Genomic DNA, 265,783 nt, shown 5'->3' on the forward strand with positions numbered 1-265,783 from the left:
TCTATGATTCTATTGCACCCAATATGCTTTGAGTATATGCAGTTTTGCCTTTATGTGCTATCCCCATAATGTAACCACCGCATAAATTCAAGGTTGCCTGAATTACCATAAAACAAAAACAACTATTGGTGTCTTTGAGTGCAGCATGGACTGTCACTGCAGCACCAGCTATTGGCTGGCACCTGTGATGTACAGTTAATTATGCATCCATAATTATATAAAATGACTCTTGTTTATAAATGTGTCATGTGTGTCATCCGTATACATGTACACACACTGACCACCTTTTAATACTTGCTTGAGTCAATGATCATTGAAACTGAACTCTATGCAATTACTTCTAAAACCAAGTTAATATGTAAGATGCACAAACATTAGTCATTCAGTGCCGTGCACAAGATTTTTTATCAATCAAATAAAACAGCCATGGGGATAAGTGAGGAAGCTGGATGGGAGGCAGGGAAGTATTTGTTCTGCCATGGAAAATTTAAGACTAAGTTGTGTTTTTTTAATCAGTATATAAGGCGTGCCAGGCTGCATGCTTCACTACCTTTGAGACATTTAAGCCCCAAAGGTAAATTGCTGAGAAAGTTTATTAGCAGCTAAAAAGAGAGCTGCAGAATGAAAGTGCTATTTCAAAGTATTGCATTGATTGCTGCAGTAATAGTGTAATATACTAGCACATAGCTACAATAAGTTAGCTACAATAAGTTAGAAAGACTGTGTCTGCAATAATAATTTGGATTTACTTCCCTGAAATGACCCCAGCAAAACTCTTTTTCTTTGTTTTGTGTTAAAGGATGGTGGACTGACTAGGGTTGAAGAAAATTGTTTCAAACTGTTTTTTGACATTCTCTTTTAATTGTTGTAACCTGCCCTGGGACCTTGGGGTGAAGGGCTGTCAAATAATAATGATGATGGCACCTGATGAAATATGCAGGCAACAGGAAGTGGCAGGGCACCTCCAGAAAAAGCACTTTTCTTTTCACATGGTCATATGGCACATTCTTTATCTATTTAGATCGGCATTCAGCTAATGCCAACTGCAAAATAAATTTTAAAAACTCAAGCAATCAAGATCATGGCACATTAATCAACAGAACCAAGGCCACATAACTTCAAAGTAATGAGGTGGCCTGAGGATATCAGATGCTCTGTTTTCCAGGACAAGATCTCTGTGTGGCATGAATACACAGTATATATATATATATATATATATATATATATATATATATATATATATATCCTTAGTGATTTGGCAACTCTTAATGGGTTCATTTGAATGTCACTGTTTGCTACATCGTTGTTGGTTATTTAAAAGAAGATCTCAAATAAATATCTCCATAATTTTAACGTATATTAGAGAATGTGATGGCTTTCCTGTACTGCTAGACGAATGAGGTCTCTAGTCCTTATTATCACTGAATGTCATGTCACATTTAAAGATGGAAGGAAGCCATAAGCCTGTCTCTTCAAATGTCAAAAGTCTCTCAGTTGCCCAAATGGCGACCTTCCCCTGCCCTGCTTCCTTCATTAAAAGATGACCCAAGTATGTTCTCTCCATCTGTTTCAACCTCCAAGCCAACAAGACAGCTATTACTTGCCTAAAAATACCCACCAGTTAAAATAATAAAGCTTATGCATTGCATTTCATATTTAAGGGAATTTGATATAGAAATAACTAATCAGAAATACAGTATGGACATGGCCAGGGGATAGAAATGGAAACAGTATTAAGAAGCTCATTCAAGCTCTATCTATAAATAAGTAACCATTATTGATCAAGCATTATTGAACTAGCAAAATGAATTTCAATAGAGACACATGTAAGTTTGTACATGTAGCCAGGGACAACCAGCTGCACCAATATAAGGTGGAGGACGCCTAGCTTGCCGGTAGTACATGTGAAAATGATTTAGGGGACTTAGTAGACCACATGAGTCAACAGTGTGATGCAGCAGCAACAAAAAAAGCTATTCTGCCTCGGTGAGACAACACCTGGAATACTGTTCAGTTCTGGGCAGCATAGTTTAAGAAGGATGTTGACAAGCTGGAGTGTGTGCAGAGGAGGGTGACCAAGATTATCCAAGGTCTGGAAACCAAGCCTTCTGAGGAACAGTTGAGGGAGTTGGATATGTTTAACCTTGGAAAGAGAAGACTGAAAGAAGATATGATAGCCATCTTCTGATATCTAAAGGGCAACATAGCCATAGTCAGGGATGGTGAGAATTGTAGTTCAAAACATCTGGAAGACACCCCTGTTCTGGACCATCTTTCCAAATCCCTTGCACCCTTCCCATTGGAAAGCCAAGTTGGGTTCAAAATGCTGAAACTACAGTAAAACTAAGAATAGGGCAGATGATGCCTCAGCCCCTTGTTCATTTAGTTACTGTGTGTGTGTGTGTGTGTGTGTGTGTGTGTGTGTGTGTACTGTTTATATATACTGTGTGTGTGTATATATATATACTCTCTATATAAATATATATGTATATATTCTATTTTAAAATCACTTTTGAGATGGGATGACTAAACTATGATACTTTGAAAATGACTAACCATTTAAAAATGCATTTTGCGACTTGTGATTTGTTTTATTTTCAGCTCATTTCTTGAATTGAATTTGCCTTTTTAGCTAACTGATATGTTCAGCTCTTTTTTTCAGGATAGTCACTGTCAAGTTAGAAGCCACCAGCATATATGTAAAGCTAGTGCGCACACACGCGCGCATACACACACATACACACACCCCATCCAGTTTTGTTTTGTTTCTGTTCCAGTGTCGATCACCGTACACTAAAGTTGGAACTTCCTTATTAAGGCTGCATTCCTAAACATACTTATCTAGGAGCAACTCCCATAGAATTAAATGGAACTGATGTAGACATGCATGGCAGTGTGCTAATTGTCCAGTCTTCTACTTTGGAGAGCATCATCCAAAGTTTACAGAGACTACATGAAATTTTATCCACCTGAATAGTTTTGTTTCATCTGAAAACTCAAGGGGTTCTTGGGAAGGGATGGATTCCCCTGAGCTCTGGAAGAGAACAGGATAAAAATGTAATTAATAAATGTAATAATAGCAACCTAGCTCTTTAAGTTATACAAGAGCTTCTAGACATTGGGGATAATTTTGTTCACTCTGCATTTTTAAACATTTTAATTCATGCATCCCAGACGAAGGCTGTGTATACACTCCTGTTTATTCTGCATCTCGTGCTCCCCCACTACTGGTTTGGAAAGTGGTGTAAACATGGCAGTTAACCACAAGCCATATATATCCTGTATCCTGTTTTTTAAAAAAAAAATGAAATACTACATGCTGCATTTTCTCCCAGTTTTGATATGAATTGAAAAAAGAACAACCTAGCTGCATTTAAGCCAATAATGTCTACAGCCTTATACACAAATCTTTTTATACTTTGCAAATCTAATCTTTTTATGTTTTGTAGATCTCTGAATTTTACAGTAGTTCTTGGCTCACTAAATGTACCAAGATATATAAAATATGTATAAAGTATGTATTTTAGGATAAATCTATTCAGAAATGTGTGTGTTGATATAAGATGCATATTTAAGTACTATTTTAAAAAATAGTATTTATTTTTTTAAATTGCAGATTGATGCAAAAATAAAATGGAATGAACAGATGCAAAAATTACACAAACTGGAAATAGATTATCTGTCCATGTTTAACAGGAATGTTTACAGAAAGAAAACCCAGGAACTAAATTTCATATACATATTAAATGGAAGCCAGCTAGTAAATTTCAGCACTTTTCAGAAGAGTTTGCAGAAGTTCATGACAGATGGAAAGTTTCAAAATAGGCATGTGCTATTTTGAACAAATACTTTAAAGAAGGGGTCTGTGGTTGACAGAGAAAAACTAAAGATCTCAACAACAAAACCTATCTGCAGTTACATTGCTATGGAGAATCTTGCTTGTTAAAATAAGGTTCTTCGACATCATACAGGCACTTAATTCTCTAGCAGAAGTTGGAATGCTTTTTATTTTCACTACATAGGGTTATTGGCTCGTTTCAGAGGAGTCCCTGCTGTTTGCTATTGCAAAGCCAAAATAGAAGGAACCAGGCAGAGATACAGAGATATAGATGGGAAATTATTTGTGCTGAGCCACTGACATACTGAGGCATTGATAACAAGTTCTCGTACTGCTTCCTATCAAAGGAGGATGGAGCCAATACTGTAGTAATTTGTCGTTATAGAATGAAATATTGTCTCCAATTATTATGGGTTGGAACTAAGACCCCAGCCTTAAGCTTCTTGTGCTTTTTTACATTTTCTTATGTTGTGTGTCAGCCTGTTCAGGAATAAATAGTGTCTTGTTTTGGGCATACAAAGTGAGTAAACTTGCTTTATACTAAAAAGAAGAAGAAGGTAACAGTGGCAACAAGAATGATACCTTCACTTATACTGACAGGCATACCAGAAGTACCACAGCAGTCACCAAAGAGGAAGGAGATTACGCCAGAAGCTGAGCTCATGAGAATCACTGACAATTCTGAACTTGGACATTTGGGGCCATTCACAAAAACTGCTGATCAGGAAGTCAAGAGACCCCAGTAATGGACAGAAACCCCACAAGCTAGAGAGACTTCTGTTTTTTTTCTGGGGGGACGCAGGGGGACGCATACCCCTAAACATTTTGTGAATCTAAGTTTGGCCTCATTGGGGAACAGTATTTCAATATGAGTAGGAAAATGAGAGTAACCCCTACACATTTTTTTAAGAAAAAAAGCACTGCCTACACCTGAGGAGAAGTGTTATTCGTTATTTGTCCTTTGAAGGACTTCATGTGAGTTGTGATTTAGGTGGGGACAGAATGTAGTAATTAGGAATTATAGAGTTAAATAGTGGGAGGAATTCAATGCCACACTTGTGATCATTCCATTAGACCAATCATTTCAACTTGCCAAATGGAACAATCCCCCCATTTCCTCCCCAGTGCACATTTTTTTGGGGTTCTTCTGACCCCTGAGCCAATTTTGGGGGGATGCAGGGGGTGTATGGAGGAAGGATGGGGAAGCCTTCTTGTGCAAGCAGAAGTCCTTGTGTAGAGCATTGGCTGACAGGACTCAATAGGTGAATGCCGCCCTATGTCCTCAACTATTATTGGTTGGAGCTAAGTCTCCACCCTAGAAAATGCCATCTAGAGAACTCGAAAGCTTGCACAATACTTTGTAATATTTTAGTTGGCCTAACAAGACCCACCTATACTTGTCCTTGATTACTGAACACCTTTACAAACACATTCACATTTCTTGCCATCCTCTAAATAGCAGAGGTTTCTGGTGATTTGATTCCTTCTGAGTGTGTTTTGAGGGATTGAGTGCGTTTAATGAGTTCCAGAAAGAATAGAATCAAGGTTGATATGTTGCATATGTTGTTACACAAAAACATTTTTAGCCGACAATTAGAATATATTTAGTTATACCTTGGCCCATTCTAAAGGCTTGAAGCAGGTAAAATGCATTAATCTGACAAGTGCTAACACCACAAGCTATATCCCAGCTCCCTAAAACCACCCTGACTAGAAAGAACATACAATGTTTTCAGAATATGACCCAGGTTCAGTGAGGTTCTGGATGTGGGAAGCCAAATTTTATAGCTGTTGGAAAACCACCTAGAACTCCTCTACATGTTGTTGTTGTTGTTTAGTCGTTTAGTCGTGTCCAACTCTTCGTGACCCCCTGGACCAGAGCATGCACACTCCTCTACATACTCTAGAGTAAAACCAGAGCCATGCAAGATTAGCTGACAGTAACATTTGCTTCTGTGATCAGAGAACCAATGAGCATTGGTACTGGATCTACCCTGACTGTTGTAACGTTATTAGAACAATATTAGATATACCAATCTAAAACATAGCAGGGCATACTGCTAAAAGTTCCTCCTTAACATTCCTCTGTAACAACACAGTTGCCCTTACTGCTGGTTCCTGGTTACTCTGCAGTGCCCTCTGGTGTGACATTTTAATAACACATTATTAATATTACAAGCAATACATTAAGATATACCGGTACATTCCTTAACTCTTCCTTAGCATTCTAGATTCAGGTAGGTAGCTGTGTTGGTCTGACACAGTCAAAATAAATTAAAAAATTGTCCAGTAGCACCTTAGAGTATCTGAAGAAGTGTGCATGCACACAAAAGTTTATACCCAGAATAAACTTAGTTGGTCTCTAAGGTGCTACTGGACAATTTTTAATTTTTTTCATTTTCTTCCTTAGCGTTATAAACCATGAGTGTAGATCCACCCTGGGAGTGATATTTGGACTCCCTATATCAGGATAGGGAGCCTTTGGCCTGCCAGCTGTTGTTGGACTACAATTCCCAATATCCCTAACCATTGTGACAGAGCCTGATGGGAGTTGGAGTGCAATAACATCTGGAGTCACCAGCCATGACAGTTATGTTGTACCTCCAATGTTAGAGGCAGTATACCAGTTGCTGAGAATAACAATTGGAGAGGCTGCTATTGCATTCTATTTCTGCTCTTTTTAACGCCACAGGTTTTCCATCCCTGCCTTATATGAATAGTCCCAGGTAACAAACAAACAAACAAACAAATGTTCAAGGTGAAGCACTGGCATGTTTACATGGTCCATTTGGGGGTTTTAATCTATCCTGTTTCTGTCAGCCATAAGGGATATGTATGTGTCACCTAGCCAAGAACTTGAAAGGATCTCAGATGGGAATTCATTCCAAGATAAGATGTTTCAGCTCTCGAAACCAAGAGGTACCAGGCAATTATTCATCTGGGCAGAACACTTTCAAGTTAAATGAACGAAATTAACCCTGAATACAAAGCCTTGCATGTTAGTTTTATATATGTAAGACTTACTTTATTAGATGATATTTGGAAGTCTGACATCCCAATGACTGAAGAGTAACTATTGGCAGTGTCAGCTCTTCCCACAAACCTGAGATTAGCTATTTGTATCAGGAACAGTGGTAGCTCATGACTGTGCCAAGGTTGGGTAATTGTATACATTCAGTTTTGAATACTTTGCTGATTTTAGAGGAGAAGACTTGATTAATATGCATGGGTAATTTGTTTGCTTTTTATTAGAGATCGCCAGTCAAACAAGAACCTTCTGTCTGCAGCTGATTAGAAATCAAACAGGAAGTGACATGTCTCAACAGAAAGAAAGAGAGTTTTTGGAAATAGGTTTGGTACTTTTTGTTCAACGGGAGGGGATGCTTACCTCTTTCCCTGATTGTCACTTCTCCACTTCAAGAAGCAGCAACTATGGTGCTGAAGAAGACCTTAAGGACATTAGGTAAAGGTAAAGGTACCCCTGCCCTTACGGGCCAGTCTTGACAGACTCTGGGGTTGTGCGCCCATCTCACTCAAGAGGCCAGGGGCCAGCGCTGTCCGGAGACACGTGGCCAGTGTGACAAAGCTGCATCTGGCGAGCCAGAGCCGCACACAGAAACGCCGTTTACCTTCCCGCTGGTAAGCGGTCCCTATTTATCTACTTGCACCCGGAGGTGCTTTCGAACTGCTAGGTTGGCAGGCGGGAGCGCACCCCGCCACAGGGATTCGAACCGCCGACCTTTCGATCGGCAAGTCCTAGGCGCTGAGGCTTTAACCCACAGCGCCACCTGCGTCCCTTTAAGGACATTAAGAAGGCCTTAATTAAGGACCTTAAGAAGGCCTTAAGGACATACCAGGAGTCTGCTGGATCAGGCCAATGGCCCATCTAGCATCTTATTCTCACAATGGCCAACTAGATCTGGCAAAATGAAGGCACTGTGGGTGAGCAGTTCCCATGTCCAAGAAATTGGCCAACTGTTGGCCCTCAAGGGAGTTTCAATCTGCCTGAAAGAGCAGAGTCACAGTCTGGGGCTGCTTCTGGATCCAGGTCTGTCACTGGCAGCTCAGGTAGCCGCAGTTGCCAGAAGTGCCTTTTACCAACTGCTATTATTATTATTAATTACATTTATATATTGCCCTTCATCTGAGAATCTCAGGGCCCTTTACAATATAAAAACACAAAAAATACATTATAAAATGCTACTGGCCACCCCTGCTGAGATTCCAGGGGTCTTCTTGTTGCTTAACCAGGATTTGTGTTCCTTTTGAACAAAGCACAGAAGAGACTAGCATCTATAAGAAATATGGTGTGCCTTACACATACAACCTGGGCTATGATGGAGGAAGGGCAGAACATTACACCCCAACAGGGTCTCTTGTTGCTCCCCTCATAACTTGGGTCCAAAGCAGCAGGCAGTCATGCCCCCGGTCTCTTGGTACAGCCTCTCCTTGCCAGAATGCATGGAGTTCTGCCTGCTTCCACCTTCTCCTCCCCAGCAACACTTGCAGAAAACAACTGCTCAGTTTAAAAGGGGCACATTTCTTCCTGCGGTGACATCACACCCACCGTTACCCTGGCAAGCTCCTCCTCCCAGTTTACATCATCAAACAATGAAATCCTGAGCCTGGCATTTGTCTCTGCTCAGTATCCCCTCATCAGAGGAGGGGGTCAAACTCCTATGCTGCCTACAGGTTGTGTCAATGGCCCATTACTTTCCATTCTACTGTAGCACCCTGCTTGTGGTTAACGCTTAGCTGGAATGAAATATTCAACGCAGCAATAGAGAAATTAAAATAATAATTTATTTGTCAGACAAATAAATGAGAGACACAGTGGTATATGGTTACCAAAGCTCTGCCCACTCCAGCCCTGATGGTCAAAACTTATATTTCCTCAGCCCAGCCCCCTTGCTCCTCCTTTGGCTGCCTCTATCCAATCAGCCTGGTTGAAATTCCTATTGGCTGCTTGCTAGAACCAATCATAAAAGATACACCCATTTCCTATTACCTTTTATGGGAGACAAAGAGCTATATTTCCTTCTATCTATAAATGGCAATCAAGTAGCCATATATCTTACATTTGCCTCAACAAGGCACCTTAATTACCAGATCACCTTTTTCCCTTATTACCCTATTACCCTATTCAATCCAAAACAGATGGCTAAAACAGATGGCTCATTCTGTCTTAAACAGATCTTGGGTTCACATTCTCACACACCATCAATGAAATAAGAATCTAACATAAGAATCTAACATTTCTTACTTTCTAAATCCTTTGCATAATTACATTTAAGCCAATATATTTCATACATAACATATATAGATTTTTAGAAGCAAAGGCCTTTTCAAAGTAAAAAGGAACTTAGTAAAAACACTTTCCAAAAGCAACCCCTTAAATTTACAACCCCCTTTCAAGCCAGCTGCTGTTTCTATTAGCTCTTGCCCTTTAACCTTAGGAAAATGTGGCTAAAGCCTAATGGGAGGCACATGGTATTATTTTCTGTTAAACAATAAATCCTACTATTTACTAACTCTTAATTAGTGTTTTTGCAGCTTGATTGTATTCTGTAAAATGTGGGGTCAGTGTAACCTTTTTGCTCCCAGCCTATAATTCCCTTTTACAACTTTGAGAATTTTGGCTCCTGCTATAAATCAGGGGGGCCCTTGTCCAGGAGGATAAACATCTGCCAAAGTCTTTAGCCAGCTGGTCTTATGCCTGGCATAAAAACACACAAGCATCTGCAAATATATTTTTTAAGCTCATTTTAAAATACAAGTCTTGATCAGATGCCTCACTACTACATGATGGTTCTTCTCCCCAGGCCAAGAAACAGATTTCAGCCTGCATTTTTACACCACTAAGCTGTCTTGCACCTGGGTTCCCTCACTGCGAGAAGCGAAGTTACAGGGAACCAGGCAGAGGGCCTTCTCGGTAGTGGCGCCCGCCCCGTGGAACGCCCTCCCATCAGATGTCAAGGAAGTAAACAACTATCTGACATTTAGAAGACATCTGAAGGCAGCCCTGTTTAGGGAAGTTTTTAATGATTGATGTTTTAATGTATTTTTAACCTTATGTTGGAAGCCGCCCAGAGTGGGTGGAGAAACCTGGCCAGATTGGTGGGGTAGAAATAATCTATTATTTATTATTATTATTATTATTATTATTATTATTATTATTACATTTACTAACTCTAGAAATTAGTGGTACCCAGAAGTTTTAGGGGATCTTTGCCTCCTGCAAACCCATAACAATAATAATAAAAAACAAAGCAATACCTTTAAGCAGAGGTTGAAGGGCCATCTGTCATGGATGCTTTAGTAAGATATTCATGTATTGCAGGGGGTTGGCTTGGATGACCTTCAGGGTTACCACCCAACACGACAATTCTATGATTCTGTAACAGTTTAAAAAGCCATGTAGAGGGCACATGAAGAAAGACCTCTGATTTAGACTAGAAGATGTGGAATATTGATGTGTGTTTTAATCTGTGTTTACTTTATCACTGATTTTAAATTTTTTGACTGTTTTAAGTAGTTGTTTTTATTGATAACTTTATTCTTTTTGTAAACTACTTTGAGACTTTTCACAATGAAGTGGCACATACATTTTGTGAAATAAATAATTTACACCACATTTGAAGCGCATGAGAACTGTAGTTCACACACACACACACACACACACGAGTTTGATTTTCCGACACCCTTAACAAATTACAACTCCCAGTATTTGAGTTTTTGTAGGGGGGACAACATATGGTTTAAATGCATGGGGTATGTACACAGCCTAGGTTTCAGAGTGTGGGGAACAAAATAGGCAGGCAAATTTCCAGGATTAGCAAAACAGATTGTAATCTCAAAGCATTCTAAACTGACTTTTCCACAGCCCCTCCTTAGAAATCTCTGAAGAAGTTGGCAATGCTTAAATTTCCTTGATCTTATGAGCCTAACCTAGCAGGAAGATTTTAATAACTGCTCTGTGCTATTACTGCCTGTGCCTTGTTTATCACTCTGCAGCACTTAATGGTGATTTCTTTTCATTCCGTTTTTACAACACTGTCTGTCAGAGCACTCTGTACTTTCATGGCGTTAAGCCAGTACTTCCCCCTGCCCTCTTCCAGCCTGGAGCAGAAACAAAGGGCATCTCTGCACTCCAAATCTATTCCATATAGGTTTTATATCAGCTTAACCAGTTTCATTTCTCCCCAAGGATCCTGGAGATTGTAGGGCTAATAATCCTGTTTGTGGCATAGTGATTGGAATCATAGAGACAACTACCTGAAGGCAGAACTTAAGAACTCCTTTGGTTCTCTTTTCTGGGTTAAAGATCCCTTGCTTTTTTCTTGCAGAATGATTCCTCCCAGGTTCCCTGGCGAGAGGAAATCACCACTAAGCCAGTTTAAGTCTGCATTGGATAAGCCCTAAAGGTTTACAGGTGCTTCATGGGAATTAGGTCAGTAGCTTTGCTGGAAAAGGGAACGAGAGCAGGCGTGGATTCATCCAAGCAGTGCTATGGTCCTGGAGCCAGATATTAGCTCCCCGCTTAAGAGACCGCAGAGGCCTCACTCTGGCAAGGTATGGGGTATCTCGTTTTATTATAGTCGGCATTTCAAAATATGATTGAGGGTGCGAATGAAAAGCTGATCTTATGAATGCATATTGGTGCTCTTATTGTGGGAGAGCCAAATGTCATGCTGTTGTGTGAACATTTCTAGATATCTGAGATCAAATGTGGCCTACCCTTTTGGGGGTATACTTTGATTTGCAAAGAGGGAGTAAAGATACAGTGTCATGTCTGCGAGTAGGCCAGGGCCTTGGATTATTCAGCCCTGATGAAATTGCCAGGTTGCGTTTTGTCTGCATCCTTTTTTGAGATGCTTTTGATTAATTACTTTGCTGCGAGACCAGTTCTGCATAGGTCTTAGGTCCATAATGGAGTATCCCTGGTCCCGCTCAGCTCTGGGAGGAAACAGGAAGGGTGGGTGTCAACCATAGGTAGGCCTGCATCAACCCCCCCCCCCCAAAAAAAACAACCATAGGATGAAAGATGGCAGCATAGTTTATATGTGTAGATGCAAATTTAAAGAGACCTACAATAATTTAAACTGAAGTACAATAACAGTCTTATAGTGGAGGACATTCTGAACTGCTGTGCCTGTTCCGGCTCCTATCCCGGTGCCGAATATTGATGTGCAACTTCAAGGCCCCTGTTCTCCATCAGGGCTCTTTTAATTCGGACTTGGGCTGTCCTTTTAATTCAGAGTGAGACACGTGGCTGCTCTTGGCTGTGATCCATGTGAGAATCTTGGCACCTGTGATGCATTACTAAGGAGGAATCCAAAGTTTCTGAGGAAAGCCCAATGCTGCTCAGCTGAGAGGTGTGGGGGTGGAGAAAAGATTGGTTATCAAGAAGGCGAACAAATGCAAAGAAGCCTGTTAAATAAATCATCTTTTAAATCAACCTTTGTTCATTTGAAATGTAGCTGTGCATACTGGTACAGCAGCATGAGACACTGCAGAAGAAAATTCTGAGGGCAAACTACACAAGCAGGTAAGTTTTTTCCCTGACTCCTCTCCTTCCAATTTTGTTGTGTGTTTTTTTAAAAAATGATTGCTAGATTTTGGGTCAAGGTTCCTGCCTTATCACTTTCATGTAACTCTGAGAGCTAGAAACTTGTGTGTAATATATACACAAATGATAAGAATCACAGGAATCCATCTGATTCCACATGCTGAAATTTTATTTATTTGTTTAGAGCTTCTCAAATTTGATTACACTATGTTTATTAAAAGTGTGTGCCCCTTTTCTTTCATTGTAAATTAGCTATGAAAATAAGGAATAAGCACACATTATGCTGACTGTGCATAAATCATAGGGGAGTGGGATCATGCTTGCTGGCTTCCTAGCCTATGCACACCTGTAAATGAGCTCGCTTGCATTACAGGGCCCTGTCTATTCTGCTCCTGATCGCATTTGGGCTCTCGCACAGGTTATGATGAACAGGTTATGATTTGTAGAGAGCAGAGGTGGGACCCATGGGGTGATCCTGCTCCCACCTTCAACAAAACATAGGAAGACCCTATAGGTAGTACTTGTCAAGCAAGTGGGCTTGTATTAAACTAGAACTGCTAGTTTGTGGTTGGAGCTTTTTTTATATAAAAAAATACAGGTATTCGTTTTATTAAATAATATGACTAAGGAGCCAGGAATCAGCTGTTCAGTGGTAATTAGAATGACAAGAATAATACGTGCAGGGAAGCAGAATGCCACTTAGTCCAATCTTCCACTCATTAACCATCATCTCTTTACATATTAACTACATCATCTAGATTATAGTATACTACCAGCAAAGCAGGGGTGAGCAAAGTACACAATTATTACAGAGCACTGGAACTGCAGCATCATTACTAAGCTGCCCTGCTCCTCTGGAGTGGGGAACAGGTTCAGCAGAATTTAACTTAGCTTATTAGCCAACAATTATCTGTGGTTACTACCTATCCCTTGCCCTTGCACAGTGGGAGGACTCAGGCAGAGAACTTAGTCTTTCACTTAGCACTGGGCTTTGTAAAGAGGTTTTGCCCTTACCTCAAATAGAATAAGAGTTCATCTCTCCTCTGAGATCTCCCACCTGAGCCCAATGAGAATATTGCTCCATTTCTGGTTGTCCCCTCAACTCCTTCTAATAGAAGTGTAGTCGATAAGAAAAAGAGAGAGTGTCTTCTCCACTGCAGCATCTGGATTATGAAGCATTTGCCCAAGGGAGCTTCATCCGGCTGCCCCCCTCAGTGCCTGCTTTTAAGAGGCTACTGAAAAAATGTGTTATTTGAGTACGTGTATTTCCCATGGTTGTTTCCCCCCTTCTGTTTTTATTCTTGCTGGTTAATTTTTTATTCCATTTTATTTAGTTACGATGTGTTAAGATAAAACACGATAAGCTGCCTTGAAGTAGGCATTTTGCCTAGAAAGGAATGTGCATTTTACTATAAATAAACCTGCAAGCAGCATGCATGAGAGACTCCTGTTATTTTTTACCTTTTCCAAACAACAATCCAAAGGCCTCTTTTCTCAAGCCTTCTTCAATTTACTGTATAGGAACTCCGGGAAAAGAGAGAGGATTTTTTGTGCTATACGCTGGATGGAGGGATGGTTGCCATTCATTTGTTCTGGCGATTCCAGATTTGTGGAATCCTGCCTATGAATTATATGCTTTCTTTCACCATACTTCATCATATGCCTAAGATTTGCTTTCTCACACTGGGCTCACACTGCTGGCTCTGCTGAATAAGCTGCACACTATCCCCGATTTCTGTGTGTTATCTATAGCTAGCTGCAGGGGGAAAGACAACATGCATAGGCTTCCCCCCTAAAGACATCCATGACTAGCATGTGGACATCAGGAATACAGCTGAGAGATGCCATGTGGCTTTGAAAGCAGGATCAGTGGCATGGCCCCACTGCCCCTTGGACACACAAATAATGAGGGAACTAAGCTGTCACTGTAAGAGATGCTGTGGTCCTCGCCAACCCTGTGATAGCCTTGGCTAGTTGGTGATTCAGTCAATATGTGTTTGTGCTGTACAAGAGGCCTGAACCAAGTGTGAGTTGCTATGTGCAAATGAGAGGGAATGACAAACAATTTAAAAAAATCATTAGAAGAAGAAGAGTTTGGATTTGATATCCCGCCTTTCACTCCCTTTAAGGAGTCTCAAAGCGGCTAACATTCTCCTTTCCCTTCCTCCCCCACAACAAACACTCTGTGAGGTGAGTGGGGCTGAGAGACTTCAGAGAAGTGTGACTGGCCCAAGGTCACCCAGCAGCTGCATGTGGAGGAGCGGAGACGCGAACCCGGTTCCCCAGATTACGAGACTACCGCTCTTAACCACTACACCACACTGGCTCTTAATGAGTAGCTTGTGTCGTTTATTCTAGTAATGTGTGATGTCTACATAGTATTTTCAAAGAAAAATTTTGCTAAAGTGCTATGAATAATCAGGGCATCAATTTATCTCTCAGAGAAAAATAATCCAGATTCATCAGTACCTTCTTCTCTGTCCCCACCAAAAAAATCAAAACCTGGAATTGTCTCAGCATTTCTACAATTGTCCTGGTTCCTTTTATGAGCACCTTCTTTGGCTCATTCCACTGGACTAGTTTTCCTTAACAAGGTTTTTTTTCCTTCCATGAGCATCTTTGCCAACAGAGTAATATTATTATTTTTTATCCTTGTGACAGAAATGATGTCTCCTCTTCGGCCCAGGGAATGCAAACTGACCAGAAAAGAGGCAGAGAACTATGGATTCTGTCTGCGCCTTGAGAAATATAAAACAGGGCACCTGATCCGGAACGTAGCAAAGGGGAGTCCAGCTGAGAAGGCTGGCCTGAAAGATGGAGACAGAGTCCTGAGGGTCAATGGGATTTTTGTAGACAAAGAAGATCATGGAACGGTATAGAACAATTTCGTTTGGGGGCCCTTTCTGCTGCCAGACAAACAGGAAATATTGGTACATCATGCAGCCTGATCCCGGACTCATCAATTTAAAATCTTTACCTTTTCAAAAAGCTCAGGGTGCCTTACATTGATTTAAACTGATAAAATAACCATCAGCACCACCACCTTGATCATGTGCAGCAGCAATAATATTATTCAGCAATTGCCCGTCTCCTCTGTTAAAAGTCTGGCAGTTCCCAAAGGCATTTCTAAATCATAGAATCGTAGTGTTGGAAGGGATCCCAAGGATCATCTAGTCCAACCACCTGCAATGCAGGTGGCCCATATGGGTATCGAACCTGAAACCTTGGCATTATCAGCACCATGCTCTAACCGACTGAGCTAACTACGGTGACGGACATGACTCCTTAGCCCAGGGGTGGCTAACCTGCAGGTCAGGTCAATTTTTCTGCCACCTAAGATCCTACCAGTTTGGGTGACATCAACAAAAAGAGGGAGTATGAGAGTATGGGATAGCTCCACCAACTTTTAGTCACACCCATCGTGGACATGTGGCCTCTGAGGGGTTAGCCAAGGGTGAATGTGGCCCTCAGGACTTAGCCCCAGGGCCATGACTGAAAAGGCCATGCTTCTAGCCATAGGCAACCTCTCTTTTCATGAAACATGCAGCAGGGCCTTTTAATACTGAGAGCAGCCTTAACTGGCAAGCAGTTTATACAGACTGAACTGCTCCCTGTAGCATGTTTGTCCCATTACATTTAATAGGATTTACTCCTGGGTAACCCATGTGCATAGGGCTGGAACCTTTGGGCATATATAACTTGCAGGTCTCCACTCACAGCCCTACAGTTTCCTAGAGAGGAATTGATTATTAAACCCATTTGTATCCGTAGTGTAGATATGTCATTAGAGATTTGCTACACCAAACGTTTTCTGTTTCCCCCCTTCCAGCATGGGCACCCAGAGGTAACTTTATGGGATTCCTGGATTGTGACTACTCTATTTTGTCCCCAATATGTATTGCACGTATCCTTCAGTCTCCTTTGTCAGTAGGTCTCCTCTTGTACAAGGCAACAGGAAATACCTAGATGAGCTATTTTACTACTACCTGTGATTACTACTGAAATGCTCATTCTGCCCCATACAGGTGGCTGATTTAGTTAGGGAAAGTGTGGACTCTGTATCATTCCTTGTTTTGGATGAAAAATCTTATGAAGATGCACATAAGGAAGGGGTCAATTTTGAAGAGTTGGGTCAAACATTACCAGTCCAGCAGCAAGCAGAAAACACTTCAGTTGTGACAAATGGAGAACCTGGCCCAGTTGCACATCCCCGCCTCTGCTATCTGGTGAAAGAAAGAAACAGCTATGGCTTCTCTCTGAAGACAACGGAAGGTGAGAACAATAAGCATTGACAATGCACATGTAGCATTATATAATATTCATTGTATGCATTCTGGAGGTGGCAGTGGGCTTGGTAGTTCAATACAATTTCTTTATGTTGCTTTCATATAAAGCACATGTTCCCAAGCCCTTTGTTGAAGACCATTATTTGGATTGTGAGTTCTCACGGTAATGAAATGAAAAGTTATTCAAATTAATCTGAAACTCTGCTGAAGTGCCAGAAGGAACAGCACAAACCTTCTGGAAATATAAAGGCTTTGGTTGAAAACATTTCAGCTACAGGGACAGGCTAGCACATACATTTTCCCCCTACAGCTGATTCACACATCACACAGCATCTGCATGGTTTTCCAATTAAATGAGATGCAGGGCAGCAGAGTGTAGCATTTTAGGGGGTGAAAATTAATTTTGGCAAATTTCTTCAGTGAGGGGGTCTTAAAATTATGTTTCTGGGTGTGAGAAATACAAATCTTTTTGTGATTAGACAACATTTAGCTTGGTAAGTCTACATTTGATGAAGGCGCAGATAAGCTGCTTTTAGAAAACAAAAGATTTTAAATTTCACCTTCTGAAAATCTCAGGTAATGTGGAATAATAATAAAAACTAATAATAATAATAATATGACTGCAAGTACCTGGCAATGGAAGTGTCTTCCACAATAACAGCAAGAGAACTGAGGTGGATGCAATATATCTGCTTTTTGTCGCAACTCTTGAAAATTATATCCAAGGGTATAAAGAAAGATCTCTATCTAGGTATTTTTACCATGTTTCATGCTGGCAGTCACTGGCACATTTTGTAACTGCCCAAGAAAGACTTGTTCCTTTCAAGACAGGAAGCACTTACATTTGGCAATACAATCATAAGCCAGGTGCTAATAAACAATGGGAAAACAAGTCGTATTTAATAAGCAACTATTCTTGCTGGTGGAAATCATCAACCAACATAAACAAGTATAATAATCCTCCCCACGGCAGTATTGAACATGGCATAAAGAAAGGTTGGGCTTCAGAGGGTGAATGGCTTCCCTCTTGAATTCCTGGGGCATAGAAAGAAGACATGGTTATTTCCAGTTGGATCACATGTTCACTGCCATTTCATATGTTCCTTGAACAAAACGTCCCAAGTCTACAGGGCTCCTATTGTTATGCCATTGCTGAGTAACACAGAACATGGCGAGTTATTTAGATCTGTCCTGGTTCTTTCTATTCCAGGTCACAAGGGATTGTTCATTATAGATTTGGCCCTACAAGGACCAGCTGCATTGGCCGGAGTGCAGCCCAATGACCGCCTGATCGAAATCAATGGAGAGAATGTGGAAAACGACACTCACGAGGAAGTAGTCGAGAAGGTATCTCCAAGCCTAAAAATCAAGACCTCAGTCTCCACCCTGTTCTTCAATCTTTGGTTAGGTTTCCCCCCCACAGATCTAAGATTGTGGTCCTGAAGGAATGCAGGCAACCATTTTCCCAGCGTTAACTCATCACAGTACAGTGGTACCTCGGGTTAAGAACTTAATTTGTTCTATAGGTCCGTTCTTAACCTGAAACTGTTCTTAACCTGAGGTACCACTTTAGCTAATGGGGCCTCCGACTGCCGCCGCCGCACAATTTCTGTTCTCATCCTGAAGCAACGTTCTGAACCCGAGGTACTATTTCTGGGTTAGCAGAGTCTGTAACCTGAAGCATCTGTAACCCGAGGTACCACTGTTTGTATCTGTCTGCTTAAGCATAGGAATGTAAGCTGCCAAAGTCAGACCGTTGCTCCATATTACTTGAAATTATCTATATTCACTGGTAGTTGCTCTTCAGGGTTACAGGCCTGTCCTACCTGGAGATGCCAGACACTGAACCTGGGACCTCCTGCATGCAAAGCAGATGCTCAACCACTGAGTTTCATTAAGCATGACAGGTGATTGACAGGTGGGTTGCCCTGGCCATCTGTTAAAGTTGGCCCCAGGACAAAAACGGTCCCCCACCTCTGCAAGTGGCGCTGTGGTCTAAACCACTGAGGCTCTTGGACTTGCCAATTAGAAGGTCAGCGGTTCAAATCCCTGCGACAGAGCGAGCTCCCATTGCTCTGACCCAGCTCCTGCCAGCCTAGCAGTTCGAAAGCACACCAGTGCATCTAGATAAATAGGTACCACTGTGGCAGGAAGGAAAACGGTGTTTCCATGCGCTCTGGCTTCTGTCACAGTGTCCTGTTGTGCCAGTAGCGGTTTAGTCATGCTGGCCACATGACCTGGAAAGCTGTCTCTCCACACGCCGCCTGTCACGCCGCCTCCCTCAGCCTGAAAGCAAGATGAGCGCTGCAACCCCATAGTCGCCTTTGACTGACGTAACTGTCCAGGGGTCCTTTACCTCTACCTATACCCATGTGCCTTCCATGTGAGTAATGTGTGAACAGAGCTTTTAGGCAAGGCTTATTGCATAGCCTCTAAAGTATTTAACAGCTAAAACTTATTTCTAATAGTTTCCCCAGCCCAGCCCATCCACAGGGCTGAGTGACTGGTGTCTAGCTATCTACTGTCATGCCTTCCACTCAAGTTGCATAAGTAGTAGATTTAATGCTGAAAAATTTGTGTTAGTGTTAAGTACTCAGATCCAAAGTGAATAAACAGGTGGGCCATGTCTGAATGTGGAAGAGCAATCAAACATACACTCCAGACACTATAGGCTTCATAAATGCAGTTCAGAACAATTTAAGCCTCACTTATGAAAATGCCATCAGAAAAGATGTTTTGTGCTGACTAGGGATTTCCAAGGTCACCTCATCCACATCAGCACTTTGAATATAAAATGCTCCTCAGCCATGTTTGGCATGGCTGAAGTACTCTAAGCATTGTATGTCTGTGTTCCCAGGTGAGGAGGTCTGGAAATCGACTTGTGTTTCTGGTGTCAGATAAAGAAACCGATCAGTATTACAAGAGCCAGAACATGCAGCTGAGGAGAGAAATGGCAAGTTTGAAATTATTACCCCACAAACCCCGAAGGCTGGAGCTTGCAAAAGGAAAAAATGGTTATGGATTCTACCTGAGAATGGAACAGAATGGTAAAGGTATGATCAATCGATCTATATATCTTATAACATTTATGAAACACCTTATCCCATACAAGTGTGATTAATATGTGCAAAAATTATAAAATTCATTAAAAATTGCATTTGTGCCACAGTTCTCCATTTGTGGAATACACATTTATATATCAGGCAAAAACATTCTTCTTCAACCAGGCCTTTGACTAACGTCCTATATCCTTTTAAATGTGCTCATAGGGAGGGAGGGGTTATTTGCTTGTTGTTGTTGTTTTCTTGTTTTTATTATGTATTTTGTGTTTTTTCTCTTGTAATTTTATGCTGTTAACTGTCCTGAGAGCTACAGATGAAGGGTGGTATACAAATTTAATAAATATATAAACAAGCACATTCACTCAGTAAAAGGTAATACAGCAGCAGCAGCAAAAATAACTGCTAGACACACCCCCCCAATATGACTGTGTGAACAGATGTGCTTTATGCTGTCATCTTAAAAATGGCAGGTGGGGATAGAGCATTATTTATTTGGTCTAATCCAGCCTGGATCATCTAATGCAGTGTTTCCCAACCCTGGGCTTCCAGATGTTTTTGGCCTACAACTCCCATCATCCCTAGCTAGCAAGACCAGTGGTCAGGGATGATGGGAATTGTAGTTCAAAAACAGCTGGAGGCCCAAGGTTGGGAAACACTGATCTAATGTTCTTAATAGAAAATGATTTCCCTGAGTTTATAATCAAACAGAATTCGGATCTGAGAAATCTGGAGCCCAATCAATTTCTCTCTTTCACCTGGAAAATGCTGCAGTGCCACTTGGCTGCTAGTGTAACTCGCACTTCTTGAGAAGGCAGCATTTTGTGAGGTAGTCAAACAACATTAAAAGACATAAGCCATAGGTATGGTCTTAAACGAAAACCCACTAAGGCACTTTACCAAGTATCAGGCCTTTCTTATTTTTGTGTACAGGTCACTTAATTAAGGACATTGATTCTGGCAGCCCTGCAGCCGAAGTTGGTCTCAAGGACAACGACATCCTGGTGGCTGTCAATGGAGAGTCGGTTGAAGCACTGGACCACGAGGCTGTCGTGGAGAAGATCAGGAAGTCTGGTGAAAAAACTGTGCTGCTGGTGGTGGATGATGAAACCGACGCCATGTACAAAATGGTAACAGACACAGTTGCGCACAAGCACAACTAACTTGGAAGTCACATGATGAGCAAAACGGTGGGGGTAACCAGACGGCTGCAGCTAGCTGTAGTTACATAGTGCAAGCATAGAAATTGGTAACATATGCAGAGAATGCCAACTTTAATTCTTTTTATAAGCAAGTTTCTAGGTTGGAAGGATTAGCCTGAAAGTCTGGCGGAGATTCAGAAGCCACAGGTGGAAGCTGAGAAGGCTTGGCAGGGCGTGGAACTTCCTACATTACTGTATTTTCCCTCCCCTTTTGGCAAAATGACTCATACCAAATTAGCAAATATATACCAGCTCCTCTTTTCCTGGTGCAGAATTCTGATTATCTGTATGCAAACTTTCAATTTTTGAAAAATGCATGGAATATTGCCAGCTGAACATATAGGCACCAAGTAGGTATAGATGCATTTATATTACTTGGCTTGTGTTATAAATTGTTGGAGGCTATTTGTGGTTTTTTTTTTGGGGGGGGGGAATAGACATAAAGTATTTAATGACATGACTCAAAGCAGAGTAAAATGTTCACTCTTTCTTCAACAGTTGGAGGGTCAAAATGTCATAGAGGCAGTTTATTCCACCCACACAAGTTCCTGCATCACTCTCTGTGGTGTGCTTATAAATTGATAGGATATAGGGAACGGAGGAAAGGAGGGACTGAATGTGTCATCTACTATTATGGAAGAGAGAAGCAAGAGATTTGCAAATATTTAGTGGCAAATATTGCTCATTATATCCCAAAATGTGTAAGGGAGGTTTTATCATTACACGATGTTTGGTAGCAATGTGTATTTTGCAATAAATGCTTTTTTTTCTCTTTTGGTTACTAAGGCTAAGATATCCCCATGCCTCTACTATCACACAACCCCGGTGCAATCTCCATGTGAGGCTGAAGTGCCAACATGTCATACAGCGAAAGAGCATCACAAGCCCAGACTCTGCTACCTGGTAAAGGGTCCCAGTGGCTTTGGCTTCCGTTTGAATGCCATCAAAGGTTTGCCTGGCCAGTTCATCAAAGAGGTATTAATCTAATCCATATGCTGGTGAAATAAACATGATGCCAAATATGAGCAGCAGTTGCCCAGCCCTTCTGCTCCAGAGGTGCACAATGCAGGGACCACTTTCAGTCTAGCCTTGCCCCAGGCTTGCACATTCCCTCCCCCCCCCTTTTTGCTGCTGCATGGCCACAAGCAGGAGCATGAAAGACTCATGCACAATATTAAGAGTTGAAAGGGGGCACATGAAAGAAGCTTTTAAAATTATTTAAATTTATATAATTAGAGTTATAGCAAAAAAGGTCACCTATTCAGTGCATATATTACATCATGCGTAGGTTAGACATCAACACCAATTCTTTTTTATGATGCAAATTCTGATAAATACAAGGAATCAAAGTTTTCTAAAGAATTTGTATTATTTCTTCCATTCCATAACTGTTTAGATCACATTCAATTACTCCGTACTGTTAAGCCCCAGATTTTTTTCCTCACCACTGATCTATTGACAGCATTCTATCCGTTTTTCATGCCATGGTGAGTAGCTGCAAGCATATGAAACCCCAAACCTGTGCATTGCACAGTATCTTGCTGTTTCATGAATTGCCACCAGAAATCGACAGCCAATTATTTCTTTGACATTAACTTGAATTCCCTCCAAATCTTGTGATGCCCTATTCTCATCGTTTTTTAACTTCACGTCAAACCTTCTCTCGGGACCTTATCCATTTCCGTGCAACCACTTCTTTTGTGCCACTTGCTAGCAAAGAATGCGACCATTGATTTTGTTTTCAAACTCCCGTGCTCTAAATCTGCATGTGAAAATAAATAAAAGTAAAAACCGCTCTCTGAAGCATCACTACAGCTGTGCTTAAAAGAGGGTGGGTGGCGCTTCAGAGTGAGTTTTGGCAAAGTGCTCTCTGAAGAGCTCCCCCAGCTAAAAATCACTGTAGTCATATTTAAAGGGAGGGTGGGGTGAGCTGGGAGTGGGTAGGCTAGGGGTGGGTGAGGTGTAAAGGGAATAGGGGTTGGCCAGGTAAAAATGTTGGCAGGTAGGTGGGGTTGGTGAGCACAACAAGCAATGGCAGCACCCCCTGGGAAGGAAATACCTTCTCACCATTTTTAACTATTGCATTTCATTAATTGTAACTTCACAGTGTACAAAGCTTCCTAGCCTGCAGTAATTTAGCGGTCAGAACTACCCCTACCATAACTACCATACTCTGCCCACCCACTCTCAAGCAATAAAATGCCTGGCTTTTTAATATGATATAATTTCAGGTAAAGGAGGGTGGCCCAGCAGAAAGAGCAGGGCTGAAAATTGATGACATCTTAATAGAAGTCAACGGTGCAAACGTGGAGAATGAAGATTATGACGATGTCGTGGCAAGAATCCATGATGGTGGAAACAAGCTGAAACTAGTAGTATGTGAAGAAGAAGCTTATCGGTACTTCAAGGCCCAGAATATGCCCATCACTGCCCCCATGGCAGATTCACCAGACAGCAGTAGTGACCCTCCTGCTTACACAGAGATACAAGCCCCAGAGCCAGATGGACCATTGCCAGAACCACGAGAGAGGGTGAGTTACCTTATTTATAAAGGCTGAGGAAAGGGGTCTGCTCAAGGTTGCAGTCCTAAGTTTGCTTATTTGGACAAAAACCTAAATTAAATCACTGGTATTCAGTTCCAAGTTTATATGGCTAGGTTGCAAATAAGTGGTCCTATGATTTGGCCAGAACAACTATGGACATGGCATGGCTGAGCTTATGCTCAGTCTATGCTTAAATCACAGAATGACATTTGCGTGAACAAGCAAATGTGCTAGTTCCGGGGGTGGGGGATTGTGCCCTCAGCACTCTTCCCCCAGCCCTGCTGCTGCTACGCTCCTTAGAGCTAAGCTATGGTTTGGCCGAGTGTTACATCCGAACCCATTTTTTCTGGGTTTCCTGCTCTTGGTTTGTCTCAAGGCCTGAAATTTGCACATTTGCTTGTTCATGCAAACTGGGCCAATATTCTAGACTAGATCAGACTGCTGCTGGGAGCGTTTCTTACTTGTTTACTGTTTTTTTCTCTCTCTAGGCTAACTCATCCTCCTCTTCACTCTCAGTTGCTTCTGAAGATGATGATACCAAATTGTAATGCCGGGGTCAAGTACCTTCCCATGGTAGTGCCCAAAAGGGAATAGTATTCTGAAGCAGAGTTACAAATATTACTGCTTAGAAAATGTTGGCTACTCTCTTGTGCATGCTTACTTGAAACAAAGGCCCATTGAACAAACAAACATGTATAGGATTGGACTGCTAGATAACATGGCTTTCAGGTGAGGAAGGGATCCTACTGGATTCCGACCTCATTTTTGTTAAGCTGCAGGCTTTTTCCATGTGGACCAGGACTGCATGCATTAAGAATGTTACTGTGTTGATTGCAGCCAAAGCTTCCTAATGGAAAACGGTGAGTGAATACCTACCATGCATATGTACACTTACTATATCCCAATTAAATCAATAATCATTCTTATTAACATTGATTGCTCATATAATTTGAACCATTAACCAAAGCAACTATTAATGTCTAGTCATTTTAGTACAAACTAATTTTAGGCTTTGTTGCCCAACATTTGAACACTTTGAAAACACTGCAGTGTATCAGTTATGGACTGGCATATCTACATTGGTTGCTTTCACAGTATTAATTCCATTTTAAGTTTAAAATAAATTGTTTCACGGTAGTCTGATCTGTGTCTGCAGCATATCTGATATACAGAATGTGAAAGATTCTGTTCCTGCAACCTACCATTTGACCAGAACCCAACTTTTGCTCTTTCTGATAGCAGATGAGGTCAAACAAGGTGCCTTAACAAAAAAGTGAACCAACTTTAGACTACAAAATGTATACACATGAAAATACATGGCTAAGGTTTTTATTTCATTTTTTATCATATTTGCTATCCTTTTTTTTTTTTTTATTTCCCACATATAGTAGATCCCTTGACCTCCTCTAGCAACCCTCACCCAAATCTTCTACGATTCCAAACCTTCATCCGTGCATTCTGCCCCCTTGCTGCATCAGGTGGTCTTTCACCTTTCTCTTCAGCCCACAGCCCTCTCTGCCATGTGCTGTGCGGAGGAGGCAGAAGAAGAAGCTGTTGCTCAGTTTCCAATCACAGTCTGCTTGGTGGAGGGTTCCCTGTTCTCTTCCATAAACAGAAGCTGCTGTCCCACTAGTCAAATCAATCAGTACTAAGTCTGGCAACTGTTTCCCCATCAGAAGGGGTGGCAGAGAAAAAGTTCATAGATCATTCTTGCTGGGGAGGAAGCAGAGTGGAGCTGCAGGCCTTTATTAATTGCTTCTTTCAGGCATTTCCTCTGTCCCTTCTTCAGTCTGTTCATGAATATTAGAAGAGAACTTTTGAATCTACCTAACTACAGCATGACCATTTTTAATCCATGTCTCACTGAGCTGCCTTATCATTGCCCTGAGTATCCACTTCCTAGCCATATGGAGGGTTTCTCTGATACACCTAATTCTGGAATCAAGAGGTAGGTTTCATCAGCAATATGTTAGGTTACAGTGGGATCCACAAGGAGGAAAACCAACATCATATATGTAATATACATAGGAATATTTGCTATCAAATTTCTGCATCATTTCTCCTTACAATATGGAATGGAAATGGATAAGGACTGAGCTAAGATCCCATGAAACAGCAAAGGGGCTGAGATATACCTTCTCTGACGCGGGCTACACAGCCCACTAATGATACAGTGACATGCCAACACTAGACAGGGTAGGAACAAAACCCTGGCAAGCAACATTCAGTTTGATTGGTCACAAGCTGCCCAGAGCTGCTTTTGAAATATCCAGACCCTTGGAAATTCACCACTCTTCATTCCATCTTCAGAAAAGTAACTCATTTCCAGAGTCTGTAGGGTTATCACAACAATATTGTGAATTGTTATAAAAGCTGGTTTATTTAGATGTTCGGTTCCAGAATCACTACTTCCAGATTAAGACATTAAAGCAGACATCTTGCCAATCACACTTACTAAACATCACAGAATTGTTTCTTCCCATTCTGCTTTAGAGAGAGCTGCCCTTTCACTCCTTGTGATTTATTTCCACTCAAGGACATGCTTATAGCACAAGGGTTGTTTCTTGGGGCTATTTCTTGCCTCTCCTTTTGCCTACGCTGACATATTTCGTTCTTGTCAAAGAACTGATAATCCATCGCAAAAAAAAAGATGGCAATATGCCAAATACTTTGCTTTCGTCCATCACACAGTGAAGAACCAAGACGGATTCAGAGTGCCATGTGCTTTTCAGGAGCCTGCTTATGCGCCAGGTAGAGGAAGAGGATGCTAGAGAGAGCACTGACCAGAAATATAACATCAAACCAGCGGTGGTAGAAGTTAAACTGTAATTCTCCTAGAACTTCTGTAATGATGGTGCGATACTCTGGAGGCATACTCATTCGAATCAGAAGCACTGAGGACACAAAATACATCCCCTGCAGAAGAGAGAAAGGAAACATCAGGCATCCCCATTTCCAGCTGCTTACATAGCTAAGAGTGGGCAAGAAGTAGCTGTTCACCATTTGGGGCTAAAACACTCACCATTATTTGTGCCAATAACAGAACAATGACATTGGAAGACTTGCTGCTTGAGATAGCATAGAAAAACTGGAAGACAAAACACAGAAAACCATCTATATATAGATATATAATCCAATATGTTGTTCGAAGTACAACATTCTAATTAAATTTCAAGGGACAGTAGAAATGGCTATTCTGTTGCATAATGTCATGGCTTTCTAACCAACAAAATGGTCCGTACAACTCATTAGCTGTCCAATAGAAACGGTTCCAATTCCAACAGTCACTTATATACCCATGTTAAAGACACACTGGGAGCACTCTCTTGCCTTCACCAGTGAAGAATGTGGCTCAGGGAGGGAGAGCTGCTCAGCATGACAACACAAATCATGAGGTTGGTGGAACTACATGCTACGCAGCCTTTCTCAACCTGTGGATCCTCAGATGTTGTTGAACTACAACTCCCATCACCCCTAGCTAGCAAGGCCAGAGCTCAGGGATTATGGGAGTTGTAGTCCAACAACATCTGGGGACCCACAGGTTGAGAACCGCTGTAAGGGGAAGGAGGGGATCCAACCTCGTGGTGCTGCCTTTAGTGTTTGCGTGTGTTGTGTGGTTCTGCCCCAAAATTCTTAAAAGCTAAGTTCTGATGAACTCACACTTTTCTGCTTATACTCATTATATATATAATAAGACTATGTACAGGCCTACCTTTGTGAGTGTAATCAATAAACCCCTGATAGAGGTGACAATAATTATTCCAACAAGGATAAAGGAAATATGCTGAGACCAGAATTTTACCTGCAATAACACAGAAAGGAAACAGTTAAGCTCACAGAGATGCTCATATCTACAGAGTATGGATTTAGTAGGCTGCTTATTTTCAGATATTGTTTATGCATTCAATGTTCTCTGGAGAAGTTCAAGCAAGAATATTTTCATATAAACCTATAGCAGATAAACCAAGAGTTCGTACCAGGTCGGTGTACACAACACTGGATTTAAACTTCTTTTTAGAGTGACTAAAGGTGTATAGGTGTTTAATCAAGGCCAATACATTCTCTAGTACCTAAGATAGGAGTACTGCCATCTTCTGGGCAAACAGAAGACTGGAACTTAAATTTTAAAGATGAATAGTTCTATTGAAAACCCAGTGATACATATGAATTTTCTAAAGTTTTAGAATCACTCACTTCAATACCTACAGAGATTTTTAGAAGTAGTTAGCACATTGAATTAATATCCAGCTCAGAACAGAGTAGAATAAAATAAGAATAAAGGAACACCGAAGAAAGAAGGTGGATTTTAAAATAGTCCTCACATCAAACTGGATCCCCAAATAGTTCACAGTTATCTCAATTCCTCGTGTGACTGGGTCTGTCTTTCCAACTCTGTCAAATACAATATTGATTGTTGCCTGTTGATGAGAGAGAAAGAAGCATCATATTACTTAAGCTACCTTCACTAAAAACATCACACGTACACCGCTGCTTTCACGGGAAATTGCCCAGCATCGTAAACAAGCTACAAAGCATGGATGTGCATACACATACACATGCACACACAACACAAAGAGACAGGCAATACTGCCCAGTGATACTATGTAGTTATAAGATGGACATCACACTCTGGCCTCAAAATCAGTCTTACTGAAATTCAACGAGAGGTCAATTTTAAAAACTGCCTGAACTCTAATTGCTGAATAATATTTACATATTAAGATTACAAGATGCAGAAATCTCTCATTCCAAACACAGCCTTTGCAAAATATAAACTGTCATTCCGATGGCACAGATACATACCATAAAAATTTTCCAGACACAGTAGATTGAGAAAAAGTAGCCCAGAAAGTTAAAGTATTTCCCTTGGAATGTTTTAGAGTATTCTATCCTCTCCTGCAAAGAAGAAAATGTTCAGGTTCAGGAGGCATCCAGATGCATTCTAAAACCAGCACATCATATCTCATGGGTTTCTTAACATGAAATAAAACAATTTCCATCTCATACAGACCATGTGACAGAAAAAGCAAGCAGGCCCCTTTACAGACGAAGAATCTGTGAGGTGCTGCCAGAGCCAGGGTTGCATAGGCCCTGGAGAGTATAAATTCAAGTGACACAACAGAATAAGCCCAGGTCTCCAAGCTTCCAGGAATGCCCTTAATGTTACAACAACATGCATGCTCTCCCTTTCAATAAGTTTCAATAAGGCACACATATTGACCACTTGATTAATAAAGGGAACCACACCTGCATTGATCACTATCTACTTTTAGGCACCCGGCAAAACTTTGTCTCTTCCACTAAGCCATGGGCCTTAAATTATCTGCAGAATTATCTACTAAAGTAAGTGGGATGTGTTATGAATGTATTTTGGGCTTTTACTCTGCTTTAGTTTTATGTTGCTTTTTTAAAGTTACTTTGAGTTAGATTTTTTTAAAAAGTGATCACGACTTGCAAATAGCAATAATATGAACAAAAATATATCTAGACTGGGATAACCAAATACAGCATAAAATTGTGGTTTACTCTAGGGCAGTGTTTCCCAACCTTGTGCCTCCAGCTGTTTTTGAACTACAACTCCCATCATCCCTGACTAGCAAGACCAGTGGCAAGGGATGATGTGAATTGTAGTCCAAAAACAGCTGGAGGCACAAGGTTGGGAAACACTGCTCTAGGGGACATGATCCCAGAGAAGGCTAATGGCTACTTATCAGAGTATCATAAAGCTACGTCTCCTGTATCGTGTTCGCTTGCTGGTAGATTTCTAAAGTCTTTTTTCCCTTTCACCCACCCATCAGGCATGAGAACAGTCCCCCTATGCTGGCACCTTGGTAGCATGCAGGTCAGCAGTTTCCAAGAAAAGCTGCTGACTCAGCTCCTCCAAAGCATCTACCTCCTGCTGGATAACTGCCAGATCTGGTAAATGACAGCTGTCAAGGACAAAATCATGTATAATACCATCCAAAAACAATGCATAAAGTATTTCAATGTTCCTTTTCATTCCTGAGCTATCGCATGAAAAAAAAAGCCTTGACATTTTCTGAAATAACAGGTCCTTTACTTTCTAACTCCTGGGCTACAAATCAGAAACTGTACACTGCTGCCACCTGCAGGATGCACGTTGTATACTAAAATATACCGTACATATAGCTATACTAATCCAAGACAGCTTATCAGTCCCCTGAAAATCATGTTGCTGTGTGTTTTCTGCCTCATGTCACTGGGTATATCCAGCAGACAGGAAAAAGCACCACTGTCATTGCAGTCAGGCAAGGAGGCACATAGAAGGGAAGATAACAGTGCATGGTACTGATATATCGAGGCTACGCAACTAAATCCATGCCCAGTTCCATATTTCCCATCAGCCAACATCTATGATAATTTCTCACTTATGTAGAAGTGGGCATGAGCATAAGTGCCCTCATTAGATCAGGCCCTGGTGCCTAGGCTTGAGTTAAGAGTTGTTCACTCTTGAGGTATGCTAATCTCAAGGAGTGGAAGGTAAGGGATTCTGCATAGTCTGTTATCTGCACAATAGTAAATGGGATCCTTACATTTCCCCCTTTTCCTTTTATCTTAACTCAGCTCCGTTATGGTTTCCCCCTTTCCCATTCCCCAAAGTAGAACTAAGGAAATAAAGGATACTTTCACTGCCTGGTGAAGATGATGCCACACTTTTTATCATCCCCCAGAAACCAGTGGGCTTGTTGTTAACTTCCCCTCTCTGGAACATGTTTCTGTGAACCATCGCTATCCTGATTGGGAGGAAAAGTCAAGTGCTAAAAAAGAGAGATACAAACTAGAACCAAAAACAAGTCATCACATTTCAAAGTTTAGATTTTTCATAATCTGGAATTCAGAACGTTGCTATCAACATAACAGACGAACTTTTGAAAAAGTGTATATTAACACAATTCAGGAAAGTGGTAATCGTGCATTTCCTAAGCAATATCACTAGCTGACTTCCATGTCATTAGGTAAGAGTCAGGAGGCCTCCACAATTAGGTACTGATAAAATAATTTATTTTATTTTGCTCCTAGGTAATAAAGATAATACAAAGCTTTTCTGCAGACTTCAGCTATTAAAGTAACAGCATTAGTTCACAAAGTTTACGTTTATTTTACTTATGTCATCATTTATATGCTATCTATCAGTGCAGCTCATGTCATCCTGAAACAATTCATCATAATATAACATAGAAACTTCTTTACTGAAAACATGATCAGTATTATTTATGCAGTTGGCAGTTCTACCCATGAAAATCAAAACTTGGGTGCCTCATGGAGCATATGAAACAGGCACAACACAGAGGCCACTTCAACTGACTCCCCTTCCTGTGGCATCTAATTCACATCTAATGGCACAACACAAGGGTGGTGGCAGCTCAGCTCAAGGCACTCTTGGAAGAAATGGATACGAGTCATTTCAGCATGATTTGGGGACCAAAGTAGCCAAAATGGAAGCCCTTTGTCAGGAGAGGAACCCACTTGTGGAATCATCACCTCTCTTGTAAAAGGCAAGCAGCGACCAATTATGTTCATTCTGCGATTGCTTAAAACTGAGTTTTTCTCCCAGGCCTTTGCAGGCCTTCAATATCTACCTCCTGTGACCTTGTAATATCTGCTATGGGTTGTTTTATATTGGTTTTTATTTTTGTAGAGCTCTTATATTTTTGCTTTATCACAATTTTAATAAGTTGTATTTTTGTTAACCGCCTCATGTTTTTTTAAAAAATAATAATAAAGAGCTAGTATAAGAATATTTTAAACAAACTCATTCCATCCGGTTCATCAATTTTTTAACTATTTTAGCTCTGTTATTCTCTGATCCTCTAAACGACAGAAATCATCCATGAACTGGCAAGTTTGTGTAATGAAGTTACTTCAAAAGAAGTAAAAGGATTTCCTGCTGTAGTTGGTCTCACCTTTTCTTCTTGCTGATGATCATGTCCATGGTTTGGAGGAGACGGCGCTCCAGAGCTAGAATGTCTGCATCTGTCACGTTCCTGTAACAGACACCCATACAAACCTATTGATATGGTTCTGACTTCCAATAATAGTAATGTCCAACCCAAAGCTTCCCCAATTTTGAGCCACTCCTCTTAACCCAGTTCCAGTGGAGCATAATACAGTAGAACCTCGGGTTGCGAACGTGATCCGTGCGGGAGGCACATTCGCAACCCGCAGTGCAGCGTCTGCACATGGGTGGGTTGCGATTCAGCGCTTCTGCGCATACGCAAAGCGTGATTTAGCACTTCTGTGTATGCGCGAGCGCCGAAACCCGAAAGTAACCCATTCTGGTACTTCCAGGTTTGGTGCAGTGCGCAACCTGAAAACACATAACCTGAAGCGTCTGTAACCCAAGGTACCACTGTACTCATATTCTAGATAGGGTCAATAAAAAGACCGCACGTATAATGCTAGAATCAGCATCCCACAGAGGGGATGGGGGTGGAACTACCAACTCTGAGGAGGCATTTCTGAAAACTTGGCGCTGAAGGAAACAAAAATCAGGAAACACCATTTACCTGAGAAAATAAGACATATAAGTGTATGGGCAATTGACTGCACCAAACCCCGAAAGTAGAGCCATGAGGGTCACCCCAATCACTCCCACTCGACTGATGAGTTGTTCTATGGATAGAATTCCTAACAGAAAAGAAAATATTAAGTTAATTCTGCCACTATGTTCTCGAGAATACAGAAAAGCACCATAGTTACATTTGCACAAATCATTTTGTTCTAAAATTCCTAGCATAACTTCAGTTATTTAGCATCTACTGGCATAATTCCAAAGCGATGTGAATACTCTTCTGTAAGGATACTAGAAAAAATGTTGTGCCATCTCATACACCTCTTGCGATAAGCAAAGGAATACAGGAATACTCAATTTCTGAAGGACCCACCATGTGCTGAAAAATTCTTTCTAGAAATAATAAATTTTATAGGTCAGGATTTCCTCAGGACTTACTATTTTTACAAAACGAGCATGTGATTGCAGGTGTCTGTTGCAACTTTAGAGGGCTAACAAAGATCCTGGTGACATAAGCAGCATCCAAGGCTGCAGTCCTAACCCCACTCACCTGGAGGTAAGCACCACTGAATTCAACAGGTCTTACTTTTGAGTAAACATAGTTAGAACCACAGTCTAAGAAAGAGACCTATGAGTAAATATGCACTGGATTGTGTGGTATGAGTATCTGATCTATCAAGTGTCAACAAAAACCACTCATTAATTCAAAGATCCTGACTTTTCCCCACAATACCATTAAACATGAGGGTCCCTTTTGTCAGCACAGATCAAGCATAAATAGTCAGGTATGCTATGTACAGATACTGTACGCTACACACAGTGATTCATTTCAGGGAGCTCATAAGCAGCAGACAATGAACTGAACTGTTGTATGAAACTCACCATGTTTTGGACTGAGGATAGGAAATGGATCCCCCAGTTTCCAGAAGAAATACATGAATGTTAGCCAGACAACACAGGCAAAAAGCAGTCTGTGTCTGTGCACTAAAATTAATAACAAAGAAAGTCAAAAATTATTAAGGTCGTTATCTATTTGGAATGACAAGTGTTACTTTGGCTGGCAACCTAAAGCGCTTGGGCCACTATAGTGTTTTGAAGTACATGCAAACTTACACAATCGGATGTTGCTCACAACAAAGTAGCCGATGTAAAAGGGAACCATGAATACAAGGACAAGCAAAATCACACAGAGGTTCAACTTCCAGTGAAAATACCTAGAGCTGGAAAATAAAAGAAGGGCTGTTCACTACCAGATCATCACCACAGAGGAAATTTTAAAATCATTCTTAACCATTCATAACTTGACAGGACCAGAACAGAACAAATAAATAAGCCCATCAAAGGCATTAAGGTGACAGTCCTTCTGAAACGTTCTAACATTAGCTGCTATGCTTACCTGCTGTTTAGGACCCCTAGTATCTCAAAAATGATAAGTTCAAACATGGTGCAGGAAAACGCAAAGGTGACAGAGAAGACAACCTGTACAACATACTGCCGCACCTGTAATAAAGCCAGTAGAGCAGAAACAGAAGTCACTTCCACAAGCAAAGTATTTGACATTCATTTCTGAGTGGAAAGAAAATGTCGGTGCTTTAAGATGTAAACATATAATGGGACCTATACCCAAGTTCTCAAATAAGCCTTTATTGGTAGGTTAACAGATAATTATTTCACCTCCTGTAACTATTTTCTCTGACATCTGATTAAATGCAGAAAACCTTTTTAAAATTGTAAGCAAATTAACTCTAAACTGTGTTTTATGACAACTGATCAAACAAACATAACAGTAAGGAGTCCTAAAGTCCACTCCAATGCATAACTACTCACAACTATATCTCAATGAGGTTTGTAATCAAATGAATGTGCTTAGGCTTATGGCCTTAGTAGAGCAGGTGTGCAGAGCCTTTGGCCCGCCAGTTCTTGCTGAACTACAACTCCCATCATCCCTAGCCACTGTCCATGCCTGCTGAGGCTGATGGGAGTTGTCATTTGTTAACATCTGGATTGGTATAAGGTGGCTTCCTAAGTAAGTCCCTGAGTTCAAGAGGGCTTCTTCTCAGGTAAGCAGGTATAAGATGGTATAACAATCTGAAGGAGTGAGATTCCCAGCAGAGAAACTGCCAGCCAGGGCAGAAGGTGGAGGAACAGGCTTTTTCTTATTCTTCCTGTCATGGTCAGTTTCTGTAAGGTTTCCCTCATTGACTACTATAGGAGAAAATAAATCCAGGGGTGGCAGAATTTTGCAGCCAGTTTGGGGACATTTCAGGAGAACAAGGATGCTTAGGATCCTGCAGATCCACTGACATCTGCTTCAGGATTGTTTCCTAAATTATTTGAACTCAACTTTATATCTTCCTGTATTGGCAGCTTCACTTTCAGGTCACAATAAAGTTACAGTTGATGGTCCCCACCTCATAATCTTTGAAGAGCCGACGCATGAAGAACAGCCACCCAAATCCAAAGAACAGCACCTGCAGAGGGACAGAAGGGCAGTTAACAGTTTCAAATTTTGCCGTTTCAAAATTCTGAAATCTTAAAATTTCTTAGTACATGCAAGTATATTTCTGCTTTCAAAGTAAGATACTTGATACACTAAAATAAAAGTTTTTTTTAAACTGTGGTGTAACTAGATTGGGATTTGTTTCTTCCTAGAACAAATAAACAGTATTGTAGGGGGGGAGAGGTTTCTAAAATATGAAGCCATGCAGTGTTAGAAACTGAGATTATGAAAACTAGTAGCTAAATAGCACCTTAAACCTAGGTTATGGGTACAACAACAGAATGTCTAGGTGTGCTTTTATATAACAAGAATACAAAGCTGAAAATAAACTGCAGATAAAATATTATGTTCATTTTTCACATGGTCTAGTGTCCTTCCCCTGCCCAACCCCGTAATATTCTTAAGAGGGTCTCTTCTCCAGTCTTCAGAGAGTAGCTGGACATGGGGAGCCAGAAAAGCATTCTCCTTTCCTTCCGCTCTACAGTTTTAATCTGAAATCTCAGGCACAGTACTGCACACAGAGATAAGAAACTGCTCATGCTAATGAAATTCCCTGTTGCAAAATGCACCTTGAACAATGGGAGTTTCAAACACTGAAACCATGCCACATGAGAAGATAGCAGCAATACTTCATCTATTTGTTCTGGCACATTAAAAACAGAAGAGAGTGGGAATCAATATACTTTTTATTCAAAGTTTTGAACTTCTGGAAGTATGTGTCATTAGAACACTGACAATGCAATCCTATTGTATTTGTTTATGCCACCTTTCAAGACAAATCTCTTCCAAAGTGGCTTGCATAACAACACCATAAAACAGTTTTTAAAATACATATATTATCCAACTAAAGCATAGCAGCAGTTTAAAAGTCCTGCATACAACTTAAGAAAATGCTGATTATAAACGTCTATGTTTCAACATCCTTCAAAAAACTAACAAAAGTCTGGCCATAAGTACTTGAGTTTCGAACTATTTGTAAACGTTTATTTTAAAGAACTGTAATCCACCCTAACACACTAGGACACCCAAGATATGAAATATAAACATGGTCATCCTTACAAAGGAATTTCCTGTGCTCATGACCCACATGTGTTTTTGTGTAAATGGGTAGGTTACAATGTGCTTTTACTTTTTCTTATGTTTTTAAGTTGCAACTCCCTTAGACACCTTTGGTGTAACAAGCAAGTAGGCAGTTTAATTTATAATAATACCACAAACCAAGTATGCCAAGAACCCCACAAGCAATCTGAAGAGCCATGGATAAAAATGGACCCCATAAGCCACTTCTGAAATGCAGCATCCCCTTTAACAAACATGGGGAACAAGTTGAAAGCTTGCAGTTGGCAGGGAGGGAGAGACAGAGAGAGCGCTTGCCACATAAGGTGGGAGGGCCCTAGCCCACCTCCCACTCTATTTTGGCATAAGCTGGCAGAGGCCTAGTCTACAGATGCTGCACAATGAGCTGGCAGAACAGGTGCACCTCTTCAGAGTACAGGTAAATGTCATTGCTCCTGGAGGTTCCTGCAAGTGAAAAATCTGGAAAGAGAGAGCTCTGCAAGCAGAGAAGTCCCAACCCAGCCCAATCCCTTCTGTGCCACCGGGCTTGTCTCTCTTTTTTCCTTTTTATCATATTGAAGCTACTGGAAAATGTGGGTCTCTTCCCCCGCCCACTTTCAAAAATGGTACAGTCCATCTTCCTCCACCTGCAGCCGGAAGTGTTCCCGTCCACCTTCCTATCGCCTCGTTCTGCCGAGCTTAAGTGGGATGAGGAGACTAGGAAGTTCCAACTCCTTTTTCGGGGGGGGGGGGTGACATAGCTGTGGCTGCGTGGGGGGGGGAGAAAGAGGGAAGGAGCGGGGGCCTCGTTACCTGAGATACGACCATGATGCTGGAGTCAATCAGGAAGCTCATAGTGGAGAGAAAACCCTCCCGAAGGGGAGAGATGCGTCTCTCTCACACACTCAACCTCTCCCCCTCCCCAAGTCCCAACGGCCACTTCTCCCCTTACTCAGTCGGGCTCGCGAGCGTCAGCTCAGAGCACCTCGACTTGGCCCCGCCCCTTTCCGCTGCCTCATTACAAGGCGCCACGATCGGGGAGGCGGGGCCACGGAGTCATAGAACATAGAGATAGGAAATGAGAAGAATAGCTCATCGCCTTTTCTGGAGATGGAACTTCCCGGTTTCTTTAGGTGGCTTCCCCAACCACCTAAAATAAAATAAAACGAAATTACTGTAGATCTAACCTGCTGGGGGAAGCATGAACTGCCTATGCTGCTGCTGCTGCCTTCGGAAAAGCGGAACACGCTTCTGCCCAATAGCAAATATTACATAAAAGGGTTATATATAGAGAGAGAGAGAGAGAGAGAGAGCGCATTCCGTTGTTTTCTATGGGTAACTCTCATTTGTAACGCAGGCGAATAAAGGCAAACTAGGGTCTGAATATAGAGAGACATCCACCATACATCTATACATGTATATATCTATACATGTTTATAGCTGGGAGGGTCAAGAGGGGGCCTTAGAGATAGGATATTAGAGCCCCTCACATAACTTGCATTTCCGATATTAAACTTGCGCGAGTCCCATAGAGGCGAGGCTTTGGGGGATCAGGAGGACGGAGCTGAAGAAGCGACCGGGGAAGAGGCTGAGAGGAGGGCGACGCAGGGGCGTAGGCAGGATTTTTGTTGTGGGGGAGCAGAACCTCAGTTAGCTACGTACTTTTATGGATTTAGGGGTGGGGCAGCTGCCCCTCCCTGTCCCCCCCCCCCTTGGCTACGCCCGTAGGGCGACAGCGGCTCCCTTTCAGCTGGGAGTGCTCGGTAGTGTGGGTCGCCGGAGGCCTTAAGGGACGGCACCCGGCGGGCTTCTCCAGCAACTGGGGTTCCGGTTAACAAAAGGGACTCTGCAAATCTATCTGCCGGTTGTTTTTTACTCCTGTGTAATCTCATTTTATGCCGCTTCCTTGCTGTTTTTTTAATGCACCTGCTCCTATCTGAAAATAAAATGTGCTGTCGTGCAATTTATTTGGAGATTTTATTCAAGGTGTCCCGGGGTGATCATTAAGTAAAGGCTTGTTTGAACAAAGGCCCGATTTATACAGGGTGAAGGCAGCGGGGAGGGAGGGAGCTCTTGGATGCATAGCTTTCGTGGTTTCTACATTTGGCTGCCGGCCTTCGCAAACCAGAAATCGAATACCCGGGTGAAGTGCAAAACTCTTGTACTGGGCTTTATGTGCACATTGGCTAGCATACATGAGAAGTGGGTGTATTTATATGTGACAGGTCAAGGTGGGTGAAGGAGTCTGTGTACTGCACAGATTAGACTTGAAAAGGGGTAGATCTGTCAGCTCTGTGATTTGTTTAAAAGTCTCGCAGCCTGATTATCTGCTTAAATCAATCATTTAAGTTGCACTATGCTCCCTTTTCAGCCTCAATTTCACATCTGTATTTGCAATTGGATAAATGTATTATCTTAAATCAGGTAGGGAACCCCCAGCCTGCAGGTGTGGGGCAGGTAGAGATGCAGCTGCTAATGCGCAGTTGGGAGCCTTAAAGTGCACTCCTGGTTGTGTATTGGGAAAGGAGGTTTGCTGTCACTGCTGATCTGTGGTGAGAGTAAACCTACTGGGACTGGCTGTGCTTCTGAGTTCCTTAGGAAGGATGCCTGTTGAAAGCAGGGCTAAAGTCACTGCCTGTCATGTTATTGGCTGTAGCTTCAAGGCTTACTTAGCTTGGATTTTCTTTACTAGTGTGACTTGCCACACCACAGAGGAATAATTGATCACCCGACTGTCGAAGTGGTAGGCTGGATTTGGAAGAACCAAAGATCTGGCCTGCTGGCTGGATCTAGTTCACCAGCCCTATCTTAATAGGTTGTTGTAAAGATGAATGGGATTTTCAGAGTGGGCTGTCGGAACCTCACAGAATTGGCTCAAGTTACCGTAATTGTTCTTTGCCTTTACACAAAAGAAGAAAGCAGTGTCTGAAAAAGGGGAAAGTACTTGAGAAACAGGACTAAATATGGGGCTTTGAAATTAAAGATTGACTACACTGTCAGACTTTCCCAAGTGCATTTCCTTGTTTTTCTTGGAAAATAGAGGCTCACAACCATTGTGAAGTTGTTTATAGGATAGATGTCATCAATCACAACAAAAAAATTGCTGGTCCTTTTAATATCTAGTCTAGATTGCATTCTGGTTTTGGAGGTGTCTTGATAATAATTCTTGAAATCTTCGTTTCTGTCATAAACATTCTTTGCTCTCTGTAATAGAATGCATGCACATGGAACACTGCTGAAAGCCCAGGAATTAGGGCATTTCCCAAGGGAAAATCCAGTCGGAGGAGAAGGTTGCTGTAATCTGTTCATCTGAATGGCACCATGGGATTTTAATATGCAAGTAGGCAAATGCTCTGCCCCAAATAAACCCAAATATAAATTATAAACTAAGATATTGGCAACTGTTTTGTCCCATGCACACAGACTTCAACTCTTCCCTTCACAATCCAACCAGTTAAACCAGCAATCTTAACCATAGCTTTCCATTACATCCCAACTGGGAAACTGGTTACAAGCTTCACAACCAGCCAGGATATTAAACAAACTTCCAGCTGTTATTAGGCCTCAAGACAATTGTATCAATACAAACTAATCAATAACACTGAAACATCAAAAAAATAGATAAAATCTGTATCTTTAAATTTTTAAACATTTAAATAATGATTCTAAAAACACTTTTCAAAATTGCACTTCTGTAGTTGTAAAAAAAACCAAACTCTTAATACAAAGACTGAGTGACCTAAACAGATTGCACAGAAGTAATCACAAGTTTTCTGACTTACCATGTTCATGAATATACAACACTGCTGTGAAAATGCAAAATGTTTTGTGGAGGAATATGAATGTTCTTTTCTCAGTATCGCTTTACCAGTGAAAATAAAAGCATTTTATTATTGGAAAGCAATTGAGCGTCCTACATAAGTGGCCCTTATCACCTAAAATCTAGAACACTTAAGATGATACAAAGTGATTTCTCTTGTCTTGTTGGGTCCCATGGATCTGAACAGGTTTAACTGATAGAATCTGTGTGCACCAAAAACTTTCATCATCAAGCCCCCTTCCCTACCCTCTATGGAGCAGAGTTGCTGAAGAGACCAGCAGTTTCATTTATGTGCCTGTTTATCAAACAAAGAAGAGCTCACATTGGGATTATTCTCCGTCATGACTCTGAAAGGCAGCTTTGTCTGTGAACAGCAACATTGCTGCTTTTCCGGCATCAAATATGGTCTATTTTTAAATGTAAAACTGCATGTTCAGTAAGAAAGTGAATGATGGGAGTCTGGGATCGTTGTACAGACCTTGTATAAACTCACTCTATAGCCTATGAAATTCACCTGCTGCGCACAGCAATGTAATATAGAACTAATGTGGTCTATTGGATGGTACATTGGGATTTGACCTAAGGAGCCTAAGTTCAGTAGCCCTGCTTGAACATCAAATCACTTGATTGCAATTTTCAGTTTGCTTTCTGTGAACTTGGAATAATAACGATCAATATCACATTCTGGAGAGGAATGAGATAAAGGCTATAAAGAAATTTGAACATTACAGTGCTATAGAAATGACTCATTTGCCTAATTTTGGAGCTCATATTCACTTCATTTACTGGGAACACCTAATAATAGCAATCATTTTATTGCACTCACAATTAGAGCTGGTTCTATAATGAGGCAGAATAAGGCACTTGCCTCAGGCAGTGATTACCTCCAACCCTGTTCTGCCTTAGGGTGTCTTCAGAAAAAACTAGCAGGTCAAGGAGGAGGGATGAGGCAGTAGCAATGGTGATGGGAATTTTCCTCAGTCGCACAGTGTGTTGCACCCATCCTGGATCCACTATTCACCAAAACACAGATAGGTTTGATATAATCCTCAGTGGATGAGTTGGTCATCTTCCACTGTTTGAAAGAAACTTTCTAGTGCCAGAATCATAATAATTTAACAATTGTCCAAACTTCCATTCTCCTCAGACTTTTGCCTGTTTAGCTCAACTGTAACCCAGCCCCACTACTGCAAGTTGTAGGAAGCTGAAAATTTTAGTGCATTTCAAAGTTGTCCAGGGTCATTTCCTAGAGTTTTCCACCCTCCCCCAATATAAATGAGCAATAATCATATTCCATTTTTGTTTCTTCACAAATGAAATCAGCAGTGTGGCAACATGAGAGTCAATAGGGAAGCCACACTACAGGAAAGTAACAGAATTTGGAAAAGAACTTAAAAGTACACTTAATATATTGTTAGCGTACACGAAAAATCTGGAAAACTACCAGTTGCCTTCGTTTTGTGTGTATTGCGGCGAGGGGGGGTTAATTTGATGACTTCTCCCTCTAGCAAATACCAGTAAGAGTGTGTTGCTTGTTACTTCCATGGGGTACACCTCAGTCCACACCCTATATTCTCTTCCCGCCTGCTTGAGAGACTAATGGGGAGGATGAACTGAGACAGCTGTTGCAGGCTAGCTGTGCTTTTGAGATTTTCAGCCACACATGCCAAGATGATGTGGACAGCCTTAGGTACGTGGCACATTTCCTTGCAGCTTGGGGGTTGCCATGTACTGTTCTGCATCAGGCTGTGAAACACATATGCAATTTGGATAGCTGAATGCGATATCAGTGTTGTGTCCAGGTAGCGTACACTTTGGCACCAAAAATAAAATAAAACGAATTCACTTCTTCTGCAGTGTGATTGTTAATCCACCCTGCCTGTTGCTTTCTCAAGATCAGTTCCTGAAAGGTGGCACAAACAACTGAATCATCAGTGTGTCCTCAAACTGCCTAGCCATTCCAAGCGTTGGTGCCAGTGATAAAAGCTACAACACAGCCATTAAAGGATCTGTTGTACCTTCAGCGCCTAGATGCCAAAGAGACACACAACCTATGCCCAAGTAGATTTAGGCCCCATCCAAACTGTTGTATTGTTGCAGGTGTTTGTGGAGGTGCATTAATGCGACATTTGAAGTGGATTTTTACTTGCTCATCCACACATCATCCTGCTTTAACAGTTGTTTTGCAGTGCCCCCTCCAAAGGACACAAGATACATTCTGACGAGCTTTGCCCACTGCTATGGATCACACGTGACAGAATAGCAACGAATATTATAAATGTGGGAGAATGGGAATGTGTGGGAGCTAATGGGGCAAAAAAAATCTGAATTAGCCATTTGCAATATAAAGTCTGGAAGTACCGTATTTTTCGCCCTATAGGACACACTTTTTCCCCTCCAAAAATGAAGGGGAAATCTGTGTGCATCCTATGGGGCGAATGCAGGCTTTCGCTGAAGCTTGGAGAGCGAGAGGGGTCGGTGCGCACCGACCCCTCTTGCTCTCCAGGCTTCAGGAAGCTATCAGCAAGCCTGGGGAGCCCGCGGGAGTTCCTGCAGGGCTCCCTAGGCTGCGGATAGCAGCCTGCTGCCCAGCGCGGGAGGCACCCTGAAGCAGAGCGCCCCTCGCACCAGGCAGACATCGGCCAGCCCCACAAGCTCAGGGGACAGCGGGGAGGCGCAGCACCACCATCCCGCTGTTCCCCGACCTGGTTTTGGGGGGAAAATAAATGGGAAAATTTTCTTTATTTCCCCCCCAAAAAACTAGGTGCGTCCTATGGAACGGAGCGTCCTATGGGACGGAAAATACGGTACCCTAAGACTTAACTTTTCACATCCACAAGAAAACACTCCACCAGATTGTTCAACCCTATTTTTAAGGGCATATTAAAATAAAAAATAGATATTTCTGAACCATATGCATTTTCAAACACACATGCAGATTTAAGGACAAATGTGTCTTCTTCACAGACGTGCAGATATCTTTAGCAGCACTTTGCTTAAATTCAGGGGCATAGGAAGTGGGTTGCAGGGGTGTGTGGTCCACCCTAGGTGGCATCCCTGAGGGGGTGACAAAATGGCACACCGCAGGGGGGGGGCAGCACTTACCACGGGGCCTGGCCTGCAGCATGCCCGAGCCATGCATCTCTCTTGGGAGTGACACAGTGGCTCAGGGCCCCGCGCTCCCTAAAACGGGAGCGTGGGATTTGCATCCGCCAGGAGGACTCCATGGGTAGCTCGCCACACCGCCCCCCTGGGCGGATAATCGCAGCACCCCTGTGGGCAGCTCGCCCCGCCCCCGCCGCTCTGGGGCCAGAGCAGCTAGTTACACCCCTGCCTAAATTAATATGGATTCTTCAGGTTAATAATAAATAAATAATAAATAATAAATAGCTTTGCTCAGTGCAGCAAACTATGTTGGGACAATGCTGCAAGTCTTCCAGTGCCCATTGCCAATTGCACATTGGCCACGATGAATCAAGACAACAGTCATTTTAGGAATAACTTTCTCAAAGTACACCAGTATGCTTTTTCTAACAGTAGGTCCTTGTGCTCATCACAAACCTCTTTTGACATTCTGTTTTCAAAAGTGCATTGTCAACTGGCAAACAGAACTGCTAAGAGAGAGAGAGAGAGAGAGAGAGAGAGAGAGAGAGAGAGAGAGACTATTGTTACCACATAGTACTAATTATATGGCCCCCTGGATGATTATCATAGAAAATTATTAAAATGACAATATTTTGAAGGCTTTGACTAGTATAAACATATTACTGTAATGAATCAGATTAGAGGTCCAATTTGTACAGTATCTTCTTGAGAGACGTAAACAGTTGATGGTTCTGGTGATTATGGCTGACTCTAAATCCTGTTTCCTTGCCATTTGGACCCATTGCTTTGAATCCAACTCCCTGCACAATAGAAAACCAATTGGCACCATTGTGTTTGAAGATATCTAACACCTCTTAATAGTTGGTCTCTGGGCTAAACATCCCCAAATCCTTCAACCTCTCTTTGGTCTCCAGGCCCTTTAACATCTTTGCCACCCTTACAGCTGTATTTCCCACAAGGGTAGAGAGCAGCATGTGGTTTAGCTCAGGACAGTTCATAATGTTTTCTGCCACTGTGGGTTCAGTTCAATCTTTATTCACAATTTTCACCAAAAACAATTTGCAAAAGACAAATTACAAAAAAAGAACTCAATCTAAACCATATAAAAACAGTATAAGTTATTAAAAAGGAAGAACACATAAAACACACATAGAATGATATCATCTTCTATTATTAATTCTTAAAAAAACTTATTGTCTCTTTAACCTAGGCACCAACATAGTGGGTTGCTTATTAAATGAGTACAATTTGCCAATAAGCCACCCGCTTTCTCATGTTCTGACCAAAATTATTTCCCTTTTAGGGATGAAACTAGTCACTTGGAGTTCTTTTTATTTTGTATATCATATCGTTATTCTTCCTGTTTTTGATCTCTGTGTGAACCAGCCCTAACATTTGTCTTCTTCATTGTCATGGCAAATCATTTTTATATCATTTGTAAGAAATTAGAATGTCATCTGCCTTACTTACTTTCTGAGTCACTCTTGGAAGCAAGATTCTGGACTAGATAGACCCTTGGTCTGATCCAAATGACTTCTTGTTAGAATATCATATTTCTAAAATGTGTTTGACATTCAGTCTTTCATTTAAACAAAAATCCAAAACCCAACAGTTTTATTCTGATTTCCGCCCCCCTCCCCTATTACTAAAGACTTCGACACCATTTTAATAACATAATGCTATAACAGGATTGGGGCAGTCATTTAAACAAAGTACAGGACCAGTGCTGAGAAGTGTAAGACAGCAAATGATGCCACACCCCAATAGCAGACAATTGAAACTGTAAAGGGAGATTTCTATAGGGGAACAAAATACATTGGAATTTGGTTAGGATTAAAAACCTGATCCCAAACCATGGGAATGAATGCAGAAAGAAATCCCTGACTTCAGTTGACCTCTGAATTAGATGCTAACAGCCCTCAAATCTTATGAAAAATTCTATGGGGCCCATTGTGGGTGTTGGCAGTTTATGCTAAAGGGATTTTCTGAACTGGATTACACCTCCCATTGCAGCAAGCCCTTTGCATTGTTTCAAACTGGAGAGAATTTGCTGAGCTACTGAGGACTGAAAAAGCAGCGCCAATGAAAATGCATACCTGCACATTTCTGTTATTAGTCTCCATCCTCTTAAAAATATTTGACTTGCAACACACAATATATGCAAGTTGTATTTTGCCCACGCCTACAAGAGATTTGTCGTAGTTCTCAGGCTAGCTAGAATGCGGTGGACATTTTCAACACTAGAGATGGGCACCCGGTTTAACGAAACAGACTTTTTAACGAGTGAAATCCAGTTGCTAGTTTTGACCCAGTAGATGCCTCCATTGATTGTAGAGGAGCCGTGTTTTGTGTGTGGATAGCCCCTGGAGCTCCAAGACCCCCTGAAAATTAGCTCTAGAGAGTTGAGAGGATCCTCCAAAAGAGACAGAAAGCAGTGAGAGACTGCAGGGGGAATTGGCCAAAATTACCTCCCCTCCCCTTGCAGCGGTTCTCAACCTGTGGGTCCCCAGATGTTGTTGGACTACAACTCCCATCATCCCTGAGCTCTGGCCTTGCTAGCTAGGGGTCATGGGAGTTGTACATCCGGGGACCCACAGGTTGAGAAAGGCTGCTTTAGCAGATGTATCTGCTGGCTCTAAAGCAGGCATAGGCAAACTCCAGCCCTCCAGATGCTTGGGACTACAATTCCCATCATCCCTAGCTAACAGGACCAGTGGTCAGGGATGATGGGAATTGTAGTCCCAAAGATCTGGAGGGCTGGAGTTTGCCTATGCCTGCTCTAAAGCCTGTCCACGATCACAAAGGTACTAGCTGAACTCCACCCAAAGCCTTTGAATTTCTTTGATGATACAGGTGGGTTTTAATGCCAAATACACTTATTGCCTTCCTATAGTACTCCACCTGAGCTATTCAGGAGCATCTGGTAGGTCACTGTTGATGACTCAGCAGTAAACCTTGGTCTGCTCCAACAAGGCCCTTGTCTTATATTCTTATCACTTCATTAGAATAGAGACACGTGTCTATCTAAGATACATCCAACCAGCTTCATTCTGCAGTGGTCCTACATAGGTTCAGACTGCAAGAACCAGAATAACCAGGACAATAAGAGTAGACCATGCAGTCTGCACAGTAGGAAGTATGCAACCAGCACTTCAACGATAGCACATATATACTGAGGGAAAAGCACAGTAATGTATTTGGGGGGGGGGGGATGTAACTTTCATGCCACAATAAATGCCTTTTATTCACCACTGGCTAGAAATCTTGTTAGACAGGGATAGGGAACCTGTGTTGCTCTGGGTTTCACTAGACTTCAATTCCCATCAGCCCCAGGTAGCATAGCCAATGGTAAGGGATGATGGGGGTTGTAGTCCAACTAAACATCTTGAGGGCCACAGGTTTCTCAACTCTGTTGTTAGGGTTACATACAATTAGCCACCAGCTAAATTATAACAAAAAAAGGCATTACCATCAAACAACACAATCCCGATCCATTAAAAGACAGTGGTATTTTGCCATTGAGCCCAATAGGATGTGCAGCTAGGTATTGCTAGAGGCAGTACTATAATATACACTACATAACAATGTTATACAACTCCATATCTGTTACCTTTGTGGTGTCTGAGAAGCCTATATACTATACAACTGGAGCGACACAGTTGTAAGGAGGACGCTGCATTAGCACGGGCTCTTCCCATGTTATCCCAGCCACAATGCAGCATAACCCACACTGTAAAAGTTAGGACTGAGCTGTAGATTTGGTTTGGCAGGCGGGAGTTGGGGGGGCGGTTGTAATTTGTGGGAGGTGGGAACAACTTTCCAAAGACTGGGGGTGGGCAAAGATTTATTTTGGGGTATGGGACTGTCTCATCTTTACAAGGTCCCCCCCTTTCTGCACTTAAAAACAAACATTGCAAGTGTTTGTTCGAAACTACAAGACCCACCCCCCTCTTCTGTTTCTGCTTTAACTAAGAAATTCAAGGCTCTCCAGGATCAGGAATCTACAAGGGCCTGCATGGCTCCTTTTTCAAAGCAGAAGGGTAGGGTTTGGGGGTCACACTAAGGCTATGAAGAACTTCACAGCTACAGCAAGGAGCCATAGCAGTTATATGGAGGGAGAGAGGTACCCTTGCCACTTTGTAAAGTTGACTAAAGTAAGGCAGACGATTTCCCCCTCAAAAATGCAAGGAAATGTCTTCCGATAAAGCAATCAAAATTTCCCCCCGCGTGGCAGGGCAAGAGATGATTAGCCCCCTGAAAGCAGAAGGGGATTCCCACCACCACTAGCAAAAGTAGGACAGTATAAGAAAGGTAACTAAAACAAATCAGTAGCAGAGTCCAGGTCATGTTTTTAACACCTGTTCTCCACTGCTTGGGATTTTGCAAGTGCCGACAATCAGCTGGATACACAAGGCTTTTGGCACAGCTGCACCTTTACCTGCCCTTTACTTGATGGTGATGTATGGTGTCAGGTATATGTGGGTGAGCCATGGCTTGACCTAAGTGGTTGCACGGGTCATAGGAGGAGGTCAAATCAGGCCCATGAGCTAGAGGTTCCACACCACTGCTCTAGATGATGTGCTCCTCTGTCCTGGAGGCCACATTTATGAAGAGAAACCAGTATTTGCTTGTAAGTTGCTTTGGGTTGCCTGGGACAAGATAAAACAACTTAACATAATTAATTAATTAATAGCTATTATAATAATAAGTGGCCCAGGTCCTTGACATGTCCCTCAGAACCAGTTTTTTAAAAATACAGCAGCATGACACAACCACATAAATTGCTCCTAGGAGGCACTGTTGTATCTGAGGAGTCATAACGACGGGTTGAGATCTATTGCAGGGACAAAACGTTAAGTGTCTGAACTGGACCAGGGGATACAAGTATAAGTAAACCACATTTATCTCCACAGGCAAACACTGCAGCTTTTGTTGTTTCACAGGGGGATAAATGGATAAATGGATCTCATTTAACAATACTAATTGCCGGTATCCCTTTTTGTGAGGAAAATAACTTGCGCTCAAGGCTCAACAAGGAAAGGAGAACCAAAACTGTTGTGGCCAAAGCAAACACCAAACAAAGAAATACCCAAGTTAACAGTTTATCAATATCTTATGATAACCCAATGAAGAAACAGGCTTCCCGCATCCCCAGAGAAAAGAGGAGCATGAAAACAGGTTGTGATCGCAGTTGCTACATCTGTCTTCGTTGCTTTAGGAAGGCTTTCCCCCTTGGATGTCAGTGCTGTATATAGTGCGTTTGTATGTGAGGCATTTGTATGTGAAGGAAGAGGGATTCTTTGGTTAAATGGGTCACTGTAGGACAGCTAGCTCCATGTGTAGGACAAACAGGACTGACAAGGCAGTTAGCGTTGATAGCACCTTTCTAGCCAAAAACACTGATAAGAAATAATATTAAAATGACTGGTTTAGCACTTTGTTTTGAGACATCTGAGATATATATGTATTTCTGTGGCTTCTTCAGAGCCACTCGAGCCAGTACCCTCATACAGTCAGATCATCTGACCTGGCACGACTACTGGCTTTGCTTAACCTGCTGAGGGGTCTTGTGTCAGCTGTAAGATCAGCGGATGGTAAAGGCAAGTCGTCTCCCGGCGGCTCTGGCTCTTGTTCCTCCTCCATATGCTTGTCATCTTCTCCTTTCTCTGGGGCTTCCTCAGTCACCAGTTCCACCCTCTGTTCCTGGGCCGCCGCCTCAGCCACTTCCTGTTCCGGCTCCTCTCCTGCTTCAACCTTCTCCTCTTCCTGTTCATCCGCATGAGCGTAGGAAGGCAGGTGCTCCCCCAAGGCCCTGGAAAGGTCTTTCAGGCGTTCCATGCTGATCTTCTCCTCAAAGTCGTTGAATGAGGGGGGAACTGGGGTGGTTTCTACTCCCACTTCAGTCAAAGGGAAATAGTGGAACGTTGGCTTCTCCTCTTCCTCCAGCAACTTGTAGCCTTTGACCTTCTGGATAGATGAAACTGCAATAGAATGAAGGGGTTTCTCTGGGGTCTCCTGAGGCTCTTGTTCCACTGGCCTCCTAAAAGCACCCAGGATCTTCTTAAAGCCTAAGTGGCTGATCTCTACAAGATTGAGGAAGAGAGAGACTGATGCCACAGCCAGCATAAACACAATGAAAACAGTCTTTTCGGTAGGCCTCGACACAAAACAGTCCACGAGGTTGGGGCAAGGCCATCTGCCACAGCGGTAAAGTGGAAGAATTCGGAAGCCATATAAGAAGTACTGGCCCACTATGAACCCCACCTCAAAAAGGGTTTTGAAAAAGATGTGGCAAATATAGGTTCTCAGAAGCGTTCCCTCGAGGTGGAACTTCTTGGTCCCCTTGGAGCTTGCTTCTCTCGTGGTTATAGGGCTCTTCCGGTCTGGATCAAGGGGTGAGTTTTCTTCATGTGCTGCAGCTTGCTGAGCCCTCTCTGCTTCTTCCCGCTCTTTCCTTTTCTCTTCCATCCTTACATGATGTGCAGCATGGCCCAAATAAACCAGCGAGGGAGTGGAGACAAAGATGATCTGCAGGACCCACAGTCGGATGTGGGAGATGGGGAAGGCCTCGTCATAGCACACATTTTCACAACCTGGCTGCTGGGTGTTGCACACAAAATCTGACTGTTCGTCTCCCCATACAAATTCTGCAGCAGTCCCAAGGATTAGGATCCGAAAAATGAAGAGGACAGTCAGCCAGACTCTCCCAATGACCGTGGATTGTTCATTCACCTCTTCTAAAATGTTCCCCAAGAAACTCCAGTCACCCATTTCTGGCTGTTTAAGAGGAAGACAATGATTAAGTTGCATTATATAAAGAAGGGTTTTAATATATTCAGCACATGTCGCATTTCAAAAGAAGTCAGGATATCTCAGTCAATAAAAACCTGAAACTCTTAACCTCAGGGTCGTGGTTTCAAGCCCTATGTTGGGCAAAAAGATTCTGAATTGCAAGGGGTTGCCTTAGATGACCCTTGTTGTGCCTTCCAACTCAACAATTCTATGATTCTATTATTCCTGCTGACTTTTAAAACATTCCATGATCTCCCCAATGATCTGCATGAAGAGGAGGTAACAACAATTTCAGATTTAGTTGTTTGAGGTTTGCTGATTTAGGGCACAGGCCATATCCCACTGAAGTCAACAGCATTTGTTTTATTGACTTTGGTGGTTCTGGGTTATACACACTGGGTGATGGCCAACTTAGTCTTGTTCAGAGTAAAGCCACTGAGATCAGCGGACTCAAGCGCATTGCTTTGAATGGGTCTACTCTAAGTACGACTAACATTTGATACTGCCTTTAAAATCCCTATTAGGCTTATACCAGTGAACAGAACAGGTCACCAGAGCAGTTGGTATACAAAATCATGCATTGCCATTGAAAAATGCTCTGAAATTCCCTAACTTCCCTAAAAGTTGGTTACAAAATTGTTCCTGCTTATGGGTTACTTTACAATGGTATGCCACAAGTTACAGACAGTCTACCTTTTTCACGCTGTATCTGTAGGGTGTTGGGATCTTGCTGAAAGCATTGACATGGCAGTGATAATGGGGCACATGATCAAGAGGAAACTTTGCTCCAGGATTGGAAGCCACTGTCACCTGGCCCTAAGAGCTTCTTATTGATCACCACTGGGATTTATGAACCTATGTGAATGATAGCTGTGTATTGCTGTGTATCAGTTTGCAATGACAGCACAGTGTGCAGCTACAGTGCTTCACAGGATAAGAATACTAACACACACTTAAACCTTCTATCAGATTCATTGCACTGTATCCAATAGTCAGCAGACCCATTGAAATTGATGGGCATGACTATTTTAGGTTCATTAAATTATACAGATCTGCTCAGAGCAAAATTAAGTTGGATTACATCCCGCTAACTGAAAGAGCAGCTCTATTTCTCACAATATATATAGATGATTATTCAAAGAGATAATCATATGACTTTTTGTAGACATCTGAAGGCAGCCTGGTTTCAGGAAGCTTGTAATGTTTGATGTTTTATTGTCTTCCTTTATATTTTGTTGGAAGCCATCCAGAGTAGTTGGGGCAACCCAGTCAGATGGCCGGGGTACAATAACATCATCATCATCATCACCATCATCATCATTATTATTATTATTATTATTATTACCACTACTACTTGTACCACTACTAAAATTGTGGTGAACTTTCCCATATCAAATGGGTAGCATATAAACCATCATTTAATAGCAGATAAGATCTGAATAGCCAGGGAGATTTTATTTTCTATTTGGCAATCAGTATTCTGTCTTTTTGATATGCATTATGACTATTGCTTTAGACATATTGTTTAGCATTTCTCTATAATAGCTGCTTCCACCTCACAAGACTCATTCACAATGCAAGTTAATTTTTCATTTCAGAATCATTTAAACTTAGCATAAATCAACTGATATTGTGCATAATTTTTGGGATAATCTGTTATCATTCCACCTGGCATCAAAGTGTCTCATCTTGGCTAACCAACATATCCACACACCATAACTCATACATCTGTAGCACAGAGAAATAAAGGCACACTAAATTTTCTATAAAATAATTTAGATAAAACCTCAAAAAGTATTCTGTAACAGGATCACAGCATTCAGAAATATTCCTTCTTCCTCTTCCTCTTCTAAGAGCTTCCGCAACAATGAATAGGATGCAATTTCTGAACACATTTTCTGCCTCCTGTGTTCTGTTAAAAAACTTTAAATACCTTGAGCAAAACGCTGTGAAGTATTTTTGTTGCGAAAAATCTTATGCTGACAAGATTAGCTCTAACTTCTAGGGCATATCCAGTCTCCAGGAATGCAAACTGGTCACTCAAGAGCCAAGGCAGTTTACATCGTTCTTCAGTAACATCCTTTTAGTAACAGTGAATATAAAAAATGGAGACTGAGTTTGAAAAGGCCTACTGAGAGTTAATGGGATTTGTAAATACAACTTGTGTCTGTCCAAATCGCCTGTTCCAAATCAGGACATCTTTGCATCTGCAGTTTTCTGTGTCCTCCCCAGCCAATGTGGTACCCATACAGAGGGATACACATGTGAAACAGGATGCTATGGCTATTTTTACCAATAAAAAAACCTCTCGATATAGATGCATGTTGGTAAAATGGCCATGACATCAGGGTTCATATAGGCATCTCTCTTGAGCACCATACAGTGGGAGAAAGACACCCCTTAAAAGACATGGAAGGTGACCCTTGGGTTCTGACTGCCTCACATTCCAACTGCTGCGATATCAGCTACCTAGAAGTCAAAAGAAAATCCGTATAAATCAATGCCATCAAGAAGGCAACTTGCCACAGTGAAAGGTTCCGCCGAAGAACTGGGCTCCTCTTGTTGCTTGGCGTTCAGCAGCAAAAAAGGTGAACTTTAGCTTCTCCCTGCTCTAAAAGCCCCAACCTTGTCGCACGACTGAGCAGATATGACTGGATCAGCACTGATGGGTGGGCTTTAGCTGCCCTGCAGTCTGTAAGCTCCAAGCCAGACATCTTTAGAAAGTGAATGACATTCGGTGACATGGAGAACAAAAGAGGGGAAAGACCAAAAAGGGAGAGGGAGGGCACATCATTAAAAAAAAAAAAAAAAGTTTGTGAGTGCTGAATAGGAGCAAAGTGAACTAGGGATGGGCCAAAAGCACTGATAGCATAGCGCAGGCCAAGGTGCAGTTTGCAAAGCTCAACATTAGCCTGCAGTGAAATATCCATTTGAGTGCTGGGGAAGTTATCCCCATCTTAAACCTCATCTGCTCAATGTGGTTACTATGGGTCAAAGCTGATGGACTAGACTGCAGCTATGATCGCAGAAATAGCTACAGAATTCCCATGTTCATACGCATTTTCCCCCTTCCTTTTTTCACATACATGATTAGGTGGAGGGATTTGATAGTATGACCCAGCTAGGAGGCAGCTGCATTGTTTTGTAGTATTAGTGGCTATTGCCCCTGCTTGTTCCCCTTGCCAACCCCGCTTTCCCCACCACCTTTCACCCACACCTAACCAACCATCCTTTAAACCTTAGCTCCCCACTCCCCTCACAAATTGCCCCAAGCTCCACTCCCTTTCACACAGCAGCTTGCTAAGCCGCTATGTGAAGCATCTCACCCCCTTGATGAAACCTTACTGCAGGTGCATTTAATGGAGCCCCATGTCCCCCCCCCCATGTTAAGCAGCTTACCTAGGCCACCAGCCACCAGCACTGCTTCCTTCTTTGCCTAGCTGCTATCCCTCACACTACAGTTGGCATGGCCATCTGATGGAAGCCACAGAAACGGCAGAGTGTGATGACAATCTTACATTTTTATGTCTATAGGAAGATAGTGTTCATGCATGTGTGCTGAAAACACTGTGTGTTAGCAACTGTGCATTATCCACTCAACAGGAAGGGCACAGAAGTAGCTGCTACCCTTTTGCAGGGTGCATTCAGCAATACTGCATGCCCACGCCTGTGAGTGTTGATCTTCTAGCTGCCATGCAATGAAGACAGTCCAATGCATAGGCTCCCTCTCACATTCAAGTGATTTTCTGCTTTCCTAAGCTATGGCTACCTCTGTGGCTATGTAACTGCCCCATCACTGCCCCAGGCAGGCAAGCTAAGAGTAAGTCAAAGGACAGCCGACAGGAAAGTCAAAGCTGCATTTCTTTCACAAGTGAAATACCCTTTTCCCATGTTCAGAAAAAAAAATTGTTGTCCTAGAGGGGATTTCTGCAGGTACCCAGAGGCACTCAGCCTGAAGTGGGGTGTGTGTGTGTGTGTGTGTGTGTGTGAGAGAGAGAGAGAGAGAGAGAGAGAGAGAGAGAGAGAGAGATTTTTTCTGGGGGGATGAAGGGGTACCCATACCCCTAAACATTTTGTGAGTCTTTTGTCCATTTACTGTATTTATTTTTCCCGATTTGAACTATAAAATGGTGATGTTCTTAAGTCAAAATGAGAGTACCCCTAAACATTTTTTATAAAAAAACACTGTGTGTGTGTACATACCATAGCTGTCAACGTTCCCTTTTTTTGCACTGCTATCCCAGATTGTTAGATATCCCGCAGACTGTCCCCAGGACAGGTGAGGCTGCTGATCCCTTATTTTCAAATCAGAAAGTTGAAAGCTATGTATGTATGTATGTATGTATGTAAAAGAAGACAAATCTAGTAACCTATGGAAGCTGTTCCAAGTCAACTTGAACCTTGGCCACCATTCATTTTGGAAATAAAGCATCACACTTTTCCTTGCAGCAACACAGAGAAATCAAGCTGCCTTTGTGACCCAGACCTTTCCTTGGAGTCCAGTGCATGGAACGGCAGAGAGGAGAACGCGTGGCAGTTTTTTGTTTCAAGAGGATTTCCTACACAATGGTGTCAGGGTAAGGCAGGGCCTTTTTGTTGAGCAGAGCAGTTCATGCATGAGGGCGCGTTCCTGTCAGATAGATAGGACACAGCTGCAGATTGTGGGACTGAACGACCCCTGCAACAAAGTTATCATCTCTTGATCTGCTTAGCTCAAAATCAGCTTTCATGTTTCCTGCTAATGTGCTGAACATAGCAAACCTACAGGCCATCCGCTAAACACTAAGGCTAGACACTGAGGAGTCCCCTGCAAGAAAAACTGTGCTACATTACTAGAAAACCCCAGTTGGCTCCAATGGTTGGAAATCCTGAGTTTCTAAGTCACTTTAACAAAGTTAGTGTAAGGACTACAGCACACAAATATCGAATGTTACCCGTACTTCTTGACTTCTCCATATGGCTGTGCAAGTTTTCAGAGGACCTTCCAATGCTGTAGGTGTGTGTGGCTGAGAACTGAACTGGTTAGTTCAAATGAATCAATGAAATTCAGCTGTACCCACACACCCCACCATCTCTGCTCCTTGGTCCTTGCTGCAGCTACCAGATCACAATGGCTCTAGAAGCCACAACTAAGATTATCCCCCCCCCCATTGGGGTCCAGATCAGGGACCCTACAGGTGTTGTTGGATGATAACTACCATCATCTCCGACCAGTGGCTGTGTTGTTTGGTGCTGATGGGAGTTGGAGTCCACATCTGGAGGGCCAGATGTTCCTTACAGATCGAGACCAAACAAAACATTTTGTAAAAAGCCGGCTGATCTTTAGTATAATGCAAGTAAAATGCAAGGCACAATGACATGGCAACCTACTGCAGGGGGCGGAGCCTCCTCTTGTACTCAAATGAAGTAGCACAAATTGTGCTTAACTTTTTAAGGGTTCGCCTGACTCAGTGTGGTTTTGTAGTTTGTTCCCAAAAACGCTCAACAGCTTAAGCCTTGCGCCATCGCCTGAACAATTCGGCTAAGGTTTCCTCTTATCGAGATATCGGCTTTTTCTCGACGCTTTTTATAACTGAGTTTATATTAGTTTATATTAGCTATCCATCTAATGTTATTTTAACCATGGACACACGTTCCTGAAGGATAACTTCGTAAGATTTACGCACTTTTAAAGTTCCTTTAAAACGAGTCACACCAATAAAATATTTTTCTTTGTATAAACTGTGTATCTGTGTTTCTCCCTTTGGATCCTGGCTAAGGATAGAGAGTATCATTTTTATTTTATTTTATTTTATTTTATTTTATTTTATTTTATTTTATTTTGCAAATTATCTGTATTGTAAATCGCTAAAGGGTTCTGTGGTGAAGGTAATGGTGATTCATTCTGTGGCACCCATTGGCTCAGCTGCTCTTATCCTCACAAACGATTTGTGGTTCCCATTGCCTGAACTGCCCTGATCTCTAGGGCTTCCTGCATACCTACTATGCAGTATATTCAACTAGCTTTCCCCAGAGTAGATCCATTGAAAGGAATAGCCATAACTTAGGTCCATTAATTTCAATGGGTATACCCATGAGTAAAAGTGAGTTAATGTCAGCCCCATACATTTTAGGCACATACACACACCCAAGAATCCTGGGAACTGAAGGTTTTTAAGGGTGCTGGGAATGTGAGAGGTAAACTATAATTCTCAGGATTTGCCAAGAGGGTGGGTGAACATTTGTTTTAAATGTATGGTGTGTATGCAGTCTAGGATTAGGGCAGGCCATATCAGAAGGCCTAGGGAAGGCGTTTGGGATAGGAAGAAAGAGGAATGGGTCTGAAAGGGCGGCTGGCCAGGGGGAGCAACCAGGGACACTTAGGAAAGGAGGGTTGGCACTTGAGCATTGTCCACCAAAATGAGGAGGAGAGAAGAACACTAAAGGGATGAGTTTGACCATGAAAAGGGACCTTAGGAAGAGAAAGTGGAGATAACGGACTGCATAGTGCTTTGAAGTCGCTAGCTGTTTGACTGCAGGCCTTTGGTTAATCCCACAAGGGGGTGCTGTATTCTCACATGAATATGGTTTACTGTATTTAGGATTGATATACCATAGTAAGTTTAGGATGTAACCTGAGCTTATTCCCTTAGTCCTAGTTTAGGTGGTTATTTTTTTTAAAAAAAATTATTAACAATTTCAACATACAAACTATCAAAACATATCATATTCATTATTTTCCCCCTTTTTTCTCATCCCCCCTTCAAACCCTCTCTCCTCTCCCCAGAGACTTACCTCAGCTCCTCTCTCTGATTTCTCAGCACATATTGTTCTCTGCATGTTATGAAATTATACATTTCCTTACATTATCTATCTACCCTGTTATTGACTAATAAATTTGTGTATGTTTACTCAAAACCTGCCAAGAAGTCCTGTTCATTTTGTTGTCTTTTTAGATAATTTGTAAAAAGCTCCCATTCTTCCTTAAAGTCACAGTTGTCCTTGTTCCACAATTTATATGTCAGTTTAGCCAGTTCTGCATAGCTCATCAGTTTTTCTTGCCACTGTTCTTTCATTGGGATTTCCTCGTTCTTCCATCCTTGTGCTATTTCCTAGTTTAGGTGGTTATTAAACTACCTTCTTCTTTCCTATGAGGAGTATCCTAAGGACTCATGCAGTGGTGGTGATGAAGATTTAGATTTCTATACTGCCCTTCATCCAAGATTACAGGGTGGTTTACAATATAAAAGCACAAAATGCATACCATAATAACAAGCAATAATCCCCACATACACAGTATTATTGGTGCTTTCCCCCACCATTTACTGTGGACTGAATTCCGTTGTGTGATAGTAGCTTTTTAGTGAGCTGAATGACGAACTTTCTTGAGCGGTTCCCCCCCACCCCCTGTTACAAAGCAAACATAAACACTTACATGCATTGCAATGCACTGTTTTATGATCTCTCTCCTCTAGAGCTGTGATCTCACAAGTACATTCTTGTGAACACAGAACAGTGTGATGTAGTGGTTAGAGGGCAAGACTAAGACCTGGGAAACCAGGGTTCAAGTGCTTACTGTGTGACCTTGGGCCAGTCGCTGTTACTCAGCCTAATGTCCCTCACAGGGTTGTAGTGAGGATAAAATGAGGAGAGGGAGAACCGTATATGCCACCTTAGAGCAATGCAAAAAATACTTAATGAAATAAATTGGACACAGTAAATTAACAGTTAAACTGACCCTAAACTTTCTACTCAGTAGATTTTAATGAATGCTTTATTTTTGTTTTTTACTGGTATCCTCAGCATTTAATAAAGAAGCTCACCTGGGGAATTAGGGCAGAACTCTGCAGAAGGATGTGGCTGTCACTGCAAAAGGACTGGATGGACCAATGGTCTGAGCTGGTAACAGACAGACCCTTCTTGTGGTTCCTCCACTGGATGGAGCCCATTTTGCAGGGACATGAGATTGTTGCTTTCTGCAATTCCCAGCTGTAGCCCTAGAGATGTGGTTGCCACCCCTGTTGCTGAGCTTCCAAGCATCAACTCAAGATGCAGCTTTCCACCCAGGTAATATTGATGTATTCCAGGTCATGTATTCTCATTATGCCTGCTGCTGTAAGGATGTAATGATTGGATGATAAGAATATTGCTGGTTTGAATGACTGCTTAGAGTTTTTATGACGTCCATTTGTGGTTTGCTTCAAGTGCACCCTGGGATCTTCACTCACGAGGGGTGGTTTGAAAACGGAATGAATGAATTGATCAGGAATTTAAATTATAGCATTAAAAATGTAAAGTGTTCTTCCAGTGGTAGATCCCATGTGAACCAAATGGCCTGCAGCATAGGAAAGGCTATGTCCCAACAACAACAACAATGCTATAGTGACCAAGATCCATGCTTTTTCTTCCATAGTGCAAAGCCGGGCAAATATTCTGGATACATTTTTTAAGATAGCATTTTGACTGAGTTCACATTTGTTTCTGCCACCTCCATTAGCATTACACCCTTCAATTCACCCAGATAGCATTGGAACGAAAGAAGCCAAAGAAGGCCCACTTGGCTAGCAGTTGTGAGCTAAACACATATTGTTTCCACCTAGTCAAAGGTGATATGCATTTAAAGCACATTTAACACCCATGACCTGCCCCTAAGAATCCTAGACACTGTAGTTTGTGAAGATGCTGAGAACTAGCTCAGTGAGGGCTAAACTACAGTTCTGAGGATTCTTTGAAGAAAACAATTTGCTTTAAATTTATGGGATGTACACCTCAGTCTTATTCTTCCTCAGATTCTGGGGTTTGCAATATAGCCTTATGACAGTTGCCTGAACTCCCTGCCACAGCCAGGACTCCACATGTGAGATCCTAGCTCGGCTCCCAAGAGAAAGCTTTGGAGCTGTCTCCGTTTTCCTGGTCCTGACAGAATGAAGTAGGTACCTTGCTGTGAACCTTGAGCTGAAACTGGCGTCCACTTTTTTTTCACCACGATGTTTTGTTCCCAGAAAAGTGGCTGACTCCCTCCAGGGAGGACATCCGTGGGGGCAGTTCCTGTTTCCCTGCCCTTCCAGGCACTAGCCTTCCTGAGCCTGATATGATTGTTTCTCTGGGCACAGTGCAAAATATGCCAGCAAAGAACGGAAGCCTCTCATGCTCCAGCAATTTATTTAAAAAAATAAGAATAAAAGGTTGTCAGGCTTGGAAGCAGTTGAGCCTGTAAGTTCTGTTTTCCTAACATGGGATCCAGGCCATTTGCAAGCAATTAATTTCCCAGAACAACTGGCCAGACATTCTCTGAATCATGGAAGGAGGCCTTTCCATGGGAATGTTGCTGGCTGTGGGGTGGGTCAAAAAGGTGCGAGCAGCACAGCCCTTTACTGCTACAGTGGTAATCTTGTGTTGCCCATACTTGGAGATGCAGGCTACAATGACTGCAACCCCATTAACTGGAAAAGTAAAGGAATCTAACATATTGGATTTCACAATTGCATTTCGTGACTCAGCTCCCATGTCTTCAACTCTGACAAATTCATACTACAACTCCCATCATTGGACCAGGTTGGCTGTGGCTGATGGGAGTTGGAATCCAACAAGACTTGGATGTTTGCAAGATACATCTCTGCTAAATGTGCTGGTCCCGGGGGGAGGTTACCGTGGGGTGAGGTCCAGGACCTGAGTCGAGGGTTGGCAGACAGTCCTCCACGGGCAAAGCGGGGTCCAGAGCGAGAAGCTGGGCAAGGACAGGAACTCTGGAGGAACAGGACTGGGTGCTGGCCGAAACAGCTCTTCAACGACGTTGCTCCCGCAACCTGGGACCGGCCTGACTGGCCTTTATCTTCTCTGAGGCCAGGGGCGGTCCTGGCCCCCAGGAGAGCCGCCTCTCCTGGCCTTAAGGCGAGCACTCCTCCTGGGAGAAACCAGTTCCCTCCGCCTCTCTGCCCTGAGCCTCTGCAGCTCAGGAGAGGCTGGAGGGTTACTGGACCCAGGGGAAGACTCACCTTCCCCTCACAGGGCTAGAAGAGGCGCACCTGTAGGCACTGTGTCCTCAACCACCTCCGGAGCCAGGGTGGATTCACCTGGTGCCTGCTCCTGAGGATCCGGCACAGGTGCAGGCGCTTCAGAATCAAGGCCCTGCCCCAATTCAGCCAGCCCTGGAGGCGGGGACTCCTGTGCAGGCTGGGATTCCTCCGGTTCAGCCTCTGAATCGGATTACCAGGCCATCACACTAAAGCAGATGTATTAACTGAAAAAAAATAAGCAGCAAAGGGACTAGGTGATGCACTGAAAAGTACGGAATGAACAAATGATCAATGGAATTAACAGAAAACCCCACAAGCAAATCAGGAGGCGTGTTGATTGTCGTATAACCTCCCTGCCAAGAGATCAGAATGAATGTGCAATAAAGACCGGATATAATCTAACCTCCCTATAAGCTTTGTACAAGCAAATCAGTGTGGAATCTACACACATATTTAAAAAATGCTGTTAAAATGCTTAAAAAAAAAAAGTTTTGAAAAATACATTGAATTTTGCATAGCTCACTGTCGCCATCTAGTGTCACATTTGCATATTGCACTTTGCAATACATTTAAAACGTTTTATTTGCAGCTGTATAGCTGAGCTGCAATGACAAACTAGACAGCATCTTAAAAAGCAGAGACATCACCAACAAAGGTCCGTATAGTTAAAGCTATGGTTTTCCCAGTAGTGATGTATGGAAGTGAGAGCTGGACCATAAAGAAGGCTGATCGCCGAAGAATTGATGCTTTTGAATTATGGTGCTGGAGGAAACTCTTGAGAGTCCCATGGACTGAAAGAAGATCCAGCCTATCCATTCTGAAGGAAAACAGCCCTGAGTGCTCAATGGAAGGACAGATCCTGAAGCTAAGGCTCCAATACTTTGGCCACCTCATGAGAAGAGAAGATTCCCTGGAAAAGACCCTGATGCTGGGAAAGATGGAGGGCCCAAGGAGAAGGGGACAACAGAGGACGAGATGGTTAGACAGTGTTCTCGAAGCTACCAACATGAGTTTGACCAAACTGCGGGAGGCAGTGGAAGACAGCAGTGCCTGGCGTGCTCTGGTCCATGGAGTCACGAAGAGTCGGACACGACTAAAGGACTAAACAACAACAACAACAGCTGAGTCCCAGGATGAATGTTCAATAAAATAAGTCATCTGGAGGCACTCAGAGTCTCTTTATCATTGTGCTGTATGAGGGTCACTTCTGTGCTGAAAACTAGTAACACCAGGGATGCTCAGAAAAGACTTCATTGGTACCGGATACTTAACCGACAAGATGACACAACATAGCATCTCTGTGCTATTTTTAAAAAGGAAGGCTAGGTGGACTCTGGAGGTGTTGGTGTGATGCAAAAAACCTTTGGTGCCATTTTTGCATGCCTTTCTCTTGCATTGGTATCAAATCCTGGATAATGCTTGTCTTCACATCCTCAGAAGGGTGCTGAATACTTTGTCCATGCCCTCAGGATATAGACAGAAGCGTGACAGCACTTGGGTCCTTATGTGGAAAGTCTCCATCAGCAACTAATCCCCAAAGATTAACACCTTGCAGTTCAGTTGTTATCATTTCTTTTTTAGAAAGAAAAATCTACATTCCAGTTCTCAAAGGTGGTGGACTAAAGAGGAGATGAACACGCTGTAAATAACTCCTACCTACCTCTTATCAAAAAGAAAGGGCTGGACTAGAAGGTGTATTAGCTCTATAGCTGTGCTCTTGGTGGTTTTTAAAAAACCTGCTACTGCTGGTGCAAATTGGGGAAGGGCTGTAGCTCACTGATCGATTCTCTGCTTGGATGCAGAAAGCCATCCTCCAGGGAAATCCCAGAGAGCTGCTGCCTGCCAATGTAGGCAATACCAAGCTAGATGGGCCAATGGTTTAACTCAGCTTCCTTTGTTACTATGTCAGGGTGAAACACCTGATCTGTATCAGGGCCTAAGCTCAAGGAGGCAGTGGGTCTTTAACATAATAGACCAGCGAAACAGAAAAAGAAGGGCAAACTTTAAAACAAATAGTATTTAAAATGCTGTATTGCTTATTTATTAATTTGTGTCCTTCATATGCCACCTCGTAACAAAAAGGGTTTTGGGCAGCTTATAATAAATAAATTTTAAGAAACTGTATCACAGGAATAAAACCATAAATAGGTAAGGGAAATCTCAGGAAAAGGGCAAATTTCTCTTTAAGACTCTTGAGGTCAATGGGCTGAGAATGCCACCTGAGCAGATACAAGCAACTAAATGACTAACTGAACCAATGTGACCAATAATAATAATAATTTATTATTTATACCCCGCCCATCTGACTGCATCTCCCATGATCATGAAAAGAGCATAGGCATTCAAAGAGTGGGAGATGGGCACTCAGTTTCAGATTCTAGTGATAAAAAGCAGTCAAGAGGCAAGAAAAGATAAGGGCAAGAGGCAAGAAAAGATACGGGCAAATCAGAAACAAATCAGGAACCAAAAGTCAAGATGAATTTTAATATAAGCCTAATTTTACAGATTACCGGTAATTAAAAAGAATCATGCCTGGCGTGCTTCCGAAATTCAAAGCAATTTAAGAGAAAAAGCAGATCATATTTGAATTCACCTAAAATATCTAAGTATTGTTCCATGTTCCCCACTTCTCTCAGCGATGAGAAGTTTTCATGGTAGTTCTACAGGTTTTGCTTCCTTTGTTGAAAAAGCACTGGTGGTGTTTTTCTAATATTAATTTACTAGCATACAAGCAGAACATGGTGGAAACAAATCAGCACTCCAACAGCAGACTGCAAATTTGCTAATCTTGTATCAGAGTCCAAAGAGCACCCAATATGTTTCATCTTTAGCCCAGTGACAGTTCTATACATTATCTGCATTTCTGTATCTGTTTTTCCCTAAGTTCAATCTACAAACAGGTGTCTTAACTGTTTCTGTGCCACCTTCCACTAGCTGGGGGATGTCCTCTCCTCCAAACCCAAGGCTGGAGAGAGATTCCCAGCAATCAGATGAACATCTGTTGTTTACTCCCATTGCTAACTGTCTGATGAGATTCTAAGAAGGAGGTAAATATATAAGTTCCTGCATAAACAGTGGTTTTTTTCTGGGGGGACGTAGGGGTACGCATACCCCTAAACATTTTGTGAATCTTTGTACTTTTGTCCATTTACTGTATTTATTTTTCCCAATTTGAACTATAAAATAGTGATTTTCTTGAGTCAAAATGAGAGTACCCCTAAACATTTTTAAAGAAAAAAGCACTATGTATAACCATACATTCAAGAAGACTTTAGTGGAGTGATAAACATTTCTTTGGTGGAGAGTGCGGATTTGATTCTGCATGATGTTTAATTTTTGATGATATCCCAGCAAGGAGTTCTATCATCACAACAATCTTGTGAAGTGGATTAGGGTTCATCCACACTTTCGCTTGACTAGCTTTGATTGGACTGTGTACCTATTAATGGCCCCGGCTCCAAGAGCTTTTCTTGTTGTTCTGTAGCTGTGCCTTGTTAAATTTTGACCTTACTCACAGAATTGGATCTTATCGGATGCTTTGCTTAACCAATCAATTCAGTGGGTAAGATTGGATTTTCACAAGGCACAGTTGCAGAGCAACAAGAAAAGTTCTTGGACCCCCAGGGGAATTAAATAGTAAACAATACAATCAAAATATGAGGGAAAGTTAAGTGTGGATGAGCCCTCAGGCTCAGCAAAAGGGTCTTGCCCCAGGATCTTAGATACAAGTTTGTTTGTCTGCTGGCAGATTTTGAAAAAAATTATTATTATTTATTAAGGGTGGCCTGCCTTGGAGCAGGATGGGGGTGGGGGAAGCAAAACACAATGATGCAATAAACACTTTGGGTGTGGCGCAAAATTGTCAGGGACACAGGGCACTTGAGTCCTTTGGCTGATAGAGAACCGGAGCAGTGGCTTTTAAGCAGCAGGTCTCTGCGAAACGGTTCCCAAAGACTTCGTGCCAATTTCAGCACACAATGTTATCACTACGAGCCAGCACACGGCCAGGCCTGCTGTGTTCACACAGTTTGGCCACCCGGGATTCAGCAGGTCCTTACAGATCTCAGCTGTTCATACTCCGGCTTCCTGGTTCTTGATGGCAAAGGACAAAGGAAAACCCTTTCTTCTCTGGTAACCCTGAGGGGCTTATCATTCCTGGCACAAAAGCTGCAATTACCACTCTTACATCCATTGCTATTTTTTTAGAAAAGGAGGTTCCAGAACTCACCATAAACACCACCTTGTTCTCTTAGAATGGCAGTGGCTCCCACCTGAGAGGCTCCAGAACTCACCTGAGAGATGCTGGAACCTAGTTCCTGTGAGTTCCCCCTGAAAAAGCCCTTTTTACATCTGTCTTATGTTTGCTGTGATTTGTATTACTTTTGCTTCCTTTATTTCTTCGTTCTGCTGACAGTTGTCTCTCTCCTTCCTGCTTCCTTCATTCTCTTGTCCATTTCCATCTTCTTCTTGACCCTTCCACCCAGTGGCACCATTCCCCTAAATCTATGCAGACAAGAGAACATTCCTGTAATTTCTCCCAGATGCTTGGTGCTCAGTAAAGCCTCCTGCAAAGCATTAGCGACAAAAGACTCCAGGAATTTGAAATGCTTTGGGCTTTCCATTTTCAGGCCAAGCAGCTGAAGAGACCAGGAATTCATTCTCTCTCTCTCTCTCTCTCTCTCTCTCTCTCTCTCTCACACACACACACACACACAAAGTGTTCTGTTCTCCTTTTACAAATATCTTAAAATCAGCTTTGCCTTCATAGTTCCAGCAAATGTGCTATCATATATTCTACTGGGTCAATGCAACCTGATATGTCACCTATATCTGGGAGGATGATTAATAACTAAGCATATTGGGAGCCATCCCTTTTTACAGCCCTCGTACATTTTTGGAATGACAGGCAATGTACAAAGGCTTACAAAGTCCTTTGATCAGTTTACTGAATGTTCATTGGAATCCATGTGCTCCCTTACATAAATCCAGCCATGTATTTAGATCTACATGTCTAGCCTAAATTAACTTTGGCTGCAATCCTATACACAACTACCTGAAAGTAAGTTCCAGTGAATTTACTTCAGAGTAGGCCTTACGTAAGAGCACAGGATTGTACTGTTAGGACTTTTTTCCCCTGCAAGCCCATTCTTCCAAGATTTAGACTACTGGCTGTGTTGCAAATTTGATAAGATTTAAGAGGTGATATTTGCAATAGGATTTGTGTATGTTTAATAAGAGTTTGCCCCTGGGTTTTAATGGCATTGGAACCATAAAAGTTGTATTTTGATTTTTTTTTTAGAGAGAAAAAACTTGGTTTGGAAAAAACAGAAGGCCATTGCCCACAGAGCAAATATTCAATGGGACTTGCTTCCAGAAAAGTGTGTAAAGCATTGCAGTTTAAGTGCATTATGAGGAACAGTTGAGGGAACTGGGTATGTTTAGTCTGGGAAAGAGGAGACTGAGAGGAGATATGATAGCCATCTTCAAATATCTCAGGGGCTGTCACATGGAAGATGGAGCAAGCTTATTTTCTCTTGCTCTGGAGGGTAGGAACCAAACCAATGGATTCAAGTTACAAGAAAGGAGATTCCAATGAAACATCAGAAAGAACTTCCTGACAGGAAGAGCTGTTTGACAGTGGAACAGTCTCCCTTGGGAGGTTGTGGACTCTCCTTCCTTGGGAGGTTTTAAGCAGAGGTTGGATGGCCATCTGTCATGGGTGCTTTAGTTGAGATACCTGCCTTGCAGGGGGTTAGACTAGATGACCCTCAGGGTCCCTTCTAGCCCTACAAGTCTATGATTCTATGGCGATTATTTTATGCCTAGGAGTACGAAGAGATTTACAATAGTAGAGCATGAAGGGTAAAGTAGGAGCATGTGAAAGTAACAAAGGCAAACCCTCCCATTTGATGTGAATAGAGTTAGTGGCAGACAAGAAATATAGCTGTACAATGAAACAAAATGCCTAGGGAAGTTGTCTGTGTCCATCACTAGAGGTTAAAAAGTGGATATAAAGACCATGATACTTTAAGTGTCCTGTGGTACAGGAAGATGGATCAGATTGCTCCCAACCACCCATACGGATCATTCCCTTTCCAGGCTAGGAAGCTCAGTTCCAGCTCTAAAGCTGTTGCATTCTCAAGAGACTGGGTCAGGAGATTCCACTGGGGATGGCATTTAATCAGAACCTCTGGGAGGTGAACCAGCAAGTGATAAGGAAGTGTTAAAAGTCAACGAGGAGGTGTTGTTGATGAGGACTAAGCTGGGCACATGCTCCCTGCCAGCCTGGGGATATTCTGCAGCTCAGTGATTCAGTGGTACCTCGAGTTACAGACGCTTCAGGTTACAGACGCTTCAGGTTACAGACTCCGCCAACCCAGAAATAGTACCTCGGGTTAAGAACTTTGCTTCAAGATGAGAACAGAAATCGCAGTAGGAGGCCCCATTATCTAAAGTGGTGCTTCAGGTTAAGAACAGTTTCAGGTTAAGAACGAACCTCCAGCACGAATTAAGTTATTAACCGAAGGTACCACTGTATTTTGCAAGGGACTTCTCCAGGGAGCAGTTCCAACCTCTCCTTTCTATGGTCTCAGTCCTATTATTATTATAGGAGAGATGATGGCAGGATGAAGATTTCATGGTAGTTGTTTTCTAGAAGTCAAACAAACAGGAAGTTTCCTGCCCTGGTGGGGAGAACATAGCTCTTTGGTAGTACAGAGGTACCTCAGGTTACAGACGCTTCAGGTTACAGACACTTCAGGTTACAGACTCCGCTAACCCAGAAATAGTAGCTTGGGTTAAAAACTTTGCTTCAGGATAAGAACAGAAATTGCACAGCAGCGGCAGGAGACCCCATTAGCTAAAGTGGTGCTTCAGGTTAAGAACAGTTTCAGATTAAGCACGGACCTCCAGAACGAATTAAGTTCTTAATCCGAGGTACCACTGTAGTGGATACATGCCATGTATGCAGAAGATTCCATAGTCAATCCTTGGCGCTAGTTAGGGACATGTTTTTGTTTGTTTTTATTCTTGCCAGCTCCAGCCGAAGAAAATCCACTTTTCCAGTTTCTATGTAACAGTTTCCACATGCGCGAAGCCCCGTCAGGCCTTCCCGCAGATACGAGGAGACTCATGGAATTCTCTTTTGAGGTACTTGCACATTTTGCCCCAGAACGTTTTCCTTCTAGGAGGGCAAGAGATGTAGGGTTGGTTTGTTTTTCAATGAAAGTTCAGAGTCCAGGGCCCTTGCCATGGCACTCACAGAAAGATCCATGCTAGGAAGCAATGGTTGACTGAAATCCAAGGTTTTGCTCCAACTTCCTGGCATAAGAGGGAGTCAACTAGCTCCAGCTGAAGACTGGAAGCAGAAGACTACTCTTTTCAGCCAAAAGAATAGAGCTGTTTAGAGCAGCTGTGGGGGAACCTTTGGCCCACCAGATATTGCTGAAATTTAATTCTCATCATCCCTGGCCATTGGCCATGCTTGTTGGGGCTGGTCGGAGTTACAGTTCAGCAGCATCTGGAGGGCCAGAGGTTCCCCACACCTGTTCCATTCAAGCATTCGTATTCAACTATTCTTAAATTGCATCCATGGAGAGGCAACAGACCGACCTTTCTGCATTGAGCAGGAAGGACTTGCACAGGATTGCAAGCAGTGGAGGCTGTTCCTTTAAGGTGAATGGATCACAATCTCCCCAACCTCAGCCTGCCCTTAGCCAGCCACTCCCCGCTTGCCTTCTTGCTTGCATCCAGACTATAAGAGTGGCACTGCCTCAGTGTTGCCCTCCTTCTTCAGCAGGAAGGATGGGGACAATGCTAGAATTACTTGGCTCAGCCAGATACTGGCTGTGGCTCCACCTACCGCTGGTCTCCCTGCCTTCTGCTCTACCTGCTTGAGTTGGCACAGGCCACTGCGATGGTTAAGTGTTTTAAGCTGTTTCAGTCTTCCCTGTGGTCAAAGACCTTGCACAATCAGGATTCCTGGCTGTGAGGAGGACTCTTAAATTCCCCCAACCAACCACACTTCCAAGCACCCTTCAGACCTTCCTTCTCAACCTGGAGACAGCTGCTCCTCAACACATACATTGACACAAGGGCAAGCAGGATGTTTGGTGGGATGAATAAAAGCTCAACACGTCTTGCTGTCCCCACAAGAAGGAAAGCAGAAAGAAAGTTCAGGAAGGTCAGGAAGTCAAACTTACAAAAACCAGTGCATTTTCCATGATTCAACACCTGACATCCTAATTCTGTGGGACATCCTTTTATTGTGTATTTGGAAGTGATGGACATGCTGCAGCTTTGGGTTATAGATCAATGAGAGCAGAAGATCACCGTGCCAATGTTACAATCTATTGAGCATGAAACAACACTGTGCAGAGAGACAGAAAGTGCTTTGCACAAGCTGCCCGATTTGTGCAGATTTCCTGCTGCTTGAAAAGAAGCTGGTCTAGACCAAGTTTGCCAAAAACCACTTGGCACAGCTGCTTCCTCCCACCCCCCTCAAAAATGACATATGGTCATTTTTGTCCTCAATCCTTCAGGCAGGGTGATGAGAGCAGGATCTGACCCAACAGAAACGCAGCATTTTGTCAAGTCATTTAAATGAATGTTGTTTTTCTTAGCTTTCGACTGGAAACCAAGTAGTTCGCAATGCCCTCTGTAACGGGCTTCTGCAGTCTCATGGAAACATTTTGCTCAGGATAAAATTCATTAGATTTTTCATGTCTGCGTTCTTGCCTTTTTTAGCAGCAGATAATTTCAGCGTGGCAGTGGCATGCATCAAAGCGGTGGCCTGTGGGGCTCAAACATCAACCTTCGCAGGGAGAGGAGAGCAGGGGCCTGTTCTCATGACCCCCACAGCCCTTGAAATCCACATTTCTCAGACAGTGCGTGATGCTATCAAAGTGCATCTGCTCAGAGTGAGTGGGGTAGCGGAAGGAAGACCACAGTCCCACCTAGGATTAAGCCTGGCTCAAGCTTTGACATATAATCACAAACTAAAAAGGAATGTTTACACCAATAGCTAGCCTAGGCAGAATTTCACTTGCCCCATCAAGCTGCGGTTGATCTCAAAATTGGTGCAGCCAGAAGCCATCTTCACATAACTGAGAAGCACAACTGTTGTAAGCTGCTTTGGGAGCCAGGTGGTGAAAAGTGGGTTATAACTTTTTATGTTGTTGTTGTTGTTGTTGTTGTTGTTGTTGTTGTTGTAGTTGTTGTTTTAAAGTTCAGCAGGCTATCTATCATGGTGATAGATAGGTACTTTGGGGCAATCTTACTCAGACTGGTTCTAATTGTGTAACCAAATCCCAAGTCAGGTGTTACTACTAGAAGTTATGAAAACACTTGGGGATGGGGCAGTGGGGGTGACAAAGCTAGCTGTGCCCCCCTCGTTGTCATTCCCATCACCCTCAGCTTGTGGAGGGAAACTATGCAAAGTGGGGAACATTTTTTGCTCATAGAACTTCCTTGCATGTTTTAGAACCCTGGTTTCCCAGAAATCCAAATGCATGCATGAATGAACGCGCAAGGCTCCTTGCTTTTCCTCCTGGAATTGAGAGCAATGGGAGTGATGATGGAACAGGGAGAAGGGGATGGCAGAGTGGAATGGGATTCCTCGCCTGATGTTCGGTCTGTCACATTGCTGCTGCTTACTAGGAGGTAGATGAGTGGGAAGATTGGCCCAGCACAAACAGATCATCATCATCATCATCATCATTAATTTGATTTGAATTAATTTTATAATGAAATGATCTTAGAATGTTGTATTATTTTATTGTTGTTAGCCACCCTGAGCCCAGCTTCGGCTGGGGATGGTGGGATATAAATAAATTGTTGTTGTTGTTGTTGTTATATCCCGCCCTCCCCGGCCAGAGCCAGGCTCAGAGCAGCTAACACCAATAAAATTACAATAAAACATAATAGGGGGAAAACAAACAAAACAAAACAAACCAGTTTATTAAAATATGGGTTAAAATGCAGCCTCATTTTAATGGTAGCCCATAAATCAAAACCATAAGGGGAGGAAAGCATAAGGGTCAGACTGAGCCCAAACCAAAGGCCAGGCGGAACAGCTCTGTCTTGCAGGCCCTGCGGAAAGACATCAAGTCCAGCAGGGCCCTAGTCTCTTGAGACAGAGCGTTCCACCAAGTCGGGGCCAGTACTGAAAAGGCCCTGGCCCTAGTTGAGACCAGTCTAACGACCTTACAACTTGGGACCTCCAAAGTATTCTTATTTGTGGACCTTAAGGGGTCGCCACAAGGGACGCGTCCCCACAAGGGACGCAGGTGGCGCTGTGGGTTAAAGCCTCAGCGCCTAGGACTTGCCGATCGAAAGGTCGGCGGTTCGAATCCCTGCGGCGGGGTGCGCTCCCGCTGCTCGGTCCCAGCGCCTGCCAACCTAGCAGTTCGAAAGCACCTCCGGGTGCAAGTAGATAAATAGGGACCGCTTACCAGCGGGAAGGTAAACGGTGTTTCCGTGTGCGGCTCTGGCTTGCCAGAGCAGCGATGTCACGCTGGCCACGTGACCCGGAAGTGTCTCCGGACAGCGCTGGCCCCTGGCCTCTTAAGTGAGATGGGCGCACAACCCCAGAGTCTGTCAAGACTGGCCCGTACGGGCAGGGGTACCTTTACCTTTACCTTTAAGGTCCTCCATGGGGCATACCAGGAGAGGAGGTCCCGCAGGTCCAAGGGTCCGAGGCTGCAGGAGCACCAGGCCGTGTTTGCACCACGTCAACCTCACTACTTCCCCTCTGCCTCCCCATAAGGACAGTGACATAACCAGCTGGAGGTCAGGTGAGTGACAGCATGCCACCACACCATCAGCTACTGGGTGGCAGGGCTAGTACATTCCTCTCTACCACTTCACCTGACCCACTTTGGTAAACGTCTGAAGATAGCCAATATTGTAAATCGCATCGTATTCAGCTCAAAGTGTCGGAGAGCAAACTACTGTGATCTCTCAGTAGAAGCTGGGACAGAATCAGCTGAAAAAAACTGTAGAGAGAAAAACACGCAGAGGTGATAGTCCCTGAGTTTTATTGCCTCGGGAAAATGAACGTTATCACTAAACAAATGAAAAACTAACAAACACTACAGATGCTTTAGATAGGCCAGGACTGCCACTTGACTTAGTGTCTGGGCAGGATATTGATTAGAAGGACCATTCTTTATTGCACTCCTATTGTTCAGCAATCACCACCTCCTGGCGTGGGAACCCTGCTACTTGTTATACATTATGCTGTCAACAATGCAAGCATAACATGTCCGTCTTCCATATGGGAACCGAAGATATGCAGAGCTTACAGAAGAGAACTTTTCTGAGATGCCCTTGAAGGTGCCCTTTTCTGAGATGGCTTGAAGGTCAATATATGCACTAACTGACCACCAGCCCATTTTGCAAGCCCAATATCTCAGCTGAAATATGGTTTAGAATTTAATTATTTGCCTGCATCATTGATTGTCTTTTTAGAAAATAAAATAATAAAATAATGATGTTAAATGTAAAGTTTGAAGTCACCACTGTGCTTTGCTTCTTTTCAAACCAGCAGAAAATAACATTGGTAAGAATGCGTGTTTGATATCACTCCCAGAATATGTCTAGAACACATAACTAATGAATTTCCTTTTCTGAAAGCAGCAAAAACAGGCAAGGTTCATTTCTCATTTCTATTTATTTCTACTTTTTTTTTTTTAGCCAAGGGTATGATGACTTTCAAGAAGATACCGGTATACAGAATTCTCGCTTGTGAACTTCTGAATGAATGTGAATTCCAGCTCCATTCCTCAAGCGCAAAGTAGCATTCATGAGTTTTTAATGAAAGAAGAGACATGCTAAAAAGTTTTGCAAGTTACATAGTTAATGAAGAGCCAACATTTAGCAAACAACTTCAAGATCAGCACGCTATTCCAAGACACACCCACACCCACACACAAGACACACAGCACTGCTTACTATGAAAGTGCTCAGCAGTTTTACCAATTTGGGGACAAGTCGACAGGGCACATTGAGAGCCCTCCCCCAGCTGATATGCCCAATAAAATAATCAGGAAATATGTGCCAAAGAATGGAGCCATTTCCAAGATGCGCACGCGCACATGCGCACACACACACACACAGTATGGTTGACTTAAGAACTTTTTATTCCTATTTATTTAAATCAGAGGTATAAGTGGTAGCATAGTGGTAAATTCAGATGTGCAGGGGCCCTTCACATTAACCATTCCCATGCCCCATCGCAGTCACACACCCTTACTGCCTTGTCTCTTTCTGAGATTACACAATAATCCTGTAATTATACAATAATAATAACTAGGGATGCATTGCAACCATCAAAGCAGTTCTCCATGAGTGGCCTTTCAGCTAGATCTACTATTTCCTGTGCACATAAACAGGCCAGTTAATCAGAGTACTGCAATATTTTATTTTGGAGTGACTTAAGCTGTGTTTCCCCTCAAAGCTCCATGGCATATAGCAGACCTTGCGCACCCTTCTCCTGAAGCACCCCGTGTTTCCAGTGTTCCTAAATGCTTAGCTTAGGATCCTTACAGGACAACTGCTTCTTGGTGTTCTTCCCACACACCTTTTGCAGAGTGAACCTAGGAGCCAATCCTCCGTGGCTGACTCATCTGCCTCCGCTCTGATTGGCTCCAGTCAGCACAAGGGGTGAGAGGGCTTCCTTCTCAGTTGCTGAAAAGTCTACATTTCATGCTGATTGGATGAATCTGGAAGAGGCTGCAGAAATAGTAAGAGGTCAGCAAACCCCAACCCACTGACCATTGGGTGTAAGTATACGCTCTCATAGAAATTGTTGTTGTTGTTTAGTCGTTTAGTCGTGTCCAACTCTTTGTGACCCCATGGACCAGAGCACGCCAGGCACTTCTGTCTTCCACTGCCTCCCGCAGATTGGTCAAACTCATGCTGGTAGCTTTGAGAACACTGTCTAAGCATCTCGTCCTCTGTTGTCCCCTTCTCCTTGTGCCCTCCATCTTTCCCAACATCAGGGTCTTTTCCAGGGAGTCTTCTCTTCTCATGAGGTGGCCAAAGTATTGGAGCCTCAGCTTCAGGATCTGTCCTTCCAGTGAGCACTCAGGGCTGATTTCCTTCAGAATGGATAGGTTTGATCTTCTTGCAGTCCATGGGACTCTCAAGAGTCTCCTCCAGCACCATAATTCAAAATCATGGAAATTAGTCGGATTTAAAAGTGCTCATGGCCATCATATATCAATATACTCCTAGGTCCTTCATCTGAAAGCTCAAGGAACAATTGCCAAATGCTAGTCAAATTATAATTCGTCATTTTTATTTTTATTTTAAAAACAACAACCCACATTTTAGAATCAATTTTCCTCCATGCCTGCCCTCTTTCCTTTTTGGATGTAGGGGGAAAACGAATACAGGCCTTTGAAAACAGTTTGAGGCATCACTTTTCAAGCTCCTCTGAAAAATCTTCCGTCTGCCTCTTAAACCATGTCTAATTTATGTTAACTGCCATTTCTGTTGTAACATCCCGTGGTATACTTGGCATTATAACAAAGCTTGCAAATACTGGGTGCATTGTGCTAACCAGTCTTTGGTTCCCTTTGATTTTGGAAAAACCGTTTAATTTCTTTTTGCTTTACAATTATTTTGCTTTACAAAATAATTTTCCGAAAAGCTTTGCTTAGCCCATATGAGGATCACATGCAGGACTGATGCATCACTCTCAAATAGGCAGATACCCCAAATCATGCCTCAAGGCAGGCTCTGGGCTTTTCCTCACCCTCCTAATCTGTGAAAGTCACAATTTTATCCACCCTACCCATTCTTTTAACACTTCTTTTTGTTTAATAGTTTCTAACAGGCAAATCCCACTTTTCCCACAATCTCCCCTGTTGTTGATACTGGGGAGAGTGTGATACTGATTGATACTGTTGATACCGATACTGTACACAGGAGTTGGATTGGGGGTGGGTGGGCTCAGATAGTGGCACAAATCCAACACCAAGTTATGCACTTGCCTAAGCACATTAAAGATGCTTCCAGGCCATTTTCAGGTATGATTCAGTCATCCCCAGCAAATTCAAATTGTACAATTAAAGTTGATTCGGAACAACAAACACACTTCCCAAAATCCGGTTGTTCTACAATAAGGTAATTGACAGGAAAATGCACTGGGCAGTATGGGTAGCATTTTGTCAAGCAAATTGGGTAGCATTTACTCTCTCTGCGGACAATTCAGAACAAATGCTCAATCACAAAAAGCCAACATTGTTGAACCTCCTGCAAACTTTTTGCAAACAAATCAGGATGAGTGCACCATAAGTAGGTTGACTGAAGGCAACCTAAGTTGCATAGACTTCAAGAATGCCTAACTCTTGTTGGATTAAGGCCAGAATGAATGAATGGATTGTGTTGTGTTGTTCTGTGCTTTTGATGTGAGTGGTTTGGGGACATTTGAACACTGAAATGTGGCATTCAAATTCTAATAACAAATAAAAGAATATAGATGGATAATTACTACATTATTATATCAATACAGATAGATGTCCAGGTAGACATCACAAAATAATTGTAAATATTTGTATATTTCTGTAAATATATTTAAAGTTTAATAAATATAAATAATAAATATAAAGAAATCCTCCTCTAAGTTGTAACCCAGAGAGGAACTGGATTGCTAACAGCCTCCCTTAAGTATTGTGTTATAATGGCACTGGCACACACACACACACACACACACACACACACACACACACACAGACAGCACCCATTTTACATGAGCACATTTATGAGAACCATTAAATATATATATTTATGTCCCAAGTAGGAAAATTACCTACACTTTCCCTGGAAGACTGATCCAGTTACAACACATGTACATGGCAAGCTCATTGGTCCCATTTTCCCCCCAGAAATATTTTTGTCCTGGCTCTGCTGAAACCTCTTCAGGACATGTCAAGGCCTGTGGTGAAAAGTAAATAGAGATACTTTTCATCACATGAGGTAAAGTATTAACATGATGCAAGCTCCAAGGAGCTGAGTTTAAAGGGCTGAAGGAGGTGAGAAGGAATGGCAGGATTCTGATGTTTCAATTACATATATCATATCTAATTCTGCACATTACTCAATCAGCTGTTACATGACATTTGGTTTTCACTCGGTTCATTTTCCTCTGCACCTTTTGTGTAGGAGGAAAATAGGATCTGTGACCCACATGTGAGTAATTAACCAAAAGAATTGGCAGGATGCCTGGATTCAAAACACAGGGCTTAACACACTCTCCAGCAGCAGAGAGTCCCCAGCAAAGTTTTAAATGGTCACAGAGTAATCAGTAGCGTAACGTGGGGATATAGATTGTTAGACCCCTTTTCATATCCCATTTAGTGTGCTTGCAGCACTTCCCCCCCCCTCTCTACCCCTCTGACAATGAACAGACCACACACTGTTAAGTAAGTTTAAAAACTTTACTTACTCAATCCAAAGGTCTGATTCATGCCTTATTCCTTGCAGCAGCAAGGAGAACACAGCTAGAATACTCTTGGGTACAAAATACGGTAGTTTCAAACATGCAGTCTGAGCTCGGAGCAAGCTGGATCAGGCCAGTAGCCCATTGAGCCCAGCATTCTGTTCTCACAGTGGCCAGCCAGGTACCTGCAGGAGACCAGCAAGCAAGAGAACAGCACAAAAATACTCTCTCCTCCTGGGGTTTCCAGCAGCCTCCAACTGTAGAGGCAGGGCACAGCCATCATCCTCTTCTAAAGCCTTCCAAGTTGGTGGCCATCACTGTTTCCTGTGGGAGTGTGCTCCGGAGTTTTAATTATGTGTTGCATGAAGAAGTCCTGAATCTTCCAACATTCAGCATTCCAATGTTCAGTCAAAGGCACAAAAAAGGGTCTGGGGGCAAGAAGTAAGAAATGGAGACGTCGAGTCACCTGGGGCTTCAAGGATGGCTAGCAAAATAAGCAGGTCAACCAACCAAGCCATTCAAAAACACTGAAACAAAGCGCCCATCCCATCTTGAGGGAAAGTGTGAGTTTGTATAGCAGCCAGTGTGATGTAGTGGTTAAGAGCGGTAGACTTGTAATCTGGGGAACCGGGTTCGTGTCTCCACTCCTCCACATGCAGCTGCTGGGTGACCTTGGGCTAGTCACACTTCTTTGAAGTCTCTCAGCCCCACTCACCTCACAGAGTGTTTGTTGTGGAGGAGGAAGGGAAAGGAGAATGTTAGCCGCTTTGAGACTCCTTCAGGTAGTGAAAAAGCGGGATATCAAATCCAAACTCCTCCTCCTCCTCCTCCTCTTCTTCTTCTTCTTCTTCTTCTTCTTCTTCTTCTTCTTTGTGAACTTTCGTATCACAACTTTGCACCTTTGCTGTGCTTGATTGGAAGCCCCAGGGACACATTACTCATTTGAGGGCACTTGGAGTGTGGCGATCTTTCTCGTCAGTAGTGGGGCTTGTGCCCATTGGGACTGGCAGGGTCAAAGCATGTGCATGTGGAGGGAATCCTTGCTGACAACCATGCTCAACATGTAGTTATTGGATGGCAAAGCTAGCTGGACAATGTGGTGTCAAGGGCAGGTTGAATGCCCTATGTGTGAGCAACACAAGAAAAGAGAGAGACATCAAGAATGTGAAACTAACATTTCCAAAATCCATTCACTTCCAGGAGTGGGCAGATACCAGATCACACGGGTGGGAAGGGGTTGGTGCCTCCATTCTAGTCAATACGACACTTAGAGACATCTAGTGGGCCCAAAATCAAGAGAGTTTGCTGATGATGATGACAGAGATGCAAAGTGAATGCCAATGATGCCAGGAACTGCTTTGTGGCAGCAAAGGCCTGTATTTTTCTTATGCGTACAGACAATTCCATTCACTTCCAATTGTCCCTCATCATCTAAACTGAATAATATTAATCTAGTGGAAGCTCTTGTTGCTCCTGGCACTCCTGGCTCTGGAGGCGATGTTCATTTATGTAGCAAATGGGCAGGCTGGCAGGTAGTCTCAAAAAAGACTCCTGCACCAGATGTTCCAGAAGCGAGCCCGGTAAGGTTTAGCATTCCAAAGTGCCGATGGCTTCTCAGCTGGCAGCTTTGTGGAAACAGCCATTTCCAGGACTCCCGTGATATACTCTGACTGGTAACAATTTCTTGAGGGAACAGCACTTTGGAGCAGTCTACTCGCTGTCACAATAGACAGAACACTTGTTTACGAACAGGAGGTTCCCTTTTACACAAATCTGTCAACTTGCCAATGCAAAACTATTCCCAATCACAAATGGACATTTCAGAAGTTCACTTGTGGAAGTTTCTGTTCAGTAATTTTTTTATTTAAAAAAATGTAATGGGGGATCATCTACAAATGAGGCATTTCCATAAACAGGGTTTAGGGACAATAAAAACATATACATCTTATTCATGTGTTCCACATCTAAACCCGTGAATATTTTCTCTGGGTACCTTTATGCAACACACCATTGCAAGTTGCGCAAGACATATCTAGCAATAAAATCTGCTCTTGTCTAGGGTATCCCAGAACAATCATATAGCAAACAATTGGATGGGCAGAAGGTAGATTGGGTTCAGCTAGTAGATCTCCAAGTGATGTGCAGTAGATCAGCAAGCATTCCGACTCCCAATTGTTTAGCAAAAGGTGGCAGGACTGTGGGCTCCCTTCTGATAGAGAAAACAAATTCCTGGGCTCAGCACATTCTCAACACACCCTGTTCCTTAATTCTAGGAAAGTGTATCTGGCTATGGTTGGTACATCTTGAGGTTTGAGTAAAAATCACCCTAAATCCAAGATGCCTAAAGTTTGCCCCCCCCCCCCCCCGCTCTGAAGGTACTCCTTAGAACCTCTTCTAAAGATCTTAAAATGGCCTTGGCCAAACTGGTGCCCTCCAGATGTTCTTGACTGCAACTCCTGCCAGCCCCAGCTAGCCAGCACAGTTGGACTGGCTAGGGGTGATAAGAATCATAGTCCAAAACATCTGGAGGTCATCAGGTTGTCCAAGTTTGTCTTAAGATGTGGGAAGGCTGGCAAAGCTGGTGGCATCAGGTATTTGGGTTCCAAGCCTAGACTTAACATGGAATGACTCAAGTGGGGAAACATTGCAGGGACAGTAAGTATTAGGGAGAGTTGGACAGTTAGGTCTAGAGGCAACAGGTTGGCTCCAATGAAGTCATCCCATTGGCACAAGGACTTCTGCCTGCACGACAGGACTCCTTCTTCTTCTTCTCCTCCTCTCCCTTTGCTCTCCAACATACCCCCAACCTTTTGGGGGGTGGTTCCCCCAACCCCCTGGAGCAGGAGAGGGAGAAGAAGTCTAGTTCCACAGGCAGAAGTCCTTGTGCTAATGGAACAACTTTGTTGGATACAAGCCAATCCTTTCATAACCATAAACTCTAAAAAGCATAGCTTAACGATCAAATCTTACTTGCACTTTTAAGCTGCTGCTTCACTTCCATATCAGTCTACGATCTCGCTCTTTTTTTTAAAAAAATGACATAAGCTAGATTGATTTAGTCCAGTGAATTAAGTCTTTTAAACAAACAGTACGTCTATCTTTTCAGTCCAATTGACAACTCCATCACAGACCCCAAGGGAGGAAACCAATAAACGTTTAGTTACTTTGCTATTGTTTTCCTAAAACAATTTGACTTCCTTTGCGATAGCCCCAGATTCCTTCATTAAAAATAGAGAGGCTGGGAGGCAGAGGAAGTGCTCGGCTAGAGCCAAGTCACTGCTTACAATAAAGCCTTCTTGGGACCACATTTATAACCCAATCCACCACGATGACTCTATAGGAGCCCGACAGCTGCTGGGGCATGTCACACGGCACTCAGAAGCTAGGAGACCCTACAGCCTGCTTCCTTCAGGTTTTTTGGGAACCTCCTGGCAGCTGCCTGATAAGAAGACGTGCTGCTCTGACACTCTTCTGAGATTTGTTTATCCAATCTGAAGAGTCCTCCATCAGACAAGGATCCCTCCTGGATATACAAGCAGAGAAGGTATGTTCCTGCAAGTCCAAAGATCAACCCCAAAGCTAAATTATTAGTAGAAACCTCTTCATCCGTCTATTTTTGTGCCCCTACCTCTGTCTATCGAAAATCTGATAAAATGAATGGGGGGGGGGGAGTATATTTTGTATGTTCTTTTTGGGGTCTTACACTGAAATTCTTTTGTTTAATGAGGTTTGAGCAGTTTTTATTGATTCAAGATGATGTGCTGCCCATATCACACATCATCCCAAATCACACTTTCTGGTCTGGGATGGCGGGGAGAAAGGAATTCCTCTCTGACTTGGTAGTAAGTCACAATGCATTTAGTGAAGTTTACATTCAACTGTGCACAGAATTGCAGCTTTAACTGAATGAATGTTGGCGGATAACAAGGGAAAAAAGCATAAAGAATGTGCAAAATAGCTACAAGTACTGAATTTTTTTTTGCAGTAGCTAATACAAAGTTCACATCGGGGAAGTCCTTACTTTAAGGAAAGATAATTTCCTTTGGTTTGCCACTTTGCAAACTAGAATTTTTGTTTCTTAGCCATTATGCAAATAGGATGGTCTTATTTTCCCTTTTACCAGTTGTACCTCTGAGTTGTACCTCTGACTGACTGCCTTGATTTATTGTGTCTGTGGGAGAGGAAGGCTGTTAAGGTATATAAGTGGAGAATAATATGAAGATAATGACGATGAATCTAAAGTTATAGGATTTAATCTCCAGAAGTGATCTATGCAAAGGAATGCATTCTCTATTTAGAATCAAATGCCTCAAACAGTTGCTGGAGTATAAGCATAAAATTAAATTAAAATGCTGCATAAGGTTCAATGCACATAAGTGGACAATCTGTGACAGTTGACATGAAGTAGTTAGCATTTTTTCAAGTTTTGTTGGCTGATGTGCAGAAGCTGTCATCACTTGACAGCATCTGAAATACAGCAGCCGACATGAAATCAGTGTTAAATATGACACTGGACAGGCTGTAGCAATCAATAGTTGATAGCATAGGTCACATGGAACAGAATATAGAAACTTTATTTACATCATATTCGTTAATGAAATCGACCAAACTCCGGAAAATTGAATGATGATCTCAGATTTCATTTCTGAATTTCAGATATCACCATTTGAGGTAAAATTTAAATTTTGAGTATTTCCCAGATTTTGACATTTTTTAAGTCACAGTGGAGAGCTATGAAGGAAAGACAATCAAAATTCACATTTTAAAAAATCTCTGTACAGTTGAATAATTTAATTTTAATGCTTTCAGCCTTGTAGTCTTTGTGTTTACATCTGTCTTACAGAGCTTGTCCTTAAACTAATCATTTCGTGCTAAAATACATTTTCGAGTGGGTTTGTTTTCTTTGAAAAAAATAAAAATCTGTAATTCTTCCTGGCTTCTAACTTCGGCTGAATGGGTGAAGAAACAGGAAAGAATTATGCATGCAAGCACATGGAAGGGCAAGCCCTTCATGTGCAATATTCTCACCTTAATTTGTTCATTTTAGCAAGACTCCCCACTTCTCAGTTCTCAGCTGTTCAGGTCAGCTGAGCTGTCCAGTAGGAAATCCCTTGGAGAAATTCAGGCTGATCCTGAACTACCCAGTCTGAGGGGTATAGAAGGCCAGAGATAGTTTGTGTTTTCCAAATGTGGATAGCCTCATAGCTACTGCAGTCCTCAGCAATGAATAAAGTTCATTTTCAGTAGAGACAAACAGCTGTCTTATACCCACATGTTAACGGGCCTCTCCAAACCAAGTTAATGAGGAGTAAAATGACCACAAAGTGATGCATGTCAGGGCAAAAAATATAAATCTCTCTCTCTCTCTCTCTGATTTACACAACTTTCACATAAAATTTCATCACGTACCGTAATGGCCCATATATAACCCGCACTTTCCCCCCAAATTCCAATTGTGAAAAGTTTAAGTGTGGCTTATATTTGGGACCTTATTCCACCAGCAAAGCAGCGTGGCTCCCCACCTCCCCCCCCCCGCCCCGAGAGCAACCCAGGAGCACGGGGCAACGGCATGCTGCCTGCCCACTCACAAGCCTCCCCCAAGCCGCCGAATTTTAAAGGTGCAGCTTATTTGTGGGTGCAACTTATATTCAGGCCAATACAGTAATATTTTTTCTTTTGTTTTATCAACTTCCCATCCCATTTTTTTAAACTTCTACCCTTCTGCTGCACCTTATCCTCCCTCTTTATATCATAACCATAATACAGTGGTACCTCTGGTTACATACTTAATTCATTCTGGAGGTCCATTCTTAACCTGAAACTGTTCTTAACCTGGAGCAAATGGGGCCTCCCGCTGCTGGCACGCCGCTGCCACGCAATTTCTGTTCTCATCCTGAAGCAAAGTTCTTAACCCAAGGTACTACTTCTGGGTTAGTGGAGTCTGTAACCTGAAGCATATGTAACCTGATGAGCCTGTAACCCGAGGTACCACTGTACAATAATCTCTCGTTCTTTCTGTTGCTCATAGTTCAAATCCTGCTCACAAATTCACCCTATTTTAATATTTCTTTAAATAGTCTGGAAAAGGTTTCCATTCTTCCATAAAGCAGTTCTCTTATTTTAGCTGTTAACTTTTCCGATTCAGCATAGCCCATCACTTTGCTTATTCCATTCTTCTGTGGTGGGAACTTCTTCATCTTTCCATTTTTGTTCATAGGGAAATAAATCTAGCTGGAAATAAATCTTAATTTTAGGTAGGTGCTCATGGGTTCTGAGCTGGTGGTGATTGACTAGGAACGAGACCTTGAAGTCATAGAGGAAAGCTCATTGGCAATGTCGACTCCGTGTGCACGAACTGCGAAAAATGCAAATTCCATGTATTGGAAAATAGATATTGCAGAGTGGGAAAAGGAACAGAAAATGGAAACCCGAATGGTCAAGGGAATGAAGTAACTCTCCTATGGGGAAAGGCTATGGCATTGGGGGCTTTTCAGCTTAGAGACAAGGCAAATAAGAGACGTGGGAAAAGCTCAGCTTGGAGAAAGCGGATAGAGAATTTCCCCCCTCCGTCTCAAGGCTAGAGCTCATCATTATCCAATGAAGCTGAATGTTAGAAGATCCAGACAAATATAATCAAGTACTTCTTCATACAGTGCATAGTTAACTGTGGAACTCACTGCCATAAGGAGGCAGTGATGGCCACCAACTTGGATGAGACAAAGGGAGTAGCTTAAGCTGCCAACTCAGAAGCAAGCTAGATAGGACAACCTGGCAGACACAGCTTTATTTCTATGTGTCTGCACTGTTCACACAAATAGCATGAAGAGGGCCAGGAGAGGTCTTCCTTTAACAGTAGAATATAAGAAGTTGCCTTACACTATGACTGATCATTTGGCCCATCTAGCTCAGTTAGGTAAAAGGGAAAGGGAAAGGACCCCCAAGATGGTTAAGTCCAGTCAAAGGCGACTATGGGATTGTGGCACTTATCTCACTTTCAGGATGAGGGAGCCAGCATTTGTCCACAGACAGCTTTCTAGGTCATGTGGCCAGCATGACTAAACCACTTCTGGTGCAACGGAACACCATAAGGGAATCTACAGTGCACAGAAACGCCATGTACCTTCCAGACTAAGGCCGCGTGGATCACCGTGTGGATTGGCGTGGAGCTGATTGTTCAGGCTGTGCCAACACGCATGTTCAGCAGCGCCTCCTTCCTCCCTCCTCCTGGCTTCTCCCCGCCCTACCTAGAGCCAAGAGGAAGGGGACTAGGCTTTGTTGGTGCTAGCAACAGCAGCGTTAGCGCTCGAGCGGCTGCCATTGTAAGCAGGCTCAATTTGGGCTTTGTTGCTGCCAGCCCCTCTCCAGAGCGCTTTTGTGCGCTGCTCATCATCCCCCTGCCACCTGCCCCTGCCGCTCGCAAGACACAGGTAAGCAGCCACCGGGGCTTATTTGGTGCTGTGGAGAAGGGAGGGGAGAGTCGTGGGGGGGGATGGCTAACCTGAGTAGAATGTGTCCTTTTATTTAAAATGCATCTCTGGGTTATTTGTTGGGTTTGCCTGGTGCTCTTGCATAAAATGCTGTGTCCTTTTATTTAAAATGCATCTCTGGGTTATTTGTGGGAATTTGTTCATTCCCCCCCCCCCCCAAGATAGATAGATAGATAGATAGATCGATAGATGATAGATAGATAGATAGATAGATAGATAGATAGATAGATAGATAGATAGTCCGGCCCCCCACAAGGTCTGAGGAACAGTGGACTGGCCCCCTGCTGAAAAAGTTTGCTGACCCCTGATGTACTTGCACTGGTATGCTTTCGAACTGCTAGGTTGACAGAAGCTGGGACAGAGCAACGGAAGCTCATCCTGTCGCAGGGGTTTGAACCGCCGACCTTCCGATCAGCAAGCCCAAGAGGCTCAGTGGTTTAGACCACAGCACCACCCGCTTCCCTTCTAGCTCAATACTGTCTATAGACCAATTAGCAATGGCTTTCCATGGTTTCAGTCTTTCCTGGAGATGCCAGGGACGCAACCTTGAACCTTACACATGCAAAACATGTGACCCACCACTGAGCTCTGGCTCTTCCCCAAAGGAGATGGGGAATGAATACCCTTTCTTCACACTTTCCCTTCCCTTAGTTCACTGCGCCAGCCACTTTCTTCCATTCATAGCTTACTCTTCAGAAAGGTAGAAAGTGCAATGTATTTATTGTTGTACAGTATTATCAGTCTGTCACAAAGGTCTGCTACTATTCCTGCAATCTGCTCAGGGCAGCACGTAAGGGAAGTTCCTCTCTATGACAGCTCTCTATGAATAATAATCCTGTCTTCAGAGGTTCCAGAGACCTCCCTTTTGAACAAATGGTAAGAAACAGTATAAAGTTTCTTGGTCAATCTACGCTAAACCTGATTGAACCTGATGCTTTCTGCATGTAAGATGCTCTACCACTGCCATTCTCCAAGATATATATGTGTTCTTTACATTATAGAGCCTGGCCAGCAGATTCATCTCTCCCTTCCCTCCATCTCCCCCTGCCCTCCCCATAGCTCTTTCTATATTTAGGCCTTGGAATGTTTTTCTACAGTTGCTTCCCCAGTTCCCTGACTTTTTTGCAGGCTTCATCTTCTTCCACCTACTCTCTCCTGAGGTTCTTGTTTTTTCAGTTCAGTTCCTTCCCTTCTTCAGCTCAGCCCCATCTGGACCCTAGGCTTACCATCTACTCCTTAGCCCATCTGCCTCCTGAAAACTCTCCACATTCAGCTTTCTAGACTGCATTCTCCCTGCCTAGGCCCTCCTGTCCAGCCCTAGAATCGACGAGAGCTTTCTCCAGCCAAACTGAAGTTGCAAGCTATTACTGTGAACTTTCCCCAAGACAGTTGGAATGTTTGTACATATTACATGACATCACCACGGTTTAGGCAATCTGCACCTAATGTGTCTCCTCCTTGCTGTCATCACATCATCATGAAATCCATGACAGTTTGGGGCTTTCTCTCTCCCTCTAGCAATGACTGAATGGTCTGGGCCAGTCTATCTAACTAAATGTGTAGAATAATGCAATGGATGTTCATGCTTTGCTTTGCTGCTCTGTCTTTTATCTGCAAGTCAAAAAGAGCTCATACTCTTGCATTATACATGGGCTTTTGAATAAGCATGTGTCATGACTCCACAGGTTCTTCTCTGAGCCTAAAAATCAAATGCATATTTAAGTATTATTTGCATTTGTAAAAGACATCCTCCTTGAGACAATGCATTTCTTTCCTTGCTGCAAAGGGACAAACTGCCATATAAATGTTTATTAACAATAGATATGGAGTAGGGGAGAGCTTCACAAGAAAGTTAGCTTTTTCTGGCCAAATTGAAGCTGATCAAAAAGTTTTCCCCACTCCAAACTTTTCCCCATTAGCCTCTGCAATGGGGTCTCCAAGCATAAACACAGACTTGGAGTTTGGGGAGTAAAAGATGCTTGGGGAGAGATCTGGAGCAGGAAACTGGCAGGTAGGGAAAGGATAAAGTACCACACCATATTCCCCATTCCAAATCACACAAACAAACCACAGCAAGAAAAAGATATTCCAGTCTTTTTCTGCATATTGGCTAAAGATACTTTTTTTACCATTCTATGACACAGACACCCTTTACACACACACACACACACACACACACACACACACACACACACACACACCTTTTAAGCACATAGTATCACATTGATTGATTTGTGTAGAGATGTGTAAGAACCTGAGTGCAATTTCATAATGTCAGACATAGTTGAAGTGAAGATCATTTAAAAAATTCAGTGTTGCAATTCCAAGAGAAGGCGGCGTACAGGTTCACAGTTGAGGGGTGCCAGTTGAGATGCATGGCTAATGTAGCTACAACTGGCCGTTTCACACAGCAACAATATTGCTTTCTTCCCCCAATCTCCCCCTTTCAGTGTTTGCATTAAATAATACACCAATTTATTATGTTGTGAGCCACTTTATGCATATCTCACTGTTGGAAGCTGCCATATAAATACCTCCTTTATCCATGATTGTGGAGGCCAGTCTGGCTTGTATCACCAAGACCTGGGTGGATGAAGAGGGTGGAGTTGGTCCCACGCAGCTGTGCCCACCTGGGTATATGGTACGGCATCAGGCCAGACTTGAGGGTCAGAGAGGGGAAGTTGCTGTGGTCTCTCCAGGTCTCTCTGTCTCTCCAAGCCCTCTATCCAGTCAGGTGGGGGAGGGATCTAGTGTGTGTGTTTTTGGTGTTGTGAAATCGGGACAGATTAGGAATTCTGGTTTACTGCCCACCTCACTGTGGTCTCAGAGGCAGTGTTGAGGACTCGCAGACTGCTGGTTCTAGGGGACTTCAACATCCACACTGAGGCGACTGGCTCTGGGGTGGCTCAGGACTTCATGGCTGCTGTGACGATCTCCTCTGACTGCCTTCTCATTTTAGGCAGAGAACATAACACTCATAATAGCAGAACAATGTATGTTTTATTAGAAGCCACACATATGAGAATAACTTCAGACATACCCCTCACATTTCCCACACTGTGGGGAATATCTCACCATTTGAAAGTTTGACGGACAGAAGTGAAAAAGAGGACAGGGTGGGAGTCTCAAAGTCAACAAAGGACAATATTTCATCCAAAACGGAGGGCATGCCACACACTGAAGTGTGGTTCACTCTTCCTAGCACACACCAAGCCCAAGTAAAACCTGTTTACTACAGGTAACATCCCTCAGTTGGCACTATCATCTGTAGCAAAGCTCTTGCTCTCCTCTGAAGCGTAGATATTGATGCTGGGTCACTCTCTACGTTCTTCTCAATAGGCTGTTCGTGTTGCAAACACGGTCCAGAACCCGCTCCTTCTATTTTTAACTTTTGACCCATGCACAAATGTTGATTTATGTACATGCGTATTTCCTCTGTCCCCCCCCCCCGGCCAACCAGGCTTGCTGGAAAGTATTCTTGTCAGAATAAGGGAATCTCAGAACATTAGGAATTATGCTTTGATTGGTTGCGCTTTCCAGAATCAACAAGGGACAGCCTGCCTCCGCCCCTCAACCCTAACCCTTTCCTGTCTTCAGCGGGTAAAACTGCCTTCAGAGAGCTCTGGTTGCAGAAGGGACATCACTGTTCCTGACTTTCAAGGAAAGCTTGATAGTGACCTGTTATTTGAAGAGCGCTTGGTGTGCAGCGCTTGTGTCTCCTGACAAGTGAGAAGAGCAACAGTCAGCATCGCAGGCCTGCAGAGACAAGGAGGAAGATCTCAGAGGAAAGCGGACAAGGGGTGGAGGAAACCTATAAAATGACTCCTTTTTCTAGAACAGTGACTAGGGGAGGGGTGAGAAAGACAAAGGGTGAGGAGGGAAGTGGGTATACATAGAGGAAGGAGATACAAAGAGGGTGTGAGAAACCACAGGTGAAGTAAAGGAGGAAAGAGAAAGCAGTGGGAAGATGGTTAAAAAGTCCAAAGACTCCATGGTAAGACTCCATACAAAGTAACAGAACAAAGACAAGAGGCCATTCAGGTGAGTAAAATGGTCAATGTGACAAACTGCGGGAAGCTCAGGGAGTAAGAATTTGGAACTGGTTTTCTTTAAATTTAAAACAAGCAATAGTAAGAACCATCAGAAATCTGAAGTGAAGCAGCCACCTTCTCTCTGTTTACAGAAAAAGGCCGACATGTGCTGCGTTATTTATATACTTTTGGAGTATTTTTCCTTGTTTAATAGTGTCCATCTAATGTGAGAAAGTTCACATCCTTATGAATGTTGTCCTTGTTAGTTTTTATTATCTCCTAAACAGTAAGCCGTTTATGCTTTCCTGTTAGTTCAGCTTTTTCATATGACACTGATATCTGATAACCAAAGAAAGCTTTAATGCCTAGAGAGAGTTTGATGCTATTTAATTTAAACGAATTCTTGTTGCTGAGAAGGCTATCTGATAACTGCAGAAACCTATAACCACTAGAGATGAAATTTGCTGTCATATGGTTGGATTCTTTTGCTAGATATAGTTGGAAGCTTTACATTGTTTCTTTTTTTGTATGCGCGCATTTTGTAGAATATTTGCTCTTCATTACATGCATGGTAAAATTGACAGCACTATCTTATACATACTCTACTCAGAAGCAGTTCCATTGCATTTCTTGGAGCTTACTCCCAGGTAAGTGTGCTGCTAAACAGCCTGATCTAAATAAGAATATTTTAGGGGTGACTTCCAGGTCTGTTCTGACTTAACGGAGGCAGCCTCCAAGACAGCGGGAGATTGTTGGCAAAGGAAAAACGAGGATGATTAAGAGTAATTATCCTTGCAAATTCCCCCCAAGGAAAGTGGGGAATGGGCTTCACTTGCAGTTCGTCTTGGTACCTGGCTCTCGCTCCGGCATGGAATGTGGGAGGCAGGGAGGCGCAGAGTGTAAAAGCCCTTTGCCTGGCAAAAACCCTCCAACACCACCATTAAGAAGCAGAGGTTATCCTGTTAATTAGAGCTTAATTGAACTAAAGTACAGGCACATGCTAGAAGAGATGAGATCACAAACTGTGGAACAAACCAACTGCAAGGACTTTAAGGTGTGAACTTGAGATAAGACTTCATTTGGTGCAAAAGACAGCGGGAGGGGAGCCTACGGTTTCTTTATTTAAAGTTTTCTTCTCTAAATTTATGATTCGGCAACCATCCTCTGAATGTTAGTTCAAATTATATTTATACAAGCAAGTATGGAATAAATTGGATTATAAATATGGATTATAGCATCAAACGGAATTGTGTGTGTTGAAAAAGGAAAAAGGAAGGGAAGCTCTATTTTGCAAAAGATTTATGATGGAGACTTAGAGCTGACTCGTCCCCATCCTTTATTATTTATGAAGTGAATAAAATGATTACAAATGTGATTGAAATTAATAAGATTTTGGAACACAGAAATAAAGAAAATCATCAAACCATCAAATCCAGCTTGTGGGGGGGGGGGCTCTTTGGCTAAATTATATAATTCGGTATTTGAACGATTGGTATTAACAACTGCATTATAAATTGGGTTTTTTTTAATAATGAGGCTATTATTGGACTGTAATTGAAAACTAATAAAAAACATTACATAAAAATAATATTTTAGTGGTGGTGATGAAGTCTGCACATACACTAATATTAGGGAGGGGGGGAAGTCACATGATTTGGAAGTAGAAGACAGGACAAGAGCTTTCTTCTAATTGCCTTAACCTCTAGAAACCAACAGACTGTTCTGAGGCATTTTGACTTGAGACTATGTCCTACTTTATTTAATGGGACTTAGAAGAACATGTGCATAGAATTAGAGATCAAGGGCTACCTATGGTTAGAGACAGATGAGTGGTCTTGCTAACAGAAATTTCTTCTTTATTTATGTTATAAGAATGCTGGAGCTGGCCTCATCATAGTCAGAGTGTTATGGGAAGATGAATAGACCAGAGAAACCAAATGCTCTGATGGGAGGGGGGCATTGTTAGACCACCAAGTACAATTGCATTGTTATCCTTTTGAAGTGGTTATTACTAGAGGCAAGCTGTGCAAAACCAGCCAACTTGCCCATGATCTGAATTCAGCTGAAACAGCTCTTTTGATTTTCCACTTTTTAATTTCTTTTTTGTTTGGAATTCCTCAATATCTCTGCCAATAAATTCCCATATGATGATTATGTAGTGCACGTCCCATGTAAAACTAGATGTCTGATTTGTGAGTGTGTGTGATATATTATCCCACTCCTATTTAATGTATCTATGTGTAGATATTTGCATGTCAGTCCATGTATGTAAGGTCTCTGGAAAAATCGAGGCCCTCTTTACCCTCAGCTGTTCAGTCAGGGAAAATAAAAAGTACCATTCCATCAGGACTGATCCCCAAATACTATCATCACAAACTTGTGCTTGCATTTGGAATGTGTCCAATTTCATTCCAGTTAACAGACCACAAGTACTAGACTTGTTCTGTGAGGTACATTAGGTATAGTTAGTGGTAGGCTCACGACTGCTGTATGGCATTGAGTATTTGAACTCTTTCCCCTCAGCCTTTGTACAAAACCCTAACCAGCACGTGGGAGGTGTTTGTCTGCATGTTTGTTTATTATTACATTTATACTCCACCTTCCCTCCATGGAGCTCAAGGTGGCCTGCATACTTCTCCTCCTCATTTTCTCCTCACAACAACCCTGTGAGGTAGGTTAGGCTGAGATTGAGCGGCTGGCCCAAGGTCACCCAGTGAGTTTCATGGCTGAGTAGGGATTCGAACCCTGGTCTCCCGGGTCCTAGTCCAGCACTCTAAACACTACACCACACTGGCTCTCAACTGCACATGCTTGATCAGGCTATTTCATGCTTGGTACTCAACATTTTACATTGCACCAGAGGCTGCAGCAGCAGAGGAGTATGTTTGCCTGTTCAGATATGGTGTGGTGGTGGTGATGCTGCAGCCCATCTGGCAGGGTTGCCCCAGTCACTCGAGGCAGCTTCCAACAAACTAAAACACAGTAAGACATCAAACGTTTTAAACTTCCCTATACAGGGCTGCTTTCAGATGTCTTTGAAAAATCAGATAGCTGTTTCTTTCCCTGGTTATGGCTCTAGCACCAATAATATTACATGGCTCCTCTTTGCAGCAGTTCCTATATTAGCAAATTCTGGGTGATGCACTATATATAAAACCAATCAGACACCAAACTGAACAGTCTCAGCTGCCCCAGTGTCTTCTCTCTGGATTTTCCTATGGTGAGACAATTCCTAAGGGTTCAGAGTTCAGAATGGTGAGATTCTGAATCCACAGTCTCTTGGGAACTATGCAAAGTATTCTCACTGTTGCAAGCAAGTTATGCATTATTTTTATCACATACATTTTATTTTATCCCTGTACTTTGCCCTTGGGAATGTCAGTACTCGGTTGGAAGGAATCTGAAACATACCAGCACAGGCAATCATTCCTCTTCCAGCTCCTTTCTCTTTGGCCTGTAGGCTGATTTCACATACCCTCCTCCGCTGTCCTTGTCTCCTTTGTGTCATCACGGCACTTGAAAGAAAGAGAACGGATGAGCAGTTACGTGAGCAGTGGCGATCAAGAACAGACCAAAAGATCTCATCAGAGAACCAAAGAGGAAAAGTAGTAAATTGATTTTCCCTCCTTTTCAAAGGAGACTTTAAAAAATAAAAAGCTCCGATATTTAAATATTGGGTGAATATCTACTGAAAAACAAAACTGCTCAAAAATGTGTTTGATTAATTTGCTCCCATAAAAATTAAAAGCCCAGCCCCCTCTGGATTATGTTATGTTTCCCCTTTCTAGCTAATTTGTATGTAGGTTAGAATGTGGACATATTGTCCCATGTCAGTAAGAAACATCTGTCCATTTGTCTACTAGAACAGGTATGGGAGAAAGGAAGGTCAGGATCTATTGGAGATTGCTGGATAATTTGCAATGTAAGGATTTCCTGTCTCCCAGTACAAGTTACAATACCTTACCTACCCCACCCTAAATTAGGTAGTTAGAATCCCTGATCTGTAGTGAACTAGATTTGTACTTACGTATATACAGGCCATTTCACTCATAGGTAATTTACTTGGCCTCTTGAGCCACTGTTTTGCACCCAAACCACGAGCTCCAATTGATGAATCTTGAGGTTCTAGTAAAAAAGATAAACTAAACACCATTGATTCAGCAAGCCAGCAAACATATGGTGCCTTAAAACTCACACAGAAGTCATGGCAGAAGCTTTTGTGAACTAAAGCCCACTGTGATGCATGCAGTGTTACCCGCAGTTAGATATTCTCTCTCACACACATACACACACATGTACATGAAAAGAGACTGGAAGGGGGTAGAGTAAACAGTGGAGCCAAGCACCATGGAATTCAAGAAATACAGCTTGTGATGCATCTGTGCAAAATTCAGATGTTCCATATAATGCTGAGAAAGCTGTATGATGTCCTTCTTTAGACCAGTATCATGCTAAGTTTTTGCTACGAGGCATTTATCCATGTTGTTCCCTGCGTCTACTTAAATAAACAAATAAAAGCAATCTCCCTTTTACTGACTGCACCACAATACAGCCTGAAAAATGAAGATGTAGTCTTCTCTTTCCACCGCACTCAAACTATGTCAATATAGTATTTCTTAATCTTCCTAGGTTCATCCGTATTATTTGGCTGTCCTCGCTGGCGTATCCAACACCTCCCAATTTAGTACCAGACATAAGATTTACATGCTTTGTTACATGCCAGTTCAGTCAGCTTTGAACTCGCTGATAAAGATACAAAGTAAAACGCCCATCTGTGCAGCAGCATTCAGCACACTCACACCCAAGGTATGATAACGCCACTTAGCATTATCCTTTGCTTGCAGTCCTTCAACTCAGTATATTCACAGCATTCAAAAACATGGAGGGAAGCTTTTGGAGTATACTTTCCAATTCAATTGTTTTACAATAAACTCTGTGGTTTCAGAGGGCAATGTGTAGCAAAACAACAGAGACTCTTACAGCACTTTAATGATGAGTCAGAAGACTCTCTGAAATTTCAGAGCATCTCAAAGACAACTAGCGTCTTTTTCCCCTCTCCCTTTACCTTTGTAGGGTGAGTTCTAGATTGATTATTGTTAAGTATGTCGTTTATTTGGTACAGTTTTAAAATGCAGCAACATAATGTTGAATGCTGCATTGATTTTTGATTGCCCTGCTGTAAGTCATCCCTGGGATTCACTTTTTATTTCAATTAAAATGTATGTGTCTCTTTGAGAGATTTATGTCCCACTTTGGGGCAGAAGCTCTCAGGGCACTTACAAAAACCATTTCACACTTTCACACTGGAAAAACCTTTTCTTGATACTTCAAAGTTTAAAGGCACTAGGCAAAGTTGCCTTGGGAGAAATTTCTAGCATGGGTGCCAACACAGTAAAAGTCCTTTCAGTAGTTAACTTCCAGATATGAAGTTATTCTTCCATGAGGTTCATCCTACAGTGTGGCCATAATGCAGCCTTTTTCAGCCTTGGGTCTCCATATGTGGTTGGACTACAAGTCCCATCACTGCTAGCTAGGGATGATGGGAGTTGTAGTCCAACAACATATGGGGACCAAAGTGTGAGAAAGATTGTCATAATGTTTAAAAGCTCAGCACTGCATAGGTGGGGCCATTTGTGCAAATCCTTCATATATGATCATAGCTGAACCAGAATCAGGAACCAACACAATTGGCCCTGATTGCACGGTTAAACATGTAACATTAAATGTTACAACCACACCATGGGATGAAGCTATGGAAAAACTATTCCAAAGCCACTGCTATAACATCTAAAAGGCACCAAAAGCAAACAGCATCAATGTTTTCCTTTTGAACAGACATCCTTGTTAAAGAATATCCATACTAGTTGGGCTTAGCTTCAAGCATTCCTTTTGTGCAGTGAATATTGTAATATCTTAATTTCACCCATCACAACTTCAACACCCATCACAAGAAGCATTTGACAGAGAAAGTCCTGAAGGCAGACTCATATAGGCCCTTTTCCCCATTGCTAGGGGATTTCATTTCCTATATGGAAAGGGTCCAACGTATACTGAGATCAAACCTCAAAAGTCAAGTTTCCCAATTTATATTGGCCATACAGATTTTCATTCAAATTTGCACCAGCCAACAGATTTCCATGTACCATATGGAAGGGAAATGGCCATGCATTAAAAAAAATACATTTAATCACTAACCCTCTTCTGTAGGGCTGTCTTTGGTCACCTTTCTGGTGGGAAAACATAGTGCTGGCTGTTGAGGTCTGCTATTTATATCCCTGCAGATCCATTTTTAGCTAGGCCTCCAAGGTTTCTGTGTGTGTATGTGTGTGTGTGTGTGTTTTAAGTGAAGGATTCTTGGCTTCCCCACAGCAAATAACAGAAGTTCATACAAAGAGAGTTCTCTGAAGCAGAAGCTCACATGGGTGGAATGGCCTGCCCACCTCGTAACAGGGAGTTCTTTAAACTGCTTCGCTATTCTTTGCTTGTCAAGGACGCTGCTTTGTCTGGAGCAAAGAGTAATGGAGTACGGTGTCTCTGTCTTCCCTCTCATTCAGTGCATGTGATACCACAAGCGAAAGGAAGTTATGGCCATGAAAACAAGGATGGGAAAACTTCCCTCCTCTGAAAGAAGGTAACAAAAGGTTTTTATAGCTGGGTGACCTCAAAGAAACAGTGCCATGGGGATGTCGACTGCAACATCCAGATGTGTAGGCGCCCGCTCTCAAATGAACAGCATTCGCTCACTCAAAGTTGTGTTCTGCTGCCCAACTTACAATGGGACTGTTTTGAGGAAGGGAAATAGATACTTAAGTAGAGGTGTGGTGAATGGAAACACTGGAGAGTTTGGCTACTAGGTTAAATGAGGTCATCGCACAGTGAGTTCATGGTAGACAGGCATGGGTGTATGACCAAAGACTTAGGAACAAGTGGTCCCATGCAAGGTGGCTGAGAGTACTTGTGATATGCTTACAGAGGTGCTTTGATGTATTAAAAAAGCAGAACTGCAAGCTTTAGGCTGCAATCTACTGCCTACTTTTTGGGGGAGTATTCCCCCCTGGATTCAATGTGACTTGTTTCTAAGTAGACGTGCTTAGGATTATTATATTGTTAATCAATTTCTTTGCTAGATTAAACAACTAAAATAACACAGCGGGCCAAAATATGGTGCTGAGACCAAGTGACACATTTTTCAATTTTCCAGAAGTACTTTGACTTGGTCATCCTACTTCAGTATACTATAATGAGGTGGTATAATGCTTTATCTACACACACAAAAATTGCCTTTATCTGCTTCCACAGTTGCTTTTGTGGCAGTTTTGGAGCCTTTTAAATGCCACTCTATCTACAAAGGAAGTGCTATTTATTGGCAATTATCTGCATTTTAATTTTTTTAAAAAATTGGTGTTATATGTTGTAACATTGTACACCGCCCTGATATGAGATGATATGGAAGTACAGTGGTACCTCAGGTTAAGTACTTAATTCGTTCCGGAGGTCCGTACTTAACCTGAAACTGTTCTTAACCTGAGGTACCACTTTAGCTAATGGGGCCTCCTGTGCCACCACGCTGCCAAAGCATAATTTCTGTTCTCATCCTGAAGCAAAGTTCTTAACCTGAAGCACTATTTCTGGGTTAGTGGAGTCTGTAACCTGAAGCGTATGTAACCTGAAGCATATAGAATCATAGAATCATAGAGTTGGAAGAGACCACAAGGGCCATCGAGTCCAACCCCCTGCCAAGCAGGAAACACCATCAGAGCACTCCTGACATATGGTTGTCAAGCCTCTGCTTAAAGACCTCCAAAGAAGGAGACTCCACCACACTCCTTGGCAGCAAATTCCACTGTCAAACAGCTCTTACTGTCAGGAAGTTCTTCCTAATGTTTAGGTGGAATCTTCTTTCTTGTAGTTTGAATCCATTGCTCCGTGTCCGCTTCTCTGGAGCAGCAGAAAACAACCTTTCTCCCTCCTCTATGTGACATCCTTTTATATATTTGAACATGGCTATCATATCACCCCTTAACCTCCTCTTCTCCAGGCTAAACATGCCCAGCTCCCTTAGCCATTCCTCATAAGGCATCGTTTCCAGGCCTTTGACCATTTTGGTTGCCTTCCTCTGGACACGTTCCAGTTTGTCAGTGTCCTTCTTGAACTGTGGTGCCCAGAACTGGACACAGTACTCCAGGTGAGGTCTGACCAGAGCAGAATACAGTGGCACTATTACTTCCCTTGATCTAGATGCTATACTCCTATTGCATTGGCTTTTTTAGCTGCCGCGTCACACTGTTGGCTCATGTCAAGTTTGTGGTCAACCAAGACTCCTAGATCCTTTTCACATGTACTGCTCTCAAGCCAGGTGTCACCCATCTTGTATTTGTGCCTCTCATTTTTTTTCCCCAAGTGCAATACTTTACATTTCTCCCTGTTAAAATTCATCTTGTTTGTTTTGGCCCAGTTCTCTAATCTATCAAGGTCGTTTTGAAGTGTGATCCTGTCCTCTGGGGTGTTAGCCACCCCTCCCAGTTTGGTGTCATCTGCAAATTTGATCAGGATGCCCTTGAGTCCATCATCCAAGTCATTGATAAAGATGTTGAATAAGACAGGGCCCAAGACAGAACCCTGTGGCACCCCACTAGTCACTCTTCTCCAGGATGAAGAGGAACCATTGATGAGCACCCTTTGGGTTCGGTCAGTCAGCCAGTTACAAATCCACTGAGTGGTAGCATAGTCAAGACCACATTTTACCAGCTTCTTTACAAGAATATCATGGGGCACAACCCGAGGTACCACTGTACAGAAATACTTTTATGCATAAATAAGATTATACCAGTAAGACACTCTCTCTCTCTCTCTCTTTCTCTCTCTCTCTCTCCCCCCCCCCCCCCAGAGGCCAGTCTCTCTGCTGAGCCAAAATGGGTGACTGGAGCTTCCTAGGAGAATTCCTGGAGGAAGTCCACAAGCATTCCACAGTGGTGGGGAAAGTCTGGCTGACCGTGCTCTTTATCTTCCGGATGCTTGTCCTGGGCACAGCCGCAGAGTCTTCATGGGGAGATGAACAGTCCGACTTCATGTGTGACACCCGGCAGCCGGGTTGCGAGAATGTCTGCTACGACAAAGCTTTCCCCATCTCCCATATCAGGTACTGGGTCCTCCAGATCATCTTTGTCTCCACCCCTTCCCTGCTGTACATGGGACATGCAATGCACACAGTGCGCATGGAGGAGAAGAGGAAGCTAAAGGAGGCCAAAGAAGCGTCGACAGCAATGCAGAGCAAGGGAGATTCTTTCCACCAGCAGGAGTACCAAGCGCCCGAGAAGGCGGAGCTGTCCTGCTGGGATGAGCCAAGTGGGAGGATCATTCTTCAAGGCACTTTGTTGAACACCTACGTCTGCAGCATTTTAATCCGTACCACCATGGAGGTAGCATTCATCATTGGGCAGTACATGCTGTATGGAATCTTCCTTGAGACGCTCTATATCTGTCAACGGAAGCCTTGCCCTCATCCAGTCAACTGCTACGTCTCTCGGCCAACTGAGAAAAACATCTTTATCGTTTTCATGCTGGCTGTAGCAGCACTCTCCCTGTTCTTAAGCCTGGCTGAACTATATCACTTGGGATGGAAGAAAGCCAAGCAGAAGTTCTCCCCTTCTTACAAACGCAGCCCCAGCCCAGTCACCAGCAAACTGGAAACAGACCCCCAAGCAAAGATGACCCAAAGCTGTACCCCTCCTCCAGATTTTAACCAGTGTTTGGCCAACCCTGGTGGGAAATTTATCAGTCCTTTCAGCAACAAAATGGCCTCTCAGCAGAACACTGCCAATTTTGCAACGGAGAGGGTTCAAAACCAAGACGATGTAGACAGGGAAGCTCCATTTATCCAAGTTAACTATTCTCAGACTTCGGAGGCCACCAATAGCTCCACACCCACCCTGGTTCCCAATGGCTACTTCCACGACAAACGTAGGCTCAGCAAAACCAGCCGCACCAGCAGTAAAGCTCGCTCTGATGACCTGTCCGTGTGAATTGTGTTCTGTGGGGGCAACAGGAAGGGAAGACTCTCTGATGTGACAAAAACTTGCAGTGTAGATTTTGAAACCCTGGCAGTCTGGCGTCCAATCAGCCAGTTCAACTCATTAAGTGAATGGCCTGGCATATTGCAAAAAGTTTATGTCAAAGCTTATTTCATTATTTGAGTTTGTTAACATACAGTCAGAAAGGAGAGTGATCTATTTCAAAACAAATACTAAAATAAGCTTTGGTTACTAGAGAAAGGACTGAAGCTGATGTATACTTTGAGTAGACATCACTCTACACTTAAACCAGTATATTCATTCTGATTTTTCCAAAGAATGCAGGAGCGATAATAATAAAAATAATCATTTTATTATTTATACCCTGCCCATCTGGCTGGGTTTCCCCAGCCACTCTGGGCGGCTCCCAACAGAACACTAAAAACAGAATAAAACTTCAAACATTAAAAACTTCCCTAAAGAGGGCTGTCTTCAGATGTCTTCTAGAAGTCAGATAGTTGTTTATTTCCTCAACATCTGATGGGAGGGCTTTCCACAGGGCAGGTGTCACTACCGAGAAGGTGACATCTTTAGTGGAAGTCCCAAGCCCTTTCATAAATCCCTATATCACTATAAATCGCTGGATTTCTTGATTGGATTTATGATGGTCTCAATTTGCAGTGGTTTCAGTTGCTATTTTGGAAAAATCCCTAAACTAGCAGACCCTAACACTCTGCTATTTAATAGGGAGGTGCCATTGATTGTGACATCCACTATTTCTCTCCTCTCAAATAAAGCAGAGACACTGACTTGCTGAGCTAAACATTTACTTCCCAGATGAGGCTGGTTTCTTATATGCAGCACTGACCTGATGACTATGAGCCTCTGCTCTTCCACTTCTCCACTTCCCTTCTAGCATCATTTTCAGACATTTTGCAAGCACCCCATGGGGCAGCTTCCCTTTTCCTGGAAAAGTGAAAAATAAAGTGGTCTTTCCTTCTCATCTTTCCACTGGACCCCGCATACTATTCCAGCTTGCCCTACTTATGCCAAGTAAATGTGCAATGAATTCTACTTGAATTTTTGATATGTCTGTATATAATTACTTTAGAATTTGAATAGCCTCCTAGATAAAGACTAGCTCTGTATGACAGTAACTGAATAGACTTATTAGAGTTGTTTCAACAGAAATATTTACTCAATGGAAACAATATTTCCCATGGAAAATAATACTTCAATGAGAAACGTGAAGAAATAATACTTTATTTCTAATAATGAGAAATAATACTTTAATGAGAAGCAACCCTGTGTGGGGAAGCACATTCATATTTTGTAGTTTTAAAAATTTTGTACTCTTTTTAATCCATTCTTACTTTTAAATTTAGCAGTGATGTGTTTGTTTGTTTGTTTAAAAAATGATCAGGCAAGAATACACTCAGGATCAAAAGTAGAGAATGCAAGGGTTAAGAGGACCATTCCAACTAGAATGGCCTCTTGTATGCACAAAGGAGAGGAAATATTTCACCAAGAAACAGGAGCCAAGAGGACGTGAATTCGCATAAAATTTGTGTATGTTAATTTATAGACAGATGCAAATTTAGAACTGATTCCTTTAATTGGTAGTAGTACACTTTGGGTTCATCCACACTTCTGCTTGTCTCATGCGTAGGAAGCATAGGTCCAAGAGCTCTCTAGACACTGGTCCGAGCAATTTTCCGTTTGCTCCGAGAAAACCCGCTCTTCACCACTGAATTGGAGCAAACATCAATCTGCAGAAAACCCAATTGATGTTTGCTCTAATTCAGCGGTAAAGAGCAGGTTTCCCTGGGAGAAAGTGGCAGGAGAAACAGAAGTGTGGACCAGAGCTACATCTCACCTTTGTGGGGAAGTCTGTGTGCCTGCTCGATTTTCTGTTCAAATGTTAACTATCACAGCCACCTTCAAGGCACCTGCTTTCCCTTCTTTTGGTTTTTTAGCTTTAAACTGGACTTGGATCCAGTGATGGTGGTGGGCCAACATTGGAAATGGTAGGGTGAAGGCAGGGAGCCCCTCAGTAGGTGGAGCCAGAGCCAATGACAGGCAGAGTCAACTAATTCTAGTCTTGTCCCCATGCTCCTCCCTGCTGAGTTCTATAAGGGCAACACTGAGCCTAAGGCGAAAGAAGCTGACAGGAAGGGCCACCCCCTGGACTGGATATAAGTAAGAAGGCTAGCCCCATTTGCCTTAATGAACCAACCTCCACTGCATGGACCAGACAGGCCTTCAAACAGAAGGTTGTCCTCTGGCAGACCTTCATACAGATGACTATTCTCAGTGAAGTAGGGTATATGGCCACCAGAATTTCAACATCATTTCTAGAGAGCTCTAAACCATTTCTGTACTCAATTAGCTGAGCAGGAAGCACTGGCAGAAGCAGGTGAGAACTAGAAAAGCCACATAGTTTTGGCAGCTGGAGGAGGAGGGCAAGGGAATCATGAGGCACCCACCGTATAGGTGCAGCGGTCAGGAATCAGGCCCAAGCAATTTCTACAGCCTCTAGCACTGATGAAAGTCTAATCAGAGCTACAGGAAATTACCTTCTCATGAGTTAATTAGAATGATATGTTTCCTTATAGCTACTCCTAGGTTTCCTGGAGTGTCTTCATGCTCCATGAGTGACCAGAACCAGTTTCATACACTTGGGACGCCAAACGCCCCTGAGACATATAAACATGATTCACTCAGGCAAAGCCTTCACTGTCTTGCAAGTTCACTTCAACTTTGCCCTCACGTGACCTCTTAAGAGTGGGAATATTATCTACTGATGGAGTGTCAAGCATGGCTGACACTTATTCTTAAAGAAACTAGAAAAATACTCAGTTCCATCCCACACCAACACCTTACAGTTTAGACTGGATGCTCAAGATAGCAAACACCACTAACCTTGTAAACTGCACAGACGACACCCAGGAATAGGGGGATCAGTTTGTTTATCACAAAACTCAGATAAGGGAATTTTTGTCATCCTCTTTCAGGAGGATCTGGTTTCTAAATAGTAATGCTGCCCTTTCAAAAACATATGTTTACTGAATTAATGTTGCATCCCACCACCTTATATTGAGCAGAGAAAACAAGCGCAATGATGTATTTGTGATAGAAGGGTGGATGAAAAACAAAATCCTGTGCTTAATTAACATTTGCTTCCTTTATGGCCCCTGATTTCTCCATATTTCAAGAAGGAGGTGGGAAGATGCATGTTCTCTTTTAAAGAAGTTTCAAAACTATGCTTTGTTTTGTCCTAATAAAGTTTGGACTACAACTTCTCTGATTTGTGTCTGCTCTCAACAAAGCCAAGATGGGAAAATTTAAAACACTACATAATAAAGCTTCACACAGTGGATGAATTGTGGCCCCATATTCTGACCTTCAAAAATTATAACTACTAGAAAGGCCTTGTATTTGGTAGGAGGAAATTCCAGCAAGTTAGCCTAGTTAGTTTACTGCGTTAACACAGCAATTTATTATGGTAAAAATCCCTATGTACAGAGACCATGTCATCAAATCTTTCTGCCATTTTGCTCAACAGCTCTAGCATTTCATAGCATACAAGCAGAAAGGAAATGAGAAAACATATCAGTATAATTATAAGGTATATCCCAAGCACAGGCTCATTGACATATCATTATATTTAAGGTAGACCCAAAGACAGACAGCAGAAGACAACTATGGGTCTTTCCTGTCCTTTATTATATCCAACCAAAAGCCTCACCAAAGGGTTGGGGGACCATCCTGAATAGCATGGGCTGCGGTGGAAGTGACTGCTATGGAAGGGTGACTTTTTCCACTCATGTGAGACTTTTAACCATTCTCTCCTCTCACTGCAGTCCTCTAGTGTATCAGGAAGGTCCCCCAATTGTCCAATGAGGCTTCTTGCAAGGTGAAAGGTTGAGGAAGTGGCAGGAAAGAGCCATTGCTTGAGTGGTCTGCTCATCCAACTTTGGATTCAACGCAAGATATTGAAAGATATGCTGATTCCACGCTGGAAGTGTTTGTGTTCCTGTGTGAGTCACACTCCTGTTTGTAAGACTCAGGCAGACACTCCCCAAAACCTGCGTGCCTTCTCCACTGGAACACCCTAGCATAGACATCAGAATGTTGTGGTGCAAATGTGCAGCCCATGCTAGCCCTACAGCATCTTTGACTGCAGCCCCTGTGCACGGGGATTTTGTGATGATCAGGTGTGCTGCACAAATACATCTTATATCAACAACAATTTTAAAAAGGTATAGGCGGAGCCAGACCTCATCCAGATGCTTGGAATATGCTAGTTCTGTAAAGTTTACACCCTGTTGCTTTGATCGGTGGCCTATCTTCACAAGGGACAAAGGATCTTCAGTTGTCTTAGTTCAAGACACCACTGAACACAACATAGTAAAACCCTTTGCCCGCAAGCAACATCACTGGTTTAATTTTTTTTTTAAAGCACAATATTTCTTTCAAGAATCAGACTGCAGTCTGATTCTTCCCTTTCTCATTCTCCACTCTGCACTTTTGTTAGTACTGTTCCCTTTCTCCCTTTCCCAAGCTATGTACTGTGAATCCTACATATATCCTAAATGTCTCCAGGGGCACAATGCTAACATAGGGAGGAAGCTCTGTTGAGCACAGGGAGATTTATAGAATTGCACTATAAACTGAGACAATAGGGGACTGTTTTCAGCTCACCAACAAAGTGCCTAAAAATCCAGATGTAGCACTCCTAATGGGGAATCTGTGGTCCTCTAGGTATCTGCTCCCATCATCCCTGACCATTGGCCACACTTACTGTTGTTGATGGGAATTGCAGTCCAGCAACAACTTGTGGGCCACAGGTACCTCACCTTTGGCCTAGAATTGGTTGCAATACCCTAGGTCTTTATGTACAGCTACTCCTTTTCAAAAATGAAAATGATGCAGAGGATATACATATCTCCACTCTGGGATGTGACTTGGAGAGGACCTGTTACACAGAGGTGGGGCCAGTCCAGTACACCCAATAGGGCAACCACACCATTCTGAACTCCCCACTGTCTTTCCCTCCACTCATTAACCAGCAGTGATGCACAACACTGGGAAGCAAAGTGAGCCCTGACACCTCAATGGCTGTCCTGACCATTTTGCTTCACGTGAAGAATTCAGGGACAGACACAGACATTTGGGAGATGGTACTCCCAGCACTGTAACTCCTTCCAGAGAGGCTCTGCCTCAATCAAGCCCCAGCATCCAGTCCAACTCCAGATTATTCCAGACGGTTGGCTAGGGATAGAAGGCTCTGTAAATGTTCATTCTCTCAGTTTCTCATTTCCCCCATTATTTCTGCACCAGTTTGTGGATTTTCTTTTTTAAAACTCCTCTTGAAAATTCTTCAAATCCTTCATGCATATATATTTTTTCTAATAAGCACATTTTTGTATGCAGTTTTGACTGGTGCACTCCTTTTTGCAAGCATTTTCTCATGATGCAATGCATTTTTGTATGTTATTTTTACAAAGATTTTCATTTTAGGCACAATTTGACCCAATAAAAGGCATATATTAAAACACTAGTTGGTTGGAGAACTGCATTGCAAAATTCAGATACGTGTGAATTTTGAAAAATGGCTCTGTTTCAGTTCTCATATTATTTCAAAAAGCAAAGCAAAATTCAAACCCAATCCATTGCTACTGGGCTGCATTCTCTTCATTTAAGGTGGCAGCAGAGAGATCCGTGAGATCTGAGGGAAGGGGGGAATCCAGGGTTTGTGTTCATTCTTGCGGAGCAAAAGAAAGAGCTGAACTTTCTTTCTGCTTCCCTACTTCCAGCCACTTACTGAAGACTGGATAAGGAACCCACATAATAATATTGCTGGGAGAGAGCATGGTATGGCTTTGTTTTTGATGGAGAATGAAGATTTGTTTGTGGGGCCACCTTAAACCTTCTTAAATCTTTTGCTAGGAGCAACTTAGAGTTGGCTGTTTGGTTTGTGGGCTGAACTGGGGATCCTGCCCATGTGTGGACCTATTTTGCCATGGATTTTCCTATGTTCCTTCTAATGTGGAACGCCACCCCACTCTGAACTATTTTGTAGCACTGGTTCTAAAGCTGTTTGATGATCAGCTGTTGAGACCCAAATGCCATTGCTGAGCCTGAGCTGCGCAAGTACGGAATTCAGAATTAAGCCAAGAACTTCAAAGAGAAACAGAAATGTTTCGAGAGAGAGGAGGGGGGTGCACACTCATCATAAATCCATGAAATCAATGGTAACTACACAGGCTGGTTCTGGCAAACAGCAATGTTGCTCCTGCAACCTGGGGCAGGATCCGACAGCCTTTTATCTTTGTCGGGGTAACGGCCAGTCTTGATCCCCCGGTGACTCACTTCCCCGTCTCGCCCAAAGGCAAGCACTCCTCCTGTGAGTACTCAGGTCTCTCCTTCTCTCAGACCTTAGTCTCTGCAGCTTGGGAGATGTCAGTGGGTTACTAGACCCAGAGACCGCCTCAGCCTCTCCTGACCCAACTGGTAGTGGAGCAGCTGTAAGTGATGGCCCAGCTGAAGGCAAAGAGGTAATTCCCGCATCTGGAGCCAGGGCTGGCTCAGGCCCCTGACTTGGCCCAGCTGGTTCTTGTTGCAGGGGAACCTGTGTAGACTGGGGCTCTTCCGAATCAGGCCCCAGACTTGGTCCAGATGCCGCCTGAGGCAAAGGATCTGGTGCAGACTGAGACTCCTCTGGTTCTGAGAGCGAGCCCGAGTCCCAGGCCACTACACCAGCATCCTGTTCTCACAGCGGTCAATGAGATGCCCTTGGGACACCTGCCATCAGAACCTGAGCACCATAACACTTTCTACACCTCCAATTATCAGCAAGTGGCATTCAGAAGCGCACTGCCTCTGACAGCAAGACATAAGCAGTTATGGCTAGTAGCTGTGGATAGTCTTATGAATTTGTCTAATCCTCTTCTAAAGCCATCTTATCTGGTGGTTATCACTGCCTCTTGTGGAAATGAGCTCCATAGTTCAACTGTGTGATTTAGTTCAAATTTGTATAGGTACCTGGAAGGTACTAAATAGAGGGGAGGGAAGAAATTGATTAGAACTGATGAAGGTGGGTTGGACTGGGGAGAGAAAGGGGGGAAAGGGGACTTTCCGGAACTCAAAAGCTGGACATTTAAAGGTGTGGGGGGATTGGGGGCACCCCCTTCTTTGTGCAACTTCCTCCTGAAGAAGGAAGACGTCTGTCTCTCTGAGGCAGAGACACCTTCAAGAACATGAAGCTCATAATACCTTCTACTGCTAGTTCTGGGGTGGTTGCCTAACCAAGCCTTACCTCCCTCCTGACCAGGGTGCTTCCAGGATTACCTAAGAATAGGGTCATTTTGGCGCATTTCGTTTCACCATTTGGGACTTCTGCCGACTGAGGCATGGGCTTCACCTCACCTAATGGCTGGTTCGGCCCTGCCCAAGAACATTGTCAGGAGGGAGACCAACCTGCTGCCAATTGCAGTCTGCTTGGCAGAAAAGCACAGTTGACATTGTCTGATGACCATGTATTGAAAGGTGATGGCATCCAAACAATTCCTGATAACTTCAGAAAACCCCATTTCAAGCCTAACTGATAACCATCAGTGGTCAGGAACGCAGCAAGAGAAAGAGACAGAGAAAGAAGTTAAGAGGGTATTTGTGAGCTACAAATAGAACGAGAAGTTATAAACCTTTCAAAAAAAGGAGATTTATAATGGAAACTTTGACAAACATAACTATTCTGGCTGTCTTGGCCAGGCACCATTATAATCTGCAGCATCTTTCAAATCAGTTGGAGCCATATCTGCTAAAAATATGTTCAGAAGTAGGGAAATAGATATTAAGAGAGAGACAGGTGCTGTTGGGAAACAAATCTCGAAATGGGTCACACCCTTGGTTTAATTTAAGGCATTCTCATGGCCATTCATAAATCCAGTGTATTCTTACAGCCCTTTGGAAGGAACCTATGCATTCCAATGGTGCTTTGCACTGTCTATATTCAGAAGTCTCACTGAGTTGAATGGGACATTCTCCCAGGCAAGTATTATAGGATTGCAACCTCTTTTTTCTCCTTCAGTATCTTGCCTTCAAAAAGTCATGCCTACTCTTACCCAATCTTCTGCTCTTTTCTTCAAAATTCTGCCAGGCTGCAAATTAATATCATCTCTTTGAAATGCTCTTGCCTTAGGGACTCCCAGAGCCTCTGCACCTCAGCTACCCGGCATATTCACACAATTCCACCCATGACCCCCCCCCCCCCGGGATTACTGAGCTTCTGAAAATAACACACATGCAACAGCTGGGAAGACCAGCAATGTCTTGAATGTGCATACCATGACCCCTAAGGCAAGGCTAAAGCCCTCTCTATCCATTGCTGGATCCCCACTCATGTCCAGTAGTTGGATGGCAATGGAAACAGAAAGCAGTTCAGAAGGGGATGAGAAACATGGTCCACATAGGAGTACCAAACTTTATTTACATCAATTGCTTATCAGGTTTAGCAGCAGCGGGAGTCTACTACCTTTCAAACCTTTAAAATGACTGAAGGCTTTTCAACACTATTACACATTAGAACAAACTTATGGCAGCAAATAAATGCTTAAGATTGAACATACAGGCATGGGGGTTACGTTCTTGGGTACCGGGCATATATGTGAAATCGCATATAGTGGGGAACACCACAGAAAAAGCCTGTAAAACCTTGAAACCCCCTTTTAAAAAACCAGCAGCATTCGCCAGACTATCAAGAATGGTGGCTCTCAGTCTTTCTCATCACTGAAGGACAATGTGTAAGCAACAACAAATGGGGTAGATCGCTACCTCAAAGTGCCTGGCTGTGATTCAGAAGTAGACAAGTAGACTGGTACCCCCAAATGTTTTGGATTACTAGATGTTTCCCCACTCTTTTCAGGCCATTTTTTCAGTTTTCTCACTCTTTTCAAGCCATTTCCCCACAGTCCTCACCTTTTTGCAGTTTAAATTGATTTATTTAATTATTTCCCAGTGCCACATGCAGTGGCGTAGCGTGGGTTGTCAGCACCCGGGGCAAGGCAAGTAATTTGCGCTCCCTAACCCATGGATTTGAGCCCCCTTACCCTTCATGGATCACTGCCTTGCCGTGGCGAAGGGGCTTGAAGAACTCAAAGAAGCTATGAACTATGCCAAGCAGGGCACCCAAGATGAACAGGTCATAGTGGAGAGTTTTGACCAAACGTGATCCACCTGGAGGAGGAACCGGCAAGCCACTCCAGTATCCCTGCCAAGAAAACTCCATGGACAAAGACAACAGGCATATAAAAGATATGACGCTGGAAGATGAGCCCCTCAGGTCGGAAGGCGTCCAACATGCTACTGGGGAAGAGCGGAGGGCAAGTACAAGTAGATCCAGAGCTGATGAAGCGGCTGGGCCAAAGCCGAAAGGACGCTCAGTTGCGGATATGCCTGGAAGCGAAAGGAAAGTCCAATGCTGTAAAGAAAAATATTGCATAGGAACCTGGAATGTAAGAACCATGAACCTGGGTAAGTTGGAGGTGGTCAAAAATGAGATGGCAAGAATAAATATTGACATCCTGGGCATCAGTGAACTAAAATGGACGGGAATGGGTGAATTCAGTTCGGATGACCATCATATCTACTACTGTGGGCAAGAAACCCGTAAAAGAAATGGAGTGGCCCTCATAGTCAACAAAAGAGTGGCGAAAGCTGTACTGGGATGCAATCTCAAAAATGATAGAATGATCTCGATACGAATCCAAGGCAGACCTTTTAACATCACAGTAATCCAAGTTTATGCACCAACTACTTGTGCTGAAGAAACTGAAATTGACCAATTCTATGAAGACTTACAAGACCTTATAGAAGTGACACCAAAGAAGGATGTTCTTCTCATTATAGGGGATTGGAATGCTAAAGTAGGGAGTCAAGAGATAAAAGGAACAACTGGCAAGTTTGGCCTTGGAGATCAAAACAAAGCAGGGCAAGGGCTAATAGAGTTCTGTCAAGAGAACAAGCTGGTCATCACAAACACGCTTTTCCAACAACACAAGAGACGACTCTACACATGGACATCACCAGATGGGCAGCATCGAAATCAGATTGATTATATTCTCTGCAGCCAAAGATGGAGAAGCTCTATACAGTCAGCAAAAACAAGACCTGGAGCTGACTGTGGCTCAGATCATCAGCTTCTTATAGCAAAATTCAAGCTTAAACTGAAGAAAGTAGGAAAAACCACTGGGCCGGTAAGATACAATCTAAGTCAAATCCCTTATGAATACACAGTGGAAGTGAGGAACAGGTTTAAGGATTTAGATTTGGTGGACAGAATGCCTGAAGAACTATGGATGGAGGCTCGTAACATTATACAGGAGGCAGCAACGAAAACCATCCCAATGAAAAGGAAATGCAAGAAAGCAAAGTGGCTGTCCAATGAGGCCTTACAAATAGCGGGGGAGAGAAGGCAAGCAAAATGCGAGGGAGATGGTGAAAGATACAGGAAATTGAATGCAGATTTCCAAAGAATAGCAAGGAGAGACAAGAAGACCTTCTTAAACGAGCAATGCAAAGAAATAGAGGAAAGTAATAGAATGGGAAGAACCAGAGATCTGTTCAAGAAAATTGGAGATATGAAAGGAACATTTCGTACAAAGATTTCCATAATAAAGGACAAAAGTGGAAAGGACCTAACAGAAGCAGAAGACATCAAGAAGAGGTGGCAAGAATACACAGAGGAATTATACCAGAAAGAAATGGATGTCTCGTATACCCCAGGTAGTGTGGTTGCTGACCTTGAGCCAGACATCCTGGAAAGTGAAGTCAAATGGGCCTTAGAAAGCACTGCAAATAACAAGGCCAGTGGAAGTGATGGTATTCCAGCTGAACTATTTAAAATTTTAAAAGATGATGCTGTTAAGGTGCTACACTCAATATGCCAGCAAGTTTGGAAAACTCAGCAGTGGCCAGAAGATTGGAGAAGATCAGTCTACATCCCAATCCCAAAGAAGGGCAGTGCCAAAGAATGCTCCAACTACCGCACAATTGCACTCATTTCACACGCTAGCAAGGTTATGCTTAAAATTCTACAAGGAAGGCTCAAGCAGTATGTGGACCGAGAACTCCCAGAAGTGCAAGCTGGATTTAGAAGAGGCAGAGGAACCAGAGACCAAATTGCAAACATGCGCTGGAGAAAGCTAGAGAGTTCCAGAAAGACATCTACTTCTGCTTCATTGACTATGCAAAAGCCTTTGACTGTGTCGACCACGGCAAACTATGGCAAGTTCTTAAAGAAATGGGAGTGCCAGATCACCTCATCTGTCTCCTGAGAAATCTCTATGTGGGACAAGAAGCTACAGTTAGAACTGGATATGGAACAACTGATTGGTTCAAAATTGGGAAAGGAGTACAAGGCTGTATTTTGTCTCCCTGCTTATTTAACTTATATGCAGAATTCATCATGCGAAAGGCCGGGCTGGATGAATCCCTAGCCGGAATTAAGATTGCCGGAAGAAATATCAACAACCTCAGATATGCAGATGACACAACCTTGATGGCAGAAAGTGAGGAGGAATTAAAGAACCTTTTAATGAGGGTGAAAGAGGAGAGCGCAAAATATGGTCTGAAGCTCAACATCAAAAAAACGAAGATCATGGCCACTGGTCCCATCACCTCCTGGCAAATTGAAGGGGAAGAAATGGAGGTAGTGAGAGATTTTACTTTCTTGGGCTCAATGATCACTGCAGATGGTGACAGCAGCCACGAAATTAAAAGACGCCTGCTTCTTGGGAGAAGGGCAATGACAGGCCTAGACAGCATCTTGAGAAGTAGTTAAAGCTATGGTTTTCCCAGTAGTGATGTATGGAAGTGAGAGCTGGACCATATAGAAGGCTGATCGCCGAAGAATTGATGCTTTTGAATTATGGTGCTGGAGGAGACTCTTGAGAGTCCCATGGACTGCAAGAAGATCAAACCTCTCCATACTGAAGGAAATCAACCCTGAGTGCTCACTGGAAGGACAGATTGTGAAGCTGAGGCTCCAGTACTTTGGCCACCTCATAAGAAGAGAAGACTCCCTGGAGAAGACCCTGATGTTGGGAAAGATGGAGGGCACAAGGAGAAGGGGACGGCAGAGGACGAGATGGTTGGATAGTGTTTTCGCGGTTACCAGCATGAGTTTGACCAAACTGCGGGAGGCAGTGGAGGACAGAGGTGCCTGGCGTTCTCTGGTCCATGGGGTCACGAAGAGTCGGACACGACTAAACGACTAAACAACAACACCCTAACCCCCAGATGTTGTGCCCGGTGCGGCCGGGCCCCCCTGCACCCCCCACGTTACGCCACTGGCCACATGTATACAGCGCCATGCACAAGTCACACGAGTGTAAGTGGGGAGACGCCTATATTGTTATGTAATCTTCCCCAGCTACCTGAGAAATGGATGAGAAACAATGGAATTTTGAGGTGTCTTTGTAATAGTTCCTTCACTTACAAATTCCCCAGGTCTGACAGTACATGAGGCCAACACTCTTGCTGAAGCTAAGCAGGCCTGGCTCTGGTCAGTGCCTGGATGGGTAACCATTGAAGAAGTACCAAGGACCCCTTCTGGGCACCCTTGTTATTGGGCATTCATGATTATTTGTGATCCCATTTTCAGTGCTGTCTGAATCTGCCAAAGTTTTGGGGTGGTCACATTGCTACGTTTCTGATCAGTCTATATTCATTAACTTCCTGCTGAAATCTGTATGTTTTTATATCACAACTACCCCATTTCATTTTTGTCTCACTTTTGTTGCATTATGTCCCCCTCCAGGTAGAAATAATGTAGCAACACTGGGGAAGCATTGCAGAACAACCTAAAGAAGAATAAATCCACCACTAATACAGTATTATTGTGTCAAGAACATGTTGCAGAAACATCCGCGATGAAGGAACGGTCTGGAGGGCTCCCCAGTTACTTTCCTTTTGGCATAATACCTTTGGCAGGCACCTGAAGGCAACTGTCTATAGAGCAGCTTCTTAATGGAGCCGAGCAGGTGGAAATGCTCAGCCTTTACTGAAGTCACAATAAAACGGTTCACAATTAAAGTGCCATAGGGCTTATAAATGTTTTTTACCAATTATACTGACCCATTCAAGGCAATATTTGTGAAACTGTGCACCTCTTGCGATTAAATGCTGGATCTTCTCCACATACACACACTATCTGAGAAACTTGCCTAGTTCAGAATGTGTGCACACACTCCCTGCACTGCTTTCCCATCCTCAACTAGATCAATTTCTCTCTCTCTCTCTCTCTCTCTCACACACACACACACTTTTCATACTTGGTCCCCATATGCACCTCTGACTGCTTATAGGTCTATTGCCACTACAATGTGCCAAATTATTAGCACCCTCCCACTGCCTGGTAGCTATCTACCATCACTCATTTTCCCTCATTCTCATGTACAGGTTTTGAAGGGAACCCGGGAGTGGAACTGCTTTGCATTGATAAAATATTATTTACAAGGAACTGTCAGCTGTTAAATATTTTTTATGATTGCCTGTTGACAAGAAGGAAGATTACTTTCCTTATCTAGTTCTTTCCCCATGACACCCTCTTCCCCCACCCCTCTCTCTGGGGCATTCGGTTTAAACCCAGGAACATTTTGTTACAGTGCAGAGTTTGCCTACTGCTTAAATGAAGAGACCATGAAATACCCAGCTTGGCTGGATGGGAAATCTTGCTTTGTTTTCTACCACTTAAAAGGAGAAGGAACTGCTTTCCACTCTTGGTTTCTACCCAACAGAAGGGTTTTTATTGAGCAGTACAATCCATTTCCAAATCCCACTATTGCTCTCTAGTGGACAAAAAGATTTTGAACACTTTATGCAAACCCACATTATAATTTCATATTAGATACTACTGCTTCTCTTACCTCCTCCTTTCCTCGACACCGGCAGCAGGGCTTTGGGGTGTTACGGCTAAAATCTGGGTGCGAGGCTGCTCTGCCACCCAGCTCATCGGACTAAGTCCGTGGGTCCCTGCAGAGGAAAAATGAGCTCAGCCGTAGACAGGAGCAAGCTGCAGAAGATCCAAGTTTATTGCGCAACAGGTTCAAGGCGAGATTGAACAGTGAGAAAGGGGTGACATGAGTTTTTGAAACTCCCTCCATGTCCCAGAATACAGTGCAAAACACGTCATGAATACATTAAAGAGAGGTTTGGTTACACAGATTACATCATGAATATATTAAAGGGAGGTTGGGTTACACAGATTAACATATGGAGGAGGGAGGGGGGAATATGCAGAGCTGGAGATATGCACAGATAAACAATTCCTGGGGATGAGAAAACAATGGTCTCAAATATGCATAGTCTGCCACCTGACATTGCCTGGAGGAAAGGCTGATCAGAGCGATTTGACAGGATTAGGGTCTTAACACCTTGCTTGAGGGATTATGCTGGACAGGGGAGGTGTGATGGAGTCCTAGAGAAATTGAGCAAACTGGCACGATTTTCTATGAATTTTATAGATTTTAGTCCCTTTTGACATTGACAATTGGAATAAATGGATATATTGTAGCGAAGAAGAAGGTAAAGAAGACATGCCCCCCCTTTCCGTATCAGTGGGTAAAGGCGAGAGAATGGATAAAGGCACAGAACGCATAAAGTGAAAATACATCCCAAAAGCCTCTGCTTTGCGGGGAATGTCCTCTGCACAGTGACAGGACCAGCTAAGTTAAAAGCTTTCTGCGGTGTGGTTTAGTGGTTAGAGTGTTGGATCTGGATCTAGAATATCAGAGTTCAAATCCCCGCTTGGCCATGGAGTTCACTGGGTGACCTTGGGCCAACCACTCACTCTCAACCAAACCCACTGCACAGGAATTTTGTGAGGGTAAAATGGGGAAAAGAACTATGAACATGACCTTGAGCTCCTTGGAGGAAAACTGAGATATATAAATGCAATAAATAAATAAAGCCAGGCAGCAGCTTTCTACTTGGGTTAGTGTGCTGGGCCCGGGGGTAACCCGAGCAATGCGGTCCAGGTCCGGTCCCGTATCCAAGGGTTCTGCAAGGAGTCAGTCCAACAGGGCCAAGGCAGGAAACCAGGCAAGGTCAGGCAAAGGGTCTAAGGCAGGTTCTGGCAAACAGCTATGTTGCTCCTGCAACCTGGGGCTGAGTCCAACAGCCTTTTATCTTTGTCGGGGTAACGGCCGGTCCTGATCCCCCAGTGACTCACCTCCCTGTCTCGCCCAAAGGCGAGCACTCCTCCTGCAAGTACTCAGATCTCTCCTTCTCTCAGACCTTAGTCTCTGCAGCTCAGGAGATGTTGGTGGGTTACTAGACTCAGAGGCCGCCTCAGCCTCTCTGGACCCAACTGGTAGTGGAGCAGCTATAAGTGATTGCCCGGCTGAAGGCAATGAGGTAATCCCCGCATCTGGAGCCAGGGCAGGCTCAGGCCCCTGACTCGGCCCAGCTGATGTTTGTTGCGGGGGAACCTGTGAAGACTGGGGCTCTTCAGAATCAGGCCCCAGACTTGGTTCAGATGCTGCCTGAGGCAAAGGATCCAGTGCAGACTGAGACTCCTCTGTTCCAAGTCCGAGCCCGAGTCCCAGGCCATCACAGTTAGTTCCTATCCTCTGTCCCTTCCAAAAAGGACTGAGAGGAGAGCAGTAGTCTGGTTTGGTAAGTCCCCACTCAGAGCCTTGCCTGCCCCATGAGGCAGCTGCCTCAGGCAGCATCCCTCAAAGCATGGCACCCCAGTTCCGTGACCCAGATTTACCACTGGTCTCCCTGGCCTCTAAGAACAGAGAGGGACTGGCAGCAAAGCTCTGTGGAACACTTCCGCTCCTGCCAAGATTACTTTCTTCTAGACAATCCTTACTGAGTTTGCTGACTCCAGCGCAGGGGAGTGGAGCATTTTTGCCCTAGGTGGCAAAATGCCTTGGGCCACCCTGCCCACACCCATGCCATGCCACTCACCCAGTGATTCGTGAAAAGCCCCTGGCAAGTCAGAGTGTCATGGAGCAATATATATGGTGTGTGAGTATGAATGGTTGTACAGACACATTCCTCTGACTTGACAAGAGCTTAGATCATGCTGAATGCACGCAGAAGAACAGAAGAAGAGGCCTTCTGGATCAGGCCAACCAGATGCCTATGGGAAGCCCACAAGCAGGATCTGAGCACAGCAGCACTCTCATCTCCTGTGGTTTCCAGCAACTGGTATTCAGAAGTATACTGTATCCGCCAGGTGTGTGTGCCTATGCCAGTATAATCAAATGAGAAGCCAGCATTGTTCCTTTATGGGTGAAATGCTCATATTATGATGGGCAGGCATGTATATTGCAGAAACTCTTGCCTCTGGTGATCCCAGCATCTGGAATAGGTCCTACGACTCACCACCCTCTCAGTGGCATCCCATACAGGTTGACCCATACATCTCAGTTGGAGCCACTGAGAACAAGTCAGTTTCGATCTGCACAATAACCTTAAGAATGGATAGGTAGCCGTGTTGGTCTGCCATAGTCAAAACAAAAAAAATTCCTTCCAGTAGCACCTTAAAGACCAACTAAGTCAGTTCTTGGTATGAGCTTTCGTGTGCATGCACACTTCAAAGCTCATACCAAGAACTGACTTAGTTGGTCTTTAAGGTGCTACTGGAAGGAATTTTTTTTGTTTTGACTTAAGAATGGAAAGCAGGGACTTTGGAAGTTGCTCATCAACAGTTAGCACCTGCACAACTTGTTGATCATAGTCTTCCACACTGTGGTGAAATGTCCTGTTTTCCTATTTAAAGAAATTCTTTATAAATCTATATTTATGAAAAGGACGTACAAATGTTTTGCGAATCCTCCCCCTCCCCATCATCGGGAAAGGGTTTATGCAAGTAAATTCCACTGAACAAATTTCGACTTACATACGTGGGATTTGGCTGAAAGTGTTCAGAACTTCCCAGAGACAAGGAATGGCAGCTAACTGGACAAAGCAGAATAAAGTGCCCTACGCATTCACTAATAATTTGAAAACTGGACACACTGCAAAACCCAGCAAGGTGGGAGAGCATAAATAAGACGAATACAAGAAGATCGCCCATATGGGTTCAGTGCATGGTCCTGGGGAGAGAAGCGAGACATCTCTCAGATCCCACTGCCTCTCATGTTTGCTGCAGAGACCAACCAGAGGGCGGATTAAGCCCGCAGGCAAAGCTGTCCTCCCACTTCGCCGGCTGAAACATGCTCACAAGCCCGGCCGTGGGAACTCCCACGCCATACACGTGACCGGCAGGGAAAGAGCGCCCCGACGCCCGCTGGGAGATGTAGTCTTCTAGTGGCTCCTGGTCGGGGCAGGCGCCCGGCTGAAGAAACCGCATTTCCCAGGGTCCTCCTGTGGGTGGCGCCGAATCTCCTGCCGGCGAGCGGCTGCACCCGGGCGGCGTTGCTGAAAAGGGGGAGGAGGGAGGAGGTCTCTGTTCCGCGAGCATCGGCGTTTCCTCGCGCCAGCGCTGGAAGAGGAAGGCGGGTTTCCCGTGAGGCAACAGCAGCAGCAGCAGCAGCAGCAACTTTTGCTTTCGCAACTCTGCCGGCAGCTGCGCAAGCGGCGAGCTGCTCCGCTCTCGGACTCGCTGCGAGGGTCCCGCGCCACCTGCCTCGCTCCGTCAGCATGAGTTTGTGGGCTCGCGTGGGCATCTTGGGCACCCTGGCGTACTGCGTAGCGAGCAAGAGGAGAGCCCTGGCCGAGCCCAGGAGGAGCAAAGCGCCGCGCGGAAGCGGCGGCGACGACGACGACCCGCTGGAGCTCAAGCTGGTGCAGGTTCTTTTCCGGCACGGCGCCCGCACTCCGCTGAGACCCATCCCCGATGTGGAGCAGGTGAGGGGGCCCGCTGCCCGGGGGTGGAAGGAGAGGGACGGAGCTGGCAGAGCAGGGCTCGCCGTCCCGCGCGGCCACCAGCGGGGCACCTTGGGCCAAGCAGTGTCTGCCGTCCAGCCGAACCTGCCTCCCAGTGTCGTCGTCGGGATGAAATGGGGAGAGGGGAAACCATCTATGCCGCCTTGAACCCCAGGCAGAAATAATGCAGTCACTGCGTACATGCCATTTCCCTTTGCCTCTGGCCCTTTCCAAAAACAAGGGCCATGGGGGAAGCATCAGCTTGGGGGGGGGCGACATTCAGCAATATACCCCTCCCTGGGTTGGTTCGACCCCTCTTGGCTTCTTGCCCCCCACCATAGGTGCCAACTCCTAGGTAAGTAAAATATTATTTGACCCCCCCTCCCATAAAATATTTGAGGTGGCTGCCCCCCAAGTTGATGGGCATTGTGATTCAAATAGTATGTGTGCCTGCAGTGCCTTGTGATCAATTATATGGGGTTGTGGGTCACCTGCCCCCCCTTATTTTATTCAAGACAGCACCCCAGCATACATACACACCCACTGTCTGTTCACTTGCATGCATGCGCGCACACACACCCATCCACACAACCACCCAAGTGGGAAGCACAAGGTGAGGTTCCCTTTTGCTCTCCTCGCTGTTTGCTGGCTAGGAAGATCTACAGAGTCAGACCGCTGATCCGTTGTCCACACTGGCTATGCTTCAGGCAGGAGCTTTCCCCAGTCCTACCTGGAAACGCCTGGGGTTGAACTTGGGACTTCCTGCATGCACAGCTGATGCTTTGCAACTTTCCTGTTCCTAAGAGGGCAGTTGGGCAATGACAAAAGGATGCCCAGCAGGGCCAGGAGGCTCAGCAAGTGGGGGCTTTTGAGTGGTACCGCCCCCTCTGATGCTGCCCCTGGATCTGGGCAACACAGGCAAGCCTCAGCCAAGATCAAACTGGAGGGAAACAGCTAGTTGGGGGTGCCTGGTTGTGATAGTGGTAAAAAGGGGGGGGGTAAAAGAACATGTTAATATTGTGTCCTTAAGTGTTAAAAGTATCTCTGCTACATTGTCTCACTAATCTTTGTAACAACCCTACCAGGTACTGTATTATGCACTGTGATTTTAAAAAATGTATTTATAACCCAGTGCTGTAAATTGGCATGAAAAGCAGCAGCCTGCCAAATAATTATCAGGCATGTTCATGCAGAAATACTAGTGGAGCTGATGATGCCCTGGGCTTGGAAATTCCTGGTGCTAACAGCAATCAATTCCTAAAGAAAGTGCTGCATTTTTCCCCCCAGCTGACCTAAAAAGTCATTTGGCACATCAGGAGCAGGTTGGAGGAAGCGGAAGTGGTCCGAGGAGCAGCAGAGGTTGCTGAGTTTACTAGCTCAGGGCTGTCAGTGTGGGCATTTTCACGAGGCAGCAGGTGAAGGAAGCATAGGTGGAAAATTTGGCTTTGCTCAGTGCCAGTAGCCACCAAGCGGAACGCAGGCCAAAGTACAGAAGGTACAGCAATAAGACACCTTTATACCGCCAAACCACAATCTGATAAAGTGGATATTTGCCCCAGAGTGCCTTGGCATAGAGAACATGGAAACAAACGTGGGAATTATGTTAAAATGTGGGCTGCTGCAGAGCTAAGGGAGTGAGCTCCATGTGAGGTCAACTCTATTGTGGTCACTTGCTTAATGCCTGCCATTCATACTGGTGGGGTGTGCTAACTTGGGCTGCTCTGCTGCCTGTCAACAATGAGATGCTTCCTTCATTACCAGCTGGGTGCTGCAGCCCCAGATTGTGAGCGCTGGAAGGTGTAAATGCAACTGTATGCCAGAGATGGGGAGTGTGCAGTCCTGCAGACATTGCTGGACAACAATTCCCATCATCATCCCTGACCACTGGCCATGTATGTTATGTGCCTATTGATGAGTAAGAATAGTGACTCATTTATAGTGCTAATTCTCTATAGCCTTGTTTTGTGCATCTCCTCCTATCTTGAATGTTACCAACCCATAGGCTAACTAACCAAGTACTATAAATAATTTGATTGGGGTGCTTGCCTCTTGCCCTTTTAACTTCAGGAAATGCATGCATAAACATGCATTTGCAGTAGTGCAGGATAGCAGTGAACATCAATCAGCCTGTAATTATTATTATTATTATTATTATTATTATTATTATTATTATTAATATCCCGCCCACCCTCCCCAGCCAAAGCCGGGCTCAGAGTGGCTGTATAGTCAAATTTGGAAATTTTTCACTCTGCTTCAACCAGATCAAAGTTTGTCTGTGCCACTGTCTTTCATAAACACGTGATGAGAGAAGGCATTGCAACTTTTACTTACCCAGTATATGAACTACTTACCCAACACCTGCATTTCCTCTTGATTTTGTAGCTGGAATAGAATTAATGGTTGTGTTTATTTTTCCTTATGCACCATGTTCCTCTCTTGGCTCTACCTAGCAACTTGTGATAACTTCTGGTGATGAACAGATTTGGCAGATTTACCACCTAGATCATTAGGAAGTGCAGTTGTGAAGAAATTGAGACTGCTCTTTTTAAAGTTCTGAAACTCATACACTTTAAAGTGGAATTTCTGGGGAAGTGGCCAAGAACTATTGATGGCAAATATGCTTCTTAGGATGAATACAGAGAAACCCTGATATTTTAAACATTCCAGATATGTGCAAGCCTCATTTGTATTTTCTGTGTTGCAGTGTTTCTAAAGGCAAGTGCTTGGAATAGGGCAAGGATTGGGAGCCTACCAGCTTTTCCTCTGAGGACCAGCTGTTTAATAACTTAAGAGCCCTGCTGGATGAAGCATATCTAGTCTAACACTATGTTCTCACAGTGGCCATCAGATGCCCATGGGAGTACCATAAGCAGAACCTAAGTGCAACAGTGCTCTCACCACACATAACTGGTCTTCAGAGGTATTTTATTTCGGACAGTGGAGGTAGAACATAGCCTCCATAGCTGGTGGTCATTGATAGCCTTGTCCTCCACAAATCAGCTGAGCAGGGTAGGAACACCTGCCATAGGTGATGCTATAATTGCGGCATTGAGCAAGGACCATGACTTGGTTCTCTGTATTTGTAACCCTGTCTAAAAGAATTGCAAGCAATCCTCTCTTGACTTTTTAACCAGCAAAAGAGTTGAATATAGTATTTTAGCCCTGGCAGTTCTGCAGAGATCTATTTTCGCAAGACTTCCTGATGCTGGTGTCCATAAGGCATGTGCAGCACATTTCATTAGGGCTGTGCTTACCCAGTAAATTAAATTGAAACACAGTTCTTATGAAGCCAAACAAAAGGAGAGCGAGCACAAGGCAGAAGAACAACAGACAAAGACACACAAAGTGGGGGGGGGGGTAAAAAGAAGGGATGGAGACACGGGTGAACACACGGAGCCCATCTGTGCCCCCCCCATCCCATAGTCACTACTTTGCATTATGGCTTCTGAGTCATCCCCAAAGCAAACCCAAAACTCCTCACAGGCTGACTCCACTCCTACTCCTCCACGAAGTCTAAGAATGAGACACAGGAACAAGCTATTCGCTGCTGCTGCTCCTCTTGTTACACACACAAAGCAGAGCCAGCCAAGAAGGCCTTGCCATGCTCTGACTGCTTCTCCAAACACGGGGGTAGGAGCGCTCCCTACTGCCATTGTAAAAACATTGCTGAGGCTGCAGCCACTTTTTCTTTTTCAAGACATTAGAGCATGTATGGGCACACCCAGAAAGTATGCCTACATTGATGTTTTTGTATATTTCAAAATCCTGGAGTAAGAATATTGTGAAATGTGTCACTGCCTGCTCCTCTTGTAGCAGCACAGCCTGAGCATTGAATGAGATGTTTTAGCACGAACCTTGCAGTTTGCCATGCCTCTAAGCCCACTGAAATAAATTTGATTTTCCACAGTAGTGGATTGTCAACCTCTTCTAGCTATTTGAGGGTCCCAGTTTGCCTACTCAAATGCTTTTTCTTTTCCTTCATCCTTGTTTTTGGAACAGGTAGCATGGGACCCTGCTCTTTTGGAGACCCCTGCCGAAACCAAGTTTGACTACACAGTAACGAACCTGGCTGGTGGGCCAAGACCTTATTCTCCTTTCGAGGAAAGCTACAAAAAAACAGTGCTGAAGGTGACCCAACATGTATTCCTTTGGAAATGTTGCATCTCCATTTATTTTTTCAGCCATTCAACAGAGCTTTTCTCTTCCCAGGGCGGAGTGAATGCAGGCCAGCTGACGAAAGTAGGAATGCAGCAGACGTTTGCACTGGGGAAACGGCTAAGGAGACGTTACATTGAGGAGACCCATTTCCTCTCGCCAGCATTCAAACCTTCTGAGGTCTTGTGAGTCTCTGAACACTCCAATTTCCTTCCTAACAGCTTTCTTGCTCTTTCTGCTGACTGTTCCGCTCCCTCCAAGCCCACACGGCATCATAAGCCTTAGCAAAGTTTCATCCAAAGTCCTCGCTTGCTTTTTCCCACACCACTGTGTTCAGTTTGTTAAGAATCTCCAGCTAGAACAGATAGCAGCGCTTGGTACTGCCATATTGGTGGCTCACAGATTGCTGAAACCCCTCAAGTCCCACCCCGTGTCAGTTTGTACAGGGAGCAGCCCACTGTGTTCCCATTTCATTGGCTGCCTTCTGTCTTTCAGTGTCCGTTCCACTAACATTGTTCGGAATCTGGAGTCCACGCGGTGTTTGCTAGCTGGGCTGTTCCAACAGCAGAAAGAAGGTCAGCAATGAAGGGGAGCTCCTTGCTCCTCTGTTCGCAGTCCTGCCTTGGAGTCTCTTTCCTAACAGAGATCTTTACACCACTGTTCTCTTTCTAGATCTTCTGTTTATCACTGTCTATTATGCCATACCCTAGTGCAGTGTTTCTCAGACTTGGGTCCCCAGCTGCTGTTGGACTACAACTCCCATCATCCCTATCTAGCAGTACCAATGGCCAGGAATGATGGGAGTTGTAGTCTAACAACAGCTGGGGACCTGAGCTTGAGAAACACTGCCCTAGTGGATTCTGATAGGCTACACTTGCACTCTAAATGAGGAATTTCACGTTTAGAAGGAACTGGTGACTACTCAGAAAAGGAGTGCTATGTTGGCTCCCTTGCTGCAACTCCTAGGGTAGAGGATGTAGTTTGCAAGGTTTGTGGTGTTGGTGGGCTTTTATTTGTACAGTCATGCAATTGGGTGCAGCTCATGCACTGCATCATTTTGGGAATGTTTTCACTGGGGGGGCTCACCATGGCAACTGCATCTGGCCCAGGAGCTAGTAGCATGTTGCAGAGCTGGCCTCAGAAGGGCCCAGACCCCTGCTGCTCCCACAAGTATACCTCTTGCTGCATGCCTGCTTCACAATCCTTTGTTAATGCATGCAGGTATCCTCTACATGCCTCCCTTTACCCAGGCAAGGCAAACATCAATCATAAGTTTCTGAGACAGCAGAGAGCTTGACCCCCGTAGTCAGCACACCTTGCATCATGCCCATTGCACCATTGACACCCTACTACCCTTGAGAACTGAAGGAGATGGAAAATTCAGCGGCCAGGTTGCTCACTGGAGCAAGACGGTCTGAGCATATTACACCGATCCTAGTCTGACTGCACTGGCTACCAGTTAGTTTCCGGCCCCAATACAAAGTGCTGGTTTTGACCTATAAAGCCTTAAAACGGTTCAGGACCACAATACCTCAAGGACTGCCTCTTTCCATATGAACCTACCCAGTCTCTGAGATCATCTTTTGACGCCCTCCTTCATGTGCCGCCTCCTCGAGGTCCAGAGGGTGGCAACACGAAAACGGGCCTTCTCTGCAGTGGCTCCCTGTCTGTGGAATGCTCTCCCCAGGGAAGTTCGCCTGGCACCTTCATTATACACCAGGCAAAAATGTTCCTATTTAACCAGGCATTTGATTGACATTCTATGCCCTTTTAAAATGTGTTTTCTTGGGGGGGGTATTGGGGGGTTGTTCTTTATTTTGATTATGTATATTGTGGTTTTATATTTTGACTTTATTCTGTGAACCACCCTGAGACCTCTGGGCATAGGGCGGTATATTATTATTATTATTATTATTATTATTATTATTATTAAAATAAATCCAAAATTTACAGGAAAAAAGAGACAATGCAGGCAGAAAGAATGAGAAGGAAAAGGGGGGCAAAAAGGGAAATTGGCTAGTTCCATCTTCCTCCCAACTCCCATGATCAGAGTTGTGGTTCAAAACATGGGGGGGGGGGCACATTGGGGAAGGCTGACCCAGCTATTAGTCCCATTTTCTTGGAATCGCAGGTGGTCAGAGCACTGTTGCACTCAGGTCCTGCCTGAGGGTTTCCCATAGGCAACTGGTCAGCCATTGTGGACTAGGTCGGACCTTAGCTAATCCAGCAGGCTCTTCTTATGTTCCTAAGGAGAAGGATCGAAATGATGCTGCTAACTGGCAGCCAGAACAAAACTAAATGGGAAGGCAATGGCCATACTGCGTGTGGCATGCACCTTGAGGGTTGGGAATGAGCCTCTATTCAGAACCTTTAGTTGCCCAGCTTTAGAGAAAGATGGGTAACTTGGGTCCTCTTGATGTTGCTGGACTAAAACTCCCACCGTCCCTGGCCATTGCCCATGCTGGCTGGAGCAGATGGGAGCTAGAGTTCCCAACCACATCCAAAGGGCCACAGATAACCAACCCAGCTCTCAAAGATTCCATATGCTGCTCTGAGCAGGCACCAAACTTATATGTGGAGCTGCACAGAGACCAGAAAGAAGAATGGAACAAACAAGTTAAATCTCAAAAGTTTTGATACTAGGATTAAGTAAATTGCAAAGTTCTGCTACCAAAACATTTGTGCATAAACCACTGTTTCTTGCAGAAACTCTTATTGTGTTAAACCTGATTATTGGGAAATGATTAGGAGGGGAAGAACGCTGCGCTTACTTCTGGTTTTGTAAACCCCAATGTTTACAACGGTGGCTGTTACAAACTGCTTTGATTAAGATAATGGCATGCTGTGGTGTAAATTAATTTACAAGTAAGAGAATCATGTGGTGTAAGTCGTTCTGTGTAAGAGCAGAATATATCACCAACAAGTATCTGAAGGCATGTGTTAATAAGTGTGCTTTGCTGAGCATTTAGCACAGTGGGCTCTTGCCTTATTAGTTTGCAGGCATGATTTAATGCTTGCTTGAAGCACAAATGTAATTGGGAGCATAGACTTGTATGCTCCCAAGTGCAGGGGAAGTTCCCTAATGTGCTTTGCACAAATGAGGGTCGAGATGGGTAAGAGATTGTCCTAGGATTATAAACTATTTTAAATCAGTACAAGATGTGTTTGAATTAATTCTCAACAGCCCGAAACTTTAAACCATGAATTGCAAGTGCATTCAATGTTTTTTTGTCTTGTACAGGACCCATTACCATAGTTACAGATGAAGCAGACTCTGAAATCCTTTATCCCAACCCAGTGAACTGCCATGGACTGAAAGTCATGAACAGGTAGCATGCCACAAACATTCTGTCTGGTGCCACTGTGCAGACAGAGGGTGCAGTAGTTATTGCAGCAAGGCCTTTCAGAAGACCTTGACCTAAATTATATGCATGACATCAGTTGATTGCCAAAAGCAATGTGCTCCCCTAAACCCTGTGAACGGTTCTGGATCTGTTCAAGCATTTAAAAGAACATGTGAGAAGTGTTCAAACTGGGCAGAGGAGCATAACCTAGCCACCCCTGCTCCTCCTTTTGCAAGAAGGATTGAGCTGCATTCAGAATCATCTTTATCAGGAACTTGTGCAGTCAGCATGCAAAGGTTTGCTGGGCTGGGGAGCTGCACATTTTCACATGCTTCAGTTTGAGCCTTCATACACGCTTGAACCTGAAAGACACCTTCTGACTTCCTGGGGGCGGTTGGCTTGTTGCATCCCTCACAGAACGGTTCCAGTGTTCCTCTGTGAAGCAAGCCCAGGCTTGCCATTCTTACCTTGCCTCTTTCCCTGCACTTTTTATGCCATTGCAAAAGTCTCCTTAGGGAATGATTGTGTCAGATGTAGCCATAGCCTAAAAGCTGCTGACGTGTAAGATTGTGAGACGAGAACAAAATGGCCAAAGCAAATCATGCTCTTATTGTATGTTACAGTAGTTGTGCAACTATGTTGTGAATAGACTATTTTCAATTAAAAAAAAAAGCAGTTGGAATGAAAACTTATGAAGTAGCCTACCATACTTCTGTGTCTCACAGCTTGACTACTTAAACGGCTCAGATGATAGCATTTGTTTCCCCAAACTTATACTGTAGCGACCGGTTGCATTTTGTGGAGCGGCTATTGTGCTTGCTGTAGGCTCCTCTGGGATTATGATGGGAAAGGGCTCTCTAATATGCTGCTTGACAATTCTAGTGATTCGGTGAACTGCGTAACTGGTGCCCAGTCAGCTCAAATAAAAGCAAGTATGATCACGCTCTTGTCAAAAGCCCATGGGACAGAGAGTGAACGCCAATTCCCTAACTCCTGGCAGAGCCAATACGATGCTATTATAATCACTATATTCTAAAACAACCCCATATGCAATTCTGCTTCTCTTTTAAGAACTGCATCCGTAACAGTTTCCTTTTCAGGGAAGCTGTGGCAAAACTAGGAATTTTCAAAGGTGGCTGTAGGCAAGCTTGCCACCTTGTCCCTGCAATTGAAGGGGCCTGGGGCCGTGCAACATCAGTGTGGCGTGCACACATGATGCAAGCATGCCCTGTGGACCTGGCCCCACGTCCCCCCCCCACTTGGTGCCCCTGGCCATAGGCTACTCTTGTACAATGGTGCAGCTAACCTGTGGTCCCTTCCAGATGTTGCTGGGCTCTCAAATTCCATCACTCCTGGCTGATGGGAGGTGGGGTCCAGCAACATCTAGTGCACCATTGGTCATTAACATCTGCCCTAGTGAGGCAAGAGCTATTTAGTTATTTGCCCTGAAAAAGATCTGAGTCAACAAATGAAAAATTACTTTCACGTGCTTAAGACCTCTTTCTTTTTTGTAACTAATTCTGATGCATTTAGTTGTCTATTGGTCAAGCAATCATTTTAAGCCAAACAGCCCTGCACTCCTTTTTCCCTTCTAACAAGCAGGGGGATTCAAGCACAGTAGTTTGTGCAGATTGCCATTTATGCATTATTCTGAAGCTTTCATTTTTCCTTGACAGAGAGAGGCTGGCCAATGTGCTTCTTCTGCAACCAGGAATTGCGGAGGATCTGAAGACCATTAAAGAGAAGATGGGCCTTGACAGCAAGAATGGGGCAGACTTCTTTCTGCTTTTTGACAACATTTTTGCAGAACAGGTATGCTGTGTCTTCATAGGAACAAGCCTGTTTTCTTTAGCCATCCAAGTTGATTCATGCAGGTCAGTGAGAGAAGCTGTGCTGAAGTAGAGCAGTGTGGCAGCCCAGGAGCTGATGGGCTCCAGCTCCCATTAGCCCAAGCCAGAATACCCCATGCCCAGGGGTGATGGGAGTTGTAGTCAAGCAATGTATGGAAGGCCACGTGTTCACCATTTCTGTGCTAGCAACTATTCAGCAGAGTAGCTCTTGTTGCAAATCGGGAAACCAAGACAGCTCTGGCAAGAGAGGAAATCATGTGTCTTCCTTCAACTCCCTCCTCAAACATCACATTTTTTTGTCTTTTGTGTTAATTGTTTTAACACTTCTCCTTTTTATCTTTCTCTCCATCCCCCCAAAATGTATTGCCTTTTACACTGGCAAAATAGATAAGCTCTTTCTTGCTGTCGTTGCTTATGAAAATCTCCAAAGTAGCTTGTAAAATTATTTAATCGACTGAATTTCTCTTAGATCTTACCTAGGACCTGATAACACAGAAGTAGGTTACAAGAAGCAGTCAGTATGATATCAGGGAGGGGTTGGGCCCAATTCTGTAATTCCCTCCTTAGGGTGTATCTGTGCTCCCAATATTAGATTGATCCCCAGTGCATCATATGAACAGATAACACATCCTGAGTTGGACCTAGTAAGTGGTCCAAGGTGGGATATTGGCAAAGGCCTGCTACTCCACTTTATCTCAGGTTTGGCACTAAAGATTAAACTGGATGTGGGAAAAGCTTGCATGCCGAGACATTTTAAGGGGTTACATCAGTTACAGCAGAGGGAATACTGAATACTGTATGCTGAACATGACTATTACGGATGCTTAGGCTTTTAAGTGGCCAAGGATTGTTTTGTTGTTTTATCCTGAGATCAATAGATATAGAGTAGGCTAGAAATGTTGTAATAGGAAAAATAATGCTCTAGCTCAGTGTTTCCCAACCTTGTGCCTCCAGCTGTTTTTGGACTACAATTCCCATCATCCCTTGCCACTGGTCTTGCTAGTCAGGGATGATGGGAGTTGTAGTTCAAAAACAGCTGGAGGTACAAGGTTGGGAAACACTGCGAGTCTAGCTGGGTAAACCAGTATAATTATCTATCAGTAAAAGCAAAGCATGTAACAGCAATAAAAATATGTGCTTTCAACATTCAGGGCTCCCTTTCTTTATGGATTTGTCTGAAAAAGCCGTGCACCGTCATTATGGAGCTTCTTTCTCCGAGATGCTTCTAACCACCCCAGGGTTTCCTGCAGCCGAGTTTGAAAGCCATTTTTGTACAACAATACGCCTCACTGAATACTTAAAACTTGTAGGAAATGAAATGAAATGAAACCTAGGTTCCTCATTGTAAACTTTCCCCTATCCTACTGTTGTCCTTCTGATCCAGTCTCATAGAATTCTATGGTTGGAAGAGGTCCTGGGATTCATCAAGTCCAACCCCTGCAATGCAGGAATCCTGTCCACCGCTGTCCCAGGGTGGGCTCGAACCACCAACCTTCTGGTTAACAGCCAGATGCATTGACCCATTATGCAATTGTTTTAAAATTACTGGTTTTATATTTTAATTTTTTACTGTACCGTATATACTTGAGTATAAGCCGACCCAAATATAAGCTGAGGCACCTAATTTTACCACAGAAATAATTGGGAAAACTTACTGACTAGAGTGTAAGCCAGTTCACCACACCACAAACCTCCTGGTGGGCCGGAGTGCCTGTGCGTGTAGATGGCAACTAACAGACAAACAAGCAGAAAACTGACAGCGGCAAAGGCGGAGGAGGAGGAAGCAGCCGTCAGAAAGGGCTGCTTTTGGGCTGCTCGTTCCTCCACCGCCACCACCTCCGACAGTGGCAAAGGGGACCCTCACTCGAGTACAAGCCGAGGAGAGCTTTTTCAGCATAAAAAATGTGCTGAAAAGGTCGGCTTATACACGAGTATGTATGGTAACTTGCTGTTTGGTTTTTATATTGCTTTTGTAAACTGCTTGGGTCTTTCTTTTTGAAGTAAGCAGTATATAAATTTGTTAAATAAACAAACAAAATGAATATTGTGCCACTTCAGGTAATTATGTTGCCTGACTGTGGCAGCCAGCATTGTAGTAGGTAACATAAGACATGGGAGGAAATGGTAATCAAGACATATGAATGGTCCCATTCATATGTCTTGAACTGAAATCTGTCCTCTACATGAAGATGTTTTCAGGTTGTTCAAGTTAAAACTAAAGGCTTGTTGTTTTTAAAGGGAATCACTCACTTGCTTATTGTAACAGTAATATAACTATTCATATATTTATCTGTTCACATTGTTCTTTGTCTTTAGACTTAGAGGAATGGCCTAGTTCCTTGTCTAACACAACTTGTTCAAGTGCATGTCCATGTTATGATATCTAACGATAAGCACATGTGTGTCCATGCCTGATCTAAAGTATTGGTGCCATTTGTCACTGCAGCCTTAGAGTTGTTATTTTAATTCACACTATGCTGTCTTTTAGGCACATGATCTGCCTAGTTGCCCTATTCTGAAGAGTTTCATGGAACTGATTGAGCAGAGGGCTATAGACTCACTCCTTTATGTCACAAAATCGAATTTAAGGTGAGCAGTCCCAGGGATGGTATGGGTGGTAAGCCTGGGGATATCTGCAAGACAAACACAGAATCACTCTTCTGTTTTAAAACATGGACTTCTTGTGCAGACTAGTCATGTGTGTCGTCATGTGTGTCCCTGCTAGCCAGGAACCTTTACTTTTAAACCTGCTCATATTCCGATTAAGTTCTGCCAGTTATCTAGAACTGTTAAAAGATGTTGCAACTCTTGTTAGAAACATTTTTTTTAAAAAATGGATCTCTGTTTTGTTTTATTTCTGACTAGAGAGTCTCTCAAGATGTCAGTTGGTCCTCTACTCAATATAATAGAGAAGAACATTAAGGCGGCAATGAACCCTTCCTCTCCTGAAATCAAGGCCAGGTATGTAGATTATTGGTATTTACGGTCTTGGCAGAATATCCCATTGAGCAGCATCTACAAGCTAAAAACATTGAAAAGGGAAATGGGACAAATCAAGGGGAGCAGGAGTTGATGGAACAGTGACAATTGCACCATTTAAGATGTGTGTATATATTTTTAACTGGGTAAAGGTGACTTGTAAATATTCTAACTTTAAATGGAAGTTATGTAGAACTTAGCTCACAAAAGCAGTTTCATATGAACAAATACAAACTAGGTGCTTGTATGTGGAAGACAGAACAAAAAGGAGAGGAAGGAATGCTATTAGCCTGATAATTCTCAATTTAGCTTATTACATCTACCAACTGACTTGAGATTCAGTGTAAATGGAAAATGCAGCTGCAATGGCTGCTATACACAATGTATGTCATGAGCAAGACTGAATTATTGGTCACTTCTTCTTTTATTTTAGAAAGCTTGCTCTGTATGCTATTCACGATGTTACCCTCTTCCCACTGCTATTGGCTCTGGGGGTCTTTGATTCCAAGTGGCCTCCATACGCAGCAGACATGACAGTAGAACTCTACCAGCGTTCCAAGGACTGGTTTATACGGCTGCTCTACAATGGAGAGGTAGGAGGCTCCATGGTGATGATGTTACACATATAAATGGGACCTCAAGTGAGATTTGGGCAGGAGGCAAATTCCATACTCTAGCTTGCACAACATCTAAATACAAAGGCTGTTAACAGATAAATCACTGAATCTGAAATGCGGGGATCTCATACCTGTTTCAAACTAACTTTTGGTAACTTTTAAAGCAACTCTCTTTGCAAGGCTGGCAGTAGTGATGCTGTATGTCAGGATATCAGGACTCTGGCCCTCTAGTTGTCACTTGACTACAAATCCCATCATCTCTGACCACTGACTGGTACTGTTAGGAGTCTAATAGAATCTGGAGGACCACAAAGTGTACGAGATTTTTTTTATTTTTATTTTTGCCCAAGGGCCTCTTGTAATGGCAGTTGTTTGGTGACGTTAATGTTGATTTGTCTTGTCTTTCCGCAGGAGCTGGTTCCAAGAGGATGCAGAGCTGGTCTCTGTCCGCTGGAGGATTTTCTAAATGCCCTTTCAACTTACAGTGCTAATCCAGAGGAATATAAAATGCTTTGCTCTCAGTGAGAAGAGACGTAGAAGAGATAAATGATTAGTAATACTAAAACATTTCAAACGCCATAAAGAAAAGTGTCATTTACTTCTGGTTTAACTCTGCTAACAGGACAGTTCAAGTAATGTAAAGTATAACAGGGATGAATGCTGCTGCTACATTTTGAAAATTGGGTCCCTGGCTGCGGTAAGAGTTGGTGGTGGCTTAATATCCAAAAAGTTGTTACTGTAACCCAGTTTTTCAAATTAATGGAATCTTTCAGATGGCAGCCAAGTGATAGCCCTCTGCTGACAGAAGGCATACACCAGTGAAAAGGGGAGGCAAGGCAATTTTAAATAATCCCTGTCCCTAGCCAAAGCTGCTCCAAAAGATCCCAACCCGGAAACAGGGGGTTCCTGAAAATTGCCTCTCAGTAAGAGAACATTAATTGGACACCAACCGCTCTGCACCTACTGCTACATTTGCTTTTGAGCTCCACTAAGACATTCAATGTGCTGAAGCTAGTGCTACTCTTTGTTTTAAGTTCCCTGTGGTCCTTTAGCAGCTAAACTGAACCACTAAACTAGTCTTTCAAAATTCTCAATTAAGGCATTTTACTGGAGCTTAACTTTCATTCCAGGACACCTATATATAGCCTTGCTGTTGTCAGAAGCTACAGCCATTAGCAGGGCAAAGTCTCTTTCCTTGGAACCTTCAACCAGCCACTTTATTATAATTATTGCCATATTCACTTTATAACCGAAGTGTTGCTTGATATGGCTAGGTAGGCCAGAGGTGAACTGTTGTGGAAATGCTACAGTTAGCTAAAATGCAAAAACATGGAAGCGGGCCGATAGAAGCCTGGAAAGATGTAATTGGATACAAGCACTTTGTCAGACTGAATGCTAAAAGCAGGCAGCAATGTTAATATAACTAACCCAAAGACAAGACAGGTGGATAGTCACTGGGTATTCAAAATGGCTGTTACTTATTGTAACAGAAGCATGTTGAATCAGATTGGTGTTGTGCCCTGTGGGTTATAGGGAATACAAATTGACAACCCAAATCAGTGCAAATGCTACAGCAACCTCTGTACCTGAAACATAGGGTTAGTAATAGTTTGCTCCCTCTAGTAAAAGGGAACTGCATCCTGGAAGAACCTGTTTTGTGTAGCTGGAGAAAACTTGACACATCACAAATATGGATCTTCCAAAGGAATACTGGGGTAGGTGAGGTTAGTTGTTGAAACAGACTTTGAAAATAAAGAGGTAAGAAGTCTCAAGGTTTTTATATACAAAGGCGCTAGCTCACTGGCCCTTTCCTAATGAATGTAAACAGATACCAAACTCATGGCTGTTCAAATATTCAGTTGATACTATGATTGTATTACAACTGATTCCGAGGAAATGGGAGTTACTACCTACAGCTTGATCAGTACTCAGGCTTTGGAGTTGGAGATCTTCATCTGAAACTTATTTTGGATTACTGAAGGTAAACATTTTACAACTTAATTCATTTTCTGGTTGCCTGTCTAGAGTGGATATCTCTGTTCCTGAGCAGCTGCTCACTGCTAGGGGATCTTCACCTGTGCGCCCATGTTAAGGCTAACCTGCCCCCATGACAAAGGTGAGACTGGTAGCACAGCCATGCCCTTCTACACCTAGAGAGGGTGAAAGGGGTTTAAGAAGCAGCCTACGCCGTGTGCAACATAAAAACCTTATCAGAAGGATGCGATCTGAAACTCATACGCAAGCACTTTAAACCTGATACAAACAGGCATACTTAGAAGCAAGCTAGATTGTAGCAAAGGAGGAAAGAAATAGCTTTTGTAAGAAACAATATATTTTATTTTTCTGACACCACAGCCCTGGCAAGTGGTTTTGTACCAAATTTAATGGAGGTTACACAGAGAACGTTTTACGCTGGGGAACAAAAAAAAAAGATAGCCACAAAAAAGGTCAGGTTAACTTTTAGTGTCTGTTCCACTCCCACATTAATAAAGTCACCGGGGGGGGGGGGGTCCTAAGAAAAGGAGAACGAACAGTAAGACTACTGTAGAATGTAACAGTGTCAAAGTCCAGCCTCCTCCTGAAAGTAGCAACGCTCTCAGAATGAGAAGGGGCTCTCCTACATATACTCCCCAAAAATAATACAATGTATTGCAGCTGCCAGAGGAGGAGACAGTAAAGGGAGGGGGGGCAAGATGCTTTTTTTTTTTTTTAAGAGTGGGAGGGAGAGACAAAGGTGCTTGACAGCACTCCATAATTTGAAAAATATGTCCTTAACTTATTTATTTTTTTAAGATTCCCCCTCACTGAACTTAAGTTCCTTTTGTGCTTTTCATTAATACTCTGCTCTGAGGTCGTAGTTTGGTTTTTCTATACATTGGAGTTGAAGGAAAATAGTCCAAAGTTCTGAAGATGGATTTTCCACCTAAAAGTAAACAGCCTCTCACCCCAAAGACTAAAGTCTCTGCTAAAATCCCTTTTACAATATAGTACAGTACACAAAAATAACCCCCCCAAAATAACCAAGAGTCCTGGGAGAAGCCAGTCCAAAGGACGTAAACATACAGAGAGAATGGTGCAACTTGTGACAAATGGCAATTCTCAAAATACAGCTACAGATTCTCAAAGCAGGTGCCATCACAGGATATCCAAGTACACAAAAATAATTTTTAAAAAATAAATTTTAAAAAAACAACCTGTTAAAATGAATTCATTTGTTTTCAGGTAATTCCATACATTCGAGATTTCCCAAAGCATCCTCTGGTCTGTTTTTTTACCTATTGCATGGCCAAACTGTGCTCCTGGAGCTCTCAGGCAGCCCTCAGGACCTGGAATCTCATCTCAACAAGGATCGAACCATCCAGTCTTATGTAGCAGCTTAAAACATCATGTTCCCTGGATTTCCAGGGCCTTGGCTAAATCCTCCCATTCCTACATCAGCAGCCATTCCCCGGGGTCTCATCTGTGGAGGAATCATGATGTTCTGTTGGGGTCCTATCATGCCCTGCATTGACATCATCATACCAGGTGAACCCACAGGTCCCGGATGGCTGTAGAGCCCAGTAGGAGCGCGGTCCTTGCCTGGAATCATGCCTACTGGGTTGCTCATTAGAGTGGGCTGGCCAGGCATGGTTGGTTGTGCTGGTGACATCATCCGATGGTGAGGTCCCATCATGCCTTGTTGCAGGAAGGCAGGAGGTCTCATTGGGTTGTGACCTGGCATGGATGACGCTCCTCCAAGAGAAATATCAGGTGCGCCCACCGGCCCCCCCATGCCAGCTAATGCCAGCCCCATTCTCGGATTCTGTTCTGCCATCATTCCCTGCATGTGAGAAAACCCAGGCCCAACACCCTGTGGCTGCTTGCGGCCCGGTACTTCCCCACGAGGGAAATACTGTAGTGTCTGGCTAGGCTTCTCTGATGGAATAATCCTGGACAGGTCGAATTCTGGTATTCCAGTAGCTCCAGGGCGAATCACTTCCTGCAGCTCCGGGTCGGTAAAAACTGAAGGCATGTTGTTTCCTAGGACAGTGAAAGAATCGGGTCCTCCGGGACCTCCAGACTTGCAAAGTGCGGGATCCGTTGAACTTTGGGGCATGCTGGTGGGACGTCCCAGAGGTCCCTCACCGTGGAAGCTCATTCCAGCTGGGAAGTTGCCTTGTCCTCCACTCGGTCCATTATGTGGAAATGGCACCTGCTGGGGAGGGGACTGTACTGGAGGAAACCCCTGTGGGAAGCCCAGGCGTCCTTGAGGTACCATTGGTGGATCCTGGGAACCATGACCCATCATTGGATTGTGTGACATCAGGCCAGGGACCCCATGAGGAGGTATACTGGGTCCCATAGCATTTGGAGAGGGCATCTGGTTACTGTGAGTTAGAGGCTGCGTCATTCCCATTGGGCTAAGAGTTGGCATCGGGCCCACCTGGTTGGGACCTGAACTGCGAGGATTCTGGGGGTTAATGCCCATTCCTAGAGAGAATGGGAGGGGGAAAAGGTTAAGATTAGAGCAAGTAGGTGATAATACAAAAAGCTTTCAGGAATGGCAAGTACAGCATACGTGACTTCTAATGTGAAAATGAGTAATCTATGGATAGCTAAATATCTCATTGCTATACTACAGCCTTGCATAAAATAAGGACCACGTCGAAAGCACACCAACACAAAGAGGTTGTCCCAGATGCTGACATATTTTCGATCAGAGACCGTTGCACATACTGGAATCTCTCAATACAAAGACAAATGTCAAAGGGGAGGTTTCATGCTGATGAAGGTAACAAACAATTGCTGAAATGAGGGAACCCTTTCCATTGTTGACTTCTCTGCCAAGGCAACCCGATCACACTGTAATAAGGCATGATCAAGGGTTTACAGAGGACAAGGGAAGCCCCAAGTATGCCCTAGAAAACATCCACCATTTTCACCAGGGTGAATCAGAAGTATTACGCAAGCTTAAAAAGAATGGGGGTAACAATTTGGTCCTTTCCTTGAGGTATTCCATAAGTGACTGATACAACAGCAGAACAATGGAATTTAACCCTTCTCTAGAAGGGAAAACGATGCAAATTAACTCCAGATCCTTCTGCAAGAAGCCACTAAAGGCGAAGGCAGTTATAAGAAAGGTCTCCAGGAATAACACTGCCTACAAAAAGAGGGGGTCCAGAACAGAGGCAGAGTGTGTCATTCTGGAGTTGCTTGGCACAGCTAAGCTCCAAATCTTCCACAACCAGCTCACTACATTTTACTGTTGTAAGATTCTAGTCACTTGAACTGATTTATCTCACTATTTTCATGAGGTTGGTTAAAAGAGCAAAGGTGTGCCTTTTCAAAATAAAAGTACTACCACCTAAAGTCTAACCAACCTGAATCAAGAACCTGGACGCACTTAATCTGAGCCTCAACACCTTTCTGTGAAGAAGAGAAGTTGTCATTCTTCTAAGTCAGCTTGACATAAACTCAACAGTTTTTAAAACTCCTCTTAATCCAATTGGAGTCAAACAAACTCTTGACATAATTTCTCACTTCCTTGGAGAGAACTTGTTTCTGGGTTCTAAGAAAGACCCAACTGAAACAGCCACAAGCAAGTAACAGAACACACTACATCAATATCAGAATGATTCTTAGACTGGTAAGTGGCTTTCATGTAAGCTATGATAAAACGTGATCACTTGAGACACACAGAGACATAATCCCTAGTCTTTTTTCACAAATTACACTTGGTGTAATAGTTTGCGCTATATTTGCAAGTCACAATGCTCCATTTTCAATGTGGATAACTACTGCTGGAAAGTTAAAACTGTGAAAAAAGAGAGAAGGGTATGATTTATGTAACTGCCTACATCAGCAGCCTCCTGCCAAACACTTGGGTTAAGTTACACAGGCTGTTTGCTGCCCCCATCTTAAGCTGTCCATCCTGTGTGAGTAGTTCCTGAAAACTATTTCAGTGAGGCTATTTCAGTGAGACTATTTCAGTGTGTCACTGTTTTGCCACATGCAAGTTGCAATTTCATTAGCTTCTCCCTATGATATTCTCCAAACCACATGCTACCAGCCACAGCACACCTATACAGAATTGTTTCTTACCCGAAAGATTGTTCATAGGTGGCAGGTTTGGGGAACGTGCTGGAGGAGAGTCATCATCTGAGGAAGCTACAGTCTTGATAGCATCATGGTAGAGTGGAGTAGAACTGGGCATTGCAAACTTGGACATCCGGGACATCATGATGGAGAGAGGATTTTGAGACAGAGTAGGCTCTGGGGGCATTGTGTATGGACTGCTAGAAGGAAGATTTCCAGGAAGAGTCACAGGAGCAGCCTGGCTAACCGTTGAAGGGGGTGCACCACCTAAATAAATAAATACAAGTTAGCCTTTAACAACTAGTTACCTTGCCTAGAATACTTTGGAAGTTTCACTCAACAGCTTCCTGTTGGGTCTGGGTTAAATGCCAATTTGACCATATGAAACTTATTTATATCAAATAATATCACTGGTTAATCTGGCCCTGTATTACTGTCTACTCTGATTGGCAGCAGCTGTCCTCAGGCAGAGCGCTTTCCCCCAAGCCCTGAAAAAGGGAACTGTGCCCCTCCTTCGCTCCCTCACCCCTCTCTCATGCATACCACAGTACATCAATATACCACAAGGCAACTGCTCCATAATCAGGCTGTCTGCAGTTTATTTAGTGCTTCATTCTCAATGACACACACGTTACCCTACACTATATGCAACAGGAAGTTCATTTTCAGCCACACACAAGGACAACACTTGTGTACCACAAAGTCCAGGTATCTGAGGACAACCAAGCCTTCAAGATGCTGTGACACTCTTACATTGGATGAAGAGGGTTCTGACTTAAGAGGCATAAATCATAATCCCACAAGTTCACCCCCACTGGCTTCTCTGCCAATATACCAAATGCTCAGAGAAAAGCACACATCCCTAGAAGAGTGGACTCTGGTCCCCTCTTGAATCCACTAAGACAACTGTATTGCAATGAAGTTGTTGTGAGCTGTCCCGTGTGGTGGGCACTAAAAGCGTAGGATATAAAATTTTAAATAAATAAATCTCTGGGACAATAGCAAGCCATAACAGCAATAGCAACTACACAGCCCAGTCCATCAATGGTCTTTCTGCATAAATGAAGCTTGAGTGTGTGTACATCAGGGACTAGATCTACTTTCTCCTGGTAACACTAGTTCCGTAAGTACTTACAAGGATGGTACTATAATCTGCAGTTATGCACGAAATACACACTGTATTACCATAAACTGAATTTCAGACCTTGTTACAAAAGAATTATATGAATCAAGGTATTCAGACAAATCAACGAAGAGGAAGAACTAATAAAATAACTGCAGGAAAGGGAAGAGGAGAGGTTATTTTCATACTGGATCCTTCAAGCCATTTGCTTTTTGAGAGCCCAGGTGTCAGAATCTCAACAAAATGCTACTTTCCCTGCTAAATCCCAGTTTCTCAGCAATCTGGACAGCTCATTATCATCACAACTGCTAGAAAAACTATTTTACGCCCAGGAAATGCAACTACTATGCCTGGTTTTTTGTGTGCAGAACACCAGAATCTCTCAAGACTAGAATGACAGGCACTAACTGGATAATGTCCCTTGACATCCCTACCAGCCATAGTAGCTCCAAACATCCATGCATGCTTCATGCCATTCAGCAATGCCTGCTGCTGAGACAAAGGAGGGAGGACCTGGCTCACAGAGAGACCAGGAAGAGAGCAAGTGCCTTTTAAAAAGAAGGGGGGGCTCATTTTCATAAATACAACAAATAGTAGAGAGAACAAACTTGCCTGTGCAAAAATGTACACCCTCCAGCTACCTAATGGTTGGAATCCCAACAAATAGAACAGTTACGCTGTGATGCATATATGAAGCAAAGCTGAACAGCTTGGGAGAGTTCAGAAGTTTAAACGCTATTATTAAATGTGCTGTTTCACATAAGAGCACTAACCAGCTTACTAAAAGTTCCATTTCTTATTCAACAATGCACCACGAGCTATCACTGCGTATTTTTAACACATGTCAGACAAGGTCAATGTTTTCCACTGTCAACCCAAGTCTCTCAAGCAAGATTTCATTCCAATTGTGATGGAATGAAATCAGGAGTGTCTGGATTTGTCTGCAGACAGAAGAAATGGCAGTGACTATGCATTGGCTGCAAATCCAGCTACCATCAACCAAAGCATCAAGATGAGAGAGGGGAGACAGAGAGAAGCTTGTTCCAAATCTAGTGTTTTTCAATGCGGTCTCAAATGCTATTCTATAGTTTCAGAATTATTTCTAACTCTGAGTTTTATCAAAATGTAACTTAGATAATGTGTACTATTTGTCTAGAATAAAGTGTATGTAGGTCCTAATAAACCTAAAAATGTTTTATCACAATAAAACCCATTGGAGAGCTGGGCCTCGGAGCTACAGGAGAGCTCCAAAAAGAGGGGTGGGGGAAAGCATGCCATTGCAGTGATTACTCTGAAACAGTAGAGGGCAATGCAGTCAAAGTGTTGTCTTGGTTGCCTTCCTAATTCCTGGAATAATGTGATTTCACAAACTGAAGAGCTCCCAAGGCTGGCTCCATCAAACAACTGCATGCAAACATTGCGCACCTGGGGACTTCCTTTATTAGAACCTTGCAGGATGAGAACAGCCAGTTGACTTTAAGCTATAAATCTGAAAGATTCAATGAGACTTGCAATTCTGTAGGGCAAACAGGACCATGTGAACCAAGAAAGGGGCTTATATTTTGTGTAAAGGCAAAAACCACTGCAGGCATCTGCCTAAAAACCATTCACAGCCAAATCTGTGATCTAATGTTAAACCAACTTCCTCCCAGGAGGGATCTGTGAAGCCAAGCAAGACACAAAGTTTACCAAATGCTGTTTACCATCTGAATTGTTCAGTGAGGACAACTCTTCACAAAATGTCATGGTTTCAGGAATTTATATGCAATAATCCTTACAGTACAAAAATACTACAAGAACCAGCTTGTGATATGCAAGAGAGCTGGTTCTAAGTTTCCATGGGAGGAACTCTCAAATCCGCAACAAATTTGCTTCAGAACAAGGCAAAGGAGTTTACTCCCCCGCCCCCCTTCTCACATCTATTCCACTTATGGAATATGAGGCTCCACTTATGGCATATAAGGTTGGATCCAGACATGCATGCCCTTCCGAGAAACATCTCAGATCCAGCAGAGGTTCCTGCTGGAGGAAAGGAAAAAAAAATTTGAAGTCCCCCCCCCCCCGAGGCCTCCAACAACACTTCCCATGGTGTTCCAGAAGGTCCCTCAACTCCCTAGTAGCTACAGAAGGAACTGCCTCTAGCAGCAGAGTGTTCTGCTGAGAGAACTCAATTTACCCAACACACGATACACTAGTAATCGCTCCAAGTCTACCCTGTTTCAACCTAGCCTGTATACAAAAGACTATGTTTCTAAGCTAGTGAGAGTAATCAGTTTGTGCATCCATCTCTTCATAGTTCAATTATGTCCATACATCAACTAGTACTATGACAATATCTTTACAGGGTTGTGCCCAACCCTTTACAGTCGTGTGCCCAACACAAAGCAGTTTAGGAGCGGAAAGGTAACAAGCTAGCCTGCCACGTCTGGTGCATCAAGTTGTCAATAAAAGGAATCAGAGCAGAGTTTGTTTAAAGGAAAGGTAGCGCCTTACTGACTATAAAGATAGTGAAGAAAAAGGATGGTAGAGAAAGCGAGCACAACTGACCTGATTCAACATTTCCCATCATGGCTGGTGAAGACATGGCAAGAGACGCTTTGTGGTTGGGGGGTATTCCAGGACTCTGCAGTGGGGGCTTTGGAGATGAAGTCCATCCAGGAGAAGGTGCAGGGAGGGACGGAGACTTGAGATGGACAGGAGAAGCGGCAGCAGAGCCCATAACAGGAGGAGATTTGATTGAAGCAGCAGCTGCTGCAGTCGGCCCTGCGAGTATCCCTGCCAGCTGGGATGGAGTCTGGGGGGACTTGAGGTTCCCGGAGGGCGAACCCAGCATGGGAGACTGGACCTGGCGCATGGTGGGGGACTTCAGTGGATTTATGCCTGGAGAATGAACCTGGCTGGCACCAACGGAAACATCCAAGGGCTTGCGTCCGAGGTTGCGTTGAACAGGAGGAGCTGTGTTGAGGCTGTTTGGGTTGCTGGAGGGATTCAGAGGTAGTGGTGGCATGTGGCTAAGCCGGTTGTTAGTCCTTTGGTCGGGCCCCATTTGTTCTCTGTGATTCCGGAGACCAACACCTGGGCCCTGAGACATAGGATGGAAAGGTCTCGGGCCCATTCCATAGTCCTGCTGGGGATGCTCACCAAATGGCATGGGCACCATTTTCTGCTGCGAGGGGAGTATCTCCGAGACACCTGGGCGCATTTTCATCATTTCCTCCGGGCCCACTCCAGCTTCCCTCATCTTCTGAGGTATCATTGGTGGATTGGAACTCATGTTGACATTCAGATTCACATCCCCCTTCATGCTACCAGGGCCCATCCCAAATTCCAAGTCCCTACCAGCTGCCATCTGAGGTGGCATCCCTTTGGGGAAGTCCCCCCTGGAGGGGCTCATGGACCCTTCAACCGGCATACGTGGGAAGATGGGGTTATTGCCGGGCTCCATGTGTCTTTGAGAGGGAATCATCCGGTTCATTTCCATGCCAGGCCTGATGCCTTCAATGCTCATGCCAGGGGGAAGTCCTAGCTGTTTTTCTGCCAGCTGCTGTTGAAAGATCTCCTCAGGCAGGCCCTGAGGATTGGGGAACCTCTCCCCTCGCCCAGGCCCACTGAACACACCTTGCCCAGGAGGGAAGTTTCGGCCATCTGGCATTTTTGGCACATCTTCCGGCCAAGGGACACCTGAAAGCCCGGGTCTAGAAGTGGCGTTTGGGACATTGGGACCCTCTATGTCAGGGTTTATCATTCCAGCAAACCCAGGCAGCCGCATCTGACCACCAGGCACATTGGGATGGGGGGCCATGCCCCTTGGGGGCAGTGAATGGGACATAGTCATACTTTCAGGAAAGGGCTCTGGGCCCCCAGGACCCCAGCCCTCACCTGGGGTCATCTGGTATGGAGGTGGGGGGCCTCTGACCAATCCTCGAGGCCCATGCTGGTGAACCATCATGTCTTGTAAAGAACACTGCTGTACAACCTGCTCCTGCTTCCTCCTCTTTTCTTCGTAGAACTCCTGTTGCAACTTCAGCCAGGCAACCTGCTCAGGGGTCATATGATCCAGGTGCTCTGGTCCTATAGGACCAGCCTGAGAGTTTAAGGATGGTGGCCCAACTTCATCTGGTGAGAAGGGCATGTCTCGGTGCCCTGGAGGGCCAAAGGGAGCCCCTCCTTCTGTCCGGGGTCCTGGCCCTTTACCTAAACTTTGGGATTGAGCCATCAAGGCCTGTATTGGCCCTTCAGGCTTCTTTTGGGGACCATCCAGCACTCCAGAATTGGGCGGGGGAGGCCCAGCTTGGCCTCCAGTGAACTCCTTCTCATCTGGGAAAAGCATACGCTGAATATCTCGCAGAGTCTGCAGGGAACGTTCTCTATGCTCCAGCTGCTCCTGGGACAGTCCATCTGGATTTTCACCCATATTTGGTGGGTCCCCACCAGATACCTGCTGGTTGGGACCTTTAGGGTCCGCAGTGGAACTGTTACTTCCTTGGGAAACTGGACTAACGGCTCTATTACTGGGGGTTGAAGTTTGCCCAAATCCTTCAGTTTGTAGAGGGGTGGAGTTTGCAGGACTTCCTGCTGACATCACTTTACTTTCTAATCCAGGATTGTCCTGCTCAATAGGACACGGAGGGCCAGTAGCTTTGGGTGCTGGTGCCGGCACTGGAATGGGTGGAGTCTGCTGCATTTTGGCATTCTGGGGAGGAGTCTGCTCTTGAGAAGCAGGCAGATGAGATGGAGCTTGGGGCTTTGTATCATTTCGAAGTGGTGGAATCTGAGTGTTCTGAAGAAAAAGGAAGACAAGTTAGTAATTTCACATGGCTCAAATGAAGCCTAGTTCTAGGGCAATAAGGAAGGCCAAGCTCTGAGTTCACCTTTCGCCAATCCTGCTTTAACCACTCTGTCAAGCCACTGGCAGCCTCACCCCTCCTGCCCACACTGTCTTCTCCATCTGTGAAGTTACTTACCAAAGGTGCAGTGTTTCGTTCCACCTTGTTAGAGATGTTCTGAATGTGAAAAGATACAATGGTTTCCACTTGTCCTTTCAGCACAGCTTCTGCAGCCCTGAAGACAAACACAAGCAGCTGAAACATCACAAGGCATGTCAGTCCCTGTCAACAAAATCTGCACCCCTTTCTGTAATTGATAACATACTAGCTGTCTTTTTTCTTAATCGCTCTTCATAGAAAGATTCCAGGACAGTGTACAAAACTAAGTGAAATTCGCACAATCAAACAAGATACAAAACAATATAAAATCTTAAGAACTAACATCAGGATAAAGTACAATTAAAAAGAAAATAATCTAAAATCTATAAAACATTGGCAAATGAGAAGGTCTTCCCCTGGTGCAAAAAGCTTGCTGGTGCCAGGCACACCCCATTACAAATGGCAGTCCAAAGTCCGTCGGTTACCATTCAGTAGGCCCTCTTTCTGTAAACGTAATATACCTTTACTGAAGAGGGCAACATCTAACAAAGATGTTATTTTAGGATTTAATTGGTTTCTATACCACCCTCTATCTGAAGTCCTCAGGGTGCCTTACAAATGCACAATTAAGTGCCAAATTGTCCACAAGGCAAAACACAGTTTTTCATTTTCCTAGAAGGATTCTTTTTCAAAGCAGAACATACATTCATGCCCTTCCTCGTGTGATGTGATGGAGATACAGGTACCTATTTAAGCAGATATGGTTGCAAGTGGAAGCAATGAATGGATATAACTTGTCATCGTGAATAAGCAGCAAACAGAACTAAACCAGAGGCTGTGGCTACTACATTCAATGTAAACCAAAGTGTCACTTACTTATTAGCCATCTCTGTTGAAAAGACATAGACCACTTTGGATGGAGTCTTCTGCATACTACCTGGCTCTGAAGGGGCCGCCTGACCATGAGAAGGCGTGGAAGATCTTGGGGCTGAGGCATTTGAAGGAGCCAAGGAGTGTGCAGTATGCTGGGACTCTTGCGATTTTGCATGGTCAGCAGAGCCAAGATCTGAAACGGAAGTAGTGGAGAGGTCTCAGTCTCAAGAAAGATAGCAAAATTCCATTCCCATCTTTCAGTAGCTCACTTAGTAGCACTTTCATTTTAGATACAGTACAATCACCCACCATAAGATTCATTTGTTCTGGCATTTATATAAGACAATTATTTCTTATGAATGCCCATCCTAATATTGATAGCTGGCATTTACAACTTCAGGCTTTTTCTCCCATTTCCACCACAACTTCTACTATTACACTTTGTGTGATTTAAAATCCAGTCATTCATAGTATACTCTTGTACATTTGTCAATTTCCACACATCCACAAGGAAAACTCTTAAAAAGTATTTTGGCCTGAGGGCCACATTCATCTTTGGCCAATCCTCCAAGGTCTGCATGCCAACAGCAGGTATAGCAAACCTATACACTTTTAATGAAAACTTCCGTATGTGTGCGCACACAAAGGACGTGGTTTCACCCTTCGTCAGCTGATCCATGAAGAACCCCCCCCCCCCAAAAAAAACAGGAAAGGAGTGATTCTCCATCCTCATCAGGGTACCCTGCTTCACCCACCAAAATATTGTGCATGGTTCCTCCCCCCCCCCTTCACCATTGATGCCCAAAGTCATTGGGATCTTGGGGGCAGAGCACCGATCAGTCACAGCTGTTGTAAAAAAATCTGACTGGTTTCAAATCAGGAGTGTGTGTGGAATCCTCCACCAGCAAAGCTACTGAACCTTCCACATTGTTCAGCTAGATAAAACACTTTCCCCCAGTTTGCCTCAAACTGAGATGGCCTGCCCATAGTTGTTTAGATGTTTTAGTTTAAGACATACTATAAATTCTACCAAGGTAAGGCTAACCTAGGACAATTGCTCCCACCTTGACACACCAGCAATGACAACAGCACACAGGAGATTGTTCTTAGAAGCTTTACACCACTTCATTGCCTTTCCCAAGAAATACACTAGAGTCAAATCCTAGAGTCTATTCAAAATCAGTACAAACCTGATGTGTAAGCAACATATGCATAGGCCAGAGCATTTTGGCTGTATAGATTTTCTCACCATATTTAGTGTAATATTTTCACATTTAAATTGCTCTTACCCAACACATGAGACATGGGGGTTGGTTCAGAGGCTAAGTGAGATTCAAATGGTTTCCGAAACTTTAAGAAGTCCACACCACACAGTAATCAAGTAATAAAGTTTCAAGATCCACATATGGCGATACAAAACCTATTTTTTTTTGCAAAACATCATAAGCAAAGTAAAATGAGAAACAAGTCATGTGTTGAAAAAAGTGCCGATGGGCAAAAAATGCCCTAATCTTCAGCTATGAACCCGTAATGATCAAAGCGCCCCAAACTCGAAGGTGCTGCGCAAAAAATAAATACACAACATAATCTCACCTGTAGGCTTGCAATCAAATAACAGAAGGGAAAGCAAAAAGTAAAATAAAAGAGAAGAGGAGGAATTGGGGGGGGGGGCGCCAGATGCATGCTTCAGCTCACTTGAATTCAGCTAGTGGCCCCTGTGAATCTCTTGAGCCCAGCAGCCTCAGGACTGAGTAGAATTCAATCAAAGCTTGACACATTTGGGCTTATGTGGAGAGCACTGGCCACTATCACACGAATTATGTTAGCCACTGAAGACAGTCCCAAGCACATGTGATTTACATAAACAGCACTTCCAGAAGTGCAACAACACTCGTAACATGAACAGTGCCTATGATATTCCAAGCAGAACAGGACTTCTGAGACTGACAGATTGGAGCTGCATTCCTGTAGTCTAAGACACCATACAGTAACAACAGAAAGACTTTCCCTACCCCAATCAAAGCTATATTTCAAGTGGGTGGAAATGATGGTCAACAATTATAAGCTGTGAAAATATCTGACTGCTTAGAGACCAGCCTTACTGAGCTGGGATATACAGGAACAAGCACTACTCTAGAGCAAAAATTCCTCTCTGGGGGCTAAGCTCCCCTTACTACTCCCATCGTATTGTGAAGTGGGCAAGGATACACAGCATTAACCTAGTTCTTCCCAACCTATGAAACACAGACTATTTATCATCTGTCCTACTCCAAATTTTGTTTCACAAGCTATTCCTTTCCTTAAAGGCCTTCTCTGAGACAACTAATGTTCCTCTATTGAGGTTTTTAACCCTCTCTATCCCAAGAGGGTCTTAGTGGATTAACATATCTATGAAATTAACATGTCAACACAAAGAAAAAACAAAAATACCCACTTAAATATCCTGCACACAAACAACAGATTGTGTCGTTTTTGAGAACCAAAGCAAAACCCATTCTTTTAACACTTACAGAAATACAGGCTCAGATTTGATGGCTGCTCCTTATGCGACATTACATAATTCACTAGAGATACCCAAGCACAGAATACACTCAGATCGTGTCAATTACGAATGGCACTTGGGCCTTTTTATAGTGTGGTGCTTGCATTTAAACCTATGGAAAAGACACCCTTTTCCTGAGAAAATTAGCCTTTTGCCTGCAGTGGAAGAAAGGCCCACCGCTAGGCACGTATCAAAACTGACCACAGTATGCTGTGGGGTTCGTGGGACCTGCCTTCTTATCAAGCATATCAAACAAAACACTCTTGAAAAGACAAATTGTTTGCCTCTTTTTACACTTGAGGAACTATTAGTTTAAAAGGGGGTCACTGTGACAAGTTTCAGAACATGTGCTTTGGCAGGAAGCTACTTTTTCCAAGTCTTCCAATCCAATTGTCAAAAATCTTCCTTCATGCCAATATACAAAACTGACTCATTTTGGCTGGTACAATTTCTAGGGTTCAGAGCAAGTTAAAAAAAAAATCACAGAGGCTCTCAGTAAAAGCTGGCACCCACTCATATTTCTGCCCCTTCACATGTAGACATACCTTTGATTTCAGATTCATCACTGGGAGTCCCAGCATCTCTTTGTTCAAATGAGTCCGCTGAAATGCTCCTCTCTCTCTTTCCTTTCCCTTTTGAACCATTGCCAGCCCCGTTCTTCAACCCCATGCTTCCTCCTTGTCCTGGGAGCACTTTTGGTGTGTGGCCCCCACTCTTGGGGTCGCAGGGAGAGGGCTGGGATTGGCCAGTTGAGCCCCCCTGTTTACCCTGGTTGGAGAATTTAGAGTCCAGCTGGGGGTTGCCAGATGGGGACATCACTGTAGGGGGACGGACCATCACCTCCTGCTTTGATTTGGGACTAGTGGAAAAGAAAGGTGGGGAAGAAGAGTAATTTGTAATAAAAGATATAAGAATGCCAACTTACGCAGCAGTAGCCACCAGCTCAGCTCATTTTACAGAGTGTGGCCAACACCGGTAAGTTAAATTCATCCGCATGCATATTGTCCAGCAACTATCTAAAAAAATGCCTTATTATCCAGCTTGAGGTATTACTACTTAAGCAAACAGAGAAAGGCAGCAACTACCCAGATCCTAGGAACCAGTCAGTCACATGGGGATGTACCTCTGTCACTTCTGTCAATAAAGACAATGGTTTCTATGTACAAAGACATGCCTCACACTAAGACCAGCACAAAGCAAATAAGCAGGGCACCATAAAGTTCACAATGCCACCCATCTGGATTCAAACAACACAGCTCAACTGAGGGGGGGGGATGTTTTTCCATGAAAGTTCAACTGAATTTTTACACAACTCTGAATTTCTATCCATTACCTGCCAGCGGAATGTAAGTTTTAAAAATGCTCACTTCAGTTACTTTCAACTGTTAGAGGCAAAAATTGCATCTTTCTGAAAACAAGTGCAAAAGAATATTGTAAAATAGCACTGAACTAGATTTCATCAGCACAGTAGATGTGGGGGAAATATATTGAATAAAAAGAGCTGAATCTCAGAACTGATCCATAATTATAATCAGCATCCACAATGTATATGTAGCCAACTTGCATGAAGAGGAACATACCAGATCAGGGGTAGACCTCCCTGATAATGGAAGCTGGTCTGTAAGATCACTCAATTTCTTTGAGTCGTAGATTACTTGAAAGAGCTGTGAGATGCACATGAGTGGCAGAAGATATGAATCAGCTCTCAGATACAATGTAATAAAAAAAACCCCCAGCAATAAAGATGAGAAGGAACCTACCCACCCCTTCCACAATCCAATAATACACACTGGGTACAAATTTGCTTCTGGGCACAATTCTTTTGAAATGGATTAGGTCCAGAATACTTCAAGGATCCCCTCCACTCATACCATTCCTAAGATCATAAGGAGAGACCCTTCTCTGTGTCCCATCGAAGGTAGAAGTGTAGCTGGATGAGATATGGGAGGACTTGCTCCATGTCAACAACCAGATTACCATATTCATTTGGCCCATAGTTGGTCACTTCCTACACAGCTTTCCCCCCCAGTTACTGAATAACTGTTTTTTCCCCAGAAGGCTTTTATAATATGAGGCAGATAATGCTTTTTAATGATTTTTTAAACTGCTAACTCTGCCTCTTTTGCAATTATTTTCAACCATTTTCATGAAACTGGTTTTTCTATATTGTAAGTTATCCTAAGTGGCATGAAGTTTGGGGTATTAATGCTCTGATAAACTAATAATAATAATAATAATTAAGAGATCTGGTTACCTCAGGCAAAATAGCTACAATTTCCATTCAGTTTTGTGTTCTAAGGATGCTTCTTTGCACTTCTACTTATTTGGGGGGGATGTTTTTGTTCCGTCTATACGAAGAATATGCTTGCCCCCTGAACACCAAGACAGAAGTGACATGGGAACACTTCCTCTATGTGCCAATATTTACCTTCCCCATAAAATGGAAGTGGAAGCACTGTGTGCTGTCAAGTGGAATGGTCAAAACTGTCACCCTCTCAAAGGCTGTTTTGTCAAATTAGAAGATTGAGCCAGAGATCCTCAATGGGGGCAAAAAACAACAAGAAAACACAAGCGACTACAAAATCAAGAACCTCAAAAGAGATTGCAAAAACTTGTAATTTCTTATGAAATATCATATAAAGGCAGATAGAACCAGCACATGAAGAGAATTCTCCGTAGCAGAATAAACTTGAATAGCACTCAGCAGATGAAACTCACATGACAGGGGGTTCCAATTAAAGTACAGAAGGCAAATAGCGATTCATGTAATAATGCCACCAGAGAGACACACAGAGAGAGGGAGAATGAATATATATATATATATGATATTTACCTCTGGGCATTTCCTGATGGGGAATTTCTCACTTTGGGGTTACTGGAATGCATTGACAGAAATCCTAAGCACACAGCCACACACACTGAGGGGGGCTTCTTGTCAAGTTCCTCTGTTGCTGCTGGCAGTTCTGAAGCACTTTCTGTCCCTTGCTTTCCTCAGTGCTGTCGGTCTGCTTGTCTTTTTCCTTTTTGCTTCTCTCTGTTGTTGCACTGGGCCTTTCCCTCTCGCAGCTCCAGCATTCTCCAAATGTGTGACTCCTGCTGTTGTGAGGAAGTCTCGCATCTCCAGGGCAAACTGAATCAAACCCAGTCAAAGAACAAAAAAAGACTATTAAAAAGGGGAGGAATCTAGAACTAAATGAGAGCAGTATATGGCCTTTTTTTCTCCACCTTTTTAACTGGAAGGGCAAGATGAGAAAGCTCAACCAGATGGAAGCTGAATGTACATTCCGATTATAAAATAAATGCTTTTCCGGTATTAGCTACGTAAGCAACAACTAGGTGTGCTAGATCTAACAGATGAGAGGGAGGAAGTTTCTCTGTACTCCAATCCAAGATCATGTACAAACACATTTATGTGTAGAGAAGCAAGTTGCTTGTATCAATCAGTTCAAGCTTTCTAAAAGTACTACGCAGGCCACATCACTGCAAAAAGATATAGCAACATTTTTAGAAGATCACACAATTATTAGCACATCTTAAAAACAGGTAACAATTACCCTAGTGAAACACAAGATGGTAATGGGAGGAGGGATCATTTAATGACTTCTGAATAATCAATATCCACCATCAAAATTACTGCATCAAAGTGCTAAGTATCCTATGTCAAAGTTGCTAGGCCCAATTTTCTAGACTATTGTCCATAAATACTATGTCTCAATCTACATTTAAATGAAAAGTTAGAAACACTGAACATTATGGTGTTTGAGCAGATTTTAACACAGGGCTTATTCATCACTACTATTACTAAAGGAATCTAAAATGTTTTTCTTCTTCATGCTGAAGAGTTTTGGAACAATTTTATATCAGATTCAATTTATTATCACAGTTTTTATATCAGAACAATTTTTGTATCTGAATGAAAACTAGATTACCAACCTCTAACACTGGATGATAATATTCAAATTAAGTATTTTTTCATAATTCATAAGTTTATAAGCTATGAAGAAAGTAAAAGTATACGAAAGTAGTATTTACTGGTGAGATTTCTTTGAAACACAGCAGTATATTTTGAAAGCAAAAAAACCCTTTTGTGCTGCTGAAATATACTGCAAGCATCTTCATATGACAATGTCGTAATACTGAATTTTGTCACTCTATGACACAGCATCAACATATCTTAATATCAGAAGATAGCATCAAGACATTTAAGTTCTTTTCCTCCTTCTACCATTCCTTCCTCAAATGCTTCCAAGTCTGAAGGAAGGAAGTCCTACAAATTTGGCAAAGGATCCCCATACTCGAAGTATGTAAGGCAAGAGAGATTTTTAAAAGATTTATTATTTTTGCTCATTGCAAGAAGAAGAATGTGCTAATTAAATTTCAGATAAGGTCACGGGACAGCTATTACTAACGTTGATGCTTAAGAACCTACAAGAAATCCAATCCAATCTGCATTAAAGAACTGTATTTTACATAAGCCATATACAGAGTTATTGTGAGATCTTATTCTCACAAGCACAGGACTCATTCTGCCCGAGAGCATATGCTAATGCCCACAAATTAGACTTGGTGGTTTTGAGAAACGAGACTTCTAGAAGCATTTTTAGTAGAAGTGGACAAGCATGCTTATTTAAACATTTTGGATGTGCCACATCTGAATCTGCTGTAAGCCAGGCTGTATTTCTACCCCTTCACCCGTAAAACATTCAAACACAAGATGGTAGGCATGCTTTCACTGAGGACAAAAGACCATAGCAGACTACACAGAATATGAAGCAGGAGATGAATTCAAACGCTCCTGTCTACTACAAATCATCCCAATATAATGGGCACTAATTTCACTTATCAATCCCAAAAGGCAAATTTTATTATTATTTTCTAGGTTAATGAAGCTAAAATGCAAGTCATCTTTTGGGACATGTTGGACAGGGCACATGTCTTATAGAAAAGCAAGCTTTGCCAGCCTCGTTTCTGTTAATGCCACTGTCTCAGAAGAAACAATCCACAAAAGTTACTTTCAACCCAAAGTGCAGAGTTCACTGCAATCAGGACATCAATGGTCCATTCGTTCTTTTTGTAATATACTTATTATACGCAGCCATTTGACTTCATCCCTGGAGGCACACTCCATTGTCTCTCGAGACAGAGGGATGCCAACAATATTATGCTGTCAAATGTTACAGCCAAGCAGACCATTATTAAAACCAATTTCAGTAGCTCATTCTTCAATATAATGTAGGGAACCCTGTATTTCTGCAAGCCTTTTGGCCTGTTCCCTTTGCTTCTAAAGGCAGCTTACCAGAACTCCAGTGTCACGACATTGTACTGATCATCCTGAAAATGGGTTCAGAAGCCCTTTGTAGACAAAAAGATCACCTGAAATAAGACAAAGCTTCATCAAGCAAAATCCACAGCAAAATGAGTTTTGCCCAAAGCAAAAGAAAATACACCCACCCAGTTTTGGAAATACAGGGCCAAATTAAACTAACCAGTTCCACTACTGGAAGCCTGAACAAAGTCTCCTGTAGTGCAACAGGGGGGCCCCCCACACCCCTCAACGGCTTGAGGTGTGTGTGTTGGGAGATCCCCTCCCACAACAGAGAACAAGGGGAAGAAAGGGGAGATTGTTCCATCATGCAAGCAGATAGCTTGCGCTGACAAAACATTGTTAACAGCATGACATTGTGTTCCTCCCACCGCATCTGGAAGCATACAGTACTTGACAGCTTATCTGCCCTGATGTTTAAGGATTGGTAGACAAGGTGTATTACAAAAGACCTGCTAAGGAGGCAATTGCTCAACAAGTTGCACTGAAACAGAAGAACTGTCTCATCCAAATGATGGAGAGATGGATGGAAAGAGGGACACAATCCTCATCCCAAAATTAAAGATGTAGTGGTAAGTAAAGAATGCTTGAGGGGCACAGAAGTCTACTGCCTTGGACAGAATACTTGTTCCAGCAGTTACGATCCTCTTTTAGCCATTTAATAACTATTCTGCCCAACAGTTAATGGGAACAACATTCAACTCTGAATTGTTATGTTCTTTTCAAAGATCCATTGAAATACAAACTAGATACTCTGAGCCAGGTACAAAACACACAGAAAAAAACATGATAGATCCTTCATGCTGCTGCTATTGAAAGGGTGATCACAAATGTGTCATCCCTGGATCTGTAGCTGATTAAGCAAAAATATTACAGCCTACTGCACCAGCCAAGTTTCAGTGACTGATACGTAATTTCTGAAGAGATCTAAAACTTGATTATGACCTAGACCTCCTGCTGTGGCATTTCCCAACTGGGGTACAATTCTAGAGAAAGGTTGGGTCAATATTATTTTTAAATATTGCATGTATTTTCAGCATTTTCGTATTATGTTCCAATTCCATCACTGTCTTCTTCACCTACTATAAGATACAGAGAGTTGCTGTTATCTATAAGATATGCTATGGAAATGATTCTACAGTGCTAGAAGGCAACTCATAGCCAAGCTGTTGAACAATAGCTGGAATACCCTTTGAAACCAAGAGGCGAAGAAAAATAGAGCTCAACTGATGCAAAAACCCAAATTCTTTCACAAAGTATTGTTAGCTTCCTTAAGTCATGAAAACTGATGGCTCTGCTGCCTATCTTCCTTTTTGTCCTTCCTCTCTCATTTTTCCCCCTTTGTCTTGTTCTCTTTTGTGCAGTGACTGTGTGCATTGGAGTGAGTGTGTCTGTCTACAAAAGAAAACTTTATCAAAACAGATCCTAGACAGAGGAGGAGTCTAGAGATGGCACACTGATGAATCTAAGATGGAAATGCACAGAGTTCACACCTTAGAAGAGGAATAGGAATGCAGTGCATCTGCACAAATATGACAACCCACTTCCATTTCAGCAGCAATACACCAACAGATGGTAGCACAGCTCATGCTGAAGCTGGAAACCTTACTGGAATCAAAGCAGAATGCAACCCAACAGTATATTCAATCCCAGCAATAAACCATCACACACAATTCAAGTGAGCAAGATCTACATGGCAAAGTGCAATATCTACTGAGGGCTCCTAGAAAAGACCATTAGTAGCAGTAGTGGTAGTAATTAGAAGATTCTGATTTAGAAAATACAAATTGGAGACCTGTGAGCAGTTGTGGATAGAGTAGTAAGCTGAAAAGCACAAAATGGTTAAACTGCCTGTTCGACTAGACCTGAACCTCGGCAAACTAGTAATTGCTAGATTGGGGTTAGGCTCATCTAGCCCTGAACCTAAACAAGATGTGTACTTACCTCTCCCACCCTGCTCTGTACAGGAGTGTTTGGGTGGAGAATTGGAGTCAGGGTAAATGTGCGGACACACATGTAAAAGCATCCTGCCAAGTATACAAGGAATAAAAGAAGTGACTAAACTGTAGTCCAGATCCAGCACAGCAAACTGCAGAAGTTGCCCACCAACTCCTTTGACCTGGAGTAATGAGTGACTAGGGAAACCCAGACAGATGGGCAGGGTATGAATAATAAATTATTATATTATTATAATATAAAGGACTCTGCCTGCTATTTAAGAGACTGATCTCTGAAGCACTTTATCTCCCCCTCTCAGTGCTGTGGAGCTCTGCCTTGGAAATAGGGGAAAGGGCTGTGTGCACGCTAGCATGTCGGAGAGTGTGCTCGGTGTGCACACTAAGTATGCACAGGGCATTACCACGGCTGGCATGTGGCCCTCAAGACGGGTGGCTAACCAACAATGCAGCCCTCAGGTGAAAAATATATTGGCCACTGGATGTGCTATTTTCATTCAAAATCTTGGAGAAGATGCAGCTATATTAAGCCACTCTCTCTTATGAATCAAAATCCCTGGTTTGCGACAGGTTAAAATTACATCATGCAAACTTTGGAAGTTGCAGGTTTCCTTTATGGCAGACAAAGAATAAAGGATCTACAGCACACAAAGAGAAGAAATATTCTCTCCCACTCAGTGTACCTCTTTTCTCAGATGATTAAGAGAGTTTGAGTTGGGCAGAAGCAGCTGTTAAGAATACTGGATGATGAATGGCCAAGGGTTGATATCTCTGACATACAATGTCCTATGATAAAGATCTATAAGCAGAGACTTCAGTCAATAGTTCAATAAAAAATACATTATGACAGACACACACACACACACACACCCTGGTCTGCAAATGCTCAAAGTCCATGTTACACAGTTCCCATACAGTTCTTTAACATCCACAAAATATACCAATGAGGTACGTAGACTTGGAAGTGTAGTCTATATGATCTGTTTTCCAAGTATGTGGCAGTTTAATTGCTTCTGCAACACAGTCTCCTTCAGAGGACATTAATACACATCTCCAATACTGACTTTTCAAGAATAAAGGGCTTTTAGAAGACCTATAAAAGAAAAATGATAGCAGAGGAATGTAAAGGTGGCAGCACACAGGGAAGAATGCAACAGGTTTCTCTCCATCTTGGCAGCTCACTATGCAGTTTCAATGCAGAAGGTGTACACAACAGGTACTTTAAATCTAAAACTGTAATTTTGCCTGCTCCCACAAGATAGATATTCCATTTAAGGTATTCCATTTAAAAAAAAAGAATATGCAAGTTTTCAAGTTACAGAATTTGTCGCACCATGTAATCATAGCTTGTATGCAGTAGAGATGTTAGCTTGGTGAAAAATGCAAGTAATGTAGGGATCTGTGTGTTTCTTAACCATGCAACTGTGTGTTCCAGTTGTGCCTGGTTGGCAGGACGGTGCGGAGAAGAGAAAGCTGGAACCTTAAGATCCTAATGGCACAATGGAACCAAGTCTACACAAAAGTAAGTCTGACTGAATCCAGTAGGGCTTATTCCCAGTTAAGTAGGACTAGGATTGCAGCCTAAATCCCCTATGATGAGAGATATTGAAGAAATGTGCATATCAGGAATGCTTTGATTTCATTTCCTTGCAGTTCCCCCACCAAAAACCAGTCTCTCCCAAGGTTCAGGAATTGTGGGTGGAGGTCTTGAGGAGGAAGGAAAATCCCTGAAAATCAAGAGGAGGCACCTACTCCAAAGTAGAAAGATACCTCCACTCTTATTATGGGGCATTCCTTCCTCCTCAGCCTCCTCATCCCACAGCTTATTGCATTCAGCAGGGTAGGAAAGCCTGTTTCCTCTAAACCTGTTCCACAGGCTTTTCTCTGGATTCATCCCACCACCCCTTTTCAATTTCTGTGCATTAACGTCAATGCTCCCCTTTAACTGGGAAACTGGAAAGAACATCAGATGTGATGCAAGCAATGGCCATTACAGGGACAAGAATCAAGACTACTGGCTTGCACTGCTGTAGCTAGCATGTGATCCGATGCCCGAGAGTTAGAGCAGAGATAAATGAAGACCATGGCCAGGATTTAAATCATTGAGAAGATTCATTCATTTATTTTAGAAATATCTATCTTGTGCCAATTACCATAACTTAAGGCTTTTGTTAACACTTGGCAACGATCTCAACATTGCTCAGATACTTTGCACATATTTTCTTTATGATTTAAAATTTATAGAATTGATTTGTGAAGCACAATTGTCTGTATGTTGATGCAATGTAACTTTAAAAATTGAACAGTAAACAATATGCACAGACAATTCCATCATTCACATTTAAAAATCACTAAAAATAATTAAAGAGTACCTTGAGCTTAAAAAAATAATTCAAGTGAAGATGTTTTTGCCTGTTGAAGGATAAATACAAACAGGTTTTCAAAGCTAGTGGTTAGAACACCAATATAAATAAGATCAGTTGTCTGAACAGGTGGATAACTTTGACAGTTTCAGCCATGGTCTGCTTCAAACTGCCTGCCCTAGAGATAGATAAAATTTTGAGTCTTTGACATACTAGAGGCACTAGCCAACACTTACTGTCCAATAGGCTGAGAATAGATGGGTGGACTCAACACCACCTATAAAAGGAAGTCCTTGGACATTCAACTAATCCCTGTGACTACAGTATTTAAAACAATTGCAATATCAAAAGAGGTAAATTATCTAATTAACAGATATAGTCTCTTGCCCTAGCTTTAAACATCAGCAGTTTCTTCGAAGTTTCAAGTTGATGGTGAACAGTCTCCCACCCCACTGTTTTCACAGGTGTTTCTGCTGCTTGGATAGCCAGTCACTTATCTTACTGTAATGTACAGATGCTATGGTTGTGTTCAACAGCTTCCCGCAACTGCTACTGATTTAGTGCTAAAGATAAACAAAGGATACAAATTTTCAAGCTGGCTTCTGCAAGCATCCTGGGGGACTCTGTGGTTTGGACTTTACTACCTCTGCCAACCCTACCAATTTCCCAGTCTGCCATTTGAACTGACAGGGATCTGCAGTTCCTTCTGTGATTTGTGGGATCTGGGTGCGATGAACCAGCATACCCAACACCCAAAACCCCTCCAACTGGAAGGGAGCCAACTTTTAGCCTGAGGGGTGTGTGATACTACACACCAGTTGTGCCTTGTATCATTCTTCTGCTTGTACATAGTTTAGAGCACCCACGAAAGATGGGGGAAACAAAAGAGCCAAACAAATCTTATCGTTCACATTGTAGGACTGTCAGTCTGAATTCTCATCTACTTCCATATTCAGATGTTACATTCAATGACCAGACTAAGATCATTCTTTTAGTCCAGATGGATAATTTGCTATAAGGCACTTTAACATGGATATTTAAGCAAATAAATTTGTGTGTTAAAGGTTCAGAGGCCCCAAACCTCAAAATAACAAAAGGAGTTCCTTATGCAAGGATATTTGACTTTCCTAAGAAGATATGGATATGAGACCCATACCAAAGATTAAGCCATATGGTAAGGACATGTACCCTCAAGGTAAATATTAACTAGCCTAACATCTGCTAAAGGAAATACTGTCTTGAGAGCTACTGCTGAAGTTCTTCATCAAATCTTAAAACCCAATTATAAAACATTTTCAAATAACTAGCAGAATAAGCTGTGTTAAGACAACATTTGCACTGTTCCCTTTGTCAAAGGGTTCCAGTTTCTTCAGTAAGGAAACCTAACAGCAGAATGTTATCTTTGCAACCAGTAAGAGCACTACAGCTTCTTTAAATGCCATCCTACCCTCAAATACATTTACAATATATTTGGGGGAAAGTAGACTCAATATCCATCCCTTGCTTATTAGTGCTTTAAATGTTGAGAATAGCAGGATCAATTTCATATGGGGGTGGGGGAGAAAAGAATGATTTTCTCCCCCCCCCCCCCAGCTTAGAGTGGCTTATTGAAAGATCCTACAAGGTATTTTGAATAAACACTCTGAATTATACATTAATGAAGAGGTACAAAATTTAGCTGAAGTTCAGTGAAATCACATTCTTCCCGAGACTGAAAATTTGTCCATCAACAGTCAACCTCCTAAAATTCTGTATCAAAAGTGTGCTGTGATAACTATTACACATTATGTTGAAGTCTTCTCACTGCTATAGCTGGAAGATGTTGCACACAAGTTCTTGGCCAAGAATAAGCAATTTCAATCCATACAAAACAGACGTGACAATAGCTCCAACTTGGTAACAAGACATATAAATACCTTGTGGTCTAGTGTGCCTGTTTAAATTACAGGTGAACAGCAGTAAAAGAGCAGTGTAAGAATGTCTGAAAATCCGCAAGTAGAATTTGAAATCAGAAAGTTCACAATATGCTTCCTTCATACCTATAGCTGATATGTTAATTATAAGCAGTACCATAATAAATATCCTCTTTTGGATTATGTGAGAACTGACTTCTTAAACTGGCCTAATAGTGGGCTTTCCTGTAACCGTAAGAACAAGCTATATTCTAAAACTGGGATGGAGAACCTATTGCTCTTCAGATGCTGCTGGCACGGCCAATGGTCATGGCTGGTCCAACAAAAGTTTTGAAAGGCCACAGGTTGCCCATCCTTGATTAAAATTAAAAGAGCAAGTATGTAACACTGGACTGGTTTGCATGACACTGTAATCTGAAATATGGCTTAGCAGGGACCATGCAAGCATGCAGACTCCCAGAGGGGATCTTGCAGGCACTTTACTGCTCCCCAGTCTCATGGCATGTTGAGCTAAGCCAAAGTTTGGCTTAGTGTGTCACCTGAACCCAGGCTCATGGTTATATTTTCTCCTCATTATCAACGAGCTGGAGCCAGCAGCAGATTTCTGCTTAACTCAGTATGGCACAGGAGCAAAAAGGACCAGGGAACAGCAAATTGGGGTGTGAGCTCCTATACATTCACACAATCCCAGTACACCATAGTCAAAACAAAAAAAATTCCTTCCAGTAGCACCTTAAAGACCAACTAAGTCAGTTCTTGGTATGAGCTTTCGTGTGCATGCACGTTTCTTCAGATACCTTTTTTTTTTTTTTTGATGGACTTCCATTTCCGTATCTGAAGAAGTGTGCATGCACACGAAAGCTCATACCAAGAACTGACTTAGTTAGTCTTTAAGGTGCTACTGGAAGGAATTTTTTTTGTTTTAACTATGGCAGACCAACACGGCTACCTATCTGTAACCAGTACACCATAGTTTGGCTTACCGAATTGTTGTGCAAACCAAGCCACTGTCTCACATAAGAACATACAAAGCTGCTTTATATCAATTCAAACTACTGGTTCACTAGGCAGTGCCATCTATTACAACTGAAAGACACACTATATCCTCAAGGAGAAAGTCTTTCCCTGGTTATTTTAAATCTGGAGATGCTACAGGCAGAACCTGGGGTCTTCTACATGTACCACCGGGTACAATGCAAGCTTTGGTAACAGAAAAACCAGCCAAATGTGCATCCCCCATTTGTGGTACTAACTCCACAGGCACTAGTGAGCGACACATTAGAGCACACCATGTTTCTCAGCAAATATCAATGTTATCCTAAAACACAGCAACTGAAGACAAAACACAGTGCATTTCCAACAGATTAGCATGCAAATGAAGGTTCTTTGGAAACAGAGAACTACAAGTCAAGATATAAAATTCTATAAGGAAGAAAAGTGTATCTTACCATGATCGGAATATTAAACAAAGTACAGCATCAGTTCTGGGTATCTTTGAGCAGTTTGTCTCACAAACACGTCCAGCATTTAGTTGTCTAGGAGAAAAAGATACAGGAATGTAGTAGGTATCTCTACTGAACATAAAAGCTATGACTCACTACAGATGTTTAGAGCTGTATAAACAGTGGAGTCAAAGTTTCTTTTCACAGCAGCTGAATCCTGAAGTATCAATATTCTGCTTATGGTTCTGTGATCAAGAAAACCGATTTCGTAACTGGGACTAACTTGTGCACATTAACCAAGAAAGCCCAGGTTAACTTTGTCATACTCATGTAGTAAAGATCAAGAAGATAGACTTTTACTTTTATTTTTTGGTAAGGAATTTAAGGGAAGTGATTTTAGATTCCTAGACAACAGCACTAAGTTTCAGCTGCCAAGCCCTGGGCTACACTGTTTTCAAAGCCCCACCTTCAGCTACTAGATGTTCTGCCATTATCATTTCTCATTTCTAAGCTTTTTGTACATAAGTTTTATTCACAACCACAGGAAAACTTGCTTTGGCTAAAATAAAATGCAAGCACTCTCACTGTAAAGGGAAGCAATGTAATCTAAGCAACATTTCATGCTGTAATCTTGGCCACACGGGTATCTAAGCCTCACATATGCCCTGGTTCTGATAGTATGGCTAAACCATGGTTTGGCTCTTAGGGCTCTGCCCTGGGTTCACAGACTCTCCTCTCTCTGGGGCTCCAATTATCTCCTCCACTTTCCAGTTTATGGAAACCACAAAAGAAGAATATTGCTTAAAGTGGGGAGAGAAGAAAACACCCATGTGCAACCCGAAGTCTAGAAATCTTAGCTGGTCTTGCTAGTCAACTTGGTCACCAAGACTTTTCTCCTCTTCTCTATGCAAGGTCAAGAAAAATCCCCTGCTCCTCAGACCTGCAAATATAAATGTAGCTCAGGTGTGGGGCTGTTCCTGCACTTTGGCCTTCAGCCCCAGCCCAGATTTGCAGAAATCAGGGATGATTCCTACAGTTGTAGAAGCCCAAGATGCACACAGCACCATCAGTAGTCCGGCCTAACCTCTAGAATGATCCTCCTTCCCCCTGATAGCCACTGTGGAGAAGTTGTTTGATTCAGAGTAGAATTGCGACTCTGTTCAACAACCCACCTCAATCAGCCAATACCTGTTTCTCCACTTAACTATATCTGTGAAACCATGTAGGGTTAGGGAAATAAAGTGGGATATAAATACAAAATAGATATCTAGAGCTTGTTCATGCACTAAGAGCACTTTGGAAGCCAAGGGACAAAGAGACAAACCCAAATAATCCTTTCTAGATATGGAGAAGGGTGCAATAATGTTCCCTTTTCCTTACTCTGCTCCATGTAATTCTATAGTCCAGCATAACTGTGGAGACATATCCATGTTCCACCAGTAGGGCCAAGAGATTTATTATCCTCCGCAGAGGATGATGGACCATTCAACATGAGCAGTGATGTTATGGCCCCCTATAGGCAGTTTCTTTCAAGAGATCTCAAGATACGGTAGTTTCAATCAGCACCCCCCATCCTCCCAAAAAACCAAAAAGACTAGTAACTTCTGCTAGGAAAAAATAATTCAGCTCCTGGAAAGAGCTTTCTCAAAACATTTTCACAAAAGGAACATGCCTTCAAAGGGAGTGATCCTGGAGCTATCGTAGAAAAGGTCCTCCCCACCAGTCTCTTAAAAGAGGGCCTGTTCAACAAGTCAACTATCACCCAGAAAACCTTAAACTACCACAAAATAATTATGAAGGAGGCTTCAACTGTACCTCCTTCAACCAAACAAGCCAACACTCCTCTACATCTTAATCCTCTTCACTGAAAGGAATATTTATTTATTTTTAACTTAACTTATAGACCACAATAAAAAAATACCTAAGAGGTCCACACAGTGGAAACTGAATTCCTCTCATGAGGGACACACAAGTAAATGAAAGGGAAACTGGCCTCTCTCACTGACCATCCCTTTAAAATAGATAAAATAATATAAAATAATACCCTCTACTTTTCAAAATCCTGACAGCTTCATACAAGCCCATATCAAAAAGTCATGGGTAGACCCACTCTGAGCACCATCACCTCCAGCAGGCAAACATCAGCTCTCACCAAAAGGTCTCTTACACAGACCAGAAAACAAACCCCTTCTCTTCCAACACATAGGTAAGACTGACACATTACTTAACTAACTAGTCAGCAGTCAATTGACTATGTATTATTTAACCATGGTCAAATATTTTCAATATTCCACAAAACAATGATGCTTGAAAATTTGGCCAGCTGCTTATTTAGCACAGCTGTCTTTTTTTGGGGGGGGGGGGAATTTTGTTTAATAGTTGCTACTATATGGTTTTATTTCTGTCTTCATTTTTTTGAAGTACTGCAACTTCAGGTTGGCTGTTCCAGGATAAAGGCCCAAGAGAACTTTTCCGTGAATTGCACGCAATTGTAAAAATGTTGCCTAATAACATTAAGTTATACTTTACATGAACAGGTCCTTACTAAAGCTGGTATAAAAAGTGGCAGCCAAGATCCATTTCACACAGCAAACCAAAATGACACGTATTCCCACACTAACCGGCCAGTGCCTTGAGAATTCTGCTGAAGCCCTTCCAGGTGCCCCCATCAGTGGTGAAGGCATGTTAGGGGTCAGTGGGAAAGGGATTGAAAAGAAAGCTGCCAATACTGTGGTGCCTTTCTGTGGTGTAACCACATTTGGATAACTCTGTACAACTCTCGTCGCTGCATCTCAAGGAAGATATTGTAGAGTTGGGCAAGGTGAAGAAAAGAGCCACAAAAATTACCAGAGTGCTACAGCAAGACACCTATAAGGAACAGCTACAACATTTGAACCCAGTTGGTAGTGGAGTGGTGGAAGAGTAAGGCAGGCATGATAAAAGTGTAATAAAATTAAGCACCAAGTAGAGGAAGTGAATAGAGAGAAGTTTTTCCTTCTTCTCTCATAATACTAAAAGCAAGGGTCATCCAATGAAGCTGAGAGATTCAGGACAGACAAAGAAAAGGACTTCTTCACAAAGAACAGAGTTAAACTTTGGAATTCACTGCAACAAGATGTATTAATGACTACCAATTTAGAGTTTTAATTAGTTTTATCTGCCATGAATTTGTCTCCCAAGGGTTACTAATCATGATGGCTACTTAGGAGCTCCAGGATCAGAGGCAGCAAGCCACTGAATACCAGTATCAGAAGAGCGGAGAGTGCTTTTCTGTTCATATCCTACTTTTGGGACTCTGGGAGGCATTTAGTTGGCCACTGTGAGAAATCAGATGCTGGATTAGACAGGCCTTTGAACTAAAGGGCTCTTCTTCTGTTCTTACTCAATCACAAAGGAGTTTGCTTTTTCAGCATTGGCACCCCATTTATGGAATGTTGTCCCTAAAGTGGTTTGGCATGGCACCTATGCTGCACTCTTTTCAGCACCAGGCAAAAGTTTTACTCAGCCAGGCATTTAAATTGGCTTTATTTCTAGTTCTGCTTTTAGGGGTTCTATTTGATATCATCTTCTAGTTGTCTCTCATACTACAATATAATTTGATTATACACTGCCTTAATATCCAACCAGGATAAAGGATGGTATTTAAATGTGTCCATATGTATGTATGTATACTTCTCTTAAATAATTAGATTAATATTCAGTTATGTATTATCCACATGCTTGTCCTATAGTTCAGACTGCAATACTATGGTCTCTTGGAGGGCATCTGAGGGGCCTTAGGATAGATCAGATCTACCTCTCCAACATGAGAGCGAGAGATCCAATGTTGAGGCCTTCTTATTTAACTGCAATGAGTCTTCCAGCATTCTGGCCCAACCAACATCCAACACTGGATGGTCCAAGAAGGAATATGGAGGGAAGGAGCTGGGATCCTGAGTCCTCCCAGTCTCCTGTCACACACCCAAACCAGGTTTATTTATTTAAGTAACACTTCTGAACATGTTTAAATCTCTTCTTCCACTCCCTCTAACAAAAATGGAAAGGGAAATGTCAAAACAGAAAAACACAGCAGGAAATGGACGGAAGAACCCAAAGGCCTTCCACCACTCTCGCTTTCATCCTGCTAGCTCAACTCGCAGGATTTTCAATTAAGGCAGTTGACTCTCCTTTGGATTTTGCTCCTCCCCTAACATTAGGGTTGCAGTCTTAATCACTAAAGCAAATCAATGTATCTTCCAGATACAGCAAGTTAAAGGATTCTTCTCTATGTAAATGAAGAAATGATTTGCTCATTTATCAGATATGAATACTTGCTCGAAACACAAGCTTATGTTCACCTGGTGAAAATAAGTTTCCCTTGTCTGTCCAGTTACTATCAAATCTTGTATTTTTTTGTTTTTAGGATGGTGGAGCTAGCCCAAGGCAGAATGAAACAGAAAGGAGCAATACTGGAAAAAAGAAGAAAAGGAAAAAAAATGCCCAGTGTGCAGATTCCCACACTTAGGCTGCCATCCCTAGACTGCTGCTGGGGAGTAAAGGCCTTTGAATGCAATGGGATTTACTTCTGAGTAGATATTACAAGACTGCACTGTCTTGTGCAAGACTCAAACTGTTAGGAGAGTTGATTGTAAGACACAACCTAAATTGAATGGTCTCAGTATAGATAAAAAAAAAAAACTAAAGCATGCAAAATTTACACATTGTGACAACGTCAATCAAAGGAGGCCTGGTTGTAATAATAAACCACTGAAGATAATATTCTAGTTGTAAATCAACGAAGTATACTCATCAGATTTAGGAAATATATCAAGTTGTATATGCCTTGTTCCTTGCTGATTTAAATCAATTTACTCTGTTACTATGTCAGGAAATTAACTGGAAGCTCTTGTAGCTCACATGGCTTCCAATTAGTAACCTGGCACAATTTAAGGTTGTTAGTAACCTGGCACAATTACCTACGAAGCAAAAAATAGTATGCAGCCAGGTTATTTAATGGAACACATCCACCCACACAAGTCTTCCCAACATTTAGGATAATCATCAGATCCCCTGCTCCATGTCCTTTCCATTCAGATCCATGGATGGGAGGATGATTGGTGGGGATAGGACAGGGCCTTTTCAGAAGTGGTGTCAAGGCTATATAATTACCTTCCCCAGGAAAACTAGTTGGCTCACACTCTCATAATCTTTAGATAGATGATCGATATCTTATTTTAACCTGGTTTTTGAAATCTTTTAACTTTGCATCCTGCTGCCACAAATGATTTATTGATGGGTTTTAATACTATTTTATTACAATACTTTATGTTTTTAATATATTGTAAGCTCCTGGGGGGGCTCTTTTAACCCAAAACATGAGATATAAATATTCAAATATAAACAACTTGCACACAAAAATCAAATGCAAAGAACACAAATCCAATTCCCAAGCTTGGAGCTTATGAAGAAGTGGGAGATTTGTCTCAGCAGCTGCAGAGTGCTTTGGAGATGTTCTCAGGCCCCTTCCACGAATCTTTTAAGGCCTCTCCTTAGCTCTAAGCAAGGGACCCCATCACTTGAAGCAAGGGCATGGTGATAATGTTTGGAAGCCAGAACTTTTTGGGTGGCCACACAAAATTCATATGCCCCTGACAAACTGAACTCCTTTGTTTTTGAAATTAGAAGCCTCAAACTTGTTGATTACTGAAGTATCATTTTTGTTCTAAAAAGATTAATGCTTACACATACTTGTCAACTATTTAACCAATCACTTTTTAAAGGTCAAGGGGACAACTATGATAATGAGATAGCCTATAGTATGCTGTCAGATGAAAGCACAGTAGGCTGTGGTAAAGGGAACCCTGACTGTTAAGATCCAGTCGTGGACGACTCTGGGGTTGCGGCGCTCATCCCGCTTTACTGGCCAAGGGAGCCGGTGTACAGCTTCTGGGTCATATGGCCAGCATGACTAAGCCGCTTCTGGTGAACCAGAGCAGCGCACGGAAACACCATTTACCTTCCCACTGGAGTGGTACCTATTTATCTACTTGCCATTTGTGCTTTCGAACTGCTAGGCTGTGGAGCACCCATCAAGGGTAACACCATGCCTCAATTCAGCTGCTCACTGTTACCTGGAGGGATTGGGAAGTGCAGAAGCAGAAAAGTTTTAACTTCCTCTAGTCAAAATGAGATGCTACTGCTCAGCTAAGAAAGCAACATGACCAGTATTAGTTTGGCAACTCCCTCTTATCAGCAAACATTTCACTACACACACACACACACACACACACACACACACGGAGAGATGAGGTCCCAGGTCACTCTTATTTGGCTTAAAACCATAAGTGAGAACAAAAAAAAAAAATCCTGAGCATCATTATTTAAAAGTGCAACATCTTCCACGTTCAATAAAGATAGTCCATGTTCACCATATTTTAATACACGACTCATAAATGCAACATCTAACTTGACACCAAAATAATATGTCAAGTGGCACGCTTTAGATAAATGTAAATCAGTGTAAATTAGCTGCAGCTCTTCTGCTGGATTCCCCCCCCCCCAGCACACATTGACCAGGTTGCTGAGCCCTACCTCAAGCTAAGCAAAATCAAGTAGATAAAGAGGAAATAAATGTACAGTATGTTGAATTAGTTTTACATTCCAAATTTGGTTTATGGACCAAAAATTTACCAGGTAGTTTTGAGCTAGCTCACATTCATCACACTATTCTAACCAACTGGCTAAATTTCATTTCATCTGTAAGCTGAATGGAAGAGCCATAATAATGAGAACATACATGCCATTTAAAAGCATTTCTTAACACACCACACTCAGACAACAGTATTCAAAGTGATATATAAATGAAGTTCTTAGCTTCATTTGTGCAAGTGCCCTCAGTCCCCCTCAGATAGAAAGTACTGAGGAACTACCCCTCCAGGAATCGCTGCAATGACTACAGACTGTGCACACTTGAATATATGAATTAAAAATAAAGCTGAATGGAAGCAAGTGATATTTGTGGATGATATGATGTGCCCACGCTGCTATACTCCAATGTGCTTTTCTTTTAACTACTTTTACACAAATGTTTTCTGCTTTGCCACCATTTTACAACACATTAAAATAACTCAAGTTTCAGTGCGAACCAAAATAGACATTTTTTTCCTCTCATCTTAACACAAGTTGATGGACTGCATAGTCAGCCTACTCTGTTGTTTATTTAAATGGAGCATTAGTTTAGTAAGAAAAAAGTAGCAAACAGGGAGGTAGAATAAACTGAATGCAAAGACTGCCAATCTGAAGTTAAGATAGCACACCAGAGTATTTAGCATTTCAGAAAAAAACCAAGTTCTCTTTGTATACTACCCCTACATCAACATTCAAGTGACCTAAAGACCAGACTCAAGAAAGGCTAGGAGGAAAAGGCCCTACTGAATTGTGTGGCCTCTCCTACCTTCAGCTATGAAACTACGTACTAAACTACGTACTAACTCTACATATCACAGGTCAAAACTTAGGAGCAAGTCTGTCTCCCCATTTACAAAAAGGGTTTTGGAATGTAAGAGCAATTAGTCTATTACTTTAAGACCAATGCATAGTATGATCTAATCTGTATGTAGTTCTAACTACAGAACTAAAAAATGACTGAATGTGTAAATTTCCAGGGTGGAGATAACCTCAACAGATTTGCACCATCTACCTACGCATGCAATTAAGCAAACAGGTACTGACCAATATCCACAGCACTTCAGTAGAAATTATCAAGCCCCTGATTTTTATTCTCCCCCCCCCCCCGCCCAAGATCTACAGCTCCCTTTAACTAGCAATGTGGAATAGTACTCCTTGCAGACTGGGCATCTAGTTCACAATCCCTCTGACCAGCATTGTTGGGAGGGGGAGCACTATGCTCTCTGGTCATGTACAGAAAGACCTCTTAAACAGCTCTGCACACCTTACTTTCTTAACAGCCTTGCGGAGGGTCGCCTACGGGCACCCCATTTCCACACACTGGATGCACAAACCGTTTTCTTACCCCCTTGCACTTTTATTCTTCTGTACCGCCCCCTCAGGCCCATGACGACTGCTTGGCAGCCCAGAAGACACAAACACACACTCCGTCCCTCTCCCCCCAACCCCACCTCAAAGCCTAAAGCAGCTCCTCACCTCCAGAAGCATCTGCAAAATCCTCCCCCCTTTCAGCGGCGACCCACAATGGCAAATCCCCTTATTTAACTGGAACGGGGAGAGGAAAACGAGGGTGGGGGAGTGTGAAGCGTTCCTTACCCCCAAATTCCCAGGCTCACTCCGTTTCTTCCACCCTGTTTTCATAACCCAGGCTGCCTTCCTCCGTTACCCACAGAGACGCACGAGACCCCCCGCCCCGTCCCGAAAGGGCTGGCATCTCCTGCCCAGACACCCGCCTTGCCACAACACGCACACCATCCACACACACACCAAAGCGCATCCACATACTACTCCGTGTACACAGATAGCCCACCCGCCCCCCTTTTCCCAGACTCAAGGTTTCTCTCCCCCCCCCCCCCCGGGCCGTTTGTTCTTCCCCTCATGCGATGGACACGCCTCTTCCCTCCGGCCTCCTCCACGGCTCTCCTTCCAACCCGCCCCCCCCCCGCCCGTCCGCCTCGGGCGACTACTCGGAGCCGCCCCCACCCCCGCCTCGCTTTGCCAATCGCCGACCCCTCCCGCCTCTTTCCCTCCCGCCCGCGCCCCCACCTCACGCTCCCCGCGCCCGCCCGCGCCAGGTTTTTCGACCAGCCCCCAAACTCCGAAACTTTCCCCCGAACAGGCAGGCGGGAGGGCGGTTACCCGGTCCTCTCGCCGCGTCGCCCCCCCCCCCACCAGCACCACCTCAACACACGCGCGCGCACAGCCCGCCTCCCCACGGCCCGCAGTTTCCACGGGTGCCGCTGGCACCATGCGGAGGAGCCTCCTGCCCGCCTCCCTCCGCACGCTCACCGCTCTTGCCCACCAAGGGCGGAGGGGCCTGGCCCGGCCGGGGGGCACCTCTCAGCCCCGGGCAGGAGGCGGCGGCGGCGGCGCAGCGTCTCCCCCCGGCGACGGCGAACTCGCTCCTTTCCCGCAAACACACACAGGCTCCATTGTCCGCCAGCCAGCCAGCCTCCCCCCTCCTCCTTCTCCTCCTCCCCCTCTCCCACATGGTACCGCCCATCGCCCCTCGGCCTCCCTCCTACTCTTGCGCGCCCCCCCCCCCCGTCCGCTCCCCGCGAATGAAGCAGCCTATCGCGCGCGCACTTCCCCCAACCCCCCCGGCCCACCCAATCAATGGAACGTCCCCTCCTCACTCACGGGCAGACTTTGACTTCTCCAAGCCATCAGGGCCGCCTCGCCTCCCCAGCAACGGGAATGGTAGTGTCCCGATGGAGAGATGGGGGGGGGCTAGATCCCCCCCTTTCCTCTCTCTCGGAATGGTATCAACTGATTCCTTAAAGAGACAGGCCTTGAATGCATGGGTCCTTCCTCCCCTGTAAAGCAGCACCGCCCTCACCTCCCTCCATTCATCCTGGCACCGCCCCCGCAATTAGCATAGGCCAGCCCCATACCTCAAGGTAGTTTTCTTTCCGCCGCCTCTTCCCTCTTAAAGACGCAGCCACCCAATGGCACTTCTTAAAGCGACATGCTGCCCTTTAAAAAAAATATTCTTTTCCCCCCACCACACACACACACCCCGCAAAGCCATCTCCACCAGGAACTCCTCGGAGCCAGCCTGGAATCTCGGCACGTTTATTTCAAGGCATCAGAAGGCATAGAAGTGTCTCTGTGGCAATGCGAGGGGGAGGCACACGTCCCAAGCCTAAGCCACACCCAGGCAGGGCGCGCACACACACAAAAACACACACACGGACGCTCTGCACACTTCCCACACCTCAGGGCCCCTCGTCTCCCAGGTACGGCAGCCGCACCGCACGCTGCAAGAGCACACACAACACCTCGCCGCGCTGAGATGCGTAAGCCTGAAGCAGGCTCTTACCAAAATCAAGAGACAGAGCGAGTGAGGCAGGGAGTCGGGCTGCAGCGCAGCACAGGGCGAACACACGTTCTCCTCCCGCTTCCACTTGCCCCCCCCCCCCCAAAAAATAGCAGACACTGATTTAAAGAGCATGTCTGCACCATCCATCTCAATTGCAGGCGCACAAATTGGATTTTGCAGAATTAAAAGCCTAGCTCTCTGGCCGGGAGGTCGGGGTCGTTGTATTAATTCAGGAGATGCATTCCATCTCGGCGATCGGGCGCCCCCCCGAATCTGATCGGCTCCCAGATTTATTCTCTCCTTCCAACCTCACACGCCCGCTCCCCCGTCTTGTGTGCCCTATTACATAAACCCTGCGGGCTATCAACCAAACCAAACGCATCACACGCTTTAATGTTGCTAGGTATACTCCAGATCCATTAAAATCTATGGAATTGTGGTCACTGGTATCGATAGGTATGTGGATTGCACCCGTATGACACTTCGCTGGCAAAACAGACATAAAAAAGCCAAAAGGCGGCGGGGGAAACATGTTCATATTGATTTAATACAGCTCCTCTTGGCCTGTGGATTGTGGCTAGCTACAGATATCCACAAACCACAGTGGTTATAATGAATTTGCAGGGATTAGCTTCCAGCATTTTTAATTTCCACACGTCTTTACAATTAAACGGCAATGAGATGAAATGAAAATTTGTGCCTCCTTTTCTTGTCTCTAGGAGGCAGGAGACTTAACCCTCTCCACCATATACTCTTACTAAAGTTCAATTCTCAAGTTTAACCCCTAACATATTTCCTCCTGTTTCCTTTCCTCACCCTCACATTCGAGTGGGAATTTTGCACCTTACATTTGCCCATCCCCTCTCAAACCCACCCCCACAACAAAGAGATGGAAAACAGAATTGGCACTAACTTTTGTGAATATAGCTTCCCATTTTGAGCATAATGGAATACAGGAGGCAAATCCACATTGTCTCCTTCGTTGTATTTTGAACTGGAGGCACCAACCAATAGTAACAGAAACAGCCAGTTCTTCAGTTCCCTTTGTAGCCGAAATTCACTGGGGCTATCATGGGCACCACAGTGGAGGATGGGGAAAGATGTGTCTGTAAGTCATGTTTCTGAAGTACACAACAAGCACTGAATGTGAACATGGAAAGTGGTAATTTAGCTTCCTAAGAACTTTGGTTTCCACTTAAAACAAAAAACAAGTTACTAGCCCTTATGGTTGCATAAATGAATACACAGTGCCTGACACACGCAGCCAAGAAAACCGAAGTGTGTGGGACATGGGTGAGAGGGAGAGGTAGCTCTGAACTGCTTTTAATGGCTATAGTGCATGAGGATATGTATTTAAGCATCGATTCTTTCACATACTTAAAAAAACAGCAAAAGTGTGTTCTCATTGTGAGCACTCTATCATGTACACACAGAAACCAAGCCCAAACATGCAGATCTGTTGTACCAATAAGATTTCGGGGGGCAGTTTCAACTTTCCACAGTACAATTTAAAGCCCTTTGAAAACTTCCCAAACCAGTTTGCCCATAGACCATGGTGTATGTGTTTACCACAGGCTATGCCAGCTCCACAGTGCCACTTCCAAGCCTCTGAGAAGTTATCACCTGTACGCATTTTATATTTCATAAGGTCTCATAGAAGGTTTTTGGTTTTTTAAAGTAACTTGCATGCTGAGCAGATAGAGCGCATCTACCCATGACCCACCCACTCACCCAAGAACCTGTGCCCATTGGTGGAGAAGGAAATAAATGCACAAATAGGCTAAGTAAATGATCCTATCATAAACGGATAAAGAGAACAAAGTGATATGCATTAGGACCAAGACTAAAATATCTCATAACAAAATACACATCTTTATGGAAGGTTGATATGTGGTTTTCTAAATATGTTTCGTAAACATCTGAAAGGCCCTGCAAATATTATTGTGCAGGGCATAAATAGGAGGCTGTCTTTCAGAAAGCACAGGTTAAGAATCTGTTGCAATAATGATAATATTTAGTACTTGTGTTGCACTTTATAATGTTCCAAGCACTCCATGTACATTGTGATTCTTGTTACACTCCTCGAAAGTAGGTCAGCATTATTACACCCATATTGCAGATACAATTTCCATATCAGTTGCCTGTATCCACCCACTAAGTTTGCAGCTGGGGCAACCTCTTTGCACAGCTCACACTCAAAGACACTATTGGATAGCAGATCTCCTAAAATAATTTTATTATTATTAATTATTATTTTTATTTAGTTTGCTAGTTGCCTTACAAAGACAGCCTGGAGGCAACATACTAGAAATCTAAAACAAAAAAAGTTTTTTTAAAAACACACAGACACACATAAAGAATTAAGATTATAATATTTAAAAGCATATCAACTTCATTTATTTAAAATGGGATTAGATATTTTCATGGGAGGCAGGTCCTTGAACAAGCACTAGCCACAATTACTAAATGAAGCTTCCCAATTCAGAGACAAAATTCCTTTGAATATCAGTTCTTGGAGGGTAGGCAAACATCAAGAGAACTTTTGCCTGAATGCCCAGAACTGTCTGGTTGACTACAGTTGGAAAAAGAATGCTGTACTAGAAAGACCCTTGCGTCTTTCCAGCAGGACTCCTGCATTCTTAAAACCAGCACAACAAGCAAGGTTTATATGCTACTTTTTAAAGAAGCACTTTTAAAAAATGGTGTTCTCTATCCTCAGGCTAAAGAGGTGCATTCCCCCACCTAGTTCCCAATTCATTTTGCTGCATGTGTAGGGCTTTTTCAGTGCTGGCACCCCAACTCTGGAGTTCACATGATCTCAGAGAGGTTTGCCAGATTCAAGCACTGCACTTTTTAGTGCCAGATGAAGGCCTTTTCATCTGCCCAGGCATTTTAGAAGTTTATAATTGCTGTTTGATCTAACAGTTTTAAATCCTTTTTGCCTCTGGTTAATTTTGGTTTTATTGTTCTGCCCTTTACAGTTATTCGGTGGCTTTATGCTATTATTATATTTCCATCTGGTGGCAATGTAATCACTAATTTACCATTAGATATTCGGCCAAACTTATACAGTTATTACACCAGGAGGACACACATGACCATAATGCCACAAACCAGTTCCTTGTTAGTTCACCACTGTCTTTTCGTTTTCAAAAGCGATTTCAGTGTGGTACTGTTCAATTAGCTGATTTATTTTTATAAACAATAACAGTGAGAGGTTTTTGTTATTGCAGTTTTGGCACATGTTCAGGTTTCTGATGATGCAAAAGCTAACTTCACAAGAGTGTTCACTCTATGCAGAATAGTTTGCTGACATTGGCAACAAATTTGTTTTTGAAGTCTAAGTATTCACTGAAGCTACTATTTATCTCTGGGTTCATGGCAGCATCTTTAAATGCCCAAGGACGTATCCTTCCAGTTCAACCCCAAATTGAAGCTGGATTGGACCTCCGATTCAGAAACTGTCAGGACTTTTGTGGCATTGTACAGAGGCCACATATTGTCCAGAAATGGACAAAATAACCCACCAAATAACTTGCTCTCATAGAAAAATGCTTCTACCTGTCATTGTAACCTGAGCTCTTCGTTAACAGAGCCCTCATATTATGCCAGGGCCAGAAACACACCTCTGCTACATGGCCAGGAGAAAAAGGGAACATACATACGAAAAAATATTAAACATGCATTAGACTGATACATGCATTAGAATGATAGACACTCCCACAGTGTCCCAGGAAACACCACCACAGCCGCCTTCTTCTTCTTCTTCTTCTTCTTCTTCTTCTTCTTCTTCTTCTTCTTCTTATTATTATTATTATTATTATTATTATTACCCCACCCATCTGCCTGGGTTTCCCCAGCCACTCTGGGCCACAACTGGGGACTGTACTGCCACCAGTGCCCACATGACCCCCCCCCCATACAAAGAGCTAATGGCAATGTAGAAATCCCACTCCACCCTGGCACACACTCTTACATCACCACGAGAACAAGCACAAAAAAGCCCACAGCTTGTAACTCTGTTGCAGGCAGTCCCAAGGCAACCTTACAGTCTGGGGTTCAAATCCCCTTATACCATTCACACACACTGTTTGAGCTGCAAAGCACAGAGAAAGGGAAGGAAAAAACACACCCACATAATTCCCTGGGCAGAATGACTGCAGAGAAAACACACACACACACACACACAGAGAGAGAGAGAGAGAGAGAGAGAGAGAGAGAGAAGCCAAGTAGCTAAGGGGAGGAACCAGGACAGGCAGCCAAAGACACACACGGAGAGCAGCAGCCTCCACTGGCTCACTGCACAGAACTGAACATAGGGTCATCTAGTCCAACTCCCTGCAATGCAGGAATCTTTTGCCCATCGTGGGGCTTGACCCTGAGATCAACATTCCAGATGGAAGGCAGGAATATAGCCCCCTTCACCATTTATATGACAGCAAGGTGGGCAGACAGTCATCTCAGGAGTAAAAGAGAGGGAGCTGCAAACTCTGCAAGGCAGCTCCCTAACCAGTTGGTTACAGCAGAGCTCAGTCACTGCATGAGGTCTTTGTCCGTCTCCTGCCTCCCCACCCCCACCCCTCACAAGCACAGGGGATGCAAGAGGAACTATCTGCACAGAGTGGCTCATGTTTTGCATGGTGAAGGACCATGCTTCAAATTAAGACACACGCACACCCCACCCTCATGCTAGAAAATAGGAGGGATGTTGGGTCTCCATACAACCAGGAGCAGCACTGCATGAACCAATAGCCTTGTCCCTGAATACAGCAATTGCCTTTTGGCCCACTCTTTCCCCTGATGTGGCCATCCCCCACCCAATGTTGCCTCATATGCCAACCCTGTCAGGTGGCATCCTAGAAGGCTTCAATGCCCTTCCTGATCTCTTCTGCATCATACACATCATTCGCTTTCCTAACCCAGGAACTGCAAAATACACCCCAGCACCAATCCCACTTGTGCAATCTGACAGACCCCAGGGAAATGGGGTGATGGGGGGGGGGGACACCCATATCCACCAGTCTCCCGGAGGCAGGAACAGTCTCCCAGAGGCAGGAGATTCTGAAAGGGAAGTCAAATGTGTGGAATGCCAGGCAGGCACTCTAGTAAGGCTCTTGTGCCTTGGACAGTGGCAGGACAGGAAGCTATGGCACCAGCTCCACGGTAGAAACAACTCCACCTGTTGCATAACTGTCTGTCTGCAATTTTCCAGGATACAGGAGCCTGCCTAGCACAAATATGTTAACAGCTCCATGAAAGAACAGTCAACAATATCTGGGTCATTGCTGCTGATCACCAGGATAGGCTTGTTGAGGTGTGGGGTGGACCTCTCTACCTTTGGGACAGTGGCCTGCAGAGAGCCCAGGAAGACAGAAAGAGGACAATGAGCAAGGATCAGCAGCTGGAGCATGTAGTCCTTGAATCTAGCTGCACAGCAGGTGTTTATGATGCCGAGAGAATGAGGGGTGCTATCTAAGCGCGGACCTGAGAAAAACAATACAGACATATAGCTCCCCCTTGCAGATTGTAGTGAAACTGTGTGCACAAGGGCGGTTTGTTCTGCTCCGTGCATCTGGGTTGTGATCCTGCAAGGCAAAATACCTCTTGAGCCTCTGCCCAGTGATGATAATGGTGTTTGCCAACAGAGAGCTTACCTGCATGTGGGAGTGAATCTTTCTCCTTTGTGGAGATTACTGCTCCCCACAGTTAAGGGAGAAGAGTGCTAGAGCAAAGACAGTTTGTGCAACACACAGTATTCACTCATGGCAAAGTGGCTGGGCGAGACAAGGGAAACAGCTGTAGCAGTTACACATGATGACAGATGTTCCCCTTTCCCTTGCTTACTTGTGTGATGTTCTGTTTTGGCACCCCCGGTTTTGGGAATGGAGTCTGTTTGTGTCTGGAGTCCTATGCTGTAAAGGTTCTATGCAGAGAAGTGCTATCAGTGAGCTCAAGTTCATTCGCGTAAATCTGCTTTGTGGAGACAGGCTGCTTTGCACAAGATACTCTGTGTGCAAAGTGCCCTTTTCCCCATAGTTAGCCATCACCAGAGATCTTTCTTGTGAGCCATTAGCAGGCAAGCAGCTGTGGCTATTTGCCCTCCCATCTGAGGGCTTGGATACACTTCCGCCTAGAAAGCACAGGTCCAAGCAGTTTTGCCTTTGCCCCACAACTTCCCCCTAGAAAACTCACTCTTAGTGATAAAATTGGAACAAACTGTGGAAAACCCGATTGCCGTTTGCTCCAATTCAGTGCTAAACAACTGGTTTCCCCAAAGGAAAGCAGTGGGCTAAATGGAAGTCTGGATAAGCCCTCTGTTGTGGTCTCCTTCTGTGACAGTGGTGGCTAACCAGTGGGCTATAGTTGTGCCCACCCCCGTAAGTTTTTTGTGGCTTCCCAATAATGTATCTTAAAAAAAAATATTATATTAGTTTTGAAAACAAAACAAAAACAAACTATGAGTCCTTCACTATGATGCCAAAAGGTTTTGTTGTCGCCGCACAAAGAGTCTCCAATTTTTGTCCATTTTAATTTTTTAAAATACATTTTAATTATTACTTTTAAAAGAAATCTCCCAGCTTTCATAGGTGCCCTGATGTGATTCTCCAATTTGTCATAATTTTCATTAAAAAAAAAAAAAAGATTACACTGCACTCCCCTCTGCTGTGATTCCCTGATGCCAAAACATATTTTTCACCCCTAGTTCTACTTAGAAAAGAAATAGTCACACCCCTTTTAAAAACTTTGGCCATGTCCACTTTCGTACTTTCATCACTCCCACTCCGGCGTGTGAACCCCTTCAGAGGGTTGGCCATCAGTCAACTTAAACATATTTGTCTTGGGGCATGTGCAAAAGTAGTTATCAAATATGTATCGGAGAGAGGAAACAATTACCCCATCCAATCACTGAAGGAACACAAGAAGAACCTGCTTGACCAGGCCAATGACCCATCAAGTCCAGCATCCTGTTCTCACTGTTGCCAACCACATTCCTATGGGAAGCCCATGCACAGAACCTGAGTGCAAGAGCACTCTCATCCCCTGCAGTTCAGAACTCAGCTGGTATTCAGAAGCATACTGCCTCCGAAAGCGGATGTAATAGCCCCCTGGGGTTAATAGCCAGTGGTAGCCTTATCCTCCATGGGCTGTCTAATACGCTTTTAAAACCGTCCAAGTTGGTGGCCGTCATTGCCTCTTGTGGGAGCAAATTCCATACTTTAATTATACACTGTGTGGAAAAACTACTTTTTTGTCTGTCCTGAATATTGCAACATTTAGCTTCATTGGATGTCCACGAGTTCTAGTGTTATGAGGGAGAGAGAGAAATTTATCTAACCACTTTCTCCATGCCATGCTTAACTTTATAAATTTCTATCATATCACCTCTTATTTGCCTTTTCTCTAAACAAAAATGTACCCAAAAGCTGAAACCTTTCCTCATTGATCATTTTGATTGCACTTTTCTCAACCTTTCCCAACTTTACAATATCCTTTTTCAGATGAGGTGACCAGAAGTGCACATGGTATTCCAAATGTGGTCCCACCATAGATTTGTATACTGGCATTATGATATCAGCAGGTTTATTTTCAATACCTTTCCTAATGATCCCTAGCATGTAATTTGCATTTTTCACAGCTGCTACACACAAGGTTGACATCTTCACTGAGTTACCTGCTACAGCCCCAAGGTCTTCTTCCTGGTCAGTTGCCACCAGTTTAGACCCTCATGAGTGTACAGTAAGACTTTTAACCTCAAAGTGCATCATTCTACACTTGTTTACACTGAATTGCATTTGCCATTTTACTGCTCATTTACTCACTTTGGCTTTGTAAAGCCTTTCTGTTTATTGACCACCTTTTTAAAGCAGGGGTGGGCAACCTGTGGTCCTCGAGTTGTTCTTCGTCTTCCACTCCCATCAGCCCCAGCCAAAATGGACAATGGTTGTCAAGGACTGGTTGGATGCAGAGCGGGAGGAACCAGCTGGGGAACCAGCAAGGGAAGAAGGCTCAGAGCCTTCTTGTTGGCGGGACAATGATGAGTGGTCAGAGGGAGAAGACTGGGAAGAGGAGGTGTCAGAAGCTGAAGGGGTAACAGGGCTTAGTGAGCTGGGAGTTTGTTCTAGGGAGAAGTCAACATTCAGCAGCTGAAGCTGGCAAGTGAGAGGAGGAAGGGCAAGAGGCAGAGATGAGTCAGGCTGATGAAGAGTCAGGGGGTCTCCCTTTCCTGCTGGGCAAACTCCACTACCCCCTCCCCGTGTCTTTCATAACCAGGAGAGGCATGAAAAGGGCAGAGGAGAGATTGGCTGCATGCAGGCGTAGTCTCTGATTGCTTGGTAAAAGTCCTGGAGAGGAAGAGACAGACAGCTGTGGAGATGTAGGGACCTTTAGTCTTGGCAACTAATTTCATGGAGGAAGACCCACTGGGAATGAGCTGTTGTGTTCATTAGGCCTGACACTCAGCCAAGTCTGTGGAGATCTTGTTTTTGCTAATACAAAGTTAACTCCAACTTTGGACTGTGTGATTACTGACCAGCACGTTCTGTGACAGTGGTTAAGGACTGTGGAAATTGCAGGCCAGCACCAGCTGTAGAACTACAGTTTCCCTATCTCTGGATTTAGAGAATCATAAAGACTGGCTCCTGATTAAAAGAAGAAACCAGTTCTTTGCACACACACACACACACACACACACACACACACACACACACACAATTGATGAATCTAGTGAATGAGAAAACAAGATTGTCAAGGAATGTAGGAGTGCATAATTCTGGTCTTCATGAAACTCCACTGCTTTCAGATGCTGGATGCTCTCTGGCCCACAGTTAGCAACCTGCTGAAAAATGTTTTGAGAAAGGGCATGTTCCAAGTGATGGCTCAGACATCACCCTAGACTTCCCACATCATTAATAAGGGCAAATGAACTTTCAAAGACAAGTCAGAAACCTATTCTGGACAATAGAAACTATGAGAAATCCATCCCTGGATGATGTCCCAGACTTAGTAATACTTGACAGATGGAACTCTGCTGATGATCCAATTGTTGATTCATTTCACAAACCAGAAGATAAAGGCAAAAAGCAGCACCAGGATTTTCAGAAGGATGACGCTGAAAATTGTGCATGTAATATCTATGATACTAACGGAAAGAACTTCCTTGCTCTTTTGAACAGCCCACAACCCAAGGCAAAGACAAAAATACAAGTGCATGATGGTGCCATCATTATTCATTATTTGCTGCCACATGTACATTTTGATAACTATGCACATTTCACATTATCCTCACATTAACTGGTGCCTGTTTCCTTTGGCACGCACGTACACACACACACACACACACACACACAAATTCAGGTTTGGCACTTAGGCCACTGAACCAAGCATGAAAGAAACTGTTGCATGACAAGACTTTATTTATTCTTCATCATTTCTCCTTCTTCAATATGTTTTCCTTTTCTATTTTGGATGCTCCTCGGAGGAAAAAAAAGTCAGCACGCTTTCCTCATTTTCAAAGTTACGTTAGTACTCAGCCTTGTCAACTGTGGGAATCAGCTGCAGCAACTGCCTTGGGGAATGAATCCCCAAAGCAGGGATTCTCATAAGAGAAATCCCTACTGAGGCATTTCACCATGGAAGTAAACAGCAGTGCATCTCGGCTGAAGTAAATTGCTGCTTGACAGGTTGTATGCTGAGAACCAGGCTCAGGTGGAGAGGTCCCAGGCTATTTGGGATTTAACAGTCATTGCCAACAATGTGAATTGGACTGTGAATGGAGGACTTTCCTTTACAAATAACACAACACTCCCATCTCTTTAGCCTATTATAGCAAATCTGTTACCATCTAGAATTGCCATTGCCGCTGACACAGCTCCCTGTACCACAGCTGAGACTATATTTCAAACTCTGAGGGGTCAGCATCAGTTTTTTCAGACCTTTCAGGTGCTAGTCTCAAGCCTGGCTAACTAAAGTAAATGCATCCAAGCATTTAACATAACATCACAACTGCTTTGGCCATCAGTGTGCATACGAGTGAAGGTTTAAATTGCTACACCAAAAACAAATTCCTATGGACCAGCATTTAACTTAACAATAACAATACTTGCCATTTATATACATTTCTGAGTGTTCAAAACACTTCACATCCATTATCTCAATGCTACAGATACTTCCACCAGGTACTCAGGCAGCCTGGCACATGGGATTTCCCCAACCGTATTATGTATTGGTTCTGCAAATACCCACTTGGATTCTGAGCTATTTATTTCAATGTGTCTCTGGGGCGGAAAGCAGAGCTACTTAGATTTCACACTGCCAGAAGAAGACAAACTGTATGTTCATGAACTCTATGAATATATATACGAATACCAATATTTGTACCAGCTTGTGTATTGTTTGCCCAATTCAGTGCAAGTCAGAGTTCCCATTACTTTAAAAGTTGCGTAGTATTAGCAATTGCAGATTCTCTTCCCATAATGGAGTGCTAGAAGAAGCCGTATCTTGCAAAATTCTCTACTCCTATGAACTATGTTAGAGACAGCTCTGCAACGTTTTCTTTTTAAGGAAAAGGAGTTGCAAGTGCCTGTAATACAGCAGAAAGTACTAGTGGAGAAAACTCTGCCTGCTCCTGGCTGCCACCCAATCCTTCGGCTATTTTCTTACTCAGCTTCCCCAACTACTTCCTTCCCTTATGGGAAAAGGTGTGTGGACCTAGATCTTTTCACAAGGAAAGGTAAACTAAAGGGCAGGCTAGGTCACATCCACAGCATGCATTTAAAGCACAGGGTTTCCCCCAAAGGGTGCTGGGAAGTGGATCTGTGAGGATGTAAATGACAGTTCCCAAGATTCTTTGGGGGAAGCCATGTGCTTTCAATGTATGTTGTGGATGTGACCTTAGAGGGGCACTTTGAGCAGGAAAACTGAAGAGAGGGAAAGGGTTAACTACCTTCTTCCCACCACCTGCTTCTCCAGTCCCAATTACCCCCACTGGAAGTGGCTTTTGCTATTTCACATGTCGGTTGGGATATCTAGGGCAGCAACATGTTTAATGCTGAAAAATGTTTTCTGTGCAGTTGAAACAATACAGCAGTTGCTGTAAAAGACATTATCTTTGCATGGAAAGTGCTTTGAGAATGAGTCTGGTAGCGTGGAGAGTTTCCATAGAACTGATACACATGTAGCCATGTGAAGACCTTCCATGTAAAAATATTTTTGGGAGGAATCATGCTGCAGCCATAACACTGATATGAAGCAGCTCTGGAGAAGGAATTGGCACATGTGCTGGTTGGAGCAAGAATAGTTGGTCCAATATCAACGTATTAGGTAAAGGTAAAGAGACCCCTGACCATTAGGTCCAGTTGTGGCCGACTGGGGTTGCGGCACTCATCTCGCTTTACCGGCCGAGGGAGCCAGCGTACAGCTTCTAGGTCATGTGGCCAGCATAACTAAGCTGCTTATGGCAAACCAGAGCAGCACACGGAAACACCGTTTACCTTCCCGTCAGAGCGGTACCTATTTATCTTTTTGTACTTTGACGTGCTTTCGAACTACTAGGTTGGCAGGAGCAGGGACCGAGCAACGGGAGCTCACCCTGTCATGGGGATTCGAACCGCCAACCTTCTGATCGGCAAACCCTAGGCTTTGTGGTTTAACCCACAGCACCACCCGCGTCCCATCAAAGTACAGTGGTACCTCAGGTTAAATACGCTTCAGATTACCGGTACATACGCTTCAGGTTACAGACTCTGCTAACCCAGAAATATTACCTCAGGTTAAGAACTTTGCTTCAGGGTGAGAACAGAAATCGTGCTCCGGCGGCGCGGCGGCAGCAGGAGGCCCCATTAGCTAAAGTGGTGCTTCCGGTTAAGAACAGTTTCAGGCTAAGAATGGACCTCCGGAACGAATTAAGTACTTAACCCGAGGTACCACTGTATTACAAAATTATAAATAAAACTACAGTACACTGGTGTGCTTAATTTGACCCTTGTAACCTATTCTGAATACAGGGGTTTAGCTTTGCAAACTGCTCTACATAGAAGAAACCCAATGTTGAAACGAAGAACCCCTTCTGCAATGTATCTTGAGCCGAGTACAAAATGCACGCACCTCATTTCAGCTTTCAACCATACATGTGTTATATGCAGCCTTTCACTTTCAAAATGGTTAAAAGCTGTGCCCAGCAACGGGCCAGTGGTTGCAAATGTTTTGAAGAGTACAGCTGCCAACGTGTTCATGTGCTATTGATTAAATGTCAGAGGACACATGCACTTTGGATGTGCTGGGTTAGAATTCGAGTGCGTGGTATTATCTAAAGGGCTACTTAAAGTCGCGTTCGCCCAAGAGCTGCATATAAGCCAAACAATCAAATGCTGCCTCTGAATTAACAGCCACTGTCCCAGCACAACAGAAACCAGAAGACTAAAAAAGATGATGCACTTAGAGAGTTAAATTCCCTTCCAGGAATACGTAGGCGTTGTTGTCTGTTTTGCAGGGCAGAAATCAATATTCCCGCCTCTTCTCCTTCTGTTATTTCACCTTGAGATACTTGCACTCAGACAGATGAGTTTTGAATCTTATTCTCTGTTACTACAACTTATTTCCTTCTAACAATTCGCAGGGTCACAGATGTTCATGCAGCATTAACTTGCCTGTAATTTGCTTCCCAGCTCTCTAAACGGAATGCCATTAGTGCTTCAGCTACACTTACTCTTTCTGCAGATCACAAAGCTACTTCTACTTGGCTGTGTCTGTGCCGTCCCAATCACGGCCATCTACTTAGTGACCCAATATCCAACTTTTCCCTGCCCTAGCATCTTGTCCTCCTTTTATCATCATATGTTGTCCAGCCTTTGCCTTTAAGGAGCAATTGCACAGAATGCATACTTAATTAGACCACGTGCTCTTTTTTCCTATTGGATTTACTAGTTCCTCTCGTTATGCTCCAAATTCATTTTGTCCACGAGCATACATGAATGAAAGCTCGTTAGGTATTGCTGAGTCTAATTAACTTTATCCCACTCACGACCCTTGATCTCCCAGGTCCCAGTCCAACACTCTAACCACTACACCACACTGGCTTCCTAGAGTACTTCTGCTACTTACCTATTTAAGTAGGTAAATAAATATGAGGAAAGCAAAATGTCACTTAGAGAAGGATCTGAAATATTTTCCTTGAAGCTTGAATTTGTTTTATTCTGGGTTGTTTTATTAATTTGATGTTTTAATGTGTTGTAAACAGCTTTGAGATTTTTTCCTTTAAAATATAAAGTGGTATAGAAATGAAATTAACAACAACAACTTTATGATGGGCAGAAATTTAGCAGGTATATTTTACCCAGCACTGTTTCCTCGTGCTGAGAAACATGGTACTTATACCATCAATCGCTGCTGTGTACAGTGGTACCTCTAGTTACAAACTTAATTCATTCCGGAGGTCCATTCTTAACCTGAAACTGCTCCTAACTAGAAGTGTGCTTTCGCTAATGGGGCCTCTTGCTGACGCTGCGCTGCCGGCCCATGATTTCCTTCTAACAATTCGCAGGGTCTCATCCTGGGGCAAAGTTCTCAACTTGAGGTAACTCTTCCAGGTTAGCAGAGTTTGTAACCTGAGGCGTTTGTAACTCGAGGTACTATTGTACCTTGCAAGCCTACTCCCATTGTTTGCTATTCTACTATTGAAAACTTACCAGCTCCCCTTGGATCCTCTCTATATTACTATTATTATTTAAATTTAATACCACTCTGCATTCGAAGATTACAGGATGTTTACAGTATAAAAACACAAAAAATACATAACAAAACAACAACAACCAGTACTATTATTCAAGTTATTGTGCTATAATTCATAAAGATGGAAAGGATTTGCTGAAATAGCTAATTGAACTAGAATACAAAAAAGAAGAAGAAGAAGAAGAGTTTGGATTTGATATCCCGCCTTTCACTCCCTTTAAGGAGTCTCAAAGCGGCTAACATTCTCCTTTCCCTTCCTCCCCCACAACAAACACTCTGTGAGGTGAGTGGGGCTGAGAGACTTCAGAGAAGCGTGACTAGTCCAAGGTCACCCAGCAGCTGCATGTGGAGGAGTGGAGACGCGAACCCGGTTCCCCAGATTACGAGACTCTTAACCACTACACCACACTGGCTCTCAGGGAGGTGTGAGGAGGTCAAAGAAACAAGTAAATGAAAGATAAGTTATGGAAGGTTTGATTCATTTTTTAGTTGTTTTTATTTTTCTGTTTTTTCTTCTTTTCTTATTTTTTCTTTTTTTAATTTTATATTTTATTGTGACGTGATGTTTTGTTTTTGTAATCTTTGAAACTTCAATAAATATTACTTAAAAAATATATATATTGTGCTATAATTCAAATTATTTGAAAATATGCACTACTCACTGCAATCATAGGGACCATTTTATCACATGGTAGCATGTCCACCATGTGGCTGCATAGTTGTGTATGTTACTAGCATGGTGTATTCTTCCCCCGCCGCATGCTCTAAAGGTTGGTGTGACTTGAGGCTTCTTCACATTTTTCTTGTGAATGAACAGTCATCTGTATTAATAATTCATGGCTGATTATGTTGAATGGGGAAAGTAACCCCACATGCTATAGTTTAATAACTAGATTATTGTCTTGACTTCCCTGTCCCCGCCTGCTCCCTAATTTTCAGATTACTTTCCTGTTGTTTATGTGCATGAGCTTAAATCATTTATATTTTGATGTGTTTAATCGTTGACGTTTTCCTCCCCTTACTGTGAAAAAGTTTATACTGTAGTTTCTCTGAAGTCATGTTTGTTTGTGTTTTGTATGGCATATATGCAGTTAGTCTTGATTTTTACATCCAAAGTGAAATTTTGCAGGATCCGCCCCCCCCCAACGCACACACACCTCCATTTTTTTATATTAATGGCACAGGTTATGCATACGTTACTGAAAGTCCATGAAAAATTACCAGGATATTTCTTTTTAAAAAAAGAAAAAAAAAGAAAAGAAAATACATATTTGGAAACCAAAGCAAGGAACACTATTATCATTCTGAGTAAACTTTTAAGGCTATGGGAAGAGATTAAAACATCTTACTTCCACAAAGGAATAAATAGAAAGCAGTGATAAAACACTGCAGAAATGCCTGAAGAGATAGGTAGAACTAATGATTTCACTCCATAGCAACAGAACAAGTCAGTAACTAGGGGTGGTACGACAGCAACCAAAATACTTCAAAACGAAACAAAACACTAGCTATGGTCATTTGTATTTATGTACTTAACACACATTTAAGAAACGGCCAATTATGCCCACATTTCCTGCATGGCAAGTTGGTGGATTACATTACTTGCAAGTGGATGTGTACAGGAGCAATATACCAGTCTGTGCATCTTCTGTACAATTTTGTGCAGTGATGTGGGCGGCTGGCATTTGCCAAACTCAACTAGTAGCAGCAAAAGACAAGTGAGGTGTCACAGCGCTGTCAGGCAAGGCACGTCCAGAGTCAGGAACCATAGAATCATAGTGTGCGGAAGGGACCACAAGGATTAACTCTTTATTGTCAAACGTACACTTACATGTTAGGAAGCCTGTCAGTCCTACGTCCCTCAGGTACTGCTAGATGTGCACCTAATGAGGTAGTTGCCCATGGCTTTGGCTTATGCACCTCCCTTATCTGAGCTGCACACAAGCAAGCAAAGACTGTGTCTGCGTGTAACCTGATTCTGCTCTTCCCTCTTCAGTTCTCTCCTGGTCCTGGGAGACAGTGGAGCAGGAGAAGTGGGGGAAGAAGGAGGCAGTGTCAAAGCCTCTACACCAGCCTCCTGAAGCAGTTCTTCACTCTCCAATCCTGCAGCTTCCTCCACATCACTGATCCCTTCTCCCAAGTCAGTCTCCAACCCCCTTCTCCTGGTGCCCACTCCTCAGGATCCAGCCACCACTCCTCAGCGTCCAGCCAGCCCCTGACATGTTGTTAGCTGGGAATCAGTACACTGCAAGGTATGGATATTTGCTCCTTTAGTTGAAGGTAGCTAGTCACCATTTGAGGTATGGATTCACAAGTTTAGGGCTGCATCTGTCTCTCGTAGTCTACCAGAACAACAAGGAACAAGCAGTGTGACCACAAGCCCGAGGCAAGCTTTCTTGATTGAATTTACATTCATCAATGTCTCTGTGAACTCAAGAGTACTATAATGTAAAGGTAAAAGGACCCCTGACAGTTAAGTCCAGTCGCAGACAACTCTGGGGTTGCGGTGCTCATCTCGCTTTACTGGCTGAGGGAACCAGTGTTTGTCCGCAGTTTTTCCAGGTCATGTGGCACAACGGAACACCGAAACCAGAGCAGCGGACGGAAACGCTGTTTACCTTCCCACCAGAGTGGTACCTATTTATCTACTTGCACTGGCATGCTTTCGAACTTCTAGGTTGGCAGGAGCTGGGACAGAGCAACGGGAGCTCACCCCATCATGGGGATTCGAACTGCTGATCTTCAAATCGGCAAGCCCAAGAGGCTCAATGGTTTAGACCACAGCACCACCCGCGTCCCTATAATGTACTCCACCTTAAATGAGTTGCTCTCAGATAGTTTCCTAAGAAAGCCCAGGAACAGGATTTTGCATTTGACTAGGACATTCCCACCTAAGGCCAGTAAATACCCCTCCTAAACCCGCTTTTGAAACGCATTCCCTGGTTAGCAATCAGGAAACCTACCTGGGTAGGGTTTGTATTGCACACTTGTGGGTCCTCCTGATGCACCACTTAGAAATCAATGGCTCAAAATAAAATGGCTCATAAAGGGGGTCAACAAATAGGCTCAACAACCCACTGTTAAAACTGCATGTCATCATGATGAACATGTAATGTGACTCATGCTCCATGTTCTGGACCCGCTGCATTACACTCTTCCAGACAAAATAAAAAATGTTGCTTTTCAGTAACAATATCTTAACCAATCTGGAACTTGACAGACTCCCTTTACACTGCATTGCTCAGAGGGAAATGAATGCACATTCCCTTTGATGAACCAATACTTCATTGCTTTGGAATTCAGGAAATTTCTACAGCAGGTTAATTACTCAAATTATCATACGGGTGCTAAAACACTGTATTTCCACTCCCCACCAGCCTACTCAAATGATATTTTAGTAGCTGAGAATATGGTCCTTATAGACTGAAATAAGATAGTATGAAAGTTGAGGACAAGAAGGAATTGTGCAAGGTAAGGACACTTGGGAAGGTGCTTGAGATATGAAGGATCTTCAATTGCTTTCTTGGAATTACAATGGGGAAGGAATTGACTCAGAATCAATCTTAAATTGCATTAGAAAATTCTTAAACGTGTGTCACTGAAATCTATTTGGGATACCATTCAGTGATGATGCATTTATCTGCCAATCTTCCAGCAGAACTTCCATCTCCTTCCCTTCTTTTTGTTAGCCCTCCAGACTTTCTTATCAGGCTCCCCTTCATCTCATTCACTTGCTATTATTGCCTTTCCTCCTCTCATATCTTACAAGTACCTTTTACCACCCCGGTACTTATTTGAATTTCTCTCCCCTTTGTCTTTTGTGGCAATGCAAGCTAAATGGAAGCAGAAGCAAGGAAATAATTCCAGAGACTCTGTTGCTGATAAATAGCACAAAGTACATAACAAAAGCTATTTCAGAAGTCATGCCTTATTTCTGCACATAACCAATACCAATGGTTCATTCGTCAGCTCATCTTCCAAGATAAAACTGTATATCTGCAAGCAATGCCCTTCTCCATTCTACATAGGGCACAATGCAAAAGAATCAAAGGGCATCAAGAATCTGGTATAAAAGGAGGCAATACTCATAAACCAGTGGGAGAACATTGCCGTCTACCAGGCCACTCTGTCACTGAGGTTAAGGTGGCTATACCTGAACAAAGGAATTTCAGAAGGAGGCTCCAGAGTGAAACTGTTGAATTAAATGTAATCAAGAAGTCCAGCTCTATTCATTTGGGTCTGAATAAAGACAATGGGTTTGTTTCCCAATATAGAAGTTAATTAACTCAGCATTGCCAGGTTGATTGCTTTATCACGTAAGATTGTAAAGAGTCGCCATGATTATTTTGCATGTAGTCTAGCTCTAATCTAGATTAGATTAAAGCCTGTGTGCTTCGTACCTGCCTTACGTACAGAATAATTCAATTTTCCTCATGAGAAGGATGGCAAGCAAAGTCATGGAATTTCATCCCAGAGCTTCTTTTCTGTTTTCTGAGGAGGAAAACAATCCACCTTGAGTTCCATGATGGAAGAAAGGCAGGATATAAATGTATTCAATAAATACATATAGGTCAAGCAGACATTCAACAGGTGCAGCTTTCTCCATCATTAGGTAATGTGCAAAGCTCTGCAAATTGAATTTGTCTGTTGTGCAGCTGATGAAGGCATAGCACCTTCCTAAGTGTGGGGAGGGGGTACTGCAAGCCTGCTTAAAGTCACACGTAAAGAGACATGTTTGGGAGCCTTGTCCCCCCGTTAAAAATAATTGATTCATTAGGAGGCCCTGGAAAACATATTATATGTTGCCCCTATTCAATCTGGGTTTTGGTAAGGAAACCTGTAGTTGCAATAGCCAAATGGTGACTGTGCATCAACCATAGCTCATTTGGTAGAGCATGAGACTCTTAATCTCAGGTTTGTGGTTCAAGCCCCATGTTGGGCCAAAAAAAATCCTGCATTGCAGGTTGGATTAGATGAGCTTTGCGGTCCCTTCCAACTCTACAATTCTATGACTCTGTGAGTCTATAATTCTACTAGAACAAAGTATTTCCTTCAATGTCTCAGAAGAGTCAGAGAATTCCCACAATGGCAGGCAAAGACAGGACAAACCTCAAGAAATGTAGCTGAGGCAAAATGTCCTGTACGTTAACATGTGGACATGTTATGTGGACAAAGGATGTATATGAGACACCTGGTTTAAAAGAAGAATGGATAGATGAATTCAAATGATGCTTCCTGTAGAGATGATGGCAATAGGACTGTGTACTTGAGGAAACTAGAAACTCAGTGCCACTGGCCTTACCCTGTATAAATTGGGCTTAACCACCGATGAATTCTGCCTTAAATTAGTTCTTTTTTTAAAAAAAATTAAATGATTTTCATGTTTAAGAAAAGTACATATAGCACCTCCATTTTCAATTCATAAAGTCTTTTTCACAGTTCAATTACATTCGGTGTGAGACACCGCTGTCGTAGACATTGTGTTCCGCCTTTGATTCTGAGGCTCCATGTTTATTGGAACATAATTCAAGATTTCAGAATCTGTGGTTCTTCCATAGGTGTATTTTCAGAATTTTGCAAAACATAAACAAATTAAAAATAACAATAAATCACTTGTTAACATTGTTTTTCAGAACCATAAAGGTGGAGATTTAAAAATAAAACCACACACATGAAGAGGAATATGGGTTATGTTTGTTTAATTGGGGGGGGGGGACTAGTGGGATTTGTTTTAAAAAAGCATAAATGGTGGGGGATTTACGCCATTTAAAATTATTATTGTGAGGGCACACACACATAATCCATTACTGACATTCCAAAATCTGCAATTCCTGACGGAATCCAAATAGAGCGGAACCCAAGGGATATTGGAATGTTGGAACAGTAATGGAGTGGAACTGACAGAATCCACTTATCCCTAGTAAAAATGCAGATTGCAGGCGCTGCAGAGCGCCAATGGGCACACAGCTTGCATGTGCATAGGTCTCTACAGAAGACATGCTCAGTGCAGGAAGGTGGGGGATAGGATGTGTGGGCATAATCCTGATCCCTCCACGTTTAATTTTTGATGTTTTCTATATTGCCTGTGCAGAGCTAACAGAGAAAGCCATAATACAGGGTGGTGATTTTTTAAAATTGTGGTTTGTGGAGTGCTTTCAAGTGATTTATTTTTCACAATGAAAATGAAAACAAGGCCTTTTAAAAGAACAGGCCCAAACTCTGCATTAAAACTCAACACTTTTTTCATACTCTGATGAAGCTGCACTGAGTGAGGAGTAAAAGGTAAGGTGGAAAACTGCAACTGCTTTAACTCCCCCGTTTACCAAGGACAGTTTCTTTTTTTCTGGCACCTGCTCCTGGTAAATTGGTTACAAGTCTCAGTATATTATGCCTCTGTGGGAGAGAGATATTGGGAGTGTCTCTTTTTTAAAAAAGATAGTTTATACTATAGCTCTTGGTGTTTCAGTTGCTTCCCACAGAGAAGTGAAATTTCTGAGCGGAGGGGCAGGATGCACAGACATGGGACACAAATGCCAGCACACTTCTTCCCTTCCACACACATCCTGAACTGCCTGTTCAGCAAATGAATGTACCGTATTTTTCGCTCTATAACACGCACCAGACCATAACACGCACGTAGTTTTTAGAGGAGGAAAACCAAAAAAATATATATTCTAAATGAAATAGTGGATACAGTGGTGCCTCGCAAGACGAAATTAATTCGTTCCGCAAGTTTTTTCGTCTTGCGAGTTTTTCGTCTTGCGAAGCACGGTTTCCCATAGGAATGCATTAAAAATCAATTAATGCGTTCCTATGGAAACCGCCTTCAGACCAGGTCCGGGACAGTCTGTCCCCCGACCTCTTCTGAAGGCTGGGGGGGGGGGACAAGAGCTTTTCTTCCCACCCCCAGCATTTTAAAAAACCCCGGGACAGCATTTTAAAATGCTGGCGGGCGGCAGCGAAGGCTTCGCTGCCGCCCGCCAGCATTTAAAAATCGCCCCGGGACAGCGGAGGACTTCTCCGCTGTCCCGGGGCGATTTAAAAGCCCCTGGGAAGGCAGGCAGGGGGGACAAAGACTTTTGCCCCCCGCCAGCCTTCAGAAGAGGTCCTGGACCTCTTCTGAAGGCTGGCGGGGGGGCGAAAGTCTTTGCTCCCCTCCGCCTGCCTTCAAAAGCCGTCCGCTCTTAAAAGCCCCCGGGAAGGCAGGCAGGGGGGACAAAGACTTTTGTCCAGGACCTCTTCTGAAGGCGGGCGGGGGGCGAAAGTCTTTGCTCCCCTCCGCCTGCCTTCAAAAGCCGTCCGCTCTTAAAAGCCCCCGGGAAGGCAGGCAGGGGGGACAAAGACTTTTGTCCAGGACCTCTTCTGAAGGCGGGCGGGGGGCAAAGGTCTTTGCTCCCCCGTGCCTGCCTTCCCGGGAGAGCGGAAAGTCTTTGCTCCCCCCCCCCCTTCAAAAGCTGTCCGGGACAGAGGAGAAACGCGCTGTGTTTCTCCGCTCTCCCGGGAAGGCAGGCGGGGGGGAGCAAAGACTTTTGCCCCCCGCCAGCCTTCAGAAGAGGTCCTGGACCTCTTCAAAAAAGCCGACCTCTTCAAAAGCCGTCCAGGACAGCGGAGAAACACGCTGCTTTTCTCCGCTCTCCCGGGAAGGCAGGCAGGGGGGAGCAAGGACATTTGCCCCCCGCCAGCCTTCAGAAGAGGTCCTGGACCTCTTCTGAAAGCGGGCAGGGGGCAAAAGTCTTTGCTCCCCTCTGCCTGCCTTCAAAAGCTGTCCGGGACAGCGGAGAAACACGCTGCGTTTCTCCACTCTCCCGGGAAGGTGGGCGGGGGGGAGCAAAGACTTTCACCCCCTGCCAGCCTTCAGAAGAGGTCCTGGACCTCTTCTGAAGGCCGGCGGGGGAGCAAAAGTCTTTGCTCCCCCCGCCTGCCTTCAAAAGCCGTCCAGGATAGCGGGAAGCGCTTCCCTGCTATCCCGGACTGCTTTTAAAATGCTGGCGGTGGGGAGCAAAGCCTTTTGGCCCCCGCCGGCCTTCCTGGACCTCTTCTGAAGGCCGGAGGGGGGGGAAAGGCTTTGCTCCCCACCGCCAGCATTTAAAAGAGGTCCCCGGAGATTTCCCTATGGGCTTTCTTCTTGCAAAGCAAGCCCATAGGGAAATTCGTCTTGCGAAGTGCCTCAAAAAACGGAAGACCCTTTCGTCTTGCGGGTTTTTCGTCTTGCGAGGCATTCGTCTTGCGGGGCACCACTGTATATGATTTTTGTGGTTCATGCTGTGGCCACAGACATGTGATCTGACAGTGAGTTTGGAATAGCCCAATGCAAAAATCCTGAGGATCCATGTGGATCCATGCTTTGTAACCACGGAGGAGGGAAGGAAGGGGAACCATGGATCCTCTGCTCACGACTGCAGCAGATCCCCCCGTCACCCGCAGGCATTCGCTCCATAACACGCACAGACATTTCCCCTTACTTTCTAGGAGGAAAAAAGTGAGTGTTATGGTGCAAAAAATACGGTACCTTGAGTTGCAACTATTTATAATTAGGACAACCAGATTCATTGTAAGATCACATTCCTATTTTTCAAAACAAACAAACAATTATAGTGATGTTACTAACACACCCTGTTTTGCATGTCATTTGAAGGAGGCAGCTGTATAGTAAATGAATACAGTGGACACTCGGGTTGCGAACGTAATCTGTGCAGGATGCACGTTCGCAACCCACAGAGTTCGCAACCCGCGTCTGCGCACGCACGGGTTGCAACTCGGCGCTTCTGCACATGCACAAAGCACGATTTAGTGCTTTTGCCCATGCACGACCGCCAAAACATGGAAGTAACCGGTTCCGGTACTTCCGGGTTTCGGCAGTCCGTAACCCGAAAAAAACACAACCTGAAGCGGCTGTAACCTGAGGTATGACTGTACAGCATATACAAGGGCCAGGCGACCTGAGGCCTGCAGGTGACCCTCCGCTTAATTTAATGCACAGAGAGGGTGAGCCCAGAGGGAAGGGAAGGCGACTGGAGAAGGGAGAATTTGGCAGGGGGCAGACAAACTCATGGAGCAATGGAAGGAGGAGGGGAAGTTCAGGCCTCTTAGCATCTTAATTAGCTAAGATGTACAAATCAAAGTCTAAAATGTGCTGGAAATGTAAAGAAAAAGAGGGTACTTTTTATCATATGTGGTGGTCATGTAAGATGGTAAAAGACTTCTGGGAAATGATATATAATGAACTGAAAAAAATGTTGAAAATAACTTTTCCTAAGAAACCAGAAGCTTCTTTTTTAGGTATTATAGGACCAGAGATCTCAAAGGACCAGATGAAACTATTTATGTACGTGATCACGGCTGCACTCTTAGCCCAGAAATGGAAAGATGGCACAACTCTGACCAAAGAAGAGTGGCAGACAAAATTGATGAACTATGCCGAGATGGAAAAACTTACAGGAAGAATTAGAAACCAGGAAGAGGAGGTCTTTAATAAAGAATGGGGAAAGTTTATAATTTATTTGAAAAGTTATTGTAAACAATTACATTCATTGGTAGGATTGACAGAAAACTTGTAGTAAAAATTTGAATTATGGATTGACAAAGGATTTATAAAAATATAGTTATGATAGAGATGCAGAGGGGGAAATCATTACATTAAGTCTGAAGGGATTATATGTCTATGTATTTAACTCATTTGTTTATGAAAATAGAAAATGCAAAATAAAATGTATATATTTTTAAAAAAGGTAGTTTAGGTCTCTAGTCAGAGAAATCTCTCTTTCCCCTCCTGCCTGCTGGGGGTGGGGGGAAGAAGAGAGAAAGGATGGGGTGTCAGAAAGAGACACACCGCCAATATTTGCCTACAGGAAATACATGGTGCAATGTCACTGTACTCAGTGTTTTCTCATGTGCAGGCACACACAAGCAGTAGGTCACCATGATGTGGACCAATGGAAGGGAAACACTGACTCTGATGATGTCACATCTTCCATCGTTAACCTAATGTCACTAGGGAAACGCCGCAACACGTTCATCATAAGTTGTGGTTGCACTCAGCATGTTGCAACTGCAGAAATGTCTCCACTTTTCATCACAGAAATGCAGGGGGTTGTCAGTGAAGTAGATGGCAGAAGACTCATGCTGTGGAGCTTCCGTTCCAGGTCTTAAGCTGGAGGTTGAGGCTATATCTTTCAAAGCTCTGAAGCCACGAGAAAGGGCTCTGTTTCTCCCACTCATCTCTTGACGCACCTTCCTTCCTTCCTCTCCCATGCCGCCCACTGTGAGGCAGAACCAGAGTCCTGTTTGCTATAGCATGCAAGAGAGTTATGGAAGAAGGGAACTGGTAGGGCAGTGGGTCCCAGTGCCTTGGAATATTAAAAAGAACAGGCACCATGTCCAGGTTAGAACCTGGAAACCCAGAATGGGACCAGGGATAACAAAACACATCCATGGCATGTTGTTGTTATGTCGTTTAGTCGTGTCCGACTCTTCGTGACCCCATGGACCAGAGCAAGCCAGGCACTCCTGTCTTCCACTGCCTCCCGCAGTTTGGTCAAACTCATGTTCGTAGCTTCGAGAACACTGTCCAACCATCTGGTCCTCTGCCGTCCCCTTCTCCTTGTGCCCTCCATCTTTCCCAACATCAGGGTCTTTTCCAGGGAGTCTTCTCTTCTCATGATGTGGCCAAAGCATTGGAGCCTCAGCTTGGGCTGATTTCCTTAAGAATGGATAGGTTTGATCCCCTTCATGGATCACTGCCTTGCCGTGGCGAAGGGGCTGGAATAACTCAGAGAAGCTATGAGCTATGCCGTGCAGAGCCACCCAAGATGGACAGGTCATAGTGGAGAGTTTTGACCAAACGTGATCCACCTGGAGCAGGGACCAGCAAGCCACTCCCAGTATCCCTGCCAAGAAAACTCCATGGACAAAGGCCACAGGCATCCATGGCATAGACTTCCCCTTATTCAGACAGTGTCACAATGAAACAGAGCAGTACAGAACTGGCAACACTTTCCCTTCACATTCATTTATTTTGTTGCAATAGAAGTATAGCTTCTAGAATAAAGCGGCAGCCACAATGTGGGGTAAAGGGGTGAAGAAAACCAAGGCAGTGGTCCTTTCATACAACGAAGTTAAGAATAATTTAAGCAGCATTCTGCCAAATGCTACAGTCACTTTCGCAAACTTAAGTATTTACATGTCACCTTTTCTTCATTTTTACACATCATTCTCTAGACAAGTCAGGAATTGGGCAAAATGTGATTCATCTGGAGGAAATGATGGGGTATCAGCCCCAACATCCCTAAGCCCTGTTTTGCATGGCACTTGTGCGCACAGCCAATTAAAGCACTAGTCAATAACCTGATGAGTCAATCTCTTCCTGTTCAGTGTCTGCTCGGCGATTTTGTGTGGGCCATAGGACATGCTCAGCTAAAGAAGCAAGATGTGGACACAAAAGGCTAGCAGGCATATGCAGTTATCCTATAAGCACAAAGAATAAAAAGTTAGACTTGAGTGCTAAACTAGGCATGACATATCTTTTTGTCTCCCTCAGTGCAAATAATCAGGGAGGGGATTTAAACCATTACGCTATCTGTATGTGTCCACAAGAGATGTAAATGATAATTGAAGGGGGTCAGTGTTTTTGGAAAGAGGGTGAATCAATTCCTTCTCCCCTCATACAGTGAACTTCATCCAAATCAATAAAATAGGCCTTGCTGTTGCATTTACCTTTTCACACAACTGCACAGGATCCAGTCATAGATCTTCTGGTGCCATGCCTATTTTTGGACCTAAGTTGGCAAATTCTATATACAGTGGTACCTCGGTTTAAGAACAGCCCCATTTACAAGCTATCCGGTTTATGAACTCCGCATCACCGGAAGTAGTGTGCGAACTTTACCTCAGTCTATGAACAGAAGCCGACCAGTGGAAGGGCACCGGCAGTGGGAGGACACATTAGGGAAAGCATGCCTTGGTTTAAGAACGGTTTCGGTTTAAGAACGGACTTCCGGAACAGATTAAGTTCATAAACTGAGGTACCAATGCACTGCCATTTTAAACTGCACTTGTTTTTTTGTTTTTTTTTTAATGTTACTCCAATACAGACAAAAATCTTACATATAATAAGCCTGCATATCAGAGAGAAAAGTTAGTGTAGCTCTCTCCCTGATGTGCCAATTTGCTACTGCAGCCAGAACATAATAATTTAGATTTTTACTCCCAGGCTACGCCCAGACTGTTGTTTTTAATTTGTTGCTTTTAATTGTAGTTAAATGTGAAACTAATCGCTGTATCTGTTGAATCCTGGCACCCAATATTCCTCTCGGTATCAGCAATGCTGCTCTCTCAAGCAGATGTTTGATGCACTTCTGTGCAACGATACTTTCAGATCTTCTGCCTTGTGAAGACTTTAATCTCTTCTAAATGGCTGGTGCAGTCATGTATAACGTATCTGATACAAAACATATATCGATAGAAAAGCAAACACCCTCTCAACTTTATCTTCATTTTCTCCTCAGCCCTTTCAAATTGGCACTATTTAAACAGCTCTCTTTCAACTGTTAACTGCGTATACGGTCAGAGATTCTGGAGCAGTCCTGGAGGGAACTGAAAATGGAGTGCATAATGACAATTATACACACACACACAAACTCTCTCTCTCTCTCTCTCTCTCTCTCTCTATATATATATATATATATTGCGTATGTATAATGTATATGTATATAATAATAATAATTTATTATTTATACCCCGCCCTTTGGGCGGGGTCTCTCCCCAAACACTCTGGGCAGCTCCCAACTGAATATTAAAAACACAATGCAGTATTAAACATTAACAACTTCCCTAAAAAGGGCTGCCTTCAGATGTATTTCAAAAGTCAGACAGTTGCTTATTTCCTTGACATCTGCTGGGAGGGTGTTCCACAGGGCAGGCACCACTACTGAGCAGGCTCTCTGCTTGGTTCCCTGTAACCTCACTTCTCGCAGTGAGGGAACCGCCAGAAGGCCCTCAGCGCTGGACATCAGTGTCCGGGCTGAACAGTGGGGGTCCAGAAAAATATATATATATATATATATATATATGCTTTCGTAGATTTTCACGGGTACAGGAATGCAGGTTTTGGTGTCCTCGGGTGTCTTCCCGTGTAAAAGTTGGGGTGTCTAGGCGACGTTTCGACGAGGTCTCACTCGTCATCTTCAGGCTGGTGCTTTCGGCTTCTTGTTACTGGAACAGAGCGGGATCTCAATGTTTGAGTTCCTATAAATACTGTAGAGGGGGTGTGGTGTCTAGCCTCCAATGTTCTGGGCAGAGAGGAAGTTCCCAGGCTAGTGTGCCTTTTCTTCTTTTGTTCCTTAATTACTTGAGAGATACCTTGAGTGATTTCTTGAGTGATATCCTGAGTACCACTTAGGTGGGTCATTAGGTGTGGATTAGTTGCTAAAGTCTTTGTGTCTTGACCTCTTGAACTTTGTGAAGAGTTTTCCTGAGAAGATGGCTGTATTGCACTTAGTTGTGCTTTGGCTTGGCTTCGTGTATAGGGGCGAGCTGTGGTTTTGTGGCTTGTGTCAGCCAGATCTGTGTAGGGATTGCAGGGGGGTGCAGCATCCGGAGGTGCCACCATGGATTGGCTACTGGATGGTGTCAGTAATTCATCTGTGGAGAGGGTCTGGGTTTGGGTCTGGTGTGGTTGATTGGTGTTGGCGTTCTGTGTGCCTCTGGATCTGGTGTCAGTTTTTGTGGGGAGGGCTAATTTCCAGATGTCTGGCAAGCGGGATGTGTCGTCACGCTTGTTCATGTTGTGAGGGTGTTTCTCTATCTCGATGGCTTCCATGATTATTCTCTTGTGGTGATGTTCCGTGTTAAAGAGAACAAGAGAATAATCATGGAAGCCATCGAGATAGAGAAACACCCTCACAACATGAACAAGCGTGACGACACATCCCGCTTGCCAGACATCTGGAAATTAGCCCTCTCCACAAAAACTGACACCAGATCCAGAGGCACACAGAACGCCAACACCAATCAACCACACCAGACCCAAACCCAGACCCTCTCCACAGATGAATTACTGACACCATCCAGTAGCCAATCCATGGTGGCACCTCCGGATGCTGCACCCCCCTGCAATCCCTACACAGATCTGGCTGACACAAGCCACAAAACCACAGCTCGCCCCTATACACGAAGCCAAGCCAAAGCACAACTAAGTGCAATACAGCCATCTTCTCAGGAAAACTCTTCACAAAGTTCAAGAGGTCAAGACACAAAGACTTTAGCAACTAATCCACACCTAATGACCCACCTAAGTGGTACTCAGGATATCACTCAAGAAATCACTCAAGGTATCTCTCAAGTAATTAAGGAACAAAAGAAGAAAAGGCACACTAGCCTGGGAACTTCCTCTCTGCCCAGAACATTGGAGGCTAGACACCACACCCCCTCTACAGTATTTATAGGAACTCAAACATTGAGATCCCGCTCTGTTCCAGTAACAAGAAGCCGAAAGCACCAGCCTGAAGATGACGAGTGAGACCTCGTCGAAACGTCGCCTAGACACCCCAACTTTTACACGGGAAGACACCCGAGGACACCAAAACCTGCATATATATATATATATATATATATCGTCCACAAATAATTATCAATACACCATTAAGCCCTCTTCAAAGCTGGTCCAGGAACTCCTCTGGAACAAAGTGGGGTCTGGTATGGTCAGCTGCAGGAGGTAGAGGAACGCAGAAGCAGGGGTCTGATTGCATCATGCCTCAGCTTGCACAGACAGAAGTGCTACCTGCTAAGGCAAAGCCACCACTGGATGCAAACTATACAAAGTATGCTTCTTTCTTCACATGCAACCTTATGCATATTTAATTAAGTAACTATTACACAGTGCAATCATAAGCATGTTTACTCTGAAGTACGTTCGTTGAGTTCCCCAACACTTACTCCCCGAGTAAGTGTGCTTAGGTTAGCTGCCTAAAACTCACATGATTAACTGATGAAGACAGAGACAAGTGTCAAGAGCCAACATCTCTGGAGAAGCTGCCAAAGTCCACAAGCCTACAGGAGGCCCGCAACGGACCCTGGAGCTTTCTGGATCTGATCCTCCTCCTTGCTGTCACTGCCTGGTGAACTGCCCTCTGCAAGCTTGCAAGCGGTAACAAGAGGGAAGGGATGGAGTTACAGTCCCTGCTTACCTGGTGATCTCTTTCTCTGGGCAATCGTACAGATCAGGTCCAGAGGAAAGGGGCAAAGAAGGAAGAAGTGGGTCCAGTCAGAAGAGGAGACCCACTGAGGACATCGTGTCCAAGGACCCCCTAAACCTGGAGCCAGCATTGGACCAAGATATATTTAGCAGGGTGGCAAGCCCTAGATCTCTTATAGTCAGTTACACTACCTGCATTATTGAACATGCACTGTATAGTGCCATTCAGTTTCTGTAAGGTTTCTCCTCTAGACAAATGAATATCTGCTGTAGCTGTATAATAACCTCAGGTCTATTTCCATATTATTTCAAGCCCTGAGGATATAACATCACAACCATATTCATTTATTCTGTTATTTTGGAGACAAGTATTCAATATATTATATTATAAAAGTATTACTCTGAAAGCAATACAATTTAACAATTGATTAGCTCAAATGTTAATATTCTTCAACCCCCCCCCCCATTTTATTAGGGAAAGCTATCCTCCCCACCTCCAGTGAAATTAAACATCATAGGTCTGGTAAAATCTGTGACACCTAGGTGGCTGCAGCCTAGAGACAATGTGCTGCAGCCTAGACATTGTAATTGTTTTCCTAGCCATGAACAGAATCTTACTTGCTTTTCCAAATTTGAATTATTTTCTCATCCCTGATCACAGCTACTTGCAGCTCAAGCTTAAGAATATTTTTAAATTGTAAACCACCTTGTGATCCTCAGATGAAAGACAGTATAGTAATAGTAATAGTAATAGTAATAGTAATAGTAATAGTAATACCTTCTGTGGCAACATGCAGTTGATTTGAATGGGTTCCACACAATGTCAAAAAAGCAGGACACTGTGATAGTGAAGATGTGTTGGAATCACAGATGTATCAGTGGAAATGTTTTTGACAGTGTAGCTATCAGAGATGTAATGTGCAGTGTATTTTCCTGTCCTAAATAGACACCATTAATAATATTGCAGTGGAGCAGCCTTGTCAGTGTCTTGCAGAAGCTTTTATGGACTAATGTCAACTTCACCAGATGCATGAAGTTTTACCCTCAGTTGAAAGGTATCCCTATGGGTGAGGTCAAATATCAATGAAATGCAAAAAGTAAAAATCTGAGACAATTCAATTAAGTGACCTTTCACAGCAGCAATCATTGGTGATAGCACCACCATTCTAGCATTGTTAACTTAATTAACTCTTGTAGTTGGAAAGGAACCCATTGTCTGCTCTTGATTAGTAGTGCAAGGTTATGGATTAGGGCCAGGTCCAGAGGGCAGACGTGAGGCTGAGCTTTCACCAAGGGCCCAAGACTAACACAGGGACCAGACCCAGTTTCCCAACACCACTTCCAACCTCACTACTCTTGATTTGCATGCCCTGCCTCTTCCAGGAGGAGAGGGTATCTTGCCTGAATGCCATGAAATCCTGAAGTTGAACTCTATATCATAGCAAAGAGAAAATATCCTGCTGAAAACATATATAAAGAAAGTCTTTCAAAAGGAACAGGTTGCCCAAACAAATGCATTCACCGTACATAAATCCTTAATGATATCTTATACTTCCAGGAAAACCTCACCCTCTACCCCTCACACTTCCTTTAAGTGGGGGGGGGGGGCGATAAGCAACAACAGATAATGCAATACACCTGATAGAGCAATAATCCTCACCTAGCAAAATCTGATTTTCACGCCTAATAAGTGAAATAACTGCTGCGACCCATGGTCAAGGTCAGAGGCTGAGGTGAGTTGTTAATGGAAGGGTTCAGGACTTCACATCACATAATGGCTCTTCAGGGAACACCTTTTTTATTTAGTGTTCTTTTCATGTGCAGTCCTCGCATGGGAAGCCTGACCTGAAAGCACAGTTTGCACATACTGAAGTCACTGTCACACTACCAGGGCTTGTGATCATGCAGAAATCTTCTGATCGTTTGGGTTGAACTGGTTTGCATTCCAGCAGACTGAAAGCAGGGAATGCTCATTGTTTGTTCTCGCATAGGAGCTACCCCACATTCCTCTGCTAGGCTCCTAGCATGACTCCGGCAGCGCACTGGTGTCAATCTTCTGCACGGTTTTTTCTCACAGGCAGAGAAACTGACCATAAGGGACAGGGGAGGCAAAGGTACAGAAAATCCAAGGGATCTCCCAATTATGAAGCAAGCAATTCAGGCGCATGCAGAGAAAGTCTCGTCCAGTTCATTTTAAATAGTGTAAATGAGGAGAAAGCATCAACAAATCAGTGTGCTGGTAGCCATTGCATCAAATTCTGCTCTTAAATCAACAAACAAGGCGCAGGCTCTGCCAGATGCAAAATGTGTCAATCACCTGCAAACAACTGGGGATCTGAAATCCATGCAGAATCTGCAATGAGGATGAAGACCTCAATGTAGGACTGAAACCCGGAATCAAAATACAAACAGAACCCAAACAGAACTTGGCTCACAAGCAAATCATCACTAAACCCAAAGCAAGACATGACTTTGTAAAAGCTGGGGGGAAGTGGGGATGCACTGAATAACTGAACAGGGAGTAGGGAGTAGGGGGAGGGAAGGATTAAATATCAGGAAACAGTACACTTCCTAGTTGTTTCCACATTTGTTCCAAATTATTCATCAGTAACTGATCTCAAATAAAAACATTCTCTAGGACTTTAAAATACAGACTATTTTGCTCATCATGGAATCACAGAACCACAGAGCTGGAAGGTTAAAAAAAATAAAGCATCAGCTCAAGTACATAGCAGGGCAGAATCATTCACACACCAGGTCCCACTAATAAAGCCAAAGCATCTAGTCCACAGGGTGCCACACAAAAACAGAGGATGTGTACTGCAAGAGAGTTGCCAACTCAGTTAACTAACAAACAACAACAACAAATCTTTCAAAGGAAATGCTTTGCAGCTAAGAACTGGTGCCTAAGTTTGCTTTTTTCCTTCTCCCTCGCAATCCCCTTTCCTTTTGTGTCATGTATTGAGGGCAGGGACTGTATTACTACTGACGATTACTAGTGGTATGAGGGATTGATATATGCTGTCTGGGAAGGGTGTGTTATCCTTTGCCTAATTGTCAATTGTGTTGTTTTAAAAGGTAGAATAATGCTTTTTAGTTTATTGGCATGCATATTTTACTTCTTGGTATTTGGAGGATATTTTGTTTAGTTGTTTATTTAACATGAATTTTTTTATAGCTGATTTCTATGTGTAGTGTTTATTTTGTGGGAGGCTGCAATCATGCATGACTGTCGGTTAGTGTGTGAAGTCGTTTAATACAGATAGATATACTCAATCACATCATGCCCCCTGCCCCTCCAGAGCAGAAGTAAAGCTTCTTTCCTCTCTTTCTCTCTACATTATGTAACAGCAAAGAAGAATGTGTGTGACCTTGCTCTCAAGCTTACAACATATGTTTGGAACTATATTCTGTACTTTCCACCCAATATTTTGCCTGTGTTTCTCTTTGCAGCTGCACGGAACAGTACATGAATCAGACCTATCAATATGTAAGTAAAGCATGTTTAACTTACTTAGCAGTGTGTGTTCTGTTCCTTACAAAGGGGGTAGAAAGAGGGGAGTATTGTAACCGGGATAAGAAAAGTCTAGCAACCTATATTCCTAATGCTTCGCTGTGCTGCTTATTTTTTGTCTGTTTAATACTCTGCTACTGGGGCTCTCTGTGTGCAAGCCCCACATTTTGAATCCAGGCACCCAGCTATTTCTTTTGTTGTTCATCTACGCCTGTAGGTTCACAGCGTGTATTTAATTTCCCACTTATTTTGAAACTAAGGAGAATGCTCTATTTAGTTCTTAATTCTGTTTCATTGAACACAGAAATTCTGAAATTCTCTAGTTGCTTTATTATTTAAGTTGTTTTATCCTTTGTTGTAAACTTCTCAGAATTTTCTTCAAATTGATTATTAAGTCACAGCCACACAACTAGTGACTCAGCAAGCCAAAAGTAGCATGCCTCCCATTCTGCAGGTTCATTTAGGAAGCAAAAACAGAAGATTTCTTAAAATCCTGGTGGGCCGCCAATAAATGGCTGGTGGGCTGCTCTCAGCTTTACAGGTAGGGGAGTTATGCTGATCTGTATCAGGGGGACATGTCCATCACACCCAACAATTTCTGACTATAGGAGTATCCAGTGCCTCAGGCAGATGAGATTCCTAATCCTAGAGGAGACAGAATTCTTAATTCTTAATTTGCTCCACAATAATGAAATAGTAATTCTCCATAAAATCCCTTAAAAAAATATTTCACAATGAGTAATTTTTTTGCAACCAACTTTCTTAGGATACACCCCCCCCCATTATGCCCCATCCCCTTTACAACCCTGTTATGCCATCTTTCGGAGAACCATACATCAGCGATCCTGCGTCAATTGGACGCACCTAAAATGGTCACCCCGTTTATTGGTTCTTGATATATTGGAATACTGAATATGTCATTTTAGTACTGGTGTTTCTATATTGTATTTATGTGTTTTTACCGTAAGTCACTTTAAGTATTGTTTAAACTGTAAGATGGACCATAAATGTTAAATAAACTAAACTAAACTATATTATACTTCCAGCTGTTTATCAGGGATTAAAACAAAATCTTTCACATACACACACAGACAAACATTTTAACATCTGGTTGCTCATATGCCAGCCTATCCACCAAGATCTATTTTTCTATTTGTTTTCTGTCCTGATTTTGTATACATGTATACAGACGCCTACACACCTCAATTTATTTTATTTAGCTCCCTTTGTAGTTCTCTGCTAGTGGTTTTGCACACCCACACAAATTCAGCAGGTGATAGGTGTTATATCTAGTTGCATCCAAATTTGGTATCATTTTTAAAAGGAAAAAATAAAAGTGCAGAAAAGTAACTGCAAGGCATGGTACAATGCTGTGAAGACCACAACAGGGCTTCTTCACTGCAGTTCACAACGCTAGTGCTGACAATGGATTTCTGCCATGGCAACTGTTATATTTTGTTTTTGTCCTTATCATACTTTTATGATGCCCCTAGTACTCATGTTAGACCCTCATTCCATGTTGATCCCACCATGTGGTGTCTACAATTTAGCAGGAAAACTGCCACGAAGATCTGAATGTATACTGTTAAAGGCTGAAAGGCGATCTTTCACAAAATATACTGGAGAGAGAGACTGTGCAGATGATACCACAGCTGGCTAATCCCTAATGTCTGTAAGTAACGTAAAGTCTGCAGCAGGGACATACAGGGAAGACTGCAGTGACGATTTTGTGAATATAAACACTGCAATATGCATTTTTTCTACTCACAGAAATAGCCACTGCAATCTTTCATGTGTCCCAAAGCATTTTACATGGAGGAGCATTCAGAATTCAGCCCACCCACATTTGCTGTCTGAAGTAGTACAGCTCAGACGTCAAGTACCTTCCACAGCAATCCCATAGCCGGCTACTCAAATGTTACATCCTTCTGACGCCCCAGTTAAGTGTCTACCGGGTTATAGCCTCATTATGTCTGACATGGCTGTAAAATTACGGCTCTTCAATGCATAATTACTTTTTTCCAACAACAACGTTTTGAATTATTAGTGCTATAAGCAGGCCTGTACAACTTGGCCTCCGTGTCTATTTGTGGGGAAATACCTAATACGACCTCTGTCTCATTTTTTGGAATATCTAAAGCCCACCTACAGTAAGCCCACCAGAAGTGAGTCTAGGGATGGGGAGATGTTGTTTGCATTGCTCCACCTGCGTTGCTCATTCACTCCCTGGATTCAGAGGCCCATAGATTTGAGTTTGTTCCATTTCTGAAGCATGTTGCCCCCAGTCAATCATACTACACTGGTCGTCTGTGCCTTGGGACCATATTAGCACCAATGATGTCCACCTCCTACAGAAGCCCACCATCTGGTTTGAGACAGCAGCAAGGGCAAAGAGTTAAAAATCCCCTCCCCCTCCTCAAGGTTGCATAGCCCTCCCCCCAATGCAGTTGCTATTATTATTATTATTATTATTATTATTATTATTATTATTATTATTTAATGCCAAGTATGCAAGGGCCAATCATGTGCTCACCATCACATTGTCTACTTTGCCCTTGGATTCCTGAACTGATATACAGTGGTACCTCGGGTTACATACACTTCAGGTTACGTACGCTTCAGGTTACAGACTCCGCTAACCCAGAAATAGTACCTCGGGTTAAGAACTTTGCTTCAGGATGAGAACAGAAGTTGTGCTCTGGCAGCACGGCAGCAGCAGAAGGCCCCAATAGCTAAAGTGGTGCTTCAGGTTAAGAACAGTTTCAGGTTAAGAACGGACATCTGGAACGAATTAAGTACTTAACCTGAGGTACCACTGTAAATTGTCGGGACACTGAGATCCCTTGTGCGCTGCTGCTATTCAACTCACAAGTAGCAGAGCTATGGCAAGGGTGGGGAACGGGGAATAGATCATACAGAACAAAATTAGGGAGAGAGGGAGGGAGACTTAGGGGTGCGTGGGCAGAGAGGCTTGTGAGGCAAGGAAATAAATAAAAGGGTACATAAGGAAAGAGGGTGCAACGATACCTGTGGAGTGAGGAAAAATGTGAGCTTAAAGGCTGTAGTGAGAGGTGGGTGCAGGAGAGATCTGTAACTGGAGAAACAGAAAAAGAAAGCAACCAGGATGGAGGAGCAGAGAATCCCATGGTGGTGTAGACAGAAGAGAGTAAGATAGGGTACAGGGAGAGAAAGATATGGTGGGTGAGAAATGAAGCTCCAGGGGCGCCCTGTGGGTGGGGAAGCAGAAAAAGAGAACAGATGAAAGATGGAGCTACAGAGCGTTCAGGGTAGTAGGCAAACAGATATTCAGAGCAGCACAAATAGAGTGAGAGTGTGTGTGTGTGTGTGTGTGTGTGTGTGTGTGTGTGTGTGTGTGTGTAAAAACAACACCTGTGCTCTTGCAAAGTGAGTGCTTTCACTTGCACAGTGAAAAGGAGGGGTTGACTTAGAGACAGACTGCCTGCCTGAAGTCTTTCAGAAGGGTGAGGAGAGGAGAGAGATGGATTAAGAAGAAACAGGAGCTCACAAAGAAACAGGAGCTGCAATCTTAGCCCCACTTACCTGGGAGTAACTCCCATTGAATTCAACAGGACTTACTTCTGAGTAGACATAGTCAAGACTGAGCTATTAGGAAAAAAGCACACTGAGGAAACAAAAATACTTAGCATTGAATGTAGTGGAGTGGCTGTCTTGAGTATATAAAATGTGGCCCCATCAGTATGTTGGGGACCCCTGCTATAAACAGAGCCACACATCTCAATCTAGGAGCATGAGGTTGTAGAGGCAAGAAACCCTGTCTGCTACTTTCAGATGAGTGTATGATATTCCTTGAAGAGGAGGAAGCTGCAGAGCAGCTTTCAGATGAGCAAATGTCAAATCTTCTGGCCACAAAAAGGAAAGTGGTAACCTCTTCATTTCCTTTGTGGCTTTTCACCTAAACCACAGCTTCTGCCTTTGGCTTACAAGAGTTTTCTATGCATTCAGATAACTGTGAGTACATTTCAGCATGTATGCTGTTATCTCACTGCCCTTTGGAAACTTCCTCTCTTTCCACCCAACAAGTTCTCCTCTTCTCATAAAGAGCAGTGGCTTTCAGCAGATGACCCTCACATGTCCATTCCTCCACAAATGTGACTGTTAACAGGTACATTTTTGGAAAGAAGGCCACATCTTCACCATTCCAGGGCCAGAAATCACATTTCTGAAGCTATTTGAACTTCCAAGGAATGCCTCCTCTGAAATGCGAATAGCAGCTTCAGAGATACTATTTTTGTCTGGGAGAGGAAGAGTTAAACTAATCCTCCACCCCACCACCCTTAACTGGTCCTGGGGTTGCCCTTGGGTTTCCCCAGGACTTCTACTTATGTAACAAAAATCATGAACAGTAGTTTCATTTAGTACCGTATTTTTCCCTCTATAACACGCAGATTTTTTCTCCTAAAAAGGAAGGGGAAATGTCTGTGCGTGTTATAGAGCGAATGTGTGGTCCCTGGAGCCGAAAAATCAGGTAAAAATCAAATCGCGGCGCTTCACGGAGAAGGGAAAACTGAAAAGAGGAAGCGGCTGCTTTCCTGCATTCTGCCTCAGGGTCTTACTGCCCACCCACCTCTGTTTCGTTGCTGTGTTTGCTGAAACGGAACAAAGAGCAGGGAAAGCCCCTCCCCTCCAGGCAAGCTCCGGTGCTGCTGGGGGAGAGGGAGAGAGAGGGGGGAAGGGAGAGAGAGGGGGAGGGGGAGGGAGAGAGGGGGGAGGGAGAGAGAGGGGGGGAGGGAGAGAGAGAGAGAGAGAGAGAGAGAGAGAGAGAGAGAGAGAGAGAGAGAGAGAGAGATGGCTGGCTGGCTGGCTGGCTGGCTGGCTGGCTGGCTTGGGTGGGGGAAAACTTTTGCCTTTCTTTTCTCCAACCGGTTAAATCCCTCTCCTGCATTCTTAGCCAGCTGCTTCTCTGCACACCCCTCTAATGTCCCTTCTTTGTTTTTCCTTCGCTCCCCACTTAAAATGTGGTTACAAAGCATAGATCCACATGGATCCTCAGGATCTTTGCATTGGGTCACCCCAAATTCACCATCAGATCACATAGCATGTCCATGGCTACAGCCTGCCCCCCCAAAATCACGCACCCACTGTTGCCTGGAGCTGCAATGGTGCAAAAACGTGGTTTAAAAGCATGGATCCACATGGATCCTCAGGATCTTTGCATTGGGTCACCCCAAATTCACCATCAGATCACATAGCATGTTCATGGCTACAGCCTGCCCCCCAAAATCACGCACCCACTGTTGCCTGGAGCTGCAATGGTGCAAAAACGTGGTTAAAAAGCATGGATCCACATGGATTCTCAGGATCTTTGCATTGGGTCACCCCAAATTCACCATCAGATCACATAGCATGTCCATGGCTACAGCCTACACCAAAAAAATCACGCACCCACTGTTGCCTGGGGCTGCAATGGTGCAAAAACGTGGTTACAAAGCATGGATCCACAGGGATTCTCAGGATCTTTGCATTGGGTCACCCCAAATTCACCATCAGATCACATAGCATGTCCATGGCTACAGCCTGCACCAAAAAAATCACGCACCCACTGTTGCCTGGGGCTGCAATTGTGCAAAAACGTGGTTACAAAGCACAGATCCACAGGAATTCTCAGGCTTTTGGCATTGGGTCACCCCAAATTCACCATCAGATCACATGTCTGTGGCCACAGCATGAAGCCCAAAAATGATACATCCACTGTTTCATTCAGAATGTTTTTTCCCTTGTTTTCCTCCTCTAAAAACAATGTGCGCGTTATGGTCAGGTGCGTGTTATAGAGCGAAAAATACGGTAGTTAACTAGGTCTAGGTAAAGGTAAAGGTACCCCTGCCCATACGGGCCAGTCGTGTCCGACTCTAGGGTTGTGCACCCATCTCACTTAAGCGGCCGTGGGCCAGCGCTGTCCGGAGACACTTCCGGGTCACGTGGCCAGCGTGACAAAGCTGCTCTGGCGAGCCAGCACCAGCGCAGCACGCGGAAACGCCGTTTACCTTCCCGCTATAAAGCGGTCCCTATTTATCTACTTGCACTTAGGGGTGCTTTCAAACTGCTAGGTGGGCAGGAGCTGGGACCGAAAGATGGGAGCTCACCCTGCTGCGGGGATTCGAACCGCCGACCATGCGATCGGCAAGCCCTAGGCAGGTTTTACCCACAGCGCCACCCGCGTCCAACTAGGTCTAGTTTGACAAAATTATAGCCATACTTGAAACAGTTATAATATAGGCAGAAATACTTAAGTTAGGCTAGAATCCCCTTGGGTTGGAGGGATTAGTAATTTACCACTGACCAGCATGCTCTATGACAATTATTTCACAAGTCTATCACCTAATGAAGCAAGACTAAGTAAGGAGAAAGGCTTTTCTATGGTGGCACCTCATTTGTGGAATACCCTTCCCAGAAAGGCTCCTCTGCTGCCTACATCAGCCTTTGCCAACCTGGTGCCCTCCATGCCGGCTGGGACTCATGAGGGATTTGGTCCAAAATATCCGGATGCCAGCTTGGTGAAAATTAGCCTAAAGAATGGCCCTTTATACACCAGGTAAATAACTTTATATTTTCCCAGCACTTTTTGACATACAACTGTCACATATTTTGGGTGGTTTTTAAAAAGTTGTTCCACAAGTTTATTTTCTCCTTCCTAGATTTTATGCTGGTTTTAGTTCACTGCATGCTGCTTGTGTTTATTGTGACCTTTTTTGGGTGAGGGTAGGTGGGGAGTATTCTGCTGATCTGTATTGTATGTAGTTTGTTGATGCTGCTTTTACATTTTTCAATTGCATTTTGCATTTTGTAAATTGCCCAGAGGACTTAATGAATGGTATAGAGACGTAATAAATAAATAAATAAGCCTCTTTGCTTATTTTTTTATTATTATTATTTTAAAAAAATGTGTAAATAAATTATTAATTTTAAAAGTGGGATAAAATATTAAATAAACAAACTATATTCTTATATACGCTCAGCTAATATTCCCACACCCATCAGATACAAAGTGATTGTTATCTGATTGATAGGTCACTCAACTGCAGGAGCTGGGCCCACCAACTATGGATTTCCTATCTGTATATATGTTTGGCCTTCATCATATCACATTCACCTGCCCAATTTGGGAGCCTACATTCAGAATAGGATATGTACTGTGCTGAGTATACCCCATTGGAGGGAGAACAAGCTAGTTGTTGCTGGTATTCTCTAGACAAGGATAATTGAGCAATTCTTAGAATCAATGCTATTTTTCTAGAAAAAGAGGTCTTGGAACTCATCCTGAACACCTCCTTTGTTCTCTTATGGTGCCCACCTGAGAGGTGCCAGAACTGAGTTCTGACATGTTCCAGCTGAAAAAAAGTCCTGCTTAGAATTAAGGGCTTTTTTTGGTAGGAAGCCTTTGAAACAAAGTTCACAGCCCACTTTTAGGCAATGGCTGATGCCATCATTCCTGATTTACTCCTCTTACATCAAGGTCTGGAATTTTAAGCCCTTTAGTAAAAGGATTTGAACTGCTAGGTTCAGCCAGTCATCAGGAGATGGGGGTATCTTTTCAGACCTTCAGTTTCAGGTTAGGAAATGGGAAATAAGATTCTACATTTTCTAGCTTCCTGTCCAAATAATTCTATCTCCGTTTTTTCTCCTTGTACTCAGTTTTGCTGGTTGAGTGAGGATCTAGGAACTGTTCCAAACTTGCCAGAGACCTGCAATGTCAGTTTGATCAAGTATCTAACTGGTACAAGTCTTGCTTCCTTCATCCTAATTCTAAAACACTTCCAGTAGTGCAGTAAATTTTGCTCTCAATTTATCAATACATTCATTTGCAGTTCTTGACTGAAGGCTGGTGTAGCAATCTAGCTGTGGAGTTTTTTTGTTTTCTCCCCCCCCCCCCTACAAGTGTGAATCAGCACAGCTGCCACAAAACCATTAAGTCTGACGGCTAAGTTGCAGGCTGCAATATGACAAGGCAAAGGAATGCAGTGGGGCTGTATCATCTGAGAACCACCAGGGCAAGCTGTACTCCACATAGGGCTATTAGAACAAAACAATGTGATGCTTTCTATAACTCACCCTGAAAGGCAGGGCAAGTTGCAATCTGAATATTACATGAACCGAGTCGCTGCCCTCGTCTTGGTTTAACACAAAGGTTACATCTGAAATTGTGCATTCAAAGATTTCTCAAATTGACTTTAAATGTTTTTATCTTGTTTTGCCAAGAGGGCACTGTACAAAAGCTTTTTTAAACCAAAAAATAAAATCCTTTTTTAAATGGAAACAACATCAGCCAGAATATTCCGAATATTCCAAAATTTAATTCATTTCAAAAACTGCATGGAAATATCTCATTCAAAAAGTTGCCTTTGAAAATGAGAGGTCAGAATTAACAAATGAGCAAAGAAAACAATTCTGAATAGATAATGACTTTTGGCATGTTTATTAATTGCTTTCTAATGAAGTCATACAATGCATTATTTAGATTCTCTCCCCCTGCCCCAGCTCCAAGAATTTCTGCACGTTAACTGCTTCACGACAGTCTATAATTCAACAGGTGATGTTTTCTTTGGAGTTCTAGAACATGGAAAGCATTTCAAGATGAGCAGCTGTTTAGGTCTCTTGTGGCAAAAACAATAACATTTATTATAACCTAAGCTTTTGTGGACTCAAATCCACTTCACCAAATACAGGAAGTGAAATTTTAATTTGCAGGTACATAAAGGCGGAAATCATAAGGTGCAAATTGAATGGCAATGAAATGCAAATATTACAGCCAGTGATAATTAGATCTTAACCAGTAGGTTAGATAAACACACCTTTAATCCTTTTACAGAAGCAGACTGGAGACCAGTGCTGTATTAACAGTTGCAGTGGGGCAGGAAAGAATGAGAAAGAAACAGTCACAGATTACACAGATATACTGGTATTGGTAAGCAAAATAACACGGAATGATAAAAACCCTTTGTCCCACTTTAGCCTGCAAGTGACGGCATTAAACTGTTTTCATACTACATTCTTTATTTTTTTAAAGTCTTTTGAATAGCCAACTCAAGGTCAATTACAGAGTTTCCTGGGAGGTTTCAATGTTTTCCCACTGCCTAAAACCTGAGCTTATCACATTTGCTTAAACTTAAAAGACAGACAGATAGACAGACAGAGATGTCAAACAGGACTCAATAGATGCAGTTGCCAGGTCACCACATGCAACTGGAATCTCTTTTTGGTGATGCATATTTGTAGGTGAACATCACATATGAGGTCCCTCCTCTCACCTTTTGTGTCCAGTGAAGAAAACAGACCCTGGAAGAGTCATACCTCAGTATTAGAACATCTGCTTTGCGTTTTGAAGGTTCAAACAGCAGCTTCTCCACACAGGGCTGAGACAAGACTCCCTGTCTGAAACTCTGGAAAGCCACTTATAGTAAGGTTAGCAGACATTCCTGTTTCCTGGGGACAGTCCCTGGATTTACAACCAGCCCCCATACAAAATCCATCTATTTAGTAGGAAGTTGAAAAGTGTCCTCGGATTCATTGAAAAAAAAATTGTAACCTTAACTTATAGACAATACTGAGCTAGGTGGACATGTAGCTTCCTATGTTCACACTGGGCAAAGAAATGCTCGACAAATAAATCTTTTGTTTGCCCACAACACCTATGGAACTTGGGGAAAGGGCATTCACTCATGTTGTGTTGTGTTTTGGTACACTCAGAAGACAAATTCTTTCCCTTTCCTTTCCCACAAGTTTTTAATGGATGTCCATGGACAGGGCAAAGGCGGTTTGGAGAGATTACAGATAATGGCTGGAAACCAAAACAAGTCAAATTTACTGTATGTACCCCACCACCACCACCCAGTAACCTGTTTAGGGAAGCTTTTAATGTTTGATAGACTATTGTATTTTAATATTTTGTTGGAAGCCGCCCAGAGTGGCTAGGGAAACCCAGCCAGGTGGGCGGGGTATAAATTATTATTATTATTATTATTATTATTATTATTATTATTATTATTACTAGGATTAACTATACTCAGGAGTTCATCCAAATGAAAACAAAATTGTGTCACAAGTTCACAACAGGTAACTACACTTCCAAATCTATTTGTTAGGAGAACTTGAATAGCGGGATGCATGGATACCTTTGCGGGAGGGGGGGAAATAATAAATGGGAAGAAACAAACGCCAGATCATATGGCAGTCAACTACACTTGGTCCTGCGTCTTCTGATCACAGATGCAGATGTTAACCTGCAGTCAGCTGAGTATGTAATTGCCAAAGTACACGTTCAAATGCGTGCACACTTTTAATGTGCATTATATAGAGGTCATACACTCTAGGCGGAATTGGCCCCCACTGCAACTTCATTAATTCTAGAGGAGTTGCAGAACATATTAATTTGGCTTAGACCACTTCTACAGATAGATTTCATCATACACACACATACAACAAGGGATAGCAATCTTCTGAATCAGTTGCTCAATGGTCTCCTTAAGGCTGCTGGACTCCCTGTTTAATCAGACATAAAACAAATCGCTTGCGGAGGCAGAGGCGTATAAGCTGGCTTTAATTACAATATTGTAACACCAATTAGAGATCTATCTAATCGAGGACTCAGTACTTCCTACTTGGGTATTACTCCCATGTTGGGATAATTGCTGCTAATTAAGCTTGGAACTAATTAGGCCAAATGATCTCATTTATACCCACAAATATGACTTCCAGGAGTCCACAAGAAAAACAAGGGTGATTCTTGGACTTTTCAACCTTTTGCTTTTTATATGGGACATTGCTTCCGAAAAGCAGTTATTTCCCTCCATAATTCCCTTCACTTAGTCCCAAAAGAACCTGATTTATTCTTCAGAAGAAATTGTGCTTCCACGTGCTAGAAACTCGACCGCCAATTTTAGGTGGGCAGAAATTTCAAGGCTTGCACATATTAAAAAGCACAATGATTTAATTTTAAACTGCTCTGCAACCCGTCATAAAACCAAAATGGCTTTAATTTGCAGAGCACTTAAAAGCCAAGGTTTGGCTTAGTGTGTCATCTAAACTCAGACTTTGCAGTCAAGCTCCTGCCTTGCTAACCACAAGCTGTAGTCAAGGCTTGCTTTTAATCCCTATTTCAGTTGCGGAGAGCCTTCGGCCACCAGATGCTGCTAAACTACAACTCCCATGAGCTCAAGCAAGCACGGGTGATGGGAGTTGTAGTTCAGCAACATCAGGAGGGCCAAAGGCTCCAGACACTTGTTCCAGTGATTCCACACTACATTAGCTTTTGAGGCCTCCCCAATACTCTAGCTATCTCTTGCATAGGACGTTATTCCTTGCTATGGCTCAGATGGCTCAGTCAGTACAGCATGCGACTCAATCTCAGAGTTGTGAGTTCGTGCCCCACATTGGGCAAAAGATACCTGCCTTGCAGGGGGTTGGATTAGATAATCCCTCACGGTCCCTTCCAACTCTACAATTCTATTATTCTATTATGTGCTTTGCTTACCAGCCACTTTTTAAGCACTGTGATGAGACAAGTAAAAGCCTGGGAGAACCTAGCACCATTCAGGAACTGTACCAGTGGAAAACAAGACACCAGGGCATTTGGTTCTGAAATTCGCTCAGTGTGCTTTAACTTCCCTTATGTTTTTGCCTCCTCCATGATGCTTACAGTAGTAGCTTTTCTCGCATGACATACTTTTTAAAAGGTATCTCCCAACTCTTAACATTGGCTTATTCAGAACGAGTTAATAGGGACCCAACTGCAGAAAGGAAGTCATTCATCTTTTACATAAATCTCTCTTAGAGTCTATGGAATGTTCTGCACCATAGATGATTCTGTATAATCTTGTCCTGACCAATGTTGCCCAAAATTGAGTTCTCAGTAGCATTCCAGTGATGTCAACACAAAAAAACATGGTGATTGGCAATTCCCCTCATTCACATCTCAAGGCCACAGACAATAGATTTCACCAAGGTCTGTGGATAAGGACTTCCTTTCGTCAGCAAATCATTTTACATTTCTCCTAAATTTTAAAATGCTGTATTCAACAGCTAAAGGTTCTTGCCCATAAATAAACTTTTCCGGAAGCCTGCATAAAACTCATTCTGCTACCAGGAGGCTTTTGGCCATGTGTATGATCAGTAGAAATCAAACCAGAAACGAAATGTTTTTAGTTTTAGGAGACTCAGCCAACTACAGACCTCCTTATCTTAAAACCACAAATTGTATCCCTGCCTGTGTTTATACAGCAAGATTGTGTGCTTGTCCTCCTGTTTTGGTGATTCTGGGCTGCCACTCTTTTAAGGTGGGATTCAATCACATACCAGCAAATTCAAGTTGTGTTAGGATAGTTCATTTGGAACGCTTGTGGAACAATCCCACTTTGCTCACAAAATCAGATTTTTGGCAATAAGGTAAGTGGCAGGAAAATACACTGGGAAAACCAAACATTTGTTTGATGAAGCATCATCTAAGCTCCCTGAAAACAAATCAGAATTCTCAATGAATAACTAGCATTGTCTAATCTCACCACCAATAAATCAGGATGAATCAACAGATCGTCTGGAAGCAATCTTGTTCTAGGGTGAGGCCAAACTTTGCTTTATATTAATGGCCATTTCTTGGAAATATATGATGCTGAACAACAATTCTTACTGTTTAGGAGAAAGGCTTACAATTTCTCAAGTCCCCAACCCTTGAAGAACACTTCATGTCCAAGATACTGTGATACCTGCCAGGGTGGATTTGATTTAAATCACGATTTAAATCACTAGTCAGTAACACCTGATTTAAATCTTTTTTTTCTTTTTTTCTATTTAAAGAAAGACTCATTCTGGCAGGCATAATCTTAATATTTACAAGCAGAGGAAGGTTTTATTTTTGGAATAATAAATTTTTCAGAGTAGTTTTTACAGTTGTATCAAAAATTACTGATTTGGTTATACTATTAGAAATACATAGACAGTTAATTATAAAATTATTGTAAGGTTTAATAAGTTAACTGTTTATAGTTAGACAACTTTTCTGATGTACTTTATTGGAAGGAGAAAAATAATAATTTCCTTAGTAACAATTTAAAGAATTTATTTAACTAAAGCAATAACATTATAGCATATGTATCCATGTTTGTTAACTGATGTGGTTAAATGTGTTGTTGTTTTTTTCAAAAAACAATTTAGACTGAGTTTTAGCACACATGCAAAACTTACAACAAATCCTTATTTCCTGATGAATAGCCTTTGGACTATAATGTAACTTAAATAGAAAACTATCTTTAGGGAAAAAAATTCATCCAAAAGCATTTTATTTAAAAAATCTGATTTAAATAAAAAAAATCTGATTTAAATAAAAAAAATCTGATTTAAATAAAAAAAACCGATTTTTAAAATTATTTTTAAAAAATCATTGATTTTTATCCACCCTGATACCTGCACATCAAAGACATTTCTAGCTGGCAGCACGAAAGCTTCCTTCATTCTCCTGTGGTCCTGTGTGTTCAAGAAACATCCAACCAAAGCAAGCACTTTTAACAATAGTTTAGATCCTTTCCATGTTCATCGCTACTTTGTTGTTGTTGTTCTTGTTTAGTCGTTTAGTCGTGTCAGACTCTTCATGACCCCATGGACCAGAGCACCCCAGGCACTTCTGTCTTCCACTGCCTCCCGCAGTTTGGTCAGACTCAGGTTGGTAGCTTCGAAAACACTGTCCAACCATCTCGTCCTCTGTCATCGCTACTTAGTGCTACTTATTTTTCTTAAAATGATTCCTTTGTTCATCAGCATGGCACAAGGGGTCATTAGGAAAACCAGCATGGGCTCCTCTGATTTCACAAGGAAGGGTAAGATGGTAGCCTGTGGATTGTCCCTTAGACACTCTTTGTCAGGAGATTTCTCTCAAGCAAGAATTAGGAGACGGACCTCTGAAGACATATCCTAATTCTTTCTGGAGAAATGACTCATTATGGTTCTGTCGAAAAGTCAAGCTCTGGTGATCTTTCAAGAGCTGACCTAGAGCTGTGAATCAAGCTTGCACTGGCAAGAATCGTGAAGACTGCAGTCACTTCTCTGAGTTCAAACTTGATTGAGGCAACCACTGCTGTTGTGTATATATTTCAAACTGCCCTTCCGTGAACACAAGTCAGGGCTCAGGCTGGAACATACCAACTTCCTCTTTCTTCCTCTCTGAGTCTGATTCATGTCTGATAGCAATGGTATAAGGCAGCTTTGTACACAGAGCATCTTCTGAAACTCCACCAATTATCTGCTTTTTCTTCAGTTATATTACAGAGAGCAAGCATGAAGAAGAGGGAGCGTAGCAATCATGGTCAGCATGAGCTTCAAGCATGCTTTGTACAATGGCGAAAGCATTGCACTGGGCACAATTCACAGGGATGTTCTTGTAGTGCTACTATTTCATCCAATGTGGGAGAAATTCTGGTGGTCTGAGACTACTGATTCTACAAGGTACTTTTGGCCTTGGACCAGCTTAAGCAGGTTGCTTGCAGAGCTGAATTACAGTGGTACCTCGGGTTAAGAACTTAATTCGTACTGGAGGTCCGTTCTTAACCTGAAACTGTTCTTAACCTGAGGCACCACATTAGCTAATGGGGCCTCCTGCTGCGCCGCCACTGCGCAATTTCTGTTCTCATCCTGAAGCCAAGTTCTTAACCCAAGGTACTATTTCTGGGTTAGCGGAGTCTGTAACCTCAAGCGTCTGTAACCCGAGGTACCACTGTTTTTGACATCTTCTATTTGGTACAAGAAGAGAAGGGTTGGAAGGGGTGGGGCATAACAAGCACGAGAAAGAAAGAAGAAAAGGAAAAGTAGCAGAAGGGAAAAGATGGAAATGATGGCAAGCTTGCAGTGTGGGGAGAGGGAGTAAAAAGGGATGCCAGAGGGAGGACAGATGAGAAAACTGTCACACACAGAAGAATGGAGACATGCAAAGAGAGAAAATGGAAAATGACACGAACAGAAGGGAGGGAGGTACATGAGGAAGGGAAACACACAAAAGGCAGAAACAAAGATAAGGATCTCAACAGCAAGGAAAAGAGGCGGAGGAAAAACAAAGTTCTCTTCCAGGAAGGGAGTCACAATGTACACAGCCGTTCCATTACACCAGGAATTGCAACCTGTCATCCTTATGAAAAGATGTATTATTAAGTCCCCTAGGCTGGCCTGATTTCACAAACAGTACTTCAGGGATCACTACCCAGTAGTGATGTATGGAAGTGAGAGCTGGACCATAAAGAAGGCTGATCGCCGAAGAATTGATGCTTTTGAATTATGGTGCTGGAGGAGACTCTTGAGAGTCCCATGGACTGCAAGAAGATCCAACCTCTCCATTCTGAAGGAAATCAGCCCTGAGTGCTCACTGGAAGGACAGATCGTGAAGCTGAGGCTCCAGTACTTTGGCCACCTCATGAGAAGAGAAGACTCCCTGGAGAAGACCCTGATGTTGGGAAAGATGGAGGGCACAAGGAGAAGGGGACGGCAGAGGACGAGATGGTTGGATAGTGTTTTCGAGGTTACCAGCATGAGTTTGACCAAACTGCGGGAGGCAGTGGAGGACAGAGGTGCCTGGCGTTCTCTGGTCCATGGGGTCACGAAGAGTCGGACACGACTAAACGACTAAACAACAACAACAACAACTTCAGGGAAGCAATATTTTTAAGGGTGCTGATGGGGAGTGATGTGCAATTTGAGGAATACACTTCAGGAATTCAGGCAGTGTTCACAGATGATGCTAGGATGCAACTCTGGGATCATATGATCATTCTGCAATTTGATCCCCAGCATCCTCTGCGACACTTCAAGGAACCCTGAAATGCATGTCTTGGACTGCTGATCCCATAGCCTCTTGGGGAATCAGGTAAATCTATCAGGACAAATCCCAGGCTAACCCCCTGCCCCATCCAACAGAGGGAGAAAAAACAGAGCTTGCACAACTTGCTCAGTGTGACAGTTTGAGAGTAATCAAATCTTCTCATTTCTATTATTAATGACTTGTAATTGCTCTTACGGCTGTAATATAAGTGCATTCTCTGTGTGTCATTTCCCTTCACAACAACCCCCAACACCCCAAAATAAATGGAAATTCTTATTCCCACTTTCAAGATAAGGAATTGATTCAAAGATCGTGATTTGCTCAGGGTCTTTCAGTGAGTCCACAGCTGAAGTAGAACTTGAGTTGAAGTCTTCTAGGGCAAAGTCTTAATGGAAAAGCTGTTTTTCATCCGAACTCCCCAGGTTACTCCAAGTTTCAAGGCAAGAATTTATTCATTTTTAAAATAAGGATAATGAAATTATTGCGAGGGCCACTTCACCCATGGTGTTTGTTTGTTTTTAATTTTATCTATTTAACAAAAAATATATACTGCAAAATATATACTGCAAAGAGAACCTCTAAACAACAATGCTAAAAACAGGGATTTAAAAAAAAATCAAAACGTAATTAAAATCAAACCAAAAAGCTAAAAACAGACTAAAATGCATGTTAGCTTCTAGACGCCCAAATAGTCTTACCAGAACAGAAACATTTTTAGCAGGCACTTAAAAGAATACATTCTTACCTTGGATCCCGAACACCCTAGAACTTGGACATTTCGGCTCCAGAACATTGCAAACTCAGAAGTGATTGTTCCAGTTTGCGAATGTTCTTTTGGAACCCAAACATCTGAAAGGGCTTCTGCGGCTTCCTGCAGCCAATCAGAAGCCACGATTTGGTTTTCGAAGGTTTTGGAAATTGAACAGACTTCCAAAACGGATTCTGTTCTACTTCCAAAGGCACTTCCTTGTTATCAACAGGCAAGAAGTTCTAAAGTGTTGGTGCTCCTGAGCTAAAATATCAATCGGAAGAGATATAATATTTGTTTGCTTATTTAACTAAATTAATAAAACATTTTACATGTACACATAACATATAATGGATTAATAGGACCATGTACATGAACACCTAGCAGGAAATGGTGGGAAGCCACAGATCATCAACAACTGAATCACCACTTAATGTGTAAAGTGATCCCAAGAGCTCCAGAAACAATTCTGCATCTTTAGAAATACCTCTCAGGCTGTAATCATTTGCACACTTAACTGGGAGCAAGCCCCACTGAACACGAGAGAGCTTACTTCTGATCACCAGGCATAGACATTTACAAGAGAAATATGCTCTTGTTTCTCTCTGCAAGTTTATAAACTGTTCTCCAAGAAGTTTGCTATGCAAGTGTCTTAAGTCACAAACCTGAGGCCTGCTGTGGCAATGTTCTGGTAGACTCTTGGGAGACTTAATTTTAAAATGGTGTTTTGGGGTTGGGGAGGGTACTGGATTGTTTTTTAATTGATTTTTATTATGTATTATCTGCTTTTATATTGTGATTTTAATGTTGTAACTGCCCTGAGACCTGCAGGTATAGGGCAGTATACAAATTTAAACAACAACAACAACACATGGGAAATGGAGGAGGGGCTAGATAAGATCCTAATTCAGGCATAGGCAAACTCTGGCCCTCCAGATGTTTGGGACTACAATTCCCATCATCCCTAGCTAACAGGACCAGTGGTCAGGGATGATGGGGAATTGTAGTCCCAAACACCTGGAGGGCTGGAGTTTGCCTATGCCTGTCCTAATTCCTCTGCAATCAGTGGTGGGAGGAGGGTTGGGGGAGAATGGCTCATTTAAGTCAAAGCCAGGGAAGACATTTGCCCATTTAAAGGAGTGGGCTTTCACAGCCAACGTACACATATCTGGTGCCATTTACAGAACATATTTATATCGTTTAAAAGTGGTGGATCTTTCTTTGTCTCCTGTTAAAATGTGTACGTTATAGAAGATCATAATAACAATTATAAGCCACTAAGCCATATATACAGGTAAAGGTAAAGGGACCCCTGACCATTAGGTCCAGTCACGGACGACTCTGGGGTTGCGGTGCTCATCTCGCTTTATTGGCCGAGGGAGCCGGCGTACAGCTTCTGGGTCATGTGGCCAGCATGACAGACCCCCCCCCCCAAAAAAAAGAGGTTTGACTTTTCTCCCTCCTTTAACTGTCCCCACTGAGAACAAACTGAGAGCCATTGCTGTGGTCTAGTCAGCTTCAGGACTGATACTCCAGGGTTTGTGCTCAATGCTACATTCATCTATAAGTACATTTGCATTCCATTCAGGATTTTCAAAAGCATCATAATCTCTGGAAGTCAGGGGCTTTCAGAATCTTCCTTCTGCTCATTGCATTTAATGTCATTTAATTGCATTTAATGTCAGAGTAGCACTGAGTCCCCGTATCTTTCATTTCTGAAATAATCGCCAATCCACACTCCCCCTCCCCACCCCAATCAAAATGCACCAGGACAAAGAACACAAATCCTTAAGAAATATTTAGCGGATTTCTTCCTTCAAAATCTGACTGACCGTAGGCAACACGTCTGAATAAATTTTCCTTTGAAAGAGACAGATTGGCAACATGCGCACAGCTCCCCCAGTAATCGCTCAGTGCATCAAACCACAGGAATTAGGTGAAATCTTACGTCGGCCTCACCTACACCAACAGTGTTTCACCTCACTAGCAAAGGATAGCCTAGATGTTCCCTGCACATGAGTGACGAAGGTCTAGCTGCCATAAACTGCTGTCGATAGCAAGGTGTGTGTTTTGTTTGTTTATTCCCAAGGAGGCATGTTTATCATGGCTGTCAGGGATTATAAAAATATTTCCATGCCTTGAGACAGCTTGATATTGTAGCATGCAACTAAACGTGTGGGTAAATGTGCAGGTGGAACACTGAAATAAACAAGAAATCTTCCATAAGAAGCTTAAGTTATGATCCCCATGGATGGCAGCAGAATAAAGCTAAGGGTAGGAAGGGGAACACAAAGCTTTGGGAGGGGAAGCAGCATCAGGCAAAGCACAAGGGAAGCTTGTTGTGTACATAGTCTTCCATCCAATGTGCTCAGGAATGCCTGCAATGCCGTGTGATCGTGCAATAGGAGTGAGCAACAGACCCTTTGGTGAAATGAGAAGACTAAACCAAAATCCTGAATATAGATGATATAGATACAGATGTATATAAAGATACCTTCCTAGCCCTCAAGATTGCAGCTGAAATCATAATACCAAAAATAGTGAAGGACCCAGAGATATATATAGCTGCTTTAAAAGGCACCCACATAAATCTGCTTTTTCTTCCAGCTGCTTGGGTTTTCCCCCAGTAGTCACGATTTCTACATTTACAGAGCAAGATTTTACAGGGTCTGACTCAGATTATTCTCTCTTTTTAAAAAAAACCCCAAAAAAACCCATACATTTCAAATGGAGGATATTTTATCTTACTAGGCCTTATGTTAATTGGAAGAAACAATGGCTGCTGTTACGAGAGACAATGTGGGCGGACAGATATAATTAGACTGTGAACTGGTTCAAGCCACCATACCTTTGCAACAAACTCATTGTGGGTTCTTAGGTCTTTCAGGATCCTCCCATGTGTAAACTGGAGACAAGGGTGAATGAGAAGTTGTGAGCACAGTGGGAATTATAAGGCACTTTGCAAATTAGAGGGTCTGTTCTTATGGCAATTTTACCTGGGAGTTATGTGATGAGGTCATCATGGGTTGATTTACCACCACCACCCCAGGGGTTTCTGTAGCACTTCCCAGACTTAGGAATGTAAAAAATGCATTCCCAAGAGCGTTGTTCCCAACACCTTGGAAAACTTTAATGAAGTGGATTGATACACATAAGGCCAGCCTGAGAATAGTGGTCACTTAAGGAATAAATATTTTGAGGCGTGTCCACAATGCAGAATGCAAACTGGGAGATGAGCCCAAAGACTCTCCACAGCACTTGTGGCGATTCTGGGGTGCCCTTGGGATGGACCCACTCAAGGCAGCAAAATGTCTTGAGAAGGAACTCACCTAGGTGTCAAAAGACCTGTGGCTTAAGTTCCCAATGATACAGCAGAGAAAAATATGTCAGCTTTAAGGCAATGGTGGTCAATTTATGTTACTGAATGAAAAAAGGATCAATAAGAAACAGTGATAACTGGATCTGAGGGTGAATTCAAGATACTTTGCTGTCCTCTTAGGGAACTTAATTTGTGGCAGGGTTGCCAGAGTTTAGCCATATAACCTGTTTTCAGCAGAGTCTGGAAGAATATGAGTTACTACTGCAGAAGTAGCTCTGAATGTGTACAGAATGTGTTTCCATCAAGACTAAGTGAATCCACATACAGGATTTAAAAACAGCACTTTCCAAGGCTTCTCTTTTTAGATATGATAGAGGCTCCAATGAGGTTGCATTCACACAGGGTTTTGTTCTGTTCCGCCAGCATTTCCCTAATTTCCGTATTATATTTGAGCTTTCACACAACATAAACACCACTTCTGGAAACCTAGTGGAATACAGTGGAAGTTTAGTGCTCATTTCCATGTTAATTGGTTCCAGAAATAATCGGCTTGCAACACCATTAAACCAGAAAATCGTGGGAGTAAAGTGATGAAATTTGGGGTGGGATACTGGCATACAGTTGTTTCCTGCTGTTTTTATGGTTGACTCACGAGGGAACGACATTCATTGTGCCACACTGTGTGAATGAACTTTAATGCAACCTGCCAGTATATCAGTAAAAAAAGCCACCGTTCCACAATGCAACAGGTACTGCAGTGTGAAAGGAATGCTAGAAATAGGACAGAAGCACTAGCATTATCATCAGGAAAAGTAACAGAATATATCCCATGTTAGAATGCACCCAAAATGAGGTTAAATAATAATTGTCTCTCTGAGACAGAATTTTTTTTTAGTAAGTGACAAATAATACTACTGAAAATAAATAATCATTAGGGATAATTTATGGTGTTACATTTCTGCCACCGTGGACCCCAAGGCAGCCTACAAGTGCCTCCCAAGTGATGTCTCACCCAGACACTATCCCAGCTCATAGCTGCTTAGGCTTCAATTCAGCAAGGCAGCAGCTTCTTGTGTCTTCAGGCCATACACTGGGACCACAGGTAGTTTCAACAGCTAGAAGAGGCTTCCCACTGTCAGGTCGCCAAGGGCAAATCCACACCATACATTCAGTGCACATTTTAAAGCACATGGCTTCCTTCCGAGAACCCTGAGAAATGTAGTTTGTGCTGGGAATTGTAGCTCAATGGAAGGGAAACTACATTTCACAGGATACTTTGGGGGAAGCCAGCCGCACTGGATGTTTTTTATATGCATGGTATGGATCTGCCCCATCAAAAGCTGGAATGGAGGCTTTTAAAGTCTCTGAAGCTGTGGATCTTCCCTGCTAGCACTGGCTAAAACTGCTACTTCTTTGTTTTCCCCCCATAGGGGCTGAAAGGTATGTATCTCTCTATCTCTCTCTCTCTCTCTCTCTCTCTCTCTCTCTCTCTCTCTGTCTGTGTGTGTGTGTTTAGTTGCTTTTTGGCCGAAGCTTTGCTTGCCTGTTTAGCCTGACTGTTGGATTTTGTTGGGCTTGTTTTAATTTGTATTTCTTCTTACTTGTTTGTAAACTACTTTGAACAATTGGAAAAGTAGTATATAAGTATTTTAATAAAATGAGGCAATAAATACAAGGAAAAGGAGGAGGAACTGAACAAGGAGGCAAGATGTGTCGCCCTTGAGATGCTTTTCTGGGGGGCGGGGGGAATAGTAACCACAGAACAAGTGGGGTTTGGGGTTTTTTTGTGCTAAATATCGTTCTTTACTTCTCAGCATTTAGCACAAGAGAAGCCAATTTTTAACAAGATGGTTACACAGGGGAATAATGTGTCTTAAAGGGTGTGATGTTAACATGTTTCCCGAAACACATTATCCAACATGCATTTGAATGTTTGGAGACAGTCTGATGCACATTAGCAAATACACTGCAAAAACAATAACACTCTTTGCTATGTGTCAACCCCTTGTGTAGATGTGCCCTTAGAGACTAAATGTTGCTACCACCTGAGTGTTGCTAAGAGGCATATACAAAATGAGATCAGCAGCCTTCAGCCAGACAGCAGAAATCTATGGTGCAACTGGCCCTAGTAGCATTGCTGTGTTAGCAGCAGCAGCAGCAAAAAAGAAAAGAAGGGGGGGCGTATCCAGGAATGAACAACGAAAGAGGCACACACTCTGAGAGAAAGCTACAGCACTGTGAACAAGTGTTCTCCGATATAGCCTATAAATCTGTCCGTAGATTAGTTCCATTAGAAAAAGCTTAAGGTCCACTTCAGCCTCCATTCTGCCTTTCACAGTTTAGTGACAATCTATGATTAATACAAGGTTCATATTCGCCCCCCCCCCAAAAAAAAACCCCACCACCATATTTATTTAATTTTTCACGAGATATAATTTGTGAAAATCAAGAGCCTGAACCTTCCACCGTTCTCTTTAATTTGTGGCAGAATGATAACTCATCAGGGATAGGTCTTCCTATCTGTCAATTTCAAGACTTCTAAAATAATCTTCAGCTGTTTATACTCCAAATGTGGAACCTGATTCTATGCATGTTTACCCGGAAGTGAAATTCTCTTGTTCAGCAAGGTCTGCTTCCAAGTATGAATAGGATTTCAGCCTTAATATCACAAAGAATAAGGCACACAAATTACCCACTCGGTAGTGAGTGAAAATACCTAATCTTCTTCCATCTTTTCACGTGAAATGTTGTGTCACTAACTCAGTGGAACTTGTGTGTAAAGCCAAAGCAAGTAATTTGGCTGTAACCAGAACCCAGTTGTGTGATTTAAAGGCTAACCTGCTGCGCCACAGTTTACATCATTTCTATCTTATATCTCCCACTACAGCATATTTGCATTTTGACCATCTGCTTCTTCCTGCACTCCACTATTAAACATGCTTTCTGTGCCTGTGCAGGTTGAGTCCTTTGGGAGCTAATGGTTTGTCCTTAGGGATGCACAGGTGCGATTTAGTTGTTACTTATCCTCTGAGGTCCTGGCTTCCCTCCTTAAAAAAACAATTAAAAATGGCCAAACTTTGCTTCTGTGCACTGCAATTGTGGCTGCTTTTTTACTAAGCCTCTTTCACATCTCCCTCGTTTGTTTAAGTCACTTTTGTAAAACACCTGCTGTATTCATCTTTCAGAGGCTAACAATTAAGACTTCACTTGGAAAACTGTGCAGAAAATTAACATTTAACAAGCCAACATGTATCAACAAACAAGGGTGTGGGATCAATCACTATTGAACTGCTCCCACGTTCCAAACATCCCACGTTAGACTATTAAAGAAAGGGTAGTCAATATTAGGAATCAATCTGCATTGTTGTTTTTTAAGCTGAATTCAAAGTCAGTGTGCTAAAATGTCCGGAATGTTGGACTTAGACTAAGGGAATGCAAGTTCAGGCACTAACTGACCTTTGGGACAGTTACCCTATCTTACTCTGCCTACCTGCCCTGCAAGGTTGTTGTGAGGGTAAAATGAGAAAACCCCATACATGAGTTCACTGAAGAACAGTCAGTGTAAAAATGCAATAGATAATTACCAGAATGACACAACTGCCACGCTGCCTGAAGCAAAACTGGTCTCCACTGAGTTCTGTACCCATGTAAAATTGTGCATAAGACCTTTATGAATATAATTTTTAAACAGTCACGTAACTGAGGGCTTTTAGCTAGTTGAAACTCTTACTGAGGCTTCAATACATTCATTTGATGTGCGCATATTTCTGAGCCCATAACATCAGAACTGGTTGCCTAAGCAATTTTATTATTTGTATTATTATTATTATTTTAGTGAACAGGGCCATTGGTTCCTACCAAACCCTAGGACTGTGGTGCTCCTTAAATGTAGCATGGCTAAAGGACTCTGAAGGAGCATGTCTGCGTACATGTGCTCAAGGGACCACTTCCATATGATGCTATGAGCCTCAAACTTAGCATCACATAATTATTCTTCAATTAATCAAGGTCTGAACTAATACCAAAAATTGAGTAGGCAACCTTAGCATGAACATATTGGAACTCCAGAATTTGCCTGTAAAAGTGAGCATGGAGCTCTCATGAACTTAATTATTCATTAATTTATTATTTATTAAATTTGTATACCACCCTTCATCCATAGATCTCAGGGCGCCACTCTCTTCTGACACCATGCTGGGGAACTGGTTCTGTAGTGATACAGGAAAGAGAAATGGCGAACCCACACGAAACCATTTCCTACAGTCCTCTGGCTTTACACTGGGCTGACCAGATCCTGATCAAACATTAGTTCAGTTGGTTTTGTTTGCATCAGAGACACTTAATAACTGCTACAGATGTTTTAACATACATTGAGAGTACGTATAATGGGTGGGTTTATTTACTTGTGAGGGGTTTTTGGTTTATTCATTTCACAAATTTGTTTCACAAAAAAGGGGGGAAGCCCTCATCCGTTTACATGCATGATATTTTGTGCTACTCTATGCTTTTTATAGTGCTAAAACTATTGTGAAATTTAGGCACATTTAATTAACAGGTCAATCAACTAATCAACCTCTATCAATTTAAACTATTCCTTAAAATTGGGTTGAAGCCCTAATAAAAATGCATACCAGTTCCATCAGCTATCTGGGTTTTTTCTCTTGTCCATTGGCCTGCAGACAAATCCCTTGCCACAGAAGCTATTCATCCACAACTCTCTTTTCCTTCTAAGGCTGACAACTAAGAGAGCTACATGGCAGCACCAGTGAGATTGGGGGCAGGGGTAGGTTATGTCCAGTGTTAACTGCTTATACATAGTACATAGGCTTAGTAAAATGCTGTTGTTGTTAATTTTAAACAAAGAAGACCAGACTGCTTGAAAACTATGCAATTTCCATACTTAATTTTTTGAGTTTGTCATTTTCCCTGGTCTGTTAATGATTTCTCATTTCCCCAGTAAATACCAGGAAGAAAGAACACAAGAGCCCTGGTGGATCAGGCTAAACAGACATCTAGTCCTGGTCTCACAGTGCCCAACCTGTGGGAAGCCACAAGAGACTGGTAAAAGCTTATAGTTATGAGTCACCTGTTCAAAACCAGTTCCCACCCACCCCAGGAAATTGCCAATTCTGGTGGTGAATGAATGACCTCATGAACATGTAGTGTTCTAAAATAAAAGGGGGGGGAGACAAGCGGGCCACCTCAAGCATGGGGAAGAAGCAAAAATATCAAATGAACCAGCATTCGATTTGCCAGTTTGCACACTTGGCATTTCAGTTGTGAAGTCAGGAAGAAACCAAGCTCATCCCACACCTGAAGGATGCATTGCAAGTTCTATTTTTATAATACATTGTCTTCAACCTTACATCTATGTTAAAGTACTGAGAAAACATATTTGCACAAGATTTGTGGTGGTCTGTGCAAATGTTTACTGTCCAGCATCCTTGCCCCCATAACTCTGGAGGGAATGCCTTGTAGAGGAAGATGCCGCTGCCTTGCATGATGTGCAAATACTGTGGGTGTACATGAAGCAATAGCTGCTGACCACAAATTTAAGAGCCCTGCAACATTAGACAACTGAGTAATGCTTCATAAACAAACAACACACATGACAAATATATTTATCACTCGGATAACAGGATTTGTCTACGTCTTGAAGAAACAGAAGTCGAACAAAAAGAAGGAAAGAGTTAATCCTGGTTTGATGACAGATTTGCCTCAGGCTACACCTCAAATAGTGGCTTCCAGGACCTCTCTGCTCAGTCCACTAGAACATACTGTCTCTCTCGCATGCCCGGTGAAGCAGAAAACAAGAACGCTTGTGTTAGCTGAGATGCATATGTACATCTGGCCACACTGTGTGCAGCAAAAGAATTATAATAATAAAAAAATGAACACCTTCCCTGTTCAGGGTGTATGTTTATGCGTATGAGTGCTCATAAGCAAGGAATGTCTAGAGTCAATGGGAAACAAGCAAGAGAACTTGTGGCCTATCCATTTTTGATAGGTTTTGCGGCTTATGAATATTCTAAGCAGGGTAACCATGTTTGTGGCTTGAGTGTCTGCTAGACAGGAACTATGTTGGTGGAGAAAGCTAGTAAAGCAAATACCAACAACCTTGCTGTCTGTTAACTCTAGCCTGCCCAATATCCTGCCTAGGAAAATGAGGCCTGCCAAAGGAGTTCTTGAGAACCACTTGGCAAGTGACCACCGGTATGATTCATGCAAGCTTAACGAAAATTAAATACCCAGTTTAGCCTCTCTCTTTCTCTTTCCTTCCAGTCACAATAGAGCAGAAGCTGTCAAATGGCAGGCGCATCTAGATGCCCTTCCGCTTTCTTCCAGGGTGGTGGTTGCACCTTAATGCATAAGTGGTACAAAAGGAGTACTTGTTTGTGGCCTTGAGTCAGGCTTGCAAATGAGTGGATTTTTTTTTTGCATTTAAAAAATGAATATCTAATTAGATCAACACAGCTCTCAAAGAGGAAAATGGTACAAAAACCTGCACGGGTATTTCCTTTTGTCCCAAGTCTGCCACTTGTAAGAAGAGATAGCAATAGCAACCTGTTGTCCTTTCTAAAAATGAACTCTCGCCTTTCATATAGTGCCAGTTTTTGACCTTGCTAGCCACGATTTGCTGCTCAGTGTTTCTTGCAGAGCTGGAGGGCCCGTCACCCCATTTTTCTTTTCCTCTTAACGCTCCTTGGCAGCGTTTATTCTCCGTCTGCTACCAAGGGGCCAATTAGTGCTTCACTGTTGTTGAGCTTTGTGATTTACCTAATAGGAACTAGATTGGAATTAAATAGGGCACCAAACAGCCATGAGCAGGTATCAGCATTATGGGCTGCATTCAAACAGGTGGGGATCCTTGATGCGAAGCAGTAAGCGCAAAGAACAACAACAGTGTGATGGGTCTTTCATGCCAAAAAGCTTTTCAATGAAACAAAACACATACTGGACATGCTTAACTATGCTACAAAACTGTAAAAAATAAAGCAATACTGGAAGCAGAGGCTCTCACAACAATGAAATCAGTCCCTGATCAACATAATACACGTTACTATGGACCCAATGTGATGACATGCGTATTTAGTAAGAACATGGGAAGATGAAGACGGTGTCTCCAAGTGAGACAGAAATAGGAAAGTCCAGCACCTGTGTGGAGTATGTCATAAAAGGGACGCAGGTGGCGCTGTGATCTAAACCACTAAGCCTCTTGGGCTTGCCTATCAAAAGGTTGGCAGTTCAAATCCACACGACGGCATAAACTCCCGTTGCTTTGTCCCAGTTTCTGCCAACCTAGAAGTTCGAAAGCATACCAGTGCAAGTAAATAAATAGGTACCGCTATAGCGGGAAAATAAACGACGTTTCCGTTTGCTCTGGCTTCCGTCACAGTGTCCTGTTGCACCACAAGCAGTTTAGTCATGTTGGCAGCATGACCGCGAAAGCTGTCTGTGGACAAACGCCAGCTCCCTTGGCCTGAAGCAAGATGAGCGCCGCACCCCATAATTGCCTTTGACTGGACTTAACCATCCAGGGGTCCTTTACGTTTACCATGTAATGAAGTTAGACAACTGGGGTGCATCTAGGCTGTCTAGCAACTCCTAGCACTCCTCAAATCATTGCCTTTCTGCTGTAATCCACATGCCAAACTGCAATTGACTTTCTGCACTTCAGGGGTTGCAACGCTCCATACATCCCACTGTTCCGTTTACACTACTTGCAAGTTTCAGCCACGTTAATGGTGGGGAAGATACAATAATTGCCAGCACAGCATTTTAGAAATCAATTATTTAATTTATGTTAAAATGCTTAAAAATAAAAAGATACTTTTGCAAAGCACCTTGGTGGCATTTTAAAAGGAAGGCTAAAAAGTGTTAAATGAATTAGGATGGGGAGCCCCAACCCCAAAGTGTTAAAACAGTACCGATTGGAAAAGCAGCATGGGTTTTCAAATCAATTTCTAAACTTACCCTAAAACCCTTTTTGAAAACTATATAAACACTATTGTGCAAATATTTCAGTTATCTTTTAAAATATATATCAAAATTATGCATTTTAGCATAACTCAGAAGTTTAATTAAAGCAAACTTAACTCACTGACCCCCCCAAAAACGTAAACAATGAAGTTATGCTGTAGTAGATGCAAGGTGAGAGATTCACTCATCCATCACTGCACACATAAAAGCCACACCTCTTTTAAAACGTGAGTGAGTAGTGTTAAAAATAACCCATACTTGTGGTCCTTATGGGGATGGTCTATAGAGAGAGTAGGGTTATAAGGGTAACTAGCCTCTGTCCTATCTTCTTGCTTTGTGGCCTTCTTCTATCTGATGGGGGAAGGCAGACACTTGTAGATCACCATGGCACCTTTTCTATAGTGACAGAGAAATGAAGAGGTAGAGTCCTACCCTCCAATCCTTGACCGGAGCCAACTGCCCTCCCCAGCCTCTGAGATGCTGCTCCTTGCCGCCCCCTGCATATTCAGGTTCTCTGCCTTGCCACCCCCCATGAACTCCTTGCTATGGGCATTACTTCAGAAGGTCAACAGCAGTGGCGTAGCAAGGTCAGGTGGTACCCGGTATGGAAAATCTCTTGTCACACACCCCCATTGAAATATTTTTTTAAAAAGGAAAAATAAGATAATTACAGTTGTAAGTGTTATTTTCTGGTTTATTTACTTAACATTGTGAGCATAAGCACTTAAAAACCTTTCTTTTGCGATGGGAATTTCTTAATTTAAAAACACATATTTTTGCCATTTTGTCACCCCCCTCAGTGATGACACCCGGGTCGGCCCGCACCCACCACACCTCCCTTCCTATGCCACTGGTCACCAGCACACTTCTAGTAAATCAAATGATGAAATTCTGCACCTTATACCACATTCAAGTTTTACACAACAATTCCAGGGAACACACAAAACTCAGATGGTAACACACAAGAAGAGCAGAGACATTCTAATCTCATGTTCTGTGATGAGGTACAGAAGATACGTTTCTGCACCTCGTAAAGGAATACATCTGACATTTTTGTAAAGTATTCGGCATTTGTATTTATTGTATTAACCATTAGAATAGGGTAGAATTTTATGCCTCCTTTGTGCTGCTGTAAATGCCTATTAGACATGGAAAGGAAATAAGCTCACCTGGCATTAATACAGGTATTATATATTTATGGCATACATATGTTTTGCCTCATGAAAGAAGCGTGCTTTATGTAGACAGGAACTCTTTGCCACATGCATTTTCCGTATTGTGCGACTGCTCATTCTGATATGCATCTGTGAACATTTATAACCATGTATGAAATAAACCAACAAATTTAGTCTTAATATCAATATAAGAAAGTGCACAGATTGACCAGTGGTAGATGCCCAATTCTGCACAATACACACAAATGTAATGAGCAATACCACATTGTTAAGATAAGAGTTAGAGCTTCAGGATCTCTGCTTCTTCACTAGATCACCAACAGAGATCCTTCCTTCTCCACCAAAACCTCACTAAAACTTCAATCCTCACTCACTTATAATGCTTCCTACAAGGCCTATCTACATAATTCTCATAATTTTATAAATATATCTACCACCCTTTTCACAAACAAACAGCAATGCTCAGTTGTATCCCTCTCATTTTCAACAACAACCAAGAGCTCCTCTTTCATGTCAAAATGTACCTTGCAGAAAGAGCTTTCATGGATTATTCTGAACCTCAGTTCTGGAGTCGCCCTGTCACCTTATCTGCATATTTGCATTGTTTCTCTCCCCCTTCATACTAGCTCGATCCAACTATACACATTTTCGCACTCATAATTTCACCCATACACCTGCACATACGCAATAACACTTTCCCAGTATGTGAATATGCAGCACGCACATACACACACAAAACACATGTAGAATTTTCACCTATAGTGGTGCGCATAGATGTAACCACTCTTTCTCCCGATATCTGTTTGGGTAAAGTGTCGTGTGCAAAGCAGCCCTGCATTAAGAAAAAACCGTGCCCTTCCTCTCTTTTCTCTCTTCAGCCTGTCCCGCACCCAATGGTCTCAAAACTTGGGTTCCTTCTCTTATCCTGACTTATTACACTTTGATCTTCCTTCCTCCTATTTACTCCTATAACTGCATTGTACATTGTGAGCTGCACCTAACATTAAAGATAGTATCTCACCCAAATAAAGTTTGGGTGTGGAAGAAGTGCTGGAGTGAGTGTGTGTAGAGGGATGGGACTAGTCACTAGACAGAATTCATGCTCTGCACTTTGCAGAGGCAGAAGAGAGCCTCCATTTTCCTTGCTAGACAGAGGAGGGTCTCAGGCCAATTTTGTCTCCCTCCCCCTTTCTCCCATCCTGCTCAGTCTTTTAACGCACATGGTAATCTCCTACAGGCCCGGGCTGGGAAAGCATTAGACCTCTTTCTCCCTCTTTTCCTCACCCTCCTCAACCCGCTCCTGTATGGTTCCAGTTGCGTTGGGGGACATTGGGGAGGGGGGAGTATTTGTGCCAGTCAAGACTTCTACAGATTTCTAGATTCTTGCTATTTGTCCAAAAGTAATGCACTCCAGACTTATGGTGTGTGATAAAAGCTATGAGACCTCAGAGAATCCAGTTTCAGTTAAAATCCCATCAATATTTTAAACATAATGGGAATCCACAGGAACGAAGAGCAACGTTATTATTTTTAAGGAGCAGCAATAGCGAAACAGCTCTTCTCTCCCTTTTTGAGCACTGCCTCAACAGCAGTTAAGGTTATCCCCTCCAAAAGCAGCAGCAGCATTGAGCACACAACCCCCTTACATTGTTGCCCCTCACACTCGGCCAGCTATTTGCTGAATGATAAATAGCACCGTTCTCTACATAAAATGTTGTTTACTCTCTCAAATCCGTAAGAGATGTTGCCCTTAAAAAACACAACCCGCAAGCTTTATTGCAAACCGTCTAGATTTGGACGTGTCCTCTAGTCTCAGAACAGCACAAGATTCTGGATATAACAATGACAAAAGATTCATGGTCTCATTCTTCCTGGCATCCAGGTTTTTTTTAAAGGGGGGGGGCAAAAGAACACAACATATGTACAATTAGAGAGGCGGGTGAAAAAACCCGATTCCTCCTCCCACCTCATTCTCAGTATCAATCGCCCAGTAAATCTTGCAAAAAAGACACAACAGAACACGACAAGGAGCCAACAGGTGGGGGTGGGGGGGCCGAGTTAAAACATTTTCCGAAAAGAAAAGCTTTTGTGTTCATTTGCAAACGGCCGAGCTCCTTTCCTTCGCCTCTTTGTAAACCGAAGGGGCTCAAGCTTTCTGAAACGCGATTAAAAAGATAAATACATAAAAACCGCGCTAAGTTTGACCTTCTCATTAACCCTTGTGGCCAGCGAGAACAATTTTAACGCCACAATGAAACAATTCCCTTGGGTGGGTTAGATGGGTGTGCATCTTTTCTCTTCTTACTACCGGGGGGGGGACTGAGGCGCATGGCAAGGAGGCGGAGATCGCCGCCGCCACCCCTAGTGGGAAAAGTTTCGTGATGCCCCTTCCTTCCCTACCCACTCCAGTCTGAGCCCTGCAACCTCGGTGCATCTTTCGCTCAGCAGTAGTGGCGGCGGCAGCCCCAAAGCTGGGCTGGGTCTTGTGCAAAGGCGCGCCCCCCCTCCGCCCCCCCAGCCAAGAGGGCTGTTGCTCGCCAGGCAAGCGGCTGCTTTTAGCCGGGCCAGCAGCAGCAGCAACAGCGGCAGCCCTTGCGCTCTCCGAAGCTGTGAATGAAGGAGCAAAGGGGAGGTGGGGAAGCTTGGAGCTCCGAGGCCGGCAGCCAGGAGCCTGCTGCTCCGCGCGCGCCCCCCTCCGCTTGCCCAGCAGCGGCAGCCGCCCCCCTTCTCTTGGGCTTAGCGGGGCGAGGAAGGAGACGGAAAGCGGCGGCGGCGGCGGGGGGGGGGGGGGGAGGCGGGAGCAAAGAGAAGCGCAACTGCAACCAAATAACAGCGCCTACCAGGAGCCACCTCCAATACATGCATGCATAGAGAGAGCGGGAGAGAGAAGAGCACGCATTCCCGGGCTCGCTCTCCCCGGAGCGCCTGCGAGGCGACCAGCCGCCTGCCACTCACTGGCCCCCAACCCGGCGAGGGAGGCAGCTCCAGCAATGCGTGGTTCCCCTCCTCCTTGCCAAGCATGGAGCGCTCCAGGCTGGGGAGCAAACAAGCTCCTCTCGGGCTCGTGTTGCTGCTGCTTGTGGTGCCACACAGAAGGGGAAGGGAATGTAGCCTCTCTCTTACCTGTTTTTCTTTCTCTCTCTCTCTCTGTCTCTTTTTTTCCCCTCTCCCTCTCTCTCCCTCTCTCTTTTCTCTTTTTTAAATTGTGTGTTATGAGGAGAATTTCTGGAGAATCATTTTCCGCCAAGGCGAAAAAAGAAAAAAGGGGGGGTGGAAAGTGAAAGGAAACAAAAAAACAAAAACAACACCCGAGCCCCTTCCCTTGCAAGCCCCCCGGCCTCCTGGTACCAAGACACGAGGACAACATCAAAGCAACTTGGGGGGAACACTTGAGGGGCCTATTGTCTGCTCCGGGCGGCTCTGTTTTTCCTTCGGCCTCCCCCCTCTCGCTGCCGGGAGACTTGGTACGGCCCAGGCATTCATGCCAAGTAGCTTTCACACATGGAAGCTTGTCTCAAGCAATTGCTGACAAGCCACAAACAAGACATTCTCCCTCCCTTCTCCCTCCCCCTCCCTCCCCCTCCTCCTTTCTTCAGAATGCAAACTAAAACTCCAGTGACAGGCAGGCGGGTTTGGCTTAGCCCCCCCACTCCTCCCTCTACACACACATACACACACACGCAGAGCTCAGCTCACTGCTGTACTGGTGGAGTTAAGAGACAGGGAAAAAAGCCCAGGCTGAGTTGGGGGCAGGGAAAGAGCTGTCTGCTGTGTCCCAGTAAAATGGCAGAGAGAGAGAGAGAAGCTGTGCACACAACATTGCAAAGCATTTGCCTTCTTCGGGTGCAAGGGGGGGGTCAAAGAAGGAACAACTGGGGCGGGGAGAAGGCAGGCGAATCAAACTCTTTTGCATCGTATTTTGGGCATGGGGGTGGGTGAAATTCGCCTTGCAACCCCGGTCAGATGAGATCGATCTCCCTCTCCTTCTCCCTCCACACACACACAATAGATAAATAATAGGGTGTTTTACATAATCCATTCCGGGTTTCATTATTTCACTTTCTCCCCAGCGTTCCTCACATCCACCCATTTCTCCAGCGCACTGCCAGGGCACAACGTCTTCTACATCCCACAGGGCTGACCTTCTTTCCGTGTCCTCACAACAACCCTGTGAGATGTGGGTGAACGGTTGTTGTGCAACCTTGTGGAGTGACTTCCACAAAGCCGCCCAATGAACTTCAGGGAGGAGGTCAAACCCGAGCCAGAGGCTCTCTCACACATTGATCCTGATGCTGCCCATTGTGCAATAGTAACACTTAAAAAAAAACCCACACACTCCCGAGGGTAACACAGCATTGTTCCAAGGAAAGGGAGTCAGCCGTCCAAGGAGGTTGCTCAAGGTCATGTAGTGCACTTGTTGCAAACTGGAGCTAAAGCTCATATCCGTTAACCATCCGTTTTGGGTATGTTAGGTAGATGAGCTGGTGTGGTGCAATGGTTAGAATGCCAGGCTAGGACCTGGGTGACCAGGGTACAAATCCCTACTCAGCCATGAAGTTCACTGGGTGACCTTGGGTGAAGTCATGATACTCACTGGGTGACTGTCTCTCAGCCTAACCACAGGGCTGTGGTAAGGATAAAATGGCAGCAGGAATCATGTGCCCTATTTCTGAGTTCCTTGAGGGTGGGATAAAAGAGTAATGGAATTAATGAAGGGCTTGGGAGGTAGTAGATTCCACTTAAAATACTGCGCATCTGATATTGAGTCCAGTGGAACTTAAAAAGAATAGCGAGAAAGGCAAGCATGCTCGTGTGATAAAGAAGTGTGATAAATTGTTAGACTCACATAGGTAACAGTCAATCACCCCAACCCCTACCCCCCAAAAAGCAACTACATGCATCAACATATACCTCATGCAACAAACGTGTTTATTCAGATTTGTTATGGTCCCCAGGCTGGGAAGGGTTGCGGTGCAACAATCTTGCTAGAAAGCTGAGCAGGTGCAGATCTCTTTCAGGGCTTGAATGGGAGACAAGAGTACCCTACATGTGCAATAGATGGGAGACATGATAATTAGTTAATAAAAAGGCAGTCCCACTAAGTTCAATGAGATGCTTTAGGACTGAACTATACATGATCATGGGGACGTGTCAATATATTCCCTCCCTCTTAAGTTTTGCAAATAGTGGCTGCTTGGGGAGCAGGGAGTGGCTAATCCAGATTTGGACTACAGCACAGAAGGGGCTTTAACCCCTTCTTTTTTGTTTCTTGTTTTAATTTCATAAAATGTATGTATACTGCTTGTAGAAAACCCTTCAATGGAAATCAACAGCCATCTCCCCTGAAGCTACTTATTGGACCCATTAGAATAAATGTTTATGTGGCAAAATAATGACAATGGCATCTTGGGCGGGGGATTTTCATTGGAAAGATGGGGCAGGGGGTGGAGTTAAGACACCTTCTGCCTCCATTATGGTCCCAATGGCTGTTATCTGAAATCCATCTATCTCTGTTAGCTACTTGGTGTCTTTAGGCCTGCAACCTTTGAAAGGAACAGCCCACAGTTCAAGAGTTACAACTTGCTTCCATCAGTTTGGATCTGAACAGAGTCAACTTTCTTGCCCCACTACGTGTGTTCATTTATTCTACCATGCTTGCTTCTGTAGCAAATGGTCATATATTGTGCATATATTTATATTTAAGCTCTTAAGTGAATTGCCACATTTTACATTTTATTCCTACCAGTAGAACAGCAGTCCTGTCAAGATATGACAGGTGCCCAGTATCTGCACCTTCCAGAAACAATTGAAGATATTTTATTCCATTGGCTGTCTCAGCTGGATGGCTGGGTCTCTGCCATGAATGTCTATTTTGTATTGCTTTTGGTTTTTAAATATGTCTGCTGTTCTTTTTTCGTCTGCTCTTTTTCTTGTACAACACCTTGAGACACTTGTACAGAAGGCAGCTAACAAATTAAGAAGAAGAATAACAAACACCACCTTTTATAATTCTCCTTTCCCCTCTGCACCATGAGAGGATGGCAATTCATGGATCTGATTATATGGATTTTTGTTCCAGGAAACTTACGTCATCATAAATTTGTTAGTCTTTACTATGCTACAAGATTCTTTATTAATCCAAGAGTTGAGAAGCTGAAAACAAGGACTTGTGTACCTACTTCTGTATAAGATTGGGGATGGAGTATGCGAAATGCTTGTGCCTGATCTATTTATTGGTTGTCTGGTTTTTGGATTTGGACTTTTTATTTCTCATATTTTCTTTTTCCCCAGAATCCTTATTTGGAAGTGCAAAGACTAAACAAAAATCTAGGTGGTATAATGCATTATGTTCTGCATACTATGTATGATTTTGTGTTGAACTGCATGAACGACTGTCGGAAGTTTCATGAGACAAAACTGCAAAGCTCCACCTTGAAAAATATGCACTGTGCCCAGAGACAACAAAAGGGCCGGTTTCTCAGCTTGTCAGAAAAAGGATCGCAAGGCCCTAGGAAATGCCACAAAAACTTCAGCAGGCTTCATGTGTATAATCGTGCCTTTCATCCAAGGATATCAAAGTGATTTTGTAAATAAGAGCAAACGTTATTATCTCAGTTTCGTAGGTGGAGAAACAGACAATGATTAAGCACTTTGCCCAAGGCCACCTAAAGGAGAAGGAGAGAACCCAATTCTTCTGACTCCGTGCTGACTTAAGTGTTGAAGCCATAAAAAATTCTGCCTACCTTGATACTCATTCACAAAGGTAGTTGGGGTTTTTTCCAGGTCTCATTTTAACTGGCACCTACTGTGTGGTTTGGGGATTAGGTGGAGAAGAAAGAGGAATTGATCAGAGAGAGGGGAAAGACAATGGGGGAGGGTATTTTTGCTTTTCAGAAGCATGTGACATATGAAAAATGGAACATAAACAGAATGTTGCAAAAATCCAGATGGCATGAAAATGGAAGGCTCAGATGATAAGGAAAAATGTATCCAAAGCAGCATGAAATGTGCATGGAAAAGATGTCCAGGTTATATAAAGGAAGCTATTAAAATTTGCTATTAGCCAAGTTACTTGCATTTATAAAAATATATATTTCACTATTAGCAAAGTACAGCATTTAAAATCTACAGAATACAGCCACTAAAATTAAACATAGTATAAATATAGACTTTATACTAAAGATGTTAAGTATATAAAAGTTATACTTCAAACTATAAAAAATATTTTTTTTATACTTACTTTCTCCCCTGTGTATATATGCTGATCTGTATTTATTTTTACATTTCCTGGAACATACATTTGTACACATTAAACAGATGCTTCTCATCAAAGCTATTTAAAAGAGCTATTTATGCAACACAATTATTTTATCAAGTTTTGATGGCATTATAATATCACTCCACTATGTAATCCTAGGCCAACATAATGGTCAGAGCCTTAACCGTGGCTATAACTAGCTAATCGGAAGGGGGAGGGCTGAAAGAGACTGCAGAAATATTTAGAGAAACAGCAGGATTAGTCAGCCTCTGGGTTCCAAAATCTGGGGATGTGTTTGTACAAGACCTGGAATGTCAGGAAACCTATCTTGCAAAACAACTTAGAAAAATATTCAAAATGAGCAAAGAATATTGCTACGTTTAGTAGCATTACCACGTCCAGAATTTCCAAGGCACCTAGGAAAATTGATCCTAAACCTAAGGAATTAACAATGAATTTTTGTTGAGGGTGATTCTTTGCTTTTGACACAGCCAGAACCAAAGAACCGCTTTGGTCACACAACTTGCAGCTCTAATCCAGCAAAACAATTATTTGCATTGATAAGCCAAAGGCGTGGCCATCCCTTTGAATGTCATTCCTTCAGGCTTAGCGTGAGGCTTAGGGTGCCACTCCATTTAGCCCATGGATTGTGGCACTCTCCTAGTGACAGAAGAAGGAGACCACTGAGGATAATGCCCTCTCTGAGAGCTAGGGGGCTGGGTTGTCTCTGTGAAGAGCAGGGCTATTGGGTATTGTATGTTGAGTGTTTGGAAACTCTCGACATACCCTATTTGGAAGAAGATCTGTGGGCATCTTTCCTTGCTCCCATGTTGACAGGGGTTAATGGGATTTTTATGTTTGCATTCCTGCACTGTAATTTATGCATTTTATATTACTAGTGTAGTTTAATTTACTTTTTACCCCTGTGGACGCTTTCTGCAGTTACTTTGCATTTCTGGCTTACAGTTTAGAGTATGGCATGCTCTTGGAGTAAATTATTATTGAAATGGATTAATTGCTAATTGTTTGTAATGCTTACATTATTATTTTACTCTGTGTTGCTGTTTGTTACTGTCCTCTTTTCATGTGCTGTAAGGTGCTTTGGGCACAATTTTTTGGTAGAAAAGTGGCATACAAATCGATGGATTACAAGTTCTGATCTATGGAATCCTTTCAACACTTGGTAGCTATTTATTTAAGTGGAATGACTTTCATTTTAAATGCTGAGTCCCACCCTATTACAGGGGAAGCCGTCTCCTGAGACAATTCATTCAGTCATGCTGTCAGGACGCCCAGGGGCTTGAACCGTGAACTTAATATCCTAGGGCTCCACTGTATCAAGAGGTCAGAGCTATGCAGCAACAGCTCCTAAAATCAGCAGGCAGGATGATGCCATTGCCATAGCCAGGCCTTCTGTAAATGCTTCTATAAGATGGCCTTCTGACCTGGATGGCAATTCTGATACCAGTAGTAGTCCCCCCGCCTCCCCCCACAATTTATGAAATGCTCTCCCTAGCGAGACCTGCCTAACTCCAACCTTGACCTTGTTTTAGTGCCAGACAACTATGTTTTTGCTTTCCTGAGTATTTGGGCATCACCAATGATATGTCATTCAACCATTAATTATGTTTGCAATAATGTTGACGTGATTGGCTAGAATGAATAATGTTGACGTGAGGTTGGAAATCCTTTTTGGTCTTTTAGCCACCTCATGAGAAGAGAAGACTCCCTGGAAAAGTCCCTGGTGTTGGGAAAGATTGAGGGCACAAGGAGAAGGGGACAACAGAGGACAAGATGGTTGGACAGTGTTCTCGAAGCTACCAACATGAGTTTGACCAAACTGTGGGAGGCAGTGGAAGACAGGAGTGCCTGGCATGCTCTGGTCCATGGGGTCACAAAGAGTCGGACACGACTAAACAACTAAACAACAACAAAAAACAACGGATACAATTAATATACCAAATAATAAACTTCCACACACACCAGACTACCGAAAAGGCTGTCTCCATTTCATTTCACTTTATGGGGGCACTGAGAGCAGGGACTCACTCTGAAGAGGCTCTTGCAGTTCAAATAAGCACCTGAGGGAGAAGGCAGTGTTTCAGGTGCCAAGCTTTTGCAGACGTTCGTAGATTAAAACCAACATTTAAATTGGTCCCAGAAGCAGAATGGGAGCCGCCGCAGCTGGCAAACCACGGCATGATATGGTAAAAATTCCCAGCCCCTGTTAAATGTCTTTTGACCCTGTTTTGAACCGATTGCAGTTTCTGGACCATTTATGAAAACATGCCAGCATTGCAATAGTTGAAGCAAGAAGTTATCACAGCATGGGTAAACTGTGCCTAAGCTATCTCCATTCAGGTATGCTACATCAGCCAAAGATGATAAAAGACACTTTAGCACCTTCTTGAACTTCTAATGGCAATGTTGGAGCTGATCGAGTGCAATCTCTTCCAGAACAGGGTGAACGCCGTTCACCAACCAGAAGTCCCTCCATCGTATCACAATTGAGTCTCAGCTTGTTCACCCTGATCGAATCCATTATCACACCAAAGCTTCTCTTCAGGAGGCCCACAGCCTTACAGAATCTCTCTGCTGTGAGCTAGAGCTGGATGTCAGTTGTATACTGGTGACATCTCAGTCCAAACCTCCCAGCGCTTTCATGTAGATGTTAAACAGCATAGGAGAAAAGCAGATCCTTGTGGGACCCTGAAGCACACCTTCCAAGAGGTCAAGCAATAATCCTCATGCTGCACCTCCATGAATTCCCTTCCCTTAAAAAAAAATAGCAGAACCAATGCCAAGAACTGCCTCCAATATGCCACTCAGGAAGCCGATGCAGAGAAGGAGATGATGGTTGATGTAGTAAAAGGTTGAAAAGAATAAACATGGTCAATCTTGCCTTGTTTCTCTCTCAGCAAAGGTCAAGTGACCAAGCCAGTCTCCATCCCACACCTAGGCCTGAAGCCAGATTGAAATGGACAACACTGATATATCAGCACCAAATTGACTGAACTCCACCTGAATGGCACTGAAAGCTTCTAATTAAATTAGCTAGATAGAACAGACACAGGTAAAGTATGAACATTCAAAAGTGCTTTCACTTCAAGAAGTCACATCGCTGAAAGAAAAAGATGATAATCAAGAAACAACACGACTGCAGAAATTAATAATCAATCAGGGATGAACTTTAATGGAGTGCTCCTCAGTCTCAGAACAATCACATAACACAAAACACTAAAGAGCAAATAAAGGATGGAAGTTCCGTTAATTCTGATTACAATAATTATGATGAATCCATAATGGTGCCAATGCTATTTAATATTTTTATTTACTGTACTTATTTATTTCTAAATCTTGACACCCCTTGTCTTTCAGAAGAGCACTCAAGGCTGCTTACCTTTAAATCAATAAGAAAACATGATCATATAGGCTAGTAAAATCATTGCAAAACATCACAACACATGTTGCATAATCCAAAGGTTACCACTCAGGGAAATATGTTGAATACTTGAGCATCATACATGCTTTAGTGATGGATGATTTGTCATGTTGCATATATTTGGGAATAAACATCCAAATCATTATTCTATCTCACTTGTGCTTATCAAGTTAATTTTGATGGGTAGGAGCTGGTTTAGTTATTTTGCCCACCCTTTTCCCTGAGTGTTTGCTCTGCTCTTACCCTATTCTTTTTTAAGGGAGGTGACTAGAACTATCCACAGTATTCCAAGTGTGGTTGAACCATAGATGTGTAGAATGGCACTGTGATATTAGTAGTTTTCCCCCCAATCTGTTTTCTAATGAAACCTAACATCAAATTCATTTTTCCACAGCTGTCACATGCTGGTTGATAACTTCATGGAGCTATCCACTATGAGCCTCCCAGGTCTTGCTCCTTCCCAGTCACCACCAGTTCAAGCACTGGTAGTGTATATATGAAATTAATATTCCCCCACAATGTAAATCATTTTACACTTCTTCTTTTACCGTCCATTCACCCATGTTGGAAAGATCCTTAAGGAGCTCCTCATAATATCTTCTTTTTTTAAACCACCTTCAACAATTTCCTGCCATCAGCACACCTGGCTATCCCACTTCTCACCTCTGTCTCAATTTTTATAAACAAGTTAAAAAACACAAGTCCCAATGCCAATGTTTAAGCAGCTCCACTGGGAGAACTGTCCATTTATTCCTACTCTCTGCGTCCTGTTCCTTAACCAGTTAGGGATCTAAGTATCCTATGTCTCTTTTCCTATGACTGCTAAGCTTACTCAGAAGCCACATCATCAAAGCTTTTTGAAAGTATATAATATACACCAGACCACCTCTATCCATTTGCTTATTGACACTCTCAAAGAAATCTTCTCCAGACAGGAGAAGCAATGCCGTAGCTCACATTGACTTCAATGGGACTTGTTCCCGGGTATTAAGTGTTCCTAGGATTGTCTCCTAAAATGGAAAATGCTGAGTCAAGATAATGAAGTCAAATGGGAAAAGGCAACTGGATAATGTTTGTTTGTGTAGGTAGTTGAGGGACACTAAACGTTCCACCTCTAGCCAACAGTGCCAACAGACTTGAGCAAATCAATGTCTCTCAGCCTTCATTTCTCATTTTATTAGAGAGGAATTATCATAATATATACACACTGCATTTCATGGGCTGTTGCAAGGATAAACTAAATAAATATTGTGAAGTGCTTTGTACATTAAAAGTGCAATATACGTAAATCAAATTAGGGAGAAAGCTGTTTATTCCTCCTTGTTTCATGAGCCAGTCACATTGCTGTTGATTACTTTCCAGGTTCTAACTTGCTCTTACATTGCTTAACCTTTCAGATAAGCATACCCTGCACTCTGAAAACTAATGGTATATTTATGTACTTACAAGTCTGAAACTTTGAGCTGAACCTGAGCTGAATTTCAGCAGAACCAAAGGAACCGCAAGTGATGCAGGGGCAAACTTTGGTAATCTTTCATAATATGGCGCCCTGTGTGAAGCCAAAATTTGTTTTCCCCTAAATGGATCTTCTCAACTATGGTTCTTCTCAATTATGCTCCCCCTCGGCTCAGTGTCTTGTGCAGGGGAACTGCCTGCAGAGCCCTAAATAGAAGGTGTGAGGTCAGTGATTGGAGGCATCTTGCTTCCCTTTGTGGGAAGGTTCACAATCTAGGAGTTATCCCAGACCTCCAGTGTTGTCCTGCCCACTACTGCTGCACCAAGAGACATGAAAAAGTGACAGTTCCACTCAGCAGCTACTAGCCAATCCTCATACATCACCTATATTGCTTTATTGCTTAGGAAAGCAGAAATACTTGTGCTGATGGGACAATCTCCTTAGTACAATACCCTTAGTTATCCTCTTCTTCTTCTGGGATATGTTTTGGACAGCATTCTCGAAGCTATGAACATGTTTGACCAAGCTACGGGAGGCAGTGGAAGACAGGAGTGCCTGGCGTGCTCTGGTCCATGGGGTCACGAAGAGTCGGACACGACTAAATGACTAAACTACAACAACAAGAAGTTCAAGAGCATTTCCAGTAATTCTGCGCCACACTGCAAAGGCTAATCTTAGCGGATCATCTGCATGGTCATCTTGCAGTCTAGATTTGGGGAATGTTTGGTCCTTCAGGTGTTGCTGAGCTGCAACTCCCATCATCCCAGGCCATTTATCATGCTTGCTAGGGCTGATGGGAGTTGTAGTTCAGCAACATCTGAAGGGCCAAAGGTTCCCCACACCTGTTGTAGTCCAATAATATTAGTGCCAGTGTAAGGTGGTTGAGGGCAGCAGTTGGCATTCTAAATCAAGGTGACCTTCCTCATGTTAAAATCACATTCCAAACCTTGTAATATTCTTGTTTCCCCTTGCTTTATCAGCAAACAGGTAAAATCTAGAGGGAGAGAGGCTGGATATGTCAGCTCAATTGCAACAGATTTTGGACAAAATATTTATGCAGATGTATTTTTGTTGGTGCTCTGATTTCTGGCTCAGACAAGACACAGTAGAAAGAGCTTCCACTCCCATAGCAACTGTCCACACCTCACTTAGAAAGGCCCCCTCCGAGTTGAAGACCAACTGCAGAATTTTCTAGCTGTATTAATTTGCAGGCTTTTAGCACAAAATTCTCATTTTCTTCCCACTTAGCCTTATTATAATGCACATTTATTTATCAGAGGGGAAGCCAGCTATAGATTAATACATTTGCATTATTTTATGGGAGCGTTATTTTCTGAGCAACGTGCTAAAATCATGCAATTTCTAGTTGGGTCCAGTAGGTGGACTTGAGCTGAAGGAACAACAGAGCTCTATGTTTAATCACTATGTCAGAGCTCAGTTGCTTTTCTTTCATTCATCTCTTTCCTTTCTTTCTTTTTTTCCTCTCCACCTCTCCTAGCAACACAGATCTGCAAGCGGAATAGAGCGATGTCAAACCGGGGGATGAATGGTCGTAGAAGATGCTCTCTTTCCTTTCCAATTATTCCAATCCAGTTTTCTGTAGAAACTGAAGGAGCCAGACATAATTTGCCTCTGTGATTCATACAACAAGCCACTTGATAGAAACATTGCCTGCCTGTGAAGTGTTCAGCCGAATCCATTTTATGGAGTTCCGTCCCCTGAATTCCAAGAAAGAATAGGTGACAAGCAGGATGTTTGCAAAGTGTGGCATGCCACATATGCAGCTGTCAGTCTCTTGGTTTTGTTGTTGGGAACCCAGTAAGGTCAAGGAAGCTGGTGTTTCCAGGTGCCCACAGCCTTCCCTCCATCCCTATTTCGTATATTATACACAGCAAGCATGTGATCCATGGATCTGCTATGTACCACTCCCTTAGAATCTTCCAACTTTTGCCAAGTATGTCATTTGAAGTGTTTGCTGCTGCTGCAATTGTCACACAAATGCCTGTATTCCCACGAAAGACTTTAACCCTTCCTCATGATTCCCCCCGCCCCTGCCCTGCCATAGCAATGCTTGAAAATGTTACTGCTACGTGTGCTCCAAAAACACAGTCATTTTCACAGACTGGCTCTTTTGCATTAGACACAATATGGCTGCCTCTATGATAATTGTCAATATTCATGACCTGCTCTTCGAACTTAATCTTAGTGGTATCGGGAAAGTGTGCAAAACGACAATAGGCTTTTCCTGTGTGGACCTTTCTCCCTCTAGATAAGCCTCCCACAACCTGGCACCATCCAGAGGCTTTGGGTTTCAACTCCCATCAACTGCAGCCGGCACAGCATAGCTCCAAACCTCCAGAGAGCGCCAGGTATACAGTACTGTCTTGTGAAAAAAGCTCCTTTAGACTGTGCATGTATTTGTTACGACAACAATTTCCAAGGGCTTTTAGAGAATTCACTGGACCAAGAATAATACCAATAGCCAACGTTAATTGGAGTTGAATCCAGAGTCCTCGTGTAATCGGCATAAGACATCCAGAGTGAGCATGAGCCAATTTCAGCTAACTTGGTGTGCTAGCAGAAGTCAGTGCAAGGGCGCCTGCTAGTGCAATGGGGCTTTCCCCTCTCCTCCTCCCATACATCCCTTTGTTGTTGTTGTTGTTGTTGTTTAGTCATTAATTGTGTCTGACTCTTCATGACCCCATGGACCAGAGCCCGCCAGGCACTCCTGTCTCCCACTGCCTCCCGCAGTTTGGTCAAACTCATGCTGGTAGCTTCGAGAACACTGTCCAACCATCTCGTCCTCTGTCGTCCCCTTCTCCTTGTGCCCTCAGTCTTTCCCTACACCTCCCCAAATCCACAGACATCCCACAGACATCTGGTTGGCCACTGTGAGAACAGGATGTTGGACTTGACGGTCTCTTCTTATGTGCAGGAGTAGCCTAGAAGAAAAGGCTTCATAAGACCTAGTGCCTCTCCATTGGTCAGTGGACCACCTCATTCTGTGAGGTTCAGCTGAAGGCATTGAGGCCTAGAGATCTCCCTTCAGTGATGAATCCTACTCTGACTGGATAAAGGCCCAGAACACCAGTAGCACCAGTGCTGAAGGCTGGCCAACTTCAGGCCCCAGCTCAACACTTTCTCAGTGCTTCACATCATTTCATTATGGTGGCATTTGTTAGCAAGGCAGGAGCAAGGACTTTTTGCCACCAACCCTTCAGCAGTCACCAGCAAACCCAACAGTGCAGCAGAGCTTCTCCTACTGGCTACCTGCTCTAACTGCAGGCATCTCCAAACCAAAAAGGAACAAGCGAGTCGTCGTTGACAAAGGCACTTGTTGTGCCAAAATGCTTGGCCAAAACCCAAATAGTTCTTTTGGATTCAGACAGACAATAAAGACACCCAAGTTGATGTTTAACAGATTTTATTCAGAGGATAAATCAAGAACGAAGCAAACAGAGCAGAGATATTCTTACGACCCTTCTCAGTCTGCCAAGAACCCCCTCCTTTCCGGGAGACTGTGGTTTGAAGCATCTTACAAGCAAATGGTCTGGGCTTTCGTTGACAGCAAGATCTGTGGTGTTTTGGTTTTGGTTTATCACCTGTTATTCTGGCATTTTCTTGAAATGGCTTATGTCTACACTGCCAGAGCAGTTCTTTAAAGGGAGATGGCAAGGTGGCTAGCAGGAGACTCCCATGACATCCTAAAACACACTTATGGGTTTGGCAAGCATAGTGGACCCACGGCTCACCTGTGGACACTATTCTGGTTTGTCTCTATAAGACAGAGAACCCCCACTTCAGCTGCATTTCTACCAATTGCATACATTTCACTAATTCCCACGAAATAAATGCTGAACTTGCAACTTCAAATAATTGCTGCCTATACAGATTCATATTAGCTGATACATGCATAGGCTATAGTTATTAAAGCAGTGCTAGGTCCAGGCCTGTTAGGCTCAGTTCCAAGGCATCAAGGGGAAACTTGATGACAGTGCACTATCACCTTGTGATGCAGTTCTCTTCCACATATCCCAATACGGCCATGACTCCATTATGCTTACTGTAAGAACCCACTCCATAGGATCTGACTGCCTGCTCTGTAAATGTCCTAAGAAGGATGGGGCATAGGCCTAGAAAAACAGCATTTGAAAGAACCGAAGGTAACGGCTGATGTAAATGCACACAATATATTGCTGTCAGTGAGATATTTAATTATTGGAAGCTGGTGAGAGCCTAAGGTCACTTTCAGACTGTCAGCACTATTCTGCAGATCTCTCACTCATTGAATAGATGTTAGTATATATGTGCTTAGAGCAATAATGTGCGCTTGTGTAGCCAACCCAAGAAAGCATCTACATTGTGATAAACAGCAACACAGCTATAGCACTCTTGCTCAACATTAGAACATAAGATGAACCTCTTGCACTGGACCAATGGCCTGTCCAGTTCAGCATCCTGTTCCACAGTGGCCAACCAGATGCCTGTGGGAAGCCTGCAAGCTAGACATGAGCGCAACAGCGCTCTGAACACCTGCAATTCCCAGCAACTGGCATTCAGACACATTATCCTTCTGATAGCCAACATACCTAGTTGTCAGGCAACAGAGGAACCAACCCCCACAGCAGGTTGCCAGGAATGGACAAGACGAGGGGAAGTCCTTACCATTTACTTTTATTCAATATTCACAGAGAGAGGCTTAGAAATGCATCCACTTGGAGTAATGGCGTCGCTCCAAGTGAGTGTCGACCCCCCTCCCTTTCTCCCATTATGCATCATCACAACAGGTGCTGAGATGTGCCCTCTGTCTCTGAGCTCTCTGCTCTCCTACTTTCAATGCCTGCCAGGTTCTGGGAGAGGGGGGTCTAGAATGCTTTCTAAAGACACTGTGTCTGTCAGCTGTCCCCCCCCCCCAGTGCTTCTTCTCCCTCCTCTCCCATTATTTCCCAGCTTTCCCCCCTCATCTTCCTCTGAGCTGTGATCTCCCTCAAACCCCTGTTGTAACGCTGAACTGTCTTCTTCTTCTCTGGAAAGGTCAGGCTGGGGAGGCAGTCTCCACTATTCCTCCTCTGCCCAGTCCCTGACATTAGTAGCCATTGATAGCCTTGTCCTCTGTGAATTGGTCTAATCCTCTTTTAAAGCCATCCAAATTCACTTTTAAAAATTACAGACTTTTTGCCGTAATAAAAGTGATGGAGAAAAGGATTGGAAAGCGTGAGAAAGCTACCACTTGATGGTGACATCTTTTAACCTCCACAAACAAATCAGGACCAAAGCTCATGAGCAGGTTGTCTGGAGGTGGCCGGAATTTTTGTTGTTGCTCTAATACAGCTAATGCTTTAAAGGTGATTGTCCATTATTTGACAATAAATGACCAATATTGGAGTCAACTGGCCATTTCTTTCTTGCCCATTGGCTAGGGGTTGCTGTCAAGCATCTGGTGGTGTGCCCCAAAGAGCAGCAAGTCTGGCACTTGCTCGACTGAGATGATGGATGACACTCACACAGTGTTAATGGCCTGGTTCCTGTTCCACATGTCAATCTTTCAGAAACAAAAGATGTCTCTTAACCAGATGTCAATATGTATCAGTTTAGCATTACTCAAAAGAAGTTGTGAGTTGGGTTTAAGCCAGACAGGCAGATCAGATGCTGGAGACTAGCTACCTTCCTTTCTAGCAAAGCTCTCCAGCAGTGGCCAGGCCATGGTGAGAAGGCAAGGTCTGAGCAGAGAATAGCAGCTCCACAGAGGCACCACTGTCCTGTTGTTAATGAAAGCACTGCATGGTCTGACCTGTGACCTGCCTGCCTGCAGCCACAGCACTGAAAAAGAGCATGCTTAGCCAATCCTCTCCACCCCTACACACACACACACACAAACACACACACACACTGGTGTTAGTTTATGTCACCTTACAAGCCTACCTCTTAGCCTTTCACCTGTCAGAGTGTTATCCCCGAAAGTGAAATGTGTGACAACAAGCTCAAAAATGGGACCTACACACGCATACATAGTTGGGCTTATTTTACAGTTGAGAGATCATGTTTGCTATTTTGCTTTCATGTTTAAAGTTCTCCACTCTCTCACTCTCTCTCTGTGCAAACGTAATAATGCAATTTTACGACAAATAATCCTGGGAAAATCCATTCATGTGGAGGGTGAATTCAAGTCCCAGAGCTACCTCAGGCTTCTAAAATAGCTGTTACTCTCTTTGTCAACCAGCTACAACAGGGGAACTTGACACTCAATTTGTCAATGTGTTACAAACTGTTTACTAGACAGCAATAGAACTCTTGAGAATAAGGGCACAATCCACCGGGAACATCCTCTCATGCAAGCCCGATTGATTTCAAGATAACTTCCTGCTAGATTTTCACCCTTAATCTCCATCATCTATTACTGTCTAGTAAACAGTTTAATTTCACCAGGGCTTACACAAAGGAAATTCCTGGTGAGCACATTTGCACAAGAGATACTGAGGGAAGTTTTTAATCTCTAGGGTGGCACTTTGGAATGTTGGCAACTTTTATAAATCCAGCGGATTAAGAAGTGTGGTTCTCTTGTATGATTTATAAACCAAACAATCAGTTATCCCACTGGGCTTGTCCAGAATAGAGTTGTCAACCTTCCGAGACAGAAATGCAATACCACACAGCCACAGCTAATCTGTATTAGTAAACTGTGAGGTGCTTCAGTGGGGTATGGTAGCAATTTTAAAATATAGATGATTTGAGGCTGATCAGAACCTCCCAGAATCCTACACAAGTATCCACCAAAGTTATCATTCCTTCTGTTAGCAAGACCCTTGCACTGGGTTTGTTTCATAAAGTACAGTAAGTAGAAAACCACAGGTTCAACTATACGGATGGTTGCTGGGAGAGGCATTAAAGTCACAAAAAGCGGCAACATTGTCCTTTTATGTGAGAACTGGTGGCTCAATGATGGATGCTATCAGATTCCATCACACCGCAGGAGCTCAATGGATTAGCAGCTGTGTGTTACTTCCAAGCTGTCATTGCCACTGAATGGTGGACACAAATTGGTGTTATCTAATTTCCAGTGTGCAGTTCTTCAGGCTTAACTGTGATCTTCAGCTCTTCTATGCAGCCTAAAGGCCTGCACTCTTTGATTTAGCACAAGCCGATGACCTAACCTCCTTTGTCTTTCCTTGCCAAAATGAAAACACCCGTAGGCCTTCCTCAACTGTCCCCCCCCCCCCAATCTGTACTTAATTTTGCTGTGTTTACTTCAAGAAAAGCAACCTGCTACCAGCGGGGGAGGTACCTATTGCTTTGAACTTCTGAAATAATATATTTGCAGTTGGCAATTTCTGCTCTTCCTCTGCCAGCTGGCATGAGATAGCGGGGTTATGTCTTCTCAGTACTGAGCAGTGTCATCTATCAGGAGCTGGATTTCAACATCTGGGACCAGTTTATGGAAGCCTGCTACCTGGGCCTGCCAATAGATAAACAATGTTGGCTGGTGAATGGGGCAAATTGGAGTGGCCATCCCCAACTTTATGTGTCTGTGCCTTCCTTCTGTGAGACACCCTGCAGAATAGGGATTTGAACCTAGATCTTCCTGGTTCACCTCTTATGTTCTAAACTTGGTATTTTTAAGCCTTGGGCCTCCAGATTTTGTTGGACTACAACTTCCATCTTCCTCAACCAGCTTAACCAATGGTCAGGGATGATGGGTGTTGAAGAAGACTGTTGCTTCTGTTTTTAGTAAATTGATTACCCATTCTTCACCTACAAGTCCCAGGGTGGGTCACAACAATTTCACACCCCACCGCCTCTATATAATCTTGCCCAGTGACCGGAAAATATTTGTGGCACATTTTTATACCTGATCAGAAACCTGAAGAAGCAAAGGATGGTAGACTCTCCCAATCATTCTGTTGTTGTTGTTGTTGTTGTTGTTAATTCAACATAACAGCTGACCATCTACCAAGTAGTTACATTTATATAACACACTCTTGAAGGTTAAAAGGTAAAGGTAAAGGTACCCCTGCCCGTACGGGCCAGTCTTGCCAGACTCTAGGGTTGTGCGCTCATCTCACTCTATAGGCCAGGAGCCAGCGCTGTCCGCAGACATTTCTGGGTCACGTGGCCAGCGTGACAAGCTGCATCTGGCGAGCCAGCGCAGCACACGGAACGCCGTTTACCTTCCTGCTGGTAAGCGGTCCCTATTTATCTACTTGCACCCGGGGGTGCTTTCGAACTGCTAGGTTGGCAGGCGCTTGAAGGTTAACCTCTTGAAGGTTACCAGGTAATAAATGGTTGCCTGAATTCACCCAGTGAATGGGAGATATGAATGAGCAGAGAACTCCTTTGAAGAAGAAAATGGGTGAGATAAAAAAAGATAAGGAAAAGAAAGGAATTTTTGAGTAGGAGAAGATTTTTCTGAAAGGAATGAAATGATGAAATCTAAATAGCAGACCATGTGAAAAAGAATCTCTGTGTGTGCTCACACATCTGTGTTTGGGGTGGATCTACCCATGTTCTAGAATAAAATATGAAGAAGGCAAAATAAAGCGAATAAGAGAAACAAAGGTTTTTCACTGAACTGAAGTTTAACAGGAGAATGTCACAACAGAGTGAATAGAAATCATGTACACATTATGTAACTGTCATCCACTGAACAGCTCACAAATATCCAGCCCCAGCAACTCAACATACAGGAAAAGCTGCTCATCACCATAGACTCAACAGTCCTAGGAAATGTAAGAGGGTGAACGAACAAAAGTCTTGCTGCTGTAAATTTGGAGAACAGCTGTTCCATCTACTTCTGGACCCCCAGAAGTAGAGAGACCGTGGGATGCCTGTTTACAGGGTAAAGATTATTATTATTATTATTATTATTAGCATAATTCTGTTGAAAAGTGGTCTCCAATAAATAAGAGCATAAAACCAGGAGCTGAGTCCCGTTAGATCAGACCAGAAGTTAAAAAGGTAAAGGACCCCTGGACAGTTAAGTCCAGTCAAAGGCGACTATGGGGTTGCGGAACTCATCTCACTTCAGGCCAATGGAGCCGGCGTTTGTCAGTTTTCTGGGTCTTGTGGCCAACAGGACTAAACCACTTCTGGCACAATAGGACACCGTGACAGAAGCCAGAGTGCACACAAATACAGTTTACCTTCCCGCCATAGCAGTACCTATTTATCTACTTGCACTGGCATGCTTTCAAACTGCTAGGTTAGCAGGAGCTGGGACAGAGCAATGTGAGCTCACCCCTTGGCAGGGATTCGAACCACAGACCTTCTGATTGGCAACCCCAAGAGGCTCAGTGGTTTAGACCACAGCACCACCCGCACCAAAGAAGATCCATCTAGCTCAGCACCAGCACCCAAAGCACTCTGTCCATCCTGGGGGAGGGATGTTAGCAGGTCTTTCACTGCTTGCATCGGTGAGGGCTTAACACTTCACATTTCCCATTCTTATGGAAAGAAGAGTTAGGAGAGCATTGGTGCTCTTTCCTATTATTATTATTATTAAAATTTCTACACTACTGATCTGAAGATCACAGGCTGGTTTACAATATAAAACCACAAAAATACATACTATAACAACACCCTCCCTCCACAGTTTAAAGGCCATAGGTTGCTTAATTCGCCAAAGACCTTGGAGAAGAGGAATGTTTTTGCCTGGCACCTAAATATATAGGCAACAAAGACGCCAGGTGAGCCTTTTGGGGGAGAGCATTCCACAAAGGGGGAGTCACCACAGAAAAGGCCTAAACTCACGTTGCCACTCTCCAGACCTTTCATAGAGGAGGCACATGAATAAGAGTCTCAGATGATGCTTGCAGGGTCAGGTCTGGTTCATGTGGAGAGAGGCTGTTCTTGGTATTGTGGTCCTGAGCTGTTTAAGACTTTTTAGTTCAAAACCGGCACATTTAATTGGTTCTGGAAACATCTATTTTCTGATCAGATTGTACCCAAGTCAAATGGTTAAGCAGGTTGAGATATTTTAGCCACTTCAAATCACTCACTTCATCCTGTATATAAGTGGATGAAGAATTTATATGGTGGTATTGGGATATTTTCAGTGCTTAATTTCTTAAAGGTTTGTAACATTTGACGTCTATAACCAACACCAGCTATTCAGTGAACATGGGTATGGTTAATTTTGATGTGGTGTGATCCCTTCACCATAGGATCAGGGCCCTGAAGAAGGGGCTTAAATAGCATATTCACTCTCGTTTCCATAGGCAAAGGAATCAAGAAGCCACTTTCTTTCTTCAAGTGGCTAGGTAGTCTTACCTATAGCGAACCTTGTAAGCAGATAATGGCCTGGCTCACACATAACACTAAGCCATGTGTAATGTTAACCATAGCTAATAAACCATAGTTAAAGCTGAGGTGTTTGGCAGAAAAAGGACTCTTCACATGTGTTTCTGTAGCTTTAGGTCTAACCTGTAGTCCCAGCACAAGGGATTTAAAATTCTGGACAGTTCCTAATTAATTTAGGGTCCCATTGATTTCAGTGAGTCTACTCTAAGCATGGCTAAGTCTAAATCCAACCCAATGCTTTAAGACCCTTTAAAACTTAGCACAGGTCCCAGTTACTAAACAAATGTCTGGCATGAATATAAATTTTTGGCTAGGCGGAAAGATAATTAGGAGTCCTGGATAATTGTGGTGGTTCGACTGCATTTGGCTTGATGACCCAAGTATGAATCAGCAGAAAACGCCGCAATCCAGCCATTGCCATGATATTTTTGGAGCACATGGCGGTGCTCCAAACAACGCAAGCGAGGTAGTGTCTCAGCGTATGTGCAATTATTCTGTTCCCTTTCAAAAGGGTGATTCAGAGAGAGGGGGAGCTGCGTGGCTGAGAAAGAGACAGAAAAATATGTGCGGGTACATGCTTGCATGTGCCAAAAAGCAAGGGGGGAAAACTGACAGGCGAGAAGGGAGAAAACGGAATGCAAAAGAATGAAAACAAAAAGCTAAATTGAAAAGGAACCCACCTTACAGGGATTTGTGTGTGTGTGTGTGTGTGTGTGTGTGTGTGTTAGAGAGAGAGAGAGAGAGAGAGAGAGAGAGAGAGAGAGAGAGAGAGAGAGAAGGTATTTAGAGACCATTAAGGGGTCAAAATGCAAACATGATAATCTCAGCCTCCTGCGCTCATAATGCTTACAACAACAACAAAATGTAGATTTTGATTTAGCTGTGTAACTCACAATTCTTTCACACACACATACACATACAAAAACACACCTGTTTTCTCACTACCAGGCTCTGCTGCCCTCTTGTGGGAAGCAGAAGAATATCTAAACAAATGATGTGATTTATTTCATTGTGGTGGTCTTCATCCATTTTAAAGGAAAAAAACCTTTTATTAGGAAGGGAAACCACCAGTGCAACTGTATATTTCCATAGGTTAGCATACAGGAAGAAAACTGAAATCTCAAGGGTTTAATATTCAGAATTGCTGGGTTGTCATCTCACCTCTGGTATTGACCTTGGCCAATATATTCTCTTTGCCTGATTTCTGGTTGTATGAAATAGAGATTGGGTCCATTAATTCACAAGGTTATTATGAGGGTTGGAGCAAGGGGTGAGGAAGAAGGATCTGTGATTTAAGAGCGAAACTATCGCACAGGCTCTGATGATGATAAGCTTGTTGTTCAGTCGTTTAGTCGTGTCCGACTCTTCGTGACCCCATGGACCAGAGCACGCCAGACCCTCCTGTCTTCCACTGCTTCCCGCAGTTTGGTCAAACTCATGCTGTTAGCTTCGCGAACACTATCCAACCATCTCGTCCTCTGTCGTCCCCTTCTCCTTGTGCCCTCCATCTTTCCCAGCATCAGGGTCTTTTCCAGGGAGTCTTCTCTTCTCATGAGGTGGCCAAAGTACTGGAGTCTCAGCTTCAGGAGCTGTCCTTCCAGTGAGCACTCAGGGCTGTTTTCCTTCAGAATGGATAGGTTTGATCTTCTTGCAGTCCACGGGACTCTCAAGAGTCTCCTCCAGCACTATAATTCAAAAGCATCAATTCTTCAGCGACCAGCCTTCTTTATGGTCCAGCTCTCACTTCCGTACATCACTACTGGGAAAACCATAGCTTTAACTATATGGACCTTTGTTGGCAAGGTGATGTCTCTGCTTTTCTTTCTTTTTTGGATAAGCATAGACAAGCACTTTTTCAGCCTCTGTTGATGGGTACGTTTATGGGTAGAGTGTGTACCAAAAGGCTGCCATCTCTCAGTCCAGCCTATGTCTCATAGGTATTGGAATAGATAAAAACAAAGCATCCTGGCCAAGGTCTTCTGTTGGTCATGAGAAGAGAAGAACCCTCCTTTGCACAGCCTCAGGCTCTGTTCTCCTTTCTTGAACTGCTGAAGCTGATCCTATCCTCACTTGGGAGTAAGCCCAATTTAATTAATTGAGGCTTATTTCCAAGTAGGAGATACTGCTGTTGCTGTTGCTGTTGCTGTTGCTGTTGCTGTTGCTGTTGCTGCTGCTGCTGCTGCTGCTAATAAATTTATACTCTGCTTTCCCCCTTCACTTTGAGTTGCTCAAAGTGTCTTATAAATAAAAAGCAAAGGTGAAAGCAAAAAGAGCAGGCAAGCAGCAGCTGCACAGGATTGCAGTGTAAAGACCAGTAACCCCTTCAGTAGTTAGTTACTTACACACCCACACCCACCTACTATATGTGAAGGAGAGCAGGGAAATTGGTAAGCACTTGCAAAAATACAACATGCCCTGCAGGTTTACAATCTAAGGGATTGTGCATGTGATTCATTGTGTTTGGAGGAGAGGGAGTATTTTGTAGGAGAATTCAGGGTGCAGAAGGAGTTGGGGAAGGACTGGGGTGTAAAAAGTCACATCCTCCAGTGCTGCCGTTTCCCACCACCACCTTTTGCACTGCTTTACAGATGCTGCCATACAAAATTCTCCATTTTATACAGCAACTGGGGAGCAGTAAGAACTATTCAGCAGAACATTTTGGAAGGTTTAATTTTTCACATTTTCAATAGTTTCTGGAGTCGGTTTCGTTTTTACCAGTCCAAGGATAAGGGTGGATTACAAGATGAAAGAAAGGTGACCTTAGTAAGTGAAACGAGCTATAAAGAAATGGAAAATTGTAAACTCCCCTTAAATAAAAATGCCAGCTCCCACAACAAAAAAGGAAGGAAGGAAGGAGTTTGTTTTTCACCAAGATCATCAATTTTTTGAGTTTCATTGTAGCAGTGTTCAGGTGATTGCTTTTGATGCAGACGCTACCGAGACAGTAAGAAAAGGCAAGAAATTTTCCCAAATCATGAAATTGTGAAATGGTGTGTCTCCAAACTCTACACCATTAGCTACTTCTGCTGCAATTATTCCTGTTTAGCATTTAGGGCTTTCGTTCCCTCTTAAGGATGATGTTCTACTACGGCAGTAATACGTTTTCCAGTTCTCAAGCAGCTGCAGCTTGAGAGATAGAAAACCTCGTACTGTACTTTTACACTAACGTCAAGGCCTTTTAATGCTACTCTGGCAAAATAAAACCATAATACACAAGACAATCTGGCCCTTAACTCAGGTAAAGCCTCCAAGGATATTGCAAGGGAAGTCTGTAATTGACCCTTCTAGGTGGCACTCAAGCACTGCACTTATAATTGAACCACTGGTATTTAGGAATCAACTCACAGTGGCATTCCGCTCCCTCTCTATACTTGACACAGGTGGAGCCCAGCGGAGTACACTCAACCACTTCCATTCATCCAGTTGCAGAGGTTCAGCCTCTCCTAAGATAGATGGGAATTTGGTGCTCTAAATGCCCAGGAGGGAAAATGTGCAGGAAGGAGGCTGAGATGGAAAGAAATACATTGCTGCTTTGAACAACGAGGTGCCCTAAAAGATCTGAACTGAGCGTTTTGAGGAAATGCCTTTATTTTCTGGCCACAGAGGGGATTAAGCATGGCCTGAGATACATGGACATGAAGGGGAAATGTGTCATTGGTAAGCATAACATAAGTAGAGTTGGCTGGCTACTGGTCCATCTAGCTAATAATTGTCTGCACTGACTGGAAGTGGCTCTCCAGGATTTTTGGCAGGATCTTTCCCCAGTCCTGCTTGGAGATACCAGGGACTGAACCTGGGACCTTCTGCATTCAAGGCAGGTCCTCTGCTAAGGCCTTCCCATAACCAGTAAATCTCAAGTAGTGGCTTGTCTGCACATGACAATGAGACATGCCCAAAGCACTTCACTTATGTCAGCTTGCAATCCTTACAACAACCTTGCAAGGTCAGCCTGCATTATCTCCCCCAGAATACAGATGGGGAGGCAAGTTTAAGGACAGAGAAGAGAGCCTAGCAGAGCTGAGACTTGAACCAAGGAGTTCCTGATTTTTAGCTCAGTTGCTTAGCCACTATACTAAATACATCAGATTGAGAAGAGCCTTGAGACAATATTGTGGGTTACAGGCAGAAAATGGTGAGGGTTTCCCCCCACCACAGTTTTGAATATGCTTCCACATTAAAAAAAAATTCCCCACAAACAGAAAATGAGTGCAGGAGCTGGGATGCTCCCTGCTGTGCTAATTTTCTGCTTGCAGGGAGGGGCTTTTGTATATGTGTGGGATTCAAAAAAGATGAGTGTGAGGAAAGTGTTGCCCCTCTAACCAGTTTCCAAACCTAGAGCAAAATGTTAATCAAGAGACCTACCAAGGCCATACCTAAAATGTTAACTGGAAATCATTGGTAGAGCACCTGCTTTGATGCAAAAGAACTTGAGTTCAATCCCTGTCATCTTCAAGTCAGACTGAGAAAATATTCGTGTCTTAAACCCTTGAGAAATGTTGCCAACCAGTATAGACCATATGGAGCTAGTATAGAATAAGGTACCTTCCTCTGTTTGCTAATGGCAAAACAGCTGCTAACCTGTTTCTAGAAGAGTAAACTTGTTAGCAATAATCCTTTCATTCATTAAATGTTTATATTTTGCTAGGAACTAGTAATGTTGGATTAATATAGATTTTGTATATGTTCAGCAGAGCTTCCACAACTCGGATTATACCTATGCAAAAGTTCTAGTAATCTGAATCTGAATGTGTTTCCTTCGTATAAATAGTTCTCACCCAAATGCTTGGCTAACTAACGGTTCAGATACAGTGGTTGTTGTTGGTTAAAGTGATCTCAGGCTCACCTACCTGAGAGTGACTTTAACTGAACTCAGTGGAAATTGCTTCTGAGTAGACATGCATATGCAGTGCTTTTGGGACGCAGGGGTACGCATATCCCTAAACATTTTGTGAATCTAACGGAAGAAGAGACTTTTTTTTTATTAGTTTCTTCTCTAGCAGGGTGAATCGTCAGTTCCCTTGCTACCCTCAATGGTGGGCTCATTTCCTTTCCCAGTGTTTCCTGAAGCGAGCGTTTAATGTGTGAAGCAGTGTGGAATGTGGATGTGTGGAATCAGGAAGATGTTAGTGCACACAACCTCATGCTAATGTGGAAGTTACTGTGAGCTGTCAACTGTGTAATATGAGGTACTTTTGTCCATTTAAAATATTTATTTTTCCCAATTCGAATTATAAAATGGTGATTTTCTTGAGTCAAAATGAAGATACCTTTAAACATTATTATTATTATTATTTCTTTTTTAAAAGCACTGCACATATGATTGTGCACTGGAGTTCTCTTTTTGCTCTCCTCAGGTCCTAGCTGAGGAAGAGAAATATTTCTTGCCCATTCTCATCAAGCCAGCCTTTACCTCTTTATTCCTCAGACTGTAAATGATTGGATTCAACATGGGTGTTACAATGCAATACAGCGAGGAAACCAAAGTATCTACATCCAGGGAGTACCCTGAACTTGGCCTGTCATAGTTGAAGTTGGATGTGCCGTAGAATATCACAACCACCATCAGGTGCGAAGCGCAGGTGGAGAAAGCCTTCACTCTGCCCTCAGAGGAATTGATCTTCAGGATAGCACAGATGATGCGGATGTAGGAGACCAGAATAAAGAGGCAGGGGCTGAGCCCTATCAACGCACTGGCCAGGTGGAGCACAGCTTCATTCACAGACGTGTCTGAGCAAGAGAGCTTCAGAAGCAAGGGGACATCGCAGAAGAAGTGGCTGAGCTCGTTGGACTTGCAGATGGTTAAGGACGATGTCAGGAGGGTGTGCACCAGTGAGTTTGTCAAGCCGCACATCCAGGAGAACCCGGCCATCTTGGTGCAAGCCCCCTTGCTCATGATGCTGGAATAATGCAAGGGGCTACAGATAGCCACGTATCGGTCGTACGCCATGACAGCCAACAGCACACATTCTGTCCCTGCACAGGTAATGAGGGAGAACAGCTGGACAATGCATCCCGCATACGATATGGTTTTCTTTGCTCGGAAGAAGTTAGCCAGCATAACGGGGACTGTGGCAGAGATATAGCAAATGTCTAGGAATGACAGGTTGCTCAGGAAGTAATACATAGGGCTATGAAGGGTTGGATCTGTTCTGATCAGGGCAAGTATCAGAGCATTTCCTGCTAGAGTTACTGTGTAGATGACTAGGAATACAAAAAAGAACAGAACATAGAGGCTGGGGTGGTTTGTAAAGCCCAGGAAAATAAATTCGTCTACAAAGGTTTGGTTTTCCATTTGCTCAGGGGCCATTTGTAGAAAAGAAATGGAGCAGCCTTTTGAGACGGGAGAATGATCGATGTGTGTGAATGCTCAGAATGTGGAGTCAATCCGCTGTAAGCAATTTAGCAAAGGTTGGCATCTGTGCCTTCATATCATGTGGGTCCCAAGTAGCGTTTTGCTACAGAATTAACCCCACAATTATTAAATCACCAAGAGAAGAAGCAGGTTATACAGAAGAACGTATAACCCAATCCCTAGTAGCTGGTTTCCTGTATGGAGGAGGGAAAAGAAACAAATGATGCCAACGTGAATGTGAGGATTGCTAGGAGCTAAAGGAATCACGATCAAGAATAAGGACCCGTATGAATATAATTTACAGTAAAACTCTGCTATTCAGTTATCAGCTAACACTTCCCATTGTCAAAATTCTCTTAGTCCCTCATGTAGCCTTCATATTCATGTAATTTATTTTTTTTAAAAAACATTCCTGTTTACTTCTTTCACCACGTTCTACGGTGTTTCTATGGAGAAAAGCTGTAGCTGACTGGCACAGCATCTGCTTTGCATGCAGAAGGTCGCAGGTTCAATCCCCAGCATCTCCAGGTAGAGCCGGGAGAGACCCTGGTCTGAAATCCTGGAGAGCTGCTGCCCATCAGTGTGGACCAAGGTTAGCCAACATGGTGCACACCAGATGCTTGGGCCAGAATTGCCAGTGGTTAGGGATTATGGGAGTTTTAGGACTGGAAGACACCATCTTGGCTACCGCTGGCATAGGCAATACTGAGCTACTACTGTTCTGGTCCAGGTCTGACCCACTACGAAGCAGCATTCCTAAATTCTTATGTTTTGCGGTTATTCCACGCACACACATGCATACCCTCTGACCTGCAGACTCATGATCTCTGCAACTCGTTTTGGAACACCGGTGATCACATTTTGCCAGTGTTCCATAATAAATTGCAATGAGTTCATATATTGATCCTGTGTATACGGAAGAGTGAGCAATTCTCACAGTTGCAAACAAAACATAACCCTGCTAAACTTGAATGTAAAGGACAAATCAGATTTAAGCTCCTTTCCTTGCATATCATGCCAATTTCTACTACCTAGTTACTCCTTGCATCACAAAAATTTAAATTTTTAAGCTGTGTTCTCTTATTTTGATCTTTTCTAATTAAATGGCATTGTGGTTCTCAATAGTATTCATTATTTGTTTTTGTTTTTAAATAAAATTTCTGCTTGCTAATGCTCATTTGAAAATTGAACGTATGAAATGTTTCAGACTTTTATATGAGAGGTTCTCTTCAGCCTTGGTTCTTTCTACTGCTCACTTCCACCCCAAATTTTTAAAATGCTTTTAAATAACTAAAACAACTGCAGTGCTGATGGTCAGCTCCAAGCTGCAGTTTTCCTTCTGATGGCTTATTATCTTGAAACCAGACACAGAGCAGACAGCCCTCAGAATAGAGGCGCACCTTCAGAGAACTGGCCTTGGTAAAGGATGTTGTATGGCACCCAGACTCAGGGGCCAAAATAACTTTGCTGGCCTTGGGTGGCCAACAGTGAGACTTGACTGTAGGGGTAATGCCATTTGCTGCTCTGAGGCAGGCTGCAAATTGTCCTGAGCCAGCTCTGGCAGCACCTCACAAACCTCCATTTTAAAATATGGCCTCCTCAAGGAGACCATTTTAAATAATTCCTGAGGTACTCATTTTCAAGCAATAAGCTGGACAATTTTCTCTTTAGATGCAAGACAACAAAATTATGGTCTTCTTTTCCCAACTTATTTTTTTCCCTGTCACCCATATAGCAAGATAATTTATTTAGCTTCCACATCCTTGAAGCAAGATTAATTTTTAAAAATATCTTCTACATCATAAATAATTTCCATGCACCACAGTTGTGCTAAATCTTTGTCTTTCCTTCTTTACCCTTAACACAGCATAGAAGTTGATCTTATTTCCTGAGTTTTTCCTTGTGTCCTACAGGGTGCATATTTTCTCATAAAAACGTAATTTCTACTAAATCAAAGATAAGGTTTCATGGCTGAAACTTATATTTATTGCCATTCTTTAGACATAACATCCATTTGGACATTTTCATGAGAAATTATTTTGTTTATCCCAAATAAAACATTAATGCAGCTTCTTACAGTTTGTGTGGGTGGGTGTTAACCCTGCATTTTCTCACAAAGGAGCAAATCAGACCCATAAGATGAACAGTCCCAAATCCAGAACCTATTAAGCTAGTCCTGTGAGCTCAAGGACACCTCAGACCTGTTTACAGTAATAAGCAGCCTCACTACTACCACTGCTCTGTCCTTTATGGCAAACTCTGTTTGAAATGAAGCGGTGTTTCAAAAGCAGCTGATAATAAGAGATAGCAGTCAATTGTTGGGAGGGTGGGGGGGAGTAAGTCCAAAATTCTGTTGACTGACAGTCTCCCCAAGCAACTGTTTGGATCCATTGAAATATCTTTTAAACATAAAACCCATGGAGACAAAAGGAGTGTTTAAGCATCTTCGACCTGATCCAGGAGGATCTATATTTTAATTGTTTTAATTTATATTTGTTGTTTGTTTATTGAGCTAATAGTTTTTATTAAGAATAAAAGAGCCACATTCATTCATGCCAAAGCCCTGTTTAGGGAAATTTTTAATGTTTGATGTTTTATCTCATTTTTAACATTCTGTTGGGAGCCGCCCAGAGTGGCTGGGGAAACCCAGCCAGATGGGCGCGGTATAAATAAATTGTTGTTGTTGTTACACCAGTATTCTGTTCTGATGGTAGCCAGATGCCTATGGGAAACCCATAAACAGGACTCAAGCACCAGAGCCCTCTTCCCTCCAGCAGTTTCCAGCAACATTGCATATTATATACAGTGTTACTGTACATCTTATATATTGTGTTTTTATTGTTATTGTTTGGCAGGGGGTTCTTTAATTTCCATTGTAAGCACATAACGCTGGTATGTCTCAGATGATCACACAAACTTATATGTTTGCTGGACTGGGACCTGGGGGCATAAACTGGATTTCCATTCAGAGTCACACTTGAACTGGCAGTGGGATGCACATTCTGACATGCATTCAGATTCACACGTTACATGTTGCGCATTAACATCTGGTTTGTTTGCATGAACAGAGCTGGGTTGGAGCCCTTCTGGTTTCAGAAGACTGGTACTTGCCTTATCATGATGTACCAGGTCCAACACTATTCTACACTGACTGTCCATAGCTCTCCAAATCTCTCAACTAGTCCCCACAGGCATAACCTAGTCCAGCCTTCCCCAACTTGGTGTCATGCAGAACCTTTGGAGCCTAGCCCCTGAAGGCAGATCTATTGTCACTGGAAGTCAGAGATGGTTTGTGAAGCATTTATGGTTCTTCTTACAGAAGTCAAAGACATGCAGAAAAGAGTAAAAAAAGAAATAAACCTGATGTGTACGTGCAGAGGTGGTGTGCACCTGATACTTCACCATTCGTTTGTCTCACAACACTGGAAGATATGCATGACCAGCCAAGACAAAGGTTCATGGTTCCTCATGGTTAACTCAAGGCTATTTCTCACATAGACAAAGCCAAGCACAATGTATACAATATTCATTTCAAGTAGGATTCTTTATTGAGCTGAGTCAATGGATTGGATGTTTAAGTTGGTGAGCCACTCTTGTAGTCAGAAAAAAGAACCTATGCATCTTTTCATGTATTTGTAAAAGCAAGCAAAAAGCAAAAGCAAAAAAGACCACATACCTAACCGAATAGAATTATGCGATGCATTTAGGGTGCTTCCAGACTGCCAGCATTTTGTGGGAGGGAGTGTAACAAGCAGTGGAATTTTCCACTTGTGCAATTAAAGTGGACCAAAGGAAGGGAAACGTCTGAAGCACTGAGAGGGGAAACTGGGAGCTACAGGAAGATGTCCAATTTGAGAAGCCAAAAATGTACACCGAGGAGAAAGAAACAGTGTTGTTGTGGGATGTGTTGCATGGATTGAATTCATTTAAACTGTCTTTAATATTGTGTAATATTGTGTTTTAATATTAATGTGGTGATTTAATTGTTGCAATCCACCCCAAGACCATAGGGTAAAAGGCAGGTAATGAATGAATTGTAACAACAACAACAACAACAACAACAACGTGTTTCACCTGTAGTCTTAGGAGGATCAGTCAAATAACCTTCCATGAATGAAATGTTTAACTAGATTGCAAGATTGTGATCTAAACCTTGAGCCCCTTGGCATTCAAGAGTAAGTTCAAGGATGGTCAATGGCTCCATTCCTTAACCATCCCTACTTCTGGGTGAATCACCTGAGTTCAAAGATCCTTGCATGCAGCAGCAGGTTGCACGTATATGGCTGTTCACACAGATTTCATTTTGGGATAGATGGTTAGTACTGTTAACTCTTTTTACTCTGATTACTGTTGCAAGAGGGGAGGAAAAGGGACACATCCCTCTTCCCCAAACAGGTAATATCCGCTGCTGTCAGAGCCAACCATATTTCCCTGCTGTGTTCCTGGTCTTGTTCTTGAATGGGGAACTATGTGTATAGAGTATGTGTATATAATTGTATAGGGTGGTTTGACAAAGGAACCAATGACATAGAGGGGTCGTGGGCTTTCTTTCACTTTTCAAGGAGATGCTGGGCAGTCATCTGTTGGGGAATGCTCCATTTCTGCATTTCCTGCATAGAAGTTGGACTATGTGGCTTGCAAGACCCCTTCCACACTATATGATTCTATAGACCTTGGATGAAGAGGTGCTGCAGAGGGGCCCAAGTGAACAGCATTCATTTGCAAGCAAGGAACCTGATTTGGATGAGGAATCATGAATGTTTCTCAGTTTCTGCTTATGAATGGCCCTTGACGGATTGGGAAAGTAGGCTTGAATTGCACCACCAAGATGCAATCCTCATAGGAACCTAGGAAGCTGCCTTAACAGTCCACTAGCTCAGCACTGTGCACATCAGCTGCTAGTGGTTCTCTGAGATGAGCAGGCTGGGATCACTCCCTACCCTACCAAGAGATGTTGGGACCTTCTTTATGCACAGCAGATGCTTTACCACTGAACAATGGCCCTTCAAAATTGAACCTGGAGGTAAAACTCATGACTTCCAGTAGCTTAGATTGCAAACTCCACCTCCACAATGGCCATTCCGTTATAGAAATACTATTACAGATAGATCAAGCATAATTCATACATTTCATTCCTGACAGTCTGGTCCTAGGAAGAATGAGCCTAGAGTTCTATTGGCAGGATAATGTGACTTATCAATGTGAGAGCCCAAAACGCTGTTAAGAAAGCATACAGGTACCTACCTGAAATTGCTGTACTGTATTTACCAATGAACATCAGCATCGCTTCCTCTCAGGCTCCTATAGATTAATTCAGGAAGCACTATTTAACCGTCAGTCTAAGACCTGGGGGACATATTGTATTCGGAGAAGTATCTCAGGGACATATGCAAATAACAGGTAATTTAACTGTTTATTGCTTTTAAGGAAAACAGCAAAAATGACAAAAACATAAAATTTACCCATCTAGAGAATATACATATATATGTGATGAAAGCCTGGTTGCATTTAAAGTCAGCTGGCATTTTGCCATTGTTGCACTTGAATGAGAATTTCATTTACAGTGAATAATGATAAAGATGCTATTTAGGGTACAAAATGGATTTTATTTGAAGAACAGTTTTAGGGTATAATTTTCTAAGAAATAGCTTTTGCAATACTGTAAACTTCAGCTAAGGATACCACCAAAGCTTACATATTATTCTCCCATCAGCAATCTTCCACTTGCTCAGTTAATACTGATGCCCTGGAAATCCAAGTGTGTGTGTGTGATTGTGGTGGGTTTGGCATTCTGAGCTTGAGCAGTAATGAAAATATGACTAAGATTTGGTTTTCCCATAGCTGTTTGGACTTCAGCATGACTACCGAACTGCATTTGAAGATTTGGGAGGTTTTAATATGTGGCAAGTTAATCTGTTTTTCACACTTCTCCCAGCCCAGAGTGGCTGGGATAATAATAATATAAGAACAACAACAACAACAACAACAACAACAACAACAAGAACAATCTTTTTCATATCATTTAAGCCCAAACATGCATTTAGGGTCTTAAATTTTAATTTTGTACCACATATTTTCATAGTGGAAGTGCTACTGTTCAATCCACCTTAGTTTGAATGATGTGGATCCTGATGCACCAGCTGAAGACCAATTATCTATTTGATTGAAAATGACACTCTTCTATTTTCTGTAACACATTAACAACACTCAAACATCTGAATTAAAGGATGTCACTTGAGAAGAGCTGTCATTTTCTCATGTAACGTAAAAAAAGTTCAAAGCTCAAATCCAAAACATTCAGTTTGTTTAGACCAGGCTTCCTCAACCTCAGCCCTCCAGATGTTTTTGGCCTACAACTCCCATGATCCCTAGCTAGCAGGACCAGTAGTCAGGGATGATGGGAATTGTAGTCTCAAAACATCTGGAGGGCCGAGTTTGGGGAAGCCTGGTTTAGACATTGCTTTCATTAGCTGCATTCTTGCTTGGTGCTGCTTACAGATGCAGAGGTCATTTCCATCAAAATGCCACTCTACGGTATCTCCCCATTTAATTCAGGTCTACCATTTCTGCAGACTATCCACTATGTAACAAACAACAAGACAGAAATGGTAAATCTGGATTAGATGGGGTGGGTGGGTTTGTGGGATGGCATTTTGATGAAGACAACAACATTGTGTGATCACTGAAGGGAAAAAAATAAACTTGCATGCATGAACATCTTAGGCTGTATGAAGAAGAATAAGTGTTGTGGCCATGATTCTAGCATCCACTATGTGCTTGCATGAATATACATCTGAATGCCTGATTATTATTATTATTATTATTATTATTATTATTATTATTATTATTATTTAATCACACGTTTATCCCTCTCTTCCACCAAGGAATTCAGGGCAGTATAAATGGTCCTCCCATTTTTTTCTTACAACACCAACCCTGAGAGGTACAGGAGAATCTGGTTCAAGACCACTCAGTAAGTTTCATGGCTCATTTGGGAGCTGCTGCTCCAGCAATTGTAACCCTTGTACCACATTGGTTCTTATGAAATTGCTGTTTGTGTATTCCATTTGTATCACTCTTTTCCTCCAAGGAGCTCAGAGTGACAGGGAAGCTTCAGAACAGCCCTGTGAAAAGGAGAGTTGTTAGAGGAGCTTCTGAGCAGGTGGCTTCTAATGCTACCCAGTATTGTTTTTCGACTGTAAGTACCAGGAAGAACTTTGCAGTTGACCTTTAAGCGTATTCCAACACTTGGGAGCTTGGGGCTGCAGCTGAATTGCTCCTCAGTTCTGGTCGGAGCGAAACAATATAAACTTAAAGCTTTTGCAGATGACCTAGTTTTGACACTGCAGGAGCCGGAATCTAGTACGAAAAGAGTTTTACAATTGATTGACAATTTTGGTCGGGTGGCGGGATTTAAGTTAAACAAACAGAAAACTAAGGTGTTGGGGAAAAATTTGACAGATATTGAATCAGAACAGTTTCAGAGAGAAACAGAATTATCATTGGTGAAAAAGGTAAAGTACCTAGGGGTGAACATAACAGCAAAAAATCTGAGTCTATTTAAGGAAAATTATGAAAAATGCTGGTCTGAAATTAAGAGAGACTTGGACAGTTGGACAAAATTGAAGCTTTCTTTGTTAGGCCGAATTGCTGCTATTAAGATGAATGTATTGCCAAAAATGTTGTTTTTGTTTCAAACACTACAGATTATAGATAAGACGGAATGCTTCCGGAAGTGGCAGAGAGATATTTCTAAATTTGTCTGGCAGGGCAAAAAGCCCAGAATTAAATTTAAGATACTGACTGACGCAAAGGAAAGAGGGGGCTTTGCCCTGCCAGACTTAAGGTTGTATTATGAAGCCGCAGCTTTCTGCTGGCTAAAAGACTGGCTACTTCTCGAAGACACTGATGTGTTGGATCTGGAAGGGTTTAATAATAATTTTGGTTGGCATGCATACTTATGGTATGACAAAGTTAAGATCAATAAGGCCTTTAAGAACCATATTGTCAGAAAAGCAGTGTTTAATGTCTGGACAAAATATAAAGACTTATTGGAAAATAAAACCCCAAGGTGGCTTTCACCTCTGGAAGCTAAGGCCCGAAAAAGACCCAATATGGAAGCCAATTGGCCAAAATATTGGGAAATATTAGAAAAAGATGGAAATAACTGGAAATTGCAGAGTATGGAAAAAATGAAGGATAAAGTGCGAGACTGGTTACATTACGCTCAGATTAAAGAAGTTTTTAAAAATGACAAAAAGCTAGGGTTCCAGGTGGAGAAATCGAAGCTGGAAACTGAACTGTTAGAACCTAAGACTAAGGTACTTTCAAGAATGTATAACTTGCTGTTGAAATGGAGCACACAAGACGAAATGGTTAAATCGGCTATGATAAAGTGGGTACAGGACATTGGGCATAACATTATGTTTGAGGAATGGGAAAGGTTGTGGACCACTGGGCTAAACTTTACTGCATGTAATGCTTTGAAAGAAAATATAATGAAAATGATATACAGATGGTACATGACCCCAGTTAAGCTTGCCAAAATATACCACTCGTCTGACAATAAATGTTGGAAATGTAAAGAAAATGAAGGAACATTCTTTCACCTCTGGTGGACTTGCCCTAAAGTGAAGGCCTTCTGGGAAATGATATATAATGAACTGAAAAAGGTATTTAAGTATACTTTCACTAAGAAACCAGAGGCCTTCCTTCTGGGTATTGTCGGCCAGAAGGTGTCAAAGAAGGACAGAACTTTCTTTATGTATGCAACAACGGCAGCAAGGATACTCATCGCAAAGAACTGGAAAACTCAAGATCTACCCACGCTGGAAGAATGGCAGATGCAGCTGATGGACTATATGCAGCTGGCGGAAATGACTGGCAGAATTCGAGACCTGGGAGAAGAAAGGATTGAAGAAGACTGGAAGAAATTTAAGATTTATTTACAAAATTATTGTAATTTGATGGAATGCTAAGAAGGATGCTTGATTATAAACAATTGGCCATCACTAAATTAGATGAGCATTATTAGACTATATTGTAATGACTGGTTATAAGATTACAAATAAGATGGTAATTTGCTTGAAAAATTTTATGAACAATGTATGTGCGAGCGGATGACGCGAGGAAGTCCAAAGATGTTATGAAATTTCGTAAAGACACAAACAATGCTGTTTTTCATTTTTGTATCTCTTTTATTAAAAAAACCTAATAAAAATTTTGAAAATAAAAAAAAAAAAGAATTGCTCCTCAGTTCTGAACTAACAAACTGCTAAAAGGATGTCTTTGCCACATCTGCTCAGTCATTATGGCTTCAGTGTCTGTATCTACAGTCCCCAGATTTAAGCTGCATGTGTTACCACCACCACATAAGAGAAGTAGCAGCAGAGCTTGCAGAAACAATTGAATTTGTTAATATTTATTCAAAATAAATAATTTCAGGGGGGAAGTGGAGAATTATTCACAGCAGGCGTCTAAGGCCAGATATTATCTTTCCAAAGAGATGCAAGCTTTCACTGTCTTTTGCAAACACAAACTGTATTTTCTTTCTAAAGGCAGGGAGTTGGTTATCTTAGACTTATCCGATTCACAAAATGCACCTCTGAGGCAGTGTCGCTCATAGTGCAATTCCACATGTCTGCCATCCCCATTGAGTTCAACAGAGCTTACTTCTCTGCAAGTGGCCTGCGAGCGATCCAGCTGGAGAACAGCCTTTACCAAAGGTGTCGTGGGCTTTGAGGACACTCAAACACAAGGACGCAAGGGAGAAATGTGCTAAGAGGAAGCCACGCTTGGCAAATCCACACCGTGATCGACTCCTGCCTGGAAACCAATGTCCCCACTGTGGAAGGACGTGTGGATCCAGAATTGGCCTCCACAGT

The 265,783-nt window shown here is 43.1% G+C and overlaps 7 protein-coding genes and 3 long non-coding RNA genes across 22 annotated transcripts; 4 read left to right on the forward strand and 6 right to left on the reverse strand.

Annotated features, from left to right (window-relative positions):
• Positions 1-2,795: 2,795 nt before the first annotated feature.
• On the reverse strand, positions 2,796-8,522 carry LOC310843961. The gene is made up of 3 exons (XR_014563828.1): positions 8,166-8,522; positions 7,227-7,268; positions 2,796-3,034 (listed from the first exon to the last, which is right to left on the reverse strand). It is a non-coding gene; the product is annotated as an uncharacterized lncRNA (long non-coding RNA).
• Positions 8,523-10,817: 2,295 nt separating this feature from the next.
• PDZK1 (PDZ domain containing 1) lies at positions 10,818-24,640 on the forward strand. Of its 3 annotated transcripts, none has more exons than XM_083736874.1 (10): positions 10,818-11,410; positions 12,319-12,386; positions 15,069-15,280; positions 16,433-16,679; positions 17,904-18,040; positions 19,551-19,746; positions 20,686-20,882; positions 21,741-21,929; positions 23,186-23,485; positions 23,986-24,640. In XM_083736874.1, the coding sequence occupies exons 3-10, from the start codon at positions 15,071-15,073 to the stop codon at positions 24,043-24,045; spliced, it is 1,536 nt and encodes a 511-aa protein (XP_083593000.1). In that variant the 5' UTR covers positions 10,818-11,410; positions 12,319-12,386; positions 15,069-15,070; the 3' UTR covers positions 24,046-24,640. The 3 variants fall into 3 exon arrangements, with proteins under 3 accessions (XP_083593000.1, XP_083592999.1, XP_083593001.1); XM_083736873.1 differs by having other exon boundaries at positions 11,236-11,410; positions 12,328-12,386; XM_083736875.1 differs by lacking the exon at positions 10,818-11,410 and adding an exon at positions 11,663-11,680.
• Positions 24,641-24,810: 170 nt separating this feature from the next.
• Positions 24,811-36,603, reverse strand: GPR89B (G protein-coupled receptor 89B). Its single transcript, XM_083736981.1, has 14 exons — positions 36,400-36,603; positions 34,442-34,501; positions 33,427-33,530; positions 33,144-33,250; positions 32,913-33,014; positions 32,026-32,146; positions 31,423-31,503; positions 30,143-30,252; positions 29,325-29,413; positions 28,301-28,393; positions 27,820-27,915; positions 27,210-27,299; positions 26,520-26,585; positions 24,811-26,413 (listed from the first exon to the last, which is right to left on the reverse strand). The coding sequence occupies exons 1-14, from the start codon at positions 36,439-36,441 to the stop codon at positions 26,207-26,209; spliced, it is 1,368 nt and encodes a 455-aa protein (XP_083593107.1). The 5' UTR covers positions 36,442-36,603; the 3' UTR covers positions 24,811-26,206.
• Positions 36,604-37,082: 479 nt separating this feature from the next.
• Positions 37,083-38,585, forward strand: LOC310843960. Its single transcript, XR_014563827.1, has 2 exons — positions 37,083-37,450; positions 38,279-38,585. It is a non-coding gene; the product is annotated as an uncharacterized lncRNA (long non-coding RNA).
• Positions 38,586-46,885: 8,300 nt separating this feature from the next.
• GJA8 (gap junction protein alpha 8) lies at positions 46,886-51,836 on the reverse strand. Its single transcript, XM_083737045.1, has 2 exons — positions 51,823-51,836; positions 46,886-49,284 (listed from the first exon to the last, which is right to left on the reverse strand). The coding sequence occupies exon 2, from the start codon at positions 49,280-49,282 to the stop codon at positions 48,017-48,019; it is 1,266 nt and encodes a 421-aa protein (XP_083593171.1). The 5' UTR covers positions 49,283-49,284; positions 51,823-51,836; the 3' UTR covers positions 46,886-48,016.
• A 19,114-nt stretch (positions 51,837-70,950) lies between these two features.
• LOC310843983 lies at positions 70,951-74,986 on the reverse strand. Its single transcript, XR_014563851.1, has 2 exons — positions 74,118-74,986; positions 70,951-72,030 (listed from the first exon to the last, which is right to left on the reverse strand). It is a non-coding gene; the product is annotated as an uncharacterized lncRNA (long non-coding RNA).
• A 2,878-nt stretch (positions 74,987-77,864) lies between these two features.
• Positions 77,865-99,569, forward strand: GJA5 (gap junction protein alpha 5). 8 transcript variants are annotated; one of them, XR_014563624.1, is made up of 3 exons: positions 77,865-78,287; positions 95,149-97,972; positions 98,103-99,569. XR_014563624.1 is itself a non-coding variant. In XM_083737139.1 (2 exons), the coding sequence occupies exon 2, from the start codon at positions 95,174-95,176 to the stop codon at positions 96,281-96,283; it is 1,110 nt and encodes a 369-aa protein (XP_083593265.1). In that variant the 5' UTR covers positions 78,145-78,287; positions 95,149-95,173; the 3' UTR covers positions 96,284-99,569. The 8 variants fall into 8 exon arrangements, 4 of the variants coding, with proteins under 4 accessions (XP_083593265.1, XP_083593266.1, XP_083593264.1 ...); XR_014563625.1 differs by lacking the exon at positions 77,865-78,287 and adding an exon at positions 81,992-82,170; XR_014563626.1 differs by lacking the exon at positions 77,865-78,287 and adding an exon at positions 85,750-86,271.
• A 14,078-nt stretch (positions 99,570-113,647) lies between these two features.
• On the forward strand, positions 113,648-127,661 carry ACP6 (acid phosphatase 6, lysophosphatidic). The gene is made up of 10 exons (XM_083737278.1): positions 113,648-114,133; positions 118,151-118,279; positions 118,361-118,491; positions 118,802-118,881; positions 121,548-121,635; positions 123,327-123,462; positions 125,989-126,089; positions 126,366-126,461; positions 126,913-127,072; positions 127,508-127,661. Exons 1-10 carry the CDS (start codon positions 113,927-113,929, stop codon positions 127,619-127,621), a joined length of 1,242 nt encoding a protein of 413 aa, XP_083593404.1. The 5' UTR covers positions 113,648-113,926; the 3' UTR covers positions 127,622-127,661.
• A 1,749-nt stretch (positions 127,662-129,410) lies between these two features.
• On the reverse strand, positions 129,411-230,343 carry BCL9 (BCL9 transcription coactivator). Of its 4 annotated transcripts, XM_083736061.1 has the most exons (12): positions 164,586-164,757; positions 155,637-155,723; positions 152,285-152,324; positions 149,902-149,984; positions 147,931-148,007; positions 145,468-145,764; positions 143,180-143,493; positions 140,096-140,285; positions 139,259-139,355; positions 136,842-139,074; positions 133,178-133,438; positions 129,411-131,566 (listed from the first exon to the last, which is right to left on the reverse strand). In XM_083736061.1, the coding sequence occupies exons 6-12, from the start codon at positions 145,518-145,520 to the stop codon at positions 130,473-130,475; spliced, it is 4,242 nt and encodes a 1,413-aa protein (XP_083592187.1). In that variant the 5' UTR covers positions 145,521-145,764; positions 147,931-148,007; positions 149,902-149,984; positions 152,285-152,324; positions 155,637-155,723; positions 164,586-164,757; the 3' UTR covers positions 129,411-130,472. The 4 variants fall into 4 exon arrangements, with proteins under 4 accessions (XP_083592187.1, XP_083592186.1, XP_083592185.1 ...); XM_083736060.1 differs by lacking the exons at positions 149,902-149,984; positions 152,285-152,324; positions 164,586-164,757 and adding an exon at positions 230,222-230,343; XM_083736059.1 differs by lacking the exons at positions 149,902-149,984; positions 152,285-152,324; positions 164,586-164,757 and adding an exon at positions 164,937-165,103.
• A 24,554-nt stretch (positions 230,344-254,897) lies between these two features.
• Positions 254,898-255,839, reverse strand: LOC310842769 (olfactory receptor 5V1-like; the record flags this gene model as incomplete). The annotated part of the gene is made up of 1 exon (XM_083734907.1): positions 254,898-255,839. The coding sequence occupies one exon, from the start codon at positions 255,837-255,839 to the stop codon at positions 254,898-254,900; it is 942 nt and encodes a 313-aa protein (XP_083591033.1).
• Positions 255,840-265,783: the final 9,944 nt, after the last annotated feature.

Source organism: Podarcis gaigeae (assembly GCF_964106915.1).
Source record: "Podarcis gaigeae genome assembly, chromosome: 4".
Lineage (NCBI taxonomy): Eukaryota > Metazoa > Chordata > Lepidosauria > Squamata > Lacertidae > Podarcis > Podarcis gaigeae.

Coding starts and splice junctions, on each gene's coding strand:
- BCL9 (XM_083736060.1), bottom strand. CDS start 145,520: ATGCATTCCAGTAACCCCAAAGTGAGAAATTCCCCATCAGGAAATGCC. Junction 139,075..139,258: donor AACGAAACACTGCACCTTTG/GTAAGTAACTTC, acceptor CTTTTTCTTCAG/AACACTCAGATTCCACCACT. Junction 133,439..136,841: donor GATGGGAAATGTTGAATCAG/GTCAGTTGTGCT, acceptor TTATTTATTTAG/GTGGTGCACCCCCTTCAACG.
- GJA8 (XM_083737045.1), bottom strand. CDS start 49,282: ATGGGTGACTGGAGTTTCTTGGGGAACATTTTAGAAGAGGTGAATGAA.
- PDZK1 (XM_083736874.1), top strand. CDS start 15,071: ATGATGTCTCCTCTTCGGCCCAGGGAATGCAAACTGACCAGAAAAGAG. Junction 19,747..20,685: donor AATGGAACAGAATGGTAAAG/GTATGATCAATC, acceptor TTTTGTGTACAG/GTCACTTAATTAAGGACATT. Junction 21,930..23,185: donor CTGGCCAGTTCATCAAAGAG/GTATTAATCTAA, acceptor ATATAATTTCAG/GTAAAGGAGGGTGGCCCAGC.
- ACP6 (XM_083737278.1), top strand. CDS start 113,927: ATGAGTTTGTGGGCTCGCGTGGGCATCTTGGGCACCCTGGCGTACTGC. Junction 118,492..118,801: donor TTCAAACCTTCTGAGGTCTT/GTGAGTCTCTGA, acceptor TCTGTCTTTCAG/TGTCCGTTCCACTAACATTG. Junction 127,073..127,507: donor GGCTGCTCTACAATGGAGAG/GTAGGAGGCTCC, acceptor GTCTTTCCGCAG/GAGCTGGTTCCAAGAGGATG.
- GJA5 (XM_083737139.1), top strand. CDS start 95,174: ATGGGTGACTGGAGCTTCCTAGGAGAATTCCTGGAGGAAGTCCACAAG.
- GPR89B (XM_083736981.1), bottom strand. CDS start 36,441: ATGAGCTTCCTGATTGACTCCAGCATCATGGTCGTATCTCAG. Junction 33,251..33,426: donor CTAGGGGTCCTAAACAGCAG/GTAAGCATAGCA, acceptor TTTATTTTCCAG/CTCTAGGTATTTTCACTGGA. Junction 33,015..33,143: donor TGTGAGCAACATCCGATTGT/GTAAGTTTGCAT, acceptor TATTAATTTTAG/TGCACAGACACAGACTGCTT.